Source organism: Natator depressus, chromosome 1 (assembly GCF_965152275.1).
Source record: "Natator depressus isolate rNatDep1 chromosome 1, rNatDep2.hap1, whole genome shotgun sequence".
NCBI lineage: Eukaryota > Metazoa > Chordata > Testudines > Cheloniidae > Natator > Natator depressus.
Window position 1 is genome coordinate 281,364,520 of NC_134234.1, and position 288,358 is coordinate 281,652,877.

Below are 288,358 nucleotides of genomic sequence, written 5' to 3' on the forward strand. Positions count from 1 at the left end.
ACCCAGGTTCCAGTGTCTGCTCCGTACTCATCTGGGATCTGAGACACCCAGGTACAACCCCCTGTTCTGCCTGATATGGAGTGGCGACTTGGTCTCCCACATCCCCAGTGAGTGCCCTAACTATGGGGCTATTGGCTATTCTGGTCTCTCTCTCTCTTTCTCTCTCTCTCCCTCCCTCCACCCCCATCCTGGACCTGAGAAATCATTCTGACAAAAATTTCATTGAAACAATTACCTTTCTGCAAAACATTTTGGTTTTGATGGAGAACAAAAAGGTTCTTGGAATATTTTTCAATCACTTCTTAGACCCATTTTGGTTGAAAGGCCTGATCTTCACTGGGCTTTGGATCAGGCCCCAAATGAAGTAGTGAACACAACATATTGTGTTAATGCCTGCTGCACTCCCCTCCATCCTGAGTAGAGGAAACGAAACAACGTGAACTATGTCTTTGTTTGCTAATGAAACTTTGGATTTGCTGCAATATCTCAAATTGCTGTTTTTCAAGTTAGATTCTGCATGCTGGTAGATGCTGAAATGCTTTACATTCATTAAGATTAGGCCCATTTACTCTGTGCAAGCAAAGCAAGTACATATATCTCAGACCCACAAAGCATCAGCCTGGAATTACACAGCAAATAAATGAGTCTAAACCAGAAGTCCAGATTCCAGATCACTAAAGCTTAACAAACACCTTCGATACATGTGACCTATTTTAAATGAAACATTTGTGTAATTTGACAACTGTCAATAATTCCCTCGTTATGCCAGATGAACTTGTCATCCATGGAGGTGGATGGATGGCTGATCTTAATTTGCTGAGAAAAAATGCAAAGAGAAATTTCTGCTAAGATTAAAGTATCTGATTCTTAAAAACACAGTGGGGCACTTTCTAACATGTCCCTCCTGGAACCCTGGATTCTGACTGGGTGAGGCCCCTTAGACGATTTTTTTTTCTAACCCTATCAGAATGGAGCTTTACCATATGAGAACAGTGAGCAATTCTCTCTCTAAATCACCATTGTCCCCTCAGTCTATTGTACTGAATTTATTTTTAATCACGGTGTATAATAGAAATAAAATCACTGGATTAAGCATATATCTAGCAGTGGGAGCCAATTATCCTTTGACAATGTTCTGTTTCATTGATATTATATCTTCATCATAGACAGTTTCTTTGCCATCATTAGTCCTAAAATGACTATTGGATTTCAAGAGTTTCTCCCTAATCCAGAATAAGATTTACTTGTTAACTCTACAAAACAAAACAGAGATGTGCTTCTATTGTTTTACTGCTGCAGAAGCCTTCTTTTAAGCTATTCAGAACACTTTGAGACTAAATCCAGACAATATAAATATTAAGTGTTTCTCTGCATGATTCTATAACAAGGAGGAAACCTTTGTGAATGTTGCCTGTGTGTTTCTCGCAGTGGCTTAATGTTACCGAAATGAGCAGTGATGATTCCTTTGTTAGATTACCTGACTCCTGAACCAAGTGGAATCTGTGACTCCTCTTCTAGTGGTTTTCAGACCCATCAAAGGAAGCCCAGGTAAGGTACATTTTCTCTACAAAGCACTGAAAGAGGTTATCAGACTCCACTTGAAAGAGGAGGAGGAAGAGTCAGAAAAACTTCTGTGCAGGGTCACGAGCAACTCTCCAGTGATAAATGCCAGTTAATGGAGTCAGCACTAACATGAGTAAATAAAGAACTCCTTCAGCATACTGATTCCCTGGGGATAAGCCAACAGCTTTTCCTTTGCACAAATGGCAGTCGCAGTTAAATCTAATACTGGATTTTTCCTTACTTTGTCGAATGAAGCAGGGATAGTCCAGAGGAGAGAGAAGGCCTATTTATCTTACAGATATCTTCAAGGAGATGGCAGCCTTCTCTATGATAATCATTATCCCTACAGATTACCTCTTCTTATGGGTGAGTTATTGATGTTAGGTAAGGGCTCGGGTAGGGACATGCACATCCTAAAGATAAATCCCAGGCTGCACAGATGGTGTCCTCCACCAGGGGATGCTATTCCAGAAGGAGTGCTGCTAGGAAGAGATGGGGTCCACCTGACCAAGAAGGGGAAGAGGATCTTCATACGCTGAATCACCAACCTAGCAAGGAGGCCTTTAAACTTGGCTCAAAGGGGGCAGGTGACAAAAGCCAACAGGTAAGTATTAAAAGGTAACCTTAGAGTGCTAGATGTGGTGGGAGAGAAAATGGAAATTACAGTAGAATCATAGGAGAAGCAAGAGGGAAAACCGTGGGGGAATTTCCTTAACATCTTAGATGTCTATACACAAATGCAAGGAATACAGGGAATAAATGGGAAGAACTGGAAGTCTTAGTATACAAGCTACATTATGACTTAATTGGCTTCACAGATTTGGTGGGATAAATCTCATGACTGAAATATTGGAGAGAGGGGTACAGATTGTTCAGGACGCACGGGCAGGGAAAAAAGGGAGGGCTGTTGCTTTATATATCAAGAATATATACACTTGTTCTGAGGTCCAGAAGGAGGTGAAAGGCAGACCAGCTGAAAGTCTCTGAGTGAAGACAAAAGGGGCAGAGGAAACAAGGGTGACCTCATGTTATGTGTCTGCTATAGACCACCAAATCAGGATAAAGAGGTGGATAAGGCAGTTCTAAAACAAAACAGAAATATTCAAAACTCAAGTGTTAGGATATAGATATTCAGAACTGTCTGTAAAGGCCTATACTCTAAGAATTTAGGTGTATTCTTATCACTTGGCTAGTTAGAGGTATAAAAGAAAATCAAAATCACTGTCTGCCAGTGTAAGGTCCTTCTCTTACTGTGACAGTCTGAGGCCCTGTTCTTAGGCTAAGGCCTTTGGCTAAGCAGCAGAGGCAGCCATAAACTGGGAAGTGACCGGTCACCTCCTCACAATCCAAACTAGTCATGTTGAAAGAAGGTGCTATTGGGCTGTTAGGAATACAATCCTGTCCTGATAGTTCCTATCACCTCCAGAGAAAGGGAAGTGCCTAGAAAATGTAAAAGGAAACTTAGTTTGATAGCATCCTGTCTGGCAAGAACTCACTTACCAATAGCTGGGATGTGAAATCCTCACTTCTGTATTGTTTTGTCATTATAGTTCCCACTTTGCTATTGTTTGTCTGTATAATCTCTGTCTGGTTCTGTGATTGTTTCTGTCTGCTGTATAATTAATTTTGCTGGGTGTAAACTAATTAAGGTGGTGGGATATAATTGGTTACATAATCATGTTACAATATGTTAGGATTGGTTAGTTAAATTTCAGGAAAATGATTGGTTAAGGTATAGCTAAGCAGAACTCAAGTTCTACTATATAGTCTGCAGTCAATCAGGAAGTGGGTTGGGTAGGTGTGTGGGTGGGAAATGGGAACAGGGAATGGGGGTGGGGAAATTGGAATCATGTTTGGCTAAGGGCAGGAATGGGAACAGGGACACAGGTGTAAGGCTTTGTGGTGTCAGAGCTGGGAAGGGAGACACTAAGGAAGGAAACTGGAATCATGCTTGCTGGAAGTTCACCCCAATAAACATTGAATTGTTTGCACCTTTGGACTTTGGGTATTGTTGCTCTCTGTTCATGCGAGAAGGACCAGGGAAGTAAGTGGGTGAAGGAATAAGCCCCCTAACACCAAGACCTGGTAGTAATGAGGAACTTTAACTACCCAGACATCTGTCAGAAAAGGAATATGGTAAAACACAAAATCTCCAGTAAGTTGTTGAAATGTGTTGAGGACAAGTTCTTGTTTCAGAAGGTGGAGGAAGAAACTGCGGGGCAACCATTTTAGACTTGATTCTGACCACAGGAAGGAATTGGTTGCAAATCTGAGGGTTGAAGGCAATTTGGGAAAGAGTGATCATGAAATTATAGATAGGGATAATTATTATATATAAGGCAATGAAGGAGTGAGAGCGGCAGAATACGGACAATGGATTTCAAGAAACAGATCTTAAACTCAGAGAACAGATAGGTAGGACTCCAAGGGAAGATAATCTATGGGAACAAGGAGTTCAGGAGAGCTGTCAGTTTTTCAAAGAGACAGCATTAAAGCAAACAGCAGCAACTTGATGTGAAGGACAGATAGAAAGAATAGTGCTCCATCAGGAGCTCTTTAATGACCTGAAAAACAAAGGGAATCCTACAAGAAGTGGAAATATGGACAAATTGCTAAGGATGAATTCAAAGAATAGCACAAGCATGTAGGGACAAAATCAGAAAGGCTAAAGGACATAAAAGATAATAAGAAGAGGTTCTAGAAATATATTAGGAGAAAGACAAAGGAAAGTGTAGGTCCACTAGTTAGAAGGGCAGCAGAGTTAATAACAAATGACATCAGGAAGCCTGTGGTATTTAATGCCTATTCTGCTTCAGGCTTCACTAAAAAGGTTAATTGTGTCCCGATGCTTAACACAGTTAATATAAGCAACAAAGGGGAATGGACACAAGCCAAAATAGGGAAAGATCAGATTAAAGAATATTTAGATAAGTTATAAGTATTCAAATCATCAGGGCCTGAGGAAATTCACCCTAGGATACTTGGGAACTAGCTGAAGCAATCTCGGAACCATTAATGATTATCTTTGAGAACTCATGGAGGATGAATGAGGTCCCAGAGGACTTGAGAAGGGAAAACATAGCATCTGTCTTTAAAAAGGATAACAAAGAGGACCCTGGGAATTTTAGACCAATCAGCCTAACTTCAATACCTGGAAAGATTCCAGAAAAAATTATTTAACAATCTAGTTGTGAGCACTTTGAGAACAGGGTAATAAGTAATAATCAATATGGATTTGTCAAGAACAAACAAGGCCAAACCAACCTAATTTCCTTCTTTGACAAAATTACTGACCCAGTAGATCGGGGGGAGCAGTAGACAAGATATATCTTGATTTTAGTAAGGCTTTGGACACAGTTCCACATCTCATTCTCATGAGCAAACTAGGGAAATATTGTCCATCTGAAATTATTATAAGGTGGGTGTATATCTGGCTGAAAGACCATACTCAAGAGTAGTTACCAATGCTTTGTTGTCAAAGTGGGAAAATGTATTTAGTGGGGTCTCACAGAGGTCTGTCCTGGGTTTGGTACTATTCGGTATTTTCACTGATGACTTGGATAATGGAGTGGAGAGCATGCTTATAAAATGTGCAGATGACACCAAGCTGGGAGGGTTTGCAAACACTCTAGCGGACAGGATTGGAATTCAAAATGATCTTGATAAACTGGAGAATTGGTCTATAAAATCAAGATGAAATTCAGTAAAAACAAGTGCAAAGTACTACACTGAGGAAGGGAAAATCAAATGCACAAACACAAAATAGGAAATAACTTGGCTAGGCGGTAAATACTCCTGTGACACTGAGCCAGCGAGGGTTAAGCAACCAACCAGCCGGCTGAATGACCTAAAAGCAACCCTTAAGGACATAGAAGAATATTGAAATGATAAACAGGGCCATTCCTTGTAGACATGTTAAATAGATTAGAATCCTTAATATGTAGGCCTGCATTGTTAGAGGATCAAAAGTAGATACTAATTGTGTTTGTCTGTTTTTACTTATATATTGTTAGAAGTTTAACAATGTGATCTAATCAGCTTGTAGATGCTAAAATTCTGTTCCTGTCTTTAATGATTCATTAGGTATTCTATTGATTCAGAGGTCAAAAGGGGATATTATCATTTAGAAGGGACTTATAGTGTAATAATAATATGGTCTTCATTTCTCTTTGAAATTTGTAATTCCACCTGGTAAAACTACCTGTGAACTGTTTGAATGGCTAATTGCCTTATGCTAATGAATACAACTAGTTATTGATGTATGCCTAGGAAACAGACATTAGCTTCAAAGCAACAATGTACATTACCTATTCTTCATCCAAGGAAGGCCTGCTGTGATCATTTGCTGTCAAGAGACTTATCTGCTGAACTTCAGCTATATGGAAAGTTTCGGGCCGGATCCTTTCTATCTCAGATCTGCTTAGTCTTTGACAGGGAAAGTCTAAGCCCACAAGACTGAAGTCTCCAGGTCTACTCAGGATTAAATCAGTAATTCTCATGGAAGAATTTGAACAAACACTGCACATGGACTGCTTATCGGACTATAATCTTTTAAATCTATTCCAGAAGGATTTTCACAAATCAGCAACATCACCATCTCTGCTATGAAACTGACCTAAGGACTTTATTCAGATCTGTATGTATATTGATCTTTTAACCACAGCAACTCTATTTTCTTTTTATGAATAAATCTTACATTTAATTAATAAGGATTGGCTCTAAGCATATATTTGGGTGAGATATGAAATATTCATTGACCTGGTGGCAATGTGTCTGGTCTCTTGGGATTGGTAGAACTTTATATATGGTGAATAAGGTTGTTAGTAACCTGACTATATTAGACTTGGCTGTTTGGGTGGGAGCCAAAGGCTGGATTGCTTGAAGAGGACTGTATTTTGGCTTCTTGGTAACCAGTAAGGGATTACAGAAGCTGTGTGGTTACTGTCTTGGTGAAATCTAATTATAGAATAAACCACCAGTTTTGGGGATTGTTTGCCTTATTCTTTGCAGTTTGCCCTGAATAAGCATTCTCAGTGTAGCCCCTCCAGACACCATCATCACAATTCCTGAAAAGGATCTGGAGTGATGCAGTTGCAAAAAGGCCAGTATTCTGTGGTATGTAAGACACAGGAGGTAATTGTCCCACTCTACTCTGCACTGGTGAGGCCTCAGTTAGAGTATTGTGACAAGTTTTGGGTGCAGTGTTTTAAGAAGGATGGGGATAAACTGCAGAAAATCCAAAGGAGAGCAACAAAAATGATAAAGTGTTTAGAAAACCTGATTTCTGAGGAAAGGTTAAAAAAAATCGGTATGTTTCATCTTGAGAAAAGACGACTGAGGTGGGAATCTGATAATCTTCAAATATGTTAAGGGCTGTTATAAAGAGAACAATTATCAATTTCCACTGACGGTAGGAGAAGTAATACTTGGCTTAACCTGCAGCAAGGGAGATTTAAGCTAGCTATTAGGAAAACATTCTCATTATAAGGCTAGTTAAGAATTGGAATAGTCTTCCAAGGGAGGCTGTGGAATCTCCATCATTGAGGTTTTTAAGAACAGGTTAGAGAAACACCTGGTCTAGGTATATTTGGTCCTGCCTCAGCACAGGGGGCTGGACTTGATGACCTTTCAAGGTCCCTTCCAGCCCTACATTTCTATGATTCTGTGTTATCAAGTGGCACTCATTTTATGTTGAAATTGCTAGCAACGTTTAGAGCATCTGCATAGATATTTCAGCTGAGAGAGTGGTTTCAATACGTGTCTAAAATAGCTTTGCAGATACTCTAAATGTTGCTAGTAATTTCAACATAAAATGAGTGCCACTTGATAACAGAATCATAGAAATATGAAATCCCTCTGAAAATATTTGTGAATAGGGGAATGCAGAAGGCACATAATAATCATAGAAGGTTTTACATTGACACCTAACTACATGGAGTGATATCAGGATCCTCACTATTATTTCCACTTTTCAAGGGAAGGATTTTTGGAATTATGTCACAGATCAGTGGGTATTTCTGTAGCATCCACAAGTAGCAGCAGTGTTAAGTAAAAATATTCTCCTATTTGAATTGTCAAAAATTGTAAATTGTTTGCAATTATTCAGCTAATTTGAAATATTTTTCCATTAAGTGTCTTACAGTTTACAACTCAAAAGCCCTTTTAATAACAATATATGTCCTTCCCTCCCTTCTCAGTATTATATAAATTCTATTATTCAGTCACAGGAGACACTCAACTACAGAGGCATAAAAGGAAAATTTGTCCTCAACAATAGAGAGAGAAATATGGATCCATACAAGGGAAAAAGAAAACCTGGCAAATGTTTTTTCAGAGTCTCACAGGGACAAGAGGTTGCAAAGAACTAACCGGTATGTTTAGAATCCTAATGAAATCACGAGCCATTTTTTATATGTTGCTTTTAAGTGAACAGACTCTAAGTAAACAAAATCATTGCCAGGTAAGCTTTTAATAGTGTATTTGTACATGACATTCTCTTATGGAATTGCTGGTTATATGCCACCACATTTCTTGTTGAGTTTGCAAGTTAGCATCGCCTTGTTTCGTCTGCAAGTTACAATTAGAAATACACAACGATGCAAGTCACTGATCAAGCTGCAGAGGGAAGATGGATGGTTCTAAAGCTGGAGCACATGATGTTGCTAGCATAGCCATAGAAGCAGCAGTGGATAGAAAAGCTACAGTGCCACAGACATCAAATGCCCAAATATCTGTTCATTTTGCTTAAAGCATCACACACCGTGTTCAGATCACTCCGAAGGTCCTGGACAACGTTTTCTATACTTCTGGTGTCTTTCAGAATTTCAATGCTTTGCGTATATGGGTTGAAATACACTGAAAAGGGACGGTTGATTGATTTTGCAAAGTCCCTGAAAGAAAAAGAAAATTAACACCTATTTCTGCCACAGCCAGAGAAGGGAAAATAAGATTTCGTTTTTAAGAGTCAAGGGAAATAATTTACCTCATCTTTTCTTTGGCTTCTTCAAAACTTTCTGAGACAAAGTAAGCTTCCTGAAAAGTGGTGATAAGGCATTCTTGCAAGCAAGTTGTCTTTGGATCAAATGTTCTCACACTGGCCTTGTCAGACAAAGCATGCTGCAAAATACACCACACAATTTGTTAAACTGTGTTATGAGGCTCCTAAATGCCTATGCAGTGTTTTCTGTATACACCCAGCTTTTATATCACTGTTAATGTACACTCCCAGTCAATAGCTAGTCTCATGTTTTACACACAATGGATCTTTCATCGTGAACAGAATAATTCAATCTATTAGCTAGTCTTTTTTTCCACCCAAAGTTATTACTTTAAATAATCAAGGGCAGTTCAGATATGTATCTACCCCATAGGTATAGAAACTCTCCTCTTCCAGCTGAAGATTGTAAAGTAATAAAATATGTATAGGTTATTTTTCTGGAATACAACTACACACATCTGTATCCCAAAAATCTCTCTTAAATGGCAGAATTTATAATTACCTCTGCAGGTAAACAGAGTCTGACTAAATCATTCAGATAATCTGTGCCATCCATTTTCAGGCCATATGTGCATGCCATTTGCGTTACAGTGAGTTTAAGACTGGAGCTATATATCTGAAGACCATTACATAATGTTCACTTAGTGTGTACTGATGAAATACATTACCTTTCTACCAAGTACACTTGAGCAATAATGCACCAAATAAATATTGCATGGAAACAAGAAGAAACAGGCATATTTATGTACCAAACAGACATTAGAAAGACAAGGAAAACAAGTGTGATTACTTGGAGAATAGCTATTAGAGCTGTGTTCCTCCTCACATGATTGGCACATGGCCACTAGGAACAAAGACTCTGGATTTCAATGCTGAGAACTAGCTATTGCAAAATTTTGAGGCAGCTCACCTTCCACTCCTTCGCTTTTTATTTACAATACCTCTACTAGCTCCTGTATCTGTCTTATACCTTAGAGGACTAAGGACAAGTATATTTATATTTATTCTTGGTGCTCTGCATTGAGGTACCAGAACTGAAGGCAAGTGCATTTGTTTTCAGTAGTGCAAGTCCTTGATCTATCTATCTGCATTGAAAGGTTCTGTACATAAACCTTAGACAGATAAATTACACACAGGGAACAGGACTGCTGAGTACAAAGGTTCCTCTTTTTTTTTTAAACAGACTCTTCAGAGTAGCACAACACCAAGCACGTGCTAATTCAATTATTCAGGTAGAATATGTGCATGTATATTTACAATACAACATAAACCGATAAAAAGAACCATGTTGACCCAACTTGTCTGCCTTAGCCAGCACCCATTTTAAACGAAAATTGCATTCCAATACCACTTTACGTTCCTTGAATAGTCTGAACCCTTCCTGCACCTGGCAAGCCATGCCTCCCTTGCAGATCCCATTGGATACTCTCTACCTTTAAAGGGGCATTAGCAATTGTACCAGCCGGTTTGTCATATTTTCTTTTGAGCTCTGGTGCCACAATTGTCTAAGGGCTAAATCCATAAAGGGACTTTAGACATTGCAATGCTCAGTGTTGCAGTGCCTAACTTTTAGGTACTTTGCCAACCAATGGAATCCACAACCCATTAATTAGGTGCCTAGACTTCTTATACAAGCCATGAGGAGAGAGAGGTGCCTAAGAATAGAATCCACAAAAGCCAGCCCACTAGGTGGGGAGCTGCCTAAGCTAGCCAATAGCAGATGTAGATGCCAAGGAAAGGGGTGGGTCTTAAGCCCTGCCCCTCTCAGGGAGTTTGGTGCCTAAATCCAGGTTTGATGGAGGCACCTGTTTCCAGCTGGGTCTCACAGCTGTGAACTCTCTCCTGGAACCAGGCACATAAGCCATTTTTCTGCAGTGGGACATGCCTAACGACACGCAACATGGCAGTGGCAGCCTATAGCCCCATAGTTAAGGCACTCACCCAGGATGCAGGTGGCCCAGGTTCAGGGGATGGGGAGCTGGGATTTGTAGATGAGTTGCCCACTTGCAGGTGAGTGTCTTAAGCACTCGGGGATTCTGGTGTGGGTCTTTCTCGGTCTTTCCTGGTGAAGCTGAGCCACTCTGTATTTCTGTATTCATTGGGCCAAAGAGCAAGCGAGAATGACTCTCTAGTCCAATAGTTAGGGCACTTACCTGAGAGAGAGGAAACCCATGTTCAAATCCCTTCTCCTTACCAAGCAGATGGGGAAACTGAAATGGGGTCTCCCATGTCCCAGCTGAGTGCTCTAACCACTGGGATAATTGTTATGAAGGAGGCTGCTTTCTTCTTTTCCTTCTCTTCCCAGACGTTTTGTGTGGAGTTAGGCATGCTCTGAGCTCACCTACTACATTGGGTCTGATAGGCAATATAGGTGGGACAACAACTAATTTGGGGTTTAGATGTGTCAAAGGCACTGAGCTCCTGGGCAAGGTCAAGACTGAGGCAGCTGTGTGCATACCAAATATGGGTGCTTAGGGTAATTTTACAGTGGCAATATAATCATAAAGGGACTTTAGGTGCTTGTAGGGTTAGGCAGCAGCTGAATTAGGGGTTTGAGGATCTCAGTGGTTCCTAAATGTTGGAGTTGGGCACCTAAAGTGGCAGTTAGCCACCAAAGTCCTTTTGTGGATTTGGCCCTACATTTTTTAATTCTGAAGCAACGTACCCATAAAATGCACTGTGAACAATGGAGTATGCAAATTCTGAAATTGGTAGTGTCAGGGTGTCATAAATATAAAGGGAAGGGTAACCACCTTTCTGTATACAGTGCTATAAAATCCCTCCTGGCCAGAGGCAAAACCCTTTCACCTGTAAAGGGTTAAGAAGCTAAGGTAGTCTAGCTGGCACCTGACCCAAATGACCAATGAGAGGACAAGATACTTTCAAATCGGGGGCGGGGGGGGGGGGGAACAAAGGGTTTTTCTGTCTGTGTGATGCTTTTGCTGGGAACAGATCAAGAAGGCAGCCTCAGAACTTCTGTTAAGTTAGTAAGTAATCTAGCTAGAAATGCATTAGATTTCCTTTTGTTTACTGGCTGGTAAAATAAGCTGTGCTGGATGGAATGTATATTCCTGGTTGTCAAGGTTCCTTCCCCACTCTGAACTCTAGGGTACAGATGTGGGGACCTGCATGAAAACCTCCTAAGCTTACTTTTACCAGCTTAGGTTAAAACTTCCCCAAAGTACAAACTATTTTACCTTTTGCCCTTGGACTTTTGCTGCCACCACCAAATGTCTAACCAGTATTATTATTAGGAAAGAGTCCGTTTGGAAACGTCTCCCCCGCCCCAATCCTCCCAAACGTTACCCCCCCTTTCCTGGGTAAGGGTTGATAAAAATCCTCACCAATTTGCATAGGTGACCACAGACCCAAACCCTTGGATCTTAAGAACAATGAAAAAGCATTCAGTTTCTTAAAAGAAGAATTTTAATAGAAGTAAAAAGAATCACCTCTGTAAAATCAGGATGGTAAATACCTTTCAGGGTAATTAGATTCAAAACATAGAGAATCCCTCTAGGCAAAACCTTAAGTTACAAAAAGACACAAAAAGAGGACTATCCATTCCATTCAGCACAGCTTATTTTCTCAGCCATTTAAAGAAATCAGAATCTAACGCATATCTAGCTAGATTACTTACTAAGTTCTAAGACTCCATTCCTGTTCTGTCCCTGGCAAAAGCATCACACAGACAGAGAGTGAGACTTTGTTTCTCCCTCCCCCCAGCTTTTGAAAGTATCTTGTCTCCTCATTGGTCAGGTGCCAGCAAGGTTACCCTAGCTTCTTAACCCTTTACAGGTGAAAGGGTTTTTCCTCTGGCCAGGAGGGATTTTAAAGGTGTTTACCCTTCCCTTTATATTTATGATACTGGTTTTGTGTCTTTTTGTAACTTAAAGTTTTGCCTAGAGGGATTCTCTATGTTTTGAATCTGATTACCCTGTAAAGTATTAACCATCCTGATTTTCAGAGGTGATTCTTTTACCTTTTCTTTAGTTAAAATTCTTCTTTTAAGAACCTGATTGATTTTTCATTGTTCTTAAGATCCAAGTCTTTGGGTCTGTGTTCACCTGTACAAATTGGTGAGGATTCTTATCAAGCCTTCCCCAGGAAAGGGGGTGTAAGGCTTGGGGGGATATTTTGGGGGAAGACGTCTTCAAGTGGGCTCTTTCCCTGTTCTTTGTTTAAAACGCTTGGTGGTGGCAGCATACAGTTCAAGGACAAGGCAAAGTTTGTACCGTGGGAAATTTTTAACCGAAGCTGGTAAGAATAAGCTTAGAGGGTCTTTCATGCGGGTCCCCACATCTGTACCCTAGAGTTCAGAGTGGGGAAGAAACCTTGACACAGGACTTGACAGAGAGCTCTTAGCCAGACCTCCTGGGTCCCTCCCTATGCTGTCTTAAAGCAAAGTGGGACAACAAGAACATCAGAAAGGTTGTAGGACATCTGGTTAATTTTTCAGGTGGACCCTAGTGCTGTGAATGTCAAAGTCTGCTTGCTCTGTAGGGAATGTTCTGTATGCTCATGCGCTCAGCTAATGCTCAGTAGGGAGTGTGCAGGGATGTGCTCGGTAGGGAGTGCAGAATCTCAAAGCAGAAAAACTATTAAATTGGTGGATCCGGACCATTTTATATGGAGGTGTAATCAGAATGTCACATCCTGGTTTCTTTAGGGACATTAGCTATTTATGTAATGTTGTAAGCAGTAAAAAAAACCTCACAACATGTGCAGTTATATTGGCTACCCACCATTTGCTTTGGATATGTTGTTTGCCCATATGTTTTCAGTCAACCAAGATGTGGAAGTATCTAGTAAATATTTCCCTACCCACATCCTCTTCCTTTATCTGTCTTCATGGAATGTAATTGCTAATGTGTATGTGCACCACAGCCTGCAGCTGAATGGAATGTCATGCCATCTCAAGGGCTCGTGGTAGAGGCCACCTCTAGAGGCTTATTCACACAGGAAATAAACTGTTGCTCTAGTACAGTCAATGGGGATTTTCCATTAGCTCAAGCTGGGAGAGTTGGTATTTTATGGAGCAATGGGTTCCAAGTTCAATCCTTGCTGATACCTATGAAAGGTAGCAGTATTTGACAATGGGACTGCTCAAGAGTGATAGGATATGCTCCTTTTTGCTGGGAACAAGCATAATACCTCCACAGCATTTCCAGCTCTGCTAGCAAAGGCAGGGAGAGACAACCTATCAATGCCATATTAAAAGAGAGTTTTGTTGTATGCTTGCTCATTTGAGTGTAAAGACTGGGTTGTAATCATGTAACACACACTTATTAAGGTTTACAAAAATACCGCCAAAAAACCTTCCAATAGCAAGAGGAGAAACTTGAGATGGGTTATAAATGCTGTACTCTCTGTAGGCCAGAATCAAACCCTTGGGTGATAAGAAATTATCCGCATCCCTGCATTGGTTTTATTGTCTTGTTATTCTGTGGGAGAACACGAGAGTATCCAGGAAAAACATGCTCCTAAATGTTTTTCTGCTGATCTGCAAATGGGCTATTTCCAAATTGTGTGCTGATGTTCCCAGAACTTTTTTATGATACAATAGAATTTTATATATTGTTCAGACAAACAGAAAAACACTCTAGTGGTAAGAGGTAGTAAAATGTGTACTGGGCATCCAGGTGTTGTTATAGCCATTGTCTCCACCCTCAATAAAAAAAAGTGTTGTTGTTGAATCCACTGCTCTTAGTTTTTAGGTTATAATCAGGGACATACTAGTTTTATCTATTCATAATCAGATGTTTTATTGTGAGCATCTTTGACTGAAAAAGGTATAATTCTACAGGACTGGAACTCTGCTTCTTCATTAAACACAGCAATGTGGCACAGGAGACCAGGTGTACAGCCCAATGAAGTCAGTGGGAAGACTTCCACTGACAGCAGAGTTCTTTGATTCAGACCCTTAATGAAAGGGCTCAAGAATACATTATGAAATCCATGGACAACATATTTTTAAACACATTTGATCTGCCTTTTTTAGAATCATAACTACTTCGTAGAAATAGCGTGTTTACTGAATTGTGTATTCAGTCTGACTTCTGAACCACAAATGTATATTGTGTAATAGCCTTATCTAGAGTTAACCTGACTTTATTAGGGCTGAACATTTTATAACAGCTCACTCTTTTGGTTCCTTTCCCACACTGGTTTTAGCTTTTAATCCTCTCTTTCTCCTTTGTGTGTGTCTGCATGTGCGAGCTTTCTGTATTTTCTGCTTAATGCATTTTTTCCCATGTAGCACATATTTTCTTCTGCATTTTGTTGTGTCTTATATTCAGACTAGTTCTAAATATTGAAAAAAAATCTTTGAGGGGTGTAGTGGGGTGGCTGCCCACTCCTATCCTAGATGGGGCTTCAGCAGGCCAGGGAGGTGGTGCAGGTGGGTGGCCAATCAGAGAAGGCCTGCTAGGGAGCCAATCAGAGGCTGAGTTAGAGACAGCCAATCAGAGCCAGACTCAGCCATATATAAAAGCTGCCCAGGAAGGGAGTGGGTAGTCTCCCCCTGGTGGTCAAGGGAGGAGAACTGGCTCCTGGGCTGAAAGGTAGCACCTTGGACAGAGCAGTGCTGGGGAGCTCTGACCAAGGAAAACCCCAAGCTGCTGGCCTAGGCCAGGCAGGGGCGTAGGGCCGAAGGGGAAGTGGCCCAGGGACAATAGCAGGGCAAGGGGAGAGAAGGATGGCAGAGAGGCTGCTGCTAGAGGGTCCCTGGGTCGGGACCCAGAGTAGCAGGTGGGCCTGGGTCTGTCCCCCCCTTCCCCTTGTGCTACACCTGGCAGAAGGGGAACGTGGCCTGATCCAGGCTGTGGCTGGTTCCTGTGATAAGGGGCTAGACTTAGAGGCTGCAGCCGGCCACTACAACAGGTGCAGATTGTGGTCTGCTGGTAACACCAAACCCCTGGAAGGGGGTGAGATTGGAGCAGTGGGCACTGCTGGAGGGCAGTATCCTGAAGAGGACGCTGCCGAGTAGGGAGCAACGAGGGTCCCTGAAGCAGCAGAGCAGATGAAGGGCAAAGCACCATGCGAAAAAGGTGCTCCATGACTGGACAGAGCTAATTCCCGGAGCAACCAGCGGGAGGTGCCAGCGGTGGTGAGTCCTAACCCCGTCGCAGGGGGAAAAAAGCTGCTTTGTACCTACATTCCTCTGATTTTTAGTTTCTTGCTGCTGAAGCCATTGGCCAATTTTCTAGAGAAGAGCCATTAAGGCAGAAAAAGAATGAGGTTTGGTTGAGTTTGAATATATGCCAAAATATTACCCAGCAAATTCACTCTTAACAGTTTGTGTTGCCTGACACTTTTCTATCTTGTTAAATATTTATAAACAAGACCATTAAATATGTATATTTACTATTCAGAAATATACTTGAGATCTAGATTTATTTGTATATAGGTGTGCCATAGCGGAGAGGGATGTCAGCTCTGAAGCAATTTGGTGATATAACTGGGAATGAGGTAGTGGATACAATTTTCAAAAACACTTAAGTGACTAAGACCTATTTTCAAACATGCCTATAGGCCAGATTTACGAAGGTATTTAGGTGCCTAAAGATACAGATAAGCACCTAGTGGGAGTATCAAAAGCATGAAAGCAGGTTAGGTGCCTAACTCCCATTGATAGTGGAATTTACATACCTAACTCACTTAGGCACTTCTAAAAATCCCACTAGGTGCCTATCTGTATCTTAGACACATAAATCAATTTGTAAACACCTAGACGATAACAGAAAGAATAGTGTGCACGGATTTGTCAATAATGCCAAACCAGTTTAATTTTCTTCTTTGAAAGGGGCACTAGTCTAGAAGATTCGGGGAGGCAGTAGATGTGATATATCTTGATTTTAGTAAGACTTTTGACACATGACATTCTCATAAGCAAACTAGGGAAATGTGGTCCAGATGAAATTATTATAAAGTGGGTTCAAAACTGGTTGAAAGACCATACTCCAAGAGTAGATATCAATGGTTTGGTGTCAAAGTGGGAGGGCATATCTAGTAGGGTCCTGCAGCCAATACTAGTCAATATTTTAATTAGTGGCTTGGATAATGGAGTGGAGAGTGCTTATAAAATTTGCAGATGACACCAGCTGGGAGAGGTTGAAAGCACTTTGGAGGACAGGATTAGAACTCAAAACGATGTTGACAAACTGAAGAATTAGTTTGAAATCAACAAGATGTAATTCAATAAGTACAAGTGCAAAGTACTTAATTTAGGAAAGAAATCAAATGCACAACAGCAAAACTGTCAATAACTGACTAGTCGGTAGAACTGCTAAAAATGATCTGGGAGTTGTAGTGGTTCACAAATTGCATACGAGTCAACAATGTGATGCAGCTGCAAAACAGGCTAATATCATTCTGGGATGTATTAACAGGAGTGTCCATATATATATGACATGGGAGGCAATTGCCCACTCTACTTGGCATGGGTGAAGCCTCAGCTGGAACACTGTGTCCAATTCTGGGTATCACACCTAAGAAAAGATGTGGACAAATCTGACAGAGTCCAGAGGACAGCAACAAAAATTCATAAAAGGTTTAGCCAATCTGATTTATACAGAAAGGTTAAAAATAACTGGGCATGTTTAATCTTGAGAAAAGAAGACTGATAAGTCTTCAAATATGTGAAGGAGTGTTATAAAGAGTACAGTGAGCTATTGTTCTTCATGTCCACTCAAGGTAGGACGAGAAATAATGAGCTTAATCTGCAGCCAGAAATTTAGAAACCTTCCTTATAAGGGTAGTTAAGCTCTGGAATAGTCTTCCAAGGGATGTTGTGAAATTCCCATCATTAGAGGTGTCAGGGATGGTCTACATTTACAGTACTTAGTCCTGCTTCAGCGCAGAGGTTGGACTTGATGACTTAAAGTTCCTTCCAGCCCTACATTTCTTGGATTCTATAATTCTAAATATGTTTGCAAATCCGGCCCTTAGGCACTTTTGAAAATATTTTCCATTTATCCTTTTCGGATAAGAGGTATCATTGCAGAGCTGTTCTCCTGCACTTATTTTATGTAATACTTTTACAGTTTAATTATTCAAAGAAAAGTTCCCCATTTTTTCTCATATACAATTTTCATTAATAAATCAAGTTAATAAAATGTTCACTGACATAACATTAAACTATGTAACCCTGGAACCAAACTGACATACCTGGTGAAATAAGAGGGCCTGATGGGTTGAGCAGTGAATAGATCCAATCAGCTGGAAGTGATAACACTGCATAATAAGGCACACAATAGGCAGTGTATTGATTGTACAATAATTCATGTTTACATGCTCTGTGGAATGAGACTTCCGAATGAGTGCCATCAAGTCACCTTACGGAGGCCAAATCCTGGTTACTTGACTCATGCTGCAAATTAGTCCCCCTCTGTTATTGCTAGAGGTATATAAATATTGTTGCATATGTAGCATAATAGGAAAAGTATTTGATATATGGTATGCAGACTAACCTTTGAAGCTGATCAATAGATGTCATTTATGTGCACATACATCACTTTTAGTGTTGCTTTGGAAAGGGTTGAAAGTTCATATTTTGAGATTACTGCTGAACAAATAATACTTATCTGGGGTCAGAGTTAAGGCTGTTTTTGTGATGAAATATGCTTTTCAGTATACTTGATAAGAATAATCTGTTCATTTATGGACAGCATAAGGTTTATGATCTTGACTATTCACATGCTTGCACATATGTGTTTATTTGTAAATAGTGTGATAAGTGACAACAATGAAATTACTTAACTGTTATTTTAAAGTAAGGGCCTGCTTTTCCATGGGACCTTGTGTAGATTTTTAGGACTCAATTCTCGAAAGGTGTTGGACCAAAGGAATGGGAGACAGAAGTGCTCAGCACTTTAATGGATTGAGCCTTAACCCTGTAAAATACTACCATTCTGATACCGTGAGGAGTAAAACTGTCGTTGTACTGAAATCCTGTATTGTAGTCAGAACAATGATAAGTGTCAATATATTTTTTCCTTATCCCTTTTTTCATGTTTTTTTTTACTGCTCTAACAATCTTAGTCACATAAGGGACGTAATGAGTCTAACTAGTTCCAGCTAGGACATTTAAATACACAGAACAGACAAAAAAGTAGAGAGACTGAGTTATTAATAAAAGCACTAACAGCATTTGTAGGCCCCAGTACAGAAAAGCTTGGCTGTGCCTGACTAGAGCTGGTTGAAAACACAGTAAAAAATGTTGCAAATATCTTGTAAATTTGTCCTGTTTGGGGTTTTTTTATTTCAACAATTTGGACCAGCTCTGGCTGTGATCCTGTGAATACTTATTGAACCCACATGCTTAAATTTACACAGTCCAATTGACTTCAGTGGAACTACTCACAATATATAAATTTAAATACCTTTGGTTTTGAAGGATTGGGGCCCTATTCAGGAAAGTCAGTTAAGCTTACATGGCTTCCTGAACAAGGAGGGATATAAGCACATACATAAATGTTTTCCTAGAAATATTAAGGCCCTGATTTAGATTGTGGTCTGAACACTACTCACTTTACTCAGAGGAGTAATCCCACTGCAGTTTACAGGATTACTCACTTAAATAAGGCAAGCAGGATTTGGCCTTATATTGCCATATTATGCAAACAATTTTTTTTACATAAGGGTCCCAGAAGCTATGATATAAGAAACCTCCTACTCAGTAAATAGAAAGGGATTAATGTGTTCACTAGCAGTAAATTCATGTGTCTCATTGGCTACCAAATCTTTAAAAGCAAGCAAACACGCAACAACAAAAATGCGCTTTGCAACTTTTCAGTTTTAGCACATCAGTTCTTATCGACTTGTTTCACACGCCAAATTCCTGCTGAATTTTGGGAGTAAACCTTCAATCTAAAATACCTGACCACTTTTTTTAAAGTAAAAATATTCACACTTCGTTAATTTTCCATCATTCTAAAAAACTTATTTCAGCCTGCAGGGTACATTCACTCACATACCTTTAATTCGCCAATAGAAGACAGGAGTCCTGCCCCGTAAGCACGTAGCTGTCCCTCTTGCTTGCAAAGGCCAAATTCGATAGTAAAAAAATAGCACTGTGAAAATAGATACATACAGATATATGTAGCGAAGCTGTAGACAAGCACTTGAGTAGCACCAATTGGTACTATTTTCACTTGAGAGCCCCATTTCCTCAGATTTTCATGTTTTTTAAATAAGTTGAGATCAAAGACACTTATTGTTACGTACTTTAAATGTCATGTTAGCAGTAAAGTAGAGCTGTATAAAAAAATAGCACACACTGGGAAAAAACCAGCAAGATTGTGCTTTTTCTCTGGTTTCCCAGTCACCAAGGGCCAGATTTTAAAAGGTATCTAGGTGCCTAAAGATACAGATTGGTGCTGAGTGGTCTTTTAAAAAAATCCTAAAGACATTTAGGCCTAGATTTTTAAGTGCCTAAATCCTACTGATTTCAATGGGAGTTTGGCACCTAACCTGGTTGGGCACTTTTGAAAATCCCAATGGGCACCTCTGCATCTTTAGGCACCTAAATACCTCTGAAAATCCCATCCCTAGGTCCTAGTTCAGGACACCATTTAAGCATATTCTTAATTGCAAGTAAATGCTTAAGACCCATTGACCGATGGAATTAAAGCTGACCGTGTGCTTAAGAACTTTCCTGAACTGGGGCCTTAGCCCTCATAAGATTTTACTAACTTTGCCATAAGTGAAGAAAAATGTCACTTGCTTTCTAAATTAGACAATTACAGCCATTCCAGTAAGCTCAATGGACCAATCCTTTCCAATTGTTCATTGAGATCTATGTTCAACCCATAAAACTAGAAGGGCAGTCCGTACTGTCTGAACAAAATTACTGATGAGAAATTGTGAAAGATTAGCATAAGAATAACTACATCTAATTTGCATTAACTACATAAAAACTCTGTTAAATATTACAGAAACCTTTGGGAAACACAGGTATTTCAATATCTCTAAACTGGAAAAGAAAAGCCAAATCACTTCTGCTCCTAACAAGTTTTTTGCTTTTGATATTACACATTAAGACTTTTTCTTTACCGTATATCAGCATGTAAAAATAAGGAAATATTGTTGCTCACCCCAAATAAAGCATCCACATCAAATTAGAGTAGTAAATAACTATGTGCACACACAGATTTTGGGAATCTGGTTTCCAGTACCCATGGAAATACTTCATTCATAGATGTAATTGTGCACTATTGCTTTATCTGACACTAGACCAAATTCAGCGTTTGTGTAAAGGAAGTACAACATCATTGAAGCTAATGGAGTTGCATCTCTTGTATGAGATCTGAATTTAGCATATTGCTTCAATTAAATGCATCCAGTAATGGGTGATGCTCAACAGTATTTGGAGCTCAAGGTTCTCTTGAGAAAAACAGTCCAGAATTTAATACTTATTTGAAGCTTATCTGAACCTCTTGAGTCTGGATCACTCAAGAGTTCAGAGTACTGGCTGTTTCTCTCAGCAGTTCTGCTCTTCTTCTTCTGGTAGCTGACAGAACTCAGAAATGAAAAATAGTTTTTAAAAGTTAACCAAACATTTCAGAAATGAGAGTTTCATATGGAATTTGGCTCCAGAAATGCCAAATTCCAAATGAAATGCATGGTTGGTTTCCCCCCCCACACACACACAAACTGTTTCCCCCATACAAATATTTATCTAGCTACTCATTAATATCTAATTTTTTTATTTTTTTTCTCATATAAAAGTTGAGGAGGGACTACTAATTTGTTTACTACAGCACTATGCAAAAATATAAGGTAGAGTTTAATGAAAACATGCACCTCTGGCCTGAATCAAAGCCCACTAAAATCAGTGAGTCTTTCCATTGACTTCAGAGGGGAATTTATCAGGTACCACTAACTGCCAACAGGCACTGAAAATCACAAAGAAAGCATGGTTACAGCACAAGAGTAAATCAAGAAATCTAGATTCTATTTCCAGCTTTGTCTTTGGCTTGTGCAACTCAGCTGTGGACAGATTTTCAAAGCTAGGCACAAGCAGCTAACATGCACTAGTAAATGAATGCCAAGTCAATTGTTTAGACAAGGCAGGTGAGGTAATATCTGTTGTTGGAACCAACTTCTGTTGGTGAGAGAAGCTTTCCAGCTACACACAGATCTTCCTCTGATCTAGGGTAGGTACTCAGTGTCACAACTAAATTACAAGATTGAACAGCTAGTTTAGCATAAGTAGCTAGCACATATTCTAAGGAACCATTCAAGGTGAAGTGGCCCATTAACACCCCTGTACTTGGAGGACAAAAAGGGGGGGCAGAAGGCTAGTGGGTTACAGAGTGTTGTAATAAGCCATAAATCTAGTGTCTTTATTAAGACCATGATTTTAGTGTTTAGCAGAGTTATGAACGTAAGTTCCCAGGCTCGTCTTTTGAAACTGTGTTGTGCAGGTTTTCTTTAAGTCAGTTGATTCACATATAGCTGCCCTTAGGCAACATGAAAACACCAGACTGTAAGCTCTTTGGGGCATTGGCTGTTTCTCACTATGTATTTGCACATCACCAAGCACAGTGTCCTTGGCTGGTGTCTCCAGGTGCTACCATAATATAAATAAATACTTGAATTGCTCACACAAATTAGGTAGCTTGAAATCATACATTGGCCGCAGGCAAATGTGTACGCAAAATCTAGCCCTTGATCTCACTATTAGTTTCCCCATTTGTAAAATAGGGACAATATTTTCCTATCTGACAGGGATGTAATTAACCCATATTTATTTGCAAAGCTATTTGAGATCCCTGCATGGCAGATGCTATAGAACTGCAAAAAGCATTATCATTATTATAAAAGGAATAACTTTTATGAGCATGCACATGCTGAAAGAACAGATTTTTGTTAGAATGGCAGTTTTGGAAAGCCTGTATTCTCTGTGTAACTTATTTAAATCAAACATATGTAAAGTGACCAGATGGTAAAATATAATGTGTGTCTGCCTACTACTAATTTATGGCAACGTTACACATTAAGAAAAACCCTTTAAATGAAAAGCTGATGTTGGGATACATTTGCCGTATGCAAATAGCTACAATATATCAATATATATCTTTGAAGAGGTCTCTGCTTTAAGTAAGAAAATGAGATAGCTCACACAATGCTGCCATCTTCAGATCATTAGTCAGCAGTACATCATTATCACCACTACTGAAGATCCAGTTTATTATTATCTGTGATCTTGCAGGCTTTGAACAACTGTTCTTCCAAGTCTACAAATAATGAAGCATATTGATAAAGAAGCTAAACATTAGTCATATAGCGCCACATATTAAAAACCAGAGGCATAATATATGTGCACAATTGCATGTCTACAGCTGCATGGTTAACTGCCATGACTGCACAAATGGTATAAATGCAAATGCTGTTTGAGTTATTGAAGGAACAAAAAATCACCTGCCATGCAAAATCATTCAATTTGCACATGCAGGCACAAATGTGAGCATGCAGGCTTTGGTTCTCTGGTTTCAAAGAGATGACCGACAATTTCTCCAGTCTGTCCAAAACACTGCAGCTACATTCATCTTCCTGCCCCGCTGCTCCAACCATGTCAATCCCTCTCAAACTCCTCCACATCAAGGTCAGCCTCACCTTTGCAGAGCTGCTCTGTTCCGCTTTAGCCTAAATCTGGGCTCTTGATACTCTCCCTCTTGTGACCTATGCTGTTGCACACTCCCTTCTACTTAACTATCCCTGTGTAGCCTTCTCACACTCCCATCTCCATGCCTTCCCCCCCACCCCAAGCCTCTTTGCCTAGAATAGCCTGGCTTAGTTCTTTCTACACGCCCAGTGCCGTCACTCCTCTAATTCCTGCCTCAAAACACTCTCTCTCTCTTTCTGTTTTTCTACCGCCCAATCTCCAGTCTGGTGCTCTCTGCTCCCACTGTCACCTGTTATCATTTACAATGAAAGGAAATGCAAATACATTAAAACTGTAAACAAGTATTTTTAAAATATTACAACTCAAAATATGCACTAAATAAAACAAATCTCATCAGCTTTCATTGTAAACAATGAACCCTTTCAATATCCCTTTTTCCCCTTTTCTTTGTCTCTTATCCTTCCCTTCCAAAAAAGATTAATACTATATAATAGGAGTAAAGATCAAATGCCTCCATTCAACAGCATTGCTGGATACGTTTACTATAGCAATGATAAATATTAACATTACACCATGTTGTACAGCAGCTCCTAGCAATCACAGAGGTAGATGCTCTCTATTAGGGGCCTGATCTAGCTCTCACTGAAATAATCAAACACTGCCATTGACTTCAGTGAGAACTGGAACAAGCCCTGGCATGCAAGATAGGCAGACAGGGAGTCTATTCTATTAGAGGACTGTGATTGTGGTTTCCTGGGGGAATGATCAATGCAAACAGCAAGCCACAGGAACAGTGGGATGACTCACAGAAGCAGAAAGTTTATCCCTCGTTCCCCTGCTGGTCCTTGAAAAGCCTTTGCTTGAAATTCCACTTTTGACCAAAATCAGCAAAGTGAGAAGATGAAGCGAAGGGTCCAAAACTAAAGGGTTTAAAAGAAATGAGAAAACAAAGAGCCAGAAGTGGTGTTCAAGGCTGCGCCTACAGGTGCAATATATAGCAGATCTACAAGTCAGCACGGATTTAATTTTAGACTACTTATTTTGGCACATTTGGCTTAAGAATATGGAAGAGCATTTACAGTAGTGCACATGAAAGGCGTAAGGCCCCAGAGACGGGCACCCTCTGTTTACTGACAGGACAGGTACAGCAGCAAAGCAAGATTTGGCAGAACTTCCAGCCAGTATACCTCAGAGCTCATTGCAGAGGTACCTCTCCCTGCAGAGGGCAAAGGGTAGTTCATTATCCGTACACAATATTTTGCCTTGCCACCTAGGCTGCCAACAAACATGCCAATTAGAGCTAGTTGGAAAAGATTTTTCATTCAAATTGAAATGGAAGCTTTTCAAAGGCAAAAATGGGAGTTAGATACCCAACTCCCATTGACTTTTCCATTGACTTTGAAAATGCCTCTTACAACATTTCAATGTCCTGTCCCCCCCTCACCCCCAAATGCCATACCAGTTATGTGCCGGTGGATCTCTCTGCTGGGACCTGGGCTGAGGTCACCAATTCATTCACATAGCCAGCTGATGTGGGATCAGAGGGTAATGTCCTTCAGTCACTATTTCAGCAGCTGACTTATGTGAAAAATCTCTTTATCCCATTCTATCTAATGTAGTTTTCCCATGGTACAGCTTCAGAAACTGATGTTTGCACTTAATAAACAGTCTTCCACATTGTGCATGACATTTGATTTTAGCACTCCCCAAAAATGCCTATTCAGGAATTATCTAAGATGATGATTTAGGCCCCAATCCTGCACACACCAACCCATGTCAGTAACTTTACACACATGCTTAGTCGCATTTAAGACAAATGATTGATCACAGGATGAGGGCCTAGGAAGCTTCTTTGATGTGTTGGTTCTTCCACTTGATCATCTGCTTAAGAGGGTATTTTAATGCACAACTCTTAACTCAAAATATCTGATATGTCCCAAAACATGCAAAGGAATATTCTTGTCTCCTCCATGGAAGAGGAGGAAAGCTTTGACTTTTTAGCTCTAAAACTGCTGCCCTGAGGACTGCATGGCTCAGAGAATTGGTAAATAGTTATATGCAATGGGGAAACTTACAAAAATAACTCCAGTGCAGTTTAAGCCTGCAAGTTATAGAAAATTGAATACCTGAACAACTTGCCTACAAATATTGATGGAATTTAAAATACATTTTAATTCAAGCATGTTTGTGATCCTTTCCAGTTGGCTTTCTGCCCCACTGAGCTTTACTGGCATGAACGTTTGCAAAAATCCACTGTTAAAAGCTTGAACATTCACAAAAAGTGCATTCTGAATTGCACATTTGATTGAAATATCCTAAATTTGTGAAATTCACAGTTACATACAAGAGGTCATCCTATATAGGAAAGAGATACAATATATGACTTAGGTAAGTAACCAATATAGCACAAGTGTTGGAATTTGAATATCAAGCAGTCAAGTCTCCTTGGCAGCTCTTGATACAGGAAAATCTTTGCTTAGAAATTCATGCATAAATCAAAGAATTTTGTGATGAGCTCATGAATAGTTCACAAACAGAACGAGAGGCAAAATTCAATGAATAAATTATTCATTCCGGATTATTTGCTCAGTTCTGCTAAAAAAAAAAGTGACCCTATTCATAGCCTACAGCATTTCTAAATAAGAAAACTAAGCTTACTCTAATTTTTCAGGCTAGTCTTCATTGAAGCATATTGTGTAGCTCACTACCTTGAAACGCATTTGGGCTCATTCAGTTGAAGTTTCCTTCATGGCTTCCAAAGAATATCAGTATAACACTTTCTTTTATCAGCCTACTGCTTTGCATTCATCTTTTTCCGACAGAGTGTTTGGAATAAACTGTCTATACACAAACTTGAACATGTATGGCACCTATTCATTCATTGGTGCATTGTGGGATAGAAGTAATGCAGCACACAGAACTTACAGTGGTTGCACTTCTGTTTGCAAACATCCACATTTTGATACAGCGTATTACTTCATGCAAATCCCTGATTCTGAGGTTTGCAGAGGTCATACTCAGTGACAATATGAACATTGCTGTCTACACTGACCCAAAGGTAGGGCTGTTATTTAGCTGCCACCCCTTACTGACTGGCTGCCAGAATGACACTGTGATCCCCACTGAACTTCTTCTCCCCATAATGCCTTCCTAGACATGGTGCTCCTGGATGTCTCTGCATGGAGGGGAGGAATAAAACAGAACCAGATGGAAGGTATTTCAATCCCTCTGGAGACAACACAGACAAGGCTAACAGTAGTCATAACCAAAGTAACTATAAGACTTCTTAGGTTTTGAACTATGCTTGCAGTCCAGTGCATTTTTGCTTTTTAGAATCCTAGAAATACCATGTTTCTTTTCCAGTCAAACATTTGGAATCACCATGCAGTTTCCAGGGTTCTGCATTAAAATTAGTTCACTGCTGTCTTCAACTGTGTCCTCCAAACTTTTCCAGGATAGCTCTTTCCATCCAAGATTCTTCCATGTCCTGCCTTGATCTTGCACAGTGCAGGTTCAGAGTATTGTAATTAAAAGGACAAGATTTGAAAAGTGGTGACCAGGACGGGGAACACAGTGGGATCCAGTCCTGCACTGATGAAACCATCGCTGCTAATTTACTCCTCTCTAGAAGTAAGAATAAAGCCAAAGAGGAGCACATAGCTAAGCATTTCATTTACATACTGAGGGTTGCATTGAAGTCTACAGCTTCTCAGACCTATCCATTCTCCATCCACACACTGACCTTATCCTACTTTGCTCTATTGAAAGTAAAGGGAGGTGTGCAAAAGGCTTCAGACTTACTTCTGCTCAGCACCAGGGCTGGATTAAGGCGCAGATTCTACAGCACTGTAGCCCCTCCCTAGCTCCTGATCATGTCGCTACATCAGAATTTCAGCTTTCTGTTTTCAAAAGTTTCTAGCCGCAAATAATGGTGAAGAAAAGCTTGAAAAAATAAACCAAGCATAGCTGCCACTGCAGCATCTGCCTAAGTCTACAGCCAGCCAGAAACATAAGCTCTGAGAGGTGTGATATTAGCAGCTCAGTGGGATATTAGCTCCAAGACCTACAGCTCTACAGGGGCCCACACGGGAAGGCTCAGAAGAGGAGTTTGTAGCAGGCATAACCAGCCCAGCCATGCAGATGCACCCCAGATGCTGGAGTAGGTACCGGGGGATCACCCTACTGCCATCCTTGCCTCTTGGGAAGAAGGAAAGAGTGAATCCCTGCTAACACCCCCCCGCTGATCCTAAAGGGGCCCTACTGCCACTTCTTGGGGGAGGGGAGAGGAGGAGCTCCATGCTGTTGCCCTGGCCTCTCTGGAAGGAGAGGGCAGGGCGCCATGGGAGGGCCCATATGTTGGTGTGCCTAAGGCCCCAAATGATTTTACACCAGTCCTGCTCAGCACAGAGAACTATGTCTTGTGTCTCCACCTCACCACCATTCTCTCTTCACTGCAGTGCAACAGCTTGGAGCTCCCCGCTGCAGATTGAGCAAAGATGCAGAATTAAGACCCTCTGTAACTAGCCAGTAGGTATTTCAACATAACAGGGTGCTGCTGGTTAATTCAACAGTTACTATATCTCTGGCTAAAGAAACGGCTTTGGCATTAATTTAAAACAGGGTAGGATTACTACCATGCAAACAGGAAGTGCCCTCAAATGATCCAGTTCAGGCCAGCACTCAGTATTATTTCCAGTGTCATCCAGGAGACTAGGAAGAGCCCACACCATCACCAGTCTGTTACCCTGAGCTGCAGTTAGCATATCACAGAACAGTAAGGAAAAGAACCTCACATTTTTGCATCCTAATTAACTGGCAGGTCTGCAGTACAACGTAATTACAAGTAGATAAGACCACTGAGTCTCCTACGAGCTGCTGCTTAAAGCATTTGTTAAAAGTGCTGTACTTAAGCCCAAAGGCTTTGCTCTTCCTGGCTTCACTTCCCTGTCATTTGACTCTTATCTTCAGCAGCTCCCAAGACTTGGGGCTTGAGGTTTATTATTTTTTACGGCGTTGTTAAGAATGAATGATGTGCAATAATGAGCAGCATTCTTTCCAATTTACTTTACAATGTGTCACATGAATTCATATCCAAGGTTCTCCACAGGAGCTGGAATGAACATGTGCTCATTTGTTTTTCAAGCTCTTGCTTCAGTTCTGGCTGTCTGACGTAGCTCTCGCTGCTTGCTCAAGAGAGGAAGACTCAGGCTTTTCGACATCCTCTCTGGGACTCCAGGAGATGGGATCCTCTGAACGTCAAGCTAAAACAGATAAGCTAGGTAAACATGTGTCATCTCTGTCCTCCCACAGCTTATGGTGTCTGGCATGCCAGAGCTGCTATAGTATCATCCTTTGCAGTGCAGAGGCTAGATTCAGGTGAATGTTATGTCAAGTCACCATTCAGAACAGTGGCAGCTTACAGTCCTTGAAAAGAGGCATGGCAGAGCCCTAAAAACAAACGTCCATAGCAAAAGCATTCATAATTGAATATAGTCTAGCCCTAGAGTGTGACCTCAGGAGTGTCTCTCAGCGTTCGGATTCATACTGCAGCATGGCACAACTTGAAACCTACAGCGGAGAACTGTGGACTCTGATGTCAATAGGATTGCACCAATCTAAGTGAGATTAGAATTTGGAACATATGCTAAGATTAGAAAAGCAGAGAGGTCACCTTGCAGTCCATTGCCTGCTGGGATTTCCCCTATTTTCTTGTGGTTTATGTAGTGTAATGGCTCAGGAGATGGTGGCCCCAATCCTGAGAGCTGCACCTTTCAGTCAGTGCAGCTACACAGGCACAATCTGAGGGTGGGCACAGATGACTTTAAGTTGCCCTGTGTCCTGGATTCTAGGCTTCTTTCCCCTTGACCCCATGCAGCTGCGGGGGCGCTGAATTATGGATGCTTCCTGCAGTCACTTGTAGGCCACCCCAACTGTCCAAAATAGTACAGCGCATGCTGGCCACCCCCTCTAACACTCCTGCATACACCCTAAGATGGGGGGCTGTGAGGAGGCACTGAAGGGCTGCTCCACCTGCCCTAGACGACCAAAGAAGACCCTAAATGCCAAGGAGACATTGGTCACTTTACACTGTAGGAGTATCATAAAGGAGCAACAGCAGGGAAGAGAATTGAGGTTAAAGTTTCCCCTAGCCTCCTTGGAAGGCTATTCCATTGCCCAGCTTGTGTCACCATGAGGAAGATTCTGCAGAGTTACAAGAAGCAAGGTCACAGCTACCAAAGGAAATGACAGAACCTCCTTACTTAGAGCTGGTCTTCACTACTGGGAGATCGACACTGCTGCAAACAATGCAGCAGGAATTGATTTATTTTAGCGGGTCTAGTGAAGACCCACTAAATCAATGGCAGAGCACTCTCCGGTCAACCCGGGTACTTCAGCTCTCCGAGAAGAGTAAGGGAAGTTGACTGGAGACTATTTCCCATCGACACAGTGCAGTGAAGACACTGGGGTAAGTAGACCTAAGCTACGTCGATTTCAGCTATGTTATGGAGTAGCATTGCTTAGGTCAACTTACCCCAGTAATGAAAACAAGCCATTAGTAAACAGAGAGCTTTCTGAATCACTGGCCTAAGTCAGCCCAGAGACAAAATTACTTCTGGCTGCGGAGCCCTTTAAAATTTATGCTTGGCTAATGTACAGCCAGAGCCCAAGCCTCTCCGGGGACGCATGTGATCCCCCTGATGTCATTCCCTGGGGCAGACTGACCCACCTAACTGCCAGACCAATTATCACCCACAGCAATTGCACTCTAGGGAACAGTGTCAGGAGAGTTACTGAGCCTGCTGAGTGCATCCCCTGACATATTAGCTGCGGGTTAATGGGATTCATGAACATCTGGCTTGGTCAGCAGAGAAAGGCCTAATTTACCTGCTAATGAGGAGAAACCACCTCCTCAGAATTGTGAGCAGCCTCCATGGACTGTGGTGCCTAGGAGGATTTTGGAATTTTTGCAGGCTCTGCAGCTGTGGAGGCAAAAACCAGGCAGAAGATAGCACAATATAGTAAACAAGGGTACCTTTCACCCTGCCAAACCTCGCTGGGTTTTGTGCCCCATTTCAGGAGAAAACATTTAATATTTTTGGTGGTAATTTTCCTATCCTAAATTAAAAACCTCAGTTTGCAAAAAAGATTATTAATTTCCTAATACATTTAAATTAACAAAATAACAAATCCTGCACTTTTTAGCCATTTTAAAAATTAATGATTTTTTTAACAAAAGTTAAATGTACTGTATCTGTTTACTAAGAGCTAATTCAAGAGCCAGAAAGTACATCCTTGTCTTTTAAAAAAAAATCTCAGATTCCAAGGAGTTTTACTGTTGTAGTTAAACTTGGAAACTCTGTTCTTTTTACCATTTTTATGTGAACATAGGTGGACCCCAGAGACCTTCTGTGGCTCTTGATGCATGTGTGTGTCCTGCTTTGAGGGGGGGGAAAAAAGGAAGACATCAGTGCAAAGGTATCAGTTTCCAGCTGAAGAACAGACCAAGGGAGAATCATAACTTGGGGAATTTTAAGTGTCTATTTATTATGTTGCTAAAAAATATAACCAAACAAGAAATTTTTTTCACAGTCCCTAAAAAAGTGTACATTGAGCATCTCCCAGCATGCTTTTCAGCAGTAAGGGCATAGACAAAAATCTGTCATAAATACAGATTAACTGGGTGAGTCACCGTTATGTTTACAAACTTCTGGCAGGAAACTCATCATAGATGATCTGAATATACCCAACAAAGTGGAAGCAAGTTATACTGAGCAAGTGCTTGTCATTACGAAGATCACAGTAATCCACTGTGTTCCCCAAATGGCCTGAACAATATACAGTACCTAGGATGTAGTAATAGAGGCATAGTAAGCTACCCATATGAAAATAACACTGAAGTCATCACTAATCACACACAGACAGGTGGATAAGATCTGTCCTGTAAATTGCCCAAATTAACTGCATAAGTATGACAAACTGTTTATAATATATATATATATAACTGCAATATATTGTATATATTATAATATAATATATAACTGCAAACCCCCAAAGTTGAAAGTTTAAGTGTAGGAAAATATAAAAAAGTGAGAAAGTAAAAATGGCTAATTATATCATTATGGTTTTTAACTAGTTATTAGTGAATACAATCTTACTGGATGCCACAAGGATGCATTACAGCCAGTTATGCCTTCAGAGCAGTGTGCAAAGACCTGCTGGTTGCATCAGTTCAATTAGTGGAGTAGTGGATTTCTCTTGTCCCAGATTATTCATAGCAGTTTGCTTTTCCTCTCACAGACTCTGCTGAATTAGTACTAACTGAAGCTGACTAACAGAGTTGGTGGGTGGATAAGAACAATGGAAGAGAGAAAGAAGTGAACGAGGGGAAATCATGCATTGGCTAGAAAAAGAGACAGATTTACACTATATCACCACTTCTCTATATCTAGTTCATTCACTGTAGAAACCCACATGCCTACAATGCTTTTTGGTAAGCAATGGATTAAAGTTGATAATGCAGGGTCAAATTCCATCCTCATATACATGTATGGACTCACACAGACTGTTATGGGGCTGCACACATGGAAAACAAAACAGAATTTGGCACAGAGGTCCAAACCCATTTAAGTCACTGGCAAAACACCCATTCATTTATGTGGTGTCAGAATTGGACCTGCTAAGTATGGTAGATCACCTAAAAAGATCTCAACTAAAAATCTGGAAGAGCACAGTTCATCCAGCACTTTGGTGCCATTTGATACTAAGATGACAAGAGATATTAGAACCAGTTCAAAAGCTGTAGCACTAAGTAGTTAAGTGTCAGACATAGTCAGCTCCTTACAGGTATCAACCATATTTTGTCTAACTTTTTTATTTTATCTACACATGCAAAGATGATGTCCAGCAACATACCGGCTGAGAGAATCAGTTTGGTACATTTTGTTGTGCCCAGTTTGGCTAGACAACAATTAAACAAATGCACAATTGTGAATACTAAAATGAGCACTTTTTCCTTTGAGCAATAAGATAAAACTCCTACTTACACGGCTGTGTAGAAACATGGATTTTCAGAATCTTTCCACAAAAAGATGACGTTTGTGCTAATGTTAGTGGACACAACTAGGAATATTCCTTTTGGGAGCAATTACTTACTGAAAGATTCCAGACGTTAACAAAGCTAACGTGTGGTTTGCAGACCTTTCCTTTACCCTTTATTGACTCAGTCCATACCTTTAGAAAAAGTCGGAACAGAAATCCTTGGCACTGCTTTATGGATGAGCAGAGCAGGCCCAGGTAGCAGTAGTATGTATGAAAGGGTTTTATTTCCCAGGTGAGGTATAGATTTCCTGCGGATTGGCTGGAGTAGAACATCGAGAGGCACCTCTTTCGTTTAGGCAATGTTTTTTATAGTACGTATACGCAAGCATAGAAAAGGTAGGCTCAGATCGGTTGTTGATATGGTTAATAAATGTTGCAGTATTAACCGTAAAGGGAGTCTGAGCTGCTATCTCCCTAATCTCCAACTTTCCCTTATAGCTACACACTGCTGGAGGAAGACCTCAATTATTTGCACTAATGACTCTGGCTAACTACCATTGTGCGTAACTGAATCTTGCAGATTTAGCAAGTAAGTATACAAACACAATAAAAAAGCACGTATGCTGCATCATAAAATGTACTTTGCTCACTTACGCTGACATCTGTAGATTCAACTGATAGTAATTTTTAATGTACTGTAGTATGTTACACAAATAAAGCCTTAGTGACTTAGACATCCATGGTACTGATTTGAACATGCACAATACTGTGACTAAATGCAAAATTTTAAAAAGTAGCAGTGTGAACATGTATTACATTTTCACAGAGCTCGCTCTCTTGCTCTCTTTTTCAGTGTGTATGTGAAGGACAAGGAGAGTTAATGGGTTATCATCAATGTTGTGTTGACACCCTGCTCTACATCCTCCTCCTCATCAGGCCCAAGTGGAAGTATTTCTCTGCTCTCCCAGCAGCAGACAGACGTAAGAATCTAGATGAAATCTAGCAGAGGCTGAAAAATTCAGGAGTGATTCTCATTGACCGGGGGGAGGGGAGGAAAGTGTTGTAAAGAAGAACTAGCCAGCCCTCAAATGAGGGTCTATCAATTGTTTCATATCTTAAATTCTTACTAGAATCCTCTTTGCTCCTGGATTACAAAAGAGCTGTTTTGACTGGATGATAGTCATAGATTAGCCAATAGACAGTCTTTCCTTTAATACAGGCCAGCCGTGCCTCTGTTAGCTCAATACCAAATGACTGTAATTCCTTCTCCATAGAGAAGGAAGCTACAGCCAATGCAGTGCGACCAGCTTCCTAACTGGAATTGGTGAGGTCAGCATTCTGCACTGGTTGCATGGTCACTTTGGGGTCAAACTCAAGGAATTCACTGTGGTGTATAACAGTATCATGGTGCTTGCTTTAATGGCTATGGTTTACTCAAAAGCCTACTACTTCATGGCATGGCACATGAACTTTGAAGAAACTCTCAGAAGTCAGCCCCAAGGGTGAGCTCACAAAGACAGGGACAGTGATTCTGAAAATCACTCCTGCCAGAAATCCATCTGACCCTGAAACTGACCACATTCAGACAACATGGCAAAATGAGCCTTGCTTCCACTAATGAGTTAGCTGCCGTTTCCCTGGGCAAGTAATCTCATTGCTGGCATTTCCTCTTTTTAATTGTTGGCCTGATACATGTGTAAAATGGAGTATATGCCCCCTGCATTTGGTGAGCCTCTGCTGGTCTAAATTATACAAAGTCTACCCAGCTGATATGGTGATGTCTGTGATGAACAAACAATGTTGCAAAAATCTCCCTTTCCAAAACTGTGCAAGAAGGGGCATCCTGGTCTAGTGTTCAGAGCACTGGGCTGGGATCCAGGGCACCTGGGTTCTAATCTCAGCTCTGCCACTGACTTGCTGTGTGACCTCAGCCTTCTCTGTGCCCATTTCCCTTCCCACACTTTACTATCTAGACCGTTCACGTCACGGTCTGTCTATTACTATGTGTTTATACAGTGCCTAGCACAATGGGGTCCCAAGTGCTACTGTAATACTACTACTAAGGCAGAGGCATGGAAGAGATCAGGCGCAAGTGCAATTTTTAACTGTAAGGGTCAAATTCCACTCTGATATTCTCTTGTGGTTCCTACTAACTTCAATCCCACGGATTTTTGCGGCTCACAGAACTACTAGGAGAGAATTTAACTCTGACGAACGTAGTTGAGTTTTTTAAATCTCTGCCATGGTGGGATCTTCATTTCAACCTTGCAGACAATAAATATATATAAATTTTAGAAACAGCAACAGATTTAGAACCCTTCAATTAATAAAACAGTTAAACAATTTTTTCTTTATGGAAGCCACAAACCCTCTAACTTATGTGCTTTGTGTGTTTAGAACCTGGAATTTCTATAGACACGGGTGCAGTTGCTGCTCACTAGTGGCTCTTGCTGGGTGCCTTTCTTTCTACAGACTTCTATGGCGTTTACAAAAGACACTGTTTGTGCTTCTTTGCTAGCATGATTCCTGCTTTTTACACCTAAAAAGAAAATCAGTGAACAAAACCAAACCACAAATACTCCATCAAAATACATTAGCCCCCTCCTACCTAATCTGAACTTCAATCTACATCAGCTAACACCAATGCTGAAGCGGCCAATGTTCATTATTTATGCGCACACCTAAATTCTACAAATTCTCACAGAGCTACTTAGTTAGAGTATCTTTTTTTATTACCACTCTGGCAGAGCACACAGTCACTGTATTAGCTACTGAACTGCCAGCAAGGACTGCGATCGCAAAATCTGTACTTTCTTAATTATAAGAATGTTTCTCCTGAAAATAAGTAGTCATAACATTTAAATGTTTTGTCAAATCCAGACCATTCTCTTATCTTGTAATGTCAAAATATATTACTTTTGTGATGTAAATTTGTACTTGTACTTCAATAATTCACTGGACAATTTTTATTATTTGACAAATTTTATTTCAGAACTATAAACACTGTCTAGACTATTATTACAATACACTGCTAAGTTTCCGTGTAGCCTGTACATTTTCAGCCTTCTAAAGTTTTTTCTGCATTTTTAACTATTTAGGGCCTGATTTTCATAAACAGCATTGCATTTTTGCGGGAGCAATTTTATATCTACGACACCCCAAATTGTGACCCGCAACTAATTTTCAAGTAGTCCTCTTATACATCTACCTACCTGATATCAATGCCTTCATCTTACAGTTGGATCCCTGCAACACCTACATGAATTTGATTGCAGGCCTGGGGCCTAAGGAGCTAAACGTATAAATGATATCATGCCCAAGATCAATCTATAAAATCTGTAATTATTTGTGGGTGCAGAATTGTGCCTGAAAACTGGAGGCCCATTCAGCAATCAGGCTGAACAATTGCTTAAGCACATCACAGCAATCTTTACTGCTTACCTTCAAAACAATAAACAACTTTCTATTCCTTCTCTTACCTTTGAATGATATTTTAGAAGGCATAAATGCTTTATTTCCACGTGCAAAGTGTGTCCTGCTAGGACTAACCTACTTAGCTTATAAACTACCTAAGCAGGAACCTTGTCTTTTTAAGTGTTTTTCAAAACACATTTACTCTGCACCCTATAAATAATAAAAACAGCAGCCGCAATGGCCCAATTCTCCACCACAGTTGCAAGGCTTGGCACAGGTGATTTCTCCACATGTTGAATAATTTCTCTGTCTCCACCACAGAGCAGCAGAAGAGCTGCTCTGAAGCCCCTACTGCTGCCCTGAAGCTACAGGAACCCATTCCACAGGGATCCATGACTGATAGATCCACATAGCAATTGATCCACCAGGCTTGCCTCCTGCATAGTATCCAGAAGCCATTTCTTCCCTCTCCAGCAGAGCCACGCCAGTTCCACTGCACCAGGGGTCCTCTGTAGCCAGAGAAGAGAGCAGGATTTGCTTTTTGAGATTATGGGATACCCCACTTCTAAACTCAGTACGAGTCAAATAAAATAAAATCTGGCTTGAACCCTCAACACCATTCATGATCAAAACCCAAACCACTTTGGAACTGGTTTGTTTACAGTAGCTCACTCTCTTGTTTGCAGCCTTAGCCTTTGTATCTCTCACTCTCCTTTCTTTTCCCAATTCTAAATGCATGATAGTTCCTAATCAAAGCCCATTGCTGTACCCTACTCCTGTCCAGAATGAGGAATTTAGTGGGCTGGGCTGCCCAAAATTTTCTTTGAAGTGTAACATTCTCTACCACTTGCAATGAGAGTACCTTTGGTGTTCTTGCTATAGTATTTTTTCTAGTGTCTTGGTATGATTTTCTTAAATAACTGCATCAGGATTAATTGCTTCTGACTCTCAAAGCTTGTTAGATATTGCCACTAAGCATTTGTTTCTCTGCCCATGCGTCTCTCAACTAGCGACCTTGATAAAGCATTGTAAGGAGTGTAGCAATATTCTAATAACGCAAAACTGATTCTTTAAATCCACCAGGTCTTTTTCATTTAGTCTCGTTCTTTTCTGCTAGTTTATTTGCCTGTGCATACTTGAGGAAGGACTTTACATGACGTGCTGCAACTGATTTAGCTGAGAGACTTGCTGAAATGAGCCACCTGCAAATATTATTAACTCAGCAGGAATTCCAAAATGAGAAACCTGCACATTGCAATGTGCGATTAGATTGCTACTCCATGTGCTGTGCCACAGCTCACTTTAGAGAAGAGAAGTAACCCACTCATAAGAGGTTATCTTTCTCTTTTAATTCAAAGAGATCTGTGCAACTCTTGGGGTGACTGGGAATCTCATGTGGTTTCAGGAGTTCTTTTGTATTCCATTTCTTATATCTATTGCAGATTTTACATTGGGATACATATCCAAATAAATCCAGTTGGAAGCATTTATGCCTGGCCAGAACAGAATAGCTCAGGTGTGTTCTTGTACTTCTCAACCAGACAGGCATTGTGGATCATGCTTAGCATTTTCATGATGTATCATGTGTGGCAGTTTCCTCTCTACTGTCCTAATACGTTTTTATCATTGGAGGTGCTTGGGCCTTTCCTTTTGTCCAAGTATCTAGAATCATGCTCTCTAGCTTTTATCAAGTTGGCTCATTATGGGTTTCTCATCTGAGCCTGTCAAATTTTGTTTGGCAGAGGAGTAGATTTTGAGTCATATTTACTTCAAACTCTTCTTGCAACTCCCAGTTTCACTATTTATAGGTGTTTGTGGAAGCAAGATCTCTATAAGAAACAACTTCACTTATTCATTGTGTTGTACATTTTTACTGTGCTCATCTCTAGCAAAAAAATTTCAGAGGAGCTTGCTTTCATTGATCAGTGGAGTTTTCTGAAGGCTGCAGCAGTCCCACAGGCCTATGGGAATTTTAGTTCATTGAATTAATTGTTTCATAATGAAAGAGACAGCTGCCCAGCTTTTAACCCTCTCTTACAACTCAGAATGAATGAGAATCCTCCAAAATTGAGGTAATGTGCCAGCTCCACCTACAGGCAGACATACTTCAGGCAGACACTATGCAAGCCTACGGAAAGAGCAGTTACAAGGCAACTCAGTCCTTATCTTCAACAGCCCCATTTTTCTTGTTCTGTTTATCTCCTTAGCTGATACAATGGGCAATTGTCCTGAATTAGGTGCTTCCTGTTCAGTCTGGACAAAAGAGCTAGGATGAAGCCAACAAATTCAAATAATATTGATCTTCAATGAGGAAAAGCAAATGGACTAACCCAACGGACCACTTAGTTTACCCTTACTAAGAGATTTCTGAATGTTCATTTTTTAATATGCATACATACAGTATTTTGTATATACATGTATATAACACACACATATAGACAAATATGCTGCTTTAAAAAGACTGACTACATCACTGGCCTCATTTATTGATCAGTGAAGAGTAAATCATTTACATTTATAACAACAAGCTTGAAATTAATTTATGAAACCTCATCACGTTCAAATTCCTCCAGTTTCAGAAGCAATTCATTGCAGAAGTTTTCTGTACACAGACCAGCAAAAACAGGATAAATTGCTTGGTTTCCACTATGCTCTACTATAAAAACGTTAAAATAAATATTACAAAGGGAGAGAGAAAGGGGACACCGATTTTCACCTCTGGAGACTTCAAGGTTTAAATGCAGCTTCAAGTAAGAGACAACAGGAAAGAGTTTAATGCTGTCACTTAGTCTCTAATGGCCATGCCCTTAACTAGACAGATTTGTTGACAAACCTGGGGGAAAGGGGAGGCAATATCTGTATGCACTATTCCTGCTTTGGAGTAGTGACAGTTAACACTTTCCATCCAAAATAGAGAGAGAGAGAGAATGTGTGTGTGTAAAAGTAAAATTAGGTCAGAAAACTGGAAACATGAAGCTAACCACAGTGCTCCAAGCAGTAAAATAGTCTGTTTTAGTGGTTTGTATTTTTACGGTGCTTTGTGTGTTAGCCACTTGCTTTCTACACTGCTTCTCTCTTTGCGGAAAATTTATTGGTTTCCTCCCTCCCCAGAACTTCTTAAAGAGAAAATCCACTCTGAAAAATTACTGTAAAAATGACCTTGTGGGCCTCTTTCGATATTTATTTTCTCTCAACGATTCATAACACAAATATGCTCAGCTTACAGATAAAGAGGCTCTTCCTAGCAGCCAGAGCTTCAAATATCACCTGAGAGCTGAGAGTTAAGCTGAGTTCTTGCCTTCTCATGCAGCACCACCACTAATAAAGGTTCAACAGAGAAACCACTGAATGCATCCGATGAAGTGAGCTGTAGCTCACGAAAGCTTATGCTCAAATAAATTGGTTAGTCTCTAAGGTGCCACAAGTACTCCTTTTCTTTTTGCAAATACAGACTAACACGGCTGCCTCTCTGACACCTGTCATTTTCACACTGACACCTATAAAATATAAGTCTTTAAAATATGCTCTCAGTCACACCAGTGCAGTGTCACTGACTTTAATGGGCATGCACAGGTGAGTAACTTACTGGAACTTAGTGAATGATTCCGTTTATGTACAAGGAATAGAATCCCACTCACATTCTCTCAGTTGTGTTCGTGCTGCAGGATGAATGGGAGTTAAAAAAAAAAATCAAACTTATTTTTGCCTGTAATACACACACAGAGTAGATCTGCTGAGTAAGAAGGTGCCATTTTTACACAGTTGCTTTTCAGAGCAGAACCTCACTAAGTTCATGGAAACACCTTTTAGGAAATCACCTGTAATAAAACTTCCCCATTTCTGGTCTGAATTCCTGAGGTTTTTTTCTCTCTTCCCAAAGCCATTCTCCTTCTCAGTGATGTCTCAGTTGTTAATCTCATTATCTTTTGAAACAGGTCATGATAATGGGTTACTTGCTTCAGCACGTTACTCTAGGCACATTAGTATGCAAGCTCTAGGTCAGTTCATCTGTTTCAGTATTTACTTTGAAGCTGCCTAGCTGGAATCTCATTCTGTTTTCTGTCTTAGATCTTTGGCTGATAGTCTGCAGCTCATTTTGTTTTCATATCTCATTTCCATCCCTGGTTAAACATAAAATGTTGTAAAAGTCAATTAATAGCAACTTGGATGCCATTTAATGGATAAAATTAGAGCTGTTCCCTTTGCCCGCCCCCCCCCACATGCTAACTGCTGAGAAGTGGTAAAAGACCCTATTCTTTTCACCTGCCCTCATGTAGACTCCCACATCCTGATCCTACATGTTATTAATGTGTGTGTGAAAGATTTTTCCCTGTATGGGAGATCACAAAGCATATTTTAGGAGCTGCAGAGTGTGGTATTGGTCTTCTTGTTGCTGTGTCCTCATACTGCTTCCCACCACACCCGTACAGATGCGACTACTCGATCATGGCACTATGGCATGTCACTGGAAGAGCATTCTTGCTCAAGCAGCTGGTATCAGAGGAAATGGTTCATATTTTGAGGCTCTCTGCCACAGTCTTAGGTATAGGGGCCAGTGATGTAGCCTCACTTAATGACCAAGTCTCTAGACTGGCCAACTCTAGTGTGGAGTCGATTAAGGCAACACCATATAATCCAGGGGTGATCTGCACTCAACTAGTGGGAGCCGGAGCACATCATCTGCAGGTTCGTTCTTTATTCTTGTTTGTCATAACTGAGCCCTTGGTAACAATCTTAGGAGTTTAATGATGGCAAGAAAACTTTCTTGTGACTTCAGTCGACTCAATATTGGTGTTATATCGTACTACCACTTTCCCATTTCTTATTACTGTGATGCTACAAAACAAAAGGAAGACGTCGATGACCAGAACTTGCATCCAAGCCTGGACACCAAGAGTCCTCCTTGAGACTAGTGCTATCTGTTCTCTCCATAAACGTTGAAGGACTGACAGCTTCTAAAGAGGCAATGATTACTAAATGGTATTGGTGATTCACTAGGCACTCTTCCCCCTCACTTGTCATCTTTCACAAGAGGATTGAAGCCAAAGTCCTGATCTTTTGTGGCCATTAAAATCCCATTACATATCTCACAGGAATGCAGGTGTTATTTCCAGTTGTCTGGCTAAATTCTAACTTGGGCATTTACGTTCTGCCTATTTAAAAGTTCTCTTGTAGGTTCAACTGCATATGGAATTTTTAGATATTGGAAATATTCATGTTTGTTTACAAAATTATTTATAGTATTTGTTTTATAAGGATAGAAAATGAAGGGTACAATAAATTAAAACCAAACTATAAAATGTATCAAATCATCTCGTTATTAGACATGCCCTAGGGGGAGTATCAGCTAAACACATTCATTCTAAATTCATTAGTCCATCATGTACTATATTATATTGCACACCTTCAAAACAGATCTGATCTGAAAGAAGGAGACAGACAGTGGTACCACTAAGGGCCACATCAGCTCCCATATACAGACAGCTCCCATTTAGGAGAACTTGGAGCTGCACGCACAAACAAAGGAAGACATTTTCCCTAAAAATGTCTTAGTTGCTTTGTTTCCAGAACCTGGAACAGGAATAATCAATGTTAACTAAACCTTGAGATTAGGTGGTACAATATAGAAATATTAGTGTTACAAAGCATCCAGTGACCATATGCTTGTTCCCGCTCCTATTAAAGACAATGGAAAAATATCAGTGACTTCAATAGGAGCCATATAAGGCCTTGTAATTGTAATACCACAGTCGTCATCTGAAAACTGAAGAATACATTTTAGAAGCCATTAGACAACTCTTCATTTTAGTAACCAAAGAGAAACATAAGTCATGGAAAAGATGCAGCGATTGACTCACAGTAGCTAGTTTCTGAACTTCTTCATCAGATGCTCCCAGTGAGGCCAGTCCTATTTCTTGTGAAAACTGGGCAAACTTGGGATCAGCCAGTAGAGGCACATGCCCCAGGAGTTCATGGCACGTATCTCTGACAGGAATTAGAAGGAGAAGAGAATGTTACACGTATAGAAATAGCATTAGCTAATATATTATCACTGAGAGCAGTTTGATACAAGCCATTCTATGCACAGTTACTGCCCCTCAAATGTATATGTACCATTAATATTTCTTACAGTTAAATATTTCTATTGCAGTACCAACACACTCAAATGTATACAACTCTATATAGATGAATGCATTTGCTTTTACAAATAAATAGATTAAGTTATTCATTATATTACCATCGCACCTCAGAGCCCCAGTCATGGACCAGGTCCCCATTGTGCTAGGCACTGTACAAACAGAGAAAAGACATCCCCCGCCCCAAAGAGCTTAAAATCTAAGTGTCGATTATCCCCACTTGCCCCTTAACCTCACCAATCGTTATATAGTTGTCAGTAAGGGTCTGAGCACTGTGTAACTCGTCCAAGAGGGCAGCAAAGACCTAACTGCCCAAAAGAAAAGAAAATCAAGCCCACTCACAGATACAATTTTCACCATTTCTCCCCAAGTGGAGTGAACCTGGCACTACAAAAATAAAAAAAAGTCTCAACTCTCTTGGATTCAAGCTCTCGAGCACTGTGTTTTGTTATCTGAAGTTGAAAAATATGGTTGTGAAATTGTCCTGTTTCTGTTTGTATCCTCTTGCTGGGCACAAGTGATTGAACATCCCCCCCTCCCCCGCCCCCGAGATCCCGTATTGAAGTTTAGACCATACACATAACGGGCCAGATCTGCAGCCTGCTTTGTGCCGCTAGTGGCATAACCCTCTCCTAACTGGCCATTTGAGGATTCCCCACAGTTAGGGGATCTTCAGGTGGTACAGAACTGCCACCACAGCTCCCACAGCACCTCCTGTCTCAGCTGCAGCACAGGAGGTCCCTGCCCCTAGATGATCCTCAGCTGCTGAAGTAGCTTCAGGCTGCTCTGTTTTGTGATGGGAAGTGTACTGGCACTGGGTTGGCTCCAGGATTAGGGGCTTAAAGTCACTTTTGCGCCCTTCTTCAGTTTTGCACGGAACACAGCTTAGCCAAAGCAGAGAATCTAGCCCGTTTCAAAAAGGCTTGGTATCTGCTCAGCCACGGATCTTTTGCAGTCCACAACTGGAAGTACAATATTAGTCACCACAAAACGCAGTCACATATTCACAAATAAAGAGAGTATGTACAGCATCTAAAAAAGCTCTTATACTGAACATTCTCATAACTGTGTATTTGTTTCCAACAAAATAATGGACCTGGTGTAGTAAAGTTCGATTTAAAGTCTAATCTGACATTTCCTTTCCTTTTGTCTCTTTAAAGAGGTTTCTTTTTTTATTGTAGCTGTAAAGAAATGTTTTAAAGGCAGTGAGAGAACGTCAGGTTTTTACTTTCTATCCAAAATCATCCCATTTGTCTTTTATAAGGTATGTTTTGTGCTGAATGACACAGAATCTGACATTTCAGATAAATCACAAAAAGAAAAAACAACTCTCTATTTAATTTAAAGGCTCCTATTTGTAAGCACTATTCTTCACTCAGAAATATGTGGTGTCTGTCCCTAGGTAGAAAGTAGTTCCTGCTTTCACACAAAATAATGTTAACATTTTTGTTACTCTCTCCCCTCCTCTCATCCTCTCCCCCTCCCCTCTCCCCGCCGCACCTCCACCCCAAGAGTTCACTGATTCAGTTGCATTTTGTGGCCTGTTATCCCAGATGTCCTCAGTCACAACAGCATAACGCAGTATTGGCTAGACAAGCTGTATTCACGCTGCCCCACTCACTGTTGCTCCTAGTGAGACAACCATAGGTCTCTAGTTACGTAATGCTATCCACGTACATGACTGGCTAGTTATATGATACGAAAGAATTAGGCAATCTCACTTTCCTTATGTCTATTTTATCTGCATACACTTTCCTATGATAACAGGAAAATATGCCAGGGGTATTACGAATATAGTTGCAGCTTTAATCCCCAACATTCATAGCCTGGTCTGAGCATTCACTGCTCGCAAAACCAGACTAGTGATGTCTCCTGGCCAACTGAACAATGTTCCAGAAAAGCCTTGCACTGAGTATTGCCTTGAAAAGTTACTTTCTTCTGAGCACTACAGCGATCTCTGCAGAAGAAAGATGGCAAATTGGGGAGCTGAACATGAATTAATCTGATTTCTAGATTACCACCGGGTCAGGTGAACTCTATGCAGGGAATATGGATGCACTCAGTCCACAATGACAGCCCACCATTTCTGCTCTACAAATACAAAACACATATGATATAGCTGACCAAAAGCAGTAGGAGACATTGGAAGAGTCGTTACCCTAATGTAAACATGAGGTAAAGCAGAGATACACAATGAAGAGAATTCCAGGTCTGAGATGCACAGTTACTCATGCTTCCCCAATGGCAGAACATTCACTGCTTTAGCAATCCTAATCTCCCTCTGTTTCCTACGATACCCCAGGTCAGCATGATTAAAGCACCAAAGTCTGACCACCTCATTTCCCAGAAGACAGCTTCAGCATGAACAAGCGAACAATGAGGGATGGAAGAGGTAATGGAATACACAGAAGCAACCATCAGGATTGAGACCCGTACTATTTCTAGAGTCAGGAACAGACTATCAGATCCAGTGGGAGGCCATGAAAACAGCCAGAGGCACAAATGGACAGACCCAACAGGAATCTCTGAAACTCAATGTCCAGGAGAGAGCGCTTCAGAAGGAAAACAATATCCCACAGTACCTCTTATTGAAAAGAAGGACTTCAGTGCTAAGCTCCCTAGAAGGTCACCCGGCACCCATTTTTCCCCCTCAACTAATGCAAACTGCCTACAAAGGATGCACCGATGCAAACCAATAGAGGTGATACAGCCATTTGCTGAAGCATTGTGTCCCAAAGTAAGTGCTGAACTAATTCCATCTGGGGGTCAAAGTGTTATGCCTTAAAGAAGGCTCCAAATCATCATAATCTTTCAAAGGTGCCAGTGAAGCAAAGCCCAAAAGCAATGCCTGCTCATTCTGAAGCTGTGATGTACCAATCCTTGGCAGGGGGGCTGTGGCCATAGGCGCCGACTCCAGGGCTGGAGCACCCACAGGGAAAAAATTAGCTCTCCTCCCCGCTGCCCCACCTCCTCCTCCCCCCAAGCACGCCGCATCCCCGCTCCTCCATCTACCTTCCCGTCCGGCCGCCAAACAGCTGTTTGGCAGCATTAGCACGTTTGGGGGGGGGGGGGGAGGAGCACGAACATGGCGCAACTCAGGGGAGGAAGCAGGGCCAGGGCAGAGACTTGGAGAAGGAGTTGGAATATTGGCAGGGAGGGGACAGAGTTGAGGCAGGGACTTTGGGGAAAGGGTTGGAATGGGGGTGGGAAGAGGCGGGGCCTCATGGAAGGGGTGGAGTGGGGGCAGGGCCAGGGCTGGAAGGGGGGTCAAGCACCCACATGAAAGAGGGGAAGTCGGCGCCTATGGCTGTGGCCATGCTGAGGCATCAAAATATAGGGTGAGCAGAATCCCATTTTTAACGGGACAGTCCCGTATTTAAGCCCTCCTGCAGGTGTGCCAACGTTTTCTTAAAAACGGGCAAATTGTCTCGTATTTTCTGTTCCCACCCCCAACAGTACTGGTGGGTCCTGCTGCTGGCTGGATCCCTGCTCTCCAGCCAGAAGTGTGTGTGTGGGGGGGCCAATGGCTGACAATGGGGGGGAGGTGCAAGGCTGGTGGAGGGGAGAAGATTCAGAGCGCAGGGCCAGCCGCTCCCCCTGCTGGTCCTTTAGCACAGCCCACGCTGCGTGCTGGCTCTTGGCTAGCAGGGCCCTGCCCCCCGTCCCGTTTCCAGCTGGCACAGGCTGCATGCTGTGGTAGTTGGTGAGTGGTGGCCAGTTACGTGTCAGCTCTGCTGACGTGCTCCCCCTCTTGCTTTCCTCTCCCTGCTTTGCCTCTTCACACACACACCCCCCCCTGCCCCGCCAGCCCCACTGCTCCTCCACATCCCCCCACAGCGGGGCGCATCCCACTTCCAGCGCTGTGCAGTGAACCAGCCCTTGGTCAGAAGGTCAGCTCACTAGCAGCCTGGCCGGCCCGCTCCTTCCTTCCCCCCACTGCCTCTGGCTGGGCTGGCACCCCAGGAAACCCCAAGACCCTCCGGCCCGGGGCGCTGGCAAGGAGGAGCCGAGTCCTGCATGTGTCAAAGCTCCACACAGTGCTGGCACAGAGAAGCCTCTTCACCCCTCAGCTAAGCTCTGGAGTCATGGGGGAGGGGAAACTATTTCCAGCCTGTTCACACTGCGAACCTGCAGGCTCCACAGCAGCCCCCTGGGTAGGGGCTTAGTGCCGTCTTCACCCCCCACACACCCAGGTCCTGCCCCCTGAGAGCGTGGGGCTGCTCTGGCCCCTAGGCACCCTCCTCTGCTGAGCCACCTTTCTCGTGGGGTTCACTGAAGCCCCTGCAGTGAGGTTCCCTGGGCTCTGGTGCACAATGCATCCTAAGGGATTAACCCCTTCCTGCCCACACTGTAGCCAAGGGACAGGAGGCAGCTGGGTTACGTCGGTGGCCAGCAGCAGCCTGGAGGTGTTAGCTGCCTTTCGACACTGTGCGGGCAGGAAGGGACAAGCTGCTTCCAGCCACACAGGAGTGGTGGGGGAAGAGATGAGCTCTGCAAAGACACAGGCCAGGTCTTCCCTTCCTCCTCCTCCTCTCCTGTGGCTGGAAGCAGCTCCCTTCCCTTCCCTCCCCTCCCACACAGTGCCGAAAAGCTGCTGCTGGCCACATCCTGATGTGAATCCTGGCAGAAATCTGGGGAGGGGGGCATGTGACCGTGTGTGCCCCCCCTCCACATGTTGCCTCGAGAAGACATGGTGCCAGGTACCAGGAGATGTGGGTCTATCCCGGGGGCCCAGCCAGGCACGGAGGATGGACAGCGCCAGATAGGGAGAGTCAGGTTGATTGGTCACCACCCGTGTGAGAGACGGGTATGGGTGTGCATGTGTCACCTCTCCCTATGTGAATCCTAAAGCCTTAAAGATAAGAAGGTAAATAAAAAGAATCCAACTACACAGTATTTCTTTTTAAGAGAGGCTCAGTCAACTTGATGTTAATTTAAATGTTTGTACGATTGATTGCCATTGAACTCACTTGAATACGAGTGATTTTACCAGGTGTCCCGTATTCAGCATAGAGAAATACGGCCACCCTATCAAAATGCCAAGCCAAAATAGTTGAACAGCTTAAGCACCCGGAGCTCTCTAAAGCCCCAAAGTACTAACTCTTAATAGAGATGTTGGGGTTATTCTGAAGTGCTGATGTGTCCCGACATAGGCACTGAAGTGCCAAGACTCTGTAGACGCATGAGGGCCATTCTGAGCATACAGAGCCTTTTTTGCCCAGAGATAACTATGCACAGAGGCCTCATGTGCTGATGGCCTGAGGCATTAATTTGTCAAGGTTATAAGGCTTCAGAATAATGACGACTCACCTAGGGCCTCTCTAAGGTACTGGGGAAGGACACCACCAGAGTTACCAAGGGCCTGACAGACACAAAAGCTCTGATGCCTCAAGTCTCTAAAGTATCAAAGGCCTACTGAGACCTTGTCTGATGAGCCAAGGGCTGCTCCATTTCAATGATGCATTGAGACACAGATGAACTGATTCATGAGGGTTCTGAAGGCTGACCAGAGATCCTAATACATTGAGGGCTATGCCATGCCATGCCAAGCCAAGATCCATACTGAAGGTCTGTGGACTGCACCAAAGACCCAAGGCCTGTGAGGAGCAGAAGCCCATAGTGATACTGTTGTGCCAAGGGGTCACTGATGTCAGAAAACAGCACAAGTCTAGCCCTGTCCCCAACATACCAGTCTAGCTCGGCCAGCCAGTGCAGAACCTTGACCCCTTTCCAGGCCTCTCCACCCACACTGGAGAAGCTAATACTGTTGTCTATACTACAAGAGAATACAAGGACTAGCCCTGCACAAGGACTAGCCATGCACAAGGCAACAGGTCTGATGAGAGGCTGTTTGCACCCTTTACGTCCTTGCAAACCCACAAAAGGGTAGACATAACCTTGCCCTATCCAATTTGCTACATTAGCAACCACCCCACTTTTGGCTTATATATTTCTCTGTGAAAAAAAAATTTTTTTTTTTTTACATGTACTGTTACAGAGAGTTGCCGTTAAAAAAAACAAAACAAAACACAAAACAGTACTCTGCAGGCAGAATCATGTACCGATGTTTGGAATTGTCATAACTGTCTCATAGATTTCCCAGCAAGTCTGGTCCTTTAGAGATAGTCTAAACAATATAACTCTTTTCTTAACTACCAGACTCAATTCTTTTGTTTTGTGCTATTTGAAAAATAATTAAGTGGCTTTAATTTATTCATACACATTGAGAGGAAAAGATTTCAGTAATAGTTTTCACTGTGAAAGATTTTTGTAGGAGCAAACTGGCCAGCAGAGGAAATCCATAAGTTCTATGAAGGTAGTAGAAATATCATAAAACCAGGAAAGAAAATGTTTTAAAACGCAGATAGTGATGATAAAAATCAAAAATCAAGCAAAGTGAATTCCCTAATTTCCATCTGGCTCTACAGTGTGGGTGGAAAGCCTGATCATGAAACTTTATGCTCAAATAAATTCGTTAGTCTCTAAGGTGCCACAAGTCCTCCTTTTCTTTTTTTAAAATCAATAGGAGTCATTTCATCAGGTTGATCGTATTCATATGCAACATTCACAGCCTCAGACACCTGCAACAAACCGCAATATATTTCCATACATCAAATAAGAGAGAGCAGGGCACTGCAATTATTGTATTGCAAAAGGGTGAATATTAAGGGTGAAATCCTCTCCCCATTGGAGTCAATATGAGTTTTGTCATGGACTTTAATGGAGCCAGAATTTCATCCTCAGTTTCTGAGAGTATCTGCTGTATGCAAAATCTTATGAAAAATCAGACAACGTTAACAAGGTATTTATCATTTTTTGCTCTTCATTTTTCTGAAATTTTATTATTTTAGAACAAAGATCTGCATAAAAAGAATAAAGTTCCTTTTTATAATTAGCTTCTTAACAGTGTTTCAAATGCTAGTACTGTACCTATATAATTTATATAGGTCTAATGCTTGGAGTCATCAAGGCAATAAGGATTTCCCATTAAATTCAGAAACAAAAGTAATAATTTTAATTTCACTAGAATTACTACAGTGACTCTTAGGACACCATGAATGGGCAGTTTTTCATAAGAATTTCTGTTATTATTAGGGTTGCCAACTTTGTAATATTTAAAAACCGGACACTCGAGCAGGAATGCCAAAACCTCCTCTTCCCCCTGAGGACCCGCCCCTGCCCTGTCTCTTCCCGCCCAGGTCTCACCCACTGACCTCCCTCTTTTCCTGAGGCCCCACTCCTGCCCCACCCCCTGAGGACCCACCCCCCGTTTGCTCCTCTTTCCCCTCTTCCTCCATCACTCACTGCTTTTCCCCTCCTCCCTGCATGGGTCGGGAGGGACTCGCCTGCAGAGCTGGGGCTGGGAGCTGCAGTTGCCCAATGCAGGTAGGGGGCTGCCCCGTCTGAGACAGGGCTGGCATGAGTGATGACCTGGCGCCTCCCCACCTCCCCTGCTGGCAGTAACCGACTGTGGGTGTCCGGTCAGTTGATCTGACTGGACACCATAAGGTCCCCTTTTTGACCAGACTTTCCATCTGGCCACCCTAGTTATTACATATTACGACCTAATTTCTAAGACTTGCTACACAGTTCGGAGCCTGTATCAAACTAAGTATTGATACCATAAATATAGTAGCCAAAGGGACAGCTCATGTGAGCAAAGTTACACACATGCTTAAAGTGTTTGCTGTCTCAAGGCCTTTGCACTTACTGGGATAAATCTCCATAAATCTCCTTGCACTGGCTAAGAATATACTCCAATTGTTTTTACTTCATAAATATCATCCCTCCTCTGCTGAGTGTTAGCAGATTTTGGGGCTTGGCAGGTTGTCTCCCCATTGGAAAGATCAGTGTAGCAGAGTCTAGTATTTTCTTAGAGCAGTTTATTTATTTATGCTATGGGTTCGTCTACACTACCCTGCAGTTTGGACTATGGGGGGCGTGAATAGCAGTGTGCACCAAACTGCTGCACTGTAACTCCCCTGGTGTGCATGCTGAAGGTGAAAACTGAAAGGTTCCTAGTTCTCATTAACGTAGTCTTCTTCACACAGGATTATATTAATGCAGAGTAGGAACCTTTCAGTTCACACCCACAGTAGGTATATGGGGGAGTTACAGCAGAGCACTTTGGTGCGCCCTGATATTCATGACCGCCCCATAGTCTGAACTGCGCAGCAGTGTATACATGCCCTATATACACGGAGGTGGTCAAACAGCATGCAATTAATCCCCTTTTTCAGGAATCTCAGCCAAAACACCAGCGCTCAGTTTCTTTGCAGCAGCTCTGCCTCAAGAATTGACTCTCCTTTGACGCTTGCCACAGCTTCCCCCAAAAGATAATGCATTACAAAACTAGCAATCCATCATTTCTTCAAATGGTGTACAAAGCTCCCACCATAAGAAAGAGAACTTCTAGCGTGATGTGTAACAGTGCCACCTGGTGATTCCCACCATGATGGTACATTAAATTATTTTTAGATATAGCTTTTAACTGTAAAATAAATTTTAAAAATGCAGCTAGGTTATTGGATTTATATCTTAAGATGTTTTCCCAGGGCTTCAATGGATCTGCTCTTGTGAGCAAAGTTATGCATGGGCTTAAGTGTTTGCAGGATTAGGGCCGCAGATATTAACTCATTTGTAAAAAGAAAAGCAGTACTAGTGGCACCTTAGAGACTAACCAATTTATTTGAGCATAAGCTTTCGTGAGCTACAGCTCACTTCATCGGATGCATTTATGCTCAAATAAATTGGTTAGTCTCTAAGGTGCCACAAGTACTCCTTTTCTTTTTGCGAATACAGACTAACCCGGCTGCTACTCTGAAACCAATAACTCATTTGTGTAAGCTTTGGCTTTGGTTTTTGTTGCCATATACTTTACAAAAATAAAATACACCAAAATGGTCCATGCTGAATAAAGAAAGGCTATCATTTCATGCTAGATATCTGATAATTGGTAAACTGCTCAAACATGGCCCTTATGGTTTATGCAGTCAGCAGTGTCTCTTGATGGAATTACTATTCTATTATTTACTTGAATAGAACATGAAACATTCAATATCAAAAAAAAAAAAAAAAAAAATCTCCTAGAGGAGCTATTTGGAATTTTTTTAAGGATATTAAGAGTTTTCAGTTTTCACCTAAAACCCAAACATTTCAATTTGAAAATGCTGGTGTGGTGCCTCATTGGAGTCATAGTTTGAGAGCCAGCAACGGCCGGGTATGGGCCCAACGCTCCAGCGCCATTCATTTTCAGGGCTAGTTGATTCGGCAGGTGAGTTATTACACACTCCTTAGCGGATTCCAACTTCCATGGCCACTGTCCTGCATCTGAAGAAGTGGTGTTTTACCCATGAAAGCTTATGCCCAAATAAATCTGTTCGTCTTTAAGGTTCCACCAGACTCCTTGTTATAGTTTGAGAGCGTCACACTCAAGTTCTCTTCTGTGGCCCAGGTTCTCTGATCAGATTACATCTCCCATATTGCTCCACAGTCCCCTCTCCTGGTGAGGGGAGGCAGTGTGTCATGGAATACCTTGCCTGAGGTGTATGAGAAATGAAGTCAGGTTGGGGAGTCCAGCCCATAGAGTAGAACAGGGACATGAGATACCCAAACTACAACTCCCAGGAGGCACCATGGTGGTATATCTACATTAAAAGATTTCAGTTTTTGGCCAAACACTGGGGGGAGGTGGGGTGGAAATTGGTTTTCATGCATCTGGTTTGTAGACCAATAAAGCCTCACATTTTCTGCATACACTTTGACGAAAAAAGTTATTTAGTTGAAAACCCAAATTTTCCATCAAAAACAGCTGAGACAGGAAAAAATTCAACCAGCCCTACAAACAACAGATGCCAAATCCTCAGACCTACCGCAAAGCCCACGTTAAAAAAAAAAACCAACTTTGGGTGAAATTCTCACTCCCCTTATGTCAGTAAGAGTTCTGCCATTGACTCCACCAGAGAAAAGATTTCATGCTTTGTGCAAAGGTTCTCCACTGGAGTCTAGCAAAAGAAGTGGATTGTCGAAAGGGCTGAATCAACATAAAAATTTAGAAAATTAAGTTATAGTCATAGTTGATTTTAATAACAAATGAATAGGACAAGGTATACTTACGGTTCTGGCGTGTAGAGAGGGTCAGAGCCATGCCGTACATATTGAGTGCAGTGAAAAACTCTATAGGCTAATCCTGCTAAAAAATCTCGAGGAGACAGATATCCAGCAACTGGTCTCACCGTGAAGCCAGACCTTTCTAAAGTGGAAGAGACAGTGAAAAGACCAAACTGGATACATCAACACCTGAGAGCAAGCAAGGATTTGTAGTTATTTATTCTGTCCGAAACAAGGCACTGAAAACCTTGGCCAAAAATGCTATACTATTTGCACCCACCTTGCACTGCTAAAATACCCTTAATTAAAACAGCTTGAAGTAATTCATGGCTTAAGAACTTTTACTAGAAAAGAAGTCAAGTCTATAGTGAGTAATAACATCATGAAATGTCTGTTTTTATGTATGGCACCAAACAAGAACAATATAAAAGTTTCCAACACAGAACCTGAATTCTGTGAAATATGATGTAAATCACCTTTACTGAAATTAAACTATATAAAAAAAATAAGCGTACATTTAAAGTACTATCTTATAAATTATTTAAACATATGGTGACATGAATATATCAGATGCTCATTTTTACATTTAATAATGCATTCCTTTGTCAGATTAGTCCTACAGGGGAGTTATTTCAAACTCACAGTGACTTTGAACAGGCCAGTTCTTTCCCAAGTTCTCTCTCTACTCATTAGTGGCTGTTTTCAAGGTGTTTACAGGAAAATATTCCAAGTTCAGTTTCCACAAAAATTGTGGCTGCTTTGACTGGTCTGAAAGTGTATTTCTGTAGCTCTGTTGCTGTTTTTAGCTTCTCATTAAGAAAAAAAGAATCATGATTCACCATTCCCTCAGACCAAGAGAACAATATATTAGTGACTTAGGAAGATATGACCAAACTCAAAAAGCAATGAGCCAATTGTTGCTGAATGCTGGCGACCATAAACAAGAGGTAAGCATGTAGCAGGGAAGAAGGAAATGGGTACAGTTATTCTTTCATACCAAACAGTGTATTTATTTTAAGTTAAAATTCTTCCATATACATTTAGGACACCACTCTTCCTTACCTTTTTTTGTATGGCACTTATAGCACAAAAGATTTTTGTTTTATAAACATTTGTAGGATATTATACACTTGAGCTCCCAGGATTGCTGCAAGAGACAGCAGCATGTTCCTGCCCTTGAAGTTCTCAAGATATCTTTGGGTATGTCTACACTACGAAATTAGGTCGAATTTATAGAAGTCAGTTTTTTAGAAATCGGTTTTATATATTCGAGTGTGTGTGTCCCCACAGAAAATGCTCTAAGTGCATTAAGTGCATTAACTCGGCGGAGTGCTTCCACACTACCGAGGCTAGAGTTGACTTCCCGAGTGTTGCACTGTGGGTAGCTATCCCACAGTTCCCGCAGTCTCCGCTGCCCATTGGAATTCTGGGTTGAGATCCCAATGCCTGATGAGGCTAAAATATTGTCGTGGGTGGTTCTGGGTACATGTCGTCAGGCCCCCGTTCCCTCCCTCCCTCCGTGAAAGAAAGGGCAGACAATCGTTTTGCGCCTTTTTTCCTGAGTTACCCGTGCAGATGCCATACCACGGCAAGCATGGAGCCCACTCAGCTCACTGTCACCATATGTCTCCTGGGTGCTGGCAGACATGGTACTGCATTGCTACACAGCAGCAGCAACCCCTTGCCTTGTGGCAGCAGACGGTACAGTAGGACTGGTAGCTGTCATCGTCATGTCCGAGGTGCTCCTGGTCGCCTGTGTGAGGTCAGTCAGGAGCGCCTGGGCAGACATGGGCACAGGGACTAAATTTGGAGTGACTTGATCAGGTCATTCTCTTTAGTCCTGCAGTCAGTCCTATTGAACCATCTTATGGTGAGCAGGCAGGCGATACGGATTGCTAGCAGTCCTCTTGTACCATCTTCTGCCGAGCAGCCATGAGATGTGGATGGCATGCAGTCCTTCTGCACCGTCTGCTGCCAGCCAAAGATGTAAAAGATAGATGGAGTGTATCAAAACAAGAAATAGACCAGATTTGTTTTGTACTCATTTGCAAACCAACCCTGCCCCCCGTCTAGGGGACTCGTTCCTCTAGGTCACACTGCAGTCACTCACAGAGAAGGTGCAGTGAGGTAAATCTAGCCATGTATCAATCAGAGGCCAGACCAACCTGCTTGTTCCAGTAAGAACAATAACTTAGGTGCACCGTTTCTTATTGGAACCCTCCGGAAGTCCTGCCTGAAATACTCCTTGATGTAAAGCCACCCCCTTTGTTGATTTTAACTCCCTGTAAGCCAACCCTGTAAGCCATGTCGTCAGTCACCCCTCCCTGCGTCAGAGCAACGGCAGACAATCGTGCATCTGAGTTGAGAGTGCTGTCCAGAGCAGTCACAGTGGAGCACTCTGGGATAGCTCCCGGAGGCCAATACTGTCGAATTGTGTCCACAGTACCCCAAATTCGCCCCGGCAAGGCCGATTCAAGCGCTAATCCACTTGTCAGGGGTGGAGTAAGGAAATCGATTTTAAGAGCCCTTTAAGTCGAAATAAAGGGCTTCATCGTGTGGACGGGTGCAGTTTTACATCCATTTAACGCTGCTAAATTCGACCTAAAGTCCTAGTGTAGACCAGGGCTTTGAGGGGAATGGACAATGAAAGAATTAGAACTGACAGACTGCTCTGAACCTTGAGGGCAAGCCACTAGAGGGCTCAACATCTGCATCTTCTCCTTTCATACAAGGCATGTTTTCATCAGAGATGGGGAAGAAGGGCTTTTTCAAAAGCAAATAATCATTTAGGCCTTGATCATTCAAGGAAATTCCCTGAAGGAGAACCTCTGCACCTTTATGGGGCCCTGTTCACGTGGAGCTCATTGCAGCGCTGGGACCTTGATACGTGTATATAAAATGGGTCTGTCACTCCAAAACCAGAACTTCAAAATTGTACTGGAATCCCGCAAAGTTCATTTGGGAATATTCGAACACATCTGGATAAATGCATTCCCACCATCTGCAACCCTTGGCATAGATACAGATATTGTAATGAACGAGGATGCCTGAAGTCATCTTTAAATTCTACTATCTCAACATTTCATTCTTCCTCCCCACTAGGAGGAGCTACATGAGAAGCAGCGTTCCTTCAGTGTGTTCATAACAGCACAGCTATCTATGCTCACCACCCGTGTCACACCACAAGACCTTCCTCTACCTCCAGTATAATTTTATATGATGTGTAGCGTGCAAACTCATTTAGGTGTGCTACCTAGCCACCTTTCTGAACCTCCTACATTCCTATTAAAACAACTATCACTCACTCCAACAATTTCTCTCCTGTGGAAAACATTGCAATGAGTGCGTGCGTGTTGACTAATGACCTGATTTAAAATCCACGGACATCAATGAAATTTGGATCAGGTCCTAAGAGAAGACAACATTTTTCCATGACATCATGGCTATTCAAAAATCAAACATGAACCTTACCTTTAAGAAAAATAGAAACATCTTCCAGTTGGGGTACATTATCCTCTCTATAACCACAGTACTTGGTCAGCAAAGGGAAGTTTTTTAAATATTCACGACAAGCATGAGTGGGATAGAGTTTTGTGAGTTCCCTGAATACTGTCCCCCAAGTTTTAATTTCTTCAGCTGTGTACTCCACCCTGGGAATGGGTTGACCACTAAAAAGAAGGAGAAATATTCTTAAACACATAACAGTTGCTAGACTGATTTTAGACAGTAAATTCTTCGGAGCAGGAACGTCACTTCCATGTATCTTTTATTTCTACATCAGTAAATAACTGTGTGCATTAATGGTCCTATCTAAATAATAAAAACCTGAAATCAAACCTTCTGTTAAAACAAATACAAATATTATTGGGATGTTTCCTGACATTGCTTTTGTTCTATATTAATAATAAATACATTGTGGTATCAGGAAGGACTCCTTGCACCACATAAACCATGTATTTCTGAACGTGAGGCCACTTATCCTTTCATACTGGCTGCATGAATATCATGATTCAGTTCCTTTGTTTTCTCCCTCTCAAGCAATTTCTGATCCATGACAGAAATTGTATCTGTCACCCTAGACTACTTTCCGTAGTGGCCCCTTGTGAGGAATTTGCCAAGTGCTCACTTAAAGTCCAAACAATTAAATCTACCAATTCTCCTTTATAAACTCTTTTGTTGAGGTGCCCAAAGAATTTTAATAGATTGGAGAGGCACACATCTCCTTAAAGAAGCTGTGTCAATTTGTCCGTATCGTATTAGACCACACCTTCAGAATTAGCTGTCTGGCATCCAGCTCAATTTAGGATGGAGGGCACCACTAAAATGCCTGTAAGCCACCTTAATGCCCCACCCATCCTCAGGCTGCCAGTCTGATCCTGAAGAGCATAACAGCTGCTCCAAGTTGTGTCAGCTGCAATGGACCTATGGGGCTGTTCTATCAGCCAAGGATCACCAGAGCACAATGCTCTAGCCATGTCCCTTTTTCTGCAGCCACACTCTATGCTGGGGAAGCATGAGATAGAGGTTGGCACAGATCCAGCAACATCACTAGAAAATTCCCTGCAAAAAGGGAAGCCTCATCTGGCCATGTAAGCTGGCTTCATATCGGCTTTGTGTCACTGAAGAGGTGCAAAAAAGCTAAGAAATTGGGGCATTTTAAACTTGGGTGTTTTGTAATTTATTTGTCGTCCCAACTAATTCATTAGGCCCTGGCTTAACATTCATTCACCTTTAAATTCCCTATCAGAAGGTGCATCCTGTCTATGTGAGTTTGTTCTACCTGTTCCTCCCTCTTTCCATCTCATCATGACACCAATTTCCTCAGCTGGAGGATCAGTGAAGCCAGTTCTGAGTTGAGCCTGCTCTCTCACGTCTATACATGCCACATCTACAAATAATTCCATCTCACTGCCATCTTCCACTCAGCATCTCTGTCCACAGGCTCGGAGGCCCACGAGCTGCTTGCACCACAAGGAAAGTGGCGATGGTGCATGATGAATTTGCAATCTGTGCAATGAACAGGGTAGCCCCAAACCTGAATGATATGTTGCTGAACTTTTACTACCCTTAGTTACAGTGGAGGCTTTACTCAGGGCCGGCTCTAGGATTCTTGCCGCCCCAAGCAAAAAAAATTTTGGCCGCCCCCGGCTCTGCCCCTTCCCCAAATCCCCAGCCCTGCCTCCTCCCCCAGGCGTGCCACATTCCCCCCCACTTTGCTTCCTGCAGCTCCCCCCCCGCAACCCCCAGCCCTAGCTCACCTCCGCTCCGCCTGCTCCCCTGAACATGCTGCCGCTCCGCTTTTCCCCCCTCCCTCCCAGGCGAGGGAGGGGCAGCGCGTTCAGGGGAGCAGGCAGAGCAGAGGTGAGCGGGGGGGGGGGAGTAAGGAGGGGTAGAGAAACAGCTCCCCGCCCCAGCTCACCTCCGCTCCACCACCACCGCCTCCCCGCTTCTCCTCCCTCGCTCCCTCCCAGGCTTGCTGTTTCGCGCGGGGCAAGCCTGGCGGGGGGAGAAGCAGAGCAGTGGTGGCGCGCTCAGGGGAGCAGGCGGAGGCGAGCTGGGGCGGCGGGGGCACCTTTCTAGGGGTGACATGGCCGGTGCCGGAACGCCGCCCCTAGAACTCTGCCACCCCAAGCACCTGCTCGTTTTGCTGGTGCCCAGAGCCGGCCCTGGCTTTCCTCCAACTGACGACTAAGGGTGACCAAGATTTTATCCATCTCTAAGTTAAAAGATGAGGGGTTTTTCCTGGCTAGCCACCCAAATAAACACATAGGATCTCGGATGGGATTGTACTTGGGCGGGGTTAGCCTATGCCACTGCCTGGGCCACCACAGTCACACTGCTATTTGTAAACAGACTAGCTTGGGCGGAGGTCGCGTGTGTATGTCTACCCAAGCTGGGAATTACATCTCCCAGCCGCAGTACAAATGTACCCCACCCAGATGGCTAGGTCAGACCAACCTGGAGCATTTGGTAGGTTCGTATCTATGTAAAAAACACGAGTAGGCAACAGTGAACAAGAGAGTGTAAGCAGGAAAAAGAAAATGTACTCTGTAACTAATCACAAGATACAAATGCCCTCCCTCCTCCCCCACTGTATAGTTATTAGCTTTATAGAAAAACATCATAACTTTTTACAGGCTGTTTTAAAAGGTTTTTTTTTCCCTCTGTCAAGTTGGTTTTTTCTACTCTTTTTTTTTTTGTTTAAATAATCAAAGTAGATACAAACAAGAAAAATGACAAATCTAAAAAGGGATGCATAAAGTTGAAAAGAAAAAGAAATTAATATGTGCCTTCCCCTATGTGCTAGGACTTAGGCCTCTTACAAATAAAATTAGAATGTGATTGAAATTCGTTTGACTTGGAAGCATGTGTGACAAGAAAATTACAACACAGCAGGTATTTGTAGGTAGCGCAGAAAAATTACTAACTCCTGGGGATGGTAATGAATTCAAAATATAGGCTTGATTTGGCAAGACAAAATTAAAAGTATGTAACTGTTGTATTTGTATGTGAAGGAACAGATACCATTAACTCCAGAGAAATTCACTACATCAATCAGAGTAGTGTTAGCAAGACTAATAAGGGTACTCTGCAATCTCCAGAATAAGAAAAGCAGAGAACAAAACAGCATATGACAAGAACGGAAAACTTAGACAGCAACAGGGAGAGTTTGGCTAACTTTAGTTTTCCTATTACCAAGCCAAATCCTGAAGTGCTAATTCACTCTTCACTTATTTGAAGTCAATGAGACTAACGAATGAGCAAAAAGAGTTAGCACTTAACTACATGGCTACACTTGCAGATGTAAAAGCGCTTTGAGTTAAACCAGCCTTCAGAGAGCGCAATAGGGAAAGCGCTGCAGTCTGTCCACACTGACAGCTTCAAGTACACTGGTGTGGCCACATTTGCGGCACTTGCAGCGGTGCATTGTGGGCAGCTATCCCAGCATGCAAGTGACTGCAACATGCTTTTCAAATGGGGTGGAGTGTGACAGGGAGTGTGTTGTGTGTATGCAGGGGGCTGAGAGCATGTCAGCATGCTGTCTTGTAAGTTCAGACAGCAGCAGACCCCCCTCCAATGCCCCTCCCCGCCTCTCTCTCTCTCTCTCTCTCTCACATGGCATTCCACACTAATGTTTGCTTTGTCCCGGAGCAGATAAGCAGCCGGCTGTCAGAAACGGTGCTTTCAAAGGGCATATCTGCATTCCTGCAGCAATTCAAAAACAATGACAAGAGTGGCCACTTGACTTAAGGGGATTATGGGACGTTTCCGGAGGCTGATCAGAGTACAGTAATGCAACACCTCGTTCACACTGACACCTGGGCATTTCAGCCAAGATGCAGCAAGCGTTAATCTTCTCACTGAGGTGGAGTACCAAGCCGTGAAGTCAGAGTGCTCTATGTGCCTTGCCAATGTGGACGGGTAGTGAGCTAGGGCGCCCGGGTCTGCTTTAATGTGCTCTAACTCGCAAGTGTAGCCAAGCCCTTGGAGGTACATCTGAAATACTATTAGCAGTGTGGAGACGAATGAGGGGTAGAAAGTCAAAAGAGGGCTGGGCACCTGACTACACTAGGGCCCTTTTGAAAAAACCATCCTTAATTTACTATTGAGCCTGCACACAAAGTCAAGGACCATTCTCAAAACAGCTGATGTACACAGGAGATCAGACTGTCCCATAATTAATAATTACGAGATGGTCTTGTCACCCAGCCACACCCCATTAAGGATTGCACGTACCAGTTACTCTGCATTTGGAGACCCACATACACACACACCCCCTCCAAAAAAAACCACTCAAAAACCCAACAATTTTGTGACAATAATGACATGAAAAAGTAACACTAAGAAAATAGCTAATGGATTTTTATCTTCTTTTAATATGACTTAGCATCTGGAAACAAGGGAGAGAGCCAGCACCATGCAACTAGCCAGCACCAATCATACCACAAATTGCAATTTGTGAATCAGTACAGAAGATATTAGCTCGTGATTTAAATATTAATCAGACCATGGTCACTTGATCTTAACAGCTCAAAGGCATTTTATTTATTGATGAGTTTTTCATGTTGGTGGGGAACAAGTTATGAAATATCTCACTTACCCAACTGTCCAGATAGCAATAAAATATTTGCAGAGTAACATACCTGATACAGAAAAAGCATGAGCCAAATATCTGGCACCCCAGGAAATTCCCCAAAAGGACTGCTTAAGATTAGGCCTAAAATGGTCTCATTAGCTTCCAATACCAGAGAATGGGGAGAGGAAACTCCACCAAAATATGAGGAAGCAAGAGAGAAGTGTAAAGGAATATGCTACATTTTTAACTGATCTGGAACAAAACTGAATGAGGCATATATATAAAACTGTGGGCTAAATCCTGACTGAAGTTAATAGTAGACTCCCATTGACTTCAACAGAAGCAGGCTTGGGCCTTTTTGTATGAGAACCTTTCTTTGTGAGCAATGGGAACAGAATCTGGCCCTAGGGAACTTTTGTAAAAAAACAACAACCAGGATTCCACTGGTTATCATCAACTACAGGAGGATTATAAAAGGGCCCAACTTATGTGCACTGGGTGTATATTGGTATAATTCCATCGACTTCACTGTAATTTGCACTGAAGTAACTTTGAGCAGGCTCAAAGTATTCTTTGCCCTGACTACTTGACTTCAACCTGAGAAAACTTTGTACTAAACTACTGTAATTGATGTTTGCATGCACCTGCTAAGTCAGATCCATCATTTTCTGTATTTTATAGAGGGGTAAAATAGGTCTTATAGGTCACCATAATAGAGGCGCAACTTAAATGTATACCCCAAATTAAAAAACATAGTAAGAGAACCAAAAAAGAGCTACTGTGGCTAAACAACAAAGTAAAAAAAAGCAGTGAGAAGCAAAAAGGCATCCTTTAAAAAGTGTAAGTTAAATCCTAGTGAAGAAAATAGAAAGGAGCATAAACACTGGCAAATGAAGTGTAAAAATACAATTAGGAAGGCCAAAAAAGAATTTGAGGAACAATTAGCCAAAGTCTCAAAAAGTAACAGCAATTTTTTTTTAAGTACATCAGAAGCAGGAAGCCTGCTAAACAACCAGCGGGGCCACTGGACAATCGAGGTGCTAAAGGAGCACTCAAGGACGATAAGGCCATTGCGGAGAAACTAAATGAATTCTTTGCATTGGTCTTTACGGCTGAGGATGTGAGGAAGATTCCCAAACCTGAGCCATTCTTTTTAAGTGACAGATCTGAGGAACTGTCCCAGATTGAGGTATCATTAGAGGTGGTTTTGGAACAAATTGATTAATTAAACAGCAATAAGTCACCAGGACCAGATGGTATTCACCCAAGAGTTCTGAAGGAACTCAAATGTGAAATTGCAGAACTACTAACTGTAGTCTGTAACCTATCATTTCAATCAGCTTCTGTACCAGATGACTGGAGGACAGCTAATGTGACGCCAATTTTTAAAAAGGGCTCCGGAGATGATCCCGGCAATTACAGGCCTGTAAGCCTGACTTCAGTACCAGGCAAACTGGTCGAAACTATAATAAAGAACAATATTGTCAGACGTATAGATGAACATAATTTGTTGAGGAAGAGTCAAGATGGTTTTAGTAAAGGGAAATCATGCCTCACCAATCTACTAGAATTCTTTGAGGGGGTCAACGAGCATGTGGACCAATGGGATCTAGTGGATATAGTGTACTTAGATTTTCATAAAGCCTTTGACAAGGTCCCTCACCAAAGGCTCTTACGCAAAGTAAGCTGCCACGGGATAAGAGGGAAGGTTCTCTCATGGATTGGTAACTGGTTAAAAGATAGGAAACAAAGGGTAGGTATAAATGATCAGTTTTCAGAATGGAGAGAGGTAAATAATGGTGTCCCCCAGGGATCTGTTCTGGGACCAGTCCTATTCAACATATTCATAAATGATCTGGAAAAGGGGGTAAACAGTGAAGTGGCAAAATCTGCAGATGATACAAAACTACTTAAGACAGTTAAGACCCAGGCAGACTGCAAAGAGCTACAAAAGGATCTCTCAAAACTGGGTGACTGGGCAACAAAATGGCAGATGAAATTTAATGTTGATAAATGCAAAGTAATGCACATTGGAAAGCATAATCCCAACTATACATATAAAATGATGGGGTCTAAATTAGCTGTTACCACTCAAGAAAGATCTCGGAGTCATTGTGGATAGTTCACTGAAAACATCCACTCAATGTGCAGCGGCAGTCAAAAAAGCTAACAGAATGCTGGGAATAATTAAGAAAGGGATAGATAATAGGACAGAAAATATCATATTGCCTCTATATAAATCTGTGGTACGCCCATGTCTTGAATACTGTGTGCAGATGTGGTCGCCCCATCTCAAAAAAAGATATATTGGAATTGGAAAAGGTTCAGAAAAGGGCAACAAAAATTATTAGGGGTATGGAACGGCTTCCATATGAGGAGAGATTAATAAAACTGGGACTTTTCAGCTTGGAAAAGAGACGGCTAAGGGGAGATATGATTGAGGTCTATAAGATCATGCCTGGTGTAGAGAAAGTAGATAAGGAAGTGTTGTTTACTACTCCCCATACCACAAGAACTAGGGGTCACCCAATGAAATTAATAGGCAGCAGGTTTAAAACAAATAAAAGGAAATATTTCTTCACACAACACACAGTCAACCTGTGGAACTCCTTGCCAGAGAATATTGTGAAGGCCAAGACCGTAACAGGGTTCAGAAAAGAACTAGATATATTCATGGAGGATAGGTCCATCAATGGCTATTAGCCAGAATGGGCAGGAATGGTGTCCCTACCCTCTGTTTGCCAGAAGCTGGGAATGAGACAAAGGATGGATCACTTGATGATTACCTGTTGTGTTCATTCCCTCTGGGGTACCTGGCACTGCTATGGTCGGAAGACAGGATACTGGGCTAGATGGACCTTTGATCTGACCCAGTAGGGCCGTTCTTATGTCTTACTATATTAGCTTTGAATTTGGCTGTCTCCCACACTGCAAGCAAACAAATGCATTACCTGTAGAACTGTCACATGGCTAATTGTTGAAGCATCCTGTCTTGGAGGACTAAATAAATCATCTTGCAGTGCAGGACTTAAGATATTTCTAATGCTCCTATCTATGTATTAGCTATGGCTGGAATCAACGATCTAGGCCTTTTTCCTCGCAAACATTTTATGATTCTATCTCCTGTACCTCAGGAATGTTCTCTCAGCTGTGTATGTGCAAACAGGGTAACACTTCTAACAGCTTGTTTTAATCCTAGGTAGTGACATAGACCCTCCAGTGAGTGTGTATCATGTTCCTCTGCAGACACAGAAATCTCAGCATGTTTAGGCTTGCTTGTTCCTCTGTCGCTTTCAGGTTCCTGTTAATATAAGTTTTGAAATGGCTTATTTCCCTTCTTCGTACCATAGATTTTAATGTTTTTCCTTACTTCTGTGGATTATATTATTTGCTTTGCCCTTTCACAGTTCTGATAAGAAACTCAGAGATTTAATACTAACCTCCAGTGGGATTCCTGCTGCCTCTTCAATAAATCTCACATACTCCTATTCTGTTCTAGAAGTTATTTTCCCAATCAGCTGCCTCATACCTCATCCTGTCTTTTCAAATTAATTTGTAACTGACCATTTCCCCACTTTTGCTTTATGTTCTGGCCGTATAAGTTGGTTCTCTTTTTTTCTCTCTCTCTCTCTGGGGCTGGCACATAACTATCACCCAACTCCCAATACACACATCCCTCTGCTTTCCTCTACCTGCCTTTGAGGCCTCATTCTTCCCCATACATCAGACTGGCTGGCACTTATTAATTGGTCAGAGGTGCAATGTAAGGCTTTTATTTCTCTTTCCCTCGCCCATTGCCCAAGGACTGCATGTGCCAGCTCTGCAGCACCTCCTGCTACCAGCTACTCCTATTGCCAGCTAACAGAGATCTCCTTTAGCTAAAGTGCTAGCTAGTGTTTTAGGAACTAAGTATCCCTAGGTCTAGAATCAGCATTCTACTCCCAGCTCTGCAGACATGAGTGTGATTTATTTTGTAATTCTGACGGTTGTACAGTTTGAACTCTTATGAATCTCAGGTAAAAGGTATGAAGTTTGTCTAATTAGGCAAGTACATTGTGCATACAGGAGGTTAAAACTTGTGATTTCCCTTCCACAGGACATTCTGACATTTCAAAAAAGTTTGCATTCTGAATCAGAACGAAAACTAGAAATTCCAAATTCCCAGAGGAGAGGAAATTCTAAAAATATTTCATTTCAGAAAAATCAAAGCCTTTTCATTTGATTTTTGCGAAACAAAAACAGAGCAGCCAGTTGTCCTGACTCAGGATTCCTTGCATTGCCACCAACTCCTCAGAGAACAGCCCAGGGCAACCCCTAGGTTGACATGAATTCCCCACTGTGGAGCAGGGAGTCTATAAACCAGGGGTGGGGAACCTTTTTTCTATCAGGGGCCATTGACCCACAGAGAAAAAAAAAATCAATCAGTCAGAGGCCACACACAGTCCCATTGGGGGGGGCGGGGCATGGAGGCTCGGGGCTTCCCCCCGCAGCAGGAGCAGGTGCTTGCGGCTCCAGCCCCATGGGGTGGAGGGGCGCGGACGCTCAGAGCTTTCGGCCCACGGTGTGGAGACTTGCCACAGGCCAGATGTTCCCCATCCCTACTATAAACCCTGAGAGCCCCAGCTCCAGTTAAGCCTCCACAGCTTCCAGGGTTGCCAACCTCCTGGCTTCATGGCTGGGAATGTGGACGCCTGAGAGCCCCATTTTAAGCCTGCCTGCCTCTGAGCCCTGAAAGCTTCCAGAGTCTGCAGCTCTGAGGCAGCCCCACCATGCCAACTGCTTCAGAGTCAAGGACAACAGGACTTCCAGGCTCGTAGCAGCTCTGGGAGTCCCAGCTGGAACCTCCTGCTGGGGACCTCGGGGCGTCCAAACTTCCTGCCATGCAGCCTACGTCTGCCTGTGGCAGAAGTTCATAGAAATCTAAATGTTTCCATGAAACATTTCATTTTGGACAATTTAGCATTTTCTGATGAGAAAACACTTAGAAAATTCCCAATCCGCTCTAATCATGCAAACACTTTGTATGATGCTGCCCTCTAGTGGCTGTTCTGGAGAGAGAAAAGGGATTCCATTTGTAGTGGGGGAACTCTTCTTTGGCTCAAGTGCTAGAGGCCTATGTTCTGGAGTGAAAAGACCAGGGTTCTAGGCCAATTACAGGAGGCGTCTGTGTCCATGGCACATGGGGATTCATTTCATTATAGGATACGCAAACATTTGTAAAATAGCTCCTTACATTAACCTAGCCAGGAACATAAATGGTGACAATGTAGCACTTAGCCTCTAAACGCCTCACTTGCTTATAGTTATATTGAAAATTATATGATTTCAAGCTTTTGGTTTGTCATTTGTAACATATACTAAACTGGTCAAAGATCAGTGGCTCACTTCTCTTTTCCAAAACTTCATGCTAACAGAATTAAGTGGAGTGGAATTTTTTCTAACTTAGCAGCACAGAAAAGAAATATACCAGTACTTACTATTTATAACTCATGGCAACATCCACAAAATACTTTCTTCTCTGTCGATATACATTGTCCTTAAATCCCTTAAGAAAGGAAGACGAGATTAATTTATAACAAAGAGAAAGAAAATTAGCTGTAAGAATTTTAAAATTAATCATTAAAGTGTTTACTTTGCATTTAATTATATTGCTTTCTGATTAACAGCATCTATTTTAATAAGATATATAATAATAATAAAATAAGAGAAAAATAAGCTAGTGTCACACTTCCTCCAAAAGGAACATTTCCAGGAGAGGTGCTATGCACTACTGCCATCACACAGCCAAAAATATTAAGTATGGGAAAACTGGTTATGACTCAACTTCAGCCCACCCAAACACCTCCATGACCTGACTGGAGTCTCCCAAGCAGGCAAAAATCTGTGTTCTTGGCTCATGCACCACACTTCTTTCATGGCTTGGAAGCTGAAGTGCCTCAGAATTCATGAAGAGCGTGTTTTGAAGATGCTACTGTGATGGCCACCATCTTGGCTATCACGCTGGGGACTGAACCAAAAACCTCCAGAGCTAAAGCATGAGCTGCTGCAGCTTGCGCTAAAGTCCTATAACTGTGGCTGTAACGGACTTATTTTCTTTGAGGATCAGCCGCAGAGGGAGGTATGTGTAACGTAAACACCTGTGGGCTAGACTACTTTCTGTTATTCTAAACCCCATGCAACATTTCTTCTTTATACACAAAACACTCAGACACACTTCACTTTTCAGGCTAAGTAGTAAGTGTCAACTTCAAAGGCAAGATTGAAGTGGGTTTAAATTTAATTTCAAACAAGCATAGCAGCCCAAAAAGTATATTTGCACTCACCCCACTCAACTGGGCAGTAGTGTAACCAGAAAAAAAATACCACTCTCCTCTGTCACTATGCATGGACAAAAACACAAAAATGATAGAAAAATGGCTGTTGATCCACACAGCTTCGATTCATAGATTTCATAGCCAGAGGAACTATTTGTGATCATCTAGTCTGACCTCCTGTATAGCACAGACTAGAGAACTTCCCTAAAACAATTTTTATAGCAGAGCTTTTAGAAAAACCTCCAATCTTGATTTAAAAATGGTCAGTGATAGAGAATCCCACATGACCCTTGGTAAATTGTTCCAATGGTTAATTATCCTCACTAAAAAAATTTACGCCTTATTTCTAGTCTGAATTTGTCTAGCTTCAACTTCCAGTCATTGGATGGTGTTATAAAACTTTTTCTGCCAGACTGAAGAGCCCATTATTGAACATTTGTTCCCATGAAGGTAGTTATTGACTGTACTCAGGTCACACCTCCTCTTTGTTAAACTAAATGGATTGAGCTCTTTGAGTCTATCACTATAAAGCATGCTTTTAAATCCTTTAGATCAATCTCATGGCTCTTCTCTGAACCCTCTCCAATTTATCAACATCCTTCTTGAACTGTGGACACCAAAACTGGACACAGTATTCCAGCAGTAGTTGCATCAGTTCCAAATACAGAGGTAAAATAACCTCTCTACTCCTACTCAAGATTCCCCTACTTATGCATCCCAGGATCACATCAGCTCTTTTGGCCACAGCGTCACACTGGGAGCTCACGTTCAGCTGATTACCTATCATGATCCCCAAACCTTTTTCAGAGTCACTGCTTCCAGGGATAGAGTCCGTCCCCCCCCCCACCTCCCCTACTGCAAGTATGGCCTATATTCTTTGTTCCTAGATGCATATAATTACATATTAAAATGAATATTGTTTGCTTGCCTAAGCTTCCAGAACATTTTGAATTTGTAACTATCATGGGGCTCTCAGCCGCAGCTAGTGCACTAAGAGTGGCAGGAAGCAGCCACTATAAAGTACATGCACGCACATGTGTGTGAGTACACGCATGTACTGCTGCGGGATGTAGGAGAGAAAACAAAAGGGATTGTGAAAGCATTCAAGCTTCCTACTCTCAAGCCACAGTCCAAGGCAGCAGAGGCCTTGCAACATCACTCAGATGTTTGGAGGACACATTTCGCCTTAGTTCCACTAGCATGACTCGTCTAGCCTACATCTACAATTCATGAACCCTATTTCTTCACTATTTTGGTCGCAGCTTCCAAAAACCATAGTTATTCCCCTTCCCTCCCCCTATACTTTTGTTGGCTGCTGTACATTGTTTTAAGTGAATCTCTAATGAAGAAGAATAGTTCAGGGTGACAACGGTGAATTATATGGAAAATTATGGAAAAGGTTTCTTACAGGCATAAAGTTGTTGATCCTTATTGGAGTTACACCTTGACTGTTTAAAACCTTTATGAAGCAAGTGCTGAGTTAATAAGTTGCAGACTTTGGATCAATGGTTAGGGGGATACCTTTTTCCTCTTAAGAGAGGCAAATGATTTTGTAGGCTCAGGTAGAAAGGGACGGACGGTAGTATAACTGGTTTGTTGTGACTCAAGACTGTGTCACATGTAGTGAAATTCTGTTCCTGTTAACAGGACTGGTCCTAGAGCTCAGAGGATATTTCTACACCAGGGGCAGGGAACCTATGGCCAGTGAGCCAGATCCAGCCCTCTGCCTAATTTCATCCTACCTGCAGCAAGTCTCCGTGCCACGGGCCGGAAGCCCCAAGGCTTGGCGTCCCCCTGTGGGGCTCAACCCGCAAGCACTGGCTCACCCCGCTGCAGGGGAAGCTAGGGTTGCCAGGCCATTAAAAGTCTGGTTGGGTCTGCACAGCTCCTGCAAGCAGCTGGCATGTCCCTGCGTCCCCTAGGCACAGGTGCGATCAGGGAACCATGGCTAATGGGAGCTGCAGGGTTAGCACCTGCGGGCGCAGACAGAGTGCACCACACAGAGCTTCCTGGCAACACCTCTGCCTAGGAGCTGCAGGGACATGCCAGCTGCTTCTGGGAGCAGTGCTGAGCCAGGGCAGGCAGGGAGCCTGCCTTAGCCACACTGCACTGCCGGAAGCCACCTGAGGTAAGCGTTGCCCCGCTGGAGCCTGCACCCTGAACCCCCGACCCAGGTCAGAATCCCCTCCCACACCCCAACTCCCGCCCAGAGCCCCTCCTGCACCCCAACCCCCTGCCCCAGTTTTGAGCCTCCTCACGGAGCCTGCACCCTGCACCCCAACCCGCACACCAACCCCTTGCCCCAGTCCCGAGCCTGCTCTCACATTCCAAACCCCTTGGCCCCAGCCCAGAGCCCCCTCCTGCGCCCAAACTCCCTCATCCCCAGCCCCACCCCAGAGCCCACTGTGATGTGTCATTCCATATTCTTTATGAAAATCTGCTTATGATATGAATATGACATAACTACGATATACTTTATACAAAATGGCTCATGTGAGATATCATTGGAAAGGTTATGATTTACTGAATGTGATTATCCTATTTGTACGCATGTATCATTTCTGTATCTGAAATTATGAATATTGACTATGTATGTATATTTCAACTATGTTACTTTGGGTGACGCCCCCTGCTAATACTTCAGGTACAACAATGAAAAAGTCTGACAGTGCTGATGGGCCATCAGCAAGAGACAATGGACTGTAAAAGAGCTTAGTCTTCCTGTGAATGTGTGGGTCAGCCTGTGAAGAATGGCTACAGGGGTCCTACAGAGGCATGTGACCAAGTCACCTGATACTGGAACCCATCTTGAATTCTGTACTTTTCCATGAGAAGCTGGGGGGGGGGGGGGGTGTCAAACTAGGAAACAAAGGACTCCCACCTTATGCAAATCCCATTTAAGGGTGGGAGTGAGGTAATCCAGGTCATCAACTCTCCCCTGCTATCCCACCCAAGATGACTGCTGGAAACAACTAACACTGAACTGGGGGGAAGAACTGGACCCAGACTGGAAGGGTGTCTGGCCTGTGAAGAAGATTATTAGAACCACATTTAGGGTGAGAACTTACATGTAACCAGTTTCTTTAGTGTTTTAAGCTTAGTTTGCGTGCTCTGTTTTATTTTCTTAGTAATCTGCCTTGTTCTGTCTGCTCCCTCCTTAACTACTTAAAATACACTTGTTGTACTTAATATATTGTAAACCAGAAATAAATTTAACAGTTCATGAGATTTCTAACTGGGGTGGGGGGAGAGAAGTTGTGTATACACTCAAACATTGAGGGAAGAGGCGAATTTCATATAATTTTGGGTTTGTACTCCAAAGGCAGGTGGACATCTGGGTGCTGTGGAAAGCCTCTTAAACTGAGCCTTCTCAGAGTGGCTCTGTTTCTCTGTGCAGCTGGCTGTGGCCCTGCCTGTGTGTTTGGCTGGAAAAGGCTGGGGAGCCTAGCCCAGCAAGACCAGGTAAAAGGGGGCACTGGCTTGCAGAAAAGGCTGCCTCCGTGGTGTCCCAGCACACCAAGTGACATCCCGAGCAGTCCAACCCGTCACACCCACATACATAGCTGGAGCCCTCACTCCTCCCACACCCCAACCCCTGCCCCTCTGCAGAGCCCCCTCCCAAACCCTGAACCCACTTCTGGCCCTACCCCGGAGCCTGGGGAAGCCCTGAGTCTCAGCACCCCCTCCCCTGCACAGGGCTGTGTGTGGCCCATGACTGATTTTTCTGTGGGTCATGATAGGACCTTGATAGAAAAAAGGCTCCCCACCCCTGGTCTACACGGCAGTGTAAGCCTAGGGTTAGTAGAATTTGAGTTAGCAGATCCAGGGTTTCAGGGGCATGTGCAAAAATTTAACTTTGACCCCTTTTGGGGTGGCACGTTCTGTTTCCCTTTCCCCACCAGCTCTGGCAGGAGCTCACTCTTCCATCCCTCTCCCCTGCCTTGGCTCTGGCTCCAGTAGGAAGTTGCTCTTCCCTCCGACCCGACAGGAACTTGCTCTCCTCCCTGCAGCCCCGGGGCCAGGAGGAGCTTGCTCTCTCTGCCACCACGGCCCCAGGGCTGGAGGAGTTCTGTGCCCCCAACAATTATTGGTGAGGCCCATGCCCCTACTTCCCCCACCCCCTTGAGCGCACCCCTGTTGGGTTTGTTAACCTAGGGCTTGAGCACCTGCACTCATTTGTAACCCAAGGTTAGGAATTGTTGAATATTGGGTCCCAATCTGGGGCTCCAGTATCTACACTGCATTATGCAGGTCCAAGTCCCACTACCCATAGTCAAGACTTCGCAGTGCTCTCCCAAAATATGGCCGGTTTTACCCCTTTGTTCATGGTGCAGTGTGGGAAAACTTGACTGTCCTCTGAACTTAACTACCCAGAGAACAAAGAAAATCAGTCCACAGGATTGTGGGATACTTTTGGTGGACTCCCATGCAAGAGTCCAGTGGGGTGAGTCCAGGGTCTACACTGCAAAGCAATAGGCTTGAACCCTGGGTCCTGACTTGATTCAGGCTCAAACCCTACACTCCCATGTGGTCCTGGGACCCTAGGTCCAAGCGCTGGGTTAGCACGATTTGTGTGCAGACAGAAGTGGAATTAGACTTGAGCCTGAGTTCAAACTCTGGGTTTACACTGCAGTGTAGACATACCCGCGGTGGCCTTGTGCTGCCCCTGCATCAGGGTAGTTCTTCATGGCCCATTATGACTCCTGTATAGCCCCTATACACTCCACAGAGGGGTCAGAGGAGAGACCAGAAATAGTCTATTGGTGTCCAACAGTAGGTTTTGTTCCATTTCTAAGTCCTAGCGTTCTGTATAGGTATGGTACAAATGTGGTGTAAATTATGCCTATCCAAGTTGTCTAAAGTGTAACAAAAACTCTGCTTTTATTTCATGCAAATGTCTTTTTCATTGTGTATAAAACTAAAGTGATCTGCAGAAACCTGCCTAATGTATTCAGTGTAGGCACCAGCTCGAAATATAAAACAATATTAAGTTGATGATTGTGATGGGCCAGGTGAGGCTGAAATGCTTCTATTTGAAGCAGAGTTACTATTAGTGGCCACAGGTGCCAACTTTCCTTGGTGGCGGTGGGTGCTTGCGCCCCCAGCCCCGCCCCCTCCCTGCCCCTATCGGACACCTCCCCAAATCCCCGCCCCAGCCCCACCTCTTCCCCAAGTGCGCTGCGTTCCTCCTCCTCCTCCTCCCCCCTCCCTCCCCGCGCTTGCCGTGTGAAACAGCTGTTTCTTGGCGCAAGCGCTGGGAGGGAGGGGGGAGAAGCAGGACGTGGCGGTGCGCCCACGGGCGGGGGCGGAGGCGGGGGCGGGGCGGGGAGCTGCCAGTGGGTGCAGAGCACCCACTGAGTCAGCGCCTAGGTTAGTGGCTGAAGGTAATCTGCAGATTTGGGAGTTTCTGAAGATGCAGACTCTCACCCTTGCCCATGATAAAGAAGTGCACAGAATGACTCAGGATTTCAGGGTGTGCTCCCCTTGGGTAATGATCCAATACAGCAGCCTTCAGCTATTGTGAGCTACACAAACGTAAATTAAACCAGGTGTCAAGGGTTCCTAGGGTCTGATGCAGAAGCCAATGGTCAGCAAGGCACAAGAAAGCCGTGGTAAAGCCTGGCCATTCCTAGGCCTCTTTCCCAACATAGGTAATAGGGAGGGGCTGACACAGCAGTTGATGGGCTGGCTCTATACCCTTATAAGATCCCCCACACTGAGGTGATCCTCCCTACAGTATAGGGCCACTTTGCACCAGAAGCACAAAGCAAAGCAGCCTCAATACAGAGGAGAATCCACGACAAGACTATAACATGACAACAGACTACAGGTAAGTAACATGTGAAACAGTAATTTTTCCAGTCTGTAAATGCTTCAAATATATATGAGTGATATATCTTACAGAATGTTTATCCCCTCCCACCCCCAGTTACTAAGTTCAAATGCTCTATATAGCCCAGTGGTTCTCAAACTTTTGTACTGGTGACCCCTTTTACATAGCAAGCCTCTGAGTGCAACTCCCACTATAAATTAAAAACACTTTTTAATATATATATAACACCATTATAAATGCTGGATGCAAAGCGGGGCTTGGGTAGAGGCTGACAGCTCGTGTCCCCCCGTGTAATAACCTCCCGATGACCCCCAGTTTGAGAACCCCATAGCCCCCTCCCCATTCTGAAAACCAAAATAGAAGCAAGCCAACAAAAACAGTTGTGGAAAGTTTTTGATTGTTTCCATTCACTTTGATGATTGCCCATCTATTAGAGCAGAGACAATGCAGATGATATAAACAGATGAGTTTCTTCTAGCAGCCTATCATTATAGTTCATTCTTAAGGTCTCTTAGGTTAGGCATATGTTGAAGAAAACCATGATTGAATGAAAAAAAAATAATTACTAAGAGCTCATATTCCTTAGCTTTAGATTTGGAATATTTAGGCATTACACAGGGTATGAAATAGGGACTTATACACTGGCACTGATTTCAGAAAGCACAGTAAGAAACCTATCCATACACTGTATTCATGCAGAGATTGGAGTGTACTGTGCTGTTGTACCTTGTAACTATCCCCTAGTTTGAGGGCGAGCATTCTTTCAAATGCTTTGTTCTTCTACACCCACATTGATCTGAATTTTTATTTAATGTCCATATTTTTTGATTTGTGGCAGAACCTAGGTTTACAATAACCCAAACTGTTTAGAATATCAAAGCTTCTATCCGCCATCTATTTTAAAAATATGAATGCAGTGTATAAATGGGGATCAAACATGATTTTGGAGTGCCTCAGTTTTTGAGTCTCCCAACTTGAGAAACTGAATGAATTCATTGAATGACACCCTCTAAAGGGACCTGATTTTCGTAAAGTGCTGGTCACTCACCTGCTGAAAATCAGGCCCCTTTACGGTGCCAAAAAAATGGAGGCCCCCAAAAATTGCTAATCAATTTTGAAAATCTTTGCCATGGTGCTTATAACTCGACTGGTTAAACAATATGAATAACTATCTACAAAATTATTTTTAAATTCTGTTGTGGATAACAAATTGCCCTGCAACTAGGACTTAAAATCCAAATAAGATAATGAATTTATTTCACACTTACTGGGTGATCTGCATCCAGCTCAGAGCCATACATTAGAACTCTCTGCGAGCATTTGTCTAATTCAGCAATCTTCCTGGGGAACCAAGGGACACAATCAAGTTCTGTGGAAGATAGAGTGGGAATTGAAAATATTAGAGGGTAAGACTGGTGTGGTTTCTAAATGAAATGTTTACTAATTTCTAAATAAAGCAGCTTTACCGTCTTCATCAGTCCAGATGTTCTCTGGTGGATTAAGAGTTACGATGTTAGTCTGAAACTTTAGCAACTGAATTAGTTCATTAAATTCTTTCTTACTGCAGTCACATTCCACAAAAATTTCTACCTCTGAATTCCTCCTCTTGGATTTTCTTGATTCAATGTGAACCATACTCACATGCTTCTCCTGTGGGAAGATGAAACATTGGACTCTATATATAAACAATTCATTTAGAACAACAAAATTGGTAGCATGAATTTCTGTTATAGAAGTTTACATTAAAAATACTCAGCCTACTACTAAATGCATAACCAGTGATTTGTAGTGTATTAAAGAAAAAAATCTGCTCGCTTAAGGTAAAAATTGCTCTTTTTCATTAGATGACTATGATAACTATAATATCCACAGGGGATTTAAATGTGATTTACCAAGACCTTCTTTTACAAAGGATATTATGTTAGTTGTTTTAAAAATGATAATACAATGCTACATTGATATCAAAGGTAGATATAAAATATGCAGTGCATTGTCAGTGTTAATTTCAGTATATTTTAGTTTTTCCAACTAAGAACACCATGGGTACAAGAAGCTGCATTTATTCAATCTCTCTCTCGACAAGCTAAGAGAACATTTATTTTGTGATGATAATTATATTTCATTTCTCATCTATCTTCCTTGTACTAATTAGGAATCACCCTGGAATAAGAGTAACAAAATGCAAGTCCAGACCAACTGATTGTCTAGAATAACGACCCTGGTAAGATTTACAACCCTCAGTGAATATGGATGTCAAAATGGCCTTCCCCTGGTAGAACTCTCCCACCACACCACTGCTGATCTGCGAACGGGTGTCAAGAGGAGACTGCAAAACATTCATAATGATTTCTACTTTTGCATGCATGAGGCACAAACCTGTCAACCAATCCATTACTTTTTACTACCTTCCTCCCCACCCAGTAAAGAATGCCAAATCTGAAGAGATTTATACCGCTGTCTACACTTGGCCCCTACACTGTATGTATTTTCATTCTGGGTAAAATTCACCCCAGGGCAAAGGGCCAAGCACAAGTTTCTGCCAGTGCCTATGCACCTTCAGGGGCTTAAATGGTATGCAGTTTTTCCTCTGGCTTCCTGTATAGGGGTATGTTTCACCCTTGGTTAATACATTTGCATCTAATACTTATGTTCACAATAAAAGAAGTTTCCACCCTGATCACTTGTTGTAAACTCAATAAGATATTTCAGTTCATGTATTCTGGTACTGAACGCATACCTAGTTGCGTTAGTGACATTCCCCCTGGCACTATGCCTACTGGCACACTACAGCCTCACTCCTGTAACTGATAGCGCCTGGATGGCCTGCTGTGCTAGCAGTCTGCCCATCTGCAATCAACTGTATCAGGCCTTAATGTGTATTAACATGTTATAATTCCCATTCTACTGCCGAAGACCCTGATCCAACACCACACTTAAGCACATGCTTTAAGCAAATGAATAGTCCCACTGGAGCCAACACCAACATTAGAGTCAATGAGATGATTCTTGTGCTTAAAACTTAAGCTCAAGCTTCAGTGCTTTGCTGGATCAGGGCCTTTCACAGCTAGAACTTTAAGCACATGAGCAGTCCATTCATTTAACGGGGACTACGTATGTGCCCAAAGTCAAACACATGCTTTAAATACTTTGCTGGATTGGTTACGTGCTCAGTTAGCAATCAGATTGAAAGTGTTATGTCACATGCTTCTTTGACTTCAGCGGAGCTACACCAGTTTACACCAGCTGACAATTGACCCAAATGTCCCCAACCTTTCCATTAATTATAATGATTTGTAATATTTACCTGGAAGAGTCTGAGCGCTTTCACTAATCCACCAACTTCATTTTTCAAGGAAAACACTACAGCAGTCTTTCCGCTTTCAGAAACTGATTCACTTTTGCTGTTTTCTTTATTCCCTTTCTTCTCATCATTTTTACCAGAACTGGCTCGGTTTGGCTACAAGAAAGTAGATACAAAATACAGTAGTTTCCAATGCACATTTCTGAAAAATATCAAACATTCCTTTCACACAGACAGCTTTTGTCAGAAAACACCCGAATGAAAGTGATCCAAAAAAGATAAGCAGCATATTCAAAATCAGAAAAGGTAACAGACAAATGTCAGAGACGGAAGAGACCAATACAGAAATATGACACAAATAAAGCAATGTTACTACAGGTAATAAACAAAGATTGGATGGAACAATTCCTCACCCGGCTAAATTGTCGGAGCTCTGACTGCAATGGACTATGCCGACTGACACCAGCTGATGATCTGGCCCAGAATTTTGAAATTATTTGAATTGTCCATAAAATCCGCAAGCAGAAACTTCATATTCCCCATTGGACTAGATTTAACGTTGCCACCTACTTTTCATTGCTCCTAATGAACTAAAAGCTTTCCACTGATTATACAAATTAAAAAGGGAGAGGTGTTTAGGCTCTATCTATCATAGAAGAAATCTGAATTAACTGAACCTTTTTAAAATTTGTTTCAGCCAACTAAGTCTGACCCCCTGAGAACAGTCCATTTATCCCAAAGGAGCATTTCCTTTTTTATTTTTACACTGTTGAGCTTCCCACACCTGTAAGATTCTCTCTGTGCTGAATTTCCTTCTACATTTTCCAATAGTGCAATATCCACAGCTTAAGTCTTTTTTGAGATGCCTCTAAGTAGTCCATACATATATCAAGAGCTTTAGTAATAATGGCCAAGATTCTCAAAAGTGACTAGCACTGGGTGTTGTGCTTGAGATACGTGAATGCAGACAGATCTTCAGAGGGCATGTATTCTGCACTTATGAACATTAGACCCTTTTAAAAGTGTTTCAGATGTTTGCAACCAAAAAACATGACTATCTTGGCCACCGTGTCCATTTCCAATGTAAATGTTCATTGGTAAATTCTGTTCTTGAGATAAAAACAGTGAACCAGCAATTTGGGGAGAGGGGAGCCAACAATACAGGAGGGCAGCTAACAAGGTTTGGAACCTTTAAAGCCATGTTCAAATCATTCCAAAAAACTATTTTTAAGAATAGGTGGGAACCCTGCGGCAGTTCACCTCCTTATTTCCATCAGATCCTCCAGTGACTTCAGTGGAGCCGTGACAATTTACTCCAACTGAGGAGCTGCCCTGAGTCCCAAACACAGTTTTCAAAAGCAGATTTAATAAGGTTTTGCCTAGTCCTCATTGACCAGGCACAGTATCTTAAACTTCTTTTAGGCTAAATCCTTTAAAAATTGGATCAGATACTTTCTAAAACAAATCTCCATTGCTGACAAGGACTAATCTGTAATTGACACAGTTTCAGTACAGACAGTTCAGTGCATCCAGACTGAACTGATTTAAGTTTTACCCCCAGGCTAGTCCATACTAGCAGTGTCCTAAACTATTTAAATTACAATGTCCTCTGGGTAAATAGCCTGCAATTCCCCGGTCAGTTCCCAGAAGCTAGGCATTCTGGAATATTTCACACAGCCACCATACATGGTGGGAAGGTAGAGAGACGACAAGTGACGTGTTTCAGCTTTTCTGAATCCACAACGGCACTAAAGCAGTACAAGCTGAACCGGTTAAACTTTAACTAGTTACAAAACCAGTTAAAACCTTTAGCCTGTTCTAACCATTTATTCGAGTATTTGTAAATCATCTGGGGTGTTTTGTCTGTGTGGACACAGGCATCCTAGAGGCTTTAACCAATTTAATTTTTCTAGTGAAGACTGTCTGAGCCCTGGTCTACACTGGGGCGGGGGGGGGGGGGGAAAATCGATCTAAGTTATGCAACTTCAACTACGTGAATAACGTAGCTGAAGTCGGCGTACTTAGATCGACTTACTGTGGTGTCTTCACCGCGGTGAGTCAACTGCTGCCACTCCCCCGTCGACTCTGCCTGTGCCTCTCGTGGCGCTGGAGTACAGGAGTCGATGGGAGAGCGCTCGGGGGTCGATTTATCGCGTCTAGACTAGACGCGATAGATCGATCCCCGCTGGATTGATTGCTGCCTGCCGATCCGGGGGGTAATGAAGACATACCCTCAGTGTCAGCAACAAGTGCAGGTAGGTGCACCAGTGCTGCATGTAGTTTAGCAGTAAACTAGGCTTTCACACATTTTTTTTGGCCAGTCAAAACTTGTTTGAATCCAGTTTATCTAGAACTTGTAGAAGGGGCCAAGTGGTTCAGTAACCATGTGTGGGCCTAGTTCCCTATTTTATGCTCAAACTTTTTAAAAAAACAGTTTTGAACAATGTTTGGCCCCATATTGGGTGATAGGATTGTCTGAAATCAATCCAGCTGGAACTATGTTTAGATTGAGTCCAAACTTAAACAGTTTTCTAACATGGTTAAAAGTCAAGTGTAGACAGGGTCTGCATGAGTTTGCACTTATGAAATGGATCACCCCATTGTCTTTAGCTAGCAAGCTTCTTTTAGGCCCTGATTCAGGAAAGCACTCAAGTATATGCTTAACTTGAAATATGTGCTCCTGAATTGGGGCCTTACAAGTTTGTTTTTAATCTTTTTTTTGTTGTTGTTATAGTTAAACATTTTTTCCAATTATTATTTGGGAGATAACTTACATGTCAAGTATGCAGCCTACATGTGCTTTGACAAAAATACTATTTTTAATTTTGCAGTCTATCTAGACTTGTCTGTGTGTGTCCATTTTTAGAAGGAAAGTACAGAGAGGCATATTAATTTACTTCCCAATCCTGAAAGGTGCTAAGCACCAATTGACTTCAGTGGGAAATGATGGTACTCAGCACCTCCCAAGATTGAGCCCCCTGAGTTCTTGTAATGGTGTCAAATGGATAATATCGGAAATGTCTGCTAAAAGCCACCATTCAGCCTGTGAAAACTAGATGAGCTAATCATTATGAAATAACAGAAGAAACTGTGATACTGTGAGAATTAACCTTATTAGCCATGCAGGTTATTACTGTATGTGATTAAATAATGGACTTGTAGATGGTCTTTCCTAATGACGATGATGTATTATTATCAGGAGCAAGTGCAAATATTCAAGAAATCATAGAGTTAAAGCAGAATCCTAGTGAAGAGAGAAACACTAAGACATCTTATATAGGCAGTAAAACAGATTCACCCCGTTTAGTCCAGTGATCCTTATTCTAAGATTTCCCAGTGATATCAATAAACACCAATAAAACAGGTAGAGATGAGTAAACACTTAAATATGCATATATGATAGTAACACAAATAGGGATATTTCATCTTTACTATAAAGACAATGGGTCAAATCCACAGCTGGTGTAAAATGGCATAACTCCAGTGAATCCAATAAAGCTATGCTGATTTACATCAATTGAGGATCTGGCCCCATATTTTCCACATCTCTCTCTCTCTGTTTTACTATTATTTGTCAAAGTAGATTATTAATATGTATGAATTATATTAGCATTTTATACAAAAATATACAGATGCCATTTGTTTGCATAAAAAGTTGAAATACAACCATGAAGCGGTTGGTGTAACACTCTGAAAATACCAAAGTATCTGCTGGGTCTTCAGATCATACTACAAAGATTATTTTACATCTTTCGATAGTATTTTTACCTGAGGAGACATTTTTAGCTACACATTTTTCTATATGCTATTGTATCAAAGGAATCAAAACTCTAATATGTCAAAGCCAAGTATTCACACTGTATCAAAACGCTGGACTCACCAACTCAGTGTAAATGTATCTGATTTGTAAATGATCTCAAAATAATTGGTCCCAAACCTGCAACTGACTCTGTGAAGATAGACTGTGCTGCCCATGGAGCATCAATTGCAAGATCAGGGTCTATAAAATTACTTAGGTATTTTCATTTTATTGACTCTGATTCAACCAAACACTTAAGCACATGTCTAATCTGAGAGTGCAGGTCAGTCCAATTGACTTTGCTGGGACTACTCACACGGTTAACATAAAAGACAGGCATTTACTAACTAGCTGAATGGAGGCCAAACTCGTTTACTATTGATTTTAGGAGTACTAAACATGGTGATTCTCTCTGACATTGCCTGTGAAATTTAATAGGCTTTTTGCTATATTTTATCTGAAGACACTATACAAAAGTACTAGTGGTGATTAGGACTAGAAGGAATTGGTCAAACCTAGTTACAAATAAACAAGGTCATTCAATATTTTCAATTATTAAAAAACAAGGCCAACAGGTAGCTTGCAGGGTGTCCCCCAGGTGTGTAAACTATTTGTAGCATTAGCTATCTGAATAAAAATGACTTATTTAGAAGAATCTAAGAATAATATTATCTGCTTTCCCTCTCTGTATTTGGGCTTATGTTATTTTCCTTCTATGCTTGCTTTCTTTGTTTTTGCTGCTACCACCACGTGATAATTACTATTCTGAAATATTGAAACCAAGATTACAATTTTCCTTTTGAGAATTCTCAATAACTTCTGTTGCTTGCTTTGGAAACCACGTACTAAATATGGGCAGAACCTTTGATGCTACTTTTTGGATTTAAAAAGCAAAATCAAGAAAGCCCTAAAATACGGAGCACATGCAAGCCCACCCGCTGAGCACAAAACACATCCCAAGAGCGATGCAGTGTTATTGTTCCCCCCCCCCCCCCGGATCTCTCTATAGCATCACTGGATTAGAGGTTTACACTCGGTGAGTATCGCGTGGGAATACGTACACACTCCAAACAGTAATTGACAGAGTTTGGGCGCACGATGGAGGTAAATCAGAGCCCATCGTTATCGAGCACACGGATGCCCTGGGCAGCTGCAGCGTGACAGCCCGGGATACTTACTGTCAGGTTGCTGAGTCCTGGGTGCTCCCCAGGCACGGCTGAGTCGAGGGAGAGCCCTCTCCTGGCCCAGTATTTACTGGAGAACATCATCATTGCGGGCTGCATGGGGCCCCGTGTGTAGTTTGCTTCCTCCACAGCAGGGGGAACCCGGCGGCAGGCTGCAGGCAGCGCGGTGTGAGCTCTCCCCTGGCGGCGGCAGCGGCTTTTATGCGCCCGGCCGGCAGCTGATGGGAGGCTGATAGGGAGGCTCGTGTGTGGCGGGCGGATGCCAGCGCAGGTTGCCTTGGTGGGAGCTGGTTCGTTCACACGCTGGCTGCGCTGTCGCAGCCTGGAGGAGCGGCCGGCAGGAGCCCAGCAGGGGAGCGGCTGGGTTAGGTTTTTACACCGATCCTGGAGAGGGGCGGCTTCACCTGCGAGCAAAGGGGCCCCAGCCAGGCTCGAGCCGGCGTGACTGCTGCGGCTGGTGCCAGGAACCCCCCGCCCCAGCCCGGGAGCTAATGAGGCTGCTTGCGGTGTGGAAACGTTCCGCAGCTGCTCACATCTGGGCTGATGCCCGCCCCAGGGGAAGCTGTGGAAGGAGCCCAGCGACCCAGCCCCCCTCCAGGCTACCTTACACCTGTGGGGGGTGGGGCAGCGACTCAGCCACCTCCAGGGCTGCCTGACACCTGTGGGGCCCAGCGATCCGGCCACAGCCCGGGCTGCCTTACACCCATAGGGGCCAGTCCCCCGCCAAACTGCCTTACATCTGTGGGGCCCAGCGATCCGGCCACAGCCCGGGCTGCCTTACACCTGTGGGGTCCAGCAACATAATACTTCTGGCCTGTCACTTCCTCCCTTCCTCCTCCACCCCTTAATTCCTTCTGTAGCACACTGTTTTGTCCCTATCACTGGGCTACACACCTAGAACATTATTGAACTCAATGTTAGTTAACATTATGATCGTCCTGAGGCAAAATGAACAGAAGCCAGCACAACACAGCCCCAAGTCGGGGAGGTAGTTCCTCCTTCACTGGGACCGGCATGGGGGGAAAGGTGACTTAAAAAACACAGCACAACAGCCTGAGTTGTGGCCTGCAGCCCTGCACTTATGATGTTCCAGGTTTCCCTCAGTTAATGCCAGCAGTAGCCTTTAAAGGAGAGCTGGAGAGGAATGGTACTCAACTTACTTCCTATTTGCATAAAATCACAGCTGTTAGAGAGGGGAAAGACCTATCAAATCTTCCAGACAGCCATCCAAGCTTGATTTAAAGGTCTCATCCTAATTCATCCTCCAATCGGTGCATAATCATTCCCTACAATAAATTAACACTATGGAGCTTCCAGGGACCAAAGATCTGTTATTGAACATTCCAGGTCCTCAGGTGTTCTCTGCAGACCCTAGAACAGGGTCGGCAACCTGCAGCACGCAAACCGATTTTTACTGGCACACTGCCGCCAGCCGGGGTCCCAGCCGCTGGCCCCACTCAGCCCACTGCCTGCCTGGGTGAATGGGACCCCAGGCCGGCAGCAGGCTGAGTGGGGCCAGCGGACGGGACCCCGGCTGGCAGGAGCCGGCGGACGGAACCCCAGACCGGCGGCAGGTGAGCCGCTGCCGGTCTGGGGTTCTGTCCGCCACCCCACTCAGCCTACCGACAGTCTGGGGTTCCAGCCGCTGGCCCCTTGCCAGCCAGGATCCCAGCCATCGGCCCTGCTCAGCCTGCTGCCGGCCTGGGATACCAGCCGCTGGCCCCACTCACCTAGCTACTGGTCTGGGGTTCCAGCCGGGGTCCTGGCCACCGGACCCGCTCAGCCCGCTGCCAGTCTGGGGTTCCGTTGGGGGCCCCTGTAAAGGTAAAATTTATTACTGGCACGCGAAACCTTAATTAAGACTTGGCATGCCACTTCTCAAAGGTTGCCAACCCCTGCCCTAGAAGATCCATAGCTACAGCCCAACCCACACACTAGGCCTAACCTTGCTCACTACAAGGACCACATTTAGCACTACAGAGCTTTCAAGGTCCACAGCTAGGATCACTTTCAAAGTTTGTGGAATGATTATGCAGAACTTGTAGGCTGTGTTTATTGCTATTATCCCCATGACTCTCCTAAAGTCTACAGACCACTAACTACATTAAGTGAGTTTACAAACTGTACAGGCACACCCAAGAACGTGTGTAAATTCCATGAGTCAAATAGCTCCCATTTAAGGAGGTTACAAAGCCAGTAGAACTGAATTCTGTAAGAAACTAAGCTGGAATTATTAAACCATCTGAGTCTGGTCTCAAAGGGAGTAAACACTGACCCACACAATCAAACCCCTCAAACAGAAAACTTTTTAAAGTAGGTGACATACAGAAAAATCCTTACACAATGAGTTTCTATAGAGGATTTTCACCATGGAAAATTCCTATGCCAGAGTTTAGATGTGGATTTTTTTTTCTTTTAGAAAGAAACTCAAGATGCAGAACTTTTTCTTCATAGAAACTCACTTAATTTTTCTTTTTATGTGAAAAATTGAAGACGTTTCAAAGAAGAGCCATACAAATTATTCCAGGACTGTAAAAAAATGCCTGATAGATTTAAGGAGCTCATTTTAATTAATTTTGTCAAAGAGAGTTTAAGAGATGATCACATTCAATAGGATTACCTAGGAAGGAGTACTGTGGAAAGGGATCTGGGGGGCATAGTGGACCACAAGCTAAATATGAGTCAACAGTGTAACACCGTTGCAAAAAAAGTGAACATCATTCTGGGATGTATTAGCAGGAATGTTGTAAGCAAGACACGAGAAGTAATTCTTCCGCTCTACTCCGCGCTGATTAGCCCTCAACTTGAGAATTGTATCCAGTTCTGGGTGCCATATTTCAGGAAAGATGTGGACAAAGAGAAAGTCCAGAGAAGAGCAACAAAAATGATTAAAGGTCTAGAAGACATGACCTATGAGGGAAGATGGAAAAAACTGGGTTTGTTTAGTCTGGAAAAAAGGATACAGAGGGGACAGGATAACAGTTTTCAAGTACATAAAAGGTTGTTACAAGGAGGGAGAGAGAAAAAAAAATGTTGTTCTTAACCTCTGAGGATAGGACAAGAAGTAATAGGCATTAGGAAAAACTTCCTGTCAGGGTGGTTAAGCACTGGAATAAATTACCTAGGGAGGTTGTGGAATCTCCATCATTGGAGATTTTTAAGCACAGTTTAGACAAACACCTGTCAGGGATGGTCTAGATCAGGGGTGGCCAACCTGTGGCTCTTCAGAAGTTAATATGTGGCTCCTTGACTAGGCACTGACTCAGGGGCTGGAGCTACAGGCGCCAACTTTCCAATGTGCCAGGGGGTGCTCACTGCTCAACCCATGGCTCTGCCATGGGCCCTGCCCCCACTCCACCCCTCCTGCAGTGCCCTTGCTTCCCCCCACCCTCCCCAGCCTCCTGCATGCAATGAAACAGCTCATCGGGAGGTGCTGATCGACAGGGCTGCCGGTGGGTGGGAGGTGCCGGGAGCAGGGTAGGGGAGCTGATGGAGGGCTGCTGACATATTACTGTGGCTCTTTGGCAATGTACATTGGTAAATTCTGGCTCCTTCTCAGGCTCAGGTTGGCCACCCCTGGACTAGGTAATCATGATGATCCCATCTAACCTTAAGAATCTATACATCAATCTTTTTCTATGAATTCTTCTATAAAAACCTCAGAGGTTTTTTTCTGCTTATACATACCATGACTTCATTCCTCAGTTATACACGTCCATCTGAAGGGGTGAAACATAAAAGCTTTTAAGCAGCCCAAGACAACATAAGTACTGGAATTGATTATTGTACCTTAGGCAAATAAAACTTGGATAATTTAAGTGAGTAGAACTTAATTACTCAAACAGTAATTTAGCCAGAATACCATAGTTGAATGTCTACGTTTTGGAGGACTAGTATTGGAATTGTTTCAGGATTTGTTTTTAAATCAACAAAATTAATTTTAGACCAAATCAAATATCCCATTTCACATGGCAATCTTCTCTTGCTTTCTCTTATTTTTGCTCTCTTTCCTTCTTCCCTTTTCTGACGCCTAGCCATAAAAACACTTTGAATAAAGAAGTTATTTTATATAATGTAAATGAAACTGAGCTACCAATGCAGTGGGATTTTTAATAAGTGTCAGAATCTCTGTTTTAAGTCTCATTCAAACATACTGTTTCCAGCTTTATAGTGTTCTCTAACGCCATGCTGGGGCATTGGTTACTACCATGTCAAATGAAAGAGTGCCCTCTATTGAGCCATCAGAAGTCTCCCATCCAGCAACTGCCTAGGCCCAACCTGGCTAAGGAGGACATTAACAAGATCAAAGCCTAAAATGGTATGACTATAAAATACATACAAATTGCAAATGAGAAACTGCAAGTAGATGTCAGTGACTAGGATACTAGCTTATTAGTCCAAGGCTACACTAGAAAAGTTTTATGGGCCCAGCTGTAGTGGCAACCCTCTCTACCATAGATGCAGCTTATACGAGAAAAAAAATGGTATCGCTGTACCAGCAAAACTCACTTTTAGCTGGTATAATTAATTGCGGTTAGGGCTTATGCCACTGTAGAAATGTTGCAATACATAAATCCCCTCACCAACATTGCTATACTGGCAAAAGTTTCTAGTGGTAGGCCTGGCCTTTGTCAATCAAGCCACTTCTCCCCAGAGGAAGAATGGTCTTGTGGTTGAGGATTAGGACTGTGAATTCAAGTGTCATAGTTTCAATTCCCAGCTCTACCATAGACTTCTTGTGTGACCGTGGACAAGTCATTTAATCTCTGTGTCTCAGTTCCCTATCTGTAAAGCAGAGTAATACTTCCTTTCTCCCACCCTTTGCTTGTCTATTTAGATTAACTCATGAGAGCAGGGACTGTTGCTTGCTATGTATATTGTGACAAAGTTCCTCCTCTGCCTCGGTGGGTCCTGCGTTTATTGCCTCAGAGATTTCACGGCAGCCCTCAGTTTGGCCATTCTTGCTAGTGGCTCAAACCTGCCATCCACTCAGCTAACCTCATTACTGGCCGGCATGGGGGAAACGGAGAACAATCCCCACAGTCTCTGTGTCCCACCTCGTGGGTCGGCGACAGGGCAGATCCCTTTCCAATTTAGACCTTCCCTTCTGGTGTTTCTCACAGATCAGCTCAACTCCTCCTGTGTCTGATCAGGAGTTGGGGAGATGGGGGGGAACCCGGGCCCACCCTCTACACCAGGTTCCAGCCCAGGGCCATGTGGATAGCAGCTGTCCACAATGTTCCCTATATCAGCTGCGTGACAGCTACAACTCCCTAGGCTACTTCCCCATTGCCTTCCTCCCAGCACCTTCTTTATCCTCACTGCAGGATCTTCCTCCTGAAGCCTGATCACACTTGAACTCTTCACTCCTCCAGCAGCACGCCTTCTCACTCCCTGCTCCTGGTGCGCTCCCCTACTAACTGATGGGAGGTCCTTTTTAAACCAGGTGTCCTGATTAGCCTGCCTACTGTAATTGAATCTAGAAAGTTCTTAATTGGCTCCGGGTGTCTTGATTAGCTTGCCTGTCTTAATTGGTTCTGGCAGGTTCCTGATTGCTCTAGGGCGGCCCCTGATTGCTCTAGGGCGGCTCTGGTCACTCAGGGAACAGAAAACTGTTCATTCAGTGGCCAATATATTTGCCTTCTACCAGACTCCTGTATCCCACTGGTCTGGGTCTGTCACAATATGTAGATGGTCCAGGTCAATCTCAGTTAGGTCCTGTAGTTGCTACTGTAAAACAACAACAAAAATGGTAACTCACTTCTTGTAACTGTTGTTCTTCAAGATGTGTTGTTCAAGTCCATTCCAATCAGGTGTGTGCAAACATGCATGGCAGTTGGAAGATTTTTCCCCTCGCAGTGTCAGTTGGGTCGGGGTCCAGGCACCCGCTGGAGCGGCACCATCATGGCGCTCAATATAGGGCCTACTGACCTGCCACCTCCTCAGTTCCTTCTTGCCAGCTCCTCCGACAGAGGGGTAGGTGGGTGGGTATTGGAATGGACATGAACACCACAACTCGAACAACTGTTACGAGAAGGTGAGTAACCGTTTTTTCTTCTTCGAGTGCTTGTTCATGTCAATTCCAAATCAGGTGACTCCCAAGCCTAAATTCAGGGGGCGGCATCAGAGCTATCCACTGATCTACCGAAAGCCGCATCGCCTCTGGCCTGCTGGGTAATCGCATAATGCGCGGTGAGAGTAGGTATGGAGGCCCACGTTGCCGCTCTGCATATTTCCTGGGTCGGGACTTGTGCCAGGAACACTGCTGAAGAAGCTTGCACCCTAGTGGAGTGCACTGTTAGTGGAGGGGCAAGCACCTCTGCCAGATTATAGCATTCATGGATGCAGGATGTGATCCATGAGGAAATTCATTGGGAGGAGACTGGAAGACCCTTGATCCTGTCTGCCACGGCCACAAACAGTTGAATGGACTTCCTACTGTTTCATTCCGTCGATGTAAAAGGCTAGCGCTCTGCGGACATCCAATGAATGAAGCCTCTGCTCTCTGCCACTTGAGTGCGGCTTAGGATAGAACACTGGGAGGAAGATGTCCTGGTTGATGTGAAACTGGGAGACAAGCTTCGGGAGAAAAGCTGGATGTGGCCTGAGCTGAACCTTGTACTTACAGAACACGGCGTAAGGGGGCTCTGATGTTAGGGCCTTGAGCTCAGACACCCTCCTAGCTGAGGTTATCGCTACCAGAAACGCCACCTTGTATGACAGGTAGAGAACAAGTCGCCAGCGGTTCAAAGGGCAGACCCATCAATTTGGAAAGGACCAGATTGAGGTCCCAGGTCGGGGTCAGTTGCCGGACATGTAGATATAGCCTGTTGTGACCATTCAGGAAACGGCTAACCATAGGGTTGGCAAAAACCACCGGCCCTCTGAGCCTGGATGGAAGGCAGAGATGGTGGCCAAGTGAACCCTTATTGACAACATGGGCAGACCCTGCTGCTTGAGATGGAGAAGGTAGTCCCGTATGAGTGGTATAGAGGTGAGCATCAGGGACAAGTGGTGCTGCGCTGACCAGAATGAGAATTTCTTCCACTTGGCAAGGCAGTTAGCCCTGGTTGAGGATTTCCTACTACCAAAGAGGAGTTGTTTAACTGGGTCCAAGCAGAAGAGCTCAGTGGGGTTCAGCCAGGGAGCTTCCACACCATGAGGCGCAACGACTCGAGGTTCAGATGCTGGAGATGGCTGTGATCCTAGTTATTAAGTCCGAGAGGAGCAGCAGGGTGAATGAGGTTTCCACTCACATTTCCCAGGGTGATGTGTACCAGTGTTGGCGGAGCCAGGCTGGAGCTATCAATATGACTGAAGACTCTTCCCTCTGTATTTTGAGGAGCACTTTGTGAACGTGTTACCAGCACAAAATTCTCTGTTACTCACCCACTTAAGGGCACCCACCTTTATCCAGTTCCTAGGGCTCAAGGTGTAACCCTCTTAATTTAGGCACCCCCACCCTTTCCCAGTTCCTAGGGCTCCAGGCAAAAACACCGAACTTTACCCCTCCGTGGGCTCCGGGCAAACACCCTTTCCCTGTGGACTCAGGGCTTAATCTTTTGTGGGTTTACGGGGTCTTTTACCAGTGAAAGTGCCTTATTCAGTAATATAGTACATAACCTCTATTTATTAACAATAACCAAAAACAGAATGCACACACTACACATACAATGCTCACCACTCCCAGTAAGACAGATGAACTTTTCTTGATGGCCAGTCAGGATCAGGTCAGCGTTGAGGTCTGGCAGCTCTGATTTTTGGGGCTGTGTCCTGGAGGTGGTTCCCAAAGAACTTCCTTTTGGACCCCAGTTTATTGAATCCTTTTTAGCTGTACCTTAACCAATCATTATACTAAAATTTTAATAACGAATCCTAACATAGTGTAACAAAATTCTCTAACCAATCCTATCCCACCACCTTAATTAATTGTTTGTCTGTTACATAATTAATTTTGCTATGTATAAATTAAAGAACCAGACAGAGACCATATGGATAAACAATAGGGAAGTGGGGACCATAATGACAAAACAATAAAGAAATGAGGATTTCACAACCACAACTTATTGATAAGTGATTTCCTGACAGACAGGAGGAATCTGGTGGACTTTAAATGCATCTGAAGAAGTGTTTTTTTTACCCACAAAAGCTTATGCCCAAATAACTCTGTTAGGCTTTAAGGTGCCACCGGCCTCCTTGTTGTTTTGTGTGCGTGCGCGCACACATACAGTCTACTTATTCCATGGCCTTGCATCTGGATTACATAAAAGATATTCCTTCATGTTTATTCATTATTGTTCAGGGAAAGAAGTGTGTGTCATCTTCTCCAGGTCCTGATATATCACACTGATAGATCTTGACAAATTTCCTGAGGTTGCCTGACTTATGTGAGCAAGATTGCCTGTCACTATCTGAAATGCTCCAGTGACTACAACAAGCGCTGCTGTGCAGGTTTTTCTTTTCTTGGAATGACAGAGCAGGGCCACCTCTGCTGTTAGATTCTAGTTTTCCAGCTAGGACATCACACAAAACTAAGATGACCCTGTTACCCAGACAGTAGCACTGCTCATCTATCACAGCTGAGTTTGGTAACAAGCGTGTAGTAAAGGTATTCTCTCTTTTTCATTCTTTTAATTTTCTTTAGCATAACTGATGAAGACAAAGTGAATGAAGATGCACTATGACAGTACAAACTATAGAGCGTTCAGGGATGATCAATTAATCAGATTACTCAACTGTTTTAACAATCCTACCCCTGCAATTCATTTCATAAACGGTTCTTTGGTGTGTTCCATTTTAACAGTTGGACTCTGCCATATTAAGGCTACCCTGCGGGACAAACATTTACTGGACTAAAAGTTTATTTCATATCTCACTACTTTTATTAGAGTGTACATATTTCTCTGGGAGTACCAGTGTTTATGCTACAGAGGTCATTCAGAGTTCATTAAACAGAACTACTTACCTTCAGTTCATAGTGCTACAGGCAAAAAAGTAGACCACCTGAGTAAATACTCAATACAAATTCACAGACCAAAAACTACATTAAGATGCAGTTAAAACGGAGTGTAAGAAACAACCACCGTGAAATAACCATATAATTATGATTAACGGGCATTTTAGAGTTTGTGGTCCCAGATTTTGAGAGAGATTTTTCCTGATTTTAGCATCATTATAGGGCACAGCGAAATTGTTTGGGTGCCTTAACTGTATCTCTCTTACACTTAAGGTTATCCTAAAACATTTGGATTTCCCTTACCTCTGAATTTCCTGGATTTATAAATGGTTGGTTTTGAGATAATGGCAACATCTCTGTAATTTATTTTTACCCTTAATTTATTGATACATACTCTCAACCTTAATTCCATTTTAATTTAAGTGTTTTTTTCTGGAATTTCCATGGAAACTCAAAGAATCAACTTTAAATCTTTATTTTATTTTAACATTCCAGGTCACATTTCACTGATACACCACAGCAATGTACTCAGAACACAGCCAGCCCATCAAAATGAGTTTACAACTGCTTTGCATTGCCAGGTCACCACAAAGCAGATGAAGCATACTGGTGAGTGTGCCCCTTAATCTGAATTGACATACTGGCTTAGAGGGGTGCATTACTGAGACTGGAGATGTGTGAAGTGGGAGCAAGGAGAGCCTCGTAGTTAGGGGTGTTCCTGCACTTCTGCCTCAGTTTCCCCAGCAGTACTGTTTCAGTGTGCAGTGGAGCCAAGGCACCAATGCCTTTAAGCGCTGATGCATGCAGACATGGAATCTATAAAAACAGTGACAGTTGGGCCAAGAAATCAATGAGAATGTTTGACATCTCCCTCAAACCACTGAGTCATTACACCAACAGAACTCTTGCATGCAAATTACCTGTAGTGGAAAGGTGATGATGGGAGTTACTTTTGATGTCTCGGGGACCTCCTTTCAGCTTGGTCTTGAGAAGAAAGGTGCATTCTTAACTCAAGTTAAAATCCCGTGAAGATGGCAGTTTGTAGTTTTTACAGAAGTTAGTAGTGGAGGAAAGTTGAGGAAAAAATTAGTCCAACTCAACATGCTAATGTCTGTGAAAACTATGAACTGCTTTGTTTTTGCTAGGATTTTACCTTGGGTTAGGAAAGAAAGGTGTCTTATTAACTAATGAAAACAGCCTAAGAGTTATCTTAGCTGTTGACCGAAGGCTGTTTAACCTAAACAATATTAGTAATTAGATACATTTGTTAATTTAGTTTAATTATAAATTGGTTTCTTCACATGTAGTCTCTGCAGAGAAGGTCAATTAATTTTAACTATATGGACAGTTTGGAAAGTCTGTTTTATTCCATTGTGAAGATCGCTGATGAAAAAGAAAACAGACTGACAAGTGCTAAATTTCTTTAAAGGCCCAATTTTAATTAAAACTCAAACTAACAAAATTTCTTGTAAATTCTCAGAAAATTCAGTCTCTTCCACAGATTAAGTGGTATCATTTTTGGAAGCATACATTGTATTTTTCATACCAAACAAAGAGGTTAAATCACTGCTTTAATTGCAAAATGGAACTCAAACTTAAGTCTGGAGTTGGGACCAGTGCCTCCATAATACAGCACATCTTAGGGCACTAATCACATTATTACTAAATTCAAAAATACAAAACATATTCTGGAATCATAATTCCTTTTCTTTCTTCAACCCCTGAGTAAATATTCCTGATGTCTTCACTGAAGGAACAAATGTTTGCACACTCAAGTACAATGGTTGCACATGTAAAGGTCTACTGAAATACTCCGCTGGACATTTGTGCATGCTATCACTCAATTTGCATGTGCAATCACAGCAATAATTTATCCTAATGCAGGTGCATTGGACAGAGCTTCAGTCTCCTCTTAAAAATCTGCCTTTTAAGGGCCAAGTAGGATTGCCCATTTTAAAATAAAGATGATCTTGTGGATCATCCCCCCCCCATGGTTGTATAGCCCAATTTCATCCTATTTTTAATAGCATAGAGAATCTTCTCTCCCATCCGTGATCACGTAACACCAGCGTGGCAAATACAGCAATTTTTTACATGAGACAATAATGTTATTAAAACATTGAATGTATTCTAGTTATTTTAATGTGTATTAGCACCCAGAGCCATGTGACCATCCCGTTCTCCATCAACCACAGAGGACCACATCTGGGGAAATTCACTGTTAGGGCTTGTCTATAGAGCCCTGCAAATCCGTGGATATTTGACCATTTTTGTGGATAATGGTTCGGATGCAGATACAACCACGCAGGGCTCTACCCACCGGCGGCACGTGGCCCGCAGCATCCAGCTCAGGCAACCCAAGGTGCACAGCACACTCGCGGACAGTGGCCAGCAGCCAGTGGCTGGGACTGGGCAGCAGATGGGGCTGTCCGGCACTCGCTCACTGTGCCGCTTCCTCTCCAGCAGCTTGGGCCTCCTCAGGCAGCGCCAGCGTATCCAGCCCGGCAGCACTGGCCACGCTCCCAGTCCTGGGCCTGGCCACAGGGATTGGAGTGGGCAGGGCCCCAGCGCCTCACCCGTCTGCCCCACTGTGATGCAACACGCAGTGCTGCTGTCATGTGCCATTGCTTGCGAGCCCCCAGGAGCAGCATGCAATGTGACACCCCTCACGCCCCTTCCCCGCACTGCCCTTCTTCTTGAGACCGTGCCCCCACACTGCTCCTTACTTCCAGTCCCCATCCTTGCACTGCCTCTTCCCTCCAAGACACCCCCGCCTCCCTCGTCCCTAGCCCTTGCGAGACGGCTTGCTGCTGCGGGTGTGGATATGGATACAGGTAAAAGATGGCTAGTGGATCGCACCGTGGGTTGATCCTGGCAGATTTGGATTGTATGTGGATCCCTATTTTTGTATCCACGCAGGACTCTACTTGTCTACATGGGGAAATTGACTAGAATAACTATTGTGGAATAAATCATTCTGCTACAACTATTCAAGGATAGCTCCCCCTGTGGATGCTATTCTGAATAAACCGCATTCGGAAATAATGAGCGCCCTTCTAAGCAGAAGAAGTACTCCAGTAAAAAATCACTTTTGTTCTGGAATTGTGTCCATGAGGGGAGTTATTCTGGAATAGCTATTGCAGAATAGCTTATTCTGAAATAGCTATTCCAGTCACTATCCCCAGGCAAACAAACCATCAGATAAAATATGAGAGCAGTTCTTAACAAGGGGCCGCAAGCAGGTTCCAGAGGGTCTGCCAAAATAAACCAGAGAGCAGGGTCAGCATTAGACTCCTCGGGGCCCAGGGCAGAAAGCTGAAGCCCGAGCCCTGCCACCTGAGGCTGAAGCCAGAGCAACTTAACTTCATGGGGCCCCCTGTAGCGTGGGGCCCTGAGCAATTGCCCTGCTTGCTACCACCTAACACCGGCCCTGGCTTTTAATCTACTAGATATGCAGAAAACCAGTTCTTGTGGCACAAGTGAGCTATGGAGTTTTTATAGCATGTTGCGTGCGCAGTGGGGGGGAGAGGGGTGTCAAAGGTTGAGAACGCCTGCAATACAAGTCTGTAACAAACATCACTCTCCTTTTTAAAAAGTGGAATTTAAAAAGCAGGCTGAAAAGGAGCAGGTGTGTGTATGTGTGTGTGGGGGGGGAAGACAAACTTTCTTTCTTGGAAGTAATATTTCTCTGATGGGCAACATCACTCTCTAACTAGATAGGGATTCACTTGCATCACACTTGAACAGCCATGAGCAGCCAGTGAAACTGCAGCATTTTAAAATCTGGTTGTCCCAAAGCTCCTGTTAATGTCTCTAGCAGTGAATGCCATAGCACTTAGAATAAAATGTACTTCCAAGCTGGGATGCAAGTTATGAAATGGGAAATTACTAGAGAACTTCTAGTGCTCACCAGCAGGGTCCATATTGGCCAGTTGGTGCATGACTCACTAATTTACACCCCTGTGGTGCGGACTAAAGCACCACATAGACAAGTCCTAGGAATGTAAAAAGCAATCACTATACAAATACAATTAGAGCAGAATAATCAACAATGCAACATTAAGTCACTAATTTGTCCTTAGGAAAAATACCATATGAAATTTTTTAAAAAAATTCTCCAAGTGGACAAAATCAGTAACAAGATGGGATCTATTAACATTCTTTCAATGCTCAACTTCACTCAAACTTACAGTTCAATGCAAAACAGTTGCTAAATAAAATAGAAATCAAGGAATTTGAGATTATAGTCCTTAAAGCAACCACAACTCTTATAGCACAAATGTAGCACCTATACTGTTCAGAGGTATCATTTACGCCAAACCAATACATATTCTCTTCCACTGAAGAGTGTTTAAGACACATTCGCTAGCCCCCCCCGCGGTGCACACACAATTGTTTAAAAACCATGTCTGACATACAAACTATCTACACATTTATTTCAGTTGAATTGAACTAGGTTTAAAATTTCAGATGTGTACAGATAAGTAACGCTCTTCCTCTCACTAATCCATCCTTTCTTTCTGGCAACATTAAAAGCTACTATAAATCAAACACTTGAGTAGGTTTAAACTTTCAAGGAACTGCTGATGTTTCTCCTTTTTCCCATAGCTCTCCTCTTGCCCAAAACGAAAAGCAAACAAAAACCCAAGAGAAGGCATCTTCAAAACTAGTGTAATTTTTTGTATGAGCAGGCCTGTAAGGGCAAATCACTATTGTGGACTGTCAGATAAGCAAAACTATATATATTTTTATAACTGATGTAATAAATGGAGTTAAGGTTGAGAGTATTAGTACTTTAACAGTTTAAAAAAAATACAGGGATGTTGTAATTATCCCCAAACCAAGCATTACAAAAACCCAAAAATTCAGAGTCAAGTTTACACTTAAAATAAATCCCAGATCACACTACCATATGATTAAGGCTGATTGTGGTCTCAGATTAGAGTAATGCATCCATAAAAATCAGTGGTAGATTTTTCCCCTTCAGCTGCATCACTGAACAGTCTACAGAAGAAGAGTCTACTAATGACTGATCTTGCAATGGAGCCATCACTGTCATCAAAACATATCCAACCCGCTCCAAGCCTTCCAGCAGCTCTTTAGCACCAGTTCAAGTGCTGACCCTTTTAATCTTCAACACCCCAAAAGTGGCAAAGATCTATCAATCAATACGGTCATTACAGCAAGTGAAAGGCAGAGTTTAACCGAAGAAAGTTGCAACCTTCTTTTAATGTTAATAACACCTTCTGTGTAATAAAAATAAGCAATTTAAAGAAATGATTGAAACAATTCAACCTGAATATATTCTTCCTAAACTTCTAATATACTTATGTTCACCATACTATTTAAATCTTGTTGAGAAAGGAGTAACAGGTAGCACAGTTCTAAGCCACATTGTAGAGGTTCAACATTTCTTCTGCAACCACCAGCTTTGTCAGCGGTATCTGAAAAAGGACTGATACCCCAGCTTTCCAATGGCATTGAGTGGAACTCTCAAAGATTGTCTTTCTGTATTTTCCATAAATGTGTTGAAATATCCATGGATCTCAGGACAGTCTTTGATCTAAAGATAGGATTTGTTTTACTCAAAAAGGACAGAACTCTATGGAGAGACTCAATTTACAAAAGCAATTTGAAGGTGGCTTTTCGCAATTCGAAGGGCTTGACAAATTACAGGCTGAAAATACTGTTGTTGCGGTTTCAATATGGCGTGATTTAATTAACAAAACACTGGAACCACACACAGATACTTCAAATATAAGATTCTGAGCCAGCAGGACTGAATTAAAAAAATAACTGTCATAGCATGAGCCCATATGAAGATCCTAGCATGAGGACCAATAAGCTTAATGCTAGCTCATGAAACAAACATGACTTCCTTCCTTTTCTACCATTTAACGTCAAAGATCCAGATTTGTATCCCAAATATAGATTTGCAAAGGTAGTTTTTCAACAATTCTTTATATCAAATTGTTGACAGTAAGTTCACAGAAGCCAGGATATGTTGAATTCAGAATTTTATACAATTCTGAACACCTCTGCATTCCTTCCAGCCAGCTCAGCATCAACGGAACATGTTTTAACACACACAGATTGTTTTGGATAAGGATAGGTATTACAAAAGCAAATAAGTTGGTAAAAGATACTGGTATCTAAGGACAGGGTGAAGATTGGTAGGCCTACTGAATTTATCGGACCGAGGGACTGTATTCTTACATTTTAATGAACAGAAAGGCAACCATTATAATTTGGAAAATGCGTGCCTCTTTAGAATTGAGAAATGCATACACATACAAGATGAACCACACAATATGCCTTTAAAAAAAAAATCTTTGTGCATTTGGGAGGGATGGGAACCTGTTCCATTGTGCTTTTTCATGAAAGAAAAACGCCACAATAACCCTGCAGATTACACTTTGGGGACTTTTTTTTGGGGGGGGGGGGAAAGGGGGGGTCCTCATAAAATAGAATACATGAGATAATGGCGAAGAAATGAGCAAAGCTTGCCATGACAGTCTTCCTACTAAAACTTCACAGCTTGTGTATGGTTTAGCCATATTACCTATATAACATTTCTTTCACAGGGTTATCCATGCAAATATTCTAGAAATATATTGTGCAAGGTTCTCAGTGAAACAAGGTATTTTGCTCTAGAACACACTAAAGCAAAACTCTGTTAATTTTATACTTTTAACTCATGTAATATACTAGAACAAATAAAGCATTAGATTTTTTGTTATGTAAAAAGAATTACCCAAAAGGGAACAAAGGTATCATGATGCTTCCAAGCAATTTCCTGTAAAACAGGAAATTAAAGACTGTGGAGATGCTGAGTTCTGAATCCTTGACTTTTGCTGAATGAGTTTTTTAGTTATTAACTGATGAGAGATAACACACTGATGATATTAAAAACAAAATCTGTACTGATTCAACTAACTCTTTGCCATGTTTGCTCACAACAGGTGTGAGAAGTTGAACCAGGTCTCCAGCCATTGCAATGATTTGCTTTATCGACTGAAGCCTTTCTGTGTCAATTTAAGTATTTGCTTTGGACAGTTCCAGCATTATTTATAATAGTAAGTTGTTCCAAAGTAGGAGGGGGAAATACCTCCTCTGCCTACTCACTGTCAACAAACGCCTTGAGATGAACAATATATTCTACTCTGGAGAAATCAGATTTTTCCATTGCCCTTTGTTACCCATTCAAAACAAAATTTAAGTGACTTGGAAACTGCCATTAGCTATGTCCCATCTTCTACCTGTTTTCTCATATCAACAACCAGACAATTAAGTTTTTTCTCTAAATATGATTTAATTAAAAAACACTAAATTGGTTTTGAGGTTTATTTTATAATATGTACAATAGTTGCAAAATAACAATGAATATACTGAATCAGTTTTGTTAAATACCACAAGACTTAAGAAGATCATACAGCATGGCATGGTATAAACTCACACTGCCTTTTTCATATACAAAAGAATGTTTTATTAAGATCATTGTGATTACTATTTTCCAATAGTTTTGTACCTGCTTTTAAATGCCCTAAGGAGTCGGATATAGAAACAGTTTAAATAGGAGTTTACTGATCAGTTAATATACTACTAGCAAATTTAATAAACATTATTGGTAAAGATAAACTTTGCAAGAAATTAATTGTAAAATTACACCAGGCGTAGGACTGATCATGCCCACAAGAAATAGTTATTATTTAGAAAATAGTTTTCAAAAAGACCCCAGGTTGAAATTGTTGTGTATTAATTTGGTCAAACTGACTAATGAACAGTGAAGTTTATTCAAATATTGAAAATATGCCTATCCTTTTAGTATTCACACATAATTGCTTATGTAGATAGTATATATATGTAAGTGAAGAGATGTTAAATGTAAAAAATATATTGTTTGTCCATTCCTGGGTTACACAAAATTCAGCATCTGGACATTAAAACGTCATAAGTCAAAACGTCCATTTCAAATCTACATTCAAACAGCAACAAATATTTTTGTAAACATTTGAGAAGGAAAAACCTCTGTTCATTTACAAAATGTTCCTCTTCTGGAAATCAGCATCTTTTCAGCATGGAAATGCTGTACAGGAGCTTCAGTTCGCCCATTTTGAATCTGATCAAAACCAAAGAATCACCAAAGCTTAGAATAATAAAAGTCAAAACTCAGCAGATGCATCATTTCCAAATCACCCACCTTGTAACTATTAGCCATTTCCAGTTCATCACCAAAAAAGAAATGCACTTTGCTACAAAAATAGTAAGGAATGTTATTGAAAACAAAAGGCTATTTCGGTAGAAGTAACTACAAAAATAATTAGGTCAGGTCATGTTGTAAAGCTTTAATGCAAGAGCATTACAGTACAGAATTTCTTTCCAAAACCTTAAAGCTTAATCAAACACCAAATTTTAAACATCCACCTCTCAAGTGCTTGAAAAAAGAGCTGCAGTAAAGTGTCTCTTCAAGAATTTAACCAAGTTAATTATGTAGGTGTCAATCTATGGGCACTATGTGTCACAGCCATATGTTGTGCGTTATCTTTTGTTCCGTTGGCAGCAGTTACAGGCATTGAGATATTTTGATATGTTGATGCAGAACGACTCATCATAGTAACACTTTCATCTTCTCCAGTGTCTGAATCTGGTGTTGTTACAGCACTGTTCTCCATCCCCAGGATCTCACAAACTGCTTGAGGCAATTCCTATGAGGAGGAAACATTTATCATTGTATTTTTTATTCTATTAAACAAATTAAATTAAAGAGTTAATTGAAACACATTAGCAAGCATATTATGCTTAATAACTTCTTGAAAGCACTTATAAGAATAAAAGTCTAATCTGTAGTGAAAATGTGTTTAAATATTAATTTTGCGTAAGGGTTGATTGTTTTCAAGAAAATTACCAGCTGCTATCTTTGCTCCCTGAAAAGATCTTTAAAGGTGATAGGGAAACCTTTATGCCACAGTCTAAATTATATTAATGTAATTATTATCTGATTAACAATGCTATTCATCTTTGCTCTGAACCCAAAGTATAAGTCAAATCAAATCAAACCAACCATTATAAATTTCATAACACTGCCTAAAGCTTTTTCTACCAATCTATCAATACTCAACTTTTCAGCACACAACAAAACTAAGTCTATGTGCTTTTAGTCCAATAGGTAGCAGGGTAACTCAGACTCCCCTCTCATCCCTCCCCACACATCAAAAATCAACTCACCTGTATACCAGCTAATCTAACCTGAACGAAGTAAAAATAACCTATCCAAGAGCAAAACTCCAGCTTTTTTCACACAATAATACACTTTTGATAGTGAATGTACAACTCTTGCCTGGACAAGTGTATGAGGCTTTTGTAAATATCTAATCAAAGGCTGACAGCATATTTCCATCACTTCCAAAAACTGAACTATTTCAAAAGGGACTATTTCAAAAGCTATACATGTATATGAATATAGACAACTATGTATTTTTTTACTATCTCAAATACTCATAGATATACTTTAAAATAACTTTACCTTGCAATTCATCATCTGGATAGAAATTGCTTCCGCTTTACAGAGTATATCTTCCACATCAATTTTCATAGACAGTTCATTTATATGCTAAAAATATATTCACAAAAAATAAGAATGGAAAATAGTAGACTAGAAAAAATATGCTGTTGTATTAAAATAATAATATTCTCCTCTATTGTAAATGCCACGATGGACATTAAGGGGTCAAACCTCCAAAATGCTCAAAACACTGCACATGCATTGATAAACAGGAGCTGAATGTGTTCAATATCTCAAAGTAATTGATCAGCATTTTATAGGATTCTTAAAATGAGTCTATATCAGTGTTTCTTACTCTAATGTAATATACAATAGCATATCACACCAGGCAACCATAATTCCCAGAGCTGAAGAGGTAATAATAAATAAGTGTATAGAAGATAAAGTAACAATGATTTAGATTTCTGCAACTTCCTAGACGGTTTAAAAAGAGTAAGTGCTAATATTCTATCTACTAGAGTGAAAGTATTATTGACACTTATTAACCCAACACTAGAGGTTTAACCTCTAAATATAGGTGAAAAATTACTGATCCATAATTACATTTGTTGGGTTGCCTTGCCCCTTAAAGAGTTCTGGAATGAAGTAACTATAACCGTTCAGAAGACACACTGTACATCTATGTCTTTTTCAGTATAGAACCAGAAAAGAATCCATTCAAAGGGTTAATTTACACTTAAAATTAAGAACCTCAGCAGATACCTTTAGTATTTCATTAAAACCATAATGCTTGTCCATTATTTGCTGCTTTTCAGATTCCAGGATAGCACAACAGATGAGAAGATGAAAATTCTGGCAAGGCAACTCTGTCCACATTACCTGTTAAAACGTTAAAACTGCTTTTTAAATTGGAAATGAGAATTTATGCCTTTCTTCTGAAGAGCAAGACAGACATTGAAGTATAACAACTTTTCACATTTAATAATAATATAGCTTCAGTATGCCTCCTAAGCCTAATGGTTTAATTAAACAACAAGCTCCTTTTTTAAACCAACTGAATATTACTATCACTGGCCAAAAAACAGTTAGTGATAAATAAGTCTAAGTAGTTACATGCACAGTCCATCAAGACCATAGGTCCGCTGAGGATGTCTACGATGGATACTCTCAAGCCCAATGTGCTTTTATGGTCTTACTGATGCCTGCTGGTTCTGTCCTAGTTCAAGAAAAAAAATCTCTTACGCAAACAAGAGGACAGGTAATTGTGTACAAAACATTTATGAATTCTAATTGTTTTACATGGCTTGACAGGTCTTGGTATAAAGCCTGGAGAATCCAGCGAATTGACAGAAACGCTTACTGTGCTTTCAAATCTTTACAAAAGGTTCTTATAAGCCAAACTGCCCCTCCATCCTCACCCTACCACTCTATAACAAGCCTGTAGTCAAAGAGCATGTATGCAAACTAATGGTTTGCTGCTTTGGGTCAAATACTGATCAAAGAAATCAACAGAAAAACCCCTCACTGCGTTCAATGGAACCAAGATTTAGCTCTTTGAACACAGTACACTTATAATTATGATGGCTCTATTTTAACATTAGGATTGGTGACTAAAAGAGTAGATTATAACAATTGTTTGAGGGAAGGGGAAATCAGAAATGAAAGACCGAAACCTGCAAAATCTACTTGCAAGAGTAGTCCTTATTCAAGTGAGTAAAACCACCGAAGTTAATGGGACCTACTCCTTTAGCAAAGATTACAAACAAGAGTAAGAGTTCAGGGAATCAGGCTTTGTTTAGCTATGACATGGGGGGGGGGGGTGAAGAGCAAGAGGAAGGTTTACATAAAATAAGGTTCTGAAGTTGCTGCTTTCCACAAGACCCGCACAAGTTTATCCGCGCCCCACCCCCCACACATACACAGTCATCTTGCATTCTTAAATGAATATTCAATAAAAGAGGATATTTTCTAACTAGAAAACTTTTCACTGAATATCCTTCAGGGAATAGTATGGAAATGGTTAATCAAACATCTTTTGTGCCAGGTATTTTCCCCCATATACATACCGGCACGATGGCAATCGACAATACAATCAGTAAGCAATATTCTTAACATATTTCAATGAAAGAGTGGCCTTCCTGACAGCACCTTATTGGATTTTTACTTTTACTAGTGAAACAAAGCATTTTACACTTGCAAGCATTGTACGAACATCAATCAATCAATCCTCAACACCCCTTTGTGGGAAAATTGAGGCAGAATGATTAAATGACTTGGCCCAGGTCACAGTGATTCAGCAGTAGATCCAAGATTACAAACACAGGAGTTCTTGATTCAGAGGTCCAAAATCAACCCACCAGACTATGCTATCCAAAGACAGCTTGGATTCTGGGTTTCTAGACTGAGCTGTTCATGTTCTAGAAACACAACTTTTTTAAAAAAGGAAGCAAAAAAACTGGACACTACACTAACCACACAAAGATTACGACCTAAAAATCTAAAGCTGGAGGCTATACAATTACATATAATTCATTACTTATATTAAAGTACTGCTTTGCAACCCCAGCTCAGACCAATGTCACATTGTGGCTGTATGTCCAGTGGCGGATTTAGAGTTAGTGGGCCCTGCGTGCAGCTTCATTTTCGGCACCCCACTCCAGGGGACCCAGCCAAGAAAAAACATTATATCTTCCGCCCATTTTTCATTCTTTTTTCCTTCATCCTCCTCCTATATTATAAGTAATGGGAAGTAAATGAAAATGAAGTGAGGTACCTTGATTGGGACAGAGGGTTGGGGTGCAGGAGGCAGTGCAAGGGTTGGGGTCTGGGAGGGAGTTTGGGTGCTGGGTGCAGGCTCTGGGCTGGGGCAGGGGTCGGGCTCTGGGAGCAGGCTGGAGCTGCGGAGTCGGCGCCCAGGGCAGGGGCAACGTACAGAGACGCCCCCACCCAGAGGCCGCAGGGATATGCCGGCCGCTTCCGGGAACGGCACAGAGGGAGGGAGGCAGAGCGGGCAGGGAGCCACCTTAGCCCTGCTGCTGGCAAATCTCTGCGCGACCCTTGGGGGGAGGGAGGCAGCAGGCCTCCGTGCACTGCCCAGGGTGGGGGCAGCATGCAGAGTTGCCTCTCCCCAGCCAGGTGCACACAGAGAATGCCAGCAGCCGGCCCCTTCCGGGAGCGGCGTGAAGCCACTGGCCAACAGCATGGAGGCAGCCTGCCTGCGCCTTGCTGTGCCGCCGGCCGTGACTCAGGCAGGTTGTCAGATGAGATTTGTCCTGCATTTTGGGGGCTCCGTGCCATCGCACAGTTTGTTTCATGGTAAATCTGCTCCTGCGTACGTCTACCTGAGCTGGGAATTACACCTCCCAAATGCTATAACCTAAGTGACTTGCCTGATGTCACACAGTAAGTCTGTGGTAGAGCCAGGAATCTAAATCAGATCTCCTGAGTGCTTTAACCGCAAGACCATCCTTACTCTTAAATCAACTTAATGATTAAGAGACCGTCAAGCAGAACTAGAAAACATTTAAAATTCTCAGAGCAGATAGCCAATTGTATAGGCTAAGCCCCACCATTCACACTGGTAATGGCAAGAACTCAGCAAGAGTCACCGTTACCTTCTACGTTTACATTTACCTTTTTCAAATTTCCTGCCAAAATATTCTTTTGGTTTAGAGTAATACCATAATAAATATATGAATTGTCCTTTCCCCTTCACCTCCTTGCCCATGTTTCAGCAAGTATCCAGCAGTTGTGTTCCACATTTCTTTACATTACTGTGGTATCTCATATAGTCCAAAAATATTTTTTTGCTGAATTACAGAAAAAACAAGTGATTTTTTTACTACAATAACTTAGACAACTAGAGAAAAAACACACACGAGTTCTGTGTCACTTTTTCCCAATCTACATGTAGAAAGTAAATGTTTTCATTTAGGTATGAGCAGCAGTACTTTCAGCAACAGTCAGGAGCCCAATTTTGTACAACTCTCAGAGCAAACAAAGGCAGCCTCAAAACTGTTCATCATGTTAAGAGTCAGCAGAACAAGCAAAGAATGTGATGTTCTGCTCCTCTGCTTCCAGCAAATACTTCATTCTCTGGAGAGCAGAAATTCTGATTTCACCAAAGAACTCTGCAGCAATCCATTTATATTCCATTTTTCTCTCCATGTCTTTGGAGACCAATTATCCCATTTTCTTTCTTCATGCAGATTATGGGAACCCACTGGACCCTAGGAATTGTAGGAGAGGGCAAGTTTACAGTATGACGCCTAAAAAAGATCACTTTTCCATGATCCTCTCCTGAGAAACTGTCAGTGGACAAAGGCCATGTCTACACTGCACACCTCTTGCAGTGGCATGTACGGTATGTGTAGCTACACGCTGCAATGAAAAGCAGGTGTCAATGAAATCACGATTGATTCAGAGCTCTCAGATTTGAAGGTAACTATTTGCACCTCTCAGTAAAATAGGATCATACGTAGTTCTCTGAAGTCAGTTCTGACCATTCCTAACTCATGTTCCCATTTGGAGTGGGATCAACACTCAGTTTTCACCACCGCTGGCACTAGTAGCCAACCACTTCTAGTGACAGTGTTGTAGTTTTTTGTTTGTTTGTTTGTTTTTTACTAACTACATGATTTGTCCTTCAAAAGAAAATTCCCCTCAAGGAATGTGATTAAAATTCTAAGTTAATTGTTCTATTTCAGAGTCTAGGGCAACCAAAATAAATTCATCTTCTAGTTAACAGATAATGTTTACAATAATCATGCTGGGATTCAAGGGTATCAGCTGCATTCCTTCCTTCAGACTTTTTCTGAAGTTCTAGGTAGCAGCCTTGACAGCAAGAAGATTTCAGCTAGAGACATTACTTTTTACTACTATTTATTTATTCTTATTTAACAGCCTCATGTACCTCCGTGACCCCCTTTGAAAAGATTAGTACTGGGTGACCTCATCCTAAATTTATGCCCACCCAACACCCTGGGACTATAAGGTACAAGTTGATTTAATAGTATCTTCGTCACAGGGATATTAGCCATCCCCAGCTTATAGGAGGAGGACTGGAGAAGAGGCCCATCCGCTATTTAGGCAGTTTTGGAAGCTAAGGGAGGCCATTTTGGGTATAAGGTTGCCGCTGAAGAGCTCTCTTCCCACAAACCACAGGAAAAAAGTGGTCCAAGTTCTCAAAGACAACACAACTACCACATATGTGTTTGCCTTGCCTCTGTCAGGAATTAGAACAATGATGCAGAAAAATGGAGGTTCCCTAAGTGGTTTCTGAATTTTATCAGAATGTAATCATGTCTTCCAGTTAGTTTGTTTGGGATGTTTCTTTGTTTAATACACAAAGCAGCATAGCAATTCTGAGGTATGTTATGCAGAGCACCAAATCCTTTGCATCAAAAAGTATTATGCAAAAGCACCAAACCCTTCTGGAAATCATCCTAGTTCGAGGTTTTTGGCAAAAAGTCTAAGGTGAAGCAATTTTTGCCCCGAGATTATTTAAACAATTTAAGTTTTACATTTAAATCAGCACTAGAGACACATGACACTCATTCTGCCAGAATAGCAACCACTTCCAAGATTTCTCTCTGAAAATGTATTTATTATAGATATTTGTCAGATTGCCACTTGTCACTTTTACTCAATATTACTATTTCATAACTGGAGCCAAACTGAATGCTCATTTCAGTGAAGTAGTCCTCCAGTGTTTAATCAGCTAACCACTTTTTAAGTAGTATTTCTGAGGAATGTTGCCACTTGTTCATCTCTTGTAGTGTAGATCTGCATAGGTAATTTCAGGTTGGGGAAAAATTACTTGCATATGGAATTCTCTGAACATATTTTCTTTGCACAACCACGCTGATCCCCCTTTCCTTTCCTACTTCTTCAGATTTGTACAACTAGTTTAGAAGAGGCAGGGAGGAACCAAAGGTGGTTATGGGATAGTACCTTTTATAACCATGTTGGAACACCTGAACTGTAGGACAGCATTTACATTACTTTAAAATAGTTCTGGGATAATAAAGCCTAGCAAACATTCTTATAGTGGGAATGTGAAGAGGGAATATATTTTGAGAGCTCGGTACTGGCAAGTAATCTTTCATTGTTTGAATTTTTTTTGTTATTATTACAATCAGATTAATATGTTATTTCCAGCAAGATTATCTCAAATCCCTAAAGTTCCACTTTAGCTAATATCTTGCAAGCTATATTATTTAAATGAGATGGGCATATAGTTACTACATTTATCTCCTCTCAGTCTCAAGTGTTATAAGTGCACTCCTGTGAGAAACAAGCAGTAAACCCTCTTGAAGGCTGTACTGTACATTACACAAAATGTTTCCTCTATTTTCCTTCAAATGTTTGAAAATTTAAGTTGAGACGTCATTTAACATGCCTGTCTTTCTACAGCTCAAATCAATTTACTACCAATTCCAGAGCTGCAACTGATTGACCTACATTATCTTTCTGGGAACTTAATTACCTTAGCAAATATATTTTTCAGGAAAAAAAATCATTCAGTTGGCATTTGGCAGGGTGACTGACTATTCTTTTCTGATACAGATTTTCATTTGAAGATATAAAATATTTCATTAACATTATCAGTGGCTCTACTCAAACCTTTTTCAACAGGTCATAGCATGTCCATTTTATTGTTATTTTGCTTGTTTTTTCTATAAATTAAAGTTTCCCTGCGTTTTCTCTCAATTCAAAAATTCATGCTTTACTACAAATAATGAAAACAGTTGAGATTTTCTTTCCTTACAGGCCTCAGGTCTAGTTTTCATCAGTTGTGTTAATAATTATTAGTGAGGCAGAAACTTTAAGGAACCTAGGAGGGAAGCACTTAGAAGCCCTGAGGAAATTCCTCTGCAGAACATCCAGGGCTGAAAAGAACCAGAAGGGAGCTCCATTATAAAATTCTACCACATCCCTTTTCGACAAACTCAAAAATAGAGTGAAGAATTCTTAACTCCAGTCATCCCTGCCCAAGTATCAAAAAGAGGAACATTGCCCATGTTTTGCAAAACCTTGAAATGATGGCAACCTGGAAAAGACCTTGTTTGAAAGGCCAGGATCTTGTATTACTGCCACTGGGTGCCAATCTCTATAGCAAATATTTGCTTGGTGATGTTCTCAATTATCCTATCACCAATGAGACAAATCTCACAATAAGAGATGGGCAGATTTCCTTTAGCCTTCATGAGGCAAGACAGATGGCAGTTTGACTGGGCCAACCTAATGTGCAACTCAGTTTTCCTGGTACACAGTGGATCTGACAAATAGCAGGAAGTTTTGATGCTTTCTGTAACGATGCTTTGCTTTTCAAGACTTTCTTATTGGTTAACATAGATGGCTAATGCTATGCTACTGATAAAGAGAGACTTAACTGACAAAGAACAGTTTGAGACTTCTCAGGGATAGCACAGGAGCAGCTTATCTATTACAGATCAAGTGCAGCAGCTGCCTCTATGTCTTCTCTTCTTCGAACCATAGTTTAACCCTACACTTAAACCAAAAAAAAAAAAAAACACCTGCACTTGAAGCATAAACAAGAGTACAACAAAAAAATAAAATCCAACAGAAGTCCAAAACCCTTTACCTCATGAGTGCAGGGCTCACCCCAGGTAGCTCAGGGACTCTCAGAAGTCTTTTGCCAAACAAAAACTTACCTCACTCTGAGGCTCTGTACACAACTCCCTGTCTCCTCCACAGACCTTTAAGAGGCTTATTCTGACACCTCGTCCAGGCAGTTCTTCCCTGGCTCCCTCTCAGCTAAAGACCCTACAGCAGGTCATGGCCAGTCATCAGTCACTGGAGAGCCCAGCACATTTTTGCTTGGCCACCTCACCACTCAGTGGTTTAGGACAACTTATTTTAAAGAAGCCAGCAGAATGACAAACTAGCTATGCTTCAAAGTTTCAAATACCTTAAGTATTGAGTAATATCTACTTAAACTACATAAAAACATTTATATTGCATTTATGGTTGCAATATCCATGTGATGAACACCACCACCATACGATATATCATGCACATTTTACCACCTCAGCAGCAGTCTGTCCAATAATCCCTCTCTAATGAGACTACTTGTAACATTCTAAACTTTTGAGCAGCTTTACACAGCTGCCTTTCCCTTCTTATGTGGAATTTCCCTGTGTAATTATACTGGTCTACAATAAAGGGCAATCCTATAAAACAACTACAAATTTATAGTTTGGTATTTGGCAAACTATCAATGGTAGAAATGGATGTTTTATAGCATTGAAGCACTGGGAATTCCCCCTTTCCAAAATAATTTGTCATTTATTTTTAGCCCTTATTGTGTGCGAGACAGACATTAAAATAATATTAAGATGATCTACAATAATTTTAGAATATACATTATTAGAAGCTTCTAAAACGAGTTAGCTATAATTTTCCTCTCCTTCGAAGAGCTGGTATCTTGGCAGCCTGGGAGATCACAAACGAGACAATATTTTATTGGCACTATTTTTTGTAAAGGTTTTTTTTTTAAGACTTTCTAGAGTTTTTCTGGAAAATAGGCGGCTTAAACCAAATACACCCTTATATGGCGAGGTATAAAGGTTTTACTGCCACTGCATAATCTACTCATAGTATTCCAACTCATGAATAATAAAAGTCATTCCAAAATCATACTGACAGAACATTTCTATCTCAACTAACCATCATAAGAACATAAGAACGGCCATATTGGGTCAGACCAATGGTCCATCTAGCCCAGTATCCTGTTTTCTGACAGTGGCCAATGCCAGGTGTTTCAGAATGAATGAACAGAACAAGAAAATTATTGAGTGATTCATCCCATCATCCACTCCCGGGTTCTGGCAGTCAGAGACTAGGGATACCCAGAGCATGGGGTTGCATTCTTGATTGGCTAATAGCCACTAGTGGATCTAGTCTCCATGAATTTATCTAATTCTTTTTCTAATTCAGTTAGTTTTGGCCTTCACAACATCCTCTAGCAACAATTTCCGCAGGCTGACTGTGCATTGTGTGAAGAAGTACTTGCTTTTGTTTGTTTTAAACTTGCTGCCTCTTAATTTCACTGGCTGACCCAGAATTCTGCGTTATGTGAAGTAGTAAAAGACAGTTACCTTTTCTGTTACTGATGTTCTTCAAGATGTGTTGCTCATGTCCCTTTCATATCAGGTGTGTGCGCTTGCCACATGCACTAGTGCCAGAAGTTTTTCCCTCAGCAGTATCCATAGGGGACCGACTCTGGCACTCTCTGGAGTGGTGCCCACATGGCGTGGTATAAGGAACGCCTCCGGATTCCCCAGCCCCTCCTCAGTTCCTTCTTGCCGGAAACTCCGACAGTGGGGAAGGAGGGCAGGTTAAGGAATGGACATGAGCAACACATCTTGAAGAACACCAGTTACGGAAAAGGTAACTGTCTTTTCTTCGAGTGCTTCCTCATGTCCATTCCATATTAGGTGACTCCCAAGCAATACCCGTGCAGATGGGGAGGAGTTAACGGACATGTAGATTACAACACAGCTCTGCCGAACTCAGCATCCTCTCTGGCTTGCTGAGTGATGGCATAATGAGCGGTAAAACGTGTGAACAGAGGACCACATTGCGGCTCTACAAATGTCCTGGATAGCAATGTATGCCAGGAAGGCTACCAAAGATGCCTGCGCTCTCATTGAGTGGGCTCTGACAATCGGCGGCAGTGGAACCCCCACCAAGTCCTAACAGGTCCTAATGCACGAGGGGATCCAATTAGAAATCCTCTGCAAGGACACCGAGTGACCCTTCATCCTATCCGCTGTAGTGATGAAGAGTTGAGTCGACTTACGGAAAGGCTTAGTACGTTCTAAGTAGAAAGCCAAGGCTCCCTGAACGTCCAGGGCATGAAGATGCCTCTCCTCACTGGTCTTGTGTGGTTTGGGACAGAACACTGGGAGGAAGATGTCCTGGTTCATATGGAAGGTGGAGACCACCTTTGACCGGAAGGCTGGGTGGGGCCACAACTGAACCCTTATCTTTGTAGAAGACTGTGTATGGAGGTTCTGAAGTCAAGGCTTTAATTTCAGAGACTCGTCTTGCCGACGTCACCGCCACCAGGAACACGACCTTCTACGAGAGGTGGGAAAGGGAGCAGGAACGCAGCTGCTCAAAGGGTGGGCCAGTGAGCCTAGAGAGGACCAAGTTAAGATCCCACTGTGGGACTGGGGCCCGTACGTGCGGGAAGAGTCTCTCAAGCCCCTTCAGGAATCTGACCGTCACATCATGAGAAAACACCATCTGTCCTTGGATCAGAAGTTGAAAAGCGGAGATGGCTGCGAGATGCACTTGAATGGAAGTGTGCGCCAGGCCCTGGTTCCTCAACTGGAGCAAGTAGTCCAGGACAGCCTGTATGGAGGAATGTAAGGGAGAGATGCCCCATTCAGACACCCAGCAGGAAAACCTCGCCCACTTGGCCAGGTAAGTCAGTCTAGTTGAGGGCTTCCTACTTTCCAGGAGGACCTACTGGACTCCTTCCGAACAGGTCCGCTCCTCCAGGTTCAGCCACACAGACAGGTGGAGAGACCTGATAGGCTGGGGTATAGGAGTCGACCGTGGTCCTGTGGGTATAGGAGTCGACAGTAGGTCCGGTCGGTTAGGCAGGGGCCAGGAAGGGGGCGCTGACAGGCTCATGAGCATGCTGAACCAGTGCTGGCGAGGCCACATGGGGGGGAGGGGGGTCATGATGACCTGTGCCTTGTCTCGCTTGATCTTTGCCAGGGCTCTGTTGATGAGTTGAATCAGAGGGAATGCATACATCAGGCTTCCTGATCACGACAGGAGGAAGACATCGGAGAGGGAGCCCTTTCTCAGACCTTGCCAAGAACAAAACTGGTGGCATTTCCTGTTCTGTCTGGCAGCGAACAGATCCACTTGGAGAGTTCCCCATCTTTGGAAGATCATGCAGGCTACCTCTGGATGGAACGACCACTCGTGGTCAGAGGAGAAGTCCCTGCTGAGCTTGTCTGCCAGCATATTCCTAATGCCAGGAAGGTGACAAGCTTCCAGGTGGATCTCGTAGCTGATGCAGAAGTCCCATAGACAGAGGCCTCCTGAGAGAGAGCCGATGAGCGTGCTCCCCATTGCCTGTTTATGTAGAAGATTGAGGCTGTGTTGTCTGTCAGGACTCGTACCACCTTGCCCGACAGGTGGGGCAAGAAGACTCCGCACACCAGATGGACTGCTCGGAGCTCTCTGACATTTATGTGCAACCACACTTCATCCAGGGACCACATCCCCTGAGTCCAGAGGATGCCGGTATGTGCCCCCCAGCAAAGGTCCAAGGCGGCCGACACCAACTTGATTGAGGGTTGTCAAACAGAACCCCCTCCAGGACTGTCCTGCGGTCCACCATCACAGCGAGATAAGTATCACCTGGGAAATGGTAACGATCTTCTCTAGGGGGGGTCTCGGGACTGGGAATTAGACCATTGCCAGCCATTGCTGCAGGGGCTGCATCCGGAGCCTGGCATGGTGGACCACGTAAGGGCACGCTGCCATGTGACCCAGGAGACGCAGACAGACCCTGGCTGTAGTCAGAGGGAATGCGGAGACTTCTGTGATGAGGTTTGCCATTACATGGAACCCTTCCAGCAGCAGGAATGCCCTAGCGCAGGTCAAGTCGAGGACTGCTCCGATTAACTCTATCCTCTGCACTGGCACGAACGTCAACTTTTTGTCATTTACCAGTAGGCCCAGCGAGTGGCACGTAGCTTGAAGCACCACAACATCCCTTTGGACTTGAGACCTGGAGCTGCCCTTGACAAGCTAGTTGTCGAGGTATGGGTAGATCTGGATACCCCGGCGCCTGAAGTAAACCGCTACTACTGACATGCACTTGGTAAACACTCTCGGTGTTGTTGCCAGGCCAAACAGGAGGACCGCAAACTGGTAGTGGTGGGGCCCCACTGTAAACAGGAGGAAGTATCTGTGTCCTTGAAAGATCGCTATGTGGAAGTATGCGTTTTTCAAGTCGAGGGTGGCATACCAGTCTCCAGAGAGGGGATAACAGAAGCTGGGGAACCCATGCAGAACTTTAGCTTCTTTCGGTACTTGTTGAGGTCTTGCAAGTCCAGGATGGGCCACAGACTGCCCTTGGTCTTTGGGATTAAAAAGTACAGGAAATAGGACCCCTTGTTCCTGTACTCAAGAAGAATATCTTTTATTGCACCCAGCTGTAGCAACCCCTTTACCTCCTGCACGAGTAGACTTTCGTGAGAGGGGTCCCTGAAAAGGGATAGGGAAGGCAGGTGGGACGGGGGCAAGGTGGATTTGATTTAAATCACTAGTCAGGAAGACTATTTAATCTTGGATTTTTACATAAAAGTGCATTCTTGTTGGTTGTTACAACCTTATCTACTCAGAGATAGATGTAGGTTTCATTTTTAGAAGGTACACACTATACATTTTTAAAGTGATTTATTTTGAAAACTTTTCAGATTAGTTTTACAGCTATATTAGAAAATGAATGATTGTTTGGTTATTTCATTTACCAACGGTAATTGAAGCAGGTATTTATGAAGTCATTGGGAGGTGAACTATCTCCAGTTTAACAAGTTAATCATTAATATTTGGTTTCAGAGTAGCAGCCGTGTTAGTCTGTATTCGCAAAAAGAAAAAGGAGTACTAGTGGCACCTTAGAGACTAACCAATTTATTTGAGCATAAGCTTTCGTGAGCTACAGCTCACTTCATTGGATGCATTATTAATATTTGGAGGATTTTCTTGCCAGGCTGTATTAAGAGGAAAACATCACCAGACAGACATTTAAATTGTTTTATTTAAATAAAACAACGTTATGTACTCTTGATTTTTTTCTTCAACAGAAAACATAATATTTTAACAAAACAAGCATATGAATTTTTGAATTTAAACAGTTTTTTAAAATCAGGTTTGTTTTTGTTAAAATTGTTGTTAATTAAAATAGTTAAATGAAATAATTAAAAAAAACAAATTAAATTAAATGGACTATGTCAGCCAGATCAAAGGTAACTGAAGCAAATATTTATGAAGTCATTGGGAGGTGATCTTCAATTCAGCAAGTCAATCATCAATATTTGGAGGATTTTCTTGCCATGCTGTATTAGGAGGAGAACATCACCAGACCTTGCATTTCTTTGTTGCACTGTTTGCATTTTGCACACATACCTGTCTTAAGGAACTTCACTAAAATATTCCCAAACTGGGTCTCTTTTACGGCCTGCTGCCATTATAGGTTTTCACTTCTAGTGAGAGAATGGTAAATCTCAAATCAATGAAGGCTACACTCAGAAAGACCTCAAGACTTCTGGAATATGCTGCTCAAAGATGTTTCACTTTTGTTTCTACTGCCTGTCCCTCCCTTCTCACATTTATCTCCAGACTTCTTCTCCTTGTCCAGATTTAGTCCACCCCCCAACAACCTTCTATTCATTGAACTTTTTAAAACATTGTACTTTTAGAGAAAGTTAAGGGATTGACAGTGTGTACACAAATTTGCAGAGGGACAACAGGGTTGAGGTCTGTTATTTCTCACCTCTATATATTTAGATATTTATTTAAAAACATTTTTGCTGTTAGCAAGCATGCTATCTCTGGAGAGACAAATCCACAGTTTGAGAACTGCAAAAATAAGCATCTCGGATGGTATCTTCTAGACTGAGCACTGAGTCCCACTGGGTAGATTGAAAGATTAACCTAAATAATCTATACAGGAGCCCCCGAAACCCCATAAGATTGGGTCCCTAATCCATGAACTACTGGAAATCATTTACAAAACTTTTCTTAAACATTATATGAATATATTGTCTCATACTATAGAATTAGAATTTATAATCCCTATTCCATGGTGAGATATCTTTGAGCTATAATCAGGGCCGGCTCTATGTTTTTTGTCCCCCCCAAGCTCCGAGAGCGCAACTGCCCAAGCAAAAAAGGATGGCCAGAATGCTGCACATGCTTGCTTTGCTGGTGCCTAGAGCTGGTCCTGGCTATAATGTATCTTAATTAAAATTATCTTCAGATTGGTTTTTTTGATAAAATGCTTTTTGAGGAAAAAATACGGTTTTTTTTATTTATTTTTTTTTTTAAAAAAACATTGATTTTTATCCACCCTGGAAAGGGGGGGTAAAAAGGAACTATAGGGTATAACCCTGTTCCACTGTGCTGAGGACCCAGTGGTCCGAGGTTATAGCCGTCCAGGCGGGGAGGAAGAGGGAAAGGCGATTGGAGAACACTGGGAAAAATGGATCTGGGGAATAGTATGGTAGGTCGCCCTCGGGCGTACCCTCAAAATGACCATTTGGCCCTCTGCTTATTCTGGGTCGAGCCAAACTGAGAAGAGGGTGGAGGTGGGTGGCTCAGACGGTGCTTATAGCCCTTGGCTTGTTTATGGGGCTGGTCCTGCCGAGGCTGGTTCCCCTGGCCCTAAGGCTACTGCGGTTTCAACTGCTTATGCGCCGGGGCTGGGACATAGAGACCCAGGGTCTTCAGAGTGGTGCAGGAGTCCTTGAGGCAATGCAATTTTCTGTCTGTTTGCTCTGCAAATAGGGCCCAGCCATCGAAGTGCAGGTCCTGCATAGACGCCTAGGCCTTGGTGGACAGCCCAGAGAGGAGCAGCCAAGAGACTCATCGCATGGAGATAGCAAAAGCCATAGTGTGAGCAGCAGCAACGTCTGACACCACCTGGAGGGCTGCCCTGGCTGCGGTCATGCCCTCATCGAGGATCCCTCGGAACTCCTTCCTGGAAGCCTCGGAGAGCAATTATTCCCACTTGTTAAGTTTTGTTACTTTTTTATATATATCTATATAGCACTTTTATCCCAAGTGCTTTACAACAGTTAGCAAACGGTACAAACAACATTTGGAAAGATCATTAAGTGGTTCGATGAGACTATCAGCAATTTTCAAGTGGTCTGCGAAAAAAAAGTTTAAGAACCACTGGTATAAACTAATTTAATTCCTCTCATTTTGTATGTATAATTGGGATTATGTTTTCTATTGTGCATTAATTTGCATTTATCAACCCTGAATTTCATCTGCTATTTTGTTGTCCAGTAACCCAGTTTTGTGAGATCCCTCTGTAACTCTTCACAGTCCGCTTTGTGCTTAACTATCTTGAGTAATTTTGTATCTGCAAATTTTGCCACCTCACTGTTTCCTTTTACCAGATCATTTATGAATATGTTGAACAGCACTGTCCCAGTACAGATCCCCGGGGGACACTGCTATTTACCTCTCTCCATTCTGAAAACTGACCATTTATTCTTTCTTCCTACAGCATGAAGCTCTTGATTCATGAACTAATGTCCTACACCCAGCATTTCTAAGATATAATATACTACGCTCAAAACATAAATCGAACTACTTTCACATTTTATCAGAATTTTCTACACATCCCAAACGGATAACATTTAATTTGTATCAAACAAACGTTAATTATAAAGGATGGTGTATACAGGGTAATAACTTTTTACAATATTTCCTTTTTGTATGCATATGCAATATGAGAACATTCCAATATTATATTGGTAAATGCTGAAATTATGTACTCGGATGTAACCTAACAAACTTTTCTACAAAAAATGTCACTATACATATATACATGAATGAGTCAATTTGAAAAGACAGCTTGTTAGCTCTATCCCATTCCAAAAGTTTTAGCAAGACATGTAAGCTCTCTTCCAGCTTACTCTGAAGAAGTTGCTTAATTATTACAATTACACGGTAAGAATGGAAAGTAGTAGTACTTTGGTGTTGAATGACCTTTCACACTATTCTATTAGCTGTTTTCATTTTAAAATATTTTTGCACAGTATTACTTTACTTGACTATTTCAAGTAAGAACTCTTTCACTCAACCTACTGTATTTAGTTATTACAGGAGCATGAAAAAATGGGTTTACTCCATGGTTATAAGTTGATCTTGCAGCATATAAAGCAGGGGTCGGCAACCTTTTAGAAGTGGTGTGCCGAGTCTTCATTTATTCACTTTAATTTAAGGTTTTGCGTGCCAATACTACATTTTAACGTTTTTTTAGAAGGTCTCTCTCTAGAAGTCTATATATTATATAACTAAACTACTGTCGTATGTAAACAAGGTTTTCAAAATGTTTAAGAAGCTTCATTTAAAATTAAATTAACATGCTGATCTTACACCGCCCGCCTGCTGCCGGCCTGGGGTTCTGTTCACCTAGGCCGGCAGCGGGCTGAGCGGGGCCTGCACCCGGTACCCCGGCTGGCAAGGGGTTGGCAGCCAGAACCCCAGACCGGCAGTGGGCTGAGCGGGGCCAGTGGCCGGGACCCCAGACCAGCAGTAGGCTGAGCGGCTCAGCCCATTGCTGGTCTGGGGTCCCGGCCCTGTCCACATAGAGTAGGTACCTACTTTCTCCCTGGTTCTGGCCCATTCTCTTCCTCTCTCTGCACTGAGAACAGGGCTGGGGGTGAAGGAGCAGGCTCGGGGTTGGAGTGCAGGGTCTGGCCAGGAGCTAGAATGAGGGAGGGGGTTCAGGGTTGGGGCAGGAGGTTTGGGTGTGGAGCGCTTACCTGGGCAGCTCCCATTTGGTGCGAGGGGTGGGGATGTGGATGTGGGGGGTGCAAGAGTAAGGGCAGGGGGCTGGGTATGTGTGGGGGGTGCCGGAGTCAGGGCTGGGGTTGTGCAGGGGTCAGGGCAGAGGGCTGGGGTGTTTGGGGGGTGCAGCGGTGAGGGTGGAGGGCTGGGGGTGTGTGAGGGTGGTGCAGGGGTCAGGGCAGAGGGCTGGGGGTGCTCCCAGCCGCCTGCCCTGAGCAGCTCACGGCAGGGGGCTGGAGGGGATATGCCGATTCCACCCCCTTCCCAAAGGTCCCCGGAGCAGAGAGCGTGCTGTGGCTCCGCTTTTCCCTCTCCCACTCCATAGCAGGGGCCATCAGCTGATCGGCCGCAGGGCGGGAGAGGAGGAGGGGCAAGAACCCTGCATGCTGGGGGAAGAGGCGGGGATAGTGGGAAGCTTGTCTGCCCTGCAAGGAGAGAGCAGTGGGTGGGGGCGGAGAAGAGTGGGCCGGGCTGGGCAGGATTTTTAATTGCATTAAAAATTGGCACGCGTGCCATAGGTTGCCGACCCCTGATATAAAGTAAGGAGAGACTGCCAGCCTTAAACTCATAAGCAATTCAGAGTTACAGCAGACCTTTCAAATTGCTGTAAACACCTGTTGCATTTAATTTTACTACCATATAGATCTCACTTATTTCCTGTGGCAAGCTTTACGAAGGATATTCAGCTCTATACAGGAACTGTTATAATGCATCATTAGTTTTATGCTGTTAATCCAGAAATCAATAAATTCCCTAAAGCAAATGCTGCACAGAAGGCAGACATTTATTAGGCCAGTTAAACAAGCCTGGTAACAGGGAAAAGGTATAAGCAATTCCTCCTTGAAATCTTCTGGTGCTCCATTTGTGTCTTTGATGTCAGGGGGTTGATATTAGAAGTAATTTCTATCCTATCTAGCACAATTATAGTTTCTGCACTGTTTAAGATTCGGGGTCACTGCTATTGAAGCTAAAAGAATAGTCTATTTCATTCTTGCACAATTGTCATTGCAATGCACCCAGCCCTTCACTAGAACTGCATAAATCTGAGTGATATCCAAACTAAATTCAATTAAAAATGTTTAATTATAATGCAATTAACCTTGAAAGTTTCATTTTACTAAGCCATGACACAGATTAAGAATCTATTTCAAATATCCAATATTCCTTTTTGTAATTAACTGTAATTCATTCTTTAGAAAGAAACAATGTAAAAGGGTTGATAAATAGAACAAACTGTATCAAAGTGAATTGCATGCAGAGTCCACTTCTGTGATAATTTTCTTTTAATTCTGCTGTTCTCACACTATAAAATAAACACACATTGATTGCCATGCAAGGATGCTGCTAGCAATCAAATTGTTGCCCCCCCCCACCAACTCCCCTGCAGTATACTCAAATTCCCCTGGTAGATACATCATTATTAAGGTCCTAATTAATTCGCAATATTGAGGAAATTGTGGATTCCGGAGTATTAGGCTTTCACCGTAATTTTGCTTTAAATTAGCTTACTTTGCACAGTCCACAATTTTACGTATATTTTGAGGTTTGCAACACACTTTTTTCCCCACTAGTACATTAAATAATCTTGGAGAGTTTTGGGTAGGGCTCTAACTAGGGTGAGGCAAGCTGCGTATCCGCCCAGGGTGCACAGCCGGATGTGGCAGTGGTCAATGGAAAAATGACTAAAAAACAGAAGGGGGTAGAACCCTGCAGCAGGCATGGTATTGCCACCCTTACTTCTGTGCTGCTGCTGGCAGAGGCTGCACTACCTTCAGAGCTGGGCAGCTGGAGAGTGGCGGCCGCAGGCCAGGCCCCCAGCTCTGAAGGCAGAGATGCCAAGAGTAGCAGTGCAGAAGCAAGGGTGGCAATATCATGCTCGTTTCAGGGCTCTATCCCCTACTTTTTCTTCATCATTCCCACCCCCCCGTGTTCCACCCGTCCCCAGCTTTGCACCCTGGATGGCTGCCCCACACACCCTGCCCTGGTTATAGCCCTGTAGTTGTGTCAAATTGTCTGGTTATCAAAACCATTTGAAGGCATAACATAATAGTTGAGTGTTTATATCGTTCCAGCAAATTTTTCTTAAACAAATACATCTACTTTGGCTTTTCCAAATTACTGCTATTAATAGAGGTCTATTACTTTTCTGAGATTTTCCATGGTCTTGTATGCAATTATTTGAAGATCATCCTGTGATTCAGGTAAGGTCTTAATCATTATATATAAACATAATCACTAAGGTAACAGGTATAGTTACTATTAACACAGAGATCTAGCAGCATGTTAAAAGGAACATGGAGCTGAAAGTGTCACCTCCAGGAATTTAAAATTGTACACCAAACACAAATGATGGACACCAGCCTACAGTAAAGATAGTGGAATCCTATCAAAATACAGCTTTGGTTAAAGATCTGTCAACTTGAATATTTTTTCAAGTTTAAATTTCTTTAAAAAAATGTGGTTTTCTAATAGAAACCCCTTTAAACCAGATATACTGAATTTTAAAAATATCTTTTAAAGAAGAAGTTTTTATAAGAGGAGGTTACTAACCCCGTGCAGTAACTGACGTTCTTCGAGATGAGTGTCCCTGTGGGTGCTCCACTTCAGGTCAAGGTGCATCCCAGTGCCTTCGATCTGAGATTTCTACAGCAGTACTCCTATGGACTGCGCATGTGCTGTGCCTGCTTCTTGAGCTGTCAGCGTTTGAATAGCGAGTGCATAGCCTGGGCTCCTCAGTTCCCTCTCTACAACCATGTGCATTACTAATTCCGAAGTAGAGGGGAGGAGGGCGGGTAGTGGAGCACCCACAGGGACACTCATCTCGAAGAACGTCAGTTACTGCACAGGGTGAGTAACCTCCTCTTCTTCGAGAGATGTCCCTGTGGGTGCTCCACTTCAGGTGACTGAAAAGCAGTATCCCTTAGGATGGTTGGGACTTTGGATGAGGCAAGAAGGCTGTTGACAAGACAGCTCTACCCCATCTGGTATCAGATGCTGCAGTGTGGATGAGAGCGTAGTGATGAGTGAAGGTAAGATTCGATGCCCAGTAGCTGCCTTGCATATGTCAGACAGTGGGACATTACGGAGAAAGGCCGTGGAGGTGGAGACAGCTCTGGTAGAGTGGGTTCTAATTGACATAGGAGGCTGTATTTGCCTGAGTTGGTAACAAAGGCGTATGCAGTCAGCAATCCATTTGGAAAGTCTCTGTGTAGAGATAGCATTTCCTTGTGAGCGCTGAGTAGTAAAGACAAAAAGTCTGGGGGTTGTCCTAAACGGTTTTGTTCTATCCAGGTAAAATGATAATGCTCTGTGAACATTAAGAGTGTGCATTGTCGTTTCAAAGGCGTTAGCATGAGGTTCTGGGGAAAATGTTGGAAAGTGTAGAGGTTCATTGAGGTGAAAGGAAGAGTGTATCTTAGGTAAGAACCTTGGATGCGTTCGGAGTGTGACCTTATCGCAGAAGAACATGGTATACGGAAGGTCCGCCATAAGCACCCCGATTTCTCCTACTTGTCTGGTAGACGTGACTGCTATGAGGAAGGCAGTCTTCATGGATAGGTGGAGAAGGGAGCAGGTAGCCATCAGTTCAAAGGGTGTATCCATCAGGGCTTTGAGGACTAGGTGTAAGTCCCAAGGTGCAGCAGGCGGTTTCATGTCTAGGTATAACATCTGGATACCCTTCAGGAACCTTTTGGTGATTGGATGGGCAAAGACCGTTACGTTGTCAATCTTATGGTGGAAGGTGGTGATTGCCGCGAGGGGGACCTTGAGTGAGCTCGTGGAGAGGCCAGGTGTAACAGGTAATCCAGTATCAGTGGGAGTGAAGCAGAAACTGGAGATGTCTGCTTGTCAGCGCACCAAGATGTGAACTGTTTCCATTTATGCAGGTAGGTAGTGTGTGTGTTTGTGTGTTCTGCTGTGTAGCAAGACAGTGCATACTTGGTCTGAACGTGTTACCTCCGCATTACAGACCCATTGATCATCCAGGCCCTCAGGTGGAAACGTTGTACGTTGGGGTGAAATAGTTGTCCGCTGTGTTATGACAGAAGGTTGCTGAGGGGGGAAAGGGAATAGGTGGCTTGACCAACATGCGGAGGAGGAAGGGGTACCACGGTTATCTGGCCCACGCTGGGGCTATGAGAATGATGTTGGCTCTGTCTGTGCGTATCTTCTGAATTACTCTGTGTCATAGAAGCATTGGTGGGAACGCATACATGAGAGTTTCAGTCCAAGGGAGCATAAAGGTGTCTCCCCATGAGTGTTTCCCCAGGCCTACTCTGGAGCAGAATGTCGGGCATTTGTTTGTTTGTTTGTTGCTGTGGCAAGTGGATTCAGTTGGGGATAACCCCAGGTCTGGAAAATATTGGAAAGAATGGTGTTGAGTTCCCACTCGTGCTGTATGGGGAATGATTGGCTGAGCTTGTCCACGGTGGTATTCTGAGAACCTGGCAAGTACGAGGAGGAGATATGGATCTTGTGTTGAAGGCACCAGTTCCAAAGTTTTACCGCCTCTGCGCAGAGGGAGTGTGACCGGGCTCCCCCCGTCTGTTGACATAAAACATGCACGTGATGCTGTCGGTCATGATTCAAATTCGGCAGTTTTGGATGATGGGAAGGAAATGGAGACAGGCATTGCGTACAGCCCGGAGCTCTAGCAAATTTATGTGAAGCCTGGTTTCTGAAGTGGCCCAGAAACCCTGAGTGGTGAGGTGGCCGATGTGGGCTCCCCATCCTGTGAGGGATGCATCTGTGGTGATGGTAATTCAAGGGGGATCTCGTCAGAAGGGAATCCCGGTGCAGAGGTTGATGGGAGAGGTCCACCAGAGAAGCGAGTCCTTGACTTTCTGGGGCATAGTTAGTAACTTGTTTAGCCTGTGCTTGTTTGGTTTGTATACCACGGCTACCCAACCCTGAAGGCATCGCATGTACAGGCGAGCATTTGCGACCACAAACGTGCAAGTAGCCATATGTCCTAAGCGCTGTAGGGAGTCTCGGACTGCAGTCTGTGGGCTGGCACGTATCTGGGTAATAAGGATGCCCATTGTGTGGAATCTGTCCTGGGGGAATCGAGGTGGGTGCTGATGAAGTCGATTTGTTGGGTAGGTTGTAAGGTAGATTTGTTTTTGTTTATTTGCGTGCCCAAGGTGCGGAAGCAGTGAAGGGTTGGAAGAGTTGCGTGGTTTGCTTCTAACTGAGTGGGAGACTTGAGGAGACAACTGTCCAGGTAAGGAAATATGAGAATTTCTTTTTTCCTGAGATGTGCTATTATAACTGCTAGAATCTTGGAGAAGACACGTGGTGCAGCAGAGAGGCCAAATGGGAGGACTTTGTACTGGTAGTGTTGCACTCCCACAGCAAACCTGAGGAAATGTCGATGGGCAGGGTGGATAGAGACATGGAAATGTGTGTCTTGGAGGTCGAGGATTGAAAAAAAAAACAAACAAACAATCTCCTTGTTCCAGCATTGGAATTATCATTGGGAGAGTAACCATTCGGAATTTCTGTTTCTTGACAAAATTTTTAAAACGTCGAAGATCAAGGATGGGGCGCCAACCACCATTTTTCTTTTCCATCAAGAAGTAGTGGGAGTAAAACCTTTTCCCTCTGGGTTGAGGGGGTAACTCTTCTATTGTTCCGAGATGTATGAGATGTTGTACCTCCTGACAGAGCAATTGTTCGTGGGAGGGATCCCTGAAGAGGGACGGGGTGGGAGCGAGGTAAGGAGAGGAAGGAGATGGCATAACCCAATCTGATAATTTCCAGGACCCATCCGTCCATAGTGATGGTTTGCCAGTTGGCCAGAAATGGATGCAGACGGTATAAAAAAAATGGTTGGTTGGAGTTGGCGCTGGAGAGGGCGCGAGGTTTTCCATACCCTCGACCAAGACTTCAAATTTGTTTATTTGGGTAAGGAGGGCGGGTTGCCGTTGTTAGCGGAGGGCGACGTTGTTGGTTCCTGGGCCTGTGTCGTTGTCGCGTATCAGTGTCTGAAAGGTGGATGTTGCACAAAGGTATGGTAATGTGGTTGTTGGTGTGGCTGATATCTATATTGTCTCTTCTTTGAGGCAGGTGTTTGGATGCCTAAGGATCAGAGTGTGCCACAGGAGCCCTTCATAGAGTGAAGGACCTCACTGGTCATAGAGGCGAAGAAACTTGCCTCCATCGAAAGGGAGATCTTCGACTGTATTCTGTATCTCCTTCAGAAAGGAGGAAGAAGCACGCCATGAGGATCGCCGCATGACGACAGCTGTGGCTGTGGATCTAGCTGCTGCATCCGCAGCATCGAGGGCAGTTTGAAGATCTGTGTGGGAGATCAATTGGCCCTTGGACATCACTGCTTTAAATTGTTATCTTTTATCTTCCGACACATTATCAATAAATTGCACTACCTTGGCATAGTTTTTGTGGTCATATTTTGCTAAGAGCGTCGCCCAGTTCGCTACTTTAAATTGCAAGGTGGAAGAAGAATACACTTTGCGGTCGAAGGAGTCCAGTCTCTTGTTATCTTTGTCAGATGGAGTGGAGCGGAAGTGTTGGTATTTGTTTTTCTGATTGGCCGCATCTACCACTAGCGAATTAGGTGAGGGGTGCGTGAACAGAAACTCAGAACCCTGAGATGGGACAAAATATTTGCAGTCCAATCTCTTGCTAGTGGGTGTTATTGTAGCTGGGGTCTGCCAAATAGTTTTAGCAGGTTCCATAATGTCCCTGGTAGGGCTATTTTGGAGGAAGTCGTGGCTTGCAGGATGTCGGTAAGCTCATGGTGTGTTTCAAGCACCTCCTCTGGGGTAATCCTGAGCTCTTCTGCTACTTTGTAAAACTACTCTTGAAAGTGAGCGAGCTCATCAACAGTGGGAGGTGGTGGGGGTACCATGGCATCTTGTGGTGTTATCGCTATAGAAGAGGTGTGCGGCGGCAGTGTCCTCTGTAGGGGTGGCGGCCACTTCAGGTCTTATCTGGGTTTCATTGTAAGCAGGCAGTGGGGAGGGTCTGACAGCTTTCCTCCAGGCAGCCCGCAGAACACCTGAGTGTGCTGTGGTGTAGGTCCATGAACCCCAGCGTGGCCATTGCCCCAGTGGGTGGGGGGACAGGGCATAGGTGGTCCCATCCAGGGACTGCCATACCAGTGTGGATAGCTTTGAGGATATGGAGATCGTGCTGTAATGCACCTCCCAGTTGTAGGTAACTGAATCTAGGGAGAGTATTGAGAGGAAAACATCTGGTCATCGTATTCCTCTTCCTCATCCTCCCACACTTCATTGGAGGGGCTTGAAGTGGTAGGGAAGTACTGAAGGTAGGGTGCTAAAGGTCTCGGTGATAGACTGGTGCCGAGAAGAGGAGAGTCAGGAGCATGGGACACCCTTAATTCCTCTCGCTGTAAAAACTACGGTGGAGCTGAGTGACCAGGAGTCGCTGCTGGTGTAGCTGGTGGAGGCAGAGTCTGCTGGGGCATCTGCTGGCGCACCGAAGGGTGTCCTGGGGGCGCAAGCTGTCTCCGCAGAGTAGGAGCTCCTGAGGGAGGCACTGCAAAGGAGGCTGGAGACCTCAGGGGGCTCGGTGCGGAGAGCAGCAGCTGTAAAAGCAGCGCTGCAAGATCAAAGCACAGTGCTGCAGCCACCGCTTGTACTGTCGGCACCATAGCAGCTCTCGGCACCATACTGACAAAGGTGGCCAAAGGAGAGCTGAAAGAGAAGGGCAACTGGAAGCCCTGAGCCTCAGCACCATGTAGTGGGGCAGCCGACTCACGGTTGGTGGCTGAGGTGCCTGTTGCGTGGAAAGTGCTGAGCCACGGAGCCAGAGTTAGCGGAGACCGGAGAGCCAGTTTAAACTTTTTCCCCCGAGGAACCGCTCCTGAGGGGAGAGGAAGCTGGCTGTTTTTTTTTTTTGTTTTCCTTTTGCCTCTGGAGGGTGTCACAGAGGTTTGCTGGGTCAGAAGCAGGTCTGAAGGAGTTTTCCAGGAGCAGCATTGTAACCCTGAGCTCCCTGTCCTTGCGGGTCCACGCTTTCAATTTGTTACAGTGGATGCATTTTTGGGGTACATGAGACTCCCCCAAACAGCATACGCACTGTGAATGCCCGTCTGAGATGGGGATGGTATCCTTACATGAGGCACATCTCTTGAAGCCTGGGGAGCCAGGCATCTCCGAAACCACGGAGGTTGTTTTTTTTGGGGTTTTTTTTAAATAAATGTATCAGCTAATGTAACTTATCACTCTAATGACTGAAACTAAACAAACTGAGAAACAAACTTACTAGCTAGTCTCAAAGAGCACTGCTGAACTCCATCTCTAGCCGGGGACAGTAGTGAAAGAATTGAGGAGCTCAGTCTGTGCACGTGCTATTCAAACACTGACAGCTTCAGAGGGAGGCACAGCGCGTGCGCAGCCCGTAGGGGTACGGCTGTAGAAATCTCCAGTCGAAGGCGCTGGGACACACCTTGACCTGAGGTGGAGCACCCACTGGGACATCTCTTGAAGAACAGTTTTTCTGCTCCATGATGAAATCTTATAGGGCCTGATCTAACTACCATGGAAGTATTGTTGACATCCATCAATTTTATTGGGAACAGAATACGGCTGAGAGAGCAAATGAATGTGCTGGGCTTATCCATATCCTATCCACGTACACAGCTGCCAGCTGCTGCTTCTGTTCCAGACTTTCTGATAACAAGTCTTTCACAAAACAAGGAGAAGAATGTACACATGAGCTCCTCCAGGGGAGTGCATGACAGTAATGTTCCAGATTAGCAGATGCGAAAGGAAGTGAAACCAACTAACAAAAATTAAATTGAGCATATACAAGTGCTATCAAAATCCACAATCTCAAAAAATTGAGAACAAGGCTTCCCCCCACCTTCTAACTTTTCAGATACAGTCATCTTAGGGCTTACTTATGTCCACTGCTACCTCACTAGGTATGAATATTTGTAACAAGTACTAACACAAAAGTCCCAGTTCACCAGTGTCATTCAAGTCGTATGTCATTTGACTTGCACCAACGTAAAATGGGTTTAACACAATGGTGAATAAAGCCCTTACATGTGTTTAGTACATATTGCAAATACCCGTGACATAAGAGTGGAATGGTCCAACTCTGCTATCTGAAAATACTGCATTTACTGTAGACAAGTAACCCCTACATTTATTGTATGTGAAAGAAGTTTGACTTAAGAAATGGAGTATTTTTCCTGTTTATATTGTACATTTGACAGCACTCTATTTTTGTATCAGTAGAATGGCCTGGGTATAAAACTGGAGTGATGTAGTGGTGAATCAGGCTCTAACTTTCTAAAAGAAAGGCATTAATCTTCAGATGGAGGAAATGTTGGCATAAATGCCTCAACTTGATTATATGTTAAATAGGTTTCTGAACATTTTAAAAAGCAAACTAAGCATGTGATTTTTAACTCCGCTTCTCCTGGCAACAAAACTGAAAAATGTTTGTACCATATTTTTTAAGATGCACTGGAAGGACCCAACAAATTATTTTAGTAGGATTCCACCAATATCTTAGATGTCTTTATTCATTAGTTGAAAGGGTTTAAAATAGCAAAAAACAATCACTACAGAAAATAAATTGTGTGTGTGTGTACACCATATTTAGATAAGATAGAGATGTTATACAAAACTGACATAAAATGTCAAACCAATAATTAGCAATACTGAGTTTCAGATTCCTCTATAAACTTTTTAGAAATATATGTGTGTTTATATAGTTCATTCAGAATCAACAGTGCTCAAAATGGCATTATCCTGAACTGATTTCTCCTGATTAAATTTTGAGGGTCATCTTACAGCCTCTTTGTGCACAGTACCACACACTGAAGAAAATGACAGCAGTGGTGTTCTGTGCTCATAGCACACAACTTAAGGAAGATGTTATTGAGGATAAAAAAAAAATCCACCAAATATGAGACACACAAACAATTTAAAACTGCTATATCAGAAAACCCTGTGGATCCACTGTCTGGTAACCTGTCTCAGCAGATGCTTCAAAAACGGTGGGGTGAGGAACCTCAGAAAAACAAAATAGCCAGCATACAGTGTTACAACATTAGAAAGGGAAAAGGAAAGAGAGGGTGGAAAAAACTCCTTCCAAACTCCTCTTTTGTGATCACCTTATGCCATGGAATAATAGGCTAAATTCTTTTGTATTTGTGAATTGTGGTTCATTAGTAAATGTTGTTTATAAAGTTACCTAATCATTTAAAATTCTGATGAACTATTTGCCTCAATAACCTCTTAACAGAAAATTCCATAGGCTGACTTTACAATGGCTAAAAATGATTTCCTCTTTGCAGTTTTAAATTTACTGCCCTTCCCTTTTGTTGAATGACCCCTTTTTCATTTATGGAATAAAGTGAATAAAAGTGTCAAATCAGCTTTCATTGTAATAATAACTGTACATACCTCAATCCGGCTGTCTCCATTTTTTTTTTTCTGTTCCAGGCCAATTAATTCAGTTTTATGTAATATCTTTCTATTGCACACCCATCTGCACTGAGCCATTCATTGAGCCATTTTATTTATCCTGTCTGGACCTTTTCTATTATCTACTATACCCTTTTTGAGGTAAGTTGAATATATACTTGGGTAAGATCATGCTAACATTTAATATGGTGTTGTATTTTAGTTTGTATTATTTCTCACTTTTAAAAAATATATTCAAGATTTTAATTTATTTAATTGGCATCATCAGGATAATTCCTAGACCACCTCAGACCACAATAGTATCCCACTAGCTCAGAGTCCAACAGTATTTCCATTTTTCCAGTAAGCACTGTTTTATATTAATCTACATATTTCTGGCATTGTGCAGTTCAATTACCCAGACTGATTAGATCCCCCAACAGCATTTTACAACCCCCTCCATTTGGATTAATTTAGTTAGTTTTGTGTTAAAAGCAAGTTTCCTTGTCTCACTATTCACTTCTAGACACGTCATTTATAAAAATATGGAACACCTTTAACGCCAGTACCAATCCTGGGAATGCCCCAATAGACTTTTCACACTTCTGAGAAGCAGCCATTTATTTTGGCTGTTTCTTATGACCTAACCACTTTTTCAACCCTGACAGAGCATTACCTCTTATTCTCTGGTTATTTATTTTCCTTAAGAGGCTTTTCTGAAGGATCTTGTCAAACACTTTTTGAAAAGCCAAGTAAATTATATCCATCGCATCACTCCACTATTACAGTGTAACTTTAAAAGTCTTCTTATAGGTTAGAGCGCCACAACTTATCTACAAAAGCTGTACTAGTTTGTCCCCATCATGTCAGATTTATTCCACTGTTTTACTACTCTGCCCTTGATTTTGCTTTCAGTCATCTTCCATCATCATTGCTCCTTATCTGAATAAGGGAACCACATTCAGCCACCTTCCAAAGACAAACGGAATTAAGTTTAGATTAAATATCTATGTTCTTACCTCCCATAATCGAAGAATATCTTGAAAGCTAAATTCTCTTTTAAATCGGATCAGAAGCCACCGGAAGCAAAAATAAAGGTATCCCGAGTCTTGAGATTCTAGGGCAAGAATGTCACATTTCTTATGAATATCAAACAAAGAAAATATGATTATTATAGGGCTGTTAACCTGCCATCAATTTGTAAAACTAAGTCTCCAATAAAGTCAGTCGGAAGTTTTGCTTAAATATCAATGGCATGACATAGCTCTGTTATATTTTGCTATCCACGAAAACCAATTAAATATTCAAATTAAAAACATTTAATAGATTTTTTTATTGTTCATTTAGGACAACAGCGTAGATAGTGATACATTAAGGATTCTGCACTCTAGGGCTCAGAGAAATACAACAGTAAGTTTCTATTCTTTCAGAGGCATTGTACTAAAGCCAAATTATTAGAATGTGGCAGTCCTGCATTAATAATGAAACAGATTCATGTTGGAAAAGTGTTTAAGGGCACTTTAGAATGTCTATGCATATCTCTCTCTAAAAGTAACAAGTTGTTTGAGTTATTACACATACCTAAGTAACTGCAAAATCCACTGTCTAGCAAGCGAAGCAAAGTACTCAGTTGAATTAGCTGTGTCTTCATACCCTGCATTTGTTCCTCAAAGTTCTCGTGCTTGATGGGAAATAAATATTAGCACTCTGTCAGGTATTGATACCGGTAAATAGTTCACTGGGTCAAATACTGTTATAAACCACAAAACTATGATTAGTTTACATGCAAGTTAAATTAATTGTCCTGATGACAGACAGTATTATCCTTTAACTGTTTCACATACTAAGCATTTAAAAAGATGGAGCCAAGGTCTGGTAAATTTTTGCCTTCAACTGGAAGCTTAAAGCAACAAACAACAAACTGTGTGTCTCTGGCTCAGGGATATTTGTACTTAATCTTCCACAATCACACTTACACTGAAACTTGGATACAAGATTTGGAGTGAATAAATTCATCTGCCTCCAAATTGGAGCTAGAGCGTTGCAGGCAGGAATAGACAGACTGGAGAAAATTATTAAATTTTATCAGAAGACAACTGACGGTATTTTATTCTAAACCACTGTATTTATGTTTCACAACATCCCATATACAAAGTTATTCTTGGAAATGAGCACTTGTTTAAATGAAAAAAAATTATCAAAACTGTAAAAATTATAATACCCGTACAAGAGCTTGGGCATCGACATCTTTGCCGTGTATCATACAGGCAGTATATCATATATGTAATAACAGTCATTCTTTATGGACCAGACCCTCAGCTCCATCACTGTTACGCCCAATCCAGCAGGACAGAAGAGGAATTTACTCACCTTGTGCAGCAACGATGGTTCTTTGAGATGTGCGTCCCTATAAGGTGTTTCACACTAGGTGTGTTTGCCTCCCTGCACTGCTGATCGTTGAACTTTAGTAGCAGTGTCCTTTTGGCCCACACATGGGCTGTGCCCACCCTTGTGCTCTGCCACGAGGCTAGCCAGCATCATGCAGATGAACCCTCCTTAGTTTCTTCTCTACCACAGAGTCAATAATGAGAACTCCAAAGTAGAGGGGAGGAGAGAGGGTTGTGGAGCGCCCATAGGGGGACACATCTCCAAGAATCATTGTTATGGCACAAGGTGAGTAACTTCCTCTTCTTTTTCAAGTATTGTTCTTAGGGGTGCTCCACTGTAGGTGACTCCCAAGCAGTATCCCCAATGGGAAGCTGCGGCTTCGGAGTCGAGTCTGCTATGGATGACTGCATAGCTGAATCTAGCATCGGCATCAGAGTCTCCCATGATCGCATAATGTTTTGCAAAGGTGCGTGCAGATGCTCAAGTAGCTGCTCTGCAGATTTCCAGGACGGGGACATGGTTGAAGAAGGCAACCGAGGAGGAAATCGACCTTGTAGAGTATGGATTGTAGATGGAGGTACTAAATTGCGAGCCTGATAACAGAGTTTGATGCAGTTCGAGACCCATTCAGAGAGTCTCTGGGCTGAAATCACTATGCCTTTAGACCTATCCGCAATGGAGAGGAAGAGCCTATGAGATTTCATATAGGCCTCTGTCCTGTCCAAATAAAAAGCTAAGGCTCTCCTTACGTCAAGCGTGTGTAGAATGGCTTCTCTGTTTTCCTGGTGAGATTTGGGATAAAAGGTAGGGAGATGAATGTTTTGATCCACGTGAAAGGTGGAAGTCACCTTAAGGGTGAACTTTGGGTGTGATCGGAGCATGACTTTGTCAGAAAAGAACACTGGAAAGGGGGTTGCGCCATAAGAGCCACTATCTCCCCTATACTCGTTGAGGTGATGATGACTAGAAAGGCAGTGTTCACTGAAAGGTATGTTAGTGAACAAGTGGCCATGGGTTCAAAGAGCAATCTGGTCAACGCTTTTAATACTAAAGTCAGGTGCCATGGTGGGATAGAATGTCTGGGTTGGAGAAAGAGGTTTGTTATGCCTTTATGAAACCTCTTTGTAGTTGGGTGTGAGAAAACTAAGTACCCTTCTATCTTTTGATCTTTTGCCGCCAAGTGTACCTTTAGTGAACTAATAGAGAGTCCTGATTTCTTAAGAGTCAGAAAATAATCTAAGACTAGTGGTAGAGTAGTCCATGTCCGGTAATTCCTCTAGAATGCACCATATCTGAAATCTGGTCCACTTTTGTAGATAAGTACAACGAGCAGTCAATTTCCTGCTGTATAGTAACATTTCCTGTATCTCCTCAGAGAAGGATCTATCTATATGCTGGAACCATGAAGAAGCCAGGCTTTGAGCCGGAGTATACATAGGCTGGGATGGAGAGTACATCCTTCTTTCTGCGAGAGGAGATAAGGAGTGGGTTGATGAGTGATCGGTAGACACACTGCCAGTTGTGACTGCTAAGGGTACCACATCTCTCTTGGGCAGGCAGGAGCAATCACTATGACATTTGTTTTTTTTCCTCTTTATTTTCAACAGGACTTTCAGCAAGAGGGGAAACAGTGGAAGGCGTAAAGAAGGCCCTTGTTCCATGAGAGGAGGAGAGTGCCCCCCAAAGAGTGCTCTCCGAGGCCTGCTCTGGAGCAGTATTACGAACATTTCTTATTCTGGTAAGTGGCGAACAAGTCTATTATTGATGTCCCCCATTACTGGAGTATGTTGTGGAGTATCCAGGGCTGGCCTTAGGGGAAATGGCACCCTGAGCAAACTTGTTTTTGGCGCCCCCCATTACTCCTGGCCCCCATGGGCTCGCTCGGCTTCCCACACCCCCCTTCACCTCTGGGCTCCGCTGCCTCCCCCAGTGTTGAATTTGTGTTGAAAGAGATGCCAGAGCTCAGCCCTGACACAGATTAAGCACTGGCAGGGCAGCCTGATACCGGCGGGTGCTGGCCAGGCACCCAGCTCTGAAGGCAACGCCACTGCCAGCAGCAGCTCTGAGCTCGAGGAGGTAGATGTTAAGACATCTCAGAGGGCGACCATTTACCCTGTACTGTGAGGTCATAGAGATGTGCACCCAACCCTATGAGGGATCCGTTGATGGTGAGGAGTGGTGGAGGAGGAGGCTACACAGATGGGATCCCCATGCAGACGTTTGCTGGGTTCTTCCACCAATTCAAAGATTGTTTTATCTTGGTTGGTAGAGATAGTGGTTTGTTCAGGCTGTCTTTGTTCGGTCTGTAAACCAAGCTGAACCATGACTGGAGGCATCTCATACGAAGTCTGGCATGAGCCATCACAACTGTATCCATGGCCACGTGTGTCAGAAGCTGAAGACAATGTCTGGCCAATATCTAAGGGCTGGTTTGCACTGTCTCTATAAGCGTGGAGAAACTGAGCAATCTGTGTTATAGAAGGAGCGCTCACACTTGGACAGAGTCAAGATTGGCTCCTATGAATTCTACACTCTATACTGGGGTTAATGTCTATTTTTGTACGTTAATTTGTAGGCCTAGTTTTCTTAATAAATCCAAAGTCGTATGGGTAACCTGCTGAGTTTTGTCAAAGGAGTGTGCCCTGAAGAGACAACTGTCCAGATAAAGGTAGATTATGATCCTCTGAGAGCGTAGGTGGGCTGCCACTACAGAGAGAACCTTGGGGAATACTATGGGAGCCAACAAGAGGCCAAAAAGGAGTTCTCTGTACTGGTAGTGGTCCTGCCCTAGTGTAAATCTGAGATATCATCTGTGAGAGGATATGACTGAAATATGGAAATAAGCATCCTGGAGGTAGTAGATTGAGAACCAATCTCCCTGTTCCAACGCTGGAATAATTGTTGCTAAAGTGACCATCTTGAACTTTTGAGCCTTGACAAATTTGTTGAGTGCTCTGAGATCTAAAATGGGTCTCCAATCTCCCTTTTTCTTGGTATCAGGAAGTAATGAGAGTAGAAACCTTTGGTCTATCTGTTCTCGTAACAGATGGTTGGGTCGAGAAAAACCGTGTGGGCAACTGTGGTGAGCCATGAACCCTCTACCTGTCCTGGGTCGGGGGCCCGCAGGGCAGGGACACAGGCTGGGGGCTGCTCTCAGCCCCCTCACCCTGGGCAGATGTGGTGAGGGTCCATGGCTCCTGGCCTGCTGTGGCTTCCAGCTTGGCCTGGGGTGGGGCCTCAGGCGGAAGAAGCAGGGCAGAGCCACGGAGGGGGTGGGGGCACTGCCCTCCCCCACTTTTGGTAAAGCTCTGGTGGTGCTGACCTTTGGAGTTTACCACCTCCACAATGATTGAATTGGGGTGTGGGGGTGGGAGAAGAGAAATTCTGTGTCTTTCACTGGCACGTAATATTTCTTATTAGCCTGCCTACAGGTTGGCCGGACCGCTGCAGGGGTCTGCCACATAAGTTTGGTTGGGTCTAATAGAGCCTCGTTGATAGGGAGAGCTACTCTGGATGAGGCAGAGGAAAATATCCAGTAATTTATGGTGGGATTCTGTCACCTCCTGTAGTGGTAACTGCAGTATGTAAGCCACCCTCTGAGCTAGTTCTTGAAAAAACTTAAAGTTGTCTGCTAACAGTGGTGGAGGGACATCACTGTTTCATCTGGTGATGAAGATGGGAAATTAGTTTGGGGTGTAACCTCTTCCTCAATATTGTCCTCCTGTTCCTCCCTCATCTCTTTAGGGGGCTCAAAGGCTCTGGCTGCAGTGGCAGAAGGAGGGTGCCTCACTGGTTCCTGGTAAGCCATGCTAGAACTTCAGGAGGCATGATGTCTATATGCCTGCCATGAATCCCAGTAAGGCCACTGGGATGGCAGGAAAGGTCCCAGTGTTTGGTACCATGGCTGACCATACCAGGGAGGCTGAGGGTCAGATGGACAGGGAGGCTGAAGAGGTCCAGATTGGTAATGGATACCATAAGGTGCATGAGGAGCAATGGGAGACTACCTCCTCCTGCTCATTGTCTGACTCCCTGCTAGAGAATGTGGGTGAATGGCACAATGCAGAAGGAGAATCTGGAACTCAAGGCAGACTTGGTACCAGAGCCCTGGTAGTAAGTAGAGGAGACTCCAGTACATCAGACACTATAAGGTCTCTTGAGTATCCGAAGTTAGGAGGTGCAGTAGGTAGCGGTACTGGGGGTGGACGATGGTGCCGGAGCGACTATACCAATGGAGTTGGTGATGCGGTCCTGGTTGAACGATTCACCGGTGGTTGGCATATCTTTGATGGTACAGATGCCATTGTCCATACCAATGGAGCTTTCCCCAAGGCAGAGTATCTCTGTCTCACCCAGTCGTTACCGATGTTTCATTGCCTGGGCCCATCGGGTCCTTAGGCAGCCTAACGTGTTCTGCTGGAACAGTACCGTGCGAGCTCTAGGTACTGCATTTGGATGGCTTCTGTACTGTCCGTACCGATGATACTGAGTGAACTGGCGGTTTTTGGCTGGTTCAGGGCTTGCTGTGGGGACTCATGGCTCTCTTTTTAAAAGCCTTGTGTGAGTGGCTCATAGGTGTCTTCTTAGGCTCACCCTCCTTGGATGTAGAGAGCTGTGGTGAGGATTCCCATCATACTGAGTCTTGACATGGGTCTGAAGGCAGTTGGAGAGCTGCTTCAACTGGAAGAAGTTTAAGTCTCAGTTCTCTATCCTTTCGGGACCACAGTTTCAACTGCTGGCAAAATCCACACTTCTGGGCAATGCGATTTTCCCCAAGGCAACAGACACCAGGATGGATTCTTTGCAGCTGAGACAGGGTGGTCCCAGACGTGTACGTGTGTGTGTGCGCGAGAGAGAAAGAGAGAAACCAAAATCAAAAACAGATGTATTTTTAAGACTAAAAAAAAGGGCACATAAAGGAAACTTCAAGGAGTAGTTAGAAAAGAAATGATTAACAAGTCTTTAGTAAATTAATAATCTGATAAACAGCCAGCTAAAAGCTCCATCTCTAGCCAGGGGTGGTTCAGAAGGAACTGAGGAGGGTTCGCCTGCGCAATGCTGGCTAGCCTTGTGGCAGAGCACAAAGGCGGCCGAGGGTGCGGGGGACGGACGGACAACGGACAAACCATGTGTGGGCCGAAAGGAAACTGCTACCAAAGTTCTTTGGTCAGCAGCACAGGAACGCAAACACACATATATTTGAGCACCCATTGGGACACTACTCAAAGAAGAATAATGGTAGCTTTATCTTGGTGCCAGCTAGGGGCTATTTTGGCCAACAGCATAACTCAGAATAGCTTCAGGGCTGCAAGCCCTCCCAAAAGAGCTATGTTCTGGCATACAGAGATCACAGCTGCACTCAGAGAGGAAACAGGGGTCCTTAGAGAAGACACTGTCACACCCAAGACCTCCTCTTACACTAGGAGAATTTCCCCGTAGATGGTAAACTTTCTGGAAGCTTTATATTCCCAGAAGATCAAAAGCTACCATAAGCTGTGTCAAGGACCAAACGTGTTTATTTTACATATAAACAAACAGAAGAAATATAAGGGAGAAAACAGGAGACTTGGAAAAAACCCTATCTTCCCAATTTTTGTCTGTCGCTGAAGTATATATACACATTGATAAATATGAGCACTTTTGGGTAACACAATAAGGCCAGCTTCTCACTGATGGTGTAACAGGACTTGGAAGCTGAACGGTTGTGGTGGTGGTGTACTTTTATCAGTCCACAGATGGTGTAAACCTCTAGTGACTGACTGGCAATGATGGGGATTTGATCCTCCTATCTTTAAAAAGAGAAGATAAACAAGTGCCACCTACTTTACATGGGCATAGTCCATCTATTGGACAAACGTGCCTCTGAGCTATTCTGCAGTCATACATACACCAATATTAAACTGTTTCTTTCTGCTTTGCAAATATTAAACACTTCTTTCCACTAAAGACAACAGAGGAAGTAGTGCAAAATTTTCAAGTCTAGTCATGAAGACATAAGAGATAAAATGACAACGTTTTACATCTAAATTCAGATAATGAAAGCTGCATGAACACTATGAAATAAATAATCTTGTTTTTACCATTTGATCCATGTATGATACAAAGCACCAAAAGGCATCCACTTCATTTTCCATGACATACAAGACAGGAGAAAGCAAGTCACTCATTCCCTGAACATACCCTTAAAAAAAGAAATAATTAAACTTAATCTTAGACTGTTAACTAGTGATTTACACAATTATGAACTCTAAATTAAATGATTTTCCTTCCTTATCTTCCAAGATGCCAAGCTTCAAATTTGTTACTGAACACTCATTGTTTGTACAATTATTCAATGGTACAGCAGACTGGTAGGTATGTTCCAAATCAGCATAACCAAATAGTCTGAAAATTCAATTTCCTCTGTATGACTTAAAAAAATACCTGCATTTGATCATTAAAAGTTTATGTTCTGCAAACATGGACAGAAATTGTATACATATATAGCCTTGATTCTCCAAATCTTTAGAAAACGTACACCCATATTTCTATTTCATTTAACTTTAACAACCTTCAGAAAGTATATAATTATACACTAAAAGATTTTTGAAATGCAGTAATACTCTGAAAAGTGATCCTTGCTCACTAACCATTAACTTTTTATAAAAAAATATTCAGACAAGTCCCACTTACCTAAATCAAAGTCATACATACAATAGGTCATCAAAATGTCATGAAGCAAGATCAATCCTGGATTATCTTGGCCTTCATAGAACTTGTTTGTTCGGTCTGTTCTGTTTACATCTTTTTCTGAGAAATAACCCACAGATACAAAACATTTTCAAAACAATTTTTACTAAGCCTACATCTAACAAATGCACAATGCTCTTTAAGTTACTGATTTCTCAAAACACTATTGCAGAGCTTTGAAGTGTTTAATAAACCAACTATATTCACTGAATGTCATTATAAAATATTTAAAGGGGATTTTAAGAGTAAGTACTTAAAAGAAAATTCTTCCTGTCTGGAAAAACATATACTTACAAGCAGATTTTCCATTTTTTTTTTTTTAATTGTTACACACTTTTTACAGAACCCTCATGATTAAATATAAAATATTTTTACTGAATTCAAAGCAACAAAGAAGACTACTTTAGATGAGTTAATTGTAAAATGTCACTCGAATGCATATGATATGCAGCATAGTTTAAAAACTATAATGGGAAAAAGCTAATATGCAAACAAGCATAAAGTGATTTTGTTACACTTGTAATTGGTTGGTTCATTATAACAAGTATTATTAAATTTTAGTTTGTCTTGTTTCTGTAATCATTACTGAGCTGAAACTGCCTGCTTGCTCCTAGATATAGACTGTACATTTTTTGTTGTTTCAATGAACAGAGTTCACACTGCCTGAATTTGATTACAAACTGCACTTCTCTTGTATGGCTGGGGTAGAGCAGCAACTACAATTTCACCTAAAGTTGATTGAGCCAAGTGGCTACATCAGCAGTAGCAGAATTTATTGCAGTGATGCCTCCCTCATATTTATAAATTGGGCAGTAGATAGGGATATGTTCGATGGTCTGTTATGGGGAACCACACTCACACACCAAGGAGTCCTTGATTTTCCATAGATGTCCACATCTAGCATGGTTGGTTCAAATTCGGTTCAGACGTGACCCAGATAACTATAGAAGGTCAAATCCAGGAACCTTCTGCGTGGGATCTGGCAAAAGGTGCTTATTTTTTTTTTTAAGTCTTGTTTAGCCCAATCTGCTTTCCAAGCCTCCTCCTGATCACAGCCTGATTGCATGAGGTTAAACGAATGTTCCCAGAAAGGCTTGCAGGACTTAAGACATTGGGGGGGGGGGGGGGTGGAGGGTGTCAAGGTCTTGGTGAACAGGAAGACATCTGTTTTCACAGGTTCACTGAGCTTCGCAGAACGTTGTAGCAGTTCGGCGTATTGGCAGGGGAGCAACGTTAGACAGGACAGGTAGCCATGGTGTTGGAGTCAACTTAAGGGTTCTCATGATGCACCGCATCACTGTATTTAGCTGGGTATCCACAATTTGTGTGTGGCTGCATCTGCTCCATACTGGTGCACAATAGTCAGCTACTAAATATACAAGTGCTATTGCAGATGTTCGCAACACTGATGTACCCCACGTCGTACCTGCTAGTTTCTGGATTATGCTGGCTCTCATTTTTGTCTTAAAATGAGATAAAAATGACAAGCTGTACTCAATATTGCTTTCATAATTTCAGAGCCACTGAAGACTGGATGGTACTCCTTTGAAGCAAGCCAGTGCCCTTCTTCACTGGGGAGGTCTCTAATTAATTGAGGACATACCCATGCACTCCAAGAAGCTTTTTAAGAAAGTTAAGTGAAAGCTGAGATTTTGGAGCTTGATTATGCAGCAAATTCTCTGGCCACAAGATACACTGACCAATGGCTCTAGTATTCTAAATCTCAAGAGCTTCACTTCTCTTTTTTTTTTTTAATCTCGCCATTAATCTAATCCATATTCATATGTTGCGCACTAAACCTGTAAAAGGAAAATTACCTATAAGACTCTTATAGTCTCTTAATCTTGAATTTCGTTTTTCTTGCTCATCACTGACTGATTTCCACTGAAGTTTCATCCTGAAATATTCATCTCTAAAGAAAAAGAAAGGTCATTTTTAAACTAAATGCAACTTGCTAAGTCATTTCACTTTTCACGATTTGAATGTCACAATCTCTCAAAAAATAAAAGAACGGTGCAAACAGGAGTAAGCCATGGATAACTGCATTCAATAACATTAAACAGTTAGCTTTCTGCAGACTTAGGAAGACTTCCACATAACTACAATAAGCATATGCTTGAAAAAATTCTGAAACTATTTAAACCTACTTCGTAGTACAAAAAAGTGTGTCTGTACTCACGTTTTTCTTTTTTGCAAATTAGTTCTTTCCTCTCTGGTACTGTGCCAAGGAAAATAACCCAAAAGGAATTTCCATACTTCTTTTCTCAAAGCATGGCAGAGTCCCTAAGGGAAAATATGCATATGCAATAAATAAGAATCAAAGAATGTAAGATTCTAGCTCTAGCGATGAAACAATGCCACAGTAAGCAGACACGGCTTAAAGTAATAATTGAAAACAAAGGTTAAGATGACTTTTCAGATTAGCTGAAGGCAAAGAGTATCCTCCCATACAGCTTTACAGTACCTACCACCTCACCTTGTTATTAGGTTTCACAGGCAATGTCTACATTACAAGCTAGGGGTGTGATTCCCCAGTTTGTGTACACATACTCGCATTCTCATCACACTAGCAAAAGTATAATAGCAGTGTGGCCACAGTAGCACAGGTAGCAGCAGCAGAGAGACAGCTGAGCTGTGCTGAGTACATACCCACTGATTTCAGATGGGGTTGTACTCAGCACAGCTCAGACGTGCCACCACTGTTGTCCTGGATTTGAGGGGTGTGTAAACCCCAGAATGTGATTAAGCTAACTGCAATCATGTTGTGAGCATTCAGCCACCCTGAATTAAACAAACAGGACGCCACATAGTTAAGGGTTAATTTGGACACAGCCTTTTAGAAACAAGGTCAAATCTAGCTGGCAGTTTCTGCTAATCAGAAGGGGAGGAGGGGACAGACAAGTAAACAACTGAATCTGAAAACCTTGGTGGTTGGAAAACCTTGAATTTAGACACCTCTGATATTAAAAGTTTATTGAAAGTTAGAAAAGTGATGATACAGTAGGGGTCATTATGACCTATGTGTTTTGTAGAAGTAAGTTATAAAATATTAGCTAATAGTGTGTGCTTTGGAGCAGTCCTCTGAAGCCATCTTGAGAGATTTTTTCCTGACACCCTTTCTCCCCGGTGGGCCACTGGCCACTGCAAACCTGCTATTAATTACTCAATACCATTCCAGATGTTAGGTTTAGAACATCCCAGGTATTTACCTATTGCTTATGTTTGTGCGTGCTTAAATCTAATAAACTGCAGTTTTAGACATGCTTACTTGCATTTTTCCTTGATCAGACAGAAGTGCTGAGTTCCTGTTGATTTATTCTTTATACCGCCTGGAGTGAAATAGTTAAGTTGCCCCTGTTAGGGGTTCTGAAAACCCTGGATAAGACCACTACCCATGCTACTATGGCCTCACTACTATTTATATTCGCATTAGCTTGACGAATAGGGCCCTACCAAATTTCATAGCCGTGAAAAATGCGTCATGGACCATGAAATCAGACTTTCCCTGTGAAATCTAGCTATTGTAGGGGAGGAGGATTGGCAGGGCTGTGGGTGCCTCACTGGGGGTTCCCATGCACAGGGCTCCAGCTACTAGTCCCAGCAGGGCTCGGGAGGAACGAGACTTGCTCTGCACAGCTGCTCCTGCAGGGAGATCAGACCCACCTCCGGGTTCTGAAGTTCACAGCTGGGTTCCGAAGACAGCAACCACTGAGCTTCCTGAAGCTGGGGGAGGTTGCTGGAGATGGGTCTGATCTTCCCCATGCTGCTGGGGAGTGCCCCAGCTAGGGGTTCCTAGCTGCTAGTCCTGGCCAGGCTGGGTAGGGATAGGACTTCCTCTTCCCCTGCATGGCTGCTCTCAGGAGGGAGATCAGGCCCACCTCCGGAACCTCCCGTATCTGCAGGTGGCTGCTGCCTTCAGAGCCCAGCCCAGCTCTGAAGGCAGCACAGAAATGAGGGCAGCAATCCAATGACCCCACTACAACAGCTTTGCGACCTGTCCACAAACCTCTTTTGGGTCAGGACCGCCCCAATTACAACACGATGAAATTTCAGATGAAAACATCTGAAACCTTGAAATCGACTATTTTAAAAATATGATGGTGAAATTGACCAAAATGGACCAGGAATTTGGTAGGACCCTACTGATGAGGATCTACACCAACAGGGGAAATCACACTCCTAAGCTCATAGTGCAAACAATCAGAGACTTGGACAGAGAATCTGATTAGCCTTTACCTAGAAACACATTTAAAGAACCAATGCAATTTGTTTGCCAAATGACTGGAATAAAATCAAATGATTACATAGATGCTGGTGAAAACTACCGAAGCATCGGGCACAACCTGGCAACAGTGAAAGAAAATATCACTAGAAGATTAAGTCACATTTCACCCGACACTTCTCTCCCTCCCCAGAAACATCATTCTTGAACCTTTGTATAAGCATTAAAAGATAAAGATAAATTCTAGACTTAAAACTCTGTACTGTAACTAACAAGTCCAAACTTTATTTTGCAACCCCCAAACCTGCTCTCCATTAGACCCAATTACCCAATACTCCAAGGTCTGGTACACCATTTGTAATATAAAATACACCTGGTGTCATAACTATAAATAAAGAGCATATAACATGCAGATGATCCCACCACACAACTCATAATATGGATGTGTACTTAAGAATGTTTATTTCTCAATAACCTTTCATAGTAAATCTGGTACTTCCTACCACATTTCTCTCCTATATCAAGGACTACTCCTGCCTGAATGTTACCTGCCTCAAATAGGACAAGCCCCTGCATCTCCTATGGGCAAGCATCTGCACTGTGCCTGGGAGGACAAAACAAATCTACTTCTTGAACACTGTTCAATAATCAAATATTAGCCACTATAGCAACAGTATTCCTTTACTCCTCACTATATTCCCCTCTTCTACTAGGTTAAAACAGGTACAATAGTGCCAAATATTTGCTGCATCACTTGGCTATGCCACCAAGTCAAGTGTAATCAAACCCAACAGATGGGAAGCAAGGAGGGACCTGGGTTCAGAAGGGCCTCAAGTATTCACTTCTCAGGCTGTCGGATGCTTAGGGCATTAAAACATGCTGGCCTTCTACGTTTAGGGTTTGCAGGGTAATGCTGAGAGGGCAAGCAACATGCACATGGGCTGCACTGTGACAACAGCCAGCCAATGAGCCTGCTCTGCAACAGGCTCCTGGACTGACTGCTTTGGGTACAGGGTAGTTAAAACACCCAGGCCAGGTGGAAGAGACCCTCATTCTTGCTCCACCCTCCAAGGCATGTTTTCCATCTTCATGCATATAAGAAATAGTTAAAAATGGATGTAAGACTGTATGTGTGAAAGAAAGTGGTGGCCCAAAATAAAAATGGTGGATATAAGGTTATTACTCCATTTTAAGAGGTCATGCATTTCTAAGTCCCTGGCTCAAGCAGGCAAGACCTCCTTAGCACACTGTAGAGATTCGAAAGTGAACAAGAGAGCCCACCTGGCACCTGGAGCAGCATGAAAACAAAAAAAGCAAACATCACACACGACAACTGATTAGGAGATGTGTCCTTGCTATAACTGTTCTTCATAACTTTAGTTTGTATTTACTATTAGATTTTCACTACTGAAGCTGAATTCATATAATACAGGACTCCACAAAACAAGGCTAAAATTAATGAAAATCTTCAGGGTCAGCTTCAGCACAGCCCACAACAATTTTGCTACCAGAACAAACCACAGAGAGCAAGAAACAAGGGCAAGACAGGAGAGGAAGACTACGAATTCAGAAAAAAGGGGACTCACTTCCTAAAGAAAATAGCACTTTCATTAAAGCATTAACAGTTTCTTGGGAGGCACCTTCTTAGGCCTGCTTTACACTGCAGAGTTAGGTTGATGTAAATTGCTTTGCATCAACTTGTTTGCGCTCACATTTATCTCCTGTCAATGTAAGAGCCTCATTACGGCAAGGCAGCAATACCACCTCCTCGAATGACGTTGAGCCATGGATGACATATTGTGGTCACCACAGTGCGAGCGCTGACACTGTGAGACCCGTATTGATGTTAATGATCCTCCAGCAGCTTCCCCAGTGACTGACAGTGACTACTCTAGTCACATTTGTGAACTCCATTGCCCCTGGGTCATGGAAGCCACCCCCTTCAAAACTCTATATTTTTGAAATGCCTTTTTCCTAATTGCACTCCTTGGAGAACACATCTAGCAGCTCTCCCTCGTTGTATGCGACTGCCCAACTGACCTGCTAGCTACATGCTCTACACTTGCTCCTGCCTGGAGTGGACAGAAGGTATTGTGGGGAAAAGAGGCTGTGCAGGCACAGCTGCAGACCAGTCATAGAAACATAAAAAATGATCGCACAGGGGATGCAGGTGAACGGGTATGACAGGGATCAGCAGCTGTGCCACACAAAAGTGAAGCAACTGTGACAGGCATACCAGAAGGCCAGAAAGGCCAACAGTTGATCTAGTGCTGAGCCATAGGCCTGCCACTTTTACAATGAGCTGTACACCATACTTGGCGGAGACCCCACCAAGCACCTCACATACCACTGTGGATACCTCCAAGGAGCCCAAGGCCTCAGCCGTGAACAGCAAGGAAGAAGCAGAGGAGGGAGATGTAGCAGAAGGGTCCAGCTGTGCTGCGAGCCAGGATCTTTTTGAGACTCTACCACAATCTAACCAGTCCTACCAGCCGGGCATGGGTGAGCTCAATGAAGGGAAAGGAATCTCAGGTGTGTGCATGCATTCTCCTTTACAGTGTTTAAATATGAAGATGGCACTCAGCCCAATCCCAAGGTAGAACTACACAGTTATCTACTTTTCATTGTTTTTCTCATATGAGAAGAGATACAACAGAGGCAGAGCTCTCATCTGCTTTTTACTCCACTGTCAGGTTAGGTGGGGAAAGGGGAGCCATGTGGAGCAGTTTGTTTATGCACATTGGGATGTCCCTAGAATCCTCCTGAGAGATCTTGATGAAACTTTCACGGAGGTAACTCTGCAATCCTCTTTTGAAGACTTCTAGGGATGGCAACCTTATTTCTTCCTTCACAATAGGACATTCCCATGCCACTCCACGATGACTTCTGCAGGCACAATTGCAGTAAACAGGTCAGCAGCATACAGACCCAAGCAGCTTTAGGACACCAGCAGCAGCTGTGTTCACTGTGCCTTTGTTGCCCCAAAGAATGAAGTTACCAGCTGAAATCATTACTCCCTATGGAAAATAGTGCCAGTACTCATTGCCACTACCCTGTGCTCATACCCATGGAAACGGGATAAAATTTTATTGTTTTATGCAACCGAACAATTGCTTCATTTCCTATCCCACCATCCATCCCTGGCAGGTCAGACTCCCCATGTACAAAGGCACTTCAAAGCTGCGGCTCCAGCAGGACTCGGCCTTCCACCCTCTGTGGCTCCTGTCCGGGCTCAGGAACCTGGGCTGGAGGCTGCCACCCCCTGCAGCTCCAGCCCCTCTCCCGCCTAGGCTTCCACCCCATGGCTCCTGCCAGGGATGGGGCACCCAGTTTTCAAATTGTCCAGGGCCCCTGGGCCCATACATTAATCCACCACTGGCCCCGACTAGCTGCTAGGATCCCCCAGTTGGGGCGTTCCCAGCAGCACTGGGGAAATCAGACCAGCCTCCACCTCCGGGAGCCTCCTCCAGCTGCAGAAAACTCCACAGCTGCTGCCTTCAGAGCTTGGCACAGAAATGAATATGGCAATCCTGCAACCCCCCTACAACAACTTTGGGACCCCCCCCACCTCCTTTTGGATCAGGATCCCCCCCAGTTACAACAGCATGAAATTTCAGATGTAAACATTTGAAATTGTGCAATTGACCAATTTTAAGACCCTGCGGCTGTGAAATTGACCAAAGTGAACCTGAATTTGGTAGAGTCCTATTAATAACATGCCTAGCAATACTCAAGGCACATCACTTGTAATAGAACAGGACCACAGAACTCACAGGTTCAGTGAAAAAGTCGTGTAATAATTATAAATGTAAAATAGACAGCACAAAGTTCATTGATTCATTTAAAGATGTGATTCATAAATGTACACCAAGTGCTATGCAATTCCTAGTAACCCTCAAAACTTCAGGGCCAAGTAGAGCATAGTCCAGCTGAATACACTACTGTGGCTGACCATTAAAGTGCTCTTTCAAGTTCTCCTATCAGCCATATAGTGTCAAGCTGAGTTCTTCTAATTATCTTTCGTCTTGCTGTTCAAAGTCAGTAGACAGCCTCTCCACCTTTGCCCTCCACTCCTGCTGCAGCAGCTTTTGCCCCTTTGCCTCACAGATATTAGGCAGGGCACAACAGGCAGATATAACCATTGGGATACTTTTCTCACTGAAATCTAAACTAGCAAGTAAACACCGCCGGCATCCCTTCAGTCTACTGAAAACACATTCAACTGTCATTCTGCACCTGCTGAGCCAGTAGCTGAAACTTTCCTTGGAGCTGTCAAGGTGACCAGCACACAGCATCATGAGCCAGAGAAGCAAGGGGTATGCTGGGTCTCCCAGGATCACTATTGGCATTTCAACATCACCAATGGCAATCTACTGGTTGGGAAAAAATATCCCCGCTCGCAGCTTCCTGAACAGTCCTGCGTTCTTAGAGATGTGAGTATCACGCATCCCTGACCAGTCCACATTGACATCCATGAAGAATCCCCATTGATCCACCAATACTTGCATAACCATACAGAAGTAGCCCTTTCTGTTGGCTGGTACTGGAGAAACTCCCCAGACTCCATTTTACATTTCTAATCTCCATTTTCTAACCCTAGCTTTCCACTTGAATAAGCAGGAATCACTTCACCACTGAGTGTTGTGGGTCACGTGACCACTGCAAGTAAAATGAGGTCTGACCACAAAGTGTTTCTAGGCTGAGTATGCCCAGTGCAAAAAATGGGGAAAAGGTCATTGGCAGAAAGCCAAGAGTATCTAAAATGGTGACTTGGCAAAAAGCCAAGTAGGGCAAGGTCTTAACTGTGCAGTAAATAACAGCAGTGAGCATGTGCAGAATGTTAGCATACATCCAAGAATGAGGTAATGTTTAACAGTGAGCATGCTGACAGAATAAAAAGGTGAGCAGTTAAAACAGTTGAGAGCAGAGCAGAGCAACTGCTGAAGGAGGTCAGCAGTGTAGCTGAAAGAAATGAAGAGCGGAGCTAAGAAGAGAGAGAACACATGCCACGCTGATAACTAATGGGAGTTGGCAACAGCAGCAACAGCAATCAAAGAGTGACATCAACAGATTTCAGAGTGTTTGCTAAATCTCATTATAGTATAGTGTGGGATTAGCGCGCGCGCGTGTGTGTGTGTTGATAAAGGTGCATAAAATGTTGTGTTCACTCCAATTTCCCTATGTAAAATTGGAAGTTCAATTTAAGAACTGCTGTCAGCACCCTGTACAGACTGGTCATCTGTAACAGAGCACACCCACTTAACATCATTCAAACTGTACTGCAGTTTGAGTTCTCTTTAATTTGCAACAAGTGATTTGTGTTTAATCCATGCTTTTAGATTACACTGTATTAGGGATTATTAGTTATAGTAATAAAAAGATACTTTGTGTTGGAAAGAACACTGCCTGTGTCAATCATTTTAATCAGAAGGCTATATCCGTATCCTCAAAGTGTTTCCTTGACTACCCTGGAGACCCATACCTAGGGAAGGACAGATTAAGGGAATGATAGGAAGATTATTCTAGGGGTGCCCGCAAACCTATTTTTCAGAGTAACACGGCTGGGGCCAAAATAGGAACGTGCATGCCATCTATCACTCCACTGCAGATCAGGAACCCAATAGCTGCAAATCTAGCCACAATATCCTGCACACGGCCTAGAGTCACAGTCCTGCATGGCAGGATACAATTAACAGCTCTAAACGCTTGCATGACAATGGCTGCCATTACGGATTTTCCAACTCCAAAAAGATCTCCCACTGACAGGTAGCAATACAGCACTGCAAACTTCCCAGAGTGCAATCACTACTTGCTTCTCAACTGTCAGTGCAGCTCTCATTCTGGTGTCTGCGCTGAAGGGCTCGGGTGAGCGCTGTATACAGATCCAGGAATGTAGCGTTTCACATCTGAAAGTTCTGCAGCCACTGCTCATTGTCCCAAACCTGCACTACAATGTGATCCCACTAGCTGGTGCCTGTTTCCCAGGCCCAAAAGCTCCATCATCTGCAGCTACTTCATTAATGCCACCAACAACCTTGAATTGTTTTTCACTATGTTCCACAGTCATCTGTCCTCAAAGAAATCAACATGTCCTCTGTTGTTGCAGAACTTCCTGCAGCTCTGAAAATACCAGAATATTGTTCATTCTGTGTTTGCAACGTTAATGACAGTAGCGCAGAGTTCTACGGGCTCCACGCTTCTGTCAGAGATGGTTGACAGCAAAAAGTGCCATGCGGGTTTGTGGGATTTTTAGAAAAGGCATAAATTATGGGATGGGGACCACATTATGGGATGGGAAAAGTTGCATGACGGAAACTTGACCCCTTGCTCACAGCTCCCCCCCTACGCACAACTTGTGTGTGCTCCACAATGCACTGCAAAAATTCTGCAAAAGGCACTGCACCACAGGGTAACGTGTGGCATACTGTAATATCTACCCATGATGTACCACACTTTGCATCAACACAAGCACTCCTGGAGAGTAGTCAAAGACCAATGCAAGCAGCCAAATACGAACTCACAAGTGATGTATTAATCACAAAGGCTTTTAAACTGGTGTAACTTGCGTCAACCAACGTCTGTAGCATAGACATGGCCGTAGTTAGAACACTTTCCCTCCCTAAGTAGTTTTGCCTCTTCTATTGTATTGGCCAAGGTCCAGTCATCTGGACCTTCTCGGCCTTTTTACTTCCAAATTCTCTTACCAGCTAATAAAAGTCCTCTGTGTCTTGGGACTGCATTTCTTTGTGTTGCTGCAGACTTGCCTTAACATTGTTTGAACACCTCAACAGACTTTGTTTAATCTGTCCAACAACACTGATAAGTTCAAAGCCTTCTGGAAATTGCAAGCATGATGAAATCAGCTCAGTAGCAGAGTTTGCAGAGAAGTGGAAAGAGAACTAAAATTTGACCGTAAGGGGTTGGTTGACTCAGTTCCTAGCAACAGCTTCATTAATGAACATAAATTACCCCTTTGAATATCATTTGCTTTATGAAGTCAGCATCTAAGATTCTTCCTTCTGAATCCATGTTCTTAGTCCATTCTTCAGCAGACACTGGCTCTCTTCTGATAACGTCAGGTCGTTTACCTAGATCAATCTAAAATATTAAAAAACCCTATGTTACATGAATGCCATTACATTGATCCATTAATTTTCTTTTAAAAAAACCCACACGATAGTATTAAATCCAGCTCTCTCCTCCATATTCACTTGGGGCTATGGCCACAGCAGATGCACTGTGTATAGGGAGTTAAAAGGGAAGGGGGAAATGGACAGATTTGAGGAGCATGCCACAGTTCCAAAGGGGGTTCTTGCACATCATAGCATAGTAGGGATTTGGGGGTGAGACTAGCAGATCATTTGCTGTGTACACGCACTGGCCATTCTCCCCTCAACTCCGGAGAGAGGGCAGTTCTGAAAGTGCAGCAAAGCTCCATGGCCAGGAAATTACTTTCCCCTCAGTCCCCAACCCAAATATGTGAGCACTGAGTAGGGCTCAGGCTTCAGACATAGCTTCTATTTTAGCCCTGCTGCTCAAAATATTTTGCTCATGGCAGCAACAAAGCCTACTTCAGCTCAAGTTGGTTTTAACTGCTTAGAAGCCACACAAGTTTAGCATATCAAAGCACACAGGTCAACATTATCTCAAATAAATCATATACTTTCTGTAACATCCAGGGTTAACTGAACAACTGCTGGGTAGTAAATCCAAGGAATCTACAGATTCCATAGTTGAACTTGCTGACAATTTTCATTTTCAGCTATTGAGAAAACCTGAATAATTTGAGTTTTTAAAAGTTTTATAAAAACTGCTTCTGATATATTTAATGCCACCTCAAAGCACTGGGCTGTTTAAATAATTTCACTGCCATGAATCACTTAATAAAATAATTGCGTTTTATTTATATAACTGTAAAATATATCCACAGGGTTCACAATAAGTGATTCATGGTAGAATTACAAGTGCATGGAATTACTTGCTATCCCCCAGTCTTTACAATACAACTGATCATTCCATTTAGTATTTTGTTTTAATACAATTAGACCTGTTTAGGTATAAATGGATAGTCTAAACTGTTTAAATTAACCATACAAAAATAAGGTTAATTGCACATATATATTAAGAGAGATTGAAGGTATAAGTACATAATATAGATCTAAAACCAAACACAGGAAATAAGCCAAACATGAACTGAACCAGTTTCTATGGGGATGGTCTTGTAAGATGAGCAACCTGAGCTTCCACTGGCGTCAATGGGAGATAAATTGGATGCTAATAACAACACTATTTTTCTCTGAATGCATGAAAGGAAGAATTTTGATATACATTCTCAAGCTATTAGTATTGATCTTATGCTATGTCATGGTTTATAGTAGTGCCCTGCAACAAGATGGGACGCAACTACAAGTGTATGGTCTGGATCGTGTGGAAAAACAACTGGACCCACTTGGGCTCTCCTCCTCCAGCCTGTGGGGTTGGCACAGCAGTGACTGCGTGCCCTGCTCTCGCCATCCACTGCCACCTTGCGGCGTTGTGCCTTTCACTCTGCAGCGCACACACTGCACAGCAGGCGCCGGCATTCAACAGTAGCAGAGCATGCAGCTGCTGCCATGCCAACCCCACAGGCAAGAGGAGAGCGGACCTCATGGGTAGGAGGTGGCAATGCTAGCTCAGGTTCAAGGAGAAGGGTCAAGGTCTGGTTGGGCTGTAAAATTTGCTGACCCTCTCAGGCTCAGATTAAGTTAGGTGGGCTTGGATTCAGCCTAAAAAGTTCGGCCTGAGCAGACCTCTACTTTATAGACAAGACATAAACCAAAGCCTCAAGAGCAAACACAACATGCTCCAACAATTTTAAATTCAGTGATTGTAGCGGTGAAGATATTCAGTATGTAAGAAATGTGCTTTATGTCTATATTATGCTACTATGCTATCTACACACTCACTCGTGTAATAACTTCAAATCCTGGTTCCTCCTGTTGATTTATCTTTAGCCCTGGAATAGCATCACTGAGAAAGTCTGCCATTTCAGATGGTGGTCGCTGTTGAGTTGAAGAGTCACTTCCTCGCAAACTATCAAAAATATAGTTTGTCACTTTGGAAAATCCTCCCATAGTTGCTGTATATGGATCCTTTTTCAATTTCTATGTAATAGTAGGAGAGGAAAACAAGTTAACAGTAACAGCTTCATATTTCACACAACTACCCTAACAAAAATATAAATTATAACCAAAATTTCTCAAAAATTATTCTGTAAGTTAAAGGTTTTATAATAGCAATTTTGCATAGCATAATTTTAATGTGCTAAAAAAGTCTAAAATGAGAAATCACAACAGGTAGTAGCATAACACTAATGATTTAATTTGAGAGATTGGCCAGTGATGTGCTAGCTAAATCTAGCCTACTTATATCAGAATAATAAGTCATGTCCAGTGCTTACTTTCCAATGGTGAATGGCCCAAAATGTCTTTCTTCTGTCTAGTTGCTCTACCTTCACAGAGAAAATACATCTTGAAGCAAGAAGCATCCTGCTAGAAATCTTACAAAAAAACTCTCTTTGATCACTAAATCTGAAAACTAATACAATTTAGTCAATATTACTTCCTTTGTAAATCAAATCAATAGGATGAGATCTTGGCCCCAAAGAAGTCAATGGGAATTTTGCTACAGCCTTCAGTGAGGCCAGGATTTCACCCAGTAATTGGCAGTTATAAAACAGAATAGTTTCCATCTGTGCAATATTGTGCACTGAACAGCACATATATTAGGTGAAAGAACATTATTGGTAGAAATATTCTTTCCTTGAGTAATTACCTAACATTTGGGCAAGACTTGCCTTGTGTTTCTTCCCCCACCCACCCTATGAAAAAAATTCATGGAGTATATTTGAATAATCTAAAATACTTATATCTTTATGTATAAGGCTGTAGGCACAGCTGAAGTAAACAAGGTTTTGCCTATTGAAATAAAATCTGTACAACATGGAGGAGCAACACTTGGACCTTAAGGAATGGCTGATCATATGAAAAATAATGAAATTTTATGAACACAGTTATAGTATACAGGTAGAACATAAGTTCTTCACTTTCTACAGAAAGCTGTAGAATTGTTTGGGAAGTTTTTTTGGCAGTGGAAGGGCACAGGTGTTTTTAGATGACTTAGTTTTAAAATCTGAAAGGAATACTGAGGAGTAGTAGGTTTTATACATAGTACATACCTGTATTAGACCATATGTTGGTTCATCAAGGAGATTTTCAAAAGACTGTGAAAGACTCTTGTTCTGACAATTGACAAGAAGAATTCTTTTATCCTGTGGAGATCTGTAATAAAATACAGTTTGTATCACGAGATGCCAGTTTTTCTACAAATGTTTTTAAAATTTTAGGTTTTGTAAGTTACAATTGGTGCTGTGTGTGAGAAAAGCTGATGCTGAACATAAAATCATTCTTAGCCCCTTTACACAATACACTCACAAAAATATTTACAATATGCAATTTTTTCATTTTTATACATAGTTCTCAATCTATTTGTCAGAGTCGCATTGCCATTTACAAGGTGCATTAATTTTGTTATACTCATTATATTCTGAAACAGAACTGTCATATTACAGCCCTGCAAAAAGGTATTCTAGTTTGGAATCCAAATGCTAAATCCACTCTGAAACCTGATCATCAGATGGCTGCTTTCAATGTATTTGAGCAATCTAGTATTTCAGAGAAGCACCTAAAAAATTATGACAAACCCTACCCTCCACTGCCCTTCACCTGAGGCTCACTATTCGGGAAATCAATTGGTTAAATTCACCATTTCTAGTCTTTGAAACAAAAATTATTTTATTTCATTGCTACATAGAACATATACTTGGCTATTAAAGCCTAAGATAAGAACTTTAATAACTGTTATCTCTTTTCAGTTCCAACATGACAGGATACAATGTTAATGCAGGAGGATATGAAATTCAACAAGAGATCTCATTTCAAGTCTGCCAGACCACAGTCATAGGTCTCTGGCAATGGCAGTTAATAAACCACAACTGGGTTTTGCTAAAAGCAGCAGAGGGGACAAAGGTTGAGTCATGTACTATGATTTGTCAAGCCAGGAGGATGAAAACCCTTGTAAGAAATTTCCATTTTAAATTAAACATTCTCTCTCTGGACAGATACTTGTTCAAAACAAAATGTGGAGCTACGCACATTCACAAAAGCAGTTATTCACAGAATTCCAGCTTTGACAATGTGGCATCAGAACAGGATTGTATTCAATAAAAACAGAGATACAAAGCCAAACTAAATAGCACAGAACGTTCAAAGTGACAAATCCAATAAATATATTTGTTCCATCTCACCCACTTAAGACATACTGACTTGAGCAGTGACTGAATACTTTCATAACAGAATATTATTAGATGGAAGGCAAAAAGGTTATCAAAGTTCAGGAGGAGGGGGGAATGCCAGCCTGCCCTATTATTATATTGTTTTACAAAGCGGTTATGCTATCCCTATATGAATATCAAGGATACAGTATGTATGAATAACGGAAACAGCAAGAAAGCAAAACATTAAATAACTGATTATGTAACATTTGTATATACTATCACAGGTGTCTATGACACATCACAGAGATAATAAAAATAGTGCCTTTTCCCAGAAAATATTGTAACTGAGGTTATACATGTCAAGAAATAAAGCAAGGAGAGATGATACTAGCAAGAGGAGGGAAGGAGATTTACACATAATAAGGTCTGAAGTTGGTTGTTTTCACAAGGAACATATGATCTCTTATTTTTCTTTATGTTGATCATATTAAGCAGACACAGAAGTTCAAATATTTGTTGGAGAAACTATGGAAAGAAGTGCGTTTAGAAGAGAGGGAAGATGTGGGGTACAGAATGAGAAAACATTATTCCAAGTTGAGGAGGGGAGAAGAAGACTGAAGAATTTCAAAAAAACACATTTATTAAAATTAAGATTTTTAAAAGCAGATAAGTCAATGACACTTGATTATAGATCTGCATGGAGCTAGGACCACACTAACAACCTCGATTTTTGTTAGCTACCACAACCATGCATAACTCTCAAGCACTCAAGGCACCCTACTTCTCACCATATTAAAATAAAAATCATTATTAGTCAAAAAAAAACATAGAAAGCACTTTTAGTGTTTTTATATCAACGTACTATGCACAGTAACAAGCTGAAGAGCAAATGATGGGCAGAACAAGGAAACATCTATAATGATGCAACAATAAAAATGTAACATAAGAACGGCCATGCTGGATCAGACCAATGGTCCATCTAGCCCAGTCTCCTATCTTCTGACAGCAGGAAATGCCAGGTGCTTCAGAGGGAATGAACAGAACAGGGCAATTTATTGAGTGATCCATCCCCTGTCATCCACTCCCAGCTTCCTGCAGTCAGAGGCCAAAGCATGGGGTTGCATCCCTGACCATCTTGACTAACAGCCATTGATGGACCAAGCCTCCATGAACTTATCTAATTCTTTTTTGAACCCCGCTATAGTTTTGGCCTTCACATCATCATCTGGCAATGAGTTCCACAGATTGACAGTGCACTGTGTGAAGTAGTACTTCCTTTTGTTTGTTTTACACCAGCTGCCTATTAATTTCATTGACTGACCCCTTGTTCTTGTGTTATGTGAAGGAGTAAATAATACTTCCTTATTCATTTTCTCCAAACTATTCATGATTTTATAGACCTCTATCATATCCCCCCTTAGTCATCTCTTTACCAAGCTGAAAAGCCCCAATCGTTTTAATCTCGCTGCATATGGAAGCTGTTCCATGCTCCTGATAATTTTTGTTGCCCTTCTCTGTACCTTTCCCATTTCTAATACATCTTTTTTTGATATGGGGCGACCGGAACTGCATGCAGTATTCAAGGAGTGGGTGTACCATGGATTTATATAGTGGCATGATGATATTTTCTGTCTTATCTATTCTTTCCCTAATGGTTCCAAACATCGTTAGCTCTTTTGATTGCTTCTGCACATTGAGCAGATGTTTTCAGAGAACAATCCACAATGACTTCTAATCTCTTTCTTGAGAGGTAACAGCTAATTTAGATCACATCAAAAATAAAAGTTCCATTATCATAGGATGCACAAGTCCTGACCAAGACAAGTTGCTAAAAATTTTAAAGAATGGGCACACTGAAGATAAATCAGAACAAACAAGTAGAAAAGACTTCTCCCTAAACTGTATTAATTATTCTTTTTGGGAATTTTACTCCTCCTTCTGAAGCATTTGGTACTGGATACTAGATCTGGATAGAGAAAGCTGATTATGTTTAGCAGAGGATTTCAAAATTTGGTTTCATTCCAAGTTGCAATGAAAACGAAAAAAATTTCAGAACTCTCAATGACCCAGACCCTCTTGATAGACTGTACCAGAGCTGGGGACACTTGAAACCAGGGGGAGATAGCTGGAGGAAACCAGACAGATTTCCAATGGAATCCTGCCTGGGTTCTGTCAGAACTTTGTCAAAATTAAATGGTCTCTGTGAAATGTTTACTTGTGGCACCTTAGACACTAACCAATTTATTTGAGCATGAGCTCATGCTCAAATAAATTGGTTAGTCTCTAAGGTGCCACAAGTACTCCTTTTCTTTTTGCGAATACAGACTAACACGGCTGCTACTCTGAAACCTGTGAAATGTTTAGATCTCAACCAATAGCCAAATTCCAATGAAAAAATGTTTCAGAGTGTTTCACCACCAGTGCTAGTGGACGCTACCGGAAAGAAGACACCATACTAGGAAGACCATTAGTCTGATCCAATATGGTAGTTCACATGCACCTAATCACATGCTACTTTGGGGCCAGGTTGCAGCCTGTGCTGCATACCAGCTCAAGGAAGTAGAGGCGGGGTGGACGTGGGGACACCCTATTGCTCCCTTGTACCACTGCTTCCTGTGTGAAAAGGGAACTAGGCTTTGCAGAATTGCTAGGTTTCCCCTCCCAGACAGGTGGGCAAGAAGGGAGTCATCACGGCACCCCTCCAAAGGGCCTGGCAGCATAATACACCAGCGCATCATGAAGTGTAAACTCCTCCCAATGGTCTAGGGAAATCTGGAGGGAATCTGACTTCCTAAGTCACAATCTCTCTCCCAGGCTGCTCCAGGAGCAGCCCTTTACTAACGACTGGACCACAAACTGACAATCCAGTCTTTAGTAGAAGTATACTTTAAGCAGCAGTTATATATTTGGGCCTGGTTTGCACTTAAAAGTTTTGCTAGCATAGCTAAGTTACTTAGGGGGTATGATTTTTTGCTGACATAATTATTCAGGCAAAAGCATTAACGTATATGTAGCTATACCAGCAAACCTTTTAAACAAGGTCTAATAATCCTGCCTTATTTCTTTTTGTGATACTGCTATTATCATGTTTATAGACAAACAAAGAAGGATGTTTGTTTTGGTTCAGAGCACACTTAACGTCTTACAAATAGTACTGAATGCATGTTGTGAGAAGGTATCGACTTTACTGTCGAAAGAGTGCCACTTCAAAGGAGGGTTGTCAAGAAAATAAGAGACCATACATTCATCTTTGGGCTACACTAATGGAACAACAGATCATGCTGGAAAGGAAGTAGTACAGAGTAAAATATGGGCCAAATGGGATAGGTGGAGATAAGGATAAATTATTCTTGGCTTATTCTCCAAATGCATCAGATTTATACTCAGCTACAAAAAAGAAAAAAGCATTAAACTTTTGTGCTAACAAACTAAAGTGAGTATTACAATTACTGTATTTACAAATTCATAATTTATCTTGCTAGTTGCCTTAAATGACTTTCCTAATGTAACAAGAAAAATAAATTAAATGTGTTGCTAACTTAATGTTATTTCTAGAAAACATCTGGAATATTGTTTAAAAAAAAAGAGAATTAATTCACAAATATAGCTAGCATGCTTCTGAGTCACAAAGTACGTGAACATGAAGCACTCGCTCTAATCCCCAAAAACATATTTTAAACACTAGATAGATCTGTAAGAAAATACAAAGCATTAGACAGCTTTTCAAATTAGAGGGGAGTTGCATATCGAAAGGATATTTTTCAGTTAGAAATTATGACTGTCTATAGTAACTATGTTAACCCTGTGAAGCTTGTCACACAGTGAACTGGTCAAAATATTTATTACAAAATTTCATAATCACTATTTCCTTTTTTGACAAGGTGGTATGTTGTGGCCTAATGTAAAACCATCAGATTTGTACTAAGAAAAATTGTTGGGTCAAATGGAAGCCTCAACTAAAAGTGTGCATTTCCTTCCTTATACCTCAGAGATCAGTACAGAAAATCTCCTAGTTTGGCTTCAGTACCCTCCAGGAGATAGGGCCTGATTCCAGGAGACTCCCAGTGAAACCGGGAGGGTTGGCAACCCTAGATCTGCCCCAAGGCCCTGTCCTTGCTCCCCCTCCAGTGGGGTCTCAGCTCAGGCCAGTGGCCTGGAGCCTGGGGCTTGGCAGGCCAGTGGCCTGGGCCAGCTCCGGGGTCAGGCCAGTGGCCTGCGCCGGCTCGGGCAGGCAGCTCCGACGGTTCGGCCAAGGCTGCTCGGGCCGTGGGGCGCCTTGAGGCCCTGGCAGGCAGGGTAGGGGCACGGGCTCGGGCTCAGGCAGAAGGGGTGAGGTCAGGGGGCTAGCCTCCCCAAAGGGGGGGGTTCACCCCACACCCACCTAGCCCCTCCACAGACCGGAATGGAAGATTTCTACCACCAAATCTCTGTACCCATGGAGGGCAAGGGTAGTAGAACATAAACAGGGCAGAGATAGAGAAGTGGAGAAAGATCAAAATACTGCTGTAAAGATCATTTTCCTGGCTCATAGCTTTGACCACATCTACTGTCCTTTATCACAAGAACCAACTACTTGTCCTCATTTTCAAGATTCTTCACAACCTATACCCACCCTATCCGTCATATCTCATACACTACTGGGATGCTGACTCGCCCCTCTGTTCTGCCTTTGTTGCCACCCTTCATCACCCACTTGCTTTATTTTCCAACCACCTTCATGTTTTCTCCCATACTGCCCTTCTCGCATTGGAGGAAGAGCTCCCCATTAAAAAAAAAATCTACAAAGCCATCTCATTATCACCCTTCTAATCCATTCTTTGCCATGATGCCTACAAAATAGTTGACAATGCTTAGACAGCTGATGTGTCAAATTTAGATTCTAAGCTCTTTGGGGACATAGTCTTTACACTGCACAGTGCCTAGAACAATGGGGTCCTGGTCCATGACTGGGGCTCCTATGGGCTACCACAATACAAATAATTAAAAAGACACCAAACAACAACTTCTGGAGCTCAATACAGTGGGAGGTATTATGAAACATAAGCTATGCACCTGATCAGAAAACAAATTCTACTAGCCAGAGGCCAACACAACAGAAGTTCCTGCAAGGCAGAACCCCAGTGAGAAAACCAGCCCCTCTGATACTGTACATAAAGCTAGTCTAATAGTGATGTAATATCCTCTCAGGAGGGTATCAGAGTTCAAGATTTATATTTAGTCCTTCATTTCTGGGTCAGCAGGAGCAACTTTATCAGAAACTGGAAGGATCCATGGTCAGTTTTCTTGGCCAGTTTTTTTTTTTCCCTTCAAATCCTTAAGAAGAGAATGTGAAGTCGTTAAAATCAAAACAGGAATAAATGGAATTCTGAAGACCACTTTGGAGGAAACATTTATATATAGATTTGGATGACGGGGTGTTACTTTTTTTTTTTTTAAAACGAAGTTTAACTTCTAGACTCATTTATCCTGACAATGTCACCTACAATAGAAATTATCATCATCAATAATAATTATTTTGCTTATATGTGAGACACACAAAGTGGGTGAGATAACATCTTTTTTTTTTTTTTACCAACTTATGTTGGTGGAAGTGACAAGCTTTTGAGCTTCACAGAGATTTTCAGGTCTGGAGAAGAAAGCTGACGATCTAAAGTGATTTACACCGGTTGACTATTATCACCCCTATATTTAGATGAGGAAACTGGAAGAAAAGAAACTCACAGTCACAAAGTCTAACAATAGTGAAGTGAGTAACAGAACACAAGTCTCCTTATTCCCATTCTGTACCCACTAGAGGGTGCTAATATCATAAACCATTATAGCTTTTTGCAAAGGTTGTTTGATTTTCAATAGATTGATGAAGCTTGTTTAAATATATCAAAACATTTGAAATGAAAACATGATTAAATCAATTGTTAGAAATGAGATAAATTATTAAAGTAGTGAGAAATAAGATTAAAGGGAAGTGATTTTATTAACTTGTCAGTGTTAAATTTTCAGAACCTACTTTCATACTTGCAAATGTATTACTAGAATTTACAATTATTGCCGTTATTTATATGATATATTAACATAATTAAGAACTGTTTGATACTTACTCACACAACACCACATATTTTTCAAGGGACACAATCAATATTTTGCTATCACCATGATGGAAGTGAAGAGCTGGGAGGATGACATCATCCTTTAGACAGAATACCAAATAAGACCATCCCATGCCTTCTTTGTTTTGTTTGATTGACTTCAGATCTGTCAAACTGAACTGGAATGACCACTTGCTTTCTCCATTTGCATGAGTTGTAGCATCTTTAAAAACAAAATTGTGACAATTACAGTTTGGTTTCCACTATTAGCATCTAAATATACCCAGGAACGGATTTACAATGAAACAAACTATGTAGTGGCACAGGGCCCCCAACGACAGGTGGGCCCACAAAATGCAAGACAAATCTCATCTGACAACCTGCTCTTGAGTCCCGGCCAGCGGCACAGGCTGCCTGCATGCCGTGACCAGTGGCCCCATGCCACTCTCAGAAGCCGCTGGCTGCTGGCGCATCTCTGCAAACCCCTGGTGGGGAGAGGGGGCTCCGAGTGCTGCCCGAGACTCACTGCCCTCCCTCCCCACAAGGGGCACACAGAGACGTGCCAGCAGCAGGGCTAAGGCGGTTCCTTCCCCACTCTGCCTCCCTCCCTCCACACCACGCCCATGCTGTTCCCTGAAGCAGCCGGCTTGTCCCTGTGGCCCCTTGCGGGGGGGACTGCGGCCAATGGGAGCTGGGGGGGTGGCACGCGGAGACCCTCTGGCCCTCCCCTGCCTAGGAGCTACTGCCAGAGGGGTGGGTGTGCTGCTCACTTTGGGAGCCGTGCCACGTGAGGTAAACGCCACCCCACTGACCCCCTCCCGCACCCCACACCCAAACTTCCTCCTAGAGCCCGCACCCCACACCCAAACTTCCTCCCAGAGCCCGACTCCTCACCCCCCCACATCCCAACCGCCTGCCCCAGCCCGCACCCAAACTCCCTCCCAGAGCCCACACCCCTGACCCTCTCCTGTCCCAATTAAGGTACATCACTTTATTTTCATTTACTTCCCTTTACTTATAATATAGGAGGAGGATGAAAAAAAAAAAAAGAATGAAAAACAGGTGGGCGGCAGAGATAAGAGAGAATGTTCTTTCTCTTGGCTGGGTCCTGAGGGGAGCGAGGGCACAAAAATGAATCTGCGCACAGAGCCCCACTAACTCTAAATCTGCCACTGCATATACCCCATATCAATACTGCCAACTTTTCAGAAATGTAACACTAGCTCTGGGAATGGAGTGTACACTGTAGCATTCTTCAGTTCTCACTATACCTGTCCACATCCCAGAGGCTTCTAAACAGTTAATACAGCTATCAGACATCATTTTCCTGCTTATTTCCTACACAGTTTGTTTACCATCTGTAAATTCACTGGCTATATGAAATCCCAACTACAAGTGCCATGTCCCATGAGCCGCCTAATGGCTCCAATCAGATTAGGGCTCTGTTGTGCTAGGCACCGTACAAACACACAGGTAGGCAGAATCCTTGCCTCAAAGGGACCATTATCTAAAGCCCTGATCCTGCAGCCATATACATGTGAGTAGACCCCTCACCCCAGTCAGAAAAAAGGTTATTCACTTGTAAAGTTAATTCCACTCTAGGTACATGTCACAGATCCTAGCAAAGTATCTCCTCCTGGCCACCCACTAGGACTCTTGTGAGGGGAATCCAAGCCTCTCCTGCACTGGATTACCATGGTGTTTCAAGCTCTTGGAGCCTCAGCTGGTTAAAGCATTGGTTCCTCCCTTGACCCCTCCAGCACATTTCCTGGGCACGGACTCTCAGTCTGCTAGCTACCACTTCTCAAAAATGGAGCTCCGCAGCCCACCTGCCCTAAGCCCCCAGGATCAGCACTGACCTTCAAGATACTCAAGTTACTTAAACACACCCTATCCCAGAATTCCACCACAGACGTGTGAAGCTTTTGCTTTACAGGTTCAATCTCTCAGGGGCACACAAGCAGTTGCGAACCACATAACACATCAATACTTAATCATACAGAGCACAGGAGAGTACAACTCATACAAAACAACAAACATCTTAAACATGCAAAGTCCTTCACAAGGGAAGGTGAGTAAGGGAGTCCTACTCGGGGAACCATCTAGGTCCAGGAAAGTAGGCAAGGTGTCCCCTGCCTCATGCAAAATGTTACATGGTGACTCATCTCTCCCTCATGGAGCCCCTTTCCCAGCTTGTGGCCCTGCTCTCTCATATCCCACATTTCCTTTTCCTGTCAGGCTCATTGTTCTTGTGCATTCCCTGATTTCAACTCCTTCTGGTCCCCTGGGCTGCCTCTCTTCTGCTCCTGGTAACGTTGTACTGCTCTTACCTTCCCCCGCTCCCTTCAGAAGGGTTATGCTAAAACCAGACTTCTAAGGATGCAACTGCTTTTCAGCCTAACCTTTCTGAGGTCTAAATACCATTGTTAACCTTGAGTATTTCCCATTGTTCCTACTAGTGTGTACCTGCTACAAGGCCTGTCAGCAATAGCTGATCCCCATACACATAGGCACTCATGATACAGCAGGTTTTCATAATACACCTTCACAATATCAACCAGAATTCATGAACTGGGACTATGTTTGTACAACTTAAAGTATACATGCACCCCATGTGCTTGAGACAGGAGATTTTAGCTAGCAGTGTCCATTTGTTTTGTGTGTGCACGCTGAGTACTGTGCCTCATACCAAGGGTATAAAGGGCAGTGCAGAACTAACTACCACTCCCGGTTCTTTGCCATCTTGGAGCCTGAAAGTATAGGACGACTCCAAAGCAAGGGGAAGGAGGGTGGGTCATGGAATATACATATAAAAACATCTCAAAGAACTCCAGTTACTGCACAGGTAAGTAACGTTTCTTCTTCAGATGCTTCTCCACATGTGCATTCCATTCTAGGTGACTCCCAAGCAGAGATATAAATTAAGGTGTTAGATGCTCAGTGTCTTATCTAAAGAGAGACTGAAGGACTGTTCTATCAAAAGAAATGTCTGCTCTAGATCTTTCTGTCATGGTATAGTGGTTACTAAGGTGTGTATGGAACCGCAGGTGGAAGCTTTACAAATATCAATTATAGGTTTTTTTTCCCCTCAAAGTAGCAGCTTTGATAGATAGAGAAGATCTAAAGGGTTTTGTCCTCTGAAGGTAAAAGACAAGGACCCTTCAAATATCCAGGGTCTATAATCTCACTTCAGCATGTTTACAAACAGGGCTTTGGAAAAAATATGGGTAAATGAATGGCCTGATTTAAAGGAAATTCATGAACTTCGGACATGTCTGAGGGATACATTACCAACTTTAAAAAAACTGTGGGGGCAAGGGTATCAGCAGCCATAAGGGCCCCTATTTCTCCCACTCTCTTTACTGATGTGATAGCTATAAGGAAGGAAGTCTTCATAGACAAGTGCAAGAGGGAGCATGAAACCACAGGTTCAAATGGAGGTCTCAGGAGAGCTGTCAAATTACATTTAGATCCCATAAATGTAATCCCATAGATCCCAGAAGATTCCATTCCCTTATAGGTAGGAATATCCTCACTAGGCCTTTAAGAAATCTGATCACAGGTAGGTAGAAAAACACCAAAAACCCCTATGTAAGTGGGTAGTATGCCCTTATGGTACCACGATGTACCCTGAGAGAACTGAGTGATAGACCTAAGGTTGTTGATGACAGCAGATAGTCTAAGATAGTGGGAATTTGCAACTGAAGAGGCACAAGTCTACAATGCTCACACCAGGTGATGAAAATTCTCCACTTTGCATCGTAGGTTTTTTTTCTAGTGGAGGTATTTTCTGCTGTTGATCAGAATATTTTGAATGCTAGTAGAACATGCTCTTTCTACTTCCGACACGCATCCAAAATTCACAGAGATGAAGTGTGGATAGGTTGGGAAGACAGGTTCGACTCCCATCCTGAGATAAGAGATCTCATACAGTACTAGCAAGAAGAAATGTTGGGAGGGCTGCTGGAGAAACATATGAGCGCCAGAAACCAAAACTATCTTGGCTGCCAATGCAGAAGTTATGAGGGAAAGTGTGACTGCATCTTGCCTGGCCTTCCTGAGCACTCTTGGAAGTAACAGAATTAATGAATATGTATACATCAGAACACAAGACCACAGAATGAGGAACACATCTACTACATGTTCTGACCACCTCTGGAACAGAAAGTTGGGCATTTCTTGTTCTTGTGTGTCACAAACAAGTTCACTGAGGTGTGACCCCACTTCTGGAAGACTGACTGAATTAGAGTTGTGTATTTTGTATTCATGATCTGCTGAAAAGTATCTGCTCAGCTTGTCTGTCAATGGGTTCTGCAGACCTGGTAAGTAAACTGCTGTGAATGTAATGCAATGCTGTATGAACCAATTCCACAGCTGCTCTGCTCTCTACACAGGGGAGATGACGTGCCACTCCCTGCATGTGTATATAAAAGATAATAGTTGTATTGTCCGCCATAATCTGAATGCAGGCATTTTGGATTACTCTTAGCTCCAGAATATTTGATGTTCTGGGTGGGTTTCCCAACCCAATAGAGAGGCATTTGTAACTATCACCTTTGTTGGAAGAGGTGGGGAGAAGGGAACTCCCATGCACAGTGTGGGTTCTTCCACCAATTAATGGAGGCAAGAACCTCAAGGGACCACTAGCGGCAGGTACAAACTGTGATGGCTCAGTGTAGGGAGCCAGGGTGGCTCCCCTCGGAACCAGAGGGTAAAGAGCCACCCTCTCAGCCTGAGTGGGCGGGGCCAGACCAAGTTTACTCCAATCCCTGGAAGGGGAGAGGTGGAACAGGAAGTACAAAGGGCGGGGCCCTTTGCCCAGTGAGGGAGACAGACACAGGCTGCTGGCTGTTCCCTCCAGACCCTGCTGCTGACCCAGGGGAGGCCCTGGGCCAGGAGAAACCTGACCAGGAGGAAGGACTGAGGCGACCAGAACTGCCAGCTGCCGAGTACCCGGAGGGGCCAGGCTGTAAACCGGGCCAGCGTGAGCCTGACACAGAGGGGGAGCTGGAGCTGCCAGCAGCTGAATACCCGGACGAGCTGGACTGACCGGAGAGGCCTGCTTGAGAGACCGGGTAGGAAGTAGCCCAGGGGCAGAACTGCACAGTGTGGTGGGTGTATTTGGTCAGCGTGGCGTGGATGGTTCCCCGCTGACCCAGCGGTGGGACCCTCTCCTCCCGCCACTGTCAGGGCCCGGGGCTGGAACGCAGTGGAGTTGGGTGGGCCTGTGTTCCCCTACCCCAGCCAACCCGCCTTGGGTAGCAGAATCCCGAATGCCGCAGACTCGTGCCGGCGCTCCCCTGCCTGAGGGGCGCGCCACAGACTCTGGCCAGCACACCTTCTCTGCTAATTCCCCAGTGACCGAAAGGTGTGACTAAAGCTTGCCAGTGGGACAGTAGCTCTCCATCGCCCCCTAGAGGCTCGGTGGACCGATTGAAACCTGTCACACTTAGCATATGAACAAACTTCATCCAAACTTGCAGGCAGCATAGGTGTCATCTGGCATGCAACATTATGAAAGTGTAAGAGGTCATATGGCCTAGTAAGCTGATAAGTTCTTGCCAACTTCTGAGGCACTGTCTAAAAAGTATTGTGGTAAGTCTGGCCATAGTCTCAAACCTGTTCTTGAGGTAGATAGGCCCTTGCTGTTTTGGAGTACAGTATAGCCCTGATAAATTCTATTCATTGTATTAGAATGAAACAGCGCAAGCACTGACTCACAGAGATCCAAACAGATGGAGAATGGTCTGAGTGGAGGTCTGACCTTCTTGGTAAGAGTTCTCTTGACCAACCAGTTGCCTAGGTATGGAAATACTGATATCCCCTGTTTTCTTAAGTGAGCAGCCATTATTGCTATGACCTTTGTAAATACTCCTGGAACTGTGGATAAATCAAAGGGTAATATACTCTTTTGGCCTACCACAAACTACAGGAATTTTCTGTGTGCAGGATATATGGCAACATGAAAATAAGCATCCTGCAGGTTGAGAGCTGCAAACTTATCTTTCTTATTTAGCAATGGTAACGCAGATATTAAGGTAATCATCCTGAACCTTATTTGCTGAATGAAGGTACTGAGCATACTGAGGTCCAGAAAAGATCTCTAACTTTCCTTCTTCTTGGGCATGAGGAAATATTTGGAATAGAAATTTGGAATAGGACTAAGCAGGGCATGAGGCTGAGCGATTACAGGGATGATGCTCTCTGTAGCAAGGAGGCTGCTTCTTAGGTTAATATTTTGGATGCCTATTTATAAGAGCAGCCACTTCCTCTGCTGCAGGTGATAATTTTTTTGATACACAAGAGATGTGTATATGTCTAATGATTTCAGGCTTGCTATTCGAGTTTTTGAGCAAGTGTAACATACTGTTTTCTCGCCAAACAGCTCTGACCCTTCAAACAGTAGGTCTTTTGTAGAGACCTGTACTTCAAGCACTAAAACTTCTGAGAGGAAGTCTAGAGAGCAAGTTTTGTGAAAATGTGGGAAAATCTTCTCCACTATGCTAGGAGTGAATAAAATATATCCGACTCAAAGGGAGAAGCTGCACAGGCAGGGGTGATAGAAGGTAGAGCCAGCTTTGGGGTAAGTACAGGAGAGGAAGTTGATACCACTGAAGTATTAACCTCCTAAATCAAAGAGATATGCACCCTTCCTAATAGTAACAGAGTCAGGCTTCCCAGTACTACATCCCTTGGTACCATGTATTTAATCAGTACCAATGTCAAATGAGCTGGGAACCTCAAAAATAATATAATCCCTTTGGGGGCAGCTGTGATTAAGGTGCTCAGTACCAGCCTACCCTACGCCAATAATGAAAATCTGTGCTGATGTTACAGCACCCTAATAGGCACCGATGCCCTGGATATAGGAACCAGACAAGTGGTACACCACATTCCACAAGAGATCTACCACTATCCATTCCAGGCCATGGAGTCTTGGGAGGCAATTTAGACCTCTTAGAGCATTTATGGAGAGATCTGCCTCTAGACTGAAGGAGATGGATATCCTTCAGCTCTTTCCCCAACATTTCCCTCCAGGATTGTTTAGTAGATGAAGACCTATCTTGTCCCACATTCTTGCATTACTGGGAGCAGAGCTTGAGGGGCACACTTTGAACTTGCTGACCAACGAACTGGGGGTGGGGGCTATTGATGGGTCTGGCTCCCTGGCTGGTCCCAAGGAGTAGTCCTATATTTTCAGTCTTGTCTCTGGTTTTGATACCCTTTTTGAAAAGGACTTATGCACACTGCTTTTTGAAGGGGATGAGTGATTCCCATAAACAAAAGACAACACTGAGTGCATCCATGACTAAGAGGAAATGCTAACTTGCAAGAAGAGCACTATCTGAAGCTAGGTGATTTAGGCTGAGGCATTATCACCCAAAAAGACCAAAAAACCCTAAGGGGGGTGGGGGGGAAGGAAATGTGAATGAAAGCTTCCTCAAAGCTAACTGAAACCTATCAAAAAATTATAAACAGCTAAAAAATGATCATCAACAAGCAAATCACTAGTCTAACATTAAATAATCACTATGTGCAATAATAAAATAATAAGAGTGCAGGACACTGAGCACTGTATTGCAGTCATGGGCAGTGAGAAGGAACTGCAGTGGTGGTTAGTCCTGCATCGTCCTTTATACCCTTGGTTTCGGGTACAGGCGTACTCAAGGTGCATGAATAGACTGAACAGTCACAGCTAACTAAATATCTCCAATATCCAGCACCGATGGCTCATGTACACCTGGAGTGGAATACACATGGACATTCACTCTAAGAACCACTATCATTGATGGGGTGCCACATAAACATAAGGGTCCCTTGTCACCAGCTCCTGGTGTGGTCTTTTGTGGGGTCTCTGCTGCCCCTGACTGGTCCGCCTTAGTTTGCCCCTGGGCAGGGCAGTTCTTGGACCCTCAGCTCGAATTAAATTTAGAAGTATGTTTCAGTCTCTTGGCTGTTCATAGAGGCAGCCTGGTGCAAGTGTGTTACCCATTTCCTGTCTCAGGCTGTTCTGCATCCCTTTCTGCATCCCTCTGCACTCTATAGCAGGCTGTTTCCTCTACTGGATGAAGCTCTTGGAGCCTGCTTCCATGACTGGCAGCTGCGTGAAGGTGTGGTCATGCTGTTTGTTTACAAGCTGTTCTCCTCCCCCTTCTGTCTATGCTCAGTATGGGGTTTGTTGGCCCCATTACAGTCCCCAGTTACAGGACTGGTGTTTAATATAGTGCAAGACCATGAATATAAAAAGATGGAGGGGGATTACAGAGGGAGGACAAACCTAACTGTAAGAAGATCACACAATTACAAGCAAAACAATAATGGGAAACATAAGAACTGTGCACACTCTAGCTATGAAAACTTGATTATTCCTAATTCTTTCAATTTTCCTGTATTTATTTTCTTATTTTACCAGAACTTGAGTGTTAGGTGTGAATAGAGTACAATTCTCTAGCTATTTCTCTTTTTTTCTGATGTGCAAGCTCCCACTGCATAGTAGTATACTCAATCTCCCTCTGGTGTTCCAGTAGTGAAGTAGCATCTGCTTAATACAGCATTAATCCTCCCATTCTCTCTCCTAACTACTGCATACATTTGTTCAAGTTTCACTTGCTTAAGAGAGATGTGAAGGTCATATGCATATTAAGACAGGCATACCAATGCTTTATTACACAGTAGGATGAGCTCTTAAAATGCTGGTTAGACATAAGCTTCAACCACACAATTCCCCCTGGAGCGATTTGGAGAGGAAATCAGATTGAAGCAGCAGACAGCTTTATGGGTGCAGAGATCAATTCAGCTGGGAAAATGGAAGTAATTCAAGCCACAAGTCACCTCAGCATTTCAGTTCCTGAGGGAACACATCTGAGAGTATTTTTTATAAACTAATGATCTTTCAAAACCAAGTTAATATCAAGAGAAATATTTAAAATTTCAGAATTTATTTTTTCATGTACCTCCATTAGAACGTGGCTTCTTTTTAAACGAGACTGTGTTGACCATGTCCCATTCTGCCTCATAATTATTCTGGTGGTCTGACCCTCGTGGAGATTTTTCTTTAGGGGTTTGTGTCCACTCTACAACTGAACTGGAATCCTAAACACAATTTAAAAAAAAAAATAAGAAATGAAGTCATAAAAACTAAAACTGAATTTTATCAGTAGCGAATTTCAAGATTTAAAAAACACAAACACCTTTGGTAAATTGGAGTTAAGGCTGAAAGTACAGACTTGAGTGTTAAAATCCTCAGAAGAACATAGTTATCAAACAACTATTAGGAAAAAAAAACCAAGAAATTCCATGTTCAGTTTAAATTCAAAAGAAACACAAACATTTGAAACTTATAGAAAAAGACAGTGAAGATCACACAAATAATCTTAAATCTGCCCAACTAGAGATGCACTAAGAACAAGCAGAAATTTTGATACAACCTTACCTATTCATAATTGACAAATTGATCTCATCCCAGTAATGACAGATGTATCATTTATTACTCTAAATTGTACAATTCTTGAGCCACTTCCACCCTTCTTTACGACCATAGACAACAGAAAAGGATGCATTTTAACAATTACAGGTTAAATAAATAGTATTTTAAAAGCAATCATTCCCAACTCCCTGCAAAGATTCGATGTGTCAATTATACCATAGTGAGAAACAGAATTGGCCTTTGTTCTAAATCAAGATCACAGCATTAAGGCAGCAACACAGAAAGAGTAAAAGTTATTAAGATGGCAAACATTACGCTTTGTGTCCATATTGTGTGCATTCACCAATAGCGATGGTTCGCCACGTGCAGCTGCTCTGTGAATACCAAAAGTAATCTAGAATTGTTTCAGTCCATGGCACGCACCACAGATTCCTGTTCAGATTTGTAGCTCATGAAATACTGCATGATCAGCCAAATTATGTTCATAACACTCATCACAAGACCAGAGGGCAGTGCAGGATCCATGTTTTTAGGCAGAGATGGTAGGTGCACAGTTTACAGGGGTGGTTGAAAAATACCACGACACAAAAAAAGCATCATGGGACAGGGAACCTGCGCCCATGATTCACTGCAATCCATTCCCACAACTTCTAGCAGCAGAATGTGCGGAGTTGCACAGTGAGATAGCTACCCACAGTGCACTGCTCGCTCTCTCTCTATGCTAGAGCATCAACTGTGCATTCACTCTGACACAAGGAGCACTGTGTGAACACGCAAAAGCGATGTAATTATAGCGGGTTTCAGGAGTAGCAGCCGTGTTAGTCTGTATTTGCAAAAAGAAAAGTAGTACTTGTGGCACCTGAGAGACTAAAATTTATTTGAGCATAAGCTTTCGTCAGCTATAGCTCACTTCATCGGATGCAGTCAGTGAAAAATACAGTGGGGAGATTTATATACGCAGAGAACATGAAACAATGGGTGTTACCATACACACTGTAACGAGAGTGATCAGGTAAGGTGAGCTATTACCAGCAGGAGAGCGCGGCGGGGGTTGGGGGGGGTTTAGGAAAAACCTTTTGTAGTGATAATCAAGGTGGGCCATTTCCAGCAGTTGACAAGAATGTCTGAGGAACGGCGGGGGAGGAATAGTTTTACTTTGTGTAATGACCCATCCACTCCCAGTCTTTATTCAAGCCTAAGTTAACTGTATCCAGTTTGCAAATTAATTCCAATTCAGCTGTCTCTAGTTGGAGTCTGTTGGAGTCTGGAACCCCGACCAGGGGTATTGTATCTGCTACCCAAGATCCATAAACCTGGAAATCCTGGACGCCCCATCATCTCAGGCATTGGCACCCTGACAGCAGGATTGTCTGGCTATGTAGACTCCCTCCTCAGGCCCTATGCTACCAGCACTCCCAGCTATCTTTGAGACACCACTGACTTCCTGAGGAAACTACAGTCCATCGGTGATCTTCCTGAAAACACAATCCTAAGCACTATGGGTGTAGAAGCCCTCTACACCAACATTCCACACGAAGATGGACTACAAGCTGTCAGGAACAGTATCCCCGATAATGTCACGGCAAACCTGGTGACTGAACTTTGACTTTGTCCTCACCCATAAGTATTTCACATTTGGGGACAATGTATACCTTCAAATCAGCGGCACTGCTATGGGTACCCGAGTGGCTCCACAGTATGCCAACATTTTTATGGCTGACTTAGAACAACGCTTCCTCACCTCTCATCCCCTAATGCCCCTACTCTACTTGCGCTATATTCATGACATCTTCATCATCTGGACCCATGGAAAAGAAGCCCTTGAGGAATTACACCATGATTTCAACAATTGCCATCCTACCATCAACCTCAGCCTGGACCAGTCCACACAAGAGATCCACTTCCTGGACACTATAGTGCTAATAAGCGATGGTCACATAAACACCACCCTATACTGGAAACCTACTGACCGCTATGCCTACCTACATGCCTCCAGCTTTCATCCAGACCACACCACATGATCCATTGTCTACAGCCAAGCTCTACGATACAACTGCATTGTCTCTGTCTGAGGAGTTGGAGCAAAACATCTACAAGATCTCCATCAAGCGTTCTTACAACTACAATACCCACCTGCTGAAGTGAAGAAACAGACTGACAGAGCCAGAAGAGTACCCAGAAGGTACCTACTACAGGACAGGCCCAACAAAGAAAATAACAGAACGCCACTAGCCATCACCTTCAGCTCCCAACTAAAACCTCTCCAACGCATGATCAAGGATCTACAACCTATCCTGAAGGAAGACCCAGCACTCTCACAGATCTTGGGAGACAGGCCAGTCCTTGCTTACAGACAGCCCCCCAACCTGAAGCAAATACTCACCAGCAACCACACAACAGAACCACTAACCCAGGAACCTATCCTTGCAACAAAGCCCGTTGCCAACTGTGTCCACATATCTATTCAGGAGACACCATCATAGGGCCTAATCACATCAGCAACTCTATCAGAGGCTCATTCACCTGCACATCTACCAATGTGCTATATGCCATCATGTGCCAGCAATGTCCCTCTGCCATGTACATTGGCCAAACTGGACAGTCTCTACGTAAAAGAATAAATGGACACAAATCCGACATCAAGAATTATAACATTCAAAAACCAGTCGGAGAACACTTCAATCTCTTTGGTCACTCGATTATAGACCTAAATTCTATAATTCTTCAATTCTTCAACAAAAAGACTTTCAAAACAGACTCCAATGAGAAACTGCTGAATTGGAATTAATTTGCAAACTCTGGCTTGAATAGAGACTGGGAGTGGATGGGTCATTACATAAAGTAAAACTATTCCCCCCCCCCCACCTCCCCCGCTGTTCCTCACCCGTTCTTGTCAACTGCTGGAAATGGCCCACCTTGATTATCACTACAAAAGGTCGTCCCCCCCGCTCTCCTGCTGGTTATAGCTCCCCTTACCTGATCACTCTCGTTACAGTGTGTATGGTAACACCCATTGTTTCATGTTCTGTGTATACAAATCTCCCCACTGTATTTTCCACTGAATGCATCTGATGAAGTGAGCTGTAGCTCACGAAAGCTTATTCTCAAATAAATGTTAGTCTCTAAGGTGCCACAAGTTCTCCTCTTTCTTTTTGTAATTATAGCAATTTATGATTGTCAGCATAGCTTGCATCAACTTAGGCTATATCTACACTACAGAGTTAAGTGAGTTCAGTTTTCAACCACAGGGTATAAAGGGAATGAAAGAAGTTGGAGACTGACATTGCCATGAAGAAAAGAAAGTTATTTGGGTGACCTTAATTGTGCACTCCCACACTTTCATATGTTTGTGCTTTTAGTAACTATCAACACAGAATTTCCTGGCTTTCTAGACTTGTGGGTCATGTGTTTTAAGCAACACCACTAAAGGATCTTTAACATTCTAATCTTTTATAGTGCTTTTATTGTAACAGACTTAGTAGGCAGAGGCCAAAATTGGGCTTCTCATAGTGGGGAAGTAGAACCACTATAGCTGAGGTAGATATAAGCTTACTGTTAAAGCACTTAGAAAAATTGGAAGTTAACATCTACATACATATGAATATTGCATAGATCCCTGACCAGCCCATGCAGAGACATTTCTGCAACATCAAGAGAGGAATAGGAAAGAATTACTTGTCTTAGGCCTAGTCTTTCTTGACTAGGATTTAAATGTCTGATGTTCGGTCACGTTACCTACCTCAATTTAAGACCTTCCAAAATGCTAAACAAAACAGGGCAAATTTTATTCATTTGTATTATAATAGCTTTGTTTTAGCACATACCAAACTAGTACAGTTAAAGCCTAGAGGCTTTAATCAAGATATTTTCTCTCCTAGACTTAAACCATTTTAGTTAGGGTGTGTGAGCTAACATCCTAACACAACATCTTTAAAACCTCGTGTAGGCAGATCCACAGAGGTAGCACTCCCCTCTTTCATACTCTGAAGATCAGGTTTCACTGGACCCTAGCACCCTCCACTCAGACAGCAAAACATAATGGTCTTTTTGTTCTGTCTGAACAGTGCTTAGCATAATGGGGTCCAGGACTAGGGCGCCTAGGCACTACAGCAACAAAAATAACCATCACCCTGAATAAGTAAACTTCTAGTTTTAGGATCATCTAGCTAAATTTAACAGATGAACAATACATACAAAACCTGCAGAGAGAGATGAAAAGGTGAATGCAAGTAATTAATAAGCATACCTTTCCAGCACAGAGGATATTGGAAGAGTCCAAAGTATCATCCAATGGTCTCCAGTCTACTATTACTTCAGCTTCCTACAATACAAGTTACACTTATGCATCAACACAAACTCAGTAAGATTATAATTAAGAAAATGAAGGTCTCCCTATTTATGCAAAGAATTACGTATGTTTATTTTATACATACATTTTAGGTATAGCTGCCAATCATCATGGTGTACATTAACAAATACAAACACTAAGGATTTTTCTTTTAATATTTTAAACTTGCAAAGGTATGTTAGATGCACTGAAGGTAAATGTAAGGGGAAAAAAAAATCTAACAACTGTATCAAATGATTACCTTTTCTATGACACGTAGTACTCCTGATATTATACTGTCCTGGTCGTCATTTTTTGCACAGGATGAATGAATGAAAACCCCTTCTTGTTCATACACAACCTGGTGGGGGGGCGGAAAATGGATCAACGTCTTGTTTTAACGGCAGAGCAACATTTAGACAACGTAAATACCTAGATAGATAATACAGGGGGAACTTAACTCTCAGTATTACTGTCATGTCCTAAAAATCACATTTACAGCACCAAAATGGTACTATACAATTAATTTGATCTATAATTTTGATTTGTCCTGCAATTCAAAATTAATCCTGCTGCACAGACACAAAAAGTGAGTTGCCACATCCTTATTCTGGAAAAAGAAATGGCTGTTGCATAAAATACTTGATTTCAACTTCAGTATATTGAAAGATTAATTTATAGGATCAATGGAATACTGTAGTACAAAGTTACTTGGGAAGAATTTTACATCTTTAAAATGAATCTGAATGGTGACCTTTGAATGTATCTTATATTTGACTATCTATATGATGTAAATTTAAGTGCATCAAAAGTTAAAGACTAATTGTGTATAATCTGCTGAATGAGATTATATTTTCCTTTATATACAAATTAATTTGCAAAAATCTAAACACTGTGTTCTCTGCCAAGATTCAGCATGATCTCCTGGGCTGCTTGATATAAATAACCTTAATCAAAAGTCTACCAAAGGAAATGAAAACCAGGGTCATTGTAAACCTGAACAAACCCACTCATTTTGCTGGGGGGGTGGGGGGAGAGGAGGAGGGGAGGAGAACCCAGTGAAAAAACCCCAAACACTCAACCCTAAGGTTTTGAGAAGTGAAAACATAAAACATTATGTGATTCATTTTGTGGACATATTTGTTCCTCAAATATAAAACAGTATGCATTGTTCAAAATGGAGAAATGTACACATCTGGAAATAAAATGTAATAATCCCCTCTACTAACTAGTTTCAGAGTAGCAGCTGTGTTAGTCTGTATTCGCAAAAAGAAAAGGAGTACTTGTGGCACCTTAGAGACTAACCAATTTATTTGAGCATAAGCTTTCGTGAGCTACATTGCATCTGATGAAGTGAGCTGTAGCTCATGAAAGCTTATGCTCAAATAAATTGGTTAGTCTCTAAGGTGCCACAAGTACTCATTTTCCTTTTACAAATGTATTTGCTTCTGAAAAGTTGTTGCCAACTTAAATACTTTGTCACTAGATTTAGTGACCTTTTGGTTTCCCTAGCAAGAAAATAAAGTGTCAGTGACCAGTGACAAATCTAGTGACTTTCACTGCCAGTTAGTGACATTCAGAAAAAGTCACCAATATGTATAGTCAAAAAAATTATTCACAAGCAACTCAGTAGTGTTAATAGAATCCATTCCATGTTCTTCTTACTACATTCTTTTGCACACCAAGTCAATGTCATTACATCTCAATTGAGCATGTCCTCAGAAGGAATCGCATTCCAGGGCTTCTTGGACTGAGATGATTATAATCTGCAGGAGAGGAAAAGGAGTCTGTGGAGGCTAATTAAATACTTTGCTAAAGTCTGGCACACTTTGGAGAGAGTACCACATTAGCCAGGGCTTATTTTACCCAAATGCGTTCTTTCTTGCTGCTCCATAGTAGGTAGAAAACCCTGTGATGCAGGGAAAGATGGCTAATGAAGTGGGCAGGATTGGGAAGGCAAGTTAGCTGGTGAGGAGAGCTGCATGGATGGAAGGTGTGGTGGGATGAGAGAGGCCGATGTGCACCAGTGGGAAGGAGGGCACCAGGGATGAAGCCCTTACTATGGGATCAAAGGTAGAACTAGCTTGATTTCAGCTCCTCTTCACTCTTTCCCCCGGTTTGGCCTGGGGTTAGCTGCCCAGCTGTTTTCAGAAATCAAATCCTGGAAGAGTAGGGAAGGGGTCTGGCTAGCAAATTTGTTTTTAAACCTACTTTCTTAGTACCCTGCAGCCCCGAGCTCAGGTCAAGTGAATTCTCTTTTTCCTCTGGCTCTGGGCTCTCCATTTCACTAACCTGTCCGCTCAAATCCAGGCTGGCAAGAAAGAGAGGCTCAGCTGAAATTAACCAACCTCAGCCAACCTGGGCTGCAGTGTACAGAGCCTTCCCAATGAGCAGAGGGCTGCAGTTTCCTTTCCAATGAGCAGAGGGCATCCTCCTGCTGAGGACAGTGTACCGTACTAGCTGCTTGAGGTATGTAGCAAGAAGAGCATAGAATGGATTTTAACAACACTATTGAGCTGCTTGTGAATGATTTTGTGACTATACGTGCCTGCATGCGCACGTGCATGTATGTAATTCTCTGGAAATTTTGTTAGTGACATTTTTGACTCCTTTTGAGTGCTTAAACAGCTACATCTAATGACTTTTCAGGGTTTGACTGTGCTCAAATAATAGGCAGTCAATTGACTGGTTGCCAAACCTAGCTTTTTGGCTTTCTAGTTTCAGGGGCACCTGATCATGAAAGCCAGACAAAATTAGTGCACGATTCTAACACACCACCACTCTTCACTTAGATAGCATGAGAAATATACACATCTATATGCTTTTCCCTGCCTCAGGTTCCTCACCACTCTGAAGAGTTCTTTGGGCTTGGGCTACGTCTGCTGGAGTATCTGGAATCCTTCTGCGTATTGCAGCATGGATGCTGGAGCCAGGCTTTGGGGCCTGGGTCCAGAAATGCTAAATCTAGAGCATCACCAAGAAGTGTGGATGCTCAAGCCCTGGCATTACAAATGCAGAGTACATGGACTCAAGTCCTGATAATCCTGGGTTTAACACTGCAGTGTAGACATGCCTTTCATCTACTTTGCCCCATCTTTTAAAAGTAGAGCTCTAATGTCAATATATCATCAAAAGTCTCATTACTAATTTGTACTGCAGCTTCTTCTAGATCACGGGATCTGGGGTACCCTACACACATCGTATTAAATATAATCTTCAACTACGACAAAGTTGTAATGCTCCATTTTACATATATATTTTTTGATAATGGACAGATTTTTCCTTTCAGGTTAACAGGATATTATATCTTACTTTTATGACTAGCATGGTACACAATTTCCCTGCAGTCCACTTTACCTTTAGAAAAAATTTTTATTCTGTTTTCTTTTCAGTTCTGTACTGAATAAAAAGCTGAGATGTAAAGGAAGATGAAGTAACAGAACTTTTTGAGCATGACTCTCGAATAGCAAAGAAATGTCAGGAAGAAGGTGAGATCTGTCGGGAGAAACTAAATGAAAGCAAATTGAAATACTACTTGAAAATGAAGCAGAAAGGAAGAGCAGCTTAGAGAAGCTTGACTGGAGGTGAAGATAATGACAAAAGATGCCTATCGCTATCCAGTAGATTCAGGAGGAGGATCTCACAAGCAAGAATTTCTTGTTTGGAATACTGAGAACAAAGATGTCAGTCCTGAATTAATTTTGGATGAAGAACTGAAGAGTGAAACTACCTAAGGGCTGGCTAGTAGTGATCCAGCTATAAGGAAACAGTTAACAAGTGCAGACAAAGATTTGCTTGTACTGAATAGGGTTCCCTAAGAATTCAGCCTCTTTTCCATGAGATTCCTGTGGCCATACTGTTCCAGTAAACATTGTTGAAGGCCTTGCAGAAAGACAGAAAGAAAGACAGAAAGAAAGTCAAGAAATTGGATTGTGTGTGGAGTCAGCATGCTCAACAACCATTCTGTTTTCCTGTTGTCTTTTTGATGGATGCAGTAAACAACAGCAACAGAAGTATCAGTGCTTTGCATGTCCGGTGATGGACTCAAAAGTAACTAAGATTGGGTTGAAAGCCACGAGCACACTTCTGTCCATTTTTCACTCTACTTCGACTGGAAAAAAAGTTTGAAGAACCACACTGGAATTGATGGTGCTCTTCAAAAACAAGTTGAGGAAGAAACCATAAAAAGCCACAAAATTTTGAAATGCATCTTAGATGTCACATTAGTTTTAGCTGGTTTCATTTTGCAGATCTAACAGCAAAACAAGAGACCAAGGGAACAGCCTTTTCTCTTGTACTTTACCATTGCTTGAGGTATCAGAATGGAGTTCATAAGAGAGGGTTAAAACCAAATCCAAAACACTTATCCAAAATGTACAGAAGGCATTCTACTACGACATGACTGTTGCCAGAAAACCAGATGCTTCCCATAGAGAGCAAATTATTTTTTGCTTTGTGATACGCTCAAACTCAAGATAACATATGGGAAATTAAAGAGTGCTTTTTGATGTCTGAGGACTCGGGGGTGGAGGGCGGGGGGGGGGGAGAAAGGACATTGCAGAGCCACTATGCAGAGTACTTGAAAAGAGTGGTATCGACCTTCAAAATTGTAGAGGTCAAAGACAGGACAATGGGTCCAACATGGCTAGAATTTCTGAAGGAGCACAAACTAATTTTACAGAAGAATCCTCAGGCAATCTACTCTCCACATAGTTCACGCAGTCTGAGTCTTTGTGGAGTGCACGCAGCAGACCCAAGTGTGGACATAAAGGGTTTGTCTGGAAACATTCAAACTCTGCAACTTGTTCAATTCCAGCCCTGCCTGATGAAAAATTCTACAGAAAGCTGCAAACATTTTGTTGCAGACTAAGTGGAATTCAAGAACTGAAGCAGTGAAACCACTATCAAAGTGATAGCCCTGGCCTACACTAGCAGTTGAGGTTGAATTTAGCAGCATTAAAATAGATTTAACCCTGCACCCGTCCACACAATGAAGCCCTTTTTTTGACTTAAAGGGCTCTTAAAATCTATTTCTTTACTCCACCCCCAAAAAGGGGATTAGCGCTGAAATCGGTCTTGCCGGGTCAAATTTGGGGTACTGTGAACACAATTAGACAGTATTGGCCTCCGGGAGCTATCCCAGAGTGCTCCATTGTGACCACTCAGGAAAGCACTCTCAACTCAGATGCACTGGCCAGGTAGACAGGAAAAAGGCCTGTGAACTTTTGAATTTCATTTCCTGTTTGGCCAGCGTGGCAAGCTGCAGGTGAGTGCAGAGCTCATCAGCAGAGGTGACCATGCAGAGTTCATCAGCAGAGATGACCATGATGGAGTCCTAGAATCGCAAAAAAGCTCCAGCATGGACCGAAAGGGAGATACAGGATCTGATCGCTGTATGCGGAGAGGAATCCGTGCTATCAGAACTCCGTTCCAGTTTTCGAAATGCCAAAACAGTTGTCAAAATCTCCCATGGCGTGAAGGACAGAGGCCATAACAGGGACCCAAAGCAGTGCCACGTGAAACTTAAGGAGCTGAGGCAAGGCTACCAGAAAACCAGAGAGGCAAACGGCCACTCCGGGTCAGAGCCCAAAACATGCCACTTCTATGGTGAGCTGCATGCCATTTTAGGGGGTTCAGGCACCACTACCCCAGCCGTGTTGTTTGACTCCTTCAATGGAGATGGAGGCAACATGGAAGCAGGTTTTGGGGATGAGGAAGAGGATGATAGCTCACAGCAAGCAAGTGGAGAAACCGGTTTTCCTGACAGCCAGAAACTGTTTCTCACCCTGGACCTGGACCCCTCGAACCCACCCAAGGCTGCCTCCTGGAGCCGCCAGGTGGAGAAGGGACCTCTGGTGAGTACCTTTTTAAATAGTATACATGGTTTAAAAGCGTGTTTAATGATTGATTTGCCCTGGCATTCGCGGCCAGTACAGCTACTGGAAAAGTCTGTTAACGTGTCTGGGGATGGAGTGGAAATCCTCCAGGGACATCTCCATAAAGCTCTCCTGGGTGCGCTCCCAAAGCCTTTGCAAAAGGTTTCTGGGGAGGGCAGCCTTATTCCGTCCACCATGGTAGGACACTTTACCACTCCAGGCCAGTAGCACGTAGTTGGGAATCATTGCAGAACAAAGCATGCTGACGTTCAAACAACATCCGTTCTTTATCTCTCTGTGTTATCCTCAGGAGAGTGATATCATTCATGGTCACCTGGTTGAAATAGGGTACTTTTCTTAAGGGGACATTCAGAGGTGCCCGTTCCTGCTGGGCTGTTTGCCTGTGGCTGAACAGAAATGTTCCCCGCTGTTAGCCAAGGGGAGGGGTTAGCCACGTGGTGGGGGGGAGGCAAAATGCGACCTTGTAACGAAAGCACATGCGCTACATATGTAGTGTTAATAACAAGGTTTACTGTGAAAGAATGTACCCATTGTTCTATAAAATGTGTCTTTTTAAATACCACTGTCCCTTTTTTTTCCCCTCCACCAGCTGCATGCGTTTCAAGGATCACAGGATCTTCTCCTTCCCAGAGGCTAGCAAAGATTAGAAGGCGAAAAAAAACACACTCGTGATGAAATGTTCTCTGACGTCATGCAGTGGGAATACTGGTTTCGCTGAGGTCTAACTGAGTCAGTAAACTGCGCCAGAGCTCTTTTAAACGTCCAAATACCCACTCTACCACCATTCCGCACTTGCTCAGCCTGTAGTTGAACAGCTCCTGACTACTGTCCAGGCTGCCTGTGTGTGGCTTCATGAGCCATGGCATGAAGGGGTAGGCTGGATGCCCAAGGATAACTACAGGCATTCAGTATTCCCAACAGTTATTTTCTGGTCTGGGAATAAAGTCCCTTCCTGCAGCTTTTGAAACAGACCAGAGTTCCTGAAGATGCGAGCGCTATGTACCTTTCCCGGCCATCCCACGTTGATGTTGGCGAAACGTCCCTTGTGATCCACCAGTGCTTGCAGCATTATTGAAAAGTACCCCTTGCGGTTTATGTACTCGCCGGCTTGGTGCTCCGGTGCGAAGATGGGGCCATAGACGGAACCCATATCCCTGCCACAGTTAGAGAATCCCACTGCAGCAAAGCCGTCCACTATGACCTGCACATTTCCCAGGGTCACTACCCTTGATATCAGCAGATCTTTGATTGCACTGGCTACTTGCATCACAGCAGCCCCAACAGTAGATTTGTCCACTCCAAATTGATTCCCGACTGACCGGTAACTGTCTGGCATTGCAAGCTTCCACAGGGCTATTGCCACTCACTTCTCAACTGTGAGGGCTGCTCTCATCTTGGTATTCTTGCGCCTCAGGACAGGGGAAAGCAAGTCACAAAGTTCCATGAAAGTGCCCTTACGCATGCAAAAGTTTCACAGCCACTGGGAATCGTCCCAGACTTGCAACACTATGCTGTCCCACCAGTCTGTGCTTGTTTCCCGGGCCCGGAATCGGCATTCCACCGCATAAACCTACCCCATTAGCACCATGATGCCCACATTGCCAGGGCCCATGATTTGAGAGAAGTCTGTGTCCATGTCCTCATCACTCTCACCACCGCGCTGACGTCGCCTACTCGCCTGGTTTCACTTTGCCAGGTTCTGGTGCTGCATATACCACTTGATAATGCGCATGGTGTTTAATGTGCTCCTAATTGCCAAAGTGATCTGAGCGGGCTCCATGCTTGCTGTGGTATGGCGTCTGCACAGAAAAAAGGCGCAGAACGACTGTCTGCCGTCGTTCTGATGGAGGGACGGACAACTGATGACATGGCTTACAGGGTTGGCTTACAGGGAATTAAAATCAACAAAGGGGGTGGCTTTACATCAAGGAGAAACATAAACAACTGTCATACAGAATGGCCCCCTCAAGGATTGAACTCAAAACCCTGGGTTTAGCAGGCAAATGCTCAACCCACTGAGCTATCCCTCCCCCCGGTATTTCAGGCAGGACTGAATCTCAATTAAATTTTTCAAGGTGCCCCTGACAAACCTCACCGAAACGATTGTCGGCCATTGATTTCATGGAGGGTGGCAGGGGGAGCAAATGAATACAAAACAAATCTGGTGTATTTCTTGTTTTGATCCACTCCATCTATCTTTTACATCTTTGGCTGGCAGCAGACGGTGCAGTAGGACTGCTAGCCATCCTCATCTCCTACCTGCTCGGCATAAGATGATGCAATAGGACTGCTAGCCATCCTCATCTCCTGCCTGCTCGCCAGCAGACGGTGCAATAGGACTGCCGGCAGGACTAAAGAGAATGTCCTGGTTGAGTCATTCCTATTTTAGTCCCTGCGCCCATGTCTGCCCAGGCGCTCCTGATCGACCATACCGAGGCGGCCAGGAGCACCTCGGACATGATGACGATGGTTATCAGGCCTACTGCACCGTCTGCTGCCACAAGGCAATCGGCTGCTGCTGTGTAGCAATGCAGTACCACGTCTGCCAGCACCCAGGAGACGTACAGTGACAGTGAGCTGAGCGGGCTCCATGCTTGCCGTGGTATGGCGTCTGCACAGGTAATTCAGGAAAAAAGGTGCGAAACGATTGTCTGCCGTTGCTTTCATGGAGGGAAGAAGGGCCTGATGACATGTACCCAGAACCACCCGCGACAATGTTTTTGCCCAATTAGGCACTGGGATCTCAACCCAGAATTCCAGTGGGTGACAGAGACTGCGGGAACTGTAGGATAGCTACCCACAGTGCAACGCTCCGGAAGTCAGCGCTAGCCTCGGTACTGTGGAAGCACTCCGCCGAGTTAATGAACTTAGAGCATTTTGTGTGGGGACACACACAATCAACTACATAAAAACAAATTTCTAAAAAACCGACTTCTATAAATTCAACCTAATTTCGTAGTGTAGACATACCCATAGAGAGAAATTCTACAAGTTTTGGTGAAACCAAACAAAGAAGTCAATTTGTCTGCGGACTTATATAAGGAGACTATTTGTCTGTCTGGTTAAAATATTTCAAATTCATGTTACTGGTTTAAAACCTGGCAAGCCATCAACACTGTAAGATGTTTACTTCAAGACTCTGAGCTTACACTGTGTGAAGAATCAAGGCTGATGAAATCACCTGTAAGCGAAATGGAGCACCTTCAAGAATCTTGGCCTCTGATTCTTGATGAGTCCAAACTTGTAGCAGCTGGCCTGGGCCAGAAGAACAGGGGCAGAAAGAAGAAGCCATTATACAACAAAGACAGGATCACCACATATTACCAAGAAACCAAGTTCAAGATTGACTTTATGTTGTTATAGACATTCTTATCAGGGAAAACAGAAGAAAATCTGAAACAGCTAAATAAAAACTCACGAACAATTAAAATGCTACCCAAGAGATTTGATAGAAGATTTTGTTGAAAAAATTCACCTTTTAAACATATTGGCACACACAGAGTTTGGAAAAATTACTTCAATTAAGCTGTTATATGAGATTTACGAACAAGGACTGCAGAATGTTTTCCTGCAGACCAGTATCATTCTAAGGACTTTGATCTTATCTATTTTAGTTTCCAGAAGGAATTGCTCCTTTAGCAAGTTGCCCTGATTTTTTTTTTAAAAAAAAAAACAACAACACTGCTCCCAATCTACCATGGGTAAGGTTAAGATTTTGTCATGGTTATTTTTAGTAAAAATCAGGGACAGGTCATGGGCAATAAACAATATTTCATAGACACCCATGTCCTGCCCCTGACTTTTACTAAAAATAAGAGACAGGCAGGGGAAAGGGCTGAAGCCCAAACCCCACAGTAGTGGAGGGCGACTGACAGCTCAAGTTCTGGCCCCTGCCTCTGCCACGGGGGCTGAAGCCAAAGTCATCACAGAGTTTCCTTAAAGTCATGGAATCCATGACCTCCATGACTAAATTGTATCCTTAATCATGGGTCGAGACCACATATCCGCCTTAGTGATGCTGTCAGAGGACAATCTTGCAAAGAGAATAAATTACAATAGTATGTATTATAAACAAGCAAGAAAGATAAATGTGACGTGATTTTTCTTTAGTGATAATAAATCAGTTTTAAAGTTTTCAACAGCATTCTTCAAACTCTTTCTTCTCCATTTTGCCCTGGGCCCCCAAAAACTTCCGAGTAGCCCTAAGTCTTAGCTAAATCAAAACTCCCTTACATAGCAAAAGTATAAAATGTGGGGCATGTAGATAGGCTGTTGCCATACTCAAATGTGGTCTCTTCACCTTCACAAACACTTTCCTAGTTCTCCGAGATTTTTCCTTCAGTTGTTGGAAGTACAAATTGTTCATTGCATTGGGTCAGAATCTTTACCAAATTATCTAATTTTAGACCATTTCACAGTTTCCAAGAAAAAATAAAAAGAAAGCCATCAGCAGTTAGCTTAACTATTGCAAATTATCAGAATGTTAATATGTTGGGGTGAAAGCCATATACATTAATGTAATGCAGCTGCTATCCAACTAAGATGCTGGAACACACAGGTCACTCTCGGAACAGCAAATTAAGACCTTTGAAAATGCCTAAGAAAAATATGAATGTATTCTTTGACTATATCTCAGCATATGATGATTAGTAACTTTAAAAGTTATGCTACATTGTACTGAAACAGAAGTAGAACAATTGATTGTAATAAGGCTACACTTTACGTAACTACTTCCAAGCACAACAGGCCAAAGAGGAAAATGTTTCCTTCATTAATATTCCAAGAATGGAAACTATCCACTAACTATTAATGCTTTTTCCATATCTGGTGCTCTTCTCCTTTAATTCCTTGGATGGGTCAAATTGTGAATGTGAGTATGCTAAGAAAAGAAGCCACCGTGTAAGCACCAGCTTTCCAACTTCCTTTTATGTCTGAACCATGAGGCTTATCACAAAAAACATACCACTATGGCAATTTCATTTCTTTATTTATTTTTTAATTATGGGAAAGGAAACAGAAAGGTAGTTATACAGATAATGATAAAAGTGCAAGCTTTTAAAGATTCTGAAGTTTACCGTTTGGAATAACATGCATGCACATCATAAATTAGCTTAGCAAAACATTGTGAATGGTAACTGTCTATGCCCTGAAAATGTACCTATATACTGAAAATACTCAGGGTGTGCGTACTCTAAAAACTTAAATGGACCTACATTAGGTCAACTTACAGTCACCACAGTAATTACTGTGGTGGTGCATGTCCACACTACCCTCCATGGGTTGGTGGTGCACATCCTCACCAGGAGCGCTTCCACCAAACTAAGAGAGACAGTGTGGGGAGCTGAGAGCCCCATCTCTCAGCTCTGCTGGCAGCTCCCTGCCAGGAGCCTGGCTGCTCCACAAGCTACCAGGCTTCCAGCTGGCCTCCCAGGGCTTCTCACCTCCCAGTTCCACATCGGAAGCGGGGCTTCTTGCCCCTGGGAAGCGGAGTCCAGCTCCCCAGACTTCTCATCCACCTCAGCCCCCACCTGCTCCCCACCATGAGCTAGGAAGCCTTGTCAATTTCACAGCTCCAGCATAGAGCTGTGAAAATGACAAGACAGCCAATATTCCCAGCTAAGAGCAGGGGAAGAGAAAGTCGTTGGGAGCTGGGTCCATTCTCGCCCCAGCTCCAAAGGCGAGCGGAGGGAGCTCGGCTCTAGCTACCCAGCTTTCTTGTCAATTTCATGGCTCCGCTGGAGAAAGCTAACAGCCGATATTAGTAATGCAGTGCACAGACACTACATCGCACTAACTATACTTACATAATCCCTACACCTCTCGTGGAGGTGGAATTATGTTGGTGTCATACAACACTTACATTGCCAGGACAAGGCTGCAGTGTAGACAGTGACAATTAGGTTTCAGAGTAGCAGCCGTGTTAGTCTGTATCCGCAAAAAGAAAAGGAGTACTTGTGGCACCTTAGAGACTAAAAAATTTGAGCATAGGCTTTCGTGAGCTACAGCTCACTTTCTCAGATGCATGCAGTGAAAAATACAGTGGGGAGATTTATACACAGAGAACATGAAACAATGGGTGTTACCACACACACTGTAACAACAGTGATCAGGTAAGGTGAGCTATTACCTGCAGGAGAGCTGGGGGGAAAAAACCTTTTGTAGTGATAATCAAGGTGGGCCATTTCCAGCAGCAGACAAGAATGGGTGAGGAACAGTGGGGGGAGGGAGAGAGGAATAAACATGGGGAAATAGGCTTGAATAAAGACTGTCATTACACAAAGTAAAACTAAGTTAATTGTATCCAGTTTGCAAATTAATTCCAATTCAGCAGTCTCTCGTTGGAGTCTGGTTTTGAAGTTTTTTTTGTTGAAGAATTGCCACTTTTAGGTCTGTAATCAAGTGACCAAAGAGATTGAAGTGTTCGCCAACTGGTTTTTGAATGTTATAATTCTTGACATCTGATTTGTATCCATTTATTCTTTTACGTAGAGACTGTCCAGTTTGGCCAATGTACATGGCAGAAGGACATTGCTGGCACATGATGGCATATATCGCATTGGTAGATGTGCAGGTGAACGAGCCTCTGATAGTGTGGCTGATGTGATTAGGCCCTATGATGGTGTCTCCTGAATAGGTATGTGGACACAGTTGGCAACGGGCTTTGTTGCAAGGATAGGTTCTTGGGTTAGTGGTTCTGTTGTGTGGTTGCTGGTGAGTATTTGCTTCAGGTTGGGGGGCTGTCTGTAAGCAAGGACTGGCCTGTCTCCCAAGATCTGTGAGAGTGATGGGTCGTCCTTCGGGATAGGTTGTAGATCCTTGATCATGCGCTGGAGAGGTTTTAGTTGGGAGCTGAAGGTGATGGCTAGTGGCGTTCTGTTATTTTCTTTGTTGGGCCTGTCCTGTAGTAGGTACCTTCTGGGTACTCTTCTGGCTCTGTCAGTCTGTTTCTTCACTTCAGCAGGTGGGTATTGTAGTTGTAAGAACACTTAATAGATATCTTATAGGCGTTTGTCTCTGTCTGAGGGGTTGGAGCAAATGCGGTTGTATCGTAGAGCTTGGCTGTAGACGATGGATCGTGTGGTGTGGTCTGGATGAAAGATGGAGGCATGTAGGTAGGCATAGCGGTCAGTAGGTTTCCGGTATAGGGTGGTGTTTATGTGACCATCGCTTATTAGCACCATAGTGACAAGGAAGTGGATCTCTTGTGTGGACTGGTCCAGGCTGAGGTTGATGGTAGGATGGAAATTGTTGAAATCATGGTGGAATTCCTCAAGGGCTTCTTTTCCATGGGTCCAGATGATGAAGATGTCATGAATGTAGCACAAGTAGAGTAGGGGCATTAGGGGACGAGAGGTGAGGAAGCGTTGTTCTAAGTCAGCCATAAAAATGTTGGCATACTGTGGGGCCACGCGGGTACTTATAGCAGTGCCGCTGATTTGAAGGTATACATTGTCCCCAAATGTGAAATAGTTATGGATGAGGACAAAGTCACAAAGTTCAGTCACCAGGTTTGCCGTGACATTATCGGGAATACTGTTCCTGACAGCTTGTAGTCCATCTTTGCGTGGAATGTTGGTGTAGAGGGCTTCTACATCCATAGTGGCTAGGATGGTGTTTTCAGGAAGATCACCGATGGATTGTAGTTTCCTCAGGAAGTCAGTGGTGTCTCAAAGATCCCTGGGAGCGCAGGGCCTGAGAAGGGAGTCTACATAGCCAGACAATCCTGCTGTCAGGGTGCCAATGTCTGAGATGATGGGGCATCCAGGATATCCAGGTTTATGGATCTTGGGTAGCAGATAGAATACGCCAGGTCGGGGTTCCAGGGGTGTGTGTGTGCGGATTTGTTCTTGTGCTTTTTCAGGGAGTTTCTTGAGCAAATGCTGTAGTTTCTTTTGGTAACCCTCAGTGGGATCAGAGGGTAATGGCTTGTAGAAAGTGGTGTTGGAGAGCTGCCTAGCAGCCTCTTGTTCATATTCCGACCTATTTATGATGATGACTGCACCTTCTTTGTCAGCCTTTTTGATTATGATGTCAGAGTTGTTTCTGAGGCTATGGATGGCATTGTGTTCTGCATGGCTGAGGTTATGGGGCAAATGAAGCTACTTTTCCACAATTTCAGCCCGTGCATGTCGGCGGAAGCACTCTATGTAGAAATCCAGTCTGTTTCAACCTTCAGGAGGAGTCCACTCAGAATCCTTCTTTTAGTAGTCTTGGTAAAAAGGTCTCTGTGGGTTAGTATGTTGTTCAGAGGTGTGTTGGAAATATTATTTGAGTCAGAGACGTCGAAAGTAGGAGTCTAAGTCACCACAGAACTGTATCATGTTCGTGGGGGTGGAGGGGCAGAAGGAGAGGCCCTGAGATAGCCCAGCAGAAGAATCTGTCCTAAGAGTATAGTTGGATAGATTAACAATATTGCTGAGTGGGTTAAGGGAACCACTGTTGTGGCCCCTTGTGGCATGTAGTGGTTTAGTGTCCTTTTTCTTTTGTAGAGAAGCAAAAGTGTGTGTTGTAAATGGCTTGTCTAGTTTTTGTAAAGTCCAGCCACGAGGAAGTTTGTGTGGAAGGTTGGTTTTTTATGAGAGTATCGAGTTTTGAGAGCTCATTCTTAATCTTTCCCTGTTTGCTGTAGAGGATGTTGATCAGGTGGTTCCGCAGTTTCTTTGAGAGTGTGTGGCACAAGCTGCCAGCATAGTCTGTGTGGTATGTAGATTGTAATGGATTTTTTACCTTCAGTCCTTTTGGTATGATCCCCATCGGCTTGCATTTGGAAAGGAAGATGATGTCTGTCTGCATGAGTTTTTTCATGAACTTGATAGATTTCCACTCCATACGGCTAAATTCAGTGCCTTGCATAATGACAGGTTTCAGAGTAGCAGCCGTGTTAGTCTGTCTCCATAAAAAGAAAAGGAGTACAAAAGGAGTACGGAGGCTCGTTCATCTGCACATCTACCAGTGTGATATATGCCATCACGTGCCAGCAATGCCCCTCTGCCATGTACACTGGCCAAACTGGACAGTCTCTATGTAAAAGAATAAATGGACACAAATCAGACGTCAAGAATTATAACATTCAAAAACCAGTCGGAGAACACTTCAATCTCTTTGGTCACTCAATTACAGACCTAAAAGTGGCAATTCTTCAACAAAAAAAACTTCAAAACCACACTCCAACGAGAGACTGCTGAATTGGAATTAATTTGCAAACTGGATACAATTAACTTAGGCTTGAATGAAGACTGGGAGCGGATGGGTCATTACACAAAGTAAAACTATTTCCCCATGTTTATTCCCCCCACCCCACCTCCACCCCTTCCTCAGACGTTCTTGTCAACCGCTGGAAATGGCCCACCTTGATCATCACTACAAAAGTTTCCCCCCCCACCCAGCTCTCCTGCTGGTAATAGCTCACCTTACCTGATCACTCTTGTTATAGTGTGTGTGGTAACACCCATTGTTTCATGTTCTCCGTGTATATAAATCTACCCACTGTATTTTCCACTGCATGCATCCGACAAAGCGAGCTGTAGCTCACAAAAGCTTATGCTCAAATAAATTTGTTAGTCTCTAAGGTGCCACAAGTTCTCCTTTTCATTTGACATAATTAGGTCAACGTAAACTGCCTTACATTGACCTAATTGTGTAGTGTAGACCAGGTGATAGAAATGTTTAAGTACTAACTAAACAGTTACTTATTTTATATTTCAACTATCTGGAATAGTTGCAACTTTAACCATGGGTCTATCACACAAATCTGTACAGTTCTAATGACAGCTTTTGTGATGCCAAACCAAACCATGCTAAAGAATGTCCATATCTGACTTAAACTCAATAAGAAGTCACACATGGATAATACAAGTCTGGAAAGGAGTGGAGACATGGTACTCCAGTTTTATCAACTATAATGGATATAAAGGTCTCAATGAATCAATCCTAACTAGGTATTCTATGGTACAGTAACCCTAGTAAATGATGAAGCAGTGCTAGCAGTCATCAAAGTCTCACTATTGCAAGGTTTTTCCTAGGAGCTGTGGGCTGAGGAAGAACTGAGGCTGAAGACTCAAGATAAAAGCAGTGCAACAGTTCATATCTGGAAGCTTATCTTTCAAACACTATTTTTAAATTAAAGCTTAAATTCTGCAGAAATTGAGGGGTCTGGATTCTGGTATTGCCAACCATAAGCATTCAAAAAACATCAATCAGGCCCCTAAAAGATCATGAGATGGCTTAGAATTCAGAAGCTTTTAAAAAAAATAAAAAAATAAACTGAGTCTTTATGTGGCTTCTGCTTTTTGGAGCATTCAGGGCTCACGTCTTCAAGCGCTTTCAGGGCAATGATGAGGACTAGAAAAATCAGCTTTTATTTATTTATTTATTTAAAGTGGAATTCTCATTTCATTCCAGGAGTTGGGGCTTTAAGTAAAAATCCACCCAATACTGACAAGCTTGCCAGAGTTGGAAACTATGGGAACCACACACACACAGTAAAGGTTTCTTACTTGACGGAAATAAGCAAATTTTTCAAGTCCTGCCATAGATGCATTGAAAGTGTCTTGAGCTATTAGAATAATTATACAGTAACAGTGGTATTTAAACTAAAATACAAGTCTCTTAAGCACAGACAGGAGAAGAGCCTCAGGTAGTAATAAGCAAATTTTACTGTAAGCATTTATGCAAGAGAAGTTCTATAATGGATATAAAATGCAATAAGAATAAACAGAAACTTTCGAATTATGAGTAAAGGAGAGTTATACTTTACCTCTTCAGCACAGTGAAACCATAACTGAGGCCTTGTCTATACTTAAAAGGGTTTACCAGTATAGATATATGCTATAGCTTAAACCAGTTCCCCGAATGTAATAAACTATGCTAGCAAAAAGACTTTTTGCCTGCATAGCTTTCGCTGGGACAGCTATGTCAGTTAGAAATGTGAAAGGCGCGGGGAGTGGGGGGAAATCACATTCTTAACAGACACAGCTACACTGGTAAAACACTCTAATTTAGACAAGGCCTAACATTCAGAAGAACTCCAGGCGGGCACAGGCCTCTGCTCACAGCATACTATGAGCCTTGGTCTACACTAGCAACTTATGTCCGTACAACTACGTCACTCAAGGGTGTGGAATATCTACACCCGTAAGGGACACAGTTATGCCAACCTAACTCTCAGGTTAGATAGCACTATATGAATGGGAGGGCTTCTCCCATTGACATAGCTACCGCCTTTCTGGGAGGTAAAGTGCCTATGCCGACGGGAGAAGTCCTCCAATTGATGTAGGTAGCGTCTTCAGTGCAGTGCTACAGTGGCGCAGCTGTGCTGCTGCAGCAGCATTTTAAGTGTAGAGAAGCCCTATATAATCCGTCTGTTAAGCGATGCCTTAGATTTAGAGGATATACAGAAAGGCGTCTAATTCCACGAAGGTTACAGAGATTCCTTTGAAGCAGCACATATCAAATGACTGGAGATGGCTGAAATCAAATATTGAATAAACTCACATAACGGAAAATGTATATTGGTCTTAATGACCAATATATTTAATTAGAGGGCTATGCACGGTAACACAGAATATTCCCACCTATACAGGGTAACAGAATGTTCACACCATGTAAAGAAGCACACAAGAGAAAATAACCTCCCTGATGACAAGTGTACCAATGAGTGTGAGATGGTAACACAGAGGGAAAGATCTAACAGCCAAGATACTGAAAATACACAAACTCCAAGAATGTAAAAAACTGTATTTGTCCATAAACAGACTAATTATAAAGTATCCTATCTAGTGAGGTTGCTTTTCAGACTTTAAAATAAGATTTTATGCCACAACTTTTTATTTTTACTTTATTTTCTAACAAACCTTGCTTTCTGTAGAAAGAATAGTAAATATGGCAGGCGACCAGCTTGGCTTCACAGTGAAATCCTTGCTGATCTTAAACACAAAAAAGAAGCTTAGAAGAAGTGGAAGATTGGACAAATGACCAGGGAAGAGTATAAAAATATTGCTCGGGCATGCAGGAGTGAAATCAGGAAGGCCAAATCACACTGGAGTTGCAGCTAGCAAGAGATGTTAAGAGTAACAAGAAGGGTTTCTTCAGGTATGTTAGCAACAAGAAGAAAGTCAAGGAAAGTGTGGGCCCCTTACTGAATGAGGGAGGCAACCTAGTGACAGAGGATGTGGAAAAAGATAATGTACTCAATGCTTTTTTTGCCTGTCTTCACAAACAAGGTCAGCTCCCAGACGGCTGCACTGGGCAGCACAGCATGGGGAGGAGGTGACCAGCCCTCTGTGGAGAAAGAAGTGGTTCGGGACTATTTAGAAAACCTGGACGAGCACAAGTCCATGGGGCTGGATGCGCTGCATCCGAGAGTGCTAAAGGAGTTGGCGGATGTGATTGCTGAGCCATTGGCCATTATCTTTGAAAACTCATGGTCATCGGGGGAGGTCCCGAACGACTGGAAAAAGGCTAATGTAGTGCCCATCTTTAAAAAAGGGAAGGAGGAGGATCCTGGGAACTACAGGCCAGTCAGCCTCACCTCAGTCCCTGGAAAAATCATGGAGCAGGTCCTCAAGGAATCAATTCTGAAGCATTTAGACAAGAGGAAAGTGATCAGGAACAGTCAGCATGGATTCACCAAGGGCAAATCATGCCTGACTAATCTAATTGCCTTCTATGATGAGATAACTGGCTCTGTGGATGAGGGGCAAGCAGTGGATGTGTTGTTCCTTGACTTTAGCAAAGCTTTTGACACCGTCTCCCACAGTATTCTTGCCAGTAAGTTACAGTAGTATGGGCTGGATAAATGGACTATAAGGTGGATAGAAAGCTGGCTAGATTGTTGGGCTCAACGGGATGTGATCAGTGGCTCCATGTCTAGTTGGCAGCCGGTATCAAGTGGAGTGCCCCAAGGGTCAGTCCTCGGGTTTGTTTTGTTCAATATCTTCATTAATGATCTGGAGGATGGTGTGGATTGCACCCTCAGCAAGTTTGCAGATGACACTAAACTGGGAGGAGAGGTAGATACGCTGGAGGGTAGGGATAGGGTACAGAGGGCCCTAGACAAATTAGAGGATTGGGCCAAAAGAAATCTGATGAGGTTCAGCAAGGACAAGTGCAGAGTCCTGCACTTGGGATGGAAGAATCCCACGCACCGCTACAGAGTAGGGACCGAATGGCTAGGCAGCAGTTCTGCAGAAAAGGATCTAGGGGTTACAGTGGACGAGCAGCTGGATATGAGTCAACAGTGTGCCCTTGTTGTCAAGAAGGCCAATGGCATTTTGGGATGTATACGTAGGGGCGCTGCCAGCAGATCGAGGGACGTGATCGTTCCCCTCTATTCGACATTGGTGAGGCCTCATCTGGAGTACTGTGTCCAGTTTTGGGCCCCACACTACAAGAAGGATGTGGAAAAATTGGAAAGCGTCCAGCGGAGGGCAACAAATATGATTAGGGGACTGGAACACATGAGTTAGGAAGAGAGGCTGAGGGAACTGGGATTGTTTAGTCTGTGGAAGAGATGTATGAGGGGGGATTGGATAGCTGCTTTCAACTACCTGAAAGGGGGTTCCAAAGAGGATGGATCTAGACTGTTCTCAGTGGTAGCAGATGACAGAACGAGGAGTAATGGTCTCAAGTTGCAGTGGGGGAGGTTCAGGTTGGATATTAGGAAAAACTTTTTCACTAAGAGGGTGGTTAAACACTGGAATGCGTTACCTAGGGAGGTGGTGGAATCTCCTTCCTTAGAGGTTTTTAAGGTCAGGCTCGACACAGCCCTGGCTGGGATGATTTAGTTGGGGATTGGTCCTGCTTTCAGCAGGCGGTTGGACTAGATGACCTCCTGATGTTCCTTCCAACCCTGATATTCTATGATCCTATGATTCTTTTATAAGGAAAATCCCTGGGGGCTGGTCTACACTAACACTGTAAGTCAATATAAGATACACTAGTTCAGTTACATAAGTTACATAACTGAAGTCGACGTAATTTTAGGTTGACTTACAGTAGTGTCTACACTGCACTATGTTGACGGGAGGCACTCTCCCATTGACTTAGGGTATCTTCACCAAACCCGCTAAATCGACACCACTGCATCTATCACAGCAGTGTCGATTTACCCAGTAGCGTAGACATGGCCTTGGAGACCATTCCCAAAGACAAAGAAAACAAACTGGCCTCTGGTAAGCAGCAGAAAGAGGTAAAGGTACCCATGCTGAGGCATATAATCAAAAGCACCAGGGAAGAAGGTCCTCATTCCCAAAAAAACACTAGCTGTAGTTACCTGCATGCACAGAAAAACATGATGACTGCAATGAAGAACAGAGAACTAAAGCGCACGAGTGTTTTAATGTAGATGGTCACTATTTGAAAATGAATCTGAATCATAACCATAATTCAAAGAAAACAAATTAAGTAAATATTACAAATTGGCTATATAGAGAACAGAACAATCATTGTAAAAAGAGACAAATAAGGCTGGGTCAAGGGTCTTAAGGGAGGTGTGGCAACGGCAAAGAACCCTACCAAAGAGCGCAGGAACAAACTATGGCAAAATCCTAGCTGTCATGTAATATCTCAGGAACATTACTTATATAACAGAGGCAACATATGAAGCAGAAAATAGAGCTACAAAAGAATGAGTACAGCTAAGATGTTGCCCTTACGACTGGTAACAACACACACCCAAGTAAAAAGGGGGAAGAGAGCAGAAAAACAAGGTCCATGTGTTGTCCTCAATTGGCAGCAAAACTCCAATGAGTATCAAGAAACATTTTGCATGTTAATCAGGAGCAATATATGATCAAAAGGCAGGACCATTACAAATAGGACCCAGAAAGTAAAACTGACTTGGACATGTTGTGAAAGTTGAATACCCAGTGAGGAAAAAGTGAGTGACTGAAGCCCTCAAGAAAGGACTGCAATGGGACAGAGATAAAAGTTCAAGTAAAGAAGTGAAAGAATTAGGATCTAGGGCAGTGGTTCTCAACTTATTACATATTGTGGGCCGCATATGCGGCCTACAATGTGTAACCTGGGTCGCAGGGGCTGGGCAGCAGGGCACTGGCAGCCCAGTCCCTGACCCTGGACCCCCGCTGCGCGGCTGCCCAGGCTCTCAGAGCTTGCAGGACCAGGCGGCTGCCCCAGACTCCAGAGCTCGCAGGGCCAGCCAGCTACCTGCCTGGGACCCCACCGTGCAGCTGTCCCGGACCCTAGAGCTCACGGGATGGGACGGCTTCCCCAGGCCCCACACCACGTGGGGCAGGCTGGCTGCCAGCCCCAGTCCCCCGCCGCGCAGCTGCTCAGGCTCCCGGAGCCAGCCAACTGCCCTGGACCTCGGGCCCCTGATCCTCTGTGGCCAGACGGTAGCCCCGGGTCCCGGACCCCGCAGGGCAGGGCAGGCCAGACCCCGCCACACTAGGCAGCAGGGCAGCCCAAACCTCTATCCCTGGGCAGCTGGGAACCTGAGACCCCGGGCACACCCACAGCCTTTATCACACAGCTGAGCTGGGCCGCAGCTGTGTGCTAATGTGGGCCACAGGTTGAGAACCATTGATCTAGGGTAACTCAGGAAGCAAAGGAGGAGAATTAATAGAATTTTAGTTTAGTTAATAAGAATTGGCTGTAAGCGTGTATTGGGGTAAGATCTGAGATATTCATTAACCTAGTGGCTGATGTGTCTGATCCTTTGAGATTGGTAGAACTTTTTATATGATGAACAAGATTTTTAGTAATCTTCATCATATTTGACTTGGCTGTATGGTTGGGAGCTCAAGACTGGGTTACTTTAAGGGAACTGTATTTCTGGCATCTGGGTAACCAATAAGGTATTGTAGATGGAGGTGCTGACTCCGGGGGTGCTCCACAGCTGAAGCACCCATGGAAAAAAACATAAGCAGGTGCTTAGCAACCACCAGAAGCCAAGCTCCCCTCTCACCCCAGCACCTCCCACCCGCTGGCAGCCCCACTGATCAACTCCTCCTGCTCCCTTCCAGCGCCTGCTGCATGACACGGAACAGCTGTTTTGTGGCATGCGGGGGGGGAGTGGGCAGCATACTCGGGGGGGAAGCGAGGCAGGGATAGGGCCTTGGGGGAAGGGGTGGAGTGGGTCGAGCACCCCCTGGGTAGAGAGAAAGTTGGCACCTATGATTGTAGAAGCTGTTTTGTTGCTGGCTTGGTGAATCTAAGTACAATATTAGAATAATCACCAGTTTTGGGGAGTATCTGCCCCATTCTTTGTAGTTTGCCCTAACTGAACAATCTCAGCCTGGCCGCCCCCCCGGAGATCCCGGTCACACATGGTTATACTGATGTAACTGCTCTGGTGCAAACCCTGAGGGAGATGCTTTGAACTAGCATAAACCATGACTTACATCCATGGACCTTTACCACAACTGAGTTAAGTCCTTGACAGGGAGAGAGTTTTTTCTCCAAGCCCACATGTCAACCTGGAGTTTGCATTTACTTGGAAAGAGCAACACTCCACATGTTTTAGCTTGTATCTATGACATTTATGAGCTACAATGTGAAAAATGAGTTATGCAAAGAATGTATGCATTTTATCTAGCCTTGCGAAACAAAGTTCCCTTCAGTATTCAAAATAAATGAAAGAAGTTAGTAAAAAAAATAGCAGTCAAGCCTACAGACTGTCCTTTTAAGATAAAAAATTACCTAGGAGATCCACAAGTAGGTTTTAGTCTGTCATTATGCCCTCAGGATATGAAAAGGAAACACTTGTCTGTTGTATAACACCAGCATCTACTTTTCTCATCATTACAGAAGCCTACACTAACACTGTTCCAATTTCCATTTCAACTTCTCATTGCTGAAGTTTTCAGAATAAGGTATCAAGTCCCTGATTAAGGAAAGAAGAGTGATGGGGATTTCAAGGGAACAGGCACAGACACCTAGTAATGAAGAGTGAGACTTATGTTGATCATCCAATAAACTGCTGGCCTGAATTGGACACAATTTAAAATTTCACCCAAAATTTAATTTTTGTGAAAACAACAAGTCATTCTTCAAGGAATATAGTTCCTTCAAAACAAATATTCCCAGCAGCCTTTGAAACAAACACTGCAGCATTAGGAATCTGAAAGTTATACCGATTAAAAAGAAAAACTGATTTGATTTTTGTTGCTCAACTCATGAAAAATGCTAAAAAGTAAACAGGCTTTTTAAAAAATTCAAGTCTAAAGTGTTTAGCATTAAAGAAATTTGTTTGCAACATATTTTTAAATTGACAGTTCCACTCATCCAACTTGCAACTAACAATGAAAAATGGTCTCCTGCATTAGTTTCCTTGTAGTCTCTATCTATTACCTACCTCTTTGCACTAAATTCTTCCTCTAACTCCACTCAATTAGATGCACTACTCAATGCCCTCTGAGAAAGGTACACTTGGCTAATTATGTGTGTTCTCTTGTGTTAAGAGTTATACCTCTGAAAGTACCATGTTCTGACATTTACAAGGAGACTGAAGTAGGACACCAATCTTTATTTTCAGACTTTGGTGAGGTGCACCACTGAGCCAACATACCCAGGATTTTCAGGTACATCCCCAGCAGCCGATTCTCGAGGGTGGAACATACAAACATAACTTTTAATATGTTTTTTAATAAGCAATTCATTCTCAACACAAAGAATTGTGATAAGCACAATTTTTGGTTGGACAATAAAAAACATACTGAAGGACAACTTGGATCCAATTTTTTTTATCCCATCAAATAACTGCAAATCAAGATTCACATTAGAGTTAAATTCCAGAATTTCTCTTTGTTAAATCATGGTACTACACTCAAAGACCACCCATGAATTAGAGCCCTGCAATGAAACTTGGATCCCATGAGTCCCGCAGGACCTGCTGCCATAAAAGCAAGAGCAGGTAAAAAGTACTTTGTTGTGGGTGGAATTAGGTGGGCAAAAAAAACCAAAAAAACAAAAACCCAGACTTTAGTAATTTGCTGTAAAATGCTAAATCTCTCATCAGTTCAGCATGTAAAAATTGTGTCTGAATTCTAATTATGTATATAATGTATTAAATGACCATGGGTTTTTTGTTTGTTTTTTAGTAGCATGGGGGTATCAGTCTCTCTTGCGGGATTGGCAGGATCTAAGGTTTTTGCAGGTGGGAGTGCGATAAAAATGCAAGAAACAATGCGGGAGTAGGTGGAAATTGGAATTGCGGAGTCGGATGGGATTTAAAAAAGTCCCATCCCAGGCTCGACCATGAATCAAAGAACACAGATATTTATGTTAACGCAATTATTAGATTTATGTTAAACTATCTTCTCTTTACAGACCACACTACATCCCAAAGTATCAAAAGGTGGACACACCCACGCCACTGAAACCCAACCAAGCCTGGCAAAGAGCGTGGCTGCTAAACACCAGGATACCATGGCCAAGGACAATGGGACAACTCCACTTCTTCACAAAAGCGCTACGATTTTAAACAGCCACAAACTGACCAGCAGCCTGGCATTCTCCTCGGAAACACACACACCGCCGAGCGAGTGGAGCGGGGCTGCCTTCGCCAGAGGAAGGGCCGAGCAACAACTGGCCGCCCCCGGCACTGGGGACACGCTGGGGCTGCAGCGGGACAGGCTGGCGGGCCCGGGCAAGACAGACGCCGCCTCAGTCGGGGCCAGACACCCGATGTCACCAGCTCCTCGGGAGGGAGCAAGGCGCTCGCTGTCGGTCACCAAGCACCTCCCTTCCCCCACCAAGGAGTCCCCAGCGAACCAGCGCAGGGTGCCCGGCCTCCCCCCGCTCTACAGGGACACCCCCCCCCCCGCACTGGGCGCCACGGCCTAGGGAGACACCCCCAGCCGCAAAAGGGCTCTCCGCTGCCCCCCGCCCCGCCAGGGCTAAGGAGCAATAGAGCCCAGCAGTACGAGGGGCCGGGCCTCGCTTCCCCCACCAGCCTAGGACAGACAAACAGACACGCGGCGGCAGCACCAGGGCCGGGCGCTCCCGTCGGCACAGGCCTCACCCTCCCCGCTCCAGCCGGCGGGCAGCAGGCATCCCCTTCCCCCGTTACCTTTCCGCTCCCAGGAGCCGCCATTTCCCCTACTAGTGTTTATGATGACGTTGCGCGCTTCACGTGCTTCCAACAGCTTCACAACAACCTCGGGCCCCCGCCTCTCGCGAGCCCCAGGGCCAAGCGGCCGGCGCATGCGCCCCGGACAACTCGCCTCGTGGCGGCGGAGGAAGGCGAATATGGCGAACCGGGGGCGGGGTTGTCCTGACCTCGCGCTCGCCCCGCTGGAGCCTCTCTCCCGGCAGCTGCCGGCGCACCGCTGGGCCGCCTGCGGGTGGGGACGCGTCCGGTGCCGCCGCCTGTGGAGATGTACCCGTGGGCGAAGCGCTCCCCTACCCACTCCCACATGCTAGGGCATGGCCCTTCCCCTACACACCACCACTGACTCCGCATAGACGTGTCCCTGCCTCACATACCGGGGTTTTACCCCCTCCAGGGTATCGGGGCCCTGCGGAGTGATGCTGCTCCGGTTCCTTTCTAGAGCTGCATGGGCTGAGTGGGAATCCTCTGTGTCTGAAGTGACCTCTGTGTGTATTCTTCCGGACCTATATATTCTAAATCCTTTCTTTTATTTTTCTTAGTAGTGAGGTTTAGTCTAGTTAGTGTAATTTAGTTCTTCCTCCCCCCCCCGAGCATTTCTCTGTAAAGACCATGCCCGGAATCAGGGTTTAAGAACTGAATTTCCTGCCTTCATTCTTTCTCCATGAGTTCTGAGCACCAGTGTTGCCTTTATTGCCTTGGGGAGGGTCACATCTCTTTCATGTACAGCATTTGTCAGTCCTTCCCTCTGTGAATCATAGAATATCAGGGTTGGAAGGGACCTCAGGAGGTCATCTAGTCCAACCCCCTACTCAAAGCAGGACCAATCCCCAATTTTTGCCCCCGATCCCAAATGGCCCCCTCAAGGATTGAACTCACAACCCTGGGTTTAGCAGGCCAATGCTCAAACCACTGAGCTATCTGTCCCCACCCATTGTCCCCCAATGAACCCATGAGGGATGATGGCTCCGACTAAAGAAGCATCTCATGGAGAAGGCCATAGAGCTCAGCTGGACCTGGGCTAGAGAGGCGCCCTCCAGACAACCGCCTCAGTCAGAGGGCAGTGCCCCTCCAAGCGAAAGCTCAGGATCCAAGGCCAAAGCAGCTAAGTCTAAACAACTGTTACCTAGGGCTTCTCACAAGAGTAAGGGGCACTTTTGCGAACACAAGAACAGATATCCTTCCAAATCTGCACCTAGAGTAAAAGATCTCTCCCTGACTCCATCTAAGTCAATTGAGTCCTTGCATGCATGTCCTAAGGACTTAGGTCCAGTCAAATCTTCTGAATATGAAGGTATGGCACAAAGGAATAAGGATCTGTCAGTACCAACTTCCGTTCTAATACATAAGCCCAAGGATCAGCACCTACCAACACCATCTGGAGTTCCAGATGAGACTCTGCTCTGGCACTGGCACTGCCCCACGCCCCACAAGGAACCACTATCCATCACCACTTAGGATGCACTGGATCCATCTGTCCTGACCACTAGAAAACCCTGCACTCTAGGATGGACTGAAACCTACAGCTCTCCAAAGGATATCTTTACCCTACCTTATCCACAGTTTCCTCTCCTGGTGGGTATGACCCTATTTAGGGACATTACAGCACTGGAGAAAGAAGCCAATGTGAAGAGATAGGAATGCTCCCCCACCCATCCAGCCAGAGTATTTGTCCACCAGTACCAATGGCTCTGTTGGTTGAACTGGAACTTACCTTCTCATTGGCCAAGTCAGAGGCTTCAGACGAAACATCACCTCCGCACAGGGATGCTAGCCCAGACAAAAACTCTCAAAAGTCTGGGATCCATCCTTCACCCAAACATGCCTATCCATGGGGACTGATGGTACCCAATGTCATAGGGTCCACCCAACCAGTCAACCCTACATACTGGCATTATTGGGGTCCATGGAATTTCTATGCTAGACACCCTGGACCCTTGTATGAATCTCACCTACCATTTCCTAGCCAAAACCAACCAGCTTTGTTAGAGTACAAGAGAAAAGAAAATCAAGCCAGATCCGTTGGGACCAACAGTTCCAATGGGGGTATCCTTCTCATCAGATGAGGTGATTGTCCCTCCAGCATCATTCACTCCTGATGACCACAGGCAGTATCAAGAGCGCCTGCAGAGGGTGGTGACTGAGTTCTAGATCCAACTCAAGGAGGTCCAGGATATTCAGCATAGGCTCCTAGACATTCTGCAGCCTTCTGGTCCTAGGTGGATGGCCCTTCCAGTGAATGAGGCTCTTATGGAACCAGCCAGGGTAGTTTGGCATATTCCTGCTTCCTGCACCCCCCACCTCCAAAAGAGCTGAGAAACATTATTTTTGTACCAGGCAAGGGAGTGGAGTTCCAGTTTACACCCCCAGCACCCAACTCCCTGCTAGTGTAAGCAGACACTAAGAGGTCTAGGCTACCGCATCTCAAGGCAACACCCATGGACAAGGGTACTAAATGCCTTGACTGCCTAGAGTGGAAGGTCTTTTCTTCCACCAGCCTTCAGTTTCGAATTGCTAACTACCCGGTCCTATTAGCAAAGTATGATTTCACCAACTGCTCCAAATTCTGGACTTTAAGGACAAACTCCTTCAAGAGGACATTTCCAAGCCCTCATTGACGAGGGCAGACTGATAGCTAAAACATCTCTTCAGGCTGCAGTGGATGATGCTAATGCCACTTTGACAGGGATAGCTACAGCAATTGTCATGAGGCGCAAGTCTTGGTTCCAATCCTGAGGGTCCCGCAGGGAGGTACAAAATACCATTGAGGACCTACCCTTTGACGAGGCTAACTTATTCAGTAAATAAAATTGACGAGTCCCTTCACTCACTCAAAGACTCCTCATTGTCTGGGTAATTTATACCCCTATCTCCATAGAGGAAACACCACACATAGAGGTATAGGCCAGGATCGCCCCCTCAGCCATTCTGTGACCAGCACCCTTACAAATTGCTGTTCATACACAAGAAGGTACAGAGACCTAGATAGGTGACTTCTTCTATGTAATGGGGTGTTCACCCCACACCACTCTTGAAGGTGTTAATGTGGCTCAGAAGGGGCTAATTAACCTGCTAGAACTACACAGTTTTGTCGACAAGTCAGCTTTCATCGACAAAACAGTGGAGATGTACACGCAACAATGCTCCTCCCACCAATTTAACTCTCTTGCTATGCCAACAAAATAAAACCACCTTAAGAGGCATAGAGGTTTTTGTAGCAAAGTTAGATCAATGCATTGTCAGTGTGGATACTGCGCTTGCTTATGTCACCCTAGTTGGCCTCCGGAAGGTGTCCCACAATGCCCATCATGACTGCTCTGGTCAGCAGTTTGAACTCCACTGCCCTGCAGCCTCCGGCATCTGCCCCTCCCTCATTTAAAGGCCCAGGAATTTTTGAAATTCCTCTTCCTGTTTGCTAGGCATGGACCGTTCATTCAGCATCTTCCCAGCTGACCATGCCAGCTTTCTACAGTAGACGCGCTCCAACCTGGAGTACAATGGAGCTGCTGGTTCTCTGGGGAGAGGAGGCTGTGCAGTCACAGCTTTGCTCCAACCATAGGAACTTTGGGTTGATTGCTAGTGGGATGCAGGAGAAGGGGCATGAAAGGGACACACAGCAGTGCTGTGCTAATATCAAGGAGCTGAGGCAGGCGCACTAGATGGCAAGGGTGGCCAACTGGTGCTCTGGTGCGGCACCAAAGACAGCTTCTGCATGGAGCTGAATGCCAACCTTGGTGGTGACCCCATCTCAACCACCAAGAACCCCATGGATACTTTGAGGGGACTGGAGGCAGCAGCCAGCACAGTCAACTCCGAGGACAAAGTGGTAGTTGAGGAAGTGAAGTTGGAGGCAGATGTGGAACACTCGACAGGGTAGTCTGATGGTGCAGCGAGTCGGGACCTCTTTTTGCCTCTGGAGGGGACTAGCAAGTCCCAGCACTCCAGTTCTGGCATGCCTGAAGCAGGGAAAGCGAGCTCAGGTAAGCACACATTTTGCTTTGATAGTGCACAGTGAGAGGAGGTTGAGCTGTCATGTATTTTGTTATATGGTAGAGGAGTGATAAGGGACTGCAATTAACAGATGATGCTATGCAGTGGGGGCCCAATGGGAAAGTTTGTTAATGTACACCAGGACGTCCCAGGAATCCACAATAGTGATCTCTAGGAAAGTTTCCTGTAGGTATTCTGCAATCCTCTGCTAAAGGTTCCTTGGCAGAGCTGCCTTGTTTGTCCCCCCGCTGTAGGAAACTTTGCTGCACCAACTGGCAATTATTTCTGCAGGGACTGAACCCAGTCTGAAGCCACATGTATGCAGGAGATGCACCCTTGCATCCTGGGTTACCCTCAGGAGTGAGATATCGAGTTCGATTATCCCAGCCTGTGGAAAAGGATGCCAATATTCAGAACACTCTCCCTAGGTGCATTTAGTGACCCTCTTCGCAAAGCACCCAGACCCTTTGTCCCTTCTTGCCCATTCCCTCTTCAGTAGCCACCCCCTCCCGGCCAAACTCACCATATTTCGGGCTCTCGCTGAGCTGTGTGCTAGCAGAGAGACAGTCAGAAAGAGGTGTGTGTAACTTTTGTGATCATGGCTGTGAGTGAACTCACAATACCGTCTCTGTTCATTGTTTCTTTGGTTCTGCAGATGTGCCCTTGAGGACCTACTCCTCCACACTGGTGGAGCTCCTTCATCAGATAAGGTGGAAAACCGGGAGGAGTAAGGAGGATACATTTCACAAAGTGCTGCAGTCAACAGATGTAGCACATAGTGAAACAAGACAGTGGAGTAAGACTATAAAAGAAAGACTCGGGCTGGATAGCCTGGAAAGGACACAGGGGCAGCTGGAGGACCAGACAGAGATGCTCAGGTCCCTCATTTCGCTGCAGTCTGAGCACATCCATGCATGACTCACCCTGCAGGCAATACAGAACTCTGTTCCATGCACTCCCCAAACTCCTGCGCCACATTCCTCGCATGTTCCTGGTCCCTCGCAGTACCCCATGCACTCTTCCCCTAGGAACTGGTTTTACAATGAAAGCTGGAGTTACAGTCAGCTGTGAGAGTCGTAACCGAGAGACTGATCCTCATTTCCATGTCCCCTGTTTGACAAAAATTTTGTGTTTTGTCCTGTTATTACATATTAGTCTTTGAAATAAAATGAGACTTTATTTGTGTCATACACACGTTAGTTGGTGCTAACATTCAAACACAATGGCTATAGGCAGGAATATTTGCTCAGTACAATTAACACGCAGGAAGCAAGTACTGCAGGGGTCATTTAAGGTGGCAAGTAAATATTGCCTGGCTGAATGCATCACATAAAGACACATTACTGGGAATCATTGTCAAAATGCTCCTTCAAAGCCTCCCTCAGTTGATCTACCTCAGTGCTCCTTTTCCCCCTTTGCTTCACAAATGTTATGCAGAGTTAGTACAGCAGGCTTCAATGATCCTTGGAATATTTTCCACATTGAGGTGTAATCTGCCAAATGGGCAGTGCCAGCAACCTTCTAATCAGCCAAAGTCACATTCATCAGTCATTCAGCACCTGCTGAAGCGCTCCTTGCTGCTGTCTAAGTTCCCTGCGTTTATAAGCCACGGGAGCAAGGGGTAGGCAGGGTCTCCCAGGAGAGACTATGGTCATTTCCACATTCCCCATTTGAATCTTTTGGTCTGGAAAGAAAGGCATAGCACACAGCTTGCTATCAGTCCCGTGTTCCGAAAAATGCGCCTTCCCTGACCCTCCCACATTGATGTCAGTGAAACAGCCCCAGTGATCCACCAGCACCTGCAACACCACAGAGAAGTAGCCCTTTTGGTTGAGGTATTCCATCGCAAGATGGTCTGGGGCCAAAATTGGGATATGCATTCCATCTATTGCCCCACTGCAGTTAGGGAATCCCATTGCCTCAAAGCCATCTAGTATTTCCTGCACATTACCGAAAGTCACAGTCCTTCGTAGCAGGAGGCAATTAATGGCTCTGCGCACTTGCATCATCGCAGCCCCCAGGCTGGATTTTCCAACTCAAAACTGATTCGCGTCTGACTGGTAGCAGTCTAGAATTGCCAGCTTCCACACAGCGATTGCCACTCGCTTTTCCACAGTGAGGGCAGCTCTCATTTTGGTGTCCTTGCACCACCGTGCTGGTGCAAGCTCTGCACACAGTTCCAGGAAGGTGGATTTGTGCATCCAAAAGTTCTGCAGCTACTGCTCATCATCACAGACCTGCATCACAATGCGATCCCACCACTCAGTGCTTATTTTCTGAGCCCAGTACAGATGGTACAGCTGTACTCCGTGCAGCTACTCTTTGAATGCCAGCAGCAATCTTGAATTATTTCTTTCCATGACACACAGCAGGGCAGGCACCACCAATTCACTTTCTGATTCGCAGCTCATGAAATACTGCAAGACTAGCCGCATTGTGTTCATAACGCTCATCACCAGACTGGTGAACAGTTCAGGATCCATGTTTTCAGGCAGAGATGGCGGGCACACAGTTAACAAGAGCTGTTGAAAAATAGTGTGAAATATAGCCGGAAACCTATGGAATGATGGGATGGAAAGAATTGCATCATGGGATGGCGAGCACTTCCTCATGATGCACCGTGATCTGTTCCCAGGGCTCCCAGAGGCAGAGGGTGACGAGGTGCACAATGGAATAGCAACCCATGATGCAACGCTCTCTCTGTCAGTGCAAGAGCACCAACTGTGGACACACTCTGCCAACACAAGGAGTGTTGTGTGGACGTGCACAACCGATGTAATTAAAGCAGCTTATGATCATCAACATAACTTAAGTCAACTTAGCTCTGTAGTGTAGACATGGCCTTAGGCTTGACTGACAAGCACTAATTTAAGATGGAGCTCATCTGGGCAGGAGTAAACAGACATGTATAAAGCCAGAAAGGGAAAGCAGAATGGGCTGTAATGTGGAAGTCTGCAATCAGTCTCTGGGCCTAGTGAGGAGAGAAGGAGGAAACCCAAGAGGAGAACAGAAGGCATGGGATCCTGATGCTGAGGGAAGGGGTTTATTGAGTAATAGAGAAGAAAGCCAGCAAATGGCAGAGAAGGAAGAAGGCCAGGGAAATGTGAGCAAGGGTGAGAGGTGCAGACCTTGACTGCTGAATGTACGGACTCTGGGATGGAACCCAAAGTAGCTGGAGGGTGCAGGTTCCCCAACCAACCACTGGGAAATGGCACAGTCTTGAACAGGAGACTGCCTGGACATCAGGTCTGTTGAGATTTTGTTACCCCAGAAGGGGAAGACCATATATTGACTTGGCTGGAGGGACAAGCCACAAAGAGAAAGTACTGCAACTTCTAGAGACCAAGAGGGGCTGTGGCATGAGTGACTGAAGGAAGGGATCATCAGACCAAGCAGTAGTAATCCCATGTAACCCATCTGCTAGGTGGAGTTGACAGCACAAAGGGCTGGGTTCAATATTTAGGGGTTCCTTTTAACAATACAAAACAGAACAGGCTTTAGCGCCACCCAGTAATCTGGGAAAACGTATCACCACTCCTGTGCACCTCCAAGAGGCAATACTCCCCCTCTTGCAAGCACAGAGTCTGTGTATAACAAATGAGAAATGTTAATAAAAGGGAAAGAGAATCAAGCATTAGTTTGGGAAAACACCACAACCACATTCAAAAGCACACAACCATAAGCAAACACCCGACCGCACAATGTGTTGGGCAGTGCCCTTTTCCTGAGTTTCCCACCATTTGATGGGAAAGTCTGACAGACTAATCTCCCTTTAACACAACACTCCCCTCTCCCTCCATTGCACCCCACGCACAGTTGGCTGTCCGAGGTCAGAGGTGTGTTTGCAAGGGTTCACCTCCCACCCCAGAAGGGTCATTGAGCAATGTCTCTGTGGTCACTGCGCACCTCAGCAACTGGCTGTTTACTGCTACTGCTCCTGTTTTTCTGTGCTGCCAGTGGTTGCTTGCTGTCACTGCTTTTCTGTGCTCCTGCCATTGGACGCTTACTGCCACTTCTGCGATGCTATATTCTGAGGTTCCTCACTTAACCCAGGTCCGTAGTGATTTCAACTCTTAGTGATTTCACTGGGTAGCAAAGAACCTCATTGCCAGTACAGCCTCTGCAGTGTCTTTTCCTTTCACCATTGTCCCAACACCATGGTTAAGGCTTATCTCCTTGTTTTGCTTATCACTGAAGAGAAAAAAATACTCTCAATTGAGTCTAATTAGCTCTGTCATTAAACGCTGGAGAGGAGAAGATCAAATGGTACCTAAGACTCTTTAGGCAGTCCACATCACCAGGTAGGAACACCTGTTCTCACTTCCCCCTTTCACTGGTATTTGACATCCCTACTCCCTGCTTGCCAAATAGGATTCAGTTTAGGGTGACCCCCCTCAATCAGGGCAGGCTAAGTGTAGTTCTGCTGCTCTTTCCTCACACAATAAGGATAACAACATTTCATTACCCCACACTCAATATTAAAGTGATTTGTAACACAACATAAGCCAAACATGATAATTTTGGCAAATAGTCCATCATGCTGCTCTATGTAAACACGGTCTGTTCCTGAAGTCTTTTCCCCCCAGCTCATCTCTAGATGTCAGGGGAGAGCTCATTCAGACCCTTCTTATACCCAGATTCAGTCACAGGGAGGTACCCCAGCGATGAGCAAACCCTGTGACACTCCGCCTTAACTGCTGCTGTTCAATCCCACCCATCACCTTGGGGTTTCTTTTGATGGGACATTCACGAACTGCGTTCCTCTCTTGATACCATCCAACACTGCCCCCCAAATTTTGGTGGCCACCTCACCCATTTCACTCACAACTGGAAAGCAATAACAACAGACAAGTGGGTGGCAGAGATCATTCACTCCAGCTGCACGATCAAGTTTGTCTCTGTGACGCTGCACTCCATAATGCTTTATAAAAATATGCATATGAGTGTAAATATGACATAACTGGAATATGTTTTATGCTAGATATGACATGTAACATATCTTTACAAAGATTATGATCTACTGAATATATTCATCCTATTTGTATGCATGTATCATTTTTATATCTGACTTATGAGCATTGGCTCTATGCTTGTATTTAAAGTGTTTGCTGTAGGGTACACATAAGAAAGGTTTGACCAACTTGTTGTGAAGGAATTACTCAAGTATTTGGGAGTACTTAACTAACAATGGACTTTGGGAGATGCCAATCCACATCTGAGCTTTCCTGGGAACATTCAAACTAACATGTAAACAATGGCGTTGGCCTTCAAAAAGCTGAATCATTCATGGATACGTGACTTGCCCAGGTGGCTACAAACTCCATCTTGTTGCTGTGATTTTGCATATCAGGTCACAGTCCCAAGGCGGTTTCTGTGATCCAACCCATCACAGTCTCATTTCCCCATAACAAACCCCCTTTCTGGTACCTCTTCAGGGACCACTCATGAGGAAATCCTTCATCAGGAGATGGACTTTCTTCCTTAGCAAGTACTATTTCACCAAGGGAAAGGATTTTACTCCCCATATTTCTTAGTTCCCAAGAAAAACAGATGATGGAGGCCAATTCTCAGTCTACACCAACTGAATGTCGGTATTCAAAATTCAAAATTCTGCATGATCACATTGGCATCAATTATCCCCTCTCTGGAGCAGGGCACATGGTTTGCGCCTCTCAATATGAAAGATGCTTACTTTCATATAGACACTCACATGTCCTGCACAACGTTTCTCAGGTTCCTGCTAGAACAGGAGCACTACCAATTCATGAACCAGATGAACAAGTTTGAACCAATTTACCTACTACTGAAGTTAGACTTACTAGCCTGTAATTGCCAGGATCACCTCTTGAACCTTTTTTAAAAAATCTGCATCACATTAGTTTCCCAGATTTAGTGACTCAAGAGAATGGTGAGATCAGACATACCAACCCACACCCTCTTCATTTCAGAGCTTGGGATTGGGATGGGCATCAGACTTAGAGTGTTCTTGTTCAGAGGCCTTCCAGTCTATTTTCCCTGAGCCAGGACCCAGAGTAGAGGACAGACCCGCGTCGCCCTACCAGCCACTGGTGGAGTGGCACCACTGAGGCAGTGAGCAGGAAGACTGTCTGAGCCCATTTATTAAGAGGGATTTTGATACCCTGGAAGGGGGGGGGGATCATATATGGTAGGGTTGCCAGGTGTCCAGTTTTTGACCGGAACACCTGGTCAAAAAGGGACTCTGGCAGCTCCAGTCAGCACAGCCTGGTGAAAATGAGCAAGTGATTGAGGGTGGAGGAGAGCGAGTGATGGAGGGAGGGAGGATTGAGTGAGTGTGGGGCAGGGCCTCGGAGAAAGAGCATGGCAGGGGGCAGGGCAAGGGCATTTGGTTTTCTGCAATTAGAAAGTTGGCAGCCCTAATCGTGACCCATCTAGAGAGTCAAATCATGAATAGGAGGCTGCAGTTCTTGGAGTAAGAGGGGTCTTCAGGGCGAGAGGACGATGAGAGAGATGCCGCTGGGGGGGGCACAATGCCTGGCCTGGCCTAATCCCCAGGACGGCCAGCAGGAGGTACCACCACCAATGAGTGGATCCCATGATACCCAGTGCAGTGCTTTCTGCAGGTTTGCAAATACAGGAGAATTGTGTGTCCTCTATTTGCAACATTCATGAGGATAGCGCAGAACTCTATAGGGTGCATGCTTCTGTCAGAGATGGCAGACACTGAAAAGTGCTACTCAGGTTTGTGGGATATATATTTTTTTTAAATGATGGGATATGGATAGCATTATGGGATGGAGAAAATTGCATTCTGAGAACTTGGCTTCCTAGTTCCCAAAGATCCCCGAGGGAGTCATTTCTATCCCACAACACATTACAAAAATTTCCCAATAGTCATTGTGCCAGATGGTGGCACGTGGCATACTGGGATGCAAACCCATCTACCCACCGCACTTTATATCGACACAATCACTTCTAGGGAATACTCGCAGTGCTGAGGCAAGCAGCCAAATATGCACGTGTCCAAGCAATATTCAAGCTTCAGCAGCTGTACACCAACATAACTTGTGTCAATCGCAGTTTGTAGTGTAGCCATGACCTAACATTGGTTGTCTCATCTGCATATGCCTGTGAGTATCTCTGCCAGAATCGAACTCTTCATAAGAGGCTTTTCCTGTGAGTGGCTGTGAGGATGTGTTACTTTAATCAGAATCAACTAAACACAGCAGGAAAAATACAAAGAATTAACAGCAGAAGATCATTAAAGTCCTGGATACATCTGTTATTAGGCATTGCATTCTATTTTATTCCCACCAAAGAGAGAAAAACAAAATAAAATTGGGAGGACTATGAATAAGTAGAGAGACAGGAAAGGACAAGAAAACAGGGTAATGGAACTGAAACATATTCAAGTAGAGAGAGTAAAAAACTAAGTGGAAAAAAAGTTTAAAACAGCTATACATTTGTAAGGCTATAGATCTGAAAATCAGTCTGATCTGGTTCTCTTGGGCTAGTGAAAACAGCAGCAAAAAGGGTGAAATCGGTTAAATCAAGTAGTGAAGTAGTGCAAATAGTGAAGTGAGAAAATTCAGTGTTTTAGTTCCCACAGCAACCAGAACTATTAAGATCCATTAGTAAATTACCTTCCAAGTCTTTCAAGAGGCATCACATGCTTTTTAATTACTGTGACGTACTTCCCTGGGGTGCAACCTGGAAGTGGGGTACTGCTGAGCCCTCTGTACTACCAACCTGGGCTCCCTCTCACATTGTGATTCTGTGACAAGCTGCAGACCCCTCCAGATCCTGCACTCACACAAACATTCACAGACAGAGACATACCCAGCTATGTTACATGAATGCTTTCACTAGCTACCCATGAACCAACAATACAGAGGCTCCAGCCAACTTCCCCTAGGTCTCCAGCCTAAGACCCCAGACCTGTACCGTCTTGCTCTGGTCAAAAGCCTGACCAGTGCAAGTTATTAACCAGTCCACCCCCTCTCAATATGGAAAGGACAGTGCACCGGCCCCTGTTCCTGAGATTTCCCTTTGTAGTTCAAACAACACACTGTCTTAGGTAAAAAAATATAAGATTTATTAACTACAGAAAGATAGATTTTAAGTGATTATAAGTAATAGTGTACAGATCAAAGTTGGCTGCCTAAGAAATACAACAAAATTACAATCCAAGTTCTATACACTAGACAGGATTTGAATCAAGCAGTGTCTCACCCTGATGGTACAAACAGTCCACCAATCTTCCATACACAGAGTAGAAATCCTTTCATCCTGGGACCACCTCCCTCGTCTAGCCTTTGTTCCTGAGGTGTTTCCAGGTGTTGAGTTGTGGAGGGATTTCTGTTTGAATAAGCACTCTTTCTTTTTCTGTTTCTTTTTGTTTGTTTGTTTTGTCACCAAATTGTCCTTCATCTTTATCATTCCTTTTTTTGACAGTGTTCATGTAAAACTGTCCCTGTGAAAGGCCCTATCTGAAGCATTGGCATTTTAGTGGAAACTTTCCATCATCTTTCACAGATATAATAGGTGATAAATATTTATCTCAGCACATCAGCCTTTCAGAATTTCAGCCAAAAATATATTTTATAAAGCCTTTCTGTTCAGCAAAGCCAGTGCTGAGATGCTTCGCTCAAAGCATGCAATTGGAATCCTCACTTCACTAATCATTTCTTCAAAGAAATTTTGAGTTTTTCCATTTTTCTAATAACAATGACAGGTCTTGTAAACCATGTAAAATTCCATAAACAAAAATTACTCGTTGAAAGGAATTAAGAATGGTGAAGCATATCAGGTCTGTATCATGAATGAATTGGAGAACTAGGAGTGGAGAGTGCTTCTGGTGTTGCAAAATGTGACAGATCTTGTCCAATTTGCCATAGAGGCCTTTATCACTGATGTCAGTTCCTCCAGTGATTCCCCATGTATCAGCATCCGGTGAAGGTCCATACAATCGTTCAAGAGTATCCTGTCTGCTGGCAGCTTACTACGGTCATACAAAAAAACCCAGGTCTTTTTGTGGTGCTTCATTTGTCCAAACCTTTCTTCTATGGTCACTCGAGCAGTGTCAATGAGTGAGCTGAAAAAGTCCGTATTGAATTTTTCTTCCAAGCTTCCCATCACCTCATCTCTACACTTGTAAACAAACTGTCTCTTCTTCTGATGAATACGAGTTTTCTTGAAGATTGGTTCAGCTCCTAAGTTTTCCACCATTTCTTTGGCAGCAGTGATGGCATCTTCAAATCCGTTATCTCTGTAGGCCACAATGAAATCAAGGCAACTTCTCATCAAAGTAGTAGCGGTCACGATGTCCATCGACTGAGTTTGTAATGCCTTGCTTACAACATTTACTTGGAATAGGATATTGTGCCAAACAACAATTAAGACCAGAAATCTGAAGTCAGTGATCTGGTTTGCCAGGCTTTTAGCCTCATCTCAGATTCCAGCCTCAGCTTTACTTGACTGCGCTAGTGTGATGTTCTGTACCTCGGGGAAACACCCAGCACCCCCATGTTCATCCTCATAATATGATTGTGTGGTATCTAATGCAAAGTTTGTCATGTCAGGTATCTGCAGAAGGCTCATGATGCACTGAGCATTGTTGTTATAGTAATCATTGTTATAGTAATGTTATAAGTTGTAATTTCATATATATAGTTATGAGGCTGAGAATGTGTCCTCATGACTTAAAGCAAGCCCAGGCAAAAACTCTCCAAGAGCAGAGGGGCAGTTCACACCCCATCAGGGCATGTTTGGGACAAACCCAGCCCAGCCTCACAAGAACAAAGGACACTGGCCTAGGAAACAACAAAGGATCTGTTGGACTATTGAGTGAGTCACCCTCTTCCTTTGGTCAGTTTGGGACTGCGATGAGGTAATGCTCACCTGACTCTGAAGGTGGGGGGGGGCAAAGCCAAGAGGAAAGAAAGACCATGATAAAAGGGAGAGACATTTGCCATGCTCTTCCTCTCTCTTCCACCTACATCTACAGACACCACCACTGCCAAGCGACTGAAGCGCTGATCAAAGGGGAGAGCCTCACTGAAGGGCAACCAGCCAGCCTATGGTGAGCAGCATCTAAGTTTGTAAGGGCACTGAAAATGTTAAGATCAACTTAGAATGCGTTTTGCTTTTATTTCATTTGACCAAATCCGACTTCTTGTGCTTTGACTTATAATCACTTAAAATCTATCGGTTTCAGAGTAACAGCCGTGTTAGTCTGTATTCGCAAAAAGAAAAAAGAAAAGGAGGACTTGTGGCACCTTAGAGACTAACCAATTTATTTGAGCATGAGCTTTCGTGAGCTACAGCTCACTTCATCGGATGCATACTGTGGAAATTGCAGAAGACATTATATACACAGACACCATGAAACAATACCTCCTCCCACCCCACTCTCCTGCTGGTAATAGCTTATCTAAAGTGATCATCAAGTTGGGCCATTTCCAGCACAAATCCAGGTTTTCTCACCCTCCGCCCCCCCACAGGCAAACTCACTCTCTTGCTGGTAATAGCCCATCCAAAGTGACCACTCTCTTCACAATGTGTATGATAATCACGGTGGGCCATTTCCTGCAGAAATCCAGGTTCTCTCACCCCCTCACCCCCCTCCAAAAACCACACACACAAACTCACTCTCCTGCTGGTAATAGCCTATCCAAAGTGACCACTCTCCTTACAACCTGCATGAAAATCAAGGTGGGCCATTTCCAGCACAAATACAGGTTTTCTCACTCCTCCACCTCCATACACACACAAACTCACTCTCCTGCTGGTAATAGCTCATCCAAAGTGACCACTCTCCCTACAATGTGCATGATAATCAAGGTGGGCCATTTCCAGCACAAATCCAGGTTTTCTCACCCCCCCCCCCCAAACACACACATAAACTCACTCTCCTGCTGGCAATAGCTCATCCAAACTGACCACTCTCCCCACAATGTGCATGACAATCAAGGTGGGCCACTTCCAGCATAAATCTGGAATTGTGGTTCCGCAGTTTCTTTGAGAGCGTGTGGCATCTATCTACTACCCAAGATCCATAAACCTGGAAATCCTGGGCGCCCCATCATCTCAGGCATTGGCACCCTGACAGCAGGATTGTCTGGCTATGTAGACTCCCTCCTCAGGCCCTACGCTACCAGCACTCCCAGCTACCTTCGAGATACCACTGACTTCCTGAGGAAACTACAATCCATCGGTGATCTTCCTGATAACACCATCCTGGCCACAATGGATGTAGAAGCCCTCTACACCAACATTCCACACAAAGATGGACTACAAGCCGTCAAGAACACTATCCCCGATAATGTCACGGCTAACCTGGTGGCTGAACTTTGTGACTTCGTCCTTACCCATAACTATTTTACATTTGGGGAAAATGTGTACCTTCAGATCAGCGGCACTGCTATGGGTACCCGCATGGCCCCACAGTATGCCAACATTTTTATGGCTGACTTAGAACAACGCTTCCTCAGCTCTTGTCCCCTAACGCCCCTACTCTACTTGCGCTATATTGATGACATCTCCATCATCTGGACCCATGGAAAAGAAGCCCTTGAGGAATTCCACCATGATTTCAACAATTTCCATCCCACCATCAACCTCAGCCTGGTCCAGTCCACACAAGAGATCCACTTCCAGGACACTACAGTGCTAATAAACAATGGTCACATAAACACCACCCTATACCGGAAACCTACTGACCGCTATTCCTACCTACATGCCTCCAACTTTCACCCTGACCACACCACACGATCCATCGTCTACAGCCAAGCTCTGCGATACAACCGCATTTGCTCCAACCCCTCAGACAGAGACAAACACCTACAAGATCTCTATCAAACATTCTTACAACTACAATACCCACCTGCGGAAGTGAAGAAACAGATTGATAGAGCCAGAAGAGTTCCCAGAAGTCACCTACTACAGGACAGGCCTAACAAAGAAAATAACAGAACGCCACTAGCCGTCACCTTCAGCCCCCAACTAAAACCCCTCCAACGCATTATTAAGGATCTACAACCTATCCTGAAGGATGACCCAACACTCTCACAAATCTTGGGAGACAGGCCAGTCCTTGCCTACAGACAACCCCCCAACCTGAAGCGAATACTCACCAACAACCACATACCACACAACAGAACCACTAACCCAGGAACCTATCCTTCAACAAAGCCGTTGCCAACTGTGCCCACATATCTATTCAGGGGACACCATCACAGGGCCTAATAACATCAGCCACACTATCAGAGGCTCGTTCACCTGCACATCCACCAATGTGATATATGCCATCATGTGCCAGCAATGCCCCTCTGCCATGTACATTGGTCAAACTGGACAGTCTCTACGTAAAAGAATAAATGGACACAAATCAGATGTCAAGAACTATAACATTCATAAACCAGTCAGAGAACACTTCAATCTCTCTGGTCACGCAATCAGAGACATGAAGGTCGCTATCTTACAACAAAAAAACTTCAAATCCAGAGTCCAGCGAGAAACTGCTGAATTGGAATTCATTTGCAAATTGGATACTATTAATTTAGGCTTAAATAGAGACTGGGAGTGGCTAAGTCATTATGCAAGGTAGCCTATTTCCCCTTGTTTTTTCCTACCCCCCCCCCAGACGTTCTGGTTAAACTTGGATTTATGCTGGAAGTGGCCCACCTTGATTGTCATGCACATTGTGGGGAGAGTGGTCAGTTTGGATGAGCTATTGCCAGCAGGAGAGTGAGTTTGTGTGTGTGTTTGGGGGGGGAGGGGTGAGAAAACCTGGATTTGTGCTGGAAATGGCCCACCTTGATTATCATGCACATTGTAGGGAGAGTGGTCACTTTGGATGAGCTATTACCAGCAGGAGAGTGAGTTTGTGTGTGTATGGAGGTGGGGGAGTGAGAAAACCTGTATTTGTGCTGGAAATGGCCCACCTTGATTTTCATGCAGGTTGTAAGGAGAGTGGTCACTTTGGATAGGCTATTACCAGCAGGAGAGTGAGTTTGTGTGTGTGGTTTTTGGAGGGGGGTGAGGGGGTGAGAGAACCTGGATTTCTGCAGGAAATGGCCCACCTTGATTATCATACACATTGTGAAGAGAGTGGTCACTTTGGATGGGCTATTACCAGCAAGAGAGTGAGTTTGCCTGTGGGGGGGCGGAGGGTGAGAAAACCTGGATTTGTGCTGGAAATGGCCCAACTTGATGATCACTTTAGATAAGCTATTACCAGCAGGAGAGTGGGGTGGGAGGAGGTATTGTTTCATGGTGTCTGTGTATATAATGTCTTCTGCAATTTCCACAGTATGCATCCGATGAAGTGAGCTGTAGCTCACGAAAGCTCATGCTCAAATAAATTGGTTAGTCTCTAAGGTGCCACAAGTCCTCCTTTTCTTTTTTCTTTTTTAAAATCTATCTTTCATAGTTAATACATTTATTTGTTTATTCTACCTGAAGCAGTGCGTTTGGTTTGAAGTGTGTCAGAGACTCCCCTTGGGATAACAAACCTGGTACATATCAATTTCTTTGTTAAATTGGCAAACTCATATAAGCTTGCAGCATCCAGTGGGCATAACTGGACACTGCAAGACAGAGGTTCCTAGGGTTATGTCTGGGACTGGAGATATTGGCTAGTGTCATTCAGTTACAAGTAGCTGGGAGCAGCTTACATGCCAGAGGCTGTGCATGAAAGCCCAGGAGAGGGGGTTCTTACAGCAGAGCAGGGTAAGGCTGGCTCCCAGAGTCAAGGATTCGAGTGACCGAGCAGATCACCAGTCCAGATAACACCAGAGAGGAATGTCACAGCCAATTCTCTCAGGATATCATAAACCTCAGTAACTTGGTACCTCACTGGCCTCATGCTGTCAGTGCGGCTCTCCCAGCTTAGCAGAGTCACGGTTAGATTTGTAACCTTGTCCATGAGGATCTTCCACCTGATATTTGATGCTGAAAACAAGATGTACATCCTTTGCAGTACTCCGAAGAGAGATACTGAATCTAAAGAAGATGACGCTGCATCTGACACAACCAGGTTGAGGAAACGGCAGCCACAAGGCATGAAGAAAGCTCTTGGATTCAGCGCAAGGATCGTTGCCTGGACGCCACTGTTTCTTCCCTTCGTGTTCATGCTATTGTCATAGCCTTGGCCGCGGCAGTCCTGAAGCTTTATTTTATTCTCATTCGAAACATTCATAAACAGTTCTGTTAGGCCTTTTCCAATAGAGTCATCCACAGACTGGAAATAGATAAAGTGTTCCTTTACTTGGATACAGCCATCCTCGTCATGAACAAAACTTACTGTAAATGACATATTTTCACTGTGACTAATGTCAGGGATGTAGTCTATTACTACTTCATCGATATGTTATCAAGCACCTTCCTTGCCATAAGGTTAATCAGTTCATTTTGAATTGTTTTGCTGCAGTAATTGTAATAGCTACTTTATGAACTACTCAGCGTAGGTGCTTAGTCATGACATCATCATATTTCCCAAGGAGCTCTACCAAATTGAGGAAATTACCATTATGTTCAGTGAACAACTTATCCGACAAGCACCGGAAAGCCAAATTATTCTTTGCAAGGAAGAGGGTAATTCAGATCAGACGCTCGAGCACATTCCTCCAGTGCTGGGTTTCTACATTAATAATGCACTGGTTTTCTGCATCTAGGCATTTATTCAGCTTGAGCCTGGATTTGACCTCCATCCATTTGGAGTATGCCATAAAATGCCTGGATGACTTTTCATGTTGCTTCAGAACATCAGCAGTTAGGCTAGTAATTGTACCTGGAAAGTGCAAGCAATGATTTGGCATTCTTGTCAAATATTTTGCAACAAAAACAGAACACTTTGTCAGTTGATTTTGAGTAAACTAGCCAACACCAATTCAGTTTCTCACCATTCCTGAGCCCTCTTTTGCAGTGTGACTTTGAGAAGTGTCACTTCTGCTCATTTACTGGAAATGTCATATCCTCAATTTTGCCTGGCCCGTTCAAAATTGTACGATCAATATCAGCAGACTTTAGGATCATCGGCCATAAAGCAGGATCTGACATATCGATTTCTGGGGTGCAGTTTTTCTCACTGATGTTTCTGTCATCATGCAAAGCTGATTCTTCTTTATCATTTATCTCCTTTTCATGTAAACCAGATTTTTATTTGTCATTGCTCTCCTTTCCATGTGAGCCACATTCTTCTTTATCATCACTCTCCTTTACGCCATCAGGAAAACTTGACAATTCTCTATCACTTTCCTCACATTTGCATTCCTTATATTCAGGTAAATCTGCTAATTCCTTAGTAATAAGACTTCCATCATTTACACTTCACTCCTCAATTTCTTCTGCACTGGGACAATCGCTACCGCCTAAAGCCTGGTCTGTGTTGTTCTGTTTCAGATATTTCCCCATCAGTTTTTCCCCTTGGTGCAAACTAGATTGCAGTTGAGCTTTTCACTTCCTACACTGAGCTCCTGAAGGCTTCCTCAGAAACATCTTTTATTTTCTCTGGGGAAAACAGACAGTATTAGGGAGAACAAAAGTCTATGTTCCTCAGTCTAGAAAGTCATCAGACATTATGTGTTAAGCATGGCAAAAGAAGTAACAGTATTTCATTTATATTGTTGCATAGATAGGGGTTTGATAGATATCTCTGGTGTCTCATTAAATATGCCCTTTATTAGTGACCACTTAGATGTCTTCAAGTCTTAAAAGACAAGTACACTTTCACAATTACACAATAAAACACGGTTCACAATATAGCAGCTGGGCACTTACTTCACTTCACTTCACTTCACTTCACTTTGTCCTTATATCTTACTGTCTGACTGGCAATACCCAGCCCCTTATAAACCCATGAGGGCATGGCTGACAACTTTCTAGGAAGCATGAGGAAAATGTAGTTCTCAGAAAGTCTGGAAGGTTCCACAAGATTCTACAAAGGTCCAGAACATTCTAGGAAGTTAGTGACAAATGAATACACATATGGAATACCTGAAACATTTTGCTTCAAACATTTTATTTTCCCTTTTGTCGCTAACAATAAAAACAGCACCCAAGCCCGGCACCCCCCAAGCCTGACACCCCAGGCTGGGTCACCAGCCCCTAAATCTGGCCCCAATGATAGGGGTGCTCAGTTTGAGATTGATCACCGTATGGATCTTGAGGCACAGAGGCTGAGTCATAAAGAGCAGCAGATTCAGCAGACACAGGCTGTTATCTCTTTCTCAATATCAAGCTACATATGCATTCAGTGCAAAAAGGACTGCCACTCGTGCATTGGCCTTTTTAGCCACACTCATACTCACAGGACATAACACATATCATCAGTGTCATCTTTGGTCACAAAGGACAACAACGTACATATACCTTACTCAGGCAAACTCCTGTGAAAGCTGTTAGTTCTGCCTGAGTGAGGACTGTAGAGTAGGCTCTAATCATGCAAACATACTGCTGCAGCGTTTAGGTGAGCTGTCATAAATATAAAGGGAAGGTTAAACACCTGTAAATCCCTCCTGACTAGAGGAAAAACCCTTTCACCTGTAAAGGGTTAAGAAGCTAGGATAACCTCGCTGGCACCTGACCAAAATGACCAATGAGGAGACAAGATACTTTCAAAGCTGGAGGGGAGGGGGGGGAGAAACAAAGGTTCTCTCTGTCTGTGTGATGCTTTTGCCAGGAACAGAAAAGGAATGGGGTCTTAGAACTTAGTAAGTAATCTAGCTAGATATGCGTTAGATTCTGTTTTGTTTAAATGGCTGATAAAATAAGTTGTGCTGAATGGAATGTATATTCCTGTTTTTGTGTCTTTTTGTAACTTAAGGTTTTGCCTAGAGGGATTCTCTATGTTTTGAATCTAATTACCCTGAAAGGTATTTACCATCCTGATTTTACAGAGGTGATTCTTTTACTTTTTCTTCAATTAAAATTCTTCTTTTAAGAACCTGATTGCTTTTTCATTGCTCTTAAGATCCAAGGGTTTGGGTCTGTGTTCACCTATGCAAATTAGTGAGGATTTTTATTAAGCCTTCCCCAGGAAAGGGGGTGTAGGGTTTGGGAGGATTTTGGGGGGAAAGACGTTTCCAAGCGGGCTTTCCCTGTTATATATTTGTTAGCCACTTGGTGGTGGCAGCAATAAAGTCCAAGGGCAAAAGGTAAAATAGTTTGTACCTTGGGGAAGTTTTAATCTAAGCTGGTAAAAATAAACTGAGGGGGTTTTTCATGCAGGTCCCCACATCTGTACCCTAGAGTTCAGAGTCGGGAAGGAACTTTGAAATAAGCTTTAAGTAGTTATATAAAGTGGCTTTACAGAGAATCTCACTCTGTCAATAGAAGAATTGATAACATAGTTAGAGCCATAATCTATTAGACTTTATTCCCTGAGTAGTAACAACACAGAGAAAAGCCCACAAAAAGGAAAGCTATTTACAAGTAAACATTAAGCTTTCAGTATGCAGCGACAACAGGGACCAGCAGGCTAAGGCTACCTGGAGTAGCTAGCAAATAATTGGAAGATTCAGGGATAAATTCTGCTCACATTACTCATGCAAGTAGCCCTATTAGCCTGAATGCAAGAAAAGTAAGATAATATGGCTTCAGCTCATAGGAGTAAAGCAGGGGTAGTCAATTATTTTTGTCAAGGTCCAAATTTCTTGGTCAAGGTAGAGTCACGGTCCAGACTCCAGAGAAAATAATAATAAATAATAATAAAATAACAACAACAACAAGTAAATAAGAAGATGTTGGGATCTGTTCAAAAGTGTCTGGTGGTCCGGATTTGGGCAACGGTCCACCTATTGACTGCCTCTAGGGCAGGGGTTCCCAAACTTGGTTCGTGGCTTGTTGAGGGTAAGCCCTGGCAGGCTGCGAGATGCTTTGTTTACCTGCTGCATCCACAGGTATGGCCGCTCGCAGCTCTCAGTGGCCACGGTTTGTCGTTCCCGGCCAATGGGAGCTGTGGGAAGCGGTGGCCCGGCCTGCGCTGCTTCCCACAGCTCCCATTGGCCGGGAACGGCAAACTGCAGCCACTGGGAGCTGCGAACGGCCATACCTGTGGACGCTCAGGTAAACAAAGCATCTCGCAGCCTGCCGGGGCTTACCCTCAACAAGCCGCGAACCAAGTTTGGGAACCCCTGCCCTAGAGTAAAGTATGAATTTGTCTATAATCCTGGTGTAAATTTTTGTGGGCTTCTCACTCCGCCTTTCTATTTTTCTGTGTGTTTGGTGTGTGTGAATATCTTTTTTTTTTTTAAAGATGTTTGTGTATTTCCACGATTTTCTTAATTAATTTATTCACATGTTTAGTCTAAATACAGATATTCACCTAATTAGAACATTTATGTAATGATTTACTTATGGGAGTGACACCACTGGAGTCAGTAGGATTATTCCCCTGCACAAAAATGTTGAGGATTGTGTCCTAAACAGACAATAAATTGACAACCAATCAATCACATAGAGCTTGATCCTGAGAGAAGCTGAGCTCTCTCTACTCCCAGAGCCACCACTCCCCCTGCTCCACTGCCGCTCCATGGACAGGTGGGGTTGGGAGACAGGTGGGATTGTTGCCCTGGGCTCAAATGCAATAAGGGCCTCAGGAAAAAGAAGCCAGCCTGAGCAGCAAGAAGTGTTGATTTCTTCCTATGTCCCTGGATCCCTCCCCAGACCCTAACCCCAGCATGAATCAGGCCAGCAGTGAATGAAAAAGGTATGCAAGCACCAGCAGAGAATTAAACATGCTTGCCAGGCTTTGCTGCTGATCTAACCTTTACATGTAAAGTCATTTGGTTTCTTTGTGATGGGTATTTGGAAACCCTTTCTTTAACAAGTTGCCCCAACATGAAAGGGGTATAATAACCCTGTGCGTGCGGACTCTGGGGGATGGGACAGCTTGCGTACAACTCAGTGCAGTTTTTTCAACGCCCGCACTGAGAGGGGAAGAGAGAAGGAGAGAGCTCTGAGAGGCAACATCTCTACTGCTTCCCTCCTGATCGTGATATCAGTCCTGATCCGGCTGCTGTTGGTCTGAGTTCCTCCTGTGCTTCCTGACATCCCTGAACACAGTGGCAGGTCCGGATCTAACCTTCCAGAGTCAAGGCAGAAAACCAGAGGAAACCCTTTCCGGAGGATTTTGATCTGTAATGTACAAATGCCTCCATATATTATACCTTAGGGGAAAAGGGGTCTGGGCTTCACGCCCTCACAAACCTCCAAGTTATATCTTTATTTATCTACTTACCCCATATTTAATAAACCACTTTCTAGCTTGTTTAATTTGTTCCTTATTAGTCTTTCACAGTAAAACCAGCAGGTGACAGATCCTGACTCGGGGATAATCCATACCTGTGCCTTCTTTAGCAGGGGTCCTGTAATATTTTTCTAAATTTCCCCATTACAACGAGGAGAGGAATGAAGAAGAATCCTTCCACCTTTGCCTAGCCATTAGGGGTGGAGACCATAAGAGACACTAGCATCTGGGACTAGGGAGATTCCTTCACTCTCGTTGATTTGTCCTTCCCCTGCTGCAAGAACTGGGAGCTGAAAATCCTTGCAACCCCTGAGAAAGCACATACACATTGCAGAGTCCTGAGCTGGGCAGGCACAGCATACTAGGGCCTAGTGGTGTAAACCCCCAGGCTAAGCCCTCTGCACTCTGCTGCCATAGGCAGGGGCAGCAGGGACAGGACAAAGAACAACACATAAAACCAAGCTTAAGGGGGGGAATAACAAGAATCCGCCAGCACCATAGTATTGTTTGCATAGTGTTTGTAATTGGAACCTCTTGGGATGTGCGAGGCACAAAGGGAATGCACGAGATAGTGACATTTTCTTTTGTTTTAAGTGTGTGTGTTGTTTCAAATATCACTGGTGTAACCATAACTCTAATTTAACCAAAACCCACATATTTTTGGGTTAGAATATAAATTAATAATAGAACTCAGAGTTTAAAAGGGCCTCAGAGAATTACATAGTCAGGCACTGGCTGATGAGAGAACTTCGTTAGTTCATAACAGAATTTTATGTCTAGAATGGCTTATTCGCATAGATTTATAATGCCTCTAGTTCCTTTGAGTGGGATAGGGAAGTGGTTTTTAATACCAGGCAGCCAAAGCAGAGTACTAAAATGAAATGCTCTGAATTTGCCAATTGGAGAATGTTGCATGGTTGTATCAGCCTCCAGATAGACTAGAGCAGAGGTGGGCAAACTATGGCCCATGGGCTACATCCAGCCCGTGGGACCATCCTGCCTGGCCCCTGAGCTCCTGGCCCGGGAAGCTAGTCCCCAGGCCCTCCCCCGCTGTTTCCCCTCCCCTGCGACTACGCCGCCGCGTGGGCAGTGGGGCTGTCAGCTCCTGCAGCTCTGAGCAGCATGGTAAGGGGGCGGCGGCGATGTGTGCGTGGCAGTGGGGGGTTGGATAGGGCCAATAGCAGGGGATGGACAGGGAGCAGGGGGGGTTGGATAGGGAGTCCTGAGGGGCCTGTTAGGGGGCGGGGGTGTGGATGGGGTCGGGGCAGTCAGGGGACAGGGAGCAGGGGGATTGTATTGGGGGTGGGGTTCAAGGGGGGTGGTTTGGGGCGGGGGTCCCAAGAGGAGGCAGTCAGGAGACAAAGAGCAGGGGGGGGTTGGACGGGTCGGGGGGTCTGAGGAGGACAGTCAGGGGGCGGGAAGTGGGAGGGGGCGAATAGGGGGTGGGGGCCAGGCTGTTTGGGGGACACAGCCTTCCCTACCCGGCCCTCCATACAGTTTCACATGCCAATGTGGCCTTTGGGCCAAAAAGTTTGCCCACCCCTGGACTAGAGGGATGGGAGGTGATCCTGTGAGTGGTGACGAAACAGAGGCTGATGTGTTGCTCGCTGACTGGCAAATGGCAATATTGCCAAATCTGAGCGTTCAAAAGCAGAAGACAAATAAAAATAAGCCCATCCCCAGTGCACATACACTACAGCACTATTACAATTAGCAACATTTCCTGGAAAAAGCAGAAAACGTACAGGACAATTACTGTAGGGTGGGGATAATCACTGCTGTACCTCGCTTACCATTCAGAAAGCACAGCTTATGACTTGGCCATATTACACAACTGCTGCCTCTTCCATCAGTGACCCCCTTCCTCCAGCCCACCTTCAGACCCACCTCAGAGTTCTCTATTTTTTTCTAGCCAGGCTGCTACCCTGAGCCACCCAGCCTCTTATTAATAATAATAATTTGTATTGTGGTGGTGGCTAGAGGTCCAGTCAAGGTTCAGAGACCCATTGTGCTAGGTACTGTACATACATAATGAAAAGATGGCCCATGCTCTAGAACTGTTACAATCTAAATATACTTCTTTAAGCCTGGATAATCCATCCACTTCCCTGACCAATAGGAGCTGGTCTCACGGTCCAGCAGTGCAATGTGGCTGCTGTAATGTCATAACACATTGTCTTCTGGGACAAGGATCTCCCACAAAGTAAGATTGGCTGTGTTGAATGTCTCTTGCTAGGTGAGATATTCAACCCTTAACTATGATTACAGGATGTCATTCAAAATAACACATTTGCTGAAATATAGAAACATAAATGGGATAGTGACAGTGTGTGGGAAGAAGTTTGTAAAGCGAATTTGCAAAGGACCCTTTTAAGGTGCCGACAGACTAAACAACTGTCTTCATGGCTTTTTACTGTGGCACTCATTAACAAGAGAGAATGAAAGGACCAGCCAGTGCCAGAAATAGCCCAAGCGTCCGCCACATTGCCCTGCTCGCACACTCCTATTCTCATATCAGCTGTCCTAGCTAATTCCTAGGTTTTCTTGTGCAGACACTTTCAATGGCCCAGTGTTCACAAATGTCCATTAGTGACTTGTGACTCAATCAGAATTTGAACAGAAATCACTGGAGTTAAAAATCCAGGGCTGGGCCTTGGTTCCGCCTAGCCTTTTGTGCCACTCCAGTAGTACGCAAGGGATAGAGACCGACCCTGCCAGGGCAGGATGGTGTAAAATGGGCATATGTGGCTCTCTACCACCTTCTTCTTTCCACAGCCCAGGAGGCATCAGGGGCTTTTCTGGGTAACATGGACAGGTGAGGGAGGGAGAGCTGCACTCTGATGATGCCCAGCCTGTGGTATAGTCTTGAGGGGACTGTTTTAACTAACTGGTATAATTTAGAACAATCCTTCAGCTGCTCTGAGTTCTGCCAGGGCTGCTTTGGCCCCTTAGAGCTACCTTCTGCCCCAGCATGGGTCCTGTGCTGAGTGCAGCTCTGAGGGACCCAGCATCTGGACTCATATTTGTCACATGTATTAAAAAGAGTAGCAGTCTCACCAGCGCTCATCTGTCACTCTTTTAGCAAATCTTTCTTTCTCCAAGCTCTAAATTTTCTCTGCTCTAATAATTCCAGGATTGGCTGTATTTCAGACTGTTCATCACTGACTTTGAGTTTTGTGGCTTGCTATCCTTTATATTGTACAATAATGCTACTCAATCATAGGCCGGGTGTTTTAGACTCTCCGGCTCTATTTTCTTTTATCGATCTTCAGTACACTAATGGTGTCCCATCTATTGATCCACACTACCTTGTATTAAGAGTGTGGTTTCTGAATATTTTTTTCACCTCTTGTATTTGGCATTGAATGAATAGCAGTCATACTAAAGATGGTCTTTAATCTTGTTTCTCTTTCCGTTTGATTGATAGGTTAGTATTCCTTGGAGTTTTTCATGGAATTGACTCCAGTTAAAAATGGTGTTGAATAAAACATTTGATCTAAAAGGTTTTCAGAATTCCAGCAGCAGTGATATATTGGGAAAGTGAAGGTTTTGTGAAGTACTATATGTACTATTTATGAGGGTATCATTTCTAGTCTCCCGTGCTTTCCAATTTCCAAATGGAATCCTTCTACAAGACCTGACATTGCCACTTTAGCTGACGTATGGTTTGAAGTATTGCATCTTTTTCATTTACTCCTGCTACTGTGGTAACTTTTATTTTTGGTTTGGAGCACAGTATTCAATCAACTTGATAGCGCTTGATGAGCAACATTCCCTTGATGAAAACGGTTCATTGTGACAGCCACTGAGATACCCTAGGGGGATTAAATAGGATCAACAACATGACACTCTTTCTGCCTCCATTTCTCTTATTTTACTAAGAGAAATAGCCCATTCAGGCTTTGTTTAATTTTCTGGGTTGCACAGGGGAAAGTATTTTCTGTCCGACATGACAGGTCACAATCTAATAGCCTTAAAGAGCTGAATAATTGGTCACCATGGTGATGGTTCATAAATAATCTCCTTTTAGTCCAAAATATCGGCATGGGAAATGCAGACTCTCTCCTCCACTTTGCCAACAATGCCTACAAACCACTTGACAATGTTCAGACAGCTGGCGTTTTGTGATTGCTGTTTATAATTGTCTCACGGTTTGTGCTCTCCCATATCTCCCCTCTGTCTGTTGTTGCTCATCTTAAATGTAGATTGTAAACTCTTTGGGGCAGGGATCATCTTTTTATTATATATTTGTACAGTGCACGGACCACAAGGCCCTGGCCTCTAGGTGCTAGCACAATACAAATAATGATACAGGCAACATGGAACACTATATTTTAACTGGCTCTAGTCAGGTAAGTGTTGTGCAAGTTTTGCCACATATCTATTACTGCTAAATCAGTTCATTCTTGACCTGCAGACCCTGACTAGTCTAGTCCTCACTCTTTTCTAGGACAGCTAGTATGGCAGTTTAGTAACGTGGATAGACATTCCCTAAGGATGTAGTGGAGACCACCAAACTAATTTCATCAAAGGTGATCTTTAGTAGTAATCATGGAGGGTCTGATTAGCAGAGCTGTGGGACACAAGGAGGTGGAGGAGGGGAGATGGCTTAATTCCACCTTGCAGCCCCTCAATTATAGGGGTGGCTAGGGTCCAGTTCTTGCCCTGACATAAGTTAAAGCAGCCTCAAAGCTGCTTAGACTTACACCTGGCTGGTAGCAACTGAAAGGGGCCATTACAATAACCAGTAATAGTATGAGCAGAGGGACTCTAGCCACACCACCTTTCCCTTGGCCATGCTCCTCACGCTGGCGGCTGTGAATGGAAGTGGTATGGAGCGGTATGTCATCTGTACACTACCCAGGGATTCTCCTACACTGGTGCAACTTCCAGATGCACTAGCTTTATGGCCAGTTTGTACTGGCAGAGGGTCTATAGTCTGATGGAAAAACCAGGGCCTGAATTTTCAACCAAGCTATTGTCCACTGCTCTGGCCAGGTCAGATGTGATGGAGCTGTAGAGCTGGATGTCAGTTAGCATACTGTATGCATGGCAACTCATGTGTCTCTACTAATCTTCCCAGTGGGCTCATATCTTCATTGCAAAAGGGGGGTGACATTATAGGCACCCGCATGAGAGAGCAATCAGGGCAAGGCAAACAAGTAATTACTATTTGGGTTCTCTCCACAAAATAAAAGTGGACTCACTCCTGCTCAAGTCTAAAATATTATGATCAAGACCTCTCAAAAGCTGCTGACAAATCTAAAATATTCATTTATTGGTCGAGGAGATCATCAGCTAGTGCTGTTTCTAACCTATACCCAGGTGTATAATCCAAATGACTGGGGTCAAGGAAATGTAAGGATATTAAGTGTAGTGAGCCCAAGGGTAGAAGGGACTATTTAGCATAATAATAGGGGTAGCAGATACAGGCTAAAACCAAGGTCCAGATTGAGGCTGGTCCTGCATGAATGCACAAAGTGGGGAGGAGAGGTTCTTTTCCCTACCCCCTCACCATCCCTGTTCTGGGGCCAGCTTCAGTGTGTTTGGGGAGTGCAGGCAAAGCACTAAACTCCCTGAAAAGGGAGTCAGGAGGGGAGCACCACATTTCCCAGTAGCCAGCAGAGCTGCCTGGGTACAGGCAGGTGGAGTACATGCTGTATCCATTTAATGAGTGGCAGAGCCTCCCTCTAATGTGCATTCACAACACAACGCTATGTCTTAAAAGCATAATCTAACCCTATTGAAGGGGGAAATTAGGCTGAATTAGAGGAAAATCCTTCCTGACAATGAGTGTAGTCACCCATGGGGAAATGGTGGGAAGATACATCACTCAGAAAATTTAAAAGAAAGCAGGGTTTGGGAGCTCTTTGGGGCAGCAACCATCTGTGTGTTCTGGGTTTGTGCAGCACAATGGGCTCCTGGTCTATGACTGGGGCTCCTTGATGCTACAGTAATGCAAATAAATTATAATAAATTAGCTTTTTAGGAGTTCTCATTCTGACAAATGAGGGAAGTCATCCTATGCTTCTTGAGGAAAAATACTAGGGCCCAGATCCACAAAGGGACTTAGGTCCCAGTTTTGGCTCCACTGCGGTGCACGAAATTCCAGCCAAACCCAGCTGACACCTAAACTCACTCAGTGCCTAAGTTTTCAGGGCAAAAGTTCGCTAAGCACTTATGTTTCTGCCTCTGGGCATTTGCACTGCTGCCTCCCTCTTGGCATCCAGACACCTATCTCCAGCCTACACCCCAGAGCAATTCACAAGCCAGGGGAATACAAGCATTCAGCTGCCTATGTCACATGTGGGGCCAGATCCAGGAAGCATGCTCAGGAGCCACATACTGAACTGGGTGCCTTTCAAAATTTCACCACAGAAGGCAGTGGCACCAGCCTTCTAACTTTGAGCCAAATGGTTCAATTACTCACCTGGGATGTGTGAGACTCAGGTTCAATTCCTCCCTCTCTGCTAGAAAGGGAGAAAAGATTTGAATAGGGCTTTCCCACTTCTCAGGATCATGCTGTAACCACTGAGCTATGGGATATTCTGAGGTGGGCGGGGGGCTCCCTCCATTTTGCCTGTTGAAGCTGTTTCACTATGGATAACTAACAAAAGAGTGATTAGAGCAAGAAGACTAAATCTGGGGGTCTCTCTCACCTCCCAAGTGGGTGCTCTAACCACTGGACTAGAAAGTAATTCTCATTCTCTGGCCCAGTGACTATTCCATTGTGGATAAATGCTTAAATGGCCAGAGGAACAGAGTGGGAATGATTCTGTAGTCCAGTGGTTATGGCAACCCCCTGGGAGGTAGGGTACCTCAGATCCAGCCACCTGCTCCAATCATTCATTCATTTATATCCACACTGGAACAGTTTCAATGGGAGCAATAGAGTGAGCCCCACAAAATACGTGAACTGTATACATTTCACCAATGAAAGTATCTCACTGTCTAGGCTAATCAATTTTTAAATGTATTGGTATTGTCTCTGGAATTCTGTTCACACAGTTAATAGTTGTCTCTATCTTTATTAAAACAACAGGTAACTCACTGAGGAGGAGTAACCTAGGAGACCAATTTACAGGAATCTACCTGAATAATCTAATTACCATCATTAGATGATAACCTAGCAACTCCACCAGGTCCCAATAGCTCAGGAGACTGCAGAGCTGACTTTCCTAGCTTCAATAGCCCAGTGCCAGACCCCTCACTTGCCTTTCTCTTTCTATCCCACTTCTTCCTTCTGCTCTCATGACCTCCACCTCTCCCTTTCTCCTGTACCTTCATCTCACTGCCGTTTAGTCCTCTTCTTCATAGCTGCTAGTGACAACTATTCTACTTCTGGTCCCAAACACCCCTCCCTTACCTCTCTCTTACATTATTTATGCTAACCCTGTTACTTTTCGCTGCACCATCCCATCTCTTCTGGAAACTCCATTTATCTTCCATGGCCTTTTAATGTCTTACAAAACTCCTTTTCCTCACCTGACTTGAAACCTGGGAGAGGATAAGGGTAGAAATGATTACATCTGTTTGAGAGAGGATTGAAGGTGGAGGACTGGCTGACTATGAGTCAACAGTTAGAGAGACAGGAAAAATGTGATGGAATAAAAGAATTAATAGATGTTTTTAAATATTATTGGAAGCAAGCAACTACTCACAATCTGCTGTCATCACTGAGAAAAACTGGCAAGCCAGAAGAGACTTATAACTGCTTAATTGTCTCACTAAATACTGGAGCAAGCTACTCTAGTTTAACTTAAAAAGTTAATTACCACCAGACATGGACCCAAGCTACAAAACTCAGATTTGAATTTCAGATGCCCCCAAGTTTGGATCTGGGGTTTCAGATATTTGCAGAATACAAATTTAGATTTCAAATAAATATCCCCAATGTTCCTAGACATTCAGAGTTTGATTTAGGCTCATCTCTAAGGATCATAAGTCTAAAATAATTTTGTGGATAGGGATTTCCTCTATCTTCTTGACTCACAATCAGCCTCTCACTTTTTTATTAAACCTCTCCTAAACAGATCTTATAGCCTAGTAGATGGTATTTTAAAAAGTTCAAAAAGACTTTTATTTTAATACATTCTAGATAGCTTGTGCTAGATAATAAATTACCTGGTGCAGCATAAAAGTTTTATTGACATTGGTTTGTGATTTTTGATTTCCTCAAACATAAAACAATGAGTGGAGGCGTGTAGGTCATCCCAAATGTGCACCAGTAAAACCTTCATGCAGTGCTATTATGTTCTATGTATGCCACATGGTTTATAGAGAAACTAATATAAAAATGCTTTAAATTTATTTTTTTTATTGGTAGTATATATAAGAAGGGTCTGAATGAGCTTTTCCCATGACATCTAAAGTGATGAACTAGGGGAAAAGACTTCAGACTGACCATATTTGCATGGACACACCTACTCTACCTGGGTGTGTAACAGATGGAGCTGCTTTGCCAAGGTGATCAATTTTGGTAGATTTTGGGTTACAATTCACTTTAATATTGAATGCAGGGGTGATGAAATGTTGTTATCCTTCTTGTATGAATAAAGAGCTGCAGAACTGTACTTAGCTAGCCCTGATTGGGGGGGGGGGGGAGGGGAAGGTCACCCAGGGATAGCAATGCCCAATTCTAATTAAAAAAAGAGGGGGTGGAGATGGATATTTCTATGTAGTGGTGTAGACTTTGCTTAAAGTGTCCTGGATGCTCTCCTTAGTGTTTAAACTCAGAACTGATCAGACTCAAGGGACAATCCTTGTTTCTGTTCTGTGATCACTGGAGCTAAACTTACTGATAATTAGATCCAGGGGCTAAGCCTTGGAGATGGTGTGGGGGCAGTGAAAGACACTGCAGAGACTGCACTAGCAATGTGGTTTCCAGCTACCCAATGAAATCACTGAGATGATCTGATTCTAAGTGGTAGAACCTCAGAACACAACATTGCAGAAGCAGCAGTGATCAGGAGCAGCAGCAGTGATGACTAGGGCCCTACCCAATTCACAGTCCATTTTGGTCAATTTCACGGTCATAAGATATAAAAAATCATAAATTTCACGATTTCAGCTACTTAAAATTGAAATTTCACAGTCTTGTAATTGTTGGAGTCCTGACACAAAAAGGAGGCTTGGGGGGGGGGGGGGGAGGGAAGGAGGGGGGGTTGCAAGGTTATTGTAGGGTGGGGTTGTGGTACTGCTACCCTTACTTCTGTGCTGCTGTTGATAGCGGCGCTGCCTTCAGAGCTGAGCAGCTGGAGAGCAGTGGGTGCTGGCCGGAAGCTCAGGTCTGAAGGCAGATCTGCTTTCAGGGGTGGGGAATCACTTTTGGCATGTTGTCCCTACAAATGTGGCAAACAGTCCCCTTTGATTAAATGGCTAGGGCTGCATGTTGAGGTAGGAGAACTACAAGTCCCATCCTGCTTTGGTAACCATCTGATCGCTTGGAGGAGAGAGGAAAAAATGTGCTTCACTGATAGAAGTCAAAGGAGTCTGGAAATGTTGGAGTTAATAAGGCCTGGCGCTCATGTGTAAATCAGCTATGCTATAGGCCTGCAAGCTGAGCTAGGGTATGTATGTTGATGACTCATACAGGTGCTGACAGCCACTCACCAAGACATACCTAGACATCACCATAGAGCAGTGGCCTGCTGTTTATATGTGCAAGGCACGCATTGCATGCCCTGCATGCTCAATCAGCTGTGTGCTGTCAAACTGCCAGCCCGTGGGACAATTCTGACTGGACCCTGTGATAAATGAAGCGGGGAGTAGGAAAGCTCCCTTTTATGGATATCCAGCTGGCTAGTTAGCTATGAAATCCCTGTTTGTGGCTGTTCTCTACTTGCTTTACCTGTAAAGAGTTAAAAAAGTCCACAGGTAAAGGAAGGGAGTGGGCACCTGACCAAAAGAGCCAGTGAGAGGGCTAGAACTTTTTAAAATTGGGGGGGAGGGGGAAAAAAAAAAGTTTTCCCTTTGTCGGTTGTTGTTGTTCTCTGGGGAAGAGGGGAACAGGGCAGCAGTTATGCTATGAGAAGGTTTAAGCCAGGATTGAAAAATCATCAGGTCATCCATAGAACTACTTATTTGAAACCCCCCAGATTGTAAGTAGATCAGGAATGTTTAGAAAGATGGGATTAGGTTTCTTTCTTATGGTTAGTGGACTCCTCTTTGCTAACCCAAATGCTTTTGTTTTGCTTGTAACCTTTAAGCTGGACCTCAGGAAGGTTATTCTTGATGTTTAATTTTTGTAAGTGGGATTTTTAAATCTAGCAAAGGCTTAAGGTCCAGATTTATTAAAAAGAACACAATTTACCTTTAAGAACAGGACTGGAGTTTTGGTGTCCTAAGAGGTTTGTGCATGTTGTTTAAGTAGCTGGTGGCAACAGCTGATTTCCTTTGTTTTCTCTCTCAGCTCTCCCTGCCCCGGGGGGGGGGGGGGGGCACCCTACAGGAAGGAATTCCCAAGTGTGCCTTCCTGGGTCCTCAAAGGAGTATTGCACTTGGATGGGTAGATGCTGCCACCACTCAAGGTCAAAGAAAAACTGTAACCTTGGGAGTTTAATACCAGCCTGGAGTGGCCAGTATTAATTTTTAGAATCCTTGCGAGCCCCCACCTTCTGCACTTGAAGTGCCAGAGTGGGGAATTCAGCCTTGACAGACACCATGGAGGATGCCATTTTGGCACACTTAAGGCACGCAAGTGAGTTGTTGCATGTTTAACTAAAAATGTGACTGTTGTAGAACTTTTCATACCTTCATATTTCCTCCGGTTCAGACAACCGCCAAAGCAGAAAGATACTGTTCCTAAACCAACTGGAGATAGCAACAACTGAATCTGTGACACTTGTATGAAGAGGGAGGATGTTGTCAAGACAACTGTACTGTGTTCAGCTCCAATCCAGGAAGTAGCTGACCTCCAGTCAGTTTTTAAGTGTCTTCTCCTAGGGTGGGGTCTGCAAAGGAACTTAGGCATTGCTGTGCTCACTGTCCCAGCACTGTGGATGCATGGGAAGAGACAGACCCCTTACAATGCAATCCACAAAAGCCAGTATGCTAGGCAGCACCACACCTACGCTAGCCAATGGGATATGCTGATGAGGTATGTGCACTAAGCCCTACCTGTCTCTTGGAGACAGAGGCCTAAGTCTGGGCTGAAGAGACACCTATTTCTGCTTAACAATCCCTGAACAGGAACCACTGGCAGCAGAAAGGAGGGGGGAGGGCGGGTGGCCAGGGGCATGGATCTCCCACTTTTTAAAATTGAAGAGGCCTGGCCTGTCCAGTCCACTTTTTGCCATGGAAGACAGGCACTCCTGCCTGCACATCCCCTGCAAAAGCCCTGATGCAGAAGAGAGAGCAAGCAAACAGGGAGTTCAGAAGTATTTTTAAATGATCCATAAATTAACCCTGTTAAATTTATTCCCAACTAACTTGAGGAAAGAACAGTGAGACCTACAGAGAGACACATGTACTGGTATCAAAAGTTAGCTCCTTTAGTATTTTGAGTTACTGATATAGAATTATGTACACTTATTTCAACATAGTAATATGGTTCTGTATTGCAGCTAGTTTACATGGTCTTTTAACAGAATATTTAAGTCTTGTGATCAGACTTTTCATTAATATTTTCCACACAGTCATTTACAGAGGCCAGGCAATAGCATGCTATGTTTTCTTGCTAGTTAAGATGTATACGCCCTTTACATAATGTTTGAAAAGTTACCTAATTAGGTGTGCCTGTCACGTTTAAGACCAAGGTGGTTATGTTTGGATTGTGGAAATGTAGGTTCCTACTGTTTTACCATGAAGTACTTAACCTTAATTCTATCATTTTTGGGCAGGGAAAAAAAGGAACAAACTAAGGATATTCAGTGTATTCTTGTTGTAGTATAAATGGATTTGCCATCACCTATATACTGTATAATAGATATTTCCCACACCTTTCAGTGCATTTACAGTTGCTTAAGTGATACTGATTCTGCCCTTCAGAAAAAGGAAAGCCAAAGAATATTCTATTTTGTCAGACATCACTTTTACTGTTTTTCCAAAAACATGACAAATTATGTGTAAAAAAAGTCAGAGCACAACAGTTTAAATTTTAATTGCCACCATGTGTGTTCCTTCTGCAGATTTTTTTTTTTTTAAACACTTAATATTTCCAAATAAATCTCTGCCCAAAACCTTAAAGTAAGCTTCATCAAGCTTTACAAAACCAGCAGAGCAGGAATATAATTTAGTCCTGTCTAGTGTTCCTATAGTTACATTGCATGTTGTAAGTTTTTACATCTTACATTTATAGTCAATAAACCACTCAAAATCAAAAGTAACTCAGGAAAGTTAAATTTCATTTACTTGTTCACTCAAGCTTTGTAGTATGAACTAATGCTCATTAAAGTTTAAAATGCTGTCTTGGGAGGCAAGGGTACTAATACAACTTTTCACAAACATTGTTTAGTGGCTACCAGATGGACAAGGGCTAATTTAGGATTAAGCTTCCTTGGGAGACTAGGGAGAGGATGAAGCAATTGCAGACTTGAGAAGGCAGTGTGCTCCACTGTTCATCTGGGACTCAAGTCCCTCTGGGTTAACTGGAGTTTAAAGGAAGTGCTCCCTCCTTGTCACCAGAGGTGCTCTGTAGCATATTGCTGCTTGCCAGGAAGAGACTTTTAAAGAGCGCTGTGTAACTGAATACACCAAAACCCCTGTTAGGAGTCTGCAGGAAGAGCGGGTGAAGAAATGAGCAATCCTTTCACCAACTGTTATTCACTTGACACTCACTGACAAGGCTGATGTATGTACTTCTGCACCTGCACTTGTAAAAGCAGATAAAATATTTAATATGTAATTTACAATGTATTTTACCAGCTTGGCATACAGACTGGATATAGGAGTATATCAAAGTAGTTGACAGTTATGGGCTTGTGTAAGCCCTGCCAAAAAAAATAAAAATAAAAAAAAGTTCAGGTATCTAATTTAGAAAAAAAAAAATCCATTTGCAGTTTAGAAGTGATAGTTGAATCTACCACAAAATACAAACAGCTGCAAAAACGTATGCCATTCTAACAGTGTATATAAGTTATTAAATAATGATCTGATTTAAAAGAATATAAATGACGCCTTTAAGTAGGTCTTTTCTACATGCATATTATTCCTCATTAAAGAAATATATGTAAAAAGGCCATTGGTAATTGCTTTGTTAACCACTGTAGAAAATGCCAATTCTCTGGTCTCAGACTCCACTAGTTTAGCACTTGAGGTCTCTGCAGTGTTATAAGAGATATTTTTCAATACTGTTAATTCTATTATTCCATTGGTAAAGAACGCAGGACTTGAAATATGGCAGTCTTCATGTTGAGGGGGCAATAATCCACAGTTTTATACAGTTATCCAGAAGAACAGCACCCTCCACTGCTCTGTGCTTGTGGCTCATCATCAATAATCTGTACACCCCGCCTTGTAGTTCCTGACTGGCTGGAACCATTGCCTCTTGCTCTTTCATCCACTTGAGCAGTTTCTATCATTCCTGTAAAATAAGAACTCAAATCAGGACGACATTCCATTACCATTTTAAATATTTCAAAGCTTTGAATTCTTCAACAAGCTTTTTAATCTCTGTGCACACAGAGCTGTTATCAACCTGATTTAGCAAAACGAGATACAAACAAACTGAAATTTTTCAACATTCAAGTGACTTTTTTAACAAAGTGATCCACCTGATACTACAGACCAACATTTTAAAACAGGTTGCTACATATGAAGTCCGAAACCATAATTCGGGCCCAGAAATGCAGAACATCTAGCAGCTCTAATTGGACTTCAATAGGAGCATTTGGGTGCTCAGTAGTTGAGTTGGTAAGACTATTTGGGCCTAAATAAATGACCCCTCTCAATCATTAACTACTGCACTAGAGCCTGTACACAGGAACAAAAATTTACTGCTGAAAATTCTACAAATAAAGGAAAGCAACAGCAGACAGCTGAATGATTCTAGATCGGTTTTCTTCCTAATTTGGCTCCTTTGAAGGTTTAAGATGCAGGTGTTCACAAAGAATTCAAAGATGCAGGGAGTAGGACACCTATATTCCAATCCAGACCATTTGGAATGTGGTTTAAGATCTTTGCAATAAACTTCAAGTTGACTCTGGACAGCAAGTGAATAGAGAGAACTTCAAATCAGAATTCTGAAGCCAAGTTTCTGTGGGATGGAGGATTGGAAGGGAGCAAGAGTGGAAGAAGGAGAAATAGTCATAAGGAAAATGGAAGAGGAAAGTGTGTTTATGTACTTTTTCCTGTTTTCAACCAACCAATGCTCAGATAGGGTGAAGGGGAGACCTTGGACAGAGTGCAGAGGTATAAGAATATTTAAAATAGTTGACTGTAATTTTGAACACTATATTCCAAATAGCCTGTACAAGCCTTAAACTTGGTTTTCATTTTTTACTTTGTACACTAGACCCCCTATTTTAACAACTAATTCAGGCAACTGAATGTCTCAAAATTACAACAGGTACAGTGCACAAGGCAACATATTAATCATTCAATAATATGCACATAACCAGTGTATGCAGTGTGGCTGTTTTATCATCTCTGGCACCAAATCTTAGTCTTCTCAAACCTGCAGCAGCTTGAACATTGGCTCAAGGACTGAAGACATTCAGCAATAGAAAGTTTGGCATCAAAAGATTAGGTAAAACATCAATCTTATGAATGAACAGTTATGTTAACTAATCTATTGTAGGTTTCAGAGTAACAGCCGTGTTAGTCTGTATTTGTAAAAAGAAAAAAGAAAAGGAGTACTTGTGGCACCTTAGAGACTAACCAGTTTATCTGAGCATGAGCTTTCGTGAGCTACAGCTCACTTCATCGGATGCATAGCATATCTTCTGCAGTTTCCACGATATGCTATGCATCCGATGAAGTGAGCTGTAGCTCACGAAAGCTCATGCTCAAATAAACTGGTTAGTCTCTAAGGTGCCACAAGTCCTCCTTTTCTTTTTTCTTTTTAATCTATTGTAGTTTAATTTAGTATCTGTGAAACCCATCTTCCAGCCTATTAGGTAAAAGGACTTTATTCTGATGAGGGCTTTTTCATCAACTTGTACCATGTAAGCTCACCACAGCAAATGCAATACCTACTTTTACAGAGGTCAAGGAAGAGTTCTTCAATTCCTTTGTTTTGTTTGGCTGAAGTATGATAGTGTTTTGCTCCCACTGATTCTGCATACCTGTATGTAGTGCAAATACCGAAAAAGCTTTTACTTATGAGACCACATGGAACGTTAAAGAAATCAAAAATCCTTTCAAGTCTTCATACTTTGAAGTGTACAATATTCTTTGTAAGACAAATATACAACGTATGGAGATATTTACCACATTAAACTTTGCTATTTAAATTTGATGCCACTCCTGTATATTGCATGCAAAAAACCCAAACCCACCTTTTAGCGAACAGTAGATAACAGAAGCTTGGAATGGCAACAGAGCATAGATCACTTGATTACCTATCCTGATCATTTCCCCTGGGGCACCTGGCATCGGCCATTGTTGGAAGACCGGATACTGGGCTAGATGGATCTTTGGCCATACCAGCTCAGACCATTCTTATGTTCTTTTCAAGTACATAAAAAGGTTGTTAGAAGGAGGGAGAAAAAAATTGTTCTCCTTAACCTCTGAGGATAGGACAAGAAGCAATGGGCTTAAATTGCAGCAAGGGTGGTTTAGGTTGGACATTAGAAAAGCTTCCTGTCAGGATGGTGATTAAGCACTGGAATAAATTGCCTAGGGAGGTTGTGGAATCTCCAGCATTGGAGATTTAAGAGCATATTATACAAACACCTGGTCAGGAATGGTCTAGATAATACTTAATCCTGTCATACATGCAGGGGACAGGCCCAGATGACCTCTCAAGGTCCCTTCCAGTCCTGCCATTCTATGACTAGTGTAGATTGAGAAGCATCACTTAAAAATAGTAGATTCTCCCTTTCAAACACTTCAGAAGCTAAGTTTACTATAGAATATACTGTAATTTAAGAGTGTTTTGTATAATTTTGACGCTTTAAATCCTTGAATACATGTGGAGTAGAACATGGATGGAACATTACTATAGTATTAATTTTGGCAGATAATACAAAAGCTATGGTAATTAGCTACCATTGTTCACTAAAAGCACTACTGCTTCTTTAGTCTTGTGATAAAGGCACTAGTTATAGCAGGATTGATTTAATTAAAAGTTTAAGAAAAAAGCCAAAAAACCACTTACGTTTCTGCTTCTTGAATTGAAACATGCCTCTCTTTTTCCAAGTCTATTTTGTTACCTGTCAGAGAGAGACACCAGTCTTCAGATCTTTTCAGTGTGTAGAACAAACTAAAGAAAAAGTCTACAGACTATTGATCAGAGGTGGGCAAACTACTGCCCGTGGGCCACATCCGGCCCATGGGACCCTTCTGCCCGGCCCCAGAGCTCCTTGCCTGAGAACAGCTCCTCCCGCACTGTTCCCTCTCCCCTGCAGCCTCCGCTCACTGCGCTGCTGGTGCAATACTCTGGGTGGTGGGGCTGTGAGCTCCTGGGGCGGGGCAGCGCAGCTGCAGAGCCCGGCCTGACCCATGCTCTGTGCTGTGTGATGGTGTGGCTGGCTCCAGCCAGGCAGTGCAGCTGTAGTGCCACCCATGCTCCAGGCAGTGTGATAAGGGGGTAGGGATCCCAGGGGAGGCTGTCAGGGGATGAGAAGTGGCGGGGGGGGGGGGGGGGTCAGGCCACACACCCCTCCCCTAACCAGCCCTCAGGCCAAAAAAAAAGTTTGCCCACCCCTGCTATGGATCTTTCTTCCTATCACTTTCCAAATACCACCTTCAAAAACACAATCTAACATAGAGCTGGTTTTCTGTAAAAATATGTCTTACATGTTAAGGGTTAGCAGTATTTAAAGATTTTCCCCTTTCACCCAAATACTTAGGATGGGATCCACAAAGTCCCAATTTTAGGCTCCATTGTGAGCCAAAAAACTCCTGCCAAACCCTGTAGGCACCAGATAAGTTTAAGTTTTCAGGGTAAAAAAAAAAGAATCTTCCTAGTGCCTATTTTCTTGCCTTTTATCATGCACACTGCAGCCTTCCTCTAGGTGTCCAGACACTTATCTCCAGCCTGAGCTCCAGAGTGTCCATGGGCAGGTGAATGCTCTTCCCCAGTTCATCTCATATGCAGGGCCTGATCCAGGAGACATGCTCAAAAGCTGTCTATTGGATCAGGGTCCATTCAAAGTGTGGCCACCAGAGGAGGAAGTGCCCACCTTATGACTTAAGTCAGCGGTTAGAGCACTCACCTGAGAGGTGGGAGACCCAGCTTCAATCCCCCTCACTGCTTAGTGACAATAAGATATGAACAGGGAAGGGTTTTCCCACCTCTCAGGAGAGTACTCTCACATGAGTGCCCCACAGCTCAGTCACTGAGAGACAAGGGTGGAGTCTGTTGAAGCTGTTCCACTGTGGATAAATAATGAAAGTAACTAGAGCAGGGGAATTAAACCCTGGGTCTCCCACCTCTCAGATAAGCATCCGAACCACCAGGCTACAGATTCATTCCCATTCTCCTGGGCCAACTCACTTTCATTTATTCATAGTGGAATGCTCCAACAGGAGAGATGGGGAAGCCCCACATCTGAAAATCCCATAGCTCAGTGGTTAGAGCACTCAGAAGTGGGAGAGACCCCTCTTCAAATCCTCACCCCCTCTGGCAGAGGGAGGGAATTTTAGCCTGGTGGCTAGAGCACTTGCCTAGGGAGACCCAGGTTAAAGTTATAAAGTGGGCAGCCCACCACCTCCAGACATTTTATGTGGGGTAAGACAGGCACCTAACTCATTCCCACGGGAAACACCTGAAGTACCTAAGCCACCTGACTCCAAGAGACAGGTTCAGGTTTACAGATCATTAAGCAGAGATAAGTACCTCCCAATGGCCCCAACTTAGGCTGCTATCTCCAAGAGAGGGGCAATACTTAGAACAACCTCCTCTCTTCAGCATCTCCCATTGGCTTAAGTGGCTCCTCACCTAGTGAGCTAGCTTTTGTGGATTGCTGTCTAAGGTACCCATCTCTTCATTCATTGTATAGGGAGCCCAGGCACCTAACTCAGTCTTACAAATTGCAGTGTTGTTCCTGTGATTTTCTAGGTGCCTAAATGTTACGCACCAATCTCAGTGTTGTGACACCCAAGTCCATTTATGGATCTTGGCCTTAATACATACTGAGGGAGCTAAAGTTAATTTCTTTCCACACCAAATCTTGCATATACTTAAGAATTTAAGTATCATTAATATATAATATCTGTTGAGTTCACATTTGGTAGCAGGCTGATCTGTACTGTAAGACTATGTTTCACCACCACAAGAGTAATCATGCAATGTTTAAATAATTGCACATTTACAATAAATTACTCATGCACTCAGAGCAGACTAGATTAAAAATAAAATAGCCTTACCAACTATACATAAACAGATTTCGTTCCCCAACATTTTTCTTAATTCCTTGACCCAGTTTTTTACCTGCATACAAATATCAGTTAGATGTATTCTCATTTTAAGAGGCATGTATCATCATTTTAAGGTCATGGATCCAACTATACAGCTTTAAGACTAAGACAGATACCTATGCAAATGTCTTCCTGACTGTCCTTTTAATTCTATAGAGGGCGATCTGGAATCCAGAGAAGTTATGCACCTCTGAATTGTACTAAAGGTAATCCAGCATCTGTTATCCCAGTCCCAAAGAGCAAGTTACAGATCACATGTGTGATATAAATGCACATGAGGTTGCCTTTTAGGTCAAATCTGAATTCTGTATTGACTGCTACATAGATGGGTCAGTGATAGGTTAGCGTGCATGGTATTCTACTAGAAGAACTGAGGCCTGCTCAGTGTTTTATAATCCAATGTAGACATAATAGATGGACTGTTTTGGGAGGAACGGAACCAGACAAGAATATTACTTTTGCAGGCATGGTTGGAGATAGGCCAATAGAAAATACACTGTCCATACTGGGACTACATGAGGAGTGTATAAGCTTATGAATTTCTATTTCATTATGGTTAAGTAATGGAGGAAGTTAACTGCAAGAAAGTCAAATAAAAATTAGATCCCATGATACAAACATACAAAAAACCAAGCTTTTACATGCTAACAAAAAACCACACTTCTTTCAACAGAGTGCGTCTCAATTCATGGAGAAAAACTTTATTAAAATAAAATCCTTCAGAATCTTACCAAGTAATATTCTAATAAGCAGATCATTTAGATTTATGGACTAAACTCTGGAATATATCAGCAGCTCTATATAGACACACGAGCTCCAAACCTTGCCTCTACTTACTGTTACAAGGTATTAATAATCCAGGGGCACTGTTCTTGGAAACATTTTCTTTAGTGTCGTAACTTGGAAATTATGGTAAAGTAGTGCATTCCACAAGCAAGGCATGTTGTAGCATGCTATGGCTTCAAATAATTAAGACATATGCAATAAGCATGTATAGTACCTACTGTTATTGTTCCATCACTACCACATTACTATATATTTACAAGCACAGCACTTAGAGTAGATTTGACCTAATTACTTCAGAATATAAATTAAACTCTAATGACAGTGCCATAACAGCATTACTGTTTTACCAGGAGCAAAGAGGGGGAAGGAGGAAGGAGAAAAAAAGTTCCAACTTAACCAAAACTGAACAGTTTAAGGAAGTATTTTCTATTATTAGATAGAACAATCATTCAAATTGATCAGTTATAAAAAAACTGCAGTACATTCAATTATAAACTAAGTTTATAAGGCAGTCATTATCTAAATGAGAAAGTACATTTAGTTACTGATGAAATGGAAACTTCCAAGTTGCACACTCATACTGTGGGGAAGCTTTGAACCGGTTTACTTGTGGGGAGATGGATGCATCTGTCACAGTACCTTCTGAAAAGAGTCTTCATCTGTTATGTCATATACTAAAATAGCTCCATTAGAATCTCTGTAGTAAATTGGACCCAGTGCATGGAATCTTTCTTGACCGGCTGTATCCTGCATTTGATAGATACATTTGTGTTAGTGTTCATTAAGGCAAAACTGACGACATCATTCAAGGAAATCCAATTATTGAACAAGAGTGACACCAGAAATAAGTAAAACTTTGAATTCTTGCCAAGAATTCAACTAGAATCTCAAATGTGTATTCATTTATTTTGTGCTTAGTATTTTAAGCAACAAGACTTGAATTCCATTGTAAAAGTGAAAAGTTGAAGTTTATAAAAGCAGAGTGAACAGAAACGTAAGAGGCAGATAAGCAAACATACCCATATTGCAAGGTTTACTCTTTTTCCTCCAATATTTAGCTTCTTTGTTAGAAAAGATGCCTAGAACAGAAATTAAAATATGTATGAAATAGTTTAGAGACTAGAGTCATTATGGTTATTTTTACATTTATGACTAATCCAGAGAGTTATTGATAAACCTGTCATTTATATTTGGATTATTTTTGTACTCTTATGGTTTTAAAGAGAAAAACAAATCCTGAAGCAAAATCTGTTCAGACCACCATTAACCATCAGGAGGTGTGGAGGTGATACAGACCAAAAGATATATTATGCAAGGCTGGGGATTAGCCTAGCTCCAAGAAACCACACTTTCAGCTTGCCTTTTCAGAGTATCTCCAGGCAAGTCTAGAAGAAGTTTATAACATCTCAATATTGCCTCACCATTTGGGCAGCATCTAAGTAGTAACTGTCATTTATTCAGTCTGGAGTGAAAACAGGTAAGAATAAAATTCAGGAAATTTTTCCCATTATTATGTTACAAGTTATCTGGCATCCCAAGACAATTATGTAATATTTTAATTACAAGATCTAGTTGTTTAATGAGAACAAGTAGTTATGTCTTAATCCATAAATAATGGACAAATTTAAGATTTGAGCATTAAACAAGTTAATCAAAAATACACTCAGCCTTAATTAGTGTGACTATTAGCTAGCTATTATCCTTTGGCATCCATGTACACTTCTGATCCTCCATGAGAACATCCCTGCCTTCAGATTAGTCTGTTCTCCTTGATCTGAATCCTAGAGGTGTTTTAGTTATACCATAAGCCAAGTGATTTTTTAATTACCACCACCCCCCATTTGGAAAATACCAGGGCAACTGAACCGAGGACTGATGTAGCCCAATTTAAAGAATTAAGAGCTCAAGGCATGACAAGTTTGGTGGCACAGTGGCCTTAGCTACCATAGTGACTGAAGTCTTCTTTTGAGGGGATCTTTGAGGCTTGGCAAGAGAGAAATACTATGTTGCAACTTTCCCCACATGAAATAGACTGGCCCTTCTGTTTGAAATTAAACGTTTGTGGGTAAGAAAAACAGGAAAAACCACCACCAGTGCAGCTTCTTTCATCGAAAACCTACAGAATCCAGATTCAGACTACAGCAGCCAATTCACATGGTTAAAAATACTACAACTCCAGACTGCAGCCAAGTAAAATAATGATCTGGACACCATACATATTATGAATCTACCAGATCACTTTAGATACTATGAGGAGGTAAAGGTACCCCCAACATTTAGATTTCAAACCAGATGGACATTCTTTCATTGTTTTGAATTAGAATCAGAACCAAGACTAATAAATTACTTCAATCTCAGCCTGGTAGAAATGGCATTTTAAGTTTGTATTAAAGCTAGAGACAAAAACTAAACTAAAGTTAAAGCCTGAAACAGTCCAAAAAAATGAAAAGCAGAAGTGTTGTCGGTCACAGGAGCAAATGCTTCATGTAATTTACTTGAAACTGTTGCCCAAAAATTGGGACAGGCATATTTTCTTTGATGAGCAAATGTAAAGTCTTAGCTGCCAAACAACAAGTGATTAGAAGATTTTTCCCCAGCCTGAAGCTAAGCGAAAGCAGGCTTCAAGTTATATTTTTATGATTTGGACAATATGCTAGAGTTACAATATAATGCACAACTGCTTTACCCCTTTAAGTTGCACGTGTAGTTTAAGGAGTTAGGGAGCAGAGGTAACTCCCCTGGTTGGTAGGCTTCATTATTGGGTTAACAGAGTTTAAATAAATTTTCAAGCAATGTCCCCTAGTCACTTAGAATTTCTAGCATTTGTGACTATAAATATGCTAGTATATTCAGTGTAAGGGTTTGTTCTTAGCATGTATACACCAGTGCATTTTAGTCTTGGATTCTTAAGGGGAAAAAAAGCTCAACTTTAACCTGTTAGATTTCCAATTGCAAGAAGGCTCTTCACTTCCTGTTTCATTCGACATTAAGAGCTGCAGTTCTGAGAATTATGCAATGTAACTTGGAAGATAATAGATTCTTATTCATTTCAGCCCTTTTATAGCTTTACTAAATATAACACATTAGTGGACTGAGACTAGTTTAAATCTGAAAGTCATGAGTTTTAATTTCTAGTCATTTCTTTCAACTTTTTTTTTTAAATTTCTATGGCAATTTTTTGGATGTGGTTTCCAAAACACGAGACCAGCTGAAGTTAACTGCAACTACTATTGATTTATTGAATCTTGTGATATCTTCTGACTTTTCAGTCCTTTGATCTCCAGTGAATGCTTCAACCTACAATTTACACTGAACTCAGTTATGCTTAGCTTATTAATCTCCTACAATTGTTAAGAAATGGTCTTCCATCTATGGGCACATTGAGGTGTTAAATATAATTTCCTTAAAGGGCAAACGCCTCATCCCCGCTCCAGTCCCTTTATGCTGGATAAGAGCCTAAGCAGTATTAGAAAAGCCCCAAAAGCCCCAGATCCAGTTAGGAGAGGATTCCCTTAGGATGCCCTCAAGCCCTGATGTAGGGGGAATGCCAGGGGCATGCTGGGTGCAGGATTACTGCGTGCAACACTGGAAATTCCAGACAGTGCTGCAACCTATATGGCAATCTAGGGAGGCTATCATAATTTAGAGAAGCCCCCCAAGTCTACTTAAATTAGATCAGAGCTGCTCCAGCCCCCAGAGCAACCCAGGATTAGGAAGGTGCAAAGTTTACTTAAAGCTGCATTAGCCCCTCTTCATCTGGACTCTGTGTGCCATTCCTCTTTGTATTTACTGTAGTTTAGATTTGAGAAATCATTCCTAAAGACCAAAAAAACCCCACCTATTTCAGACAATTTTTTATCACTTCAGCTCCAGAAGGCAGATTAGCAACTTCCACCATTTCAGTGATTTGCAGTGCTTATCACTTAGCAATAGACATGCATTATTAAACTGTTTAAGATCCAACTTGAAATCAAATAGGGCTGACATGAATGAATTCGTATATACCCATGTACTAGCAGCATCCTAACATCAGAGTCCTGGGGGAAGTTTCACCTAGAATGGACATTTTGCCTACTACGGTTCTCCCTGTAGTTTCCAATGGAAAAAAAAAAGCCCCTTTCACGGTTAAAAAAATCTTGCTAAATTCTGCTAGTACAGAAAGACTACACTGCACTGAGTGAATTTGTGGAAAGTAGCACTGAAGAACCATGGGACTCTGATGGGGATGAGCTGGATACACATAATGTAACAGATCAAACAGGTCTGAGGATTTTAACTACAGCAAGAATATTGCGATGCGCCAGCTTTAGTGATCTAGTTCAGCCTTTATAAATTCATTAATATGAACTAGGTTTATTCCTTGTCTGGGAAGCGCTAGGTAAGGAAAGAAAAGATTAAAGAAGCCTGTCTCCACCCATAAAGAGTAGGCCCAGCCCATCTTCCAATGCTAGGGAGCAAGCCGGTTCTGCAAACAGAGCTAGCTGGCCACATTGAGGACATTTCTGGACACGGCTAATGCCTCACCACCCTCCTGCATGTTAGAATGGCTCCAACTTTTCAAGAGTTTAGCATGACCCACATTGTACTGTTCTTCTCCCCTCTTATCCCATGGCAAAGGGCAACTTTTAAAGAAAGCAACAGTGCTTCCTGGCCCATCTCCTCTCCTTCACATGGCTCATCATATGGCCCAATTCAACAAATCGTCAACTTCAAAGGGAACTATTCATATGCTTAGGTACTTTGAACTGGAACCATAATGCAGAGCTAAGTCCTTACAGTCTATTAAATTAAACTATAAATATTTTTTACAAACTAAAAATCTGCTTAAGAACAATTTAAACCACACCATTTCACTGCTTGATCATGTTTCAGGATAAATGAGAATACATTCTTAGTTTAAAGTCACTGCCAGTTTCACTGTCAAGTCATAACTGGCGGAGCTTATGAGGCTTTGTGCTCTCAAGTTGAGAGCACGTCTGTCTAATGTGGTAACTGATCTGACGCACCATTCAGAGAATGTTCTAGAAACCAGTGGCCAGAACTATTTTTTGCGGGGGGAGGAAATCAGAAAACCAAGAGTGGGGGGGGGGGGCGGCGCGTGGGCAGGGGAAGGGACACATGGAGCCCTGCCATCTATTTCATGCAGTCATAGCTTCAAGCACTTCTCCAACTGTCTTAAAAACCAACTGTTTGACAGCACCCATTAATACCCAACTCTCATCTTGCTTATCCTTCCAACAACAACATGCTGACACACTGAATAAGTATCAGGGGGTAGCTGTGTTAGTCTGTATCCACAAGAAGGAGTCCGGTGGCACCTTAAAGACTAAACAGATTTATTTGGGCATAAGCTTTTGTGGGTAAAAAAACCACTTCAGATGCATGGAGGCTCTGCAGTACAGATATAGCCTTTTGTACCAGACAAACAATGATCAGACCAATGATCCACCTAGCCCAGTATCCTGTCTGACAGTGACCAGTGCCAGATGCTTCTGAGGGAGAGAACAGAACAGGGCAATTTACTGAGTGATTCATAATCTGTTGTCTACTCCCAGCTTCTAACAGTCAGAGATTTAGGGACACCCAGACCATGGGGTTGCCTCTCTGACCATCTTGGCTAATAGCCATTGATGTGCCTATCCTCCATGAATTTATCTAGTTTTTTTGAGCCCAGTTATACTTTTGGCCTTCACAATGAGTTCCACAGGTTGGCTGTGTTGAGTGAAGTACTTCCTTATGTTTTAAGCCAGATGCTTATTAATTTCAGTGGGTGCCCCTTGGTTCATGTGTAATATTAAGCAGTAAACATCACTGCCTTATTCACTTTCTCCACACCATTCAGGATTTTTTAGATCTCCATCATATCCTCTGTCATCTCTTTTCTAAAGATGAACAATTGCAGTCTTTTTAAATCTCTCCTCATATGGAAGTTGTTCTATACGCCTAATCATTTGTGTCCCCCGTCTCATATCTTTTAGGATTGAAAAAGATCAAAATTTAGGTAGGTCAAAAAGAACTGCACAGTATTCAAAGTGTGGGCATAACATGGATTTATGCACTGGCATGATATTTTCTGTCTTATCTACCTCTTTCCTAATGGTTCTTAGGATTGTTAACTTTGACAGCTACTGTGCACTGAGCGGAGGTTTTCAGAGAACTACCCACAATGACGCCAAGATTTCGTGAGTGGTAACAGCTAATTTAGACCATCATTTTGTATGTATAGTTGGTACTGTTTTCCAAAGTGCATTAATTTTCATTTAACACTGAATTTCAGCCACTTTGTTGTGCACCCAGTTTTGTGAGATCCCTTTCTAACTCTTCAGTCTGCTTTAGACTTATTTTGAGTAATTTTGTATCATCTGCCAATTTTGCTACTTTGCAGTTTACCCCCTCTTCCAGATGAGGATATTCATACATTAACAGCACTGGTCCTAGTACAGATCCTTGGGGGACTATTTACCTCTCTTCACTTTAAAAAAAAGTGACCATTTATTCCTATCCTTGGTTTCCTATCTTTTAATCAGTTACTGATCCACGAGAGAACCGTCCCCATTATCCCATGACTCCTTACTTTGCTTTAGAGCCTTTGGTGAGAGACATTGTCAAAGGCTCTCAGAAAGCAAGTACACCATATCCACTGGAATCATTTATCTACATGTTGGCTGACCTCCCTCAAAGAATTCAACTAGATTGGTGAAGCACGATTTTCCTTTATGGAAGCCAGATTGACTCTTCCTCAACATGTTGTACTTGCCTATGTGTCGATAATTGTTTTTGTTTTACTATAGTTGCAACCAAATTTGTCTAGTACTGAAGTTAACTAATATGGAGCCCATCTGGTACAAAGGCTGATTTAAGCAATACATTACATACCAATGAAGTGAGCTGTAGCTCACGAAAGCTTACGCTCAAATAAATTTGTTAGTCTAAAGTGCCACAAGTCCTCCTTTTCTTTTTGCGGATACAGACTAACACAGCTGCTACTCTGAAACATACCACAGTTAGTAAGTATTAAGTATTTCTGCAATATCATATTTGAGTTCCTTCAGAACTCTTGGTGAATGCCATGTGGTCCTGGGGACTTACTATTCTTTAATTTATCAATTTGTTAATAGAAGAGATTTTGGAACAATCTAATACAGTTCCTCAGATTTGTCACCTAAAAATAATGGCTCATGTGTGGGAATCTCCCTCACATCCTCTGCAGTGAAGACCGATGAAAAGAATTCATTCAGCTTCTCCACAACAACCTTGACTTTGAGTACACCTTGATTGTCCAGTGAATTAAGTACATCAGAAGCTGGAAGCCTGCCAATCTACCTTTTGCTAGTTGCTCTTTAAATTCTTTTTTTCCTGCCTAATTAATATATTTTAAACACACTTGACTTGCCAGTTTAGGTTCCTTTCTATTTTCCTCAGTAGGATGGGACTTTCAATTTTTAAAAGGATGCCTTTTTGTCTCTAACCACATCTTCTACTCTGCTGTTTAACCACAGTGGTGTTTTTTTGGTCCCCTTACTATTTTTTTAATTCTGGTATATACATATAGTTTGAGTCTGTATTATGAGTTTTCTTTAAGTACTTCCATGGAGGCATTTCCTTCTTGTGACAGTTCCTTTTAATTTCCATTTAACTAGCCTCCTCATTTTTGTGTAGTTCCCCTTTTTGAAGTTAAATTCTACTGTGACGGGTTTCTTAGATATTCTCCCCTCCCCTCAGTACGTTAAGTTTAAATTACATTATGGTTGCTATTACTGAGTGATTCAGCTATAGTCATCTCTTCAACCAGATCCCATGTGCCACTTAGGACTAAAATCAAGAATTGTGTCTCCCCTTCTGGGTTTCAGGCCTAGCTGCTCCAACAAGCAGTCATTAATGGTGTCAAGAAATCCTCTCTGCATCCTGTCCTCAGGTGACATATCCCCAACTATACATGTTGTGACTAAAATCCTCAATTACTGGGTTTTCCGTTTTTGTAACTTCTCTAGTCTCCGAGACTTTCACAATCACCATCTGGATCAGTAGATTATTCCTTCTACTAAATGCTTATTATTCAAGCATGGAATTTGTATCCCTAGAAATTCTAAAATAGTAAAAATTTCTATGAATCAAACTGTATTTGACTATGCTTTTTTCACATGTAGCGCCACTCTCCACCACTCGTGCAACCTACTCAGTCATTCCTATAATAGTGGGGGAAGCAGGACTGGGGATATGTAGGCATGCAGTACAGGGACGGGAGCACAAGAGAAATTGGGGGACCCTAGTCTGGGGAGGGAGGCATGGGAAAGGGGCACAGAGCCCCTTCCATGTGGAAAAACAGAAAATGCTGGAATGGGAAGAAAGAGAATGGAGGCACAGAATCCCTGGCAGGGGGAGAATGGAGGGAGTTGCAGAGCATCCCTGAACTACAGGATGAGAGGGTGGCATACAGGGAATTTGTGGGGGTATAATGGAGGGACATAAGGAGCCCCCGGTATATGCAAAAAGTTTAGTCTACGGAAGCCAGGAAGTGTGCGACCCCTTAGTTTAATCCACATGCTGACCATCTATGGTAGTAAAATACACTTTAAGATAGGATACAGGAAAGCAACTACAATAAGAGAAGTAGTTTTGAAATGTGAACTGTTCACACAGTTAAGTTCCAACACCAACTGACCCTGCAGCTTAACGTTTTTAGAACTTAGGGGTAAATATGCTGGGAAGAGAGAAGAACCAGGGTCACTGGAGAGAGAGGATATGTAGTAGGATTGACTGAAGATATATCCAGAAATGTACCACTGACACCTCAGCATAGGATGCAGATACACAATTTCTAGACACCATTAATGACTGCTTCTTGGAGCAGCCAGTCCTGGAACCCACAGCGAGGGGGGTGGGGGGAGAGAAGAGAGACAATTCTTCATTTAATCTTAAGTGGCACACAGCATCTGTTTAAGAGATGATGATATCAAAAAAAACTATAAGTGAGTCAGCTAAGTCTAGTGATGTTACAGCCCCACAAAGATTTCATTTTTGTATATCCAAGGACTAATGATAGAGCGCTACCCCTTTTTATGCAATAAGGAAGTGCATTCTCCCCACATAAGTCCCTACTCCGAAAGCTTGTTTACAGGTTTAAAAAACAAAAAACCAAAAGCCACACACTCCTTTAAAAGCAATAAATCCAGAGAGGACAAATTCATTCTTTTGGTTTTATTTTTAAAATTGAATTGGTGGATCTGCAGCTTCCCTCACTCTGTTTCCCCAATATCCACAGAGTATTGATTCAATTCACTTTTTAACCTCAAGGAAAAAAGTGCCTGAATTTAGATTTCCAAACTACAAATTACACAAACATGCTTAGCTGAAACTGAGACATCAGATGACAAAACTATTAATAGTCTAATGTCACAGCCTTTGGTTTTACATTTATATCAGAACTTAGGTATCCACTGGAGGCACAGGGCTTGTTTACACTTGCAGTGCTACAATGGGGCAGCTGTAGTGCTTGGCAAAGACCTACTAATGCTGATGAGAGAGCTTCTCCCATTAGCATAGGTAATCCACTTCTCCTATTGACATAGCTATCACCACTTGGGGAAGTCCTCCCATTGACCTAGCACTGTCCACACCAGGGGTTAGGTTGGTATAACTACTTTGCTTGGGGGTGCAGATTTTCCAGAACATAGTCTGGATTGGGCTAGTTCCAAAGCAGTGACATACACTTTGTCCTTATTATATCTGAAGTGCTAACATTGTTCTGCTACAACTGCATCCACTGCAGACATGTGCTGTCAGCAAGTACAGGAGTATTTAGTCACAGTTTAATCTCTTCATTACCTCTCTAGAGCTAAAAAATTTGGGAAGAAAGGTTCGTTAAAGAATCAACCCCAAGCCATGCACCTTCAATTAAGGTAAGCGAGCTCACACCTCAGACCCTCAGGAAGTCCTCCAGAAAAAAAAAAAACAACCGAAAAACAGAAGATCAGACTCATAACCATGAAAATATTAATGTAGAATGATAAGGAAGGAAAAACTAAGTACTTAATCCTTTTGGAACCATTCTGGTCCCCATTACTGTAGTATCATACATATCTCAAAATATTTTAAAAAAGTGTAAATTTTCTTCAGAGCTGGTTGAAAAAGAAAATTAAGTTTTTCTTGAAACAGATAATGCACAACTTGCTTGCAGCTCCACTCTATGTTGTCATCCCTAAATGGTTTGTTCTCACTCTAGAGCAGTATATCTGGAACTGTGGTTCACAGAGCAGTGGGACACCCAAGACAATTAAAAAGTGGTTCCAGACTCTTAAGGTATGTGTACACAGCAACTAGACACCTGCAGCTAGCTTGTGTCAATGAACTCAGGCTTGCAGGGCTGTTTCATCGCTGTGTAGACTTCCAGGCTCAGGCTCCAGCACAGACTCTAAGACCCCCGTGAGGTGGGAGGGTACCAGAGCCTAGATGTCTACACAACAATGAAACAGCCCTGCGAGCCCAAGTTTGCTGCCATGGGCCAGCCATGGGTGTCTAGTTGCTGTGTAGACACACCCAAAGAGTCCGAGAATCACGGGTCCTGAGAGTTTATACATGATACATAAGCTTGTACATGCACTTCAATACATGTCAAATAATAAATGTACAGTGAACTACAGGATTTTGGTGCTGCAAATCTGAGGCCAATAATTTAGACAGATTTATTCTCAAACATTTTAGCTGTTGAACAATTACATGGAGTGGCTCTTTCAATATTTAGGATGTTAGCATTTCTGCAATATGAGGATTAAGCCAGTTTTGGCTAAGTTCACCAAACTTTCTAATTTAGCCTATTTCACCAGTAATATTTACTACAAGTTGTAGTCAAAAAATTCTTGATGTTTTTGTTGAGTTTTTCAAAAACCTAAAGATGAAATCTGAAGGCACTCACAATTTCTTTGAAGATACTGACCTTCCTTAATACTTAACTTTCACTACTTAGAACATTAGCCACAGCAACGAAAGCTGGAATTTGCATATAACACTTAATCATCAGGCCACTCATGTTGCCTACTTAGTGAGAAGGAATTAACACTTTCAGATCACGTTTCCCCATACCAGGATTGCAAAGGCCCGAATGGAGAAAGCTGAGAGCCTGAACAGAAGGTCATAGAAATCAGAGAAGAAAGATGAAGTATTTAAACCCAAACCCCGACCATTTGAGGTGTAAATGGAACTACAGGACCCCCCCCCCCAAAACCAGGAAGTAACCAACAAGGCTGGCCACTTAAAACCAACAATCAAGTAGGCAGGAAGAGAGAGAAAAGAATTAATACACGTATGCCATTCTTCACCCAAGGAAAGGGTCATGGTACCAGCCTGGACCGCACAACAGCAGCAACGACAGGAGCAGAAAGGGACAGAGCTCTCTGAACAGGACTCAGCCCGGGGAAGAGACCAGAGAGTTCGACTGACACCAAATGGGCGCCGTAAAATAAATAATAAAATGACGTATGCTGGGAACAGACAGCGCAACAGCCCGACTGCCCTCAATATATATATATATTGAGACATACAAACCCCTCGGCCCCCGCCCCCCGGCCGGGCCCGCCCCGCGCGCACCTGCAGGGTGGTGATGTGTTTGTCGTTGAACTTATTCTCGCAGTAGCGCAGCACCAGGGAGGTTTTCCCCACGCAGCCCTCCCCGAGCAGCACCACCTTGAAGGAGAAGCTCCGGCCGCCTCCCCCCGCGCCGGAACCCGCCGCCGCCATCCGCAGCGAACCCGCCCGCTCGCCGGGCCGCGGCCTCACATCGGCGGCGCAGCCGCCGGACACCGACCCCGGCGGGGAAGCCGCCGCGAGGAGAGCCCGGGGATGCGGGGACCGAAAGGGGCAGCCGCGAGGAGAGCCTGGGATGGAACCAGGGCACTTGTCAAAGCCGCTCGCCCCGCTCCCTCTAATGGCGTCTTCTTCCTTCTACGTCACGCTCCGCTCGGTCACGCGACATGTTGGCAGCCAACAGGAGGGGCAGACGCTGCGGGAGCCGAGGCCACGCCCAGAGCCCCCGGAGAGGGAGGGGGAGAAGCGGGGGCGGGGCCTAGCGAGCTTCCCAAGGGGCGGGGCTAGATGAGATTCCGGAGGGGGCGGGGGGAAGTCTGACCCTCTGTGGTCTCCTCAGACTGTTGGGCGTCCGCCCCGGGGGCGAGAGTTGGCGCCGGCCTGGGGCCCAGGCTTGTGTCGTTAGAAGCGGGCGGCAGCCCCAGGGCTCCGCGGGCCCCCTGCAGGGCCAGGGGCGGGGAGGCTCTTTCCCTGTAACAGGGAGATCCGGCTGGGAAGGGTTGTCCGGAGGGGTCGGGGTGACCGCGCAGGGCCCGCCCGACGCCAAGGCACAGCCTGGTATCCAGCGGGGAGCCGCAGCTGGCCTGGCAGGCCGGGTGCCCCTACGCAGTAGTGTGGCAGCCTGGCGCTGAAAGGTGCCCTGTCCGATGGCGTAGGCCGACGCATAACTCCCTGAGCCGTAATAGTCTGGGGTGGTGTAGGGCTGTGCTGGGCACTGGGGATGAGAAATCCATGCTGGACTTGTGGCTAAAGTGTGTGTAAAGCAGGTGTGAAAAGCAGGCGTTTCCTCACTTTACATCCAAGCAGCACGCAGCCCCATCAGGCCAGCAAAGGGTGGAGGCAAACCTCACACTGACAAGTGGGGGAAGAGACAGCCAGGAGTCCATGTCCCAGCAGGAGAGAGAGCGAGACGCTTGGTCTGGGTTTTCTTTTTCAGAAGGATCCATTTCAAAGGTTTACTGGTCTGTGAAGACAGGAGGCTGAACCTCAAATGCTAAGCAGCTAAATAAACTGATTGCATACGATATTGCCGTATTACAAAATTGTATAGAGTGAGGTCTTTTCTGAAAGCTAGTGACAAAGTGGTGATTAAACTCATTGCGAAATGTATGTATTAACACTATGTAAGGAATTATGACTACTCATTGATATTAGACTGGTTTCAGAGTAGCAGCCGTGTTAGTCTGTATTTGCAAAAAGAAAAGGGGTACTTGTGGCACCTTAGAGACTAACAAATTTATTTGAGCATAAGCTTTCGTGAGCTAGTGGGCTGTAGCTCATGAAAGCTTATGCTCAAATAAATTTGTTAGTCTCTAAGGTGCCACAAGTACCCCTTTTCTTTTTGATATTAGACTGTACAGTATGCCCAGACAGGAGGGAATGTTATGGCTACCTACTTGTCACCTATGTAAATTAAGGATGGTGGAAACAGAAACAATGGAAGTCCCATTTACATTGAAATCATACAGGAGACGGAAAGCGCACAGGAAGGGACGAATAGAATGAGGTCATTTTACCTCTTGAAACAAATTCATTGAACTTCAGAAGATTTAAGCAAGGACAGAAACCATCATTGGCATTCATTGCTAGACAGACACAAGAGGCCAGAGTTCTTGCAAGCTGAGAAAGGTGGGGCCTTCAACCAAAGGAGGTGTGTGGGCGGTGGTGGGCAGGGTTTGAAGTCCCTGAACCTGAATATAGGTGAGAAACCTGCCTAGGCAAAGATTTTCTTCAAAGAAAATAAGGGAAGCCAGTACCTTTTACTTTTGTGGAAGGTACCGACTGAAGGAAAGTCAGCCATGGCTGGGGAGACGAATGACTGGTGAGAGAAACCGTTTTAAGCAAAACCTGTAGCTGGTTAATTCTTGGCCATTAGAAACATATTTTGTTTTGCTTTACTTGTAATTCTATCTTCAATCCTTTTACTTGAACTCACTTAATCCATGCTCTTTTTTAATACAATTATTTATATTTACTATAAACCAATTCAGTGCTGTGTTTAAGGGGAAGGATGTATGTATCTCTGTTGAATTGATAAGTTGTAATGTGTTTTTGTCTCTTTACAGGAGCAATGAACCTTATTATTTCTCTGAGCTGTCCTGGAGTGTGCTGGACACTTCACAGCACACAGTTTGGGGAAAATTCGGGACTGGGAACATAGGCACCGACTCCGTGGGTGCTCTGGGGCTGGAGCACCCATGGGGAAAAATTGGTGGGTGCTCTGCATCCACTGGCAGCTCCCCGTCCCACCCCCCTGCCCCAGCTCACCTCCGCTCCGCCTCCTCCCCTGAGCGCGCTGCCGGGTCCTGCTTCTCCCCCCTCCCTCCCAGCGCTTGCGTTGCGAAACAGCTGTTTCGCGCAGCAAGCGCTGGGAGGGAGGCGGGAGAAGGAACGTGGCACACTTGGGGAAGAGGCGGGGCAGGGGCAGGGATTTCGGGAGGGGTCCAGTAGGGGCAGGGAGGGGGCGGAGTCAGGGCAGGGCCAAGGTCACACTCTGAGTGTCCATGTATAACTGCAGCCCTGATCCAGCAGGGTGGTGGGGCATGAGCACCCACTGTCACCAATGAAAGTTTGTGACTGGGAATGGTTGGGGTCATCTTGCTGGTTATAGACAAGGTTGGTAGAGACCAAGGAATCTGACTTGCTGGCAGGCTGCTGGGGTCAGAGTTCCTGGATCAGGGATGCAGTTATACACGGTCACTCAGAGTGTGAGCTGCCTTCTTGTTGCTGACTGTGACTGTCCCAGGAAAGGAGTTACAGTAGCAAAGCATTTGAGGCACCCAGGGTTACAGGGCCGGCAGTGACCTAACCGCTTACTCGTCTGAATTGCTCCTGAAAGCGTGACACATAAGCATTATTTTTCTTGCTTCTAACTGATCACTGAGAGTAGTTATACTACTGTAGTTCTAAGTAGTTAGTATAGATCATTTTTTAGTTAAGGGATGATTTTACAAGGCAGTAATTTAGTTCCTGAATATATAAGTACTTTCTCAAAGAAAGGGGAATAATATCAAGGAACTCTGTAAAAGAAACTTGCTATCACTTTCTCTTGCCCTCACTCATCCCCATTTGAAAACCTTCCCATTCATAGGGCCTGATCTTGCAAATACTTCAGCATGTGCATAATTTTACCTACCTGAGCAATCCCATTAAATTTAAGTGCATAGGTCAGGGGTGGGCAAACTACATTTTAAGCCATTTTAAGAGTTTAACTTAAGCCCTTTAACTTAACTTAAACGCTTAAGCCATTTTAAGCTGGCCCACGAGCTCCTGCTGGGGACTGAGATCTGGGGCTTGCCCTGCTCCGGCGCTCCAGCCGGGGTGCAGGGTCAGGGGCAGCATGGCCCTGCTCCGGCTCCTATGCAATCCAGTAGCCCTGGTCCAATGACCCTGCTCCAATGGCCCCCTCCAGCGTTCAAATGGGAGCTGCAGGGGTGGTGCCTGGAGACGGGGCAGTGTGCAGAACCAGCTGGCCATGCCTCTGTGTAGGAGCCGGAGAAGGGACATGCTGCTGCTTCCAGGAGCCGCTTGAGGTAAGCGTTGCTTGGAGCCTGCACCCCTGAGCCTCTCCCCATGCCCCAACCCCCTTCGCCAGCCCTGATCCCTCTCCCACCCTCCAGACCCCTTGATCCCAGCCCAGAGCACCCTTCTGCACTCCAAACCTCTCATCCCCAGCGCCTGCACACCTAGCTGGAGCCAGCACCCCTTCCTGCATCCCAAACCCTACCCCAGCTCGGAAACCCCTCCCACACCCTGAACTCCTCATTTCTGGTCCCAACCGAGAGCCCACACCCCCTCCCGCACTCCAACCCCAATTTCATGAGCATTCATGGCCTGCCATACAATTTCAATTCCCAGATGTGACCCTCGAGCCAAAAAGTTTGCCCACCCCTGGCTTAGGTGCTTGTGGAATCAGGACCATGTTTATTATTTTTGTGTGAATTCCTTAGACCAGCCGTGTCCAATAAGTTCGCCACTAGCCACATGTGGCTAATAGGCTATTGAATTGTGGCTAATGCATGTGGCTTTTTTATAATGTGGCTTAATGTGGCTTTTTTATAATGCAGCTAATAAGAAAAATTCAAAAGCACAAGTGTGGCTAGCAGTGTGGCTAGCATCGAATTTCTATTGGACACCATTGCCTTAGACACTGAGCCCCTGATCCTACAAAGAGTTGTATGTGAGTCCTTTTTCGTAGGTTGATTTGGAAAAAGAAAATCCTGCTGCTGTTCCCTTCTGTGGCTGAGAGGCTGGGGCAGGCAGGCTGGGGGCCGTGGTGCACACAAGACCCCCCGGGCTGGGGCTACACCATGCCATCCGTCCTCCTGGTGCTGGGACTATGGTGCTGGCTGCACCGCCCGCCCGGTGCTCTTGGGCTGGTGGCGCTCTGGCTGCACTGTCAACCCACTACGCTGGGATTGGGGGCACGCAGGGGGGCCGGCAGCCACGGGAGGTGCTCTGGTTTCCAGCAGGAGAGGGGGACAAAAGGGGCGGGGCCTCATGCAGAGCGGGAGGGTCTGGGGGCTACCCTCCCCTAAGGGTGTGTTCACCCATGTCCGCAATTTTGTCATAATGCCATTGTTAGGCAAGTCTGAAGCATACATAAAACTTACATGTATATCTGTTTCTACTGATGTTTTGTTCCAGAAATGGGGCAGTTAGCTGTTAAAATTAGGCCACAGACATTGCTCCGGTATATTAGGATAGGTTGCAATGTGTTGTCAAATAATTTTATTTGTGGCTTTTATTGATGTAAAGATGTTTTCTGTAGAGGGCCTTTTTCTTCTAATAAGGCCTCCTGGTGTTGCAATGAGCTTTTTGTGGACAGATCCCCTGTGCCCACAGAGAGCCCCCTGGGTGGCATGGCTCTGTGCAAGCACATTACAAGATTGGGTCCTAAATGTGTAGCCAGCTTGAAGCTCTCAGATGCATTTATTGTAATACCTAGAGATGTGCAGCTGGATTGTGGAGGGACGGGACACTCTAGGCCTACTGTGACTCTCTGGGAAGGGTTTGGGGATGCAATCTGGACGAGTGAGGGGTTGTGTCACCACATACCCTGCAACCCTGGATGCCTCGCTACTATAGGTCCCATCCTGTGATGCTCACAGTCAGCAGGAAGCATGCAGGTCAGACCCTGTGTGTCTGTGCTTAGACTGGCCTGGTTCAGCAGCTCTTACCCCAGCAGCCTGTCTACAGCTTCACAGCCCCACTTTGGCTTCCACAAGCCTTGGTTACAACCAGCAAGATGACCCAGCACACTACTGGTCCCCACCATCTCCTAATAATACCGGGTGGGGAATGCTGGCTCAGTCCCAGGCAATTATTACTTGCTTGTTTTGTCGCTTCTTCATAGACTTCAGAATTGCTGTTTTAGTTAGCTTGCATAGCCGATGCTGTTGGGTAAAATTTCATGAAACATTCAATAAATTATTTTAACTTCACACACACACCCCTGGTGTGAGACCCCAAGTGGTTCCTCTGGTTGCAACACCTAAGTCCCTTTGTGGATCCCACCCAAAGCAACCAGAAAGCCAGGAAAAAAGTCAGGGAAAGCAAGCAGAAAGCCAGAGAAGTAGACATACCTGTGGCCCTGAGAGGGAGCAGTGACTGAGCTTCTTGGGGCACAGGACTGTCTGGAAAGGCAGGCTTGGAAATTGTCAGCAACAAAATTGCCTGCTGTTGTTTGTTCCTACTGTGTTTAGAGGAACAGACTTTGTAAATAAACATGATTATACCAAAGACATACCTGACTCATATTATCAATGTCTCTTCCTAACAGGAACAACCTAGCAAGGCCCTGATTATTGGCTAAATCATTCGGCCAAGGAGCAACAATATTTATAAACAGGGATAGGGACATAGATTGTCTCCCAGTGTGAAAGGGGTAAAACTCCAGTTTCATGTGCCCCTCCCCTTGCACAAGTGCTGCGGAGAAGAGGTATTAGTTACAGGAGAGAGAGAAGTAATATAATGTCTATGAGAGGGTCATACATTCTGAGTGGACCTACATTTAAAACTGTTTATATCATAGTCGTGTGGATTATTTTACTGAACTGTATATTCTCAAAAGGAACTTTGCCCTGCATCACTGTTGGAAGATACATGCAGCTACAAAACACAACAGTATTTTACCATTTCCTTTTGCCCTTTCTTGCTGTTTCATGGAATCAGTAATGATTACTTATCTTGTGTTAAATGAAACCAGAAGAATGGTCTTGTTGAGAGTAATTTTCTGTCTGAAAGAGCTATAAAAATATCTCTGTTCTGCAGTATTCTTGTATGGGTAACTATGACATGCCAAACTCTCTGTAACTATCTGTGATAAATAAAGTGAAGTGTAGAATGATCAATCACTTCATCAAAAAGCCATTTTCCAAGTTCCAGTCATTTTATTAATATCGCTGATCTCATCTGGCAGGTTTTTGGCTCATTTTGTTGCCAGCTTATTCCAAAGACAGAATGCATCTTTTACTAATGGTCTGTTTAATTTGGTGTGCTTCGAGTTTTGATGTTGAATGATTAACAAATATCTTTAGAAATAACTAATATTGCTTTTCTCTTCATTTTTGAATTCTTGAGCACTTGATCACTTTACATGGGCAGAGACAACTCTGGGTCTGGCCAGGTTTTAGGCCCCTGCAGTGTGTTTTGTGGGTTCCTTGTAGTCTTCAGGATGCCTGAGCCAGCAAAGTCCTCTCCCGCGCCTAAAAAGGGCTCCAAGAAAGCAGTGACCAAGACCCAGAAGAAAGGAGATAAGAAGCGCTGCAAGACCTGGAAGGAGAGTTACTCCATTGATGTCTGCAAGGTGCTGAAGCAGGTTCACCCCGACACCGGCATCTCTTCTAAGGCCATGGGCATCATGAATTCCTTCATCAATTATATCTCTGAGCGTATTGCTGGGGAGGCGTCCCACCTGGTGCATTATAACAAGTGCTCCAACATCACCGCTTGGGAGATCCAGACCGCCGTGCGCCTGCTGGTGCCCAGGGAGTTGGCTAAACATGCTGTGTCTGAGGGCACCAAGGCTGTGACTAAGTACACCAGCTCCAAGTAAGCAGGGGCTGTGCCATTCTGGGAAGCTGTTATACCTAAAACCCTGCAACCTCTCCAAAAATATAGGGATTGTATTGATAAAGAAAACGCTGAGCTTGGAACAGAAAATCATTTAACTAATTTTATTAAAAGTGGACAAATTTAGTTATGGTACAAAACTACTCGTTAAAGCAATATTCAATAATGATTGTTTTATTATTTTTTTAACTTTACCCCCCCCAACCTCTAAAGCTGGGTCATGCACAACTTTTATACTCATAGTTTTCAAAACAAAAAAAAACCAACCAGACAAGACAATCTAACCTGAGTATTTTCCAAACAAGTCTACTACAGGATCAGCTTCATAATTATAGTCCCTAATCCTTTCTCTCATCTTGGGCTTTCAGAATCACCAGGTTTTCTGTTGCAGAGTGCTGGCACCAAATAGGTTTATTAGAATACTGCGCTTCTTATAACTAACTGCCATTGAGACAGCATGTTGCGGTAACATAATCTTGACAGATAGGATCAAAGGGGAGTCAGAAGTACCATTTTTGCAGCATAAGTTCTGGAACGATAAACATCTTGTACAGTAAATGTAGACAACTGGGCACAAGCACCAGAGTCTTTAATGTCTACTCCTGAAGGCATTCTGTGCCCCCCCCCAAAAAAATTATGTGCCAAAAAAATTAAAAAGTATGCACATAATATTTAAAAATTCTGCAAAATTCTGAAAATTTTATTTATCAAATAAATGTGGAGGCTCCAGCGTGGCATTTGGGAGCACAGGCCACTGGCTGCACAGAGGTGGGAGATCACTGTGCAGCTCCCCCCACCCAGGACATGAACTCAGTGGTGAGGCTGCACCCAACCCTGACACAGCGCAAGGATTGGGCCTGCTCCAGGAGTAACCCCCCCCTGCCCCCACGTCTGTGCCAGGTGCACCAGGTGCAGGCAGGCAGGCTCAGCAAGGCATGATCCAAGTGGGGAGGGGCTTAGTGTGTGGTGATCCTGGTGTGGGTTGAGGGTTCTGTGTAGGGCAATCTGGTTGCAGGTGGCTCAGTGTGGGATCTGGGTGTGGGGGGGATCTGGATGCACAGGGGCTTGTTGGGTGGTTCTGGATGCAACAGTAATGGGACTCTGCAGGAGGGTCCAGGTGAAGGTGGTTGGGGCTCAGCAGGGGGGTCTTGATGTAGGGTGGATAGAGCTCAGCAGGGGGGTCTAGGTGTGGGGGGCCCAAGGGTGGGTCCAGATGCTGTGGGAGTGGGGCCCAGTGGGACGGGGATCCGGGTACAGGTGGCTCATTGGGGTGGTTCAGCTGCAGGGGGAGTGGGGCTTATTAGCGGGGGGGGGGGGAGAGGGGTGAGGCTCAGAGGGAGGGTCTGGGTATGAGGGGATCGGGATGCATGGGGATTGGGTGGTGGGGAGCAGCTCCCTGTACAGGGATCCCTCCCCCTGCAACTGAGGAACGATGGTTGCAGGAAGCAGGGGTGGGAGGGTAGTTTGCAGAGCTTCCTGCAGCAGGGAGAAATCTGAGGGTGGGGCTGACCCAGCCCTGGATGCCGTGCAGGAGAAGAGGAAGTCCCATCCTCCCCAGCCCAGTCAGGACTAGCAGCTGAGCCTGGCACAGGGTAGGGAGCCAGGTCTTCCCCAGTCCTGCCACCTGCCCCACAGTGATTTACCTCTCTGCCGGCTGCTCTGGGCACCTGAAATATAGTGTTGTGGAGGGTTGCATGACCGTTCTTGTGACTTCCCTTTGCTTCCCCATCAGAAATCTGCAGGGGACATAAATTCTGTGCATTTGCAGTGGTGCAAAGTTCTCCCAGGAGTACAATAGATATGAAAATGGAAATGTTGTCTGTGTTACTGATTTCATCATACATGAAAATGGCTTTTTAAAATCAGTTTCCTACTCCATAATATGCCTGTTAAAATTGATTGAGATGGTTATTCTCCAGCTAGTACACTGCAAGCACCATTGCATCGACTGCCATTTCTTTTCATTGGTCTTTTTTTAGAACTCTACTCGTGCTCTGGCAGTTGGTATTGACTACATTGGTGCCATTTCTGAAGGCTGCAAATTGTTCAACTCTGAAGGTTTGCAACATTTTTTTTTTTTTGGTATGCATTCTTTGAGCTCCTTATCAAAGTGTTTGAAGTCTTATCTCCATTTTAAACATGACTTCTCACCATGGTTGTGAAACTCTTTCAGTAATCCTGTATTTCTTAATTTCTTCTTTCCAAACTTTTCAGGTCATATTTTCCCTCCCTTATCCAAGTGGCTATATCTGTCATAGCATTACTTGTATAGAAACTTTTAGGGATTTAAGGTAATGTGTTTGTAGAGGCTCCAGAATCCCCCTGCGCTGTTGATCATAGGCACCGACTCCGTGGGTGCTCTGGAGCACTCACAGATAAAAAATAGTGGGTGCTGGCAGCCCCCCCAATTAGCTACTCCTCCTCCCTCCTAGCACCTCCCGTCCACCGTGGATCAGCTGTTCAGCGGCATGCAGGAGGCGCTGGGGAGGAGCGAGGGAGGGAAGAGGCAGGGTGGGGGTGGGACTTGGGGGAAGGGGTGGAGTGGGAGCAAGGCCTGGGGGCGGAGCAGGGTCTAGCACGCCCCCCTCCCCCGGCAACTCAGAAAGATAGCACCTCTGCTGTTGATGATCTGTGGAATATGTGTGATCTTCTAACTCGTTTATAGTTTTAGGTTCACTGGATGATCATCACATACATGCTTATCAGTACCATGCAGAGAATCTATGCCTTGCAAATAATTATTTTTATACGTAAACTTGCATGGGATCTCTGGAATACCCCAGCATCTTCCATTTCTCTGACAGCATTTTTCATGGTTACATTTCAAGATAACTGAAACTGGTGTGATTATATAGTGTTATTTTGACAAATCAAATTTGCAGAATTTTTAATGTTTTGACGCAGAATTCCCCCAGAAGTAGTATATTTATCTGTACTGATCAAGGTGAAAGTTAAGCTTAGGAGAGGGGACAGTAAACAAACACTTCTCCACCTTCTGGTAGTCATAGGTAATACCATTGTTTTACTTTAATGATCCAAGACAATTTATTAAAGTAGTAGGCACTTTATCAAGAGATCAATACTTTGGATTGTTTAAAAAAGTTATAATTCAGCGAAGCATGAAAATTTCTTTGCAACAAATATGGACTAATTTAAAAGATACAGTCTGTTCCCAAAAGAAGAAAAGGTGCTCAGATACCACAAGGATGAGCATTGCATAAGCTCCTGAACAGAAAAGAACCAATTGTTCAGACAGGACATTCACCTCTAAGGGACTTTTCTGAACAGTTTGTACCACTCATGCAAAACTAAGAGCCACAAGGAGCCCTTTGGGACTTATTCTTCAGGTTTTGTAATACATTTTATGGGAGAAATTTTTCACAATCTACAAATTGAAGATGGAAACTGCTTTTAGTGAGGAAACAATATTGGAAGGTAAAGAATTTTTAAAATGCTTTTCCTTATAGAAGGAAAAACAATTTGAAAACTCTTTGTTTATCTCCAAGCTGAAGAGCAGACTTCTTGTAGGCTTATTATACCCTCTAGGATAAGCAGTTCTGAATCCTTTGCCATTCTGTATCATCACTCCTCACATGCAGTGACACTCACAAGACTGCATTTCAAGTTTTACAGCTTAAGACTCTGAAGCCCTTTCCCTCCGTTTCCTAGCCACCACATTTGACAGGGGGTTTCCTGAGCAACTGATAAAACAAGGAACTTGCTCACGAAAGCTTATGCTCAAATAAATTGGTTAGTCTCTAAGATGCCACAAGTACTCCTTTTCTTTTTGCCCAAACAGTTTCTCACTCCCACCTGTCTGCATTTACAGATCAAGCCCCTGCAGGGGTTGAAGACATTGCTCCGGGTTTCCTTCTCTCCAGCTGCCCCCAGGATGGTAAATCCTGTACTTCAGGGGTCTGAAAACAGACCTGCTGGTGGAAGGAGAAATTGGGAAGCCATGTGTGAGATGGAGGGGAACAGAGGGAGAAGGATAGAAAATACAGTAAAGGGTATTAACAGAAAAGACTAAACAGGAAGCATCAGGATAAATGCTGTTTTCTGCCATTCATTTATTGTAACTTGTCCCAGTTTTATTGTGAGGGGAGGGAAGCAAGTGAGTATAAGGTGCTCTTGGCTGGGAATAGGAAGGGGCAGGCTGGGCACCACTTTCTCCTTAGCTACCAAGGCCTTTCCCTTCTCCTCCAGCACTCCCAGCCACCCTAAACTGTTCCCCTGACAACCATCACAGTTTTTCCACTTTGAAAATGTGCTCAAACCCTTAGAAAAGTTCCCTTGGCCAGTGCTTGTAAAAGCACTTTTCCCTTCTATAGCCTCCCACCCAAAGATCTAGTCTATATAGGTACTTCTATCATGGTTAGCGCTGTGGTATCTGAGCTCTTTCCAGTAGTGCGCTAAGGAACATGACTACACATCTGTCACGTGTTGTATGATCTCCAATTCTTACTGTATTATTATTAATAATTATTATCAGTTGTGCTCCACAGTGGTGTAACTCAAGACAACACTCTGGCATATCTTATTTATTACATGAAATAAAGTATTTAAAAGTTGACTAGTAAATTAGATAATTATTGCCTTATGTAAGAAGGTACTTGGTTGGGATCTGCATAACTCAATTTGCAATGCACCCCAAAGTCATATTATATATGACTATATCTATACACCAGTTTTTATAGACAATTGGTAAGGTATTCCACTTTATTAACATGTAACATGGATAGTTACATCTGCTCACTAAAAGACACTGTACTCAACCAAAAATTGGGACCTATCCTAAAGCAGTTTTAAAAACTAGGAAATGGACAGATTAGAAATCCTTTTTCAATCATAGTTCTTAAGCAATGTGGGTAGAGACATTGTCTAGGTATTCTCAGTGTTTTGGAACAGAATTGAATTCAGTTGTATATGTTTTCTTTTCCAAGCCATGTTTCCTAAAGTGCTTTACAAAGCAATGAGTTGCAGCAGATACTGGTGCTGCAATGAGGACAAATGAAAGCAACCATTATGTGCACACTGCTAGCTCACGTACAGTCTTGGGCTCTAAAATATTATGTTGAGAGAGGGAAGGTTGGACACTAAGATTATCATCTACTCCTTTTTAAAAGTGCTTTATCTTCTGCTGGAAGCCTGGAAGAGCCACTAAAATGGAATCAACCAATCTTGTGAACCAGCTAGCATTTTTCTTTTTTTTCATGGGTCATATCTTGAGTAAAATTCTGCTCTTAAAGATCAGGGAGTGAGTGCAAGTTTTGGTTTCCCCTTATACAGCACGATCATGTGCATCTTAACATTCAAGTGTTCCCTTCCATAACTCTGCTGCTGTAACTCATTGCTGGCAATGTAGAGTCACTGTCTTTCTTTTGTGGCCTAAACTTGATTTACCTTATTTTAACTTATGGTATGTGTAGCAAGGTGGAGTGGCCTCCCTCAGAACTGGAGAATGAGGGACCACTACACTCGGCCTGGTGTGCACAGCCAAATCCATCCTGCCCCCCCTTGCTGGAAGTATGAGGGCAGGATGGGAAGTACAAAAGGAGAGCCTTGGAGCAGTTGGGGCTGGGCCATGTGTGGAGCAGACGCCTCTTCCAGGGAGTGGAGTTAGGGTTGCCAGGTGTCCGGTTTTTGACCGGAACATCCAGTCAAAAAGGGACCCTGGCGGCTCCGGTCAGCACTGCTGACCAGGCCATTAAAAGTCCGGTTGGTGGCGCAGCAGGGCTAAGGCAGACTCCCTGCCTGGCATAGCTCCATGTGGCTCCCAGAAGCAGTGGCATATCCCCACTCTGACACCTACTCATAGGGGCAGCCAGGGGGCTCCACACACTGCCCCCACCCCAAGTGCCAGCTCCTCAGTTCCCATTGGCTAGGAACCATGGCCAATGGGAGCTGCAGGGGCGGCGCCTGAGGACGGGGCAGCACACAGAGCCGCCTGGCCACACCTACATGTAGGAGCAGGAGCGGGGATATGCCGCTGCTTCCAGGAGCTGCCTGAGGTAAGCGCTGTCCAGAGCCTTCACCCCGACCCCCTCCTGTGCCCCTACCCCTGCCCCAGCCCTAGTCCCCCTCCCACCCTCCAAACCCCTCGGTCCCAGCCCGGAGCACCCTCCTACACCCCAAATCCTTCATCCCCAGTCCCACCCCAGAGTCTGCACCCCCAGCTGGAGCCCTCACACACCCCTGTATCCCAACCCTCTACCCCAGCCCAGAGCCCCCTGCTGCACCCCAAATCCCTCATCCCTGGCCTCACACGAGAACCCTCACCCCCTCCCACATTCCAACCCACTGCCTCAGCCCATAGCCCCCTCCTGCACCCTGACCTCCTCATTTCTGGCCCCACCCCAGAGCCTGCTCTCCCAGCCGGAGCCATCACCCCCTCCCTCACCCCAACCCCCTGAGCCAGCCCAGTGAAAATGAGCGAGTGAGTGAATGTGGGGAGAGCAAGCGACAATGGGAGAGGGGATGTAGTGAGCGGGGAGGGGGTGCTCGGAGAAGGGGCAGGGTGGGGGCGGGGCAAGGGTGTTCAGTTTTGTGCGAGTAGAAAGTTGGCAACCCTAAGTGGAATCCTCTCCAGGATCCCGAACCAGCTCCCAAGTGGACCAACACCTTGCGGTCGGAGGAGACATGAGGACCCTGAGGAGGGACTGCAGTGGCTGCTGCTTCACTGTGAGGTGATGAGACCAAACCCCCACTTAACGGAGCCTCCGTGACTAAGTGGGGTAGGAAGTAGCCCAGGAGAGCCAGACCTTGAGCCAGTTGCACTGCTGAGAAGTGAGGCAGCGTGGTTCAGTGGCTTTCCCTAGTGACCCAGTGGTGAGACTGCCCGTCACTGAGTAAAAGCCCGGGTCCCTCTGGATCTCCCTCCCCCTGCCATCCCACACCTGGGGTGGCTGCACTGAGAGGCCTGTACCTATAGACTGTTGATTACTGTCTCCCCGAGCCTGGAGGCTGTGGGCTAAAGACTGTTTGTGCTCTGCTCCGCCCAGAAGGCCAGAGCCCCCCTATAGCTGGGCATTTTCCACCTGCCCCAGACAAGAGGCAGTGGATTAACAGACTCTTTAGGCTCTGCCCTGCCCAGAGGGCCAGAGCTTCCGCACTAGACTATTTTTCCCCTCTGTGTAGCGAGGCAGAGTGGCCTCCCTCAGAACTCGAGAGCAAGGGACCACTACAAATGCCAGAGTGTGTTCCTTACTCCATTCTCAAACCTACAATAGCACAAAAAGCAATAGCCACTGAGGCATCAGAAGAGATAGTTTCTGAGCTTGAGTGGCAGTTTCTCCATCCTATAAAGCCAAATTATTCTGTGTATGCTGACAGAAATTAGTTTATTTCTGAGGAAGGTACAAAATGTTCCTGGTGTATTCATTTAATTTACAAGTAGACTTGGCAGAATTTGGTTTTTATTTTTTATAATTTTGACAAAATACTATCAATGTTTATTTTAAAACAATTTATATTTTCACAGTCGTGCAAAATTGTGCATTTTAAGCATCTTTTTCTATTTGTATCCATTTAAATTTTCACAATTATGGCAAATTATGGGGTTTTCAGATAGTAGAAGGGGTCAGACAATTATTCAATGACAGTAGGTGTTGAGATTCAAAAAGTAAAAGCTTTATAATTGTTAAAACACAAATTGTCAACATCACATGTCAAAATATACAAAGTAAATATCCTTAACTCAAACTTTAATAAGTTCTTAAGTAGCATTTTTCTTACTTTGCCTGTCTGTAATTTTCAATTATTATCAATGGAAATATTTTTTTGTTGGTTTGTGTGTGTGTATGGGGAAATCTCCATTGACCGACATTTATTGATAAAAAAAGTCTAATCCTTCCAATCCTATTTATAAGGTTTAAAGAAATGGATTCCTTCTGCCCAATATATAAATGAATCAAGTCAATAACATTTTGATACGATAATGCTAAGGTTATGGTTACTATGTTTTAGTAGCATTGTATACTTTCCTCTTCCCTTGTAAATGTATAAAGAAGTGTTGCTACCTAATCTGATAGAATGGTCCTTTTTATGATGTTGATGTAACAAATGCAATTTCGAATAACTCTTGAGGACAAGAGTAAAATGTCATGTACAAACTTCTTGTGAAATTGCACTCATTTTACAAACACTTGGAATGTCTCCTTTTCATATTTATATGATCCAATCATTGCTATCATATTTATGACTTTCTGGCATCAGTAACATTTTCAGCATCATGACTAGAGCTATAGGATTGTCATGTTAAATCTTGGGAAACATGAGGTAAAAGTCATGGTAACTGAGGCCATGTCTACACTACAAAGCTAAGTTGACTTCACGTAAGTCGACATCAAGCCTCCGATTTAAGCAAGTCGATCTTGCGTGTCCACACTTCATTCACGGGGTCAGCAGAGTGCATCCTCACTAGCAGGGCTTGCATCAACGCACAGAGCACTGCACTGTGGGTAGCCATCCCACAGTGCACGTAGCTGAGTGGAATTTTGGGTTGGGCTTGTGTCAAAGTCAGATTCAGGACTCACATAATTTGTCAGACCACTCTGTTTATTAGCAAAGCACTTTGCTAATGCACCCAGATGTGAGCCCCTCTCTGAGGCTCAAGATAACTTGTTTATACAGCTAAGCCAAAGCCAATTTAACATAAGAGACAAAAGAAAGCAGAAACTGACAAATATACATACATATCTTATTTGCATACTAATGTTTACCAATCTCCTAGCTCAGTAGGAGCTCTAAGTTAATTAGTTTGAGGACCCATTGTCTCACACTCCTTAATGTTTCTCTTCCTGACAACTATATTACAACAAACCCTTCAAGCAGCATTTCTTTAATGACTTATAATTTCAATATAATTCATTCTACTTTCACAATCCCTCCTTTCGGTCAAGCTACGCAGTGACCAACAATGACTGGGTTCCACATATCAATCGTTCTTTATCTCTTTGTTCATCAGTGATATTTAAAATCATCAAATTAGCACTCTGGTTTGGGGCAGCTATCTGTGTAGCATGCCTGACACAATTTTGGATACAACAGGAAAGTAACTGAAAACATACAAAAATTATTAGGATTCCAAACAGGAGAGTTAGGGCTCCCTGAAACAACCAGTTTCCTATGTCAGAGAAATTGAAGAGGTTACTTAGCCACTTCCATAAAGAACTTGGCTCTTCGTGGGGAAGATATGCGATTTGTTCTAAGTGGCTAGCACGATCTATTACCTCATTGGTGTTGTCTGGTATATACACACAGCAGTCTTTTCCAATGAGAGCACAAGTCCCTCCTTTTGCCACCAGCACTATGTCCAACGCCTGACGGTTTTGGAGGGCCATCTGTCGGATTGCCCCTGTTTCTTTGGCCAGGGCTCTTAAACTTTCTCCGGGTTCATTTGCCATTATTTCAACTACTGCTTGTAACCTTAGGAGCCTTTTTGCATGGTGTATTACTCCCCCTAATGGTATTAAGGAACCGCCAATGGCCTCTTCCCAGGTTAAGGGGCTTATGTTATTTACATACCATTGGGCATCTGTTAAGTCCCTTCTTTTTCACCTGAAGTTGCGGAGGCGTTCTCGAGGGAAGGTTCCTAGCACTCGGAATTGTGGGAAGAGTCGGGCAGGATAACAGATTCCTGACCAATTAGCTGGTAGTGCGGTATAAGCTCTGGTCCCACACACCCAGTGATGGCCTATTAAGGCCAGGAAGGGTCGGTTGCACCCCTTTGTCATATAGGTGTTTGCAAAGGAGGAGTAGTATCCCCCAAAGGGTACAGGGTAATTCTCCTTACGAGGAGTGGTGTTATTTGCATGACATTGAAAGATTGTATTGTTTTCACTAAGGTTACTGTAGGGGGAACATGAGATTGATTTCTCTGTTTGATCCCAGGTTGAGAAAAAATTCATATCTCCATACCCGGCCCGCCACTTTTTAGTTTTGTTTGAATAATCCCATACACCACTGGCCACAATATGCTGAAGGCAACGGCTTTTCCCCAGATCCAGCCCTGTCCCATTACACACCCAACACCAATGACCTTTTCCCTCCACCACACTTATCCATTTAGATGCATTTATTCCCACCGCTTCCCAAGTGTCATTGCTGTTCCATATTTTGTTAAACGGACGAGGCCCTCCAGTGAGGTCTGGGGACTTGAGTGGGATAGCCAGGACAGGAACACCAGTTTGAGAGTGGGCTGGGATGTGGCTGCAGACCCAGCAATTAGAAATATTAAGGGTCTGAGCTATCCACACCTGCTGCTGGATAAAAGAATTGTCATCGTGGTCTCCCCAGACCGTAAGATACCAGCAGCCGAGGAACAGGCAGAGGCGCATGTTGGAGGCAAGGCTCTTCTGGTTCTGACAACCTCAGCTGAGGGAACCACAGTCACGGTTTTATGCCCACCAGGCAGTAGGCGCGAGGCTCGCTACTGCTTTTTTTTTGTTTGTTTGTTTGTTGTCTGCTTCTGGCAACCCTTACGAGAGCGTAGATTGTAAGGCATTGCAGACTGTTTCTCTATGTCTTTTTCTGGAGTCAAAATTGACTCTGCGTTGTCCTGAGGTGATGATTGGTTCTCTGGGGATGGTGCCTTCTTACACCGTGAAGCATGTATCCACGCTGCGATGCCAGATAGTTTAACAGCCATCTGTGTAGTAAGCAGTACCTGATGAGGATCCTTCCACCGGGGCTCCAAGGCGTGCTTTGGATGATGGTGCCGTACGTAGACCCAATCACTTGGCTCGAGGTTGTGGCAAGCATTGGAGGTGGGTTCCGTGGGCCAGGCGACTCGAACCTGTGAATGGAAGTGACTTACAGCTTGCATTAGTCCCTTGCAATACTGAAGGAGCACACTGTGAGTCAAGTTCAAGTCTGGAACGGGAGTAATGGTAGTCATAGCTCGCATAGGGCGTCCCATAACAATTTCAAAGGGACTTAATTTATGCCTTTGGGATGGAGTGGATCTCATGTCCATAAGGGCTAATGGTAAGGCTACTGGCCAGCTTAATCCTGTAGAGTCACAAATTTTAGCAAGCTTATTCTTAAGTACACCATTTTATCTTTCAACTGCACCTGCACTCTGTGGGTGGTAGGGACAGTGCAACAGGTGTTTGATATGCAATATACGGTCCAGGTGTTGAACAAGTTGTCCAGTAAAATGTGTACCCTGATCACTGGACAGAGTAGCAGGAATTCCCTTGGCAGGCATAATATGATTTAACAAACATTCGGCAACAGACAGTGAGTCAGCCTTGTGACAAGGAAAGGCTTCAATCCAACCGGAGAATAAACATACCATAACCAATATAAATTCATATTGTTGACACTTAGGCATTTGTGCAAGAACGGTGCTTGAGGCAGGCCCCGGAACCCCTGGGCCACTTTTACAGGTTTACCAATATTATGGCTTTGGCAAATGGTACAGGCTGCACAGTGGCAGGCTGCAAAAGAGCTAAAATGGGGGGGCCCACCATCCTGTCTTTGTTACAGCAGAGACCATCCCCTCCTTTCTGACATGCGAAACACCATGTTGCAGGGCGGCCAGAGATGAGTAGAGTGAAAAGGGGGCTACAAAGGTGCCAGTAGGCGAGCGCCAAAGAGAATCAGGATGTAGAGAGCAACCCTGGGCAACCCAGGATTCTCTCTCGGTTTCTGGGGCAGAGTCTTGGAGCAGGGCGAGGTCAGTGAGGGACCAGGAGGGTAAGAGGAGAGCGGAGAACAAGGAAATCAGACATTTTGACTAGGCGCACTGCAGCAGCCACAGCACGCAGGTAGGGGGGTTAGCCTTGAGCAACAGGGTCTAAAGTGGCAGAGAAATAAGCCACTGGGCAGTTCTTTTCTCCATGCATCGGAGTGAGAACTCCAAGTGCACACCCTGACAACTATATTTCAACAAACCCTTCAAGTACCATTTCTTTAATGAATTATAACTTCAATATAATTAATTCTACTTTCACACTTGCAATGCCTTATGGGACCAAAACATTGGTGCGGGTGGTTATGTGAACATGCCATCAGCCTCCCATGATGCACTTACCTCCCTGAAATCAACAGCAAACAAACCAAACCTTTTTTTGTGACTTTTTTGGTAAGCCTGGGTTACCCCCACGGATGCCATGGCATGATAAGCATGGACCCCACTCTACTGCACACCGTTGTGAGCATTACAAAAACCTCGCGCCTTATCTTGCAGTATTTACACAGCTGGCACAGGAGCCACTGTACGGAACAATGCGATGCCATACGAGCAACCCTACTGGAAGACATAGAGTGGAGCAATTTGCAGTTGCTGGCAACAGTTACGCATCATCTTGACATGGCTGAGCTCCATTTCTGGGCCCGAGAAACCAGCACTGATTGGTGGGACTGCATCATTATGCAGCTATGGGATGATGAACAGTGGCTGCAGAACTTTCAGATGTGTAAGACCACTTTCCAGGAACTGTGTGAAGAGCTTTCCCCAGCCAAAACGAGAGCTGCTCTGACAGTGGAGAAGCGAGTGGCGACAGCTCTGTGGAAGCTTGCACCATCAGACTGCTACTAGTCAGTGGGGCATCAATTTGGAGTGGGTAAATCTACCGTGGGATCTGTGATCCAAGTTTGCAGGGCCATCAATAGACTTCTGCTAAGAAGACTTCCTGCTAAGAAGACATAGTGGATGGTTTTGCCATGATGGGGTTCCCTAACTGCGATGGGGCGATAGACGGAATGCATATCCCTATCTTGGCACCAGACCATCTTGCCAAAGAGTACATAAACTGAAAAGGGTATTTCTCAATGGTGTTGCAAGCGCTGGTGGATCACAGGAGCCATTTCACAGACATTAAAGTGGGCTGGTCGGGAAAGGTGCATGACGCACACATCTTTAGGAACACAGGTCTGTTCAGAAAGCTGCAAGCAGGGACTTTCTTTCCAGACTGCAAAATAACCATTGGTGATGTTGAAATGCCAATCGTGATCCTGGGAGACCCAGCCTACCCCTTGCTCATGAAGCCATACACAGGCAGCCTGGACAGCAGTAAGGACCAGTTCAACTATAGGCTGAGCAAGTGCAGAATGGTGGTGGAATGTGCCTTTGGACATTTAAAAGGTCGCTGGCACTGTTTGCTGACTAGGTGAGACCTCAGTGAAAGCAATATCCCTATTAAAAAGAACAGGAGTACTTGTGGCACCTTAGAGACTAACCAATTTATTTGAGCATAAGCTTTCGTGAGCTACAGCTCACTTCATCGGATGCATACTGTGGAAAATACAGAAGATGTTCTTATACATACAAACCATGAAAAAATGGGTGTTTACCACTACAAAAGGTTTTCTCTCCCCCCACCCCACTCTCCTGCTGGTAATAGCTTATCTAAAGTGATCACTCTCCTTACAATGTGTATGATAATCAAGTTGGGCCATTTCCAGCACAAATCCAGGTTTTCTCCCCACCCCCCGCACAAACCCACTCTCCTGTTGGTAATAGCTTATCTAAAGTGGTCACTCTCCTGGCCATTTCCAGCACAAATCCAGGGTTCAACAAGAACGTCTGAGAGAATAAATGGACACAGATCAGATGTCAAGAATTATAACATTCATAAACCAGTCAGAGAACACTTCAATCTCTCTGGTCACGCGATTACAGACATGAAAGTTGCGATATTACAACAGAAAAACTTCAAAACCAGACTCCAGCAAGAGATTGTTGAATTGGAATTCATTTGCAAATTGGATACCATTAACTTAGGCTTGAATAGAGACTGGGAGTGGCTAAGTCATTATGCAAGGTAACCTATTTCCCCTTGTTTTTTCCTCCCCCCCCTCCCCCGCCCCCCATTCCTCAGATGTTCTTGTTAAACCCTGGATTTGTGCTGGAAATGGCCCACCTTGATTATCATACACATTGTAAGGAGAGTGATCACTTTAGATAAGCTATTACCAGCAGGAAAGTGGGGTTGGGGGAGAGAAAACCTTTTGTAGTGGTAAACACCCATTTTTTCATGGTTTGTATGTATAAGAACATCTTCTGTATTTTCCACAGTATGCATCCGATGAAGTGAGCTGTAGCTCATGAAAGCTTATGCTCAAATAAATTGGTTAGTCTCTAAGGTGCCACAAGTACTCCTTTTCTTTTTGTGAATACAGACTAACACGGCTGTTACTCTGAAACCTGTCATTATGAAAGGGAGAAAAGTTTCTGCTGGGGTGGGGGATTCAGGTAGATTGCCTGGCAGTCAGTTTTGAGCAGCCAGACACCAGGGCAATAAGAAGAGCACATCAAAGGGCTCTGTGTCTCTGTGAGGCTTTGAAAATCAGTTTCAGCAATGAGCCAGAATAATGTGACACTTATTTGTGTTGTTCCTTACCAAACTGTCCCCTCCATTGAATTTTCTCCCCATGTAAACTCCACCCCCACCAACCACCATGTGTTGGATGAATAAAAAGCCTTTTCTCCTCAATCTGTTAAGTTTTATTATGCTCACAAACACACAGAGACAGCAAAGAAAAGTAAGATAACCTAGGGCAAAAGAGCTGATAACACTGTAGGGAGAGAAACAAGGAAAGCTTGCTTACAGATGCACTGCAATAACAATCAAAGGTGTGGGAATGGGCACCTTCTGGTCCTTGTACCCTCCCCTGGTGTTGAGTGCAAGGGATAGCGAACCCCCCGACCCCAATAGGACTTTTTGGGGGAGGAGGACGATGTAGAACCGGGCAATGATGGCAGCAGGTTCAGCTAGGCTGCAGGGGGACTCTAGCTTCCAGCTTCCTTTTTTGAACCTCAGCCAGACATCTCAGCATGTCTGATTGCTCCTTCATAATCCGTAGCATCTCTTCCTGTGTGGCATGCTCTTGTTCCCTGCATGCTCTCCTTTCCTCCCTGTCCATGTCCAGGTTCTTGGACAATATAATCCTCCATGCACTGAGCTCCGTCTTGTCACTCTCTGAGGCGCGCATTAACTCATGGAACATGTCCTCCCGAGTCTTCTTTCTCTGCCTTCTAATCTGGGAAAGTCTCTGTCCAGGTGTGGAGGATGCACCGATGGAAAAGGTTTCAGCTGCAAGGGATGCAAAGCACAAGGGTAGCATTGACAGTGCATACATTGTTTCTGGTACAAGGTTAATTTTTTTATAACCCCCCCCCCCCAATACACTTTACTGCAAGCCACAACATAATCACAACTGTTGGCTATTGCAAGAGTCAGTTTGCTGCTCCAGACATGGTGAGTAAGGCCACAAGGCATGGGCGAGAGGTCGTATGCTGCTGCTTTTGTGACGACATCCTTGGGATCACAGGTTGGAACTTGAGAAAAGCCCCCTTTCCCCTAGCAACCTGGATGGTGCTTGAGGACAGGCACCAATGTAAAGCCTCCCAAATAGTTTGTTTTTTACATCAGTAGCACTGGGTTGAGGGGAAGGGAGACAAACAGGAAGCCACCCCCCCTTTTTTTTCAATGCTGCTTGCCATACATGGTGATCCCTTCCAACCACAACCATGGCACTTTTGGAAAAGTGTGGTTGTGTGACCCAGATTTCACCAAATAGGGGCTGGATTACTTGTTGAATTGTTTGTGGTTGAAGGCCTAGCATTAAAAACATCCCCCGTTTCCCCTAGGTGACCCTATGCGATATCACTCTCCTGAGGATAACAGAAGTAGCAAGGGAGCAGATGCTGCAAACGTCTGGGTTCAGACCTGATCCTTATGTTGCAATGCTGTGTTCTGGAGTGGCGCAGGAAAATGTCCTACTGTGGTGGTTGAAATAAGGCAGCGCTTCCCAGAAACCTTCTGCAAAGGATTGCAGAGCACCTCCCTGAAAGCTTCCTCGAGATCTCCCTGGAGGATTCCTGGGCCATCCCCGTGCACATAAACAGTCTTTTTCAGAGCGCACCCTCTGCATAGCTAGAATGGCCACAGATAGCCATGATACCTACTTTTTTGTTCAGATTAAACATAAAAAAATAATAGCATGTAATCCTTACAGTTAGATTGGAAACGTACTCACCAGAGGTGCCTTCCCCGGCATCACGCTCGGCATCACAACTGGTCCTGTGAAGGGATGGGCTCCAGGGTTAAAACAGTTCATGGCTGTCAGGAAGAATGGATCCTCCGCTTGCCTGCCTCCTCCTCCTTGTCAACAATGTCCTCCTCATTGTTGCTGGAGGTCGCCTGGGGCTCCTGGGAGGTATCCACGGAGTGTTTTGGGGTAGTGGTGGGGTCGCCACTGGGAATCGCATGCAGCTCCTCATAAAAGCGGCATGTCTGTGGGGCAGAACCAGAACGACTGTTTGCCTCCCTTGTCTTCTGGTACGATTGCCAAAGCTCCTTTGTTTTCATGCGGCACTGCTGTGTGTCCATGGTGTTGCCCTTCTCCTCCATTCCCTGCACAATCTTGGTATAGATGTGAACGTTTCTTCTGCTGGATCAGAGCTTTGACTGCACAGACTCTTCTCCCCACCCAGCAATAAGATCCACCACCTCCTGTGTACTCTATGCTGGAGCGTGTTTACAGCCTTGAGTCTCCATGATCAGCTGTGCTGGTGAGCTCTCCACGCTGATCAAACAGGAAATGAACATTCAAAAGTTCCCAGGGCTTTAACAAGGGAACAGCTGTTTCCTGTGTACTTGGCTGACGTGCAGTGGAGTTGAAAGTGCTCTCCAGAGCAGTCACGGCGGAGCACCTCCTGAAGGCCAATTCATTCGAATTACACAACGCAGTAGTGTACACTATCCCCATGTTGACCTGCGGATGTTGAATCAAGCACTACGCCTCTCGCGGAAGTGGAGTACAGAAGTCGACTTTAAAGGCCACTTAGGTTGGTGGAAGGGATTCGGTAGTGTAGACACATACATTACTAAATCGACAACACAGCTTATGTTGACCTAAGTTTATAGTGTAGACCAGGACTAAGAGTGCTAGAAAGCTATTGCAGGCATGGCAAAAATTATGACGTCATACCAAGGTTTGTAGCAATCAAATTATCCCTAAGTCTCTGTATTATTTTTTTAGATAATTATTTGACTGTAGAAGTGTGCTGCTCTTGGGGGCTGGTGGGAGGAAGGGACTGGAGAGCTGTGCAAAGGCACAGGGCCCCAACCCTCCAGGATCAAAACTCTGTCCAAGAAAGCTGCTTGGGATGTAAGTCAGGGGAGTGCATGATTCACGATATATACATTTACTTAGATAGAAGACCTTCAAGAAAACTCAGGATGTTGCAGGAAGTGATATGAGTGATTAAATAGGTGGCACCCTTCCCCTCTGGATCATTACAGAACTGACACCCATGCATAATATTAGCGGTCATTGTTCTGTAAGATGTGACATGTTACTTCTGTAAGATAAGACATAAAACTGGTGCCTTGACCTCTGCACTCATCAAAGATTCCAAGCATTTTTCACATGAGTAGCCATGCTAAACATCAGTAGTCTGGCTAAATTCCAGCTTGGCTAAGTGCATTCTTCCTGTCTAAACTTCTTCAATTTGGAGGAGTCTTTCTCCATCTAAGAATGTGTTGCATTAGGTTGTTATTGTGTTCCACGCTAGCTGTGGCTGCATATCAATTGTAAGTGAAGTGCCCTCTGGACAATACATACACTTTGTTATATGTACTGGCTACTGTGGTGGTATACAGAGTGCAAGTCAAGGCAAAATTTAGCTCACTGTTTGTTTAAACAACAAACAAACACTTAATGAGAGATCCATCTGGACAGTTATCAACTAAGAAACTTCTTGGTGCAAATAATTCGTGAAAACAAATGTTGGTAGATTTCCACATAGAGTTGGCAGGAATCTTTCTATTCTAGGCAGGATATTTTTTGACCGCTGCTCTTCTACTTTTTGAGTACTTTTTCCAAACAGCTGTAACCCATGACCTGGCTAGAAATCAGAATCAACAAGGTTGGACTGGAGCAGAGGTAGTTCTAAGGAGCAGGACAGAGATGGTCCTTCTAGGTGTAGCATGAAAATCGAAGCAAATTCTCATACCTAATGAGAGAAATTTAAATTTTTACATGGTAAAACTCCCATTGACTTCAAGGGGAACAAAATTAGGCCAGTACCGAGTGCCTTTGCAAATCCCACCCTTTATTCCAAATTACCCAGGGTCAAATTCTGAACCTTTACTCATGCTAAATAGTACCTTACTCCACAAGTAGTCCCAGTGAAGTCAGTGGGAAAGTACGTGGAATGATGGGCTACCCATTGTGAGTAAGAATCTGGCCCACATTGGTCAAAGGGGCCACCAACCACTTAGAACTTCAGTGCAGGAGTTGAAATGCAGGCTATTGCTCAGGAGACTGCAGGAGTCAAAGCATGGAATAGATTGGCTGTGGTGTTTATGCCTACCATTGCTGCCCTCTGCTGGACAGGATCAGTTAATGTAAGTTTAAGTCCCTTTCTAGAGCAGGGGTTCTCAAACTGGGGGTTGGGACCCCTCAGGGGGTCATGAGGTTATTACCTGAGGGGTTGCAAGCTGTCAGCTTTCAACCCAAACCCCGCTTTGCCTCCAGCATTTATAATAGTGCTAAATGTATAAAAAAGTTATTTCATTTATAAAGGGGGTTGCACTCAGAGGCTTGCTATGTGAATGGGGTCACCAGTACAGAAGTTTGAGAACCACTGTTCTAGAGGAATGGCCTACACAGAATATGCAAGCCCCTAACTAAAGTGATGGAGGACTGGGTTTGGATCTAAAGTTATCAGTTCTGTCCTGGATGCTGGAGGTATGCAGCTATTTTAGCTCTAAATATGCATTCACAGATTTATTACCAGGACCATTTCAAAAGCTGCAATGGTTCTAGATTAGGGTGCCCAGGTGTCCGGTTTTCGACTGGAACACCCGGTCGAAAAGGGACCCTGGTGGCTCTGGTCAGCACCGCCAACTGGGCCGTTAAAAGTGTGGTTGACAGTGCTGCGGCAGGCAAGTTCCTACCTGACCTGGCACCGCACTGTGCCCCGGAAGCGGCCAGCAGGTTTGGCGCCTAGGTGTGGGGGGAAGGCACAGAGCTCCGCATGCTGCCCGCACCCCGAGAGAAGTGCACCGAGCCTTCTGGCCCCTGTGTCTAGGACCTGGGCCTGCTGGCCATTTCCGAGACACAGCGCAATGTAAGGACAAGCAGGGAGCCTGCCTTAGCTCTGCTGCGCCGCTGACCGGGAGCCGCCCAAGGTAAGCCTGTGCCCCACCCCCCTGCCCCAGCCCTGAGCCCCCCAAACCCAGACCCCCCTCCTGCACTCCAAACCCCTCATCCCCAGGCCCACCCCAGAGCCTGCACCCCCCAGCCAGAGCCCTTACCCCCCTGCCCCATCCCAGAGCCCACACCCTGAAACCCTCATCCCTGCCCCACCCGAGAGCCCTCACCCCCAGCCCAGAGCTTGTACCCCCTCCTGCACCCTAACCCCCTGCCTCAATCAGCAGCCCCCTCCCACATTCCAAATCCCTCAGCCCCACCCCCCAGCCTGGAGCCCCCTCCTGCACCCCAAACCCCTCATCCCCAGCCCCACCCCAGAGCCCGCACCCCCAGCCGGAGCCTTCATGCCCTCCCGCACCCCAACTCCCTGCCCCATCTGGATCCCCCTACTGCACCCTGAACCCCTCAATTCTGGCCCCACCCCAGAGCCTGCACCCGTAGTTAGAGCCCTCACCCCTCCCTCACCCCAGTCCCCTGCCCCACCCCAGTGAAATTTAGTGAGGGTGGGGGAGAGCAAGCCACCGAGGGAGGGGGCATGTAGTGAGAAGGGGGTGGGGCCTCAGGGAAAGGGAGAGGCTAGGGTGGTCAGTTTTGTGCAATTAGAAGGTTAACAACCCTATTCTAGATACTGATAAACACTATGTTACAGTTAGATTTTATATTTTCTCTTCATTACCCTGAAAACCAATGCAATAGTCATAATGCCATCATTACAAAACATCTCTCAAAATAAAAACTATTTAATCTATTTAATTTTCTATTTAATTTTCCTCATTCTATTTAGTCCAATCAAAACTTAAATGTGTCAGCATAGCTTGGATCTGGCCCTCCCATAAGGTCTTGTCACAGAAGTCTTTAAGCTTCTCTTTTCTGGAGCACTGCTCAGCCTGAAACTTGAAATAAATTTTGAGGATTGTCTTGTGGGAATTTCATTGAAAAGTGCCAAAAGCATGGCTGATGCAACTAGCCTCTTCCTTCTCACCTGACCCTTCATCAGTTTTATAGTCATGTCTCTGCCTGGCCTATGAGGATGGTAATACCATACTGGTAGCAAATTCAGTTCAGTTAATGTGCAGCTTGTAGGCAAGTATGAGGAATCATTTTTCTCTCATTTTACACTTGAAAACACCGGTCTGGGTTATAAAATGTTCTTGGGTTTCTTAAAATAATTACCCTACAAGTCAGTAGTATGTAACAAGATGATAAAGAAAACAGGTAACAAGAGGAGAGTGAGCTCTTGTCACCAAGGGCAAACAAAGTGTTTCCTCAAATAGGCTCCTTGGGGCTGCAACCATCTTTGACCAGTGGCTAGACAACGGGACTGGGACTTCCAGGTTCAAATTCTGCCTTGGTCACTGACCTACTGGGTGATCTTTGGAAAGTCAAGCCACATTTTTGTGCCTCAGTTTCCCTGTATCTAAAATCAGGATAGTAATGCTTCTCACCTTTGTAAAATGCTTTGAAGTCTATGCTGAAAAGAGATAGATATTCTTACTATGTGTTTGTACAGCACTTACAACAGTGGGGTTGCATTTCTTATTGGGGGTCTTTGAGTGGGTACTGCTGTAACAGAGATATTGGATTACATATCAAAAAACAACATTAAAAGAACCATCTTTAAATTACAACATCACACAAGTGAAAGTTCAGCTTCCTTGCGCATATGTATTACAATGCAGTCTTTAATCATGTACTTCCACCCCCCATATTTTTTCCATTAATCCTACACCTGGGTAGAATTACAATTCTTCAGCCTCGTAATTGGCATATGTTTAAGAAATGAGATGATAAACAAGACATGCCACGCTGTTGGCAGAACTTAGAGTACATGGGGAAAGTATAGCAATAGCGGTGATGCAAAACCTGGAGTTAAATGAGATGTATTTGTTATTACGTGCTGAGTTCCTAGTTGCTAGGAGATATGCTGATTAAAGTACATTTCCTGGGCAGTCTCCCCTACTGTGACTCCCATGGAGCCTTGGCCAGAATTTAGGCTTACCTCCCACAGTGGATCCCCTAGGGAAGAGTGGCAGTGGGAGAAGCACCTGTTTAGCCCTAGGGGTGAATCTTGTGCTGGTGCAACTGCAGAGAGTCTTACGAGACCTCCTTTAATAATAATGCCAAGCTCTTATGTCTCTTGACTGGTCTCGGATTACAAGGCATACATGATGCAAGTATAATTATACTCTTTGTTAGTTGGTGAATGTTTCAGTACTTCCTGGATTTAGTCCAGCCGCTTGCTTGGCTACATGATTTACACTGCTATCACCAGCTTAAGAGGGGACAGGGAAGAGCTAACTTTTCATGATATAGGAAGTACCCTCAAACAATATGTTGTACTTGTCATATTAAATTGCTCCTTAATAGTTATGGAAAAATGAGTATATGTAAGACAATTGCACATTAGACTTTTTCTTTGTGCTCTAAAGATAACTATCAAGTTATTAACAGCGGTTCTTCCTTTAACTGTAATTTTTAACCATTGTGCATGGCAGCAGTGATTATGGATACTTAGTTGTTGTTTCTATGGAGATCCTAATGACTGTCAGACATGTTACTTTTTCAGAGTAACAGCCGTGTTAGTCTGTATTCGCAAAAAGAAAAGGAGTACTTGTGGCACCTTAGCGACTAACCAATTTATTTGAGCATGAGCTTTCATGAGCTACAGCTCACTTCATCGGATGTGCTTATTAGAAAACAGTCACATTTGTAAACACATTTTTATCAAACAACTGTGTTTGCCAACTGGACCTGGCAAGTCGCAACTCTAGTAGAGAAGATCTGTAGGAATTTGTTTTTTTCAAGTTCAGCCTTACAAGCTATAAAGTAGCACAGAATATTTCATAAACATATTTGCTTCTTCTGATTCGATTAGATGCCCTGAAAACAGGCACACCTTTTGTAACTTCCAATAAACATTGCACAAGCAGAGAGGTGGGGAAATGTTGCCCCACTGATGAAACTGACAGTAAGGGTTTTTGTTCTGCATGTTTTGTCGAGGTCAAAGGTGGTTTTAACTTTTCCCCGCGTGGAGGAGTTATTCAAGATACAGATCAAAACTGAGGCTGCAGGTAATTCTGGTAGCCACTGAGCATAGGGGAGTCATCTTCATCCTAGGCATGGTACTAGCAAAAGAGATACCATGGGATACCCTGCTAGCTCACTAGAGCAAACAAATGCCAAGGTTGACCAACATTCCCCTGCCCAAGCCTGAGTTGTTTTTTTCTAAAATTGTCTCTAGTTTGAGGCCTACAAGTCCTGGGTCTCATGTCATTTTTCAGATGTTCTGTTTCCAAAACAAGAGCTTTGCAAAGCAACATTAGACAATATCTGTGATGGGTTCCCGCCCTCCCAGGGTGCAACCTGGAACTGGGGTACCACTGAGCCCTCTGTCTTATCAGCCTGGCTCCCTCTCACCCTGTGCTTCTGTCAGAAGCTGATGACCACATCCGATCCGGCACTCCCACTAGGATTCACACAGGCAGGGACACAGCCAGCTGCAGTTACATGAATGCTTCTCCTAAGCCAATCAAGAACTGACAGTAGAATGGAAGCTCCAGCCAAAATACTCCCAGCTCTCCAACCTAGGACCCCAGAGCTGTATTATCCCACCCTGGTCAAAAGCCTGACCAGTATATGTTATTACCCAGTCCGCCACTACAAAGGAAAGTGGATGTGCACCAACTCTTGTTCCTGAGCCGAGATTTTTCCCCAAGCACTTCACTCAAACCACACTGTTCTAGGTAAAATATAAAACAGATTTATTAACTACAGAAAGATAGATTTTAAGTGATTATAAGTAATAGCAGACAGATCAAAGTAGATTACCTAGCAAATAAACAAAAATGCAATCTAAGCCTAATATACTAGATAGTTAGATAATATAAACAGTCCACCAAGGTTTCATACACAGGCAGGCTTCCTTCTTTTCTGCCTGGAACCAGCACTTCCCCCAGTTCAGTCTTTGTTCCTCAGGTGTTCTCTTGTGTGCAGAGTGAGGCCAATTGTGATGTCACATCCCTGTTTTATAACTTCTCCCATATGGCAGGGAACCCCTTTGTTCCAAGCCAAGTTCACAGCCCAGTTTGTGGAAAAATACAGGTACCAACATGGAGTTCAGTATCATGTGAGCTAGCTACATGCCCTTGCATGCTTTGATGAGTCATGGCAGCCATTATCCATAGGCTGACTGAAGGGTCCCCAAGACAGTTCATCAGGTGAAGATAAGCTTTCCTCATTGCCCATTGTCTTTGTTGATGGGCCATTCAACTTGAATAGGCTATTCACAGTGTGTTGGCTAGATTGTATGGAAAGCTTTGGGGGTGTTACCCAGGTGCAAGCACATTTGAATTACAGATACATGGTCAATATTCAAAATTCCAGATTAAAAAATGAAACATTCATACAAATAGGATAATCATGTTCAGTAAACCATAACTTTTCCATTGACACCTCATATGACATATTTTGCACAAAATGCACCATAATTATGTTATAATCATACCACTATGATGAATATGGGGTACAGAGTGTCACAGAATGTTCACCCACACTAGAAAGGGTTAATGTTGCTCAGAAGGGGGGCTAAGTAACCTGATAACCACACCTGAAGGAGGATTAGTCTTGATAAACAATCCCTAATAGAAGATGGAGCCCAGATGAATAGGAGCATACAGGGCTGATATAAGGCCAAGTAGTGAGAACAGGAGGGGGCTGTAGGCAGAAGCTTTGCTGTTGCTCCCTGGAGAGAAAGGGAGTTGGGTAGGGCATCAGGGAGGGAGTGTGCAGTCACTTTTTGGGGTAGAGAGAGGTGGGTAGGTGGAAAGCTGAGGGGAGTATGAGCCCTGGGAACCTGTCCTGACAGAAGATGTTCACCTAGAGGAGGTGTAGGGAAGAGAGCCTGTTGAAGGCCCAGTAGGAAGAAGTCCAGGGAAAAAGAAGTGAGAGTTGAGACTGTATAGACCTTAGCTACTGCTGATAGAGTTCCTGGGCTTGGAGCCAGAGTAGCAGGCCAGGTTCCCCTCCTGGCCTCTAGAGAAATGGCACAGAATAGGAATTGGCACAGAGGACTGCCTGGGATGGCATATGGATAATTGGTCTTGAGAGACTTAATACCCTGGCAAGTGGAAACCATAATGACCTAGCTGGAGGCCTAAGCCATGAAGAGAGGGCACCTGAGTCACAAAAGGGAAGCACTGCAACTCCTGGAGTGTGAGAGGGGCCACAGCACAAACTAGAAACTGGAAGGGGTGTCAGACTGGGCAGAGCTATTCCCCAGTTGCAGCCACCAAGAGACACCCCAGCGGTGAGTGGATCTCCCCGTTACAATATCCTGGAGCTCTAGATCCTTTTATAAGTATCTACAGTACAAGTACATTCTCCCTCTGAGGGGAGGGGGAGAAGGAGTGTATGTGAGAAGACTGATAATCCCCATAAAATTTGTAATAGTGAAGGGCTTTGACTCCTACCCTGGTGAAATAAAAGGGAACTCTCATTTCTCTCAAAGGTAATGCATCAGCTACTAGGAATGGAGGCCCCTATTTGCAACAGGAATGCTCCCCTAGGTGAGGAAATACTGTCTTGCTAGTAGGCAGATTGACTTAACCCAGCTCTCATGCTTGGTGTGGATCCAAATTGCTGGATTAGTAACAAGTGTGGTGAGCCTGAGATTAGGGTAATTTTTATGTATTTCATCTTGCTCTACCTATTGTTATGGACTGAAAATAAACCACCAGAAATACATTCAAAGCCCTGAACTTTTTTCACACAGTGACTTTTGCCAACAGATAGAAAGACAACCAGTTAATGTCTGTACCTGATAATACAAACAGCTTCTGGTGTGCTTAAAGATGAGCCTATTAATAAAAGCTTTACTCTTAATGGTGCAGTCAAACTAGTTTTAAACTTGCTCAGCCAGTTATTTAAAATATGCATACTAGTTACAGGCAAGAATGTGCTTCTTTCTAAATTAATACTTACATATGTGAAGAACACTTTTGTATTAAAGATTCATTAGGTGGTCCTATTTCTTCGCTAAGACACTTGGAGCCAAAATGGACGTGGGAAGTAGTTCATCAATAAAAGTAAAATTACCAGAGAGTACAGCTCTGCCACTCCTATTCACCTTGAGTAATATCTTGCACCATAAGCACTGACCACAATGACATTTTTCTCTAACAAGATTCTTCTTCTTCCTCCAGATTTCATGCCTTTGGTTGACATGAGTTGAACTACTTGTGAAATAAGGTACTACACTCCAGGTAAATAAGGGTGGCAAAACTGGCCCAGGGTGGCTATAGATTTCCAAAGCTGCTTGTGTGATCACCACCATTAGAGATTGCCTGGGGGGATCTCTAGGGGGAAAAGCATTAGTCTCTGTATTTGGAGTGAGAGACCCAGGATTTCAAGCTGAGATACAATAGACCCATTTCCTCTTGTGATCATGCACAGGGATGGATGCGTAACACACACTGACCAGTAGAAGCTCATCCTGAGCATCTGAGCTCCACAGTAGTTTGAATCCCTGACATATTTCCATAGGAGCTAGCCATACTTTTCTGTCAAAATAGTTTTAGTCAAAACCCCAATTTTCTATCAAAAGTCTTCATGAAAAGTATCTGCTTTCCATGGAAAACTTTGATATTTTTATTGAAAAAATGAACACACCAAAACCAAGTTATTTCAGCCAAAAAAAAATTTTCACTATGGATATTTTGCTGTAATGCTGTGACATAACAGGGGTACAGTTTAGAGTAGTGGGGGCTGTGTCACCCCTGCCTTGCAACCTTGGGTGCCTTGTAATGCCTGGGCTGCTCACAAAAAATCTTCTAGCTTGCAAGCCACACCCTGAGTGTCTGTGTGTAACTGCCGCCTGCCAGCCACACCCTGGCTCTCACCAGTCTTGGTTATGCTGAAGTGTGACCCCAACACATCCCCAGTCCCAGATCTCCCCCTAGAAATCCATGTCCTGTACTGCCTAGCCCTTTCCTGGACAGGAACTATATATTAAGTCTATTATTCCTTTCAGGGAAAAACATGCCAGGTTATTACCTTAAATAATTACCCAGACACGTCTTTAAACACACTGGATTAGATCAAACAGTAAAATGAGTTTATTAGCTACAGAGATTTTAAATGAATATAAATAATGAGACATAAGTCAGAAATGGTTACAAGAATAGTAATGATAAAATGCTAACTAGTATTTACTTAAGAAACTAACTTAGTTGCAAAGCAAACTTTCTCACTACATATTTCTAGCAAGGTTACTGACCAAATTCTTCAGGTCAGGACTTATCCCCCAAAGTCCAGGGCTAGTTCCTTTTGTCCTTGGGTACAGAGAATGTAATGGGCAGGGAGAGAGTGGGGCACCTTCAGGGTGTTTGTCCCTCTTTTTTATAGTTTGTTCTCCTCCTGAAAAATACTTGCAGCTGAGACCCAGGAGATAGTCTATGTGGAAGGATGTTCCTTGTGGGTTTCTTCCACCTGTTTAAACTTCCTTTGTTTTCCCTTCCTGCTTGATGACTCACTCTACTGCTCAAATGCAAAATAAGGCAAGCACACATTCCTTCCTCTCTGTAGAACAGACCTGGCTTCTGCCTGGGCAGGGCTGTGGGGTTTAGAACATGTGTTACTAACATCATCCAGGGGGATCTTATAACTTCACATAAAATGTTGTCACACATTTTACCAGGACAATACTGACCAGCAAATTGTGTTTTCAAATGATATATTACAAGGCATACTTTGTACAATAGTGTGTAGGGTGTGAATACGGGGTGTATTCCATTACAAATGCCTCGTGGGAAATTAGTTTGCAGGAGTGGAGCTAGGAGGAACTTCTGGGGGCTATAGCCATCGCCAAACTTGCCTTATTCCCCCTGTCTCATTGCCACCCTTACTTCTGAAGTTCTGCGCTGCTGCTGGCAGTGGCACTGCCTTCAGAGCTGGTCGCCTGGCCGGTAGCTGCCAGCACTGAAGGCAACACTGGCTAGGGTGACCACCTTTTCAAAAGGCAAAAGTGGGACATGTGCAGGAGCCCCACCCCACTGTGAGGGTCTGCTCCTCCTCTTCCCCTGAAGCCCCACCCCCTGGCCAGAAGCTGGAGCAGAGCAATTGTAAGAGCTGCCCAGGGAGCCCGGGCCCTCCACCTGCCCTGGGTGGGTGCCAGGATACCTGAAAGTATCCCCTGTCCCATTTCCACACCCCTCCCCCCCCCCCGCCAAGGTGCTGAGCAGGTGGAGGGTTTGGGGCTCTCACACTCCTTCAGAAACTCTTACTACTGCCCAGCTCTGGCTTCTGGCCTGGCCAGGGTCAGGGCCTTGGGGGGAGAGGAGGAGCAGGGGGCAGGACTGCGTGGCAAGGGGGAAGTCTAAAGCCAACCACAGCCCCCCCACACCAGGAAAAGACTGGTACTGCCCTGAGCAGGCATGGAGCAGTGCCACAAGGAATCCAGGATGAATGCTGTCCTGGAGTCATTCAGCCCAGACCGGGGTTTGAACTCTGCATTTTGGGACTACTCTGCCCAATTCAGGAGGGATGGTCACCCTAGCGCCACCGCCAGCAGCAGCGGAGGGGAGACAGCGAGAAGAAGTAAACTAACTCCAGTTCTGTGGAGAAGGCACTGAGGGAGCCTTGGGAGCCGCTGTGCTGCAAGCCCCATGCACTGAGCAGAAGGGGGAAGTTTGCAACCACACTCATGGGGCTGCAAAACTTCCTGGAGACTCGGTGGCATCTTGCCTCACAATGTCAGTGCGTAAGCGTGGGGGTTCCTGAGCTGCAGCCTGTCAGCTGGCTCACACAGAGGCACCCGGCTCAGGGATTTGCAGAGCACAGCGATTGACGGGGGAGCTATTGGGATCCTCATGGTGTAAAGCGCACACAGCTGCGCGGCCCAGCTCTGCTCCGTCTCCTTCGCAGTTCTGCCATGACAGCTGGGTTTGTGCTCCTCCCCCGCCCGCTGTTGTCAAAGAGCAGAGCTGGAAAGCAATGCTGAGCGAGTGTTGGGTGAGCTGAGCTCTCCCTGAGACTGCAGTAGCCTCTCTCTGCATCCCTCCGCCTCCAATTTTCTGTCTAGCCCCCCACTGGGAACAGACTAGCACCACCCCTGTTAGTCCATAACCTCCTGTCCCCATTCTTCTCTCTAAGTGGACTCCCATGATGCACTGTCTCCCCTCTCCTGAAGGGAGACCATAATGTGTCACAGGAGATGTCTAACCAGGAAGCCCAGCCTACAGCGAAGATGGGGAGCATGAGACATCTAAACTATAAGGCCTATGAGATGCTGCAGCTACATCTCTGAGCTGAAACTTTTCCGTTTTTCCTGAGCTTTTGCTGAAAAATTATCAAGATTTTCTATGGGTAATTAAAACAATTTTCCATTTCCTTCTAAATTTTCAACAGGGGAACACCATTTTTTTCCAACCTGCTCTAGTTAGCACTTGTGTGGCAGCCTCTATCCTGGTCAACTGCCAGTGGCTGAATTGGGAGCCTCCAGATCTAAAAGCATGAATCCCTACAGCTTGAGCTAAAGAGTTGGGCTCTCAAGGAGCCCATCACAGATCCATGTTCTCTGAGCACAGAAGTAGATGCCCAATACACTGACCACTGGGTTACACTTGCAGAAAAGTCCAGACTTTCTCTGCAGCCTGTGGGCAGCAGTACACTTCCTGGTTTGCTCAGAAATGCTCATCCACAAGGCCCCTACCCTGTCTATTTAAATGCTTGTCTACACAGGGCAATTTCCTTGGCATAGTTATACTGGTATCATTCCCAGTATGGGCACTCTTATTCTGGAGTACTGTAGTAAGAGGAGGCCCTGAAGCAAACTCTTGTATCAGAGGCCCAGTCTGAGGCCCGAAGCCTGAACCAAAGTACTTCCAGGCAGTGTTAAGCAAAGCTGGGCTGTGAGCCAGAGGCAGGTCCCACTCACAGAAGTTGGCAAGAAAAGGTTGTTAGAAGCACGTGTACACACACAAGTGCTTATGAGAGGAACTTGCACCAAGACGGCATCAGAACACTCCACAGACATAACAAGGAACAGGCAGGTGCATCTTAAAAACAGGGTCAAAAGGACAACATGATGGATAGATTCGTTTGAACTATGATGAGTAATCTGTCCTGCAACTGTATAAAAGTAGGTCCGGGGGTGCACATCTTTGTCCAGCCTAGGGGGGCAGTGGAGTGTCCCGCCACTGACTGAGCTGTGTCCATTGCCAGGGAGCACAAATTTGTAGTATGCCCTGTAGAGTCTATAGGGAACTATTACTGTGCTTTGTTTGACAATAAACCTGGCTCGGGTTCCTTCGTACCTTACTAGAGTCTGTGGTTTTGGGGGGTTCTCTCGGGGTCTGCTGTGTTAGCTATCTGCGCAGAGCTGGGGCAGCACATGGAGGGAACACGCACGCAGCTGTTATCATCGAACAAGAGCAGAGCACCGCCCTGGTAGCTATCAACAGCAAGTACAAGTGCCTTTTCTGATTTAGCTTGTCTCTTAGGAAGCAGTATATGCTAAACTGGAAAAGGCACCTTTCTTCTAGAATAAGTGTCCACATAGGGAACTATACCCATGTAACTACTACAGTTCAATTATGCTGGTAAACTTTCCCCATGTGGACAAACATTTAGTCTCTTTCTCTCAAAACAAACAAAAGCTTCTACTGTACTGCTTGTAGTGAATAGAGCTGATTTGTATATAAATTACCAATTGTCATTCCCCTTCCCTTAACCTCTGTGTTCTTGTCTGACTGTTCTTTGACTATGATTTCCCACCACTCATTTAACGATTGGAAAGCATCTAGCCCATTGCAGGAAGTACTGCTAATTAGCAATAATAGCAGTCACAGAACGGCAGTCACTTACCACCCACATACACGCTGAAGTCCATTGCTGTTCCTTGCTACATTTACAGATGCAGCCACTGCCAAAATATCTGTTACTTTACAAGATATCAGGGGCACATGGCAGTGGAAAGAGAATCCTGTAAAGACAAGGTTTGGTATATGAAACCTGGAATTGATAACTGAGGCGGGGTTTGGTGGGAGAAAAGCTATAGTCTCTCCTTTTTGTCTTAGCTTTCTGACTTTGAGATCAGGGCTGTAGTGGTAAGAAGTTACTATCTGATGACTACTCAGTGACCTTTGTGTAGTGAGCTGGTAGTCTAAGTTGAGGGCCCATTTAGTACTGCTAACACTAGTTTTGCTTTTGTCCTTTGAGTGACCATGACAGAGGAATGAAGTGAAATACTGCTGCTTTTAAAAGTGATGGCAAAGATATACCAGGAGGGTAGGATGACAAAGAAGAACCCGTGTCACACAGCTGTCTTCAAAATGGATGCAGAGATTGAAGTACTGCCGTTTGGCAGAGTGGGTGAGGTAATGGCTCAGGCTACACATGCTGTTTTTATTGCTAAAACTGGGGCATGCTTGTCATGCAGTAGACAGGACGTTTATTGCAGGGATGATTCAGTTAAGAGATGGTTACCAGGTTTCTGTGGAATTTTTAATCACATCTGATTCTATTTGTGTTTGCATGCAGCTTGTCTTGTAGAATGATGCAGTTGAATGATGGTGAAAATGCTGCCAAACCACACTGCTGAGTTTCAGCTCTCAAATGCACACACACAGACGCACCACATGACTAGTTCTCTTTGTACCTAGTACTGTTGCTTTTGTGCTTTCTCGTCCCATATACCTGTAACTGCTACTGCTGGCCATGGTATGGCTCTCGTCCCATACTACCTGTAACTGCTACTGCTGGCTATGGTATGGCTTTCTCACCAATCCTGTGCTTGTCAAAGGGGTAGATTGTTTAGTTATTCCAAGGGAGATAGCTTAAGGTCCAGCTGCTGTTCACCCTTGTGCAGGGGAATTCTGTGCAGTCCTCAGATGGTGAAAAGACTGTGGAGGTTTCAAAAGGGAACAGGGTGGGACTGTCAGTGTTTCTCAGAGCTGTAATGGACGTGGGGGGGGGAAGGATTAGAAGTATTTTAAAGAACAAGAGGTAGCAGGATTTGAAAACACATAGTTCCAGGATCAAGAATGAAGCTCATGTAAACATTTATATTTTACTTTAAAATCATCAGTTCAGAAGCAAATTTAGGGCCAAATAAACCCCTACTGTATATTTCTTTGGAAATAAGAGTGCCATTTGATTGATAAATCTGCTTGTTGGCATTAATAATTGAAATTAATATTAATATGGGAAACCACCAAACACTAATTTCATCATAAATTCCTTTATTTAATCCAAAGCCTGAATGGTGTATTTATACAATTGCTGTAACTAATAAGCAATTTACTACAGCCAGACAGTAACAAAACAATGATAAACATTTGCTCAAGATACTCACAAATGGGCTAAACCCAGGGCAGGGGTACTTAAACCCATATTGATTGGCTCCAGTGTGGCCAGCCAGGTATTAGCAATGAATCCTTTAAGAGTTTACTTTTTCTACCCTTTAACAAGCAAGTGATGTCATTGCCAATTAA

The 288,358-nt window shown here is 43.5% G+C and overlaps 4 protein-coding genes across 8 annotated transcripts; 1 reads left to right on the forward strand and 3 right to left on the reverse strand.

Moving 5' to 3' along the window:
* Positions 1 to 8,022: 8,022 nt before the first annotated feature.
* On the reverse strand, positions 8,023 to 80,644 carry TPH2 (tryptophan hydroxylase 2). 3 transcript variants are annotated; one of them, XM_074942037.1, is made up of 11 exons: positions 80,389 to 80,643; positions 75,415 to 75,567; positions 73,577 to 73,760; positions 73,379 to 73,479; positions 65,441 to 65,508; positions 55,358 to 55,554; positions 51,893 to 52,028; positions 41,498 to 41,624; positions 19,534 to 19,629; positions 8,546 to 8,679; positions 8,023 to 8,453 (listed from the first exon to the last, which is right to left on the reverse strand). In XM_074942037.1, the coding sequence occupies exons 1-11, from the start codon at positions 80,491 to 80,493 to the stop codon at positions 8,279 to 8,281; spliced, it is 1,476 nt and encodes a 491-aa protein (XP_074798138.1). In that variant the 5' UTR covers positions 80,494 to 80,643; the 3' UTR covers positions 8,023 to 8,278. The 3 variants fall into 3 exon arrangements, with proteins under 3 accessions (XP_074798138.1, XP_074798140.1, XP_074798139.1); XM_074942039.1 differs by lacking the exons at positions 8,023 to 8,453; positions 8,546 to 8,679; positions 19,534 to 19,629 and adding an exon at positions 28,232 to 28,447 and having other exon boundaries at positions 80,389 to 80,644; XM_074942038.1 differs by lacking the exons at positions 8,023 to 8,453; positions 8,546 to 8,679; positions 19,534 to 19,629 and adding an exon at positions 35,454 to 36,148 and having other exon boundaries at positions 80,389 to 80,644.
* Positions 80,645 to 96,367: 15,723 nt separating this feature from the next.
* TBC1D15 (TBC1 domain family member 15) lies at positions 96,368 to 195,436 on the reverse strand. Of its 3 annotated transcripts, XM_074942036.1 has the most exons (21): positions 195,263 to 195,436; positions 187,285 to 187,290; positions 182,297 to 182,323; positions 179,414 to 179,487; positions 170,598 to 170,696; positions 170,255 to 170,329; positions 165,536 to 165,674; positions 156,594 to 156,804; positions 149,398 to 149,500; positions 148,621 to 148,671; positions 148,127 to 148,324; positions 146,151 to 146,279; positions 137,139 to 137,242; positions 136,777 to 136,871; positions 134,903 to 135,019; positions 134,311 to 134,411; positions 127,424 to 127,523; positions 126,862 to 126,959; positions 99,615 to 99,731; positions 98,874 to 98,960; positions 96,368 to 98,055 (listed from the first exon to the last, which is right to left on the reverse strand). In XM_074942036.1, the coding sequence occupies exons 1-21, from the start codon at positions 195,396 to 195,398 to the stop codon at positions 97,837 to 97,839; spliced, it is 2,286 nt and encodes a 761-aa protein (XP_074798137.1). In that variant the 5' UTR covers positions 195,399 to 195,436; the 3' UTR covers positions 96,368 to 97,836. The 3 variants fall into 3 exon arrangements, with proteins under 3 accessions (XP_074798137.1, XP_074798135.1, XP_074798136.1); XM_074942034.1 differs by lacking the exons at positions 179,414 to 179,487; positions 182,297 to 182,323; positions 187,285 to 187,290 and having other exon boundaries at positions 96,372 to 98,055; positions 195,263 to 195,413; XM_074942035.1 differs by lacking the exons at positions 148,621 to 148,671; positions 179,414 to 179,487; positions 182,297 to 182,323; positions 187,285 to 187,290 and having other exon boundaries at positions 96,549 to 98,055; positions 195,263 to 195,413.
* Positions 195,437 to 230,133: 34,697 nt separating this feature from the next.
* RAB21 (RAB21, member RAS oncogene family) lies at positions 230,134 to 249,598 on the reverse strand. Its single transcript, XM_074951509.1, has 7 exons — positions 249,411 to 249,598; positions 238,847 to 238,906; positions 238,467 to 238,574; positions 236,991 to 237,054; positions 234,778 to 234,832; positions 233,655 to 233,743; positions 230,134 to 232,041 (listed from the first exon to the last, which is right to left on the reverse strand). Exons 1-7 carry the CDS (start codon positions 249,558 to 249,560, stop codon positions 231,902 to 231,904), a joined length of 666 nt encoding a protein of 221 aa, XP_074807610.1. The 5' UTR covers positions 249,561 to 249,598; the 3' UTR covers positions 230,134 to 231,901.
* Positions 249,599 to 256,302: 6,704 nt separating this feature from the next.
* On the forward strand, positions 256,303 to 256,683 carry LOC141986704 (histone H2B 8-like). The gene has a single exon (XM_074951524.1). The coding sequence runs from the start codon at positions 256,303 to 256,305 to the stop codon at positions 256,681 to 256,683; it is 381 nt and encodes a 126-aa protein (XP_074807625.1).
* The last annotated feature ends 31,675 nt before the right edge of the window (positions 256,684 to 288,358 follow it).

What these genes read in the sequence shown, in the direction of transcription:
- TPH2 (XM_074942037.1), bottom strand. Translation starts at nt 80,493, where the DNA reads ATGCAGCCCGCAATGATGATGTTCTCCAGTAAATACTGGGCCAGGAGA. An exon ending in CAGGACTCAGCAACCTGACA is followed by an intron (nt 75,568 to 80,388) that starts GTAAGTATCCCG and finishes ACTTTCTTGTAG; the next exon opens with CCAAACCGAGCCAGTTCTGG. An exon ending in CATCTGGACTGATGAAGACG is followed by an intron (nt 73,480 to 73,576) that starts GTAAAGCTGCTT and finishes TATCTTCCACAG; the next exon opens with AACTTGATTGTGTCCCTTGG.
- TBC1D15 (XM_074942036.1), bottom strand. Translation starts at nt 195,398, where the DNA reads ATGCGCCGGCCGCTTGGCCCTGGGGCTCGCGAGAGGCGGGGGCCCGAG. An exon ending in GGTAACACCCATTGTTTCAT is followed by an intron (nt 179,488 to 182,296) that starts GTTCTCTGTGTA and finishes CTTCTGGCCCAG; the next exon opens with GCCAGCTGCTACAAGTTTGG. An exon ending in CAACATATGGTCTAATACAG is followed by an intron (nt 148,672 to 149,397) that starts GTATGTACTATG and finishes TTCTCTGTGAAG; the next exon opens with GTAGAGCAACTAGACAGAAG.
- RAB21 (XM_074951509.1), bottom strand. Translation starts at nt 249,560, where the DNA reads ATGGCGGCGGCGGGTTCCGGCGCGGGGGGAGGCGGCCGGAGCTTCTCC. An exon ending in GAGTAAACCTTGCAATATGG is followed by an intron (nt 238,575 to 238,846) that starts GTATGTTTGCTT and finishes TATCAAATGCAG; the next exon opens with GATACAGCCGGTCAAGAAAG. An exon ending in ATGAAGACTCTTTTCAGAAG is followed by an intron (nt 237,055 to 238,466) that starts GTACTGTGACAG and finishes ATTTGTATGCAG; the next exon opens with GTAAAAAACTGGGTCAAGGA.
- LOC141986704 (XM_074951524.1), top strand. Translation starts at nt 256,303, where the DNA reads ATGCCTGAGCCAGCAAAGTCCTCTCCCGCGCCTAAAAAGGGCTCCAAG.